General features: G+C 33.7%; 5 protein-coding genes across 5 annotated transcripts; 3 read left to right on the plus strand and 2 right to left on the minus strand.

Annotated features, from left to right (window-relative positions):
- The first annotated feature begins 8,908 nt into the window (after nucleotides 1–8,908).
- LOC129228221 (methylthioribose-1-phosphate isomerase-like) lies at nucleotides 8,909–24,170 on the plus strand. The gene is made up of 6 exons (XM_054862888.1): nucleotides 8,909–8,953; nucleotides 9,184–9,391; nucleotides 14,264–14,499; nucleotides 16,011–16,180; nucleotides 17,519–17,920; nucleotides 23,888–24,170. Exons 2-6 carry the CDS (start codon nucleotides 9,260–9,262, stop codon nucleotides 24,028–24,030), a joined length of 1,083 nt encoding a protein of 360 aa, XP_054718863.1. The 5' UTR covers nucleotides 8,909–8,953; nucleotides 9,184–9,259; the 3' UTR covers nucleotides 24,031–24,170.
- Nucleotides 24,171–27,870: 3,700 nt separating this feature from the next.
- LOC129228189 (F-box only protein 7-like) lies at nucleotides 27,871–89,970 on the minus strand. The gene is made up of 9 exons (XM_054862857.1): nucleotides 89,838–89,970; nucleotides 81,195–81,348; nucleotides 78,253–78,487; nucleotides 68,035–68,124; nucleotides 65,223–65,275; nucleotides 49,700–49,826; nucleotides 38,561–38,613; nucleotides 29,786–29,906; nucleotides 27,871–28,523 (listed from the first exon to the last, which is right to left on the minus strand). The coding sequence occupies exons 2-9, from the start codon at nucleotides 81,342–81,344 to the stop codon at nucleotides 28,411–28,413; spliced, it is 942 nt and encodes a 313-aa protein (XP_054718832.1). The 5' UTR covers nucleotides 81,345–81,348; nucleotides 89,838–89,970; the 3' UTR covers nucleotides 27,871–28,410.
- Nucleotides 89,971–90,227: 257 nt separating this feature from the next.
- On the plus strand, nucleotides 90,228–153,615 carry LOC129234306 (epidermal growth factor receptor substrate 15-like 1). The gene is made up of 23 exons (XM_054868301.1): nucleotides 90,228–90,349; nucleotides 96,845–96,889; nucleotides 97,952–98,041; nucleotides 100,693–100,836; nucleotides 103,133–103,186; nucleotides 103,283–103,366; nucleotides 103,457–103,498; nucleotides 103,837–103,896; nucleotides 113,313–113,504; nucleotides 118,218–118,384; nucleotides 120,152–120,317; nucleotides 120,872–120,960; nucleotides 121,047–121,218; nucleotides 127,429–127,491; nucleotides 130,572–130,619; nucleotides 130,716–130,865; nucleotides 130,949–131,116; nucleotides 140,256–140,315; nucleotides 142,625–142,715; nucleotides 145,183–145,283; nucleotides 148,063–148,129; nucleotides 152,492–152,553; nucleotides 153,241–153,615. Exons 1-23 carry the CDS (start codon nucleotides 90,320–90,322, stop codon nucleotides 153,613–153,615), a joined length of 2,520 nt encoding a protein of 839 aa, XP_054724276.1. The 5' UTR covers nucleotides 90,228–90,319.
- Nucleotides 153,616–166,834: 13,219 nt separating this feature from the next.
- On the plus strand, nucleotides 166,835–169,015 carry LOC129234450 (DNA repair and recombination protein RAD54-like). Its single transcript, XM_054868453.1, has one exon. It carries the CDS (start codon nucleotides 166,835–166,837, stop codon nucleotides 169,013–169,015), a length of 2,181 nt encoding a protein of 726 aa, XP_054724428.1.
- A 39,405-nt stretch (nucleotides 169,016–208,420) lies between these two features.
- LOC129234451 (LIM domain transcription factor LMO4-B-like) lies at nucleotides 208,421–265,155 on the minus strand. The gene is made up of 3 exons (XM_054868454.1): nucleotides 265,082–265,155; nucleotides 256,516–256,756; nucleotides 208,421–208,846 (listed from the first exon to the last, which is right to left on the minus strand). The coding sequence occupies exons 2-3, from the start codon at nucleotides 256,722–256,724 to the stop codon at nucleotides 208,576–208,578; spliced, it is 480 nt and encodes a 159-aa protein (XP_054724429.1). The 5' UTR covers nucleotides 256,725–256,756; nucleotides 265,082–265,155; the 3' UTR covers nucleotides 208,421–208,575.
- Between the last annotated feature and the right edge of the window lie 14,961 nt (nucleotides 265,156–280,116).

The raw sequence follows: 280,116 nt of genomic DNA on the forward strand, positions 1-280,116 counted from the left end.
GTTTTTCCTGATCATTTCTTAGACAAAAATTGACTAATGTATCGTTTTTCATGTTCCTTCAAGCAATCTTCACTTTATGCAACGTAAGTATTTACAGTGTCAAATTTTTGTTTTTTGAAAGGAGATGCATAGGAAATAAAATGCTTATAAATTATAGGACTTTCAGTGCTTGCTGGCAGTATCTTTTAATAACATTTTGATTTATGGAAACTTTTTGTTATGATATTCTGCTAAATGTTTATTAGTTAAAATTTGTTTAAAAAAATGTCAATTCGATTATGAAATTAATGTCACCACATGAATTTGGCAAAGCGTTTGAGGTGGATATGAAGTAGAACACTTGCTTGACACACGGCAGTTTTTATCGATTCTTTAGGTTGAGCGAGCCAATTTAAAATGTACTATTTTATTAAAATTTTAATGAACTGTAGGCAGTTTTGGTTATTTTGGTAATTTACTCTTTTTTATTCAACAAGCATGTCACTCGCTGTGTGTTCCATCATAAACAGAAAACTGAGATGTTCTAAGTTCGTTTCAAGTAGTGTGTTGGTACTTTTTATTATGCTCTAATTAGGGTTTACTAATTTTTAGGTTGCCTAGTTATTTCCTTTTCATGCTACTCTTTCTTTATCACCTGAAGAATAAAGTGCATGCTGTCACCCTGCTTCAGGTTAGTAAAAATTTCTATTTTTAAAATGAGAAAATGATTTTTAAAAAATTATGGCCATGATTGATACAAAATTAAGTTTTAACAAGTGTTGAATTACCTTTGAGATCAGGACCGTTATCATGGGTTTTTGAGATTGTAAATATCCTCCCAGCCACGGCCACAGCTCTTGTTTGTCAGAAATTAGGTACATTTAAAGTTTTGCGGGTTGAAATATCAATACTTTTATGATAAAATGCTGAATCAAAGATTTTTTAAGTGAAACTTTTTATGCAAGGGCTTTGAAGTTATGATCCAACCTTTTTTGTGTGACGAAAAGTGGTGGGGATAAGCAATGTCGGTTAGAAGGAAAGCAGTGGCTTGCTTGCCTTCAGGTATTGGAGAAAAGTGAGACATTACAATCTTCTTGCTTCCTTTCTCATTTTGTATGGTTGCATGTACTGCGTTCAGGCAGCGCGGAGATCGATATGCACATCTTGTAATTACTTGCTTTAGTTATCGTAAACAGATCCATTTCTCTTCTTAAGAAGGAAGAAGATGATCATTATCAGTGGACACATGTATATCATTTTATGTAAAAATATGAATAAGAAACACAATCTGTTCAAAAGTGTTTGATGAATAGTTAAAATGTTTCATGTCTATCGTGTGTCATTATGACGCAAACCTGTTTCTTGGAATCAAACTTTAGAAAAATTCTACTCTTCTAGTTCAGTAGAAAAATCAAGTGAAGCTCTCACCCCACATCAAGTTTGTAAAAATTTCGATATTTGGTGGGAAAATGATTTCCTATCCGGATAATAATCCTATCCGGATTAATGTGGAGTTAAATTTTAACTAGTGTGGAATTGCATTTTAAAATAAAGGCTGTCATCGTGGGGTTTTGAGATTATCTGTAAAGATCAGGGTTCGAAAATATCCGATATTTTGATATACAGTCGAGTCCCGACTTATGCAAGGGATGCATTCCAAGACCCCTCGCGTAAGTCGAAATTTCGCCTTGTGGAAAAAGGTATGTGTAAAAACTTTTATAAACACAACCAATCATTTTAGACATGTGTAAACACAACCTTAAACAGTTAAAAATCTTTTCTTAACCATACCTTACTGTTTCTTACATAAAGAACTGAATTTTCATTTGTATTTTAAAAAAAAGCCGTTTTATTCAACATAAAATACTGCTATGATGCACAAAAACAATGATCAATGGGAAAGAAAGATATAAACCAGTACTGTACGTACGGCATGTAGTAAGGAGAACAAATGCCCTATAGTTGTACTGTACAGTTGATTCAGTAATGATATTTGTAACTTAAAAAAAGTGAAAATAATGATTTATGCTGCAGTTATTCTAATATATTTTTAAATACAGTTGCTTCATTGGTTCTTTTATAAAGTTTCCATCTATGGCATTATCCCTTTTCCTGGTTTCTTTAATTTACAATAAAAAACAGTTTCCATTTTCATAATTTTTTCATTTTGCGTGGATACTATTACTGGGTGAACTTTTATGGATTTCCGTTTCTTGACTTTTAATTGTACGTATGGAAGATTCACTCATACCGTCATACCTAATTGTTGTGCTAACCTTCGAAGCATTTTTTGGTTCAGCTTAAGTTTTTCAAGAAGCTTTACCTTTTCTTTAATTGTCAGAAACGTTCTCTTTTTCTTTCTATCTTCACCAACTTTAGATAAAGCAGCGCTCCTAGGTGTCGTTATATTTTGTTAACGTTCGCATTTAGAATGAAAAAAAAATAATGGAAAATGAGAAGTAGTTATTTATATAAGCGATAAAAGACTAGTACAGTGTGGGTACTTCTGCTCTCAGTGATTCTAAAGGGATGATGGTCCGTTCATGAAAACAACTTACTCGCCGTGGTTCCTTTCTGAAAATTTTCATGTTGCGGGCGAGGAATTCATGCTAGCTCAAAAATTCTTTACTATTGAAAAAATCGCGTTATAGCCATTGCGCGTAAGTCGGATCGCTTTGTAGCGGGAGTCGACTGTATATTGGATATTTTGATATTTATCCGATGTTTTCAACCAATGCAAAATAAAGTGTTTAGTAACTGCTTCCTTAAATCAGAGTTATTTATTTTCTTATATTATTATTATAATGCATCAACTTTAAAAGTAATTTTTCTTTCATTATTTATATTCATTTATTACATGTTCGTGATTTTGCCTCACCCACTCAAAATGTAATTCAATTGCATCCGAGTTCATTTCAACTACTCATAAAAATAAATACATAAATAAATAAATATTCAATTTATCAGAGCTTATCTTAATTTGTTGAAGTCTTTAGAAAATCAATACTTTTGTCAGGAAATAGAACATTGAAATAAAGGGGAATTCAAATTTTCAAATGCTCTAAAACGGTGGTGCCCAACATACGGCTTTCAAAACTGATTCATGTGGCCAGCTGAAATGTCAGGTATAGATAAATGAATTTACTAAAAAATGTGGCTTTATTTTAAAGAATTTAAATTCAAGCATCAGTATATTGCATTCTCTATATTTTTACTTCACTTAAATTTATATATTAAAAACAAACAAAAACAGTTTATAATTAATTTCTTTAGTATGCACTCACATTTTTTCAATCACAATCACAAGTAAGCGCTTTGATGAGGTAGTGGCATTCACGTAAAAGTTTAAGACAGGAGTTCAATTTTTTCCCCACAATCTTGACTAAAACCATTAAAAAAATTAATTCATAGTTTTCTGAAAAGTACTCAGGACTGCTGAAATAACACTTTCTGGAATAAAATTTGTTCAATATAACTGTACCATGTGATTTCATTATAGGATTTGTAGGACCATAGAAGCTATTTGTTGGTCAAAAAATAAAATAAAAAATATTAATATTATTCAAATAATTGGACCCCGTAAAACATCCCCCACTGTCCAACGTGCTCCACCTCCCCCTACAATTTTGTTGTGGATATTCCTAAGTGAGGTGCAGAAATAACAAGCAAGTTTTCTCACGGTTCCTAAAAAATTTAGAATCACGAACGTTCATTACTTATTTTAGTCATCATAAACTGATGATTTCTCTTCTTAAGAGCAAAGATGATGCACAGTAACAAATATGTACATAATTAAATGAAAAACAATCTATGCTAGTCAAAAGAGATTGATAAATTAGGTAAAATATTCCCCTGTAATATGTGTTTTACTTTTTCAAGTGTTTTTAAAACACACCCTATTATTTGAAATTAAATTTTATAACACACTTAATGCAAAGTAGTTGAAATACAGCTCTATTTCGATTAAAGTGTGTTTATTTATTTTCCATTTATAATTTTATGAACTAGTTTAAAAAAACATTCCTGCCAATTGTGTTCAGCTGTATTGATGATTTAGCACATTTGAAGAGTTTTGCTTCTGCTTTTAAATTTATTTGCCCTTAATGTTTTTTAAGTTTTTTCCAGATATTCTGCAACTTGAAGAAAGCTCAACTACTAGCTGAATTTATAGCCCTGCTGCAGATGTTCTAGAAAACTCATGATAGTATTGTACTGTTCGCTTAAAGAATTGTATAATAGAATGATCTCCAATATTTAGTTTACAAGGATGTCCAGAAATCATTTTCCAAGTTTTCTTAGCTTGACAGCTTTATCAAAACTAATGAAGTTGTTTAAAAAAATAATAAACTTCCATACATAATATGCCATTCATGTTTCTTATGCTTCTTATTATGCTGATGACTTCAGGAAATTTGTTGCCGAAATGGCTTTTGGACTTTCAACAATGACATACAAACCAACAAAAATTCTGTGTTTAAATGCTAAATAGTGTAATTAAATGACATTTTGATCTTCTTCATACAAACAGTGCTGTATTTCTGATTTGTCACGCTTAGTATCATATTTATTATCATTCATTTGTGTAATAATATTGAAATGTAAAGAGGTAAAACAAACAATAATTTTGCAACAGAAATTGAGAAATAGCTGGAATTCTGTTTTGATTCTCTAAATTTAGAGTTTTGAATTTGTTTTGTAAAACAAATGCTTGTAAGGTTTATGCTTGTTTGTCATGTAAAAATATTGTTTTCAATTTAGATTTTTAATAAATTTTTCGGTATTCAATGCAAGGCTAAATAATTTAGGTATACATAAAATTATGAAAGATATATTTAGGTTTGTTTATTTCAGCATTAAATGAACAGTTCATTGATGCTTATTCTCTTTGTGTAGTTATCCAGAAATCCCCCCCCCCTTTCAAGAAGAGATTTTTCTCCCCACTTAAACTACAGGACAGGATTTGAATAACTGCAAATAACTCCAATTTTGGAAGGGATAGGTAGCAACTGTTATCTTAGTCCACTTCCGACTGTCAATGCACCTTCTCTGTTTGTGACTAAATTCTGGAAGCATTTTTCAGGATGTTGGAATATAGGTCATGTTCATCCATCCATGATACAGGGTAATGAATGGAATTGCAATCTATATGAAAATATCTGAACAAAAAATTCAATTTATTTCAATCAAGGTTTTTTTTTTTTTTTTTTTTTTCACAAGCATTCACTTTACAAATAGTATAAAAGAAAATAAATTACAAACATCAGTATATTTTGCCCTGTCTAATCGAAACTCCCTAATTGAGTAGATGGGAGCAAAGCCTATAACAAAATTTATTTTCTTTATGCTTATTAGTGACTGAAATTTTTGATTAAACTTGTGTTTTGTCCATAGTTATTATTTTTAGGAAATGATACTTTGGAGTAAAGAATTTTTAAAAATTTGATAATAATAACTACATTTTGAACATGTGAATATTTTAAAGTTGCGTTGCATTTCAGAAAACACAAAGATTAATCTTTACTTATTTTGTTACTTAAGCAGTTATTGACAATAATAGTTTGCCCCAAAATCTATAAAAACAACAAATTCTGTTTTGGTACCCTGAATTTGATTTTAATTGCCTCATTGAGAAAAATGTCTTTCTTTTCTCTCTTTTTTTTTTTTTTTTTTTTGTGTAAAAATGTTAGAAATTCTATGTTTGAAATAAAGTTTACAGATGTAACAACACCGACAAATAAATTGAACATTAGAGACTTTTGTTGTAATCTTTATGTGGTAATGACCTGAACTGTTAGTATGGAATGAATGAGTTTTCTTCATGCTAAGTTGTATTTAAAATCTCTGTCAAAATTAAACGTAAACATTGCTTTTCCACAAACATTGAAAATAAGTACAAGTCCTCTACTGGTGCTGGGAATGATTTTTTTCTTTGTTTCATTAAGAAACTGTCTACTTTCTTTTCTTTATAATATTGTTTTGATTTGAAAATATTGTTCAAAATGTAAGTAATAGATGCATGATGTGATGCAGAGAAATAAATAAATAACAATAGATACATTTGTTTCTTATTCATATGAGTTGAAAATAAGTCATGTTTCAAATTACACCCCCTCAACTCCTCAATTTATTTCTGAATATTTCTATCTACATCAAATTAAAGTAATAATTTTCAACTTTATTCAAATTAATATTTTAACCAAGAGTGCCTACTGAACCACTAAAATATTTAGAGGTTCTTGGTATTCTTTCTTCCTTTTTTTTTGGGGGGGGGGGGGGACGTTACCTCGTTTTGACCATCTACCTATTTCTAGTATTGAACTTTCAAATTTTCCTTTTGCATATTTATCTTTCAAATTTTTAATTTAATCTTTAACTTAATCACATTGAAATGAGAAAATTGTACAGGGTAAACGTAAACATGCAATTTTAATTAGCATTTTTTTAAAATAGAAAACCATTTTAATTAGTGATATTGCTTTTTAGATGGTTACAGGAAATATTTTTAGATTTAAAACTCTTTACAACGTTTGTCTTTCCGTTCATTTATTTATTTTCTTACCTTTTTTTTATCTCTTTCTTTATTTTGAATCAATTAAATTCTAACACATGGAGGTGAGAATTCACATGCTGCGAACCAAAAAAAAAGAGAAAAATTTATTACAAAAAAAAAAAAAAAAACTGTCGGCAGATTTAAATGGATATATTTTTGCTGAAATTAAAAAATAATAAATTATTCCTTAGTTTTAACTGCAAAAGGCATGTGACAGCAAAGTTGCACTTTTTGAAGATTAGCCCATTAGTGACTGAAGTTTTTAATTAAACTAATGTTTTCTTTTTCGGATAAAAATGCTTAAAATTTTGTGTTTTAAATAAAGTTTATAGATACAATAACACCAAAAAGTAAATTGAACAACAGAGATATATGTTGTTTACAACAACAAGATTACAACAATAAGATCATGCTATTCATCTGAAAACTTAGCATGAAATAAATGAGTTTTCCTCATGCTAAATTGTTTTCAATTTTTAGTTTTTGCTTTGTCATAAAAATTCAAATTAAGTACAAGTCCTTTTTGGTGCTCTGAATTGTTTTAATTTCGTTTCTTTAAAAAAAATGTCTACCATCTAACTACCTTTCATTCTAGCATTGTTTTGGTATAAAAATGTTGAAAATTTTAAATAATAGATAGTGTACTTTCAAGAAATAAATATAAAATGATAGAGACATCTGTTTCTTATGCATATAAGAATGTTGAAAAAATATAATGTGTCAAAATACACTCCCCCCCCCCCCCCTCCTTAACTTCCCAATTTATTTCTGAATATTTCTATCTGCATCTAGTTTCAAATAAAAATGACCTCTGATTAATATAATTTCAGTTTTCAACTTTATACAAATTAATCTATTAACTAGGTGTACCCGCTAAACCATTAAAATATTCAGAGGTTCTTAATCTCTTTTTTTTTTGGAGTGGGTTGGGGCGAGATAGGATACCCGCAGTGCGGGGTGCCCCACGTCTTAAGGGGTTCAACAGCCTCTGAAATTAAAAAAAAATTTGAAAAAAACCTAGCACTAAGACTTATTTAACGTTACAAATATACACTGATGGCCTCTGGGGAGGAGCTATACAGATTTTGTTGCAGGAGGCCTAAAATGTATAGATCCTGGCCTGGATAGGATACCTTGTTTTAAGCTTCTACATATTTCTAGTATTACTCTTTCAAACTTTCCTTTGCATATACATGGGTGCCACACCCCTAACAGCACCCCCCCCCCCCGTATGTGGGCATCCCAGGCATATATTTCCTTTGGGAATTTTTAAGCTAATGCTAAACTTTGTTCCATTTAAATCAGAAAATTGTATATTTTTCCTTTTATAGAAAAAAAATAAATAAGTCATGCTTTTGATATCAATCTAAGAAATATTTCTATGTTCAAAAATCTTTATAAAGCTTAATTTAATGTAGCAAAAACAAGCAATTTTTTATGTTCGTTATTTGTTGCTTATTTATTTATTTTAAAATTCTTAATCAGTCTTTATTCTTTCATTCATTTTGAATCAATTAAAATTATTATATAATTTTCGTTGTCTCGGAATCTTTTGATTACTTTAAAATTGATCGTATTAAAGATAATAAGATTTAAGAAAAAAAAATCTGCTCTTAATTCTGCTAACACAGGGCCATTTTGTCTTTTTTTAATGTTTGAATCAAAATCGAGCGTTTCACTTATTGAACAGCATGCATTTTCGAATCCGCGTGCTTACATCCTTCAGAACCCGTTTCAGCCACTCTTTCCGCTCCCGTTTGCGACTATTTTTTTTAATTAAACTCGAAAGCGAACAAGGAGCCAATCTTGCAGCTCGGCGGCAACTCTATTTCCCCCCTGTAACCGGTAGCGCTTTCCGAGCGTAGCTGTTGTCGCAACTCTGAAAACTACGTTTTCATATAGGGACTCTAGTCCAAGCTGGAAAAGGAACCGGACATCAAAGACGGTCAAGTGAGAACAATAAGCAATCCTGATTGCTCAAAAAAAAGTGGTTCACAGATTTGAGGGAGCAAAAAGTAACAAAGGCACACAGATTTGAATGCACAAAAAAAAAAGGGCGCACGAAAAATAAAGGCATACAGGTTCAAGGGCGTAAAAAGACGAAGGTCCACAGGCTAAAGAGCGCAAAAAATGGGAGAAAAACGAAGTGCGCGCGTTTGAGGACACAAAAAAAAAAGAAAGAAAAGAAAACGAAGGCCTTCGTGGGCGCATAACCCGCGAGCCAGTCCGTCACTGTGTAATATGAATAAATTAAGAGTTATTGCTAGTGCAGTAAGGGACTTAAGTCAAAATGCATTTGCATATTGAGCAAGAAGCTCCTCCAGTGCAGATGCCACTCTAGTTATTTCTTCACTGTGACTGTATTAGATATTGTCGTCTGCTACTTGCGCCTTGCTCGGATCATCTTAATTTGTTGCTGGTTGCGTAAGTTTCAACCTTCATTTACGTTTAAAAGTACGAAATTTTATATTTACAGAATCTTTAAACTTTCTTTTAATGAGCATGTACCAAATTGCACTTGTGTAAAAGAAATCCCTTCAATTTACTTTAAACAGCTTTTGTAAATAATGCAATTGTGATAAGAATCTCATTTCTCCTCAAATATTTGTAACTTCTTTTGATGTTCTTGATATCTATTTTTCTCTTTTTTGCAGAACATCTTCATTGTGACGTCAGCTTTTATTTTCCAGAAGATAATTGGCTAGATATAATTTTCTAACCGCAATCGAAATGGTACTTGAAGCTATTCAGTATGAAAACGGACATTTAATGATTTTGGACCAACTTCTTTTACCAAATGAAACTATTTATCAATCGATCAATTCAATTCAAGAAGGTTGGGAAGCAATAAAATTAATGAAGGTAATATCAAAAGCTGTATGTTCCTTTTCAACTTCAAATATTTATCGATTTATTTCGAACTCATAGTAACATGTTTGTTCATTAACGTTTTTTCCTTTTTCATAAATTAATTCTGTTAAGATAAGTTTAAAATAAAAATAATCTGTACAACCTCTGGTTCAAAGTCAAACTTTTAAAGTGGAAGAAAGATTCCCATCATAATTTTCAACTAGTGTGAATTTTATATTATTTTTTAACAGGAAGTATTCTTATTATTTTAAACTATGATTAATTGCTAGCACAAGAACTTAAAGTGTCACTGAACAAAAGGGATAACAGAAAGCAATTTCCATGCATGCCAGTAGTTTAGGGGACAGGGCCTGTCATTTGAATTTTTCCAGGGTTCAAAGGGTATGATTGCAATGCAAATCACATTAAAAAACAAGTAAAACCACACTGACTTTATGGAAATACATTCCTTTCTCAAGTTCAAGGGAGAAGGCAATTGCCCCCTACTGACCCATAAAACAATGCCATGTTGGGGAGGGGGACAAATCTCCCTTGCTTTGAGAAATCAATATATTTCAATATATTTGGGTATGTTTCTGTTTGTCCTAATTTAATATTCATTGAGTGACCTTTGATTTGAGATCATCGCGTGAATGCCCTTTGAGCCTCCCCTCCCCCCCCGAAAAAGGAAAATTTTAATGACAGGTCTAGTTACATGGTGCCTTATCTGGATGCATTTTTAACTTGTAGTCAATAAGTGGTTGATACATGAGACATATTCAGAATTTCTCTTTGTGGCATAGTCACTTCCTCCTGTAAATTATTTGCCCCCTCCCCCAATTGTTTGATATGGTCTTTGAGTATGGAGGTTTAAACATTAATATTGAGCAGATAATGCAGTTTTGGCTAAAATTGAATGGCAGTTTGGCGAGAGAACATGTATTACATTCCGATAGAGTGCGATCTTTTTATCATCTTGGTGAGAGAGACTTAGCAGTTTATAGTGAACATTTTAACAAGATTAGACAATTTCTCTTGCAACAACCAATTTTCTTAGCCACTGATTTTCCTTCCGATCTACTCAGTGTTAAAAAAAAAAAACCTTCCAGGAGAAACTATCAAAATCTCCCACAACAATGGGCAAATTGCAAAACTCAGCACTTACAAACAGAGGAATTTTTTTGTTGGAGGGACATTCCACGGTATTTTTGACATTATGTAGAGTCCGTAACGTGACCTTTTTTGCCATAACTTTTTAATTTACCGTTTGATTTTCAAATTATTTTAATTTGAGCTGGTGTGTTGGTAGGAAAAGATCAAAATAAAATAATATGCTAATCAAACAGTAAATTAAAAAGTTATGGCGAAAAAGGTCACGTTACGGACTCTACATAAATGTCAAAAATACCTTGGAATGCTCCTGGAGAAAATCAAAATAGAGATAATAAAGGAAAAGCATTAGATAATTTTTACACACATCAATCTTTTCCCGCTTAGAACTTTAAAAGAAACCAGAACATGGGATTGAAATCTTTTCTAATTTTTTCATTGAAACCAGATATGAAAACTTGAAGGAAGATGGGTAAGGAAGGCAATTTCAAGATTTGCCCCAGATCGAAAAAATTGAAGATCTGGCTCTCGCTAAGGTGCAGGCTTGTCATTTCGAATTCTTTCAGAGGGCAAAGGGAAAATATACTCAACAGGGTTCCCAATAGAGCGCGAGACCGCGAGAATCTCGCACTTTCAAACGAAATCTCGCATAAAAAATATTTTGATGCGAGACATTCTCGCGCCTATAAATATTTAATCAAAGTGTGAGATTCTCGCGAATAATCAGGCCACATAACCACAAAAAGAAAAAAGAAAAAAAAATCCTTTAAATCGGCGATTTCGGAAAGTTCTGACAAATTTTTCAGCCTCTCGCTACAACGTATCTCTTTTCTTCATAACCAGTTTTACCACCAAAACACTTGAAACGAAGGAGAGATTTCTGACCCTATGACCTCTAACCTGACTTGCCAGTACGCCCATCGATCACTAAGCAATTGTCCAACGCTAGTGGCTAGGGAGATCATTTTAGCAAACGTGCTTTGTGCATGTTTCGCCTGGAAAATATTCTCACTCATCCTTAGCAATGGAAAAGTATCTACTTGCGAGTTCTAATGTTTCAAATAAAAAGAAAATGGAAAATAGTGAGAAAGAAAATGATCAATTAAATATGCCACCGGAAAAAAAGTAAAAGCTTGACAAATATCAACCAAAATGGCAAAGTATATATGATTGGCTGGAAACGGAAGAAAAAAATGGAGTTATCCTTATGTTTTGTAAACTTTGCCGAGCCCACAAGAAGCGTAATCCATTTGCAAAAGGTAAATTCAAAGTATTTTATTTATTAATTTTTTCATCTAATAATTACAGTAAAAGCTCAATTATTTGTCCTGTATTTAAATCCAAAAGAAATCCAAATTTTACCAAAATCCAAAGTAATGATTTAATATTTTATCAGTAAATATTTTATAAGTCGCTCAAAAAAATTATTTTTAAAATAAAAGTTGCAACTATGAACGAAAAAAAAAATTTAACAGTATACCAATGGCCTAAATTTTTTTTCTTATTCTTGGATAAGGAAATGCAAATAACGAGTTATAATATATATTTAAAAAAAAAAAAAAATATTTTTATATGAGTACAAAATTTGTACATTATCAAATTTTAATTCAATCATTGAATTTTATTATTATTTGGAAAAATAAAAAAACATTTTGTATTTAAAGCTTAAAACAACTGTTTCAAAGAGAGTCGCCGAATCATCTTGCAGGGATATTTTGCGAATGCTTGAAACATTGCTAAGCTTGATTCTTAGCTCGTTTCCAACACGACGTGAAATTAAAGAGGAGAAATTTGTTCCCATAAGATTTTTAAAAAATGATAGAAGTAGGAATTCAGTTAACTTGAACGAGCTTTTACTGTACATGTATTGTTTGTGAGTTTGTGACATTATTTCTGTTAATTAGTGTATCATGTAAGGGCGGATCCAGTGATTGCTTTTAGTGATATTGTTGTTGGAAGAGAGTGGCGGTGGGGAGGAGAGGGGGCATAAAAGGAACATTCGAAAGAAGATGGGGTGTAAGGGGGGAATTTTTAGAAATTCAAATTTCCAAAATAATATTTTTGGCTGTATTTGGTTGATTTTATGAAAGGGGGGGGGGGAGCATGCCTCCGTCACCCTTACTCTGGATCCGCACTTGGTGTCAAGGTAGAAAATAGTGTTAATGTTAAACAATCATCCAAAAACAAAAATTCCTAAAAATATTTTTTATAACTGCATTATCCTTAAAATAACAACGTCCATAAACAAATTTAAAAACTAAATAAATAAAAAAACCGCCAAGAAATATAAAATTCAATAATACGTAGAGTTGTGTTGTATACTTAAATTTCATTTTAAATTTTAATAGTCTTAACTATGTAGCATCTGAAAAATAAAATTAAGAAAATGAAATTATTTACTTTTTGATATTAAGCTGTCCGCCGAAAGTTAAAATGTCATTAAAATGATAAATATTACAAAAAATAAATAAATAAATAAATAAATTCTCAGACAACCTGTGTACTAAATTTTATAGCTGTAAATTTGGTAGTTTACTCGTAGTTTGAATTTCTTCGATACACTAACAGAAACTTTTTGTAATAAATAGATATAAATCCGAATATTCGTTTATTTTTATTCAAATTACTTTTGTTTCAGAGGGTTGTACTTCGTATAAAACAACTTCTCTGGATCGCCATAAAATGTGTAAAGAACATTTGCAAACCATTGAGGCAGAATCCTGCAAAAAAGATATGCAAGTAGCTACGGTAAATTTAGACAACAGAAATAAATCATTTTTAATTTCTTGTTTAAAAAGCGCGCTGTTCGTAGCAGTCAATGAATTGCCAAATTCGCTATTTGGTAATCTTCAACAGTTCATAAAACTCCAAGGATGTGATGTTAAAAATTCCAAAATAAGATATAAACACAGTGATTCTGTGAATGAACTTCATTCATGCATTGCTGAGGTGATTGAGGATAATCTTTTGGAAGAAGTGAAACAAGTGGGTGTTTGCTCATTAATTTGTGATGAAACGTGCGATTTGGCTAATGAAAAACATCTCGGCATTAACATTAGATATGTAACGAATGGAAAAGTAAAATGCGAATTTTTGGAAAATATTTCTATCCGGGATGGTAAAGCTGATACATTAATGTTTTCTATTCAAGAAATGTTGGATAAAAAAGGAATCAACATTTCAAAAATGGTTGCGTTGAGCTGCGATGGTGCGCGAGTTATGTTGGGAAAAAATGCAGGCTTGATTGCTCGTTTGAAAGAGGTAAATCCCTGTATAATTGCAATACATTGTACAGCTCACAGACTGGCTCTGCAGGTGTAGACTTGGAGAACTTTCCATATGATGTAGCTGCCACTAAATTTAATGAACGCAAAAATAGGCGGTGCTAAATCCTTACTATGTAAATGTGGAACTTTGTAATTTTTATGGAATAAAAAATTCTTTAAATAAATTTTCTCACTCAGTTTTTTCAAATCTCACTCAACTTTTAGCAAGTGGCGAGATTCGCCCACCCATTTTCCCGTCCCTATTGAGAACCCTGATACCCAATGTAAATAATACCAAAAAACAGCAAAACCACACCTACTTTCATATAAATATATTAACTTTCTAGGAGGTCAATCCCCCCCCCCCCATGCGCTTTGCTTCCGGTTTAAAGATTTTATTTTAAAACTTTCAAAACTGTAAAATATGAAATAACTTAAAATGCTTAGACAGGAAATTTATAAGAAAAGGAATTGAAAAATATAGAGAAATTTTGCAATTTCTTTATAGGTTCGAGGAGCTCCAGCTATTTCCATAGTTGCCGCGCTGAGTTTAGCTGTTGAACTCAATAAAAAGACTTTCCTCTCTAAAGATGAATTACATAATTATGTGAAAGAAAGTTTACAATACCTGGCAACATCACGCCCAACTGCAGTCAATCTTTGTCAAGTTGTGAAGTTGATTACTGAATTATCAGCCGAATATTTCAGAAATGGTTCTTATACAAGTGAAGAAATGAAGAATAAGTAATTATTTTCATTAAAAAGAAATCTGTTATTTTACAGCTCATTCTAATGTGTAGAAGTGAATTATATTATTTTTGTTTCTAAAGGAGAAATATTTTTATATGATAGGTACTGTCTGACCACGGATTGTATGGAAAGGCAAACATCTGGTTTACATGCGGAAATGGACGCATCTATTAGTTTTCAGGGATGTCAGCTTTTGCAGATGTATGTTAGCCACTACATTAAGCAGAGTTTCATTAAAATGAGTGGAACACAAGCATCAAATTCGTCTTAACTGGACGTTTGCCAATTCCATACAATCCATGGTTGAACTGTATGACCTATGACATTCTCAAAATCAAATTAGAAATCGAGACACATTTTTAGCGTTGATTCAAAAATATTAAAAGATTTTCTCACATTTATTTTAATGAGCATCTGGTGAAGTGATGGCATCCTAGTTAAGGTATCACCTTCAGATAGTTTCAACTGTTGTGTGTACAGATACTTTATATTTTAATTTCAGTATGCATACACGCAGTTCATACATCATTAGGGTCGTGGTGGTCCAAGGGCGCCCATATAGGGGTGCAAGGGGGGCACAAGCCCCCCCTTAGAAAATAGAACTTCCTTGTTTTTAGTACTTTTTTCTTTGCAAAAATGTAAAAACATTTCTTCTCCAGCCATTAATGAATAAGTTATTAAAAATGTCAAATTTTAATGACTCTAATCTGTCCTGAAATTGGTTTTTATGGGAAAATATCATGCTAAACCATGGTTAAAATATCTGAGCCCCCCCCCCCCTTACAATTTTGCATATGGGCACCCATGTGGTGGCCTGATCAGTAAGGCATCCGGCTTGTGACCAGAGGGTCCCGGGATCGATCCTGGCCAGTCGAAGATGTATTATCTTCGTTAATGGCGACTGGGGGACATTAAAAATGCTCATGGTCACAAGTGAAATAATATGTCTGGGGGTACTTGACCAGGGATTGCTCTGTTTCTGGGTCTGGATCATAAAATCAGAGCTGTCTTCAGGGTCCCATCCAACTGGCTAAAACACAAATAGTGGTAGGTACAGGGGACTCTGGAGTGAATAGTTTCATATCATTAGCTCCACCTGTTGAAGAATCATTAAACTGAAAGAATGTTTATACCATGTGAAGCATTCTGTAGAGGGGTGCCCCAATGGAAGTTCACGGGAGGTCCCTGTGATCTTCCAAACATTTCATAATTGAGAATTCCAATTGAGAATTTCAGCCCTTCCAAAAATTCAAGTTCAGGGGCGCTCCTGATTGTACATAGTTTTAATCCATCAAATAAAGTGTTCAAAATTGATAACTTAATACCGATTTTGAAAAGTACTTTTTAATAATCAATTAAAATTCTTTTTTACTAAAAAAAATAAAAGATTTATGCAGCACCTGCATTTAAACCTGGTAAAATATTTTACATATTTCTTACCATATTTCTAGTTTATTCAATTGTTGTATACAAACACAAAGATGACTTCTCTAATTTTTTTATAGATTGATGCAAGAAATGGAAAAGCTTTTAGATAGTGATATCAGAATTAACAAATTAATCGGTAAAAATGGAGGAAAACATATTTTGGAACACTGCAAGACTGACTCCATCTCAATTTTGACGCATTGCAATACTGGGAGTTTAGCGACAGCTGGATATGGCACTGCACTAGGTAACTAAACCATATCTATGTATAGTGAACCCCCAAAGGGCAACCACTTCAATTAAAGCCACATTTTTCAAATATTACAACCAGTTAATCTGGACTAATTGGTATTAAACAGAAACACTGATTAATTAGGCATATCAGAAATCGTTTTAATAGCTTCACTAATGGATCAAACAATTCACTTGACTGTTCAATCACACATCTTGAGGATCACACCTGAAGGCTTTTCGATTATCCCAGGTGAATTTTCGGCCAGTCAAAAGTCAGCAGTTCAACTTGAAGTTCTAAAACATGCCAAATAACCAACTATTAACCAAAAGTTCTTTTGATCAAAGAAACTGAATCAGAACAAATAGACATCAATCACTGACATAATGGATCCTGTGATTGAACGCCTGGGTTAACTGGTCATCTTATTTGAATGCAGCCTATGACTACCTATGCTTATCATTTAGTGCTTAATTTTCCTTCATTTAGCAATCACTCCTCATATATCTCTCAAAATGACCAAATTATTTTTTAATGTATTTTTGTTATAAATTGTAACTACTAATATTGATGATAAAGGGTTTTGCATCATTTTAAGGGTTTTAACTGAATTTAATGATAAAGACTACAATTAATTCATTTCAGATCAATTATTTTTTATGTTACTGTTACCAAACTTTGTTTCTCTATTCAAAATGAATATTGTGTGTCCTGCACATATATACACAAGTACACTTAAGATAAAAATGGCTTGAACAGACTATCTTCTTGCAGACATCTTTAAGACAACATTTTTTTTTTCTCAATTTGCAACTGTTTGGACATATTTACAAATTGTTAAAAAGTCACATGAATGCCTTAAATATGGGGCTAAAGAATTTTTAAGCCTGCACTTTTGCAACTCATTCATTTCAAATCTCCCCATTTTTGTCTAAAATCAGAAGCTTCTTCAATATTTAACACCTATAATGACCACTTTGAAAACAAGTTGTTTTAAAAATAGTGCATAAATTGAAAATCACCACTTTGGAAAGAATGAAAATAAAATGTAAGGAATTAGTTTAAGATGTAAAATGAACCATGCTCTTACAGAGAATGGTCCGTTTTGTGACAATTTTTTTAACTGAATGCATATTCTTAACCATAGTTCTTATATTTAAATATCAGTTATATAGCTGTTGATTGTATTTTATTAAAAGTTGAGCTTGCCTGAAGTTTTCTTCATGATTCTCTTTTCCAATATCAATAACACGCAAAACTCCATGTCAGTAAGGATTCTTTAAGTTAGAAAATCTTTCTAGGCCACTTAAAAATGCCAAAATTTTCTAACCATAAATTTTTCTTTTGACCTAGGAGTGATTCGATGGCTTTTTGAAGATGAAAAGCTCAGTCAAGCGTACTGCACAGAAACACGTCCCTATAACCAAGGAGCCAGATTAACTGCTTATGAATTAGTGCATGATAAAATCCCAGCAACTTTAATTTGTGATAGTATGGTAGCTTCATTGATGAAATCTAGGAAGATATCCGCAGTAGTGGTCGGTGCAGACAGAGTTGCTGCCAATGGTGATACTGCTAATAAAATTGGTACATATCAGATAGCAGTCAATGCCAAATATCACGGAATTCCATTTTATGTGGCATCGCCTAAAAGTTCCTTTGATTTTTCCTTGAGCTCGGGAGATTTGATACCAATTGAAGAAAGACCATCTAATGAAATGATGTCCATCAATTCAATTCCCATTGCAGCAAAAGGTAATGTTAGGTTACTTGTTTAAGATTACTTTTTTGACAAATTTTGGCATAGATTATGGAGAATTTTGAATAAACAAAATGTGCTGATATAACTGTGCCATGGAAAGATGGTAGATGAACTAGAACCAAAACTGGACCTCTTTATTTTGTAATAGGTATGAGCAGTGTGAATGAGCAAGCAATAAAACCTAAGGCAATTGCGCATCTTTGCTTGTCCAGGCCGAGGACTGCTGATGGCCTTTGAAAAATGTGAGAAAGGTGACAAATTTGAAAACAAAGGTGACTAAAAGGTGACAAAAAAGTAACTAAAAGGTGACCAAAAGCAATTTGTTAAGAACTCAAAAAACAAAAGATTATCCCTTTTTACTGACTTTTACCAAAATAGCCTTATACTTTTTGTAAAGATTTCTTTATAATTTTGGAAATGAATATTATAGGGCTAGAAGTAGCGAAATAAAAATTTTAAGACATTTTCAAAAAACTTTCAGTGTAAACTCGATGTAACCTTTCTTTTAACTGTAAGTATGCTGTTTAAAAATCTTTCTGCCTTATTTTCACCAAAAAGGTGATTTGAAATGGAAAATCGTCTTTCAATGTCAGCATTACCATGTGATAATGCAAGTGAATCTTTTATCACCTTAGAAACATTAGGAAACTTAAGATCGTTGGAAGTTGAGTCTTTTTTGAAATGTTCTGCTACCAGTAGTTATTAGTTATCAATGGTTTTGTTTTCGGATGCTTCATCATCTTTTTCCAGCTGCAAAGGTTTCCATTCATCTTGCAACCTATCGAGTGGAACATTAAAGGGCATAATTTTGGCAACCTAACCTTTATCAAATCCTTACAGCTTCTAGATTTACTTCTCTCTTTTGGATCCAAAAATTTAAAACTTTTCAGTAACCTGTATGATATGCAACTTTTTTCTATTACATATTTGCATGCAGTCACACAATGCTTTTAAGCAGCTTTTAAAAACGTAACCTTTTTATTTTCTTTCAGTTTTGACAGTTCATCTGTCACCTCCCCACTAACAACGAGATCTTCAAGAGGTACTCTGTTACCAACTGCAAACAGTTCATCCGTGTCTACGTTTGAAAAATCAACTTTCTTTATAACAGAGGCTTTTATAACTCGAGCCATAAAAGTCTGAACAATGGTCTCTATTTCTTGGTACAATTTATGTATCACAGGCACTTGGCATTGAAAGCGTTTCGTGAAGTGCATAAACAAATCAGCAGATGAAATGATAAAATGCAGCTCAGCTTTTATAGAAGGTCTTTTTAAAACATTTGCAACAGCTTTATATGATCTGCATTGCATAGCTGAATTATTTTTTAAAGGCACATGTTTAAAAAAATAATACTGAAGAGCATCCCACTGTTCCAGTAGTCTGTTTGCTGCAGGTCCAAGGGTAAGCCAATAGGTACTTGTGTGTTTCAGGAACTTGTGATGAGGTGGATTTAGTTGAGCTTGCACTTCTTCGAAGTCCTCCCAACGGGAAGGCCAACCATCAAAATAGCTATTAGTACTAAGAAGAAGTTCAGATGCTTCTTCACCTAAATATTGCAATGCTTTGACATTTGCATTATGCATTGTATGAACACTGCAAGTACCAATATTTATTAGATTTTTTTCTCGTGTCTCAAGGATAATAGTGCCAAACAACCTAAAAACTTTTTTATTAACGAAAACGCACCAAACTGTCTCCGAGACGCACCAAAAAAGGAAATGTTAAGAAATTTTTACACAGACCAAGTTCACTTCGCATTTGCGCAGCAAAAATAGAACCCGAACCATTTCTGTGCAAACACAAAGTGAAACTATAAACACAAACCAAAACTTTTCTTTATTCCGCGCTCAAAGAAGACATCGAGGCATGTCTCCTTAACCCATCACCCCTTTTTCAAATTGAACCTCTCGTGGGTGCTTAGTCGCGGCTTTAGAGGTCAGTAAAAGTAAAACAAGCAAGTAACGCGCTCGGCTCTAGAGATGAGCGAGAGATTTAGAGACTCCAGATGATGTCACTTGATAGACACAGAAGACAACTTGCATTCGATGACCGCTCACTCAACAAAGTGTGCAGAAACAAATTGCGCAGCTGAACTTTAGTCGAACAATGCTCTATGGCCAGAAACACAATAGGAAACAAAATGGCGTTTAGACGAGACTTGCGGAAAACGCGTCTGAAAGGCCGAAGGCAGGGTTGGCCGGATTGGACCCAATTGGGTCGGACCCAATGGGTTTTTTTGAAAAAACCCATTTAAAAAAACCCATTATTTAGCCCACTTTTGGGTTTTTTAAATTTTTTGAGAAGTTTTTAAAAAAATTAATTTAAATACTTTCACAATTTAAACTTCTTTTTCATTTCTTCTTCACCACAGACATTGGACATAAAAAATGAATTTTTTGAAATAGTATTTCTCAACTCTTAACAGCATTAAAAAAATGTTTCAAAGATTTTAAATAAATATATTTAACTTTTTTCTTTAACTGATAAATAAATGGACTCAATATTTTGACTAAGTCCTGTCACGTCTGATTTTCCCAATATTTGAAGATTGTACAGAGGAAACTACTCTAGCTAAAAGGCTTTCATATGAATTATTTCCTGCAAACAAACACGTCGCAAATCTCGAATAAACACAAGGTATATTTTTTAGAAATTAACAGGTTTTTCAAACGGTCGGGCAGAAAACAGAACAGGATGTACAGTATTTTCATTATCTTACGAAAAAGTTTAATATTTCTTAGTTTGTACATAGAAATAGAAAAACTGGCAACATAAAATTGAAAGAAATATCTTGATTAAACTCGAATTTAGTAAAAAGGGAGTAAAAACTACTTGAGGTTCTACAGTAGTTTTGCATAACAAAATGAAATACAGGAAAGTAAAATGCAAAAAAAAAAAAGTAGTAGCAATTAAAAACGAACAATAGATTTTCTCACTCGAGAAGTAACTTTGCCTTAACTGTTGGTAATCATGAAAACTAAAAAATCTGAAACTTCACCATTCTTGGGTTTTGTCGTCTTTTATACTTTTCTTCAGAAAACGCTGAATTTTAACTAGTTTTCCAGCTTTTTTACCCCAAGACAATTTTTGCGCTTTGTCCATATACTTACGCTACAATATGCTACAAGTACCCCACATTTTCCCTAAAAAAAGACAAAAAAACCCACATTTCTTTTAAAAAATCCAGCTTTAGTTGGGTTTTATTTAAAAAAACCCAAAAAACCCTGGGTCCATGGGCTTTTTAAAAAACCCCGGGTTTTTGCCAACTCTGGCCGAAGGGGGGATAGAAAGACTGGTTCTGCTCCCTGATTTCCCGGTAGCATAGCTATTTTTCTTAAACAACAACAAGGTAGGAGGGGGGCATGTTTAATGCTTACTTTTTTAATTAATTTCACTGTTAAAGCTATCATTCAGATACTTTTCAAGGATTTAATTATTTTTAAAAAAAATTCCTAAGACACATTTCAAGAAAGGTGACAAAAGTTGCAAAAGGTGACTAAAAGTAACCAAATTTTTAAAAGGTGAGAAAGATGACTGACTCCTCGGTTTGCTTGTCCTACCTATTACAAAATAATGTGGTCTGTTTCTGCATCTAGTTCTTCTGCCATTTCTCTGTGGTTAAACAATAAATGCAGCTTTAGAAGATCTTTGCTATGAACTTAAGTCGAATGGATGATTTTCCTAATACTAGTTTTGAGAGTAAATTCAGTCAATGAAATTGCAAAGGAAAACTGTAGTGATTAAAAAGAATACTAATAATAAAGTTCTTGTATAAAAATTAAATTTCTGATCCTTGTATGATCTATAACCCTATAGTCAGGAGAACTGTTTAACTGAACATAACATTTACGTGATACAGTCAGAAAATAAAGCTTTTATCACTAAGCCTAATTTGGATGATTGAAAAATTAGACAACCTATCTATTTAAGGAAGTCGATTTCTCCGATATGTTTCAATCAGTTTCACTGCAACATCCATTTAGAACATCTTGCCCAAAAGCCAATCCTTTGAAAAGGTTTCATTGTTTATGTACTGCTTCAGAATCAAACATATTCAATGATGTGTTAATAAAGAAGATTTTATTTTTCTAATATGAAATGAAAGCCTAATTTAGGGTGGTGGAATTCAGATAATCTATGCCTGTGCTTATTGCATTTGCCTCAAAAAGTGAACTACCTAAATATGGAAATAATACCAAAAACAACTTTACCCTGAGGAAACAGCTATCCAACAAAGACATTGCTATGGTGATGGATCCAAACAATTCAAATTTAATTGTTAATTTTTAAATTTAGAAATAACCAATTGTCAATTTCTAATATCTTCCATGTATGACAGTATTATCTGTACATTTTTGAGTTTGTTTTTTCTCGATGTTAAAAACGGGAAAGCAATAGGTATTTAGTATTATGGGCTGGGTGTGTTAGTCCACCTAAATAAGTTAGCTTTGAAAATGGCCCATCTTGATGAAATAAGGATATGTATGGACATGCATTTTTGAATAATTCAAAGTGGTAATAAAATCTCCAACTACCAATTTTTCAGATAATATATTTTTCATAGGAGTATGAATTTAAAAAAAACCACATAGTATCAGGTCTAAGTAAATAAATAAACATACAGTGTCAAGGCTGCCCATATAGGGGGTAAGGGGGGCTCAAGCCCCCCCCCCTTGGAAATGAGAACTTCCTTGCATTTAGTGCTTTTTTTCTTTGCGAAAATGTATAAAAATTTCTTTTCCAGTCATTACTGAATAAGTTATTAAAAATGTCAGTTTTTAATATCTCTAATATGTACTGAAATCGCCTTCCAGGAATATGCCAGGAGCATATATAGGAATTTATTGCAGAAGGGGTCCTAGCCAAATTGAATGAGTGATTACATTCCAGATTTAGCTTGAAAATATTAAAACGCTTCTTCACAATAAGCTTTCAATTTACTTTGAGAATGGTCCACGCCTCTTTGGTACCCCCCTTAAATACACCTTTGCAACCAGCAGTTAATAGAAATAAATTTCTTCTAAACATACAGTGCTAAGTAATCTTGTATAAAACAACAATTTTTATTTTTACATTTATTCTCTCTCAAATGATTACATTATCTAGCCACCCATAGTCTCAAATATTACTCATAATCCAATTGATGTAATAGATTAATTAAGAAACTGTCCCTAAATTATTTGAGTTTAACACATTGTACTTCACAAAATTTAAAAAAAAATCCTCTTTTGAATTTTTTGTATCACTTGTGGTTTCTATGACTTTTCCTGTACCTTTCTTAGAATATTGCTTATTTTAAAAGTACCTCCATTAATTTATACAAGCCTTAAAAAAAGTGATATCATGTGTTGCAGGCAGCATTAATTTACTGCGATAGCAAATTTCAGTTAATGAGGAAAATTATTTTTTAAATGTTGTGTGTTACTCTTGTTGACTATATGACTTTTCTAGTTTCATTTTAAGGCAAATCTTCAAAAAAGTAATATTAACATACGCTAAAGGTTGCATTATATTTTTCTTTGTCTTAATTAGATTTTTGAAAAACTCTAATTTCATTCTTAGCTAGTTTGTTTTAATTTAAGTATTATTCGATAGTTGAAAATTTCAGTGTAGAAGTTTCAAAATATATTAATTTATCTTTCGTATGAAATTGTTTTTTAATATATCATTCTGGATGATAAAGATGGATCGAGTACATTGTTATTTTAGTTAGAAGTGCTTTCTGAGGATTTGGGTATAATTTTAAAATTTCTATGAATCTAGAAGAAACAGGTAGTTCAAAATTAATATTGCCTGGTTAAAAGCATTTATTTTACATACTTTCTTTTTTTGCATAGATTATATTTTAATTTTTTATTAGTAATTAAGTTGGATCCTAAAAGGCAGAAACTTAAAAAAAAAATGCCTTTCTGTTATTTACTTCAGAAAAATTCATCTTCAAATTCTTTTTTTTTTAGGAATTAATTGCTGGAATCCAGCTTTTGATGTTACTCCTGCTGAATTAATCACAGGTGGCATAATCACAGAAATAGGTGTATTTTCACCAAGTGAACTAAACAACCACATTGAAGAGCTCATGTCTATTGAGCTTTTGAAATGACTTTCTAAATAAAATAGAGGAAGAAAAGCAAGAACAAAATACAGTGTGTGATGAAGGTATATATATAGAGAGAGAGAGCTTGATATATTTTCCTAAACATATTTTTCATTACAATAAATTTAAAAATTTTACAAAATAAAGAAAGGAATTTATAAATGATGTGAGGTGTATTTCTTTTGTTGCAGGGCGGGGGGGGGGGGGGAGACATTGAATTACTGTATTTTATGGGGGGAAAAAACCATGCACTTTGTGGAAGTGCTGCATTCATACTGAATTCAATTGATTGGGTTCATAGAAGATGAGTTCATAGAAGATGAGCATATGTTAAAAAATAAATATTTTATTTTTAAATTGTAACATATGCCATTCTTCTAGGACCGGAAGGACTAAATATTAATGAAGATCAGGGGTAACATATGCCCTTCTTCTAGGGTTCCATTCAATTGATAAAATTGTTAATAATGAGTACTAAGAATACTTTACAAATAGTTAAACTCTATTAATATGAATGTCAAAAATCCACTTTGAAGTGAAATCTCCATCAATTTATTGAAGTACTTACTATATTCAATAACATAACTTGTTACAGGATTCAAATATTGTTTGTCAGGATGAGAATGGATATTTTTGGATCCTTTTTCCTCCATATTTTTGAAAGTTGATTTATGAATTTACTGATATCTTTGCAGTATGTTTAACGGTTAAATCAATGCTCTCAACAATCCTTTCTTATGACTTGCAGGAACAAATCTGAAATCAATTTGAAAATACTGTATTGTTCTAATATAAATCTCAAGTTTTGAAACAAATGTTTCTGCTTGAATTGGCTTGTCATATCACAAACACGTCATACCAAATTGATGTTTATGGAGTTTTTAAGTGTAGTTTTCATAATTTTCATCACATACAATAGAAGAAATAAAATCACAAAACAGTTTTTAATAAATTTAAGTAAAAGTTAATTTTTTAAATAAAAGCACACATAATTTTCATACAAATATTACTTATATATGTTTAAAATGTGCCTACTAACTTTATATAATAGTTGGTTTTGTACTAGCATTCTTAAATTTTAGCCTGTACCAGCTTATAGTTAAATGTCCTTCATTACCATATTTTTTTTGTCCTTCCGTTACCATTAAAAACCATATAAATTAAATCTATATTAAAATTCTAACTATGCCTCCTTGACAAGGAACATAATTCTGCTTTGCATAAAAAAAGTTCTATATCCAGTAGGTTCTTGGTGAACTAACTAAGATGTAGTATTTTGGTAAGGGAAGGACATCAAATTCAGGGTGGCGACAGATCAGAGAAAAGTCAGGGAACTTAATTAATCAGGGAAATATCAGGCAATTTCGAAAAAATAACAAAAATTCAGGGAAAATTTATTAAATGAAGAATTTTTTTTTTGCATTGCAAAATTAAGTACCCTAATTTCCTATGCGTCTTCCGCCAATTATCTATAGAGAAAAAAGTAAAATTAATGAGATGCAACTATACACTGCTGCATATTTGTGCATCTTTTTTATCAACGTCAAAGTATTGAATCTTAACTTATTAAACACAGGATGAACTTCCGATAATTGCTTCTGTGTCTGTAAAGTTGTTTGTTTTACATAGCTCGAATTCACCTTTCACGAGTTCCATGCTATGTAAAATAAACAACCCTACAGGCAAAAAGGAAGCTGTCATTAATGCCTTTACTCATTGTCTTGAAGTAATTAGCGTACTGCAATCACGATTTCAAGAAAAAATCTTTGTTTATAAAATTAATGCAGATAAAAGCTAAAAATTTATTACGTCTTCGCATTTTTAATTCAATTGCTAAAATTGAATGTTGCATGAAAATCAACTTTGTTTTTTGCGATTGTATTATTCGCTGTTGCCTCAAATTACAGAAAGGGTTTTTTTTTCCAGACTTCAAATTTTTCTTATTTTAAAACCAAGTTATATATACATATATATTTTGGAATTAATTGATTGTTTTTTTGCATTTCAATGTTTGTTACAAAAGTAATCTAAAATTTTTTTCCCCAACAAACAAGGAAATCATTTGAAATTGAGTTAACTTTTGTACATAAGTATATTTTTCTTGTTATTCTTGCAGCAATAATTATACTGTTTGAAAATTTACTTCAAAATTATTTCTATAAAAACTTTCTAGTTTTATCATGATTAGATATTTCTTTAAGAATGTTTGCAATAATTTCTTAGAATTCTTATGTTAACTGGTTACTAGAAGTAAAGTATTTGTTTTAAATTTCCAAAAAATTGCCCTGTAGATAATTTAATGTACTAAAAAAGGAGCATATTTTCAAAATTATTATATTTTTAATTAACAGTTTAAAACATTTTAAACACTACATTTTATTTAATATGCAGTGGTTTTTACGTAGGGCAAAGCAAAGAAATCATTATGATTGGTAACGTAAATTAGGGAAATTTGGTGAACTTAATCAGGGAAAAGTCAGGGAACTTTTTTGACAGTTTCTGTCGCCACCCTGAAATTGTCAACTTAGTAATAGACCTATTTCATGGTTGAAAAAGAAAAGAATTTTAAATTACTTACCAAAAGGTTTAACTAGATATTCAAAGAATAAAAGTTAACCTAAATATTATATGCTGATAACAAGTTTGTTGAAGTTACAGTATGTAACAAAAAAGAGATTTTTAGCTCGGTAGATACAAAAAGAGAAAACTTGATTTTCTAAAAGTCACCAAACTATTTGGGAAAAGCAAGTTCAGATTCAAGAAACTCATTTATTTCTGAAGAGAATGGTATATGGCAAGTGACAGATAATTAATTTTTAAAATTCAAGTGTCATGTCTCCTCTTTCCAAGAATTCACTTCCAGTTATTACATTTACCAAGCAGCTAAAGAAATATTTTGTGCATATCCGAACATGGAAACATCATTGAAAACCTTTTTAACAATTCCATTAAGGAGTGTATCTAGAGAACCATTTGTTTTCAGTTTTAAAAAGAGTAAAAAATTATTTACGAAATAAAATGGGAGAAAAAAGACTGAAAAGCTATTTTATATGTTGAACAGGAGATGTTAAACTGCATCGATACTAAAAAAATAGTTCATGATTTTGCTACCAATAAAACACGACGAAAATTCATATAAGGTAATTAAATAAAACTTATTGTGTAACGATATTGCTTTTGATTTTTTTTTTTTTTAATTTTATTTTATTGGAAATTCTATTTTTTACTATAGTTTTGAGGGCCCCAAAATTCATACTGCTTAGGGTGCCCACTTCACTTGATCCGCATCTGGGTAACTGTTTGTGGTGAAGAAAGACGTGATGGTTTCATCTTGAGCAAACTAGAGTCAATTCAAAATGTTCAACACTAAATCAGAATTTCATGCCTAAGTTTTTGTTGTTCATGTTGGGTGTTTGTTAAGTTGTTTTGAGGTACTTTACGAACATATATTCATGAATAATGAAGTACTTAATTTCTTGGAAAGTGAGATAATGCAATATTATGTTTTTACTTCCAAAATACTAATCTTGTTCCTTTATAATGTGACAATAAATTGTCTAAATAAGAAATTAAATATGTAACTTGTAAAAAAGTCTAAATTTTGTGTTTAAATATTTATAGTTGGTGCATTTTACCTATTTTTGCTTTATAAGATAGTGTAAATTGAAAAGAAAAATAGGTTGATTTTTGGTTAATTTTGCTGATTTTTAGAAATTTAAAGAAATTACTCTATTGAAGAAACTTTTACGATATATTGTCACCAAGAGTTAACATTTACCCCCTCAAACATTTTAAAAATAATAAATTTTCAATTTTGTAAAAAGTTTCAAAAAAATTGATTTTTTTTTTTTTTTTTTTTTTTGTATTTTTGTGGTAATTTTTGAACATAAAGATATTAACCTAGGAAGCTAAAATTTTAGGGGTGATCTATTAATGCTAAAAGGCAATTTTAGAGACCCCAGGCGTTTCAAATTTCGAAAATTTATTTTTTTCACTCCACCCTAATGTAGAGGCTCTAGATGGCATACTCTAGAAGAAATTTAAAATATTTCACTGAAAGCCTCTCTAGGTATACAGATATTTTCAGTTTTTCTAGTCTTAGTGATGCTTTCAGATGAGTAGTGATGCTTTTTTTGCTGCTTGCAGTCAAGCATTTTATAACGATAGATTGCTATGATGGTTACACTTTTAAGACATATTTAAGATTGTTAAATGTGCAAAATGTATAATAAAATTCAGAGGTAATTTGATTCAAATATTTAAAACCATTTAATACTTCTAACATGAATGCTAACAAGACATGGATTTGTACAAGAAAATAATCATTTCAATGCAATTAAGTTGATGAATTTTTATCACAATTCATAGCACCCTGAGTTAGAATGTTCACCAGTATCTTCTAAATAAATGTCGAGTGCTCGGGAAACCGGGATGGAAAAATGGTGGCTGTAATTGTCGTCGTAGGTGAGGAAATGCATCATAAATTGGGAAATCAAAATCTGCCAAAAGAAAAAAAAGTTTGCACTGCTTTATCATCAGTTAAAACAGTTAATTCTTGATAAACCATACTCCACTCAGATTATGGTTACGCTTTTCAAAACAAGTGAAAGGACAATATCTGAATTACAAAAACTTTATTTTCTGAACAAAAGGGGGGGGGGAGTTTAAAAAATCTTCTAAGTTAGATTATAATATTTCAAATTAGATACAGTACAAGTTAAGTACTTTGACATGTAAATATACCCCCCCCCAGAGAGAATATAAATTATAAATCATAGTATTTTAGGGTTCAAACCACCTAAAAAATTTTAAAAACTATTCAAAATATACTTTTTATCATACTTTTTTTTACTAAAAAAAATTATTGCAACTATTTTATTTAAATTAATTTATTAATTGTTTTTCAATTTCATTTATACAATGAAATTATCATAACTGAAGGATAGTACAAATTTGGTGCTTTAACTACAGTATTTATTTTTACTGTGGTTATTGCAAACGTCATTTCTTACAAAATAATACAGTCAAAACTATCCAAATTCTTTAAACTTCAAAGTACATTTAACATTCTTTATAAGAGTCAAAAATATATAAATTCAAGAAATATTACTTTGAATGCTTGCATGTGAGTACAAGCATGTATTCTATTGAGTTATTTAAAGTACATAGAATACTTAACAAGGGTGAAGTTATGTTGTGTACAGATCAGATTTTTTTTCTCCATATGATAGATATGTCATCTTTTACATTTGCCTTTAAAGAAGCACCTCCTCATTTAAATAACTTATTGTAACAAAAAAATATAAAACTGACATTAAATATTAGTGATCATGAGATTTCACAAATTATATGTTTGGTAAAACCCTTCCAGAAACAGAAGTCTGGTTATGGCCCTGGTCATAGATAACAAAAAATATTACATTGCACTATGACTCCACATTACATTAAGTTTTCAATGGTTTAGACTTAAATTTCAGTCCTCTCAACGGTAAATTCAATTTCTACTTGATTTAGCATTTGAAATCTATAAGTTTCTATTACATTTGGTAGTGTTGCCTTCTGAATTTTCAGGAGGGTGGCATGCCTGCCTCCTTTCCGGCAACCTTCAAAGGTTTCTGCCCTCTTTTTTGCATCTCTCTATGTGCCCTGATTTCCTTTCAAAAATTGATCAACACTTTATCACAAAAGCAAATCTTCTTTCTTGAAAGATAGTTTTTTTTAAATTAAATGATGTAAGAGCATGTTTGTAAGAAATTCATACCTATCTGAGGATCAATTCGCAGATCTGGGGCAATAGGATATATGTGCATTGGATATGGATAAACAACAGGAAAATGAGGTTCTGAAAGCTTTTTTCTTCTCAAATATTGTCTTTTATAAGCCTTGAAATAGACAAAGGGAAGCAATAGAGTCAAATAAGTTATCATAGTCGAATATACATCTAAATAATCATCGACTTAATAATAAAAGATAAAACAGTGGTAATAATTAGTTTGAAACTATGCATTATTCTCATTGATAGTACCACTAGCATACCGTGGTATATCAGAAACAAACTCAATTAACATCAACTTGTAGTTTATGATGTAGTCTTAAATGTGATAATAGCTATAAGTATTTGAGTTCACTGTATATATTAAAAAACTTGTGACTAAACTAGTTATTATGTTAGATCCTATTAGATACTGTGATAGGATAAGATCTATGAACCTATGTTTTTGTGGTCAATTTACAAGTTAAAATTCACTTTTCTTCATTTTCGATGTAATTTTGAATCCCATAACATAATTTCCCACTAGGTACAGTGAACCCAAATATTCACAGCTATATATTACCAAATTTAAGGTCATTTCATAAGCTACAAGTTGGAGATGATACAGTTTTCCCGCTAAAGAACCACTGTATACTAGTCCTACTATTGTTGAGACTTTTGAACATATTTACTGGCACATTCAATTTATTTTAGAATGACATTCATATGGAAGACTGAAACAACCTAAGAACAGATTTTAGTTACAAGAATAAAATCATTAAACATTATGTAAAAAAAAAGGAAAAAAGATAGAGCTGATGACAGAAAAACTCCTTAACAGTATCCAATAGGATACACAGAAGAAACAGTCAGAATAAGAATCAATATCTACTCTTACGATAAACGCTCACCAGGACAGGTATGATAATGATTGGTGGGGGTTAAATAAATAAAATAGTCCCACAGAAAATGTCAATGTAGCAAAATTATTGTTAGCATTCAACCAATTTTCAGCTTTCAAAAGCAAAAGAACTATAATGGCCTATCTAGACCTGATTTTTCCCCATTTTTTTTAGAAAAAATACATAAAATCAAGGATGCAGAATGTCTGAACGCCCTAACTAGGTTTTCAGGAAATTTTCAGCATTTTATGGCTTATTTTTGGAGAGAAAAAAAAAAGATGGAGTATTTTTTTAATTAAATTTCGGTGTTATACAAGGATATCTCACTGGGAGTGGCTTATATAAGATTAAGACTTCAAAAAGTTTTTTTTTTTTAACTAGCTAACATTTTCAATTTTGATGGAATGGTTTCTTATCTGAAAACTTTGTTAACTAATTCTGATTACCATATCAAACACGTTTATACCAATAATGCATGGGATTGCTATGTTTCCCCACAAAATAATTCTTTAAAGCAACGGCTGTTACACTGACAATCTTTACACGTACTATATATAAACTGCATACTGAATAAGTTTTATACAGTTCACAAATTTATCATGTTTTTAAAGATGTGCCTGCAAAGCATAACATTTTCCTGCTGTATTAGTGAAATTATTTAATGATTCACCACAGCAATTTTAGTTGGCAGATTAAAAGAATGGCTACGTGCAATGAAATCAGAGGCAAAAAAATTTCCATAAATTTAGTCTTTTTATTATTCTATACTTTCTAGTCTGTGCATATCACTGTGCTAAAAATTTTAAAGAATTTACTTGCAGTAACCTTTTTTTTTTATTATTTTAAAGAGCTTCTGTGCAAGAGAACATTTGCCAAAATTTTTGCTAAATGTCTTTTCATCCATAAGCTTTTTTTTGATAATTGTTTTAAAAAGGATTTTTGAAACTCAAAAAACATGTGTCTGTGCAATTCTTGATGGTATTTGTCAGGAGTAATAGTGGACTCAAGTAAAATTTTCTGAAGACAGTGTGATATTTTCGGAAAGTATGAGGAAGCTCGACCCCCCCCCCCCCCATTCAAATATGCACAAAAAAAAAAAAAAAAAAATGGAAATCATAAAAGATTTTTTCTTTTTTTTTTGAAATAACTTTTCTGTTTTAGAATGTGTTGTCAGCCCAAAATGTTCGGAAAATCTGGATCAAAAACACCCGTATTTGTGTAATTTTAACTTAGCGATAGTATTTTCAAGTCATTTATTGTTTGAGTTTAAAAAAAATATATGAAGCTTTAATTTTGAGTGGTATAAGTACACAGACTGTAAATGAATAAAAATACAAGATTAAAGTATATGTTAAACAAAGAATGAGTATAAAAAATAAATAAAACTCTTTTTCTGCAGAAAATAATTTTTCCATCTTGAAGTTTAAAAAAATTTATCAAGACTGAACTACTGACTGTAAGTACTGAAGGGTGGTTTTTTAAATGTAAGATATTGCTTTTTTTTAAATTCCTAAAAATTAGTGGAATATTTATAGTCCATATATAAGTTTAGTATTGTTATTTGCTTTTCTGGTGCATAGGGCACAGTGGACTACTATTTAATGTGACCTGGGCTGGATTTAAACTTGATAGGGTCCTAAGCTGTTTCAGGTATGGGGCCCCCTTTTATGGTTTGACCAACGTTTCTCTTGGTCAGAGGCATTTTTCAATTTTTCCCCCCTTCAACTATTTTTGTCTCTTTCCTCTGATACATACAGCAATATTTTTACTTTTTTGATCATTTTTCCCTGATGTCCTTTTTGGATTGGCCTTAAGAAGGGGAATGGTATCACGAGTGACCCAGGACTCCCCTTTAAGTGGAGTATAGAATATCCCGCTTTGTAGGGGGGGGGGGTATGGGGGTTTCTCCCCTGGAGGAAAGTTTGAAAAATAGATATAAAATTCTGCTTTTTGAAGCCTTTCAAGATGGAGTTGGAACTACAAAAATATCAGAACAGAAATAAGCAAACAAAACCTTTTAAAAGTTATATACTCTTTTGCAAATTAAGAAAATGCACAGTAAAAATTGTTTTTGATTTAAAAAATCATTGACAGCAGTTGGCAGAGAGAAAGAGCATGGGAAGCGAAAAGACAATGCATTGTTACTTGCTCACATTGGCTTTTGGTTCAATTAGTTTTTAACCACCTCTCCAAATTAAGGCTACTATAAATAGGAGCTGAGCGATCAGCCATTTTGATACCAACGGCTATGCTTGCTTGTGTCATCTGCTAACAAAACTCTTGTCGTTTTAAGGATATAAATCTAGAAAAATGAGCGATTCTGCAGCAAGAAATTGCAATAATAGCTCCAATCACAAAATGAGAATGTTTAGATTCCTGAAAGATGAAGAAAAAAGTAGGAAATGGTTAATAAACTGTTGTGGTGAAAATTGGATTCCGACGAAGCATCCACAACTTTGCATTATAATTAGTTTTTTTATGCATACCTTACCATAGCATCGGTTTTGAAATGTTTTCTTTTTCCTTGGTTCAAAAAAAAAAAAAAAAAATCGGTCTACATATAGCAACTTTTGATGTAGTAAACATTTAAGTTCAAAATAACGGGTTTGCCATAACTCTTGACATTGAAATGTCGTTGATCTTGTCGCCAATCAAATTTAATTAATGATCGTACTTTTAACTGTTCTCGAAAAATTTGTTATGATTAAATGTCTGATACATAATATAAATTTTAAAATTGATTTAATTAGTCATTCTGTGTTTTCATCTGCAAATATAGCTATATAACACAGAAAACTAATAGCACAGCTTCTTTGCATTATGGTTTGTTTTATGGATTTATAAGGAGTTTTTAGTTGGAGAATTTTCTTCTTAAGTAAATAGCTGAAAGTTTATTATGTATAGCTATTGCTTTTTGAGAATTAATTTTATTGAAAGTTACACTATAAAAAGTAGTACGAGTAAAAAAAAAGCACTTTTTAAAAATAACTCCTTAAAAATGGAATCAATCTTTATATCACATATCTTTTTTAAAATATCTAAATTTTATCTTTTGAAATTCGTTCAAACATTTTTAATAGCGAAGATATTTATTCATTCATTTTTACTTATAGTGTCTCATATAAATTCACAATCAAACTATTAAAAAAATGCATTTTTCTTGCCAAGTAATCCATCAAAAAATAAAAACCCAATCTCAATTTTTAAAAGAATCCTCATTTTTTCCAGTTATAAATAGACATGACACTGCAAAAGCACTTGTTTTCGTAACGCTTTAATATTCACAAGCCAATCGTAATCGCAAAAATTTCAGTCTTGCGATCTACTTCAACTTGATACATACAAAAGTGAACGATACTGCCTATTGCCCATATAAAATTTGTAAAATCACCAATATCTTCACTTTTGCAAAAATAATTTATTTTACCATGCTAATTTTTTTTATGAAAACGCATACCTTTTAATCATCAATAGCTTTACACCTTTATAATATAATACTGTAGTACGATGAATATACATTTCAAATCATTTATATTCAAAATGTTTACAAATGTACATGTTTACAAATGATAAGATTTTTTTCCCTGTTGCTATTTTTGTTTGCAACTCATAGTTTAGTTTTTGACGAAATTGTAGAATGTACTCCATAAGCAATAAGTATGCCAGTATAGCACCGCGCTCGTTTTTGTCTCACCTCTGGCATCAAAATGGCGGACGATAGGTCAGCCTGTCTTCTACAGGAGCTCTACTCCAACCCACCGACAAATACAACAATGAATTAAATATAAAATGATCAATTGTAAGAAATCCTTTAAAAGAAATGGTGTACAGATTTAGAAAACAGGTAACAAGAGAGTAATATGCTGCCCATTTGAACAACTCATAATTTACACACAGATAAGAAATAAAATAGGAGCCTAACTTTGCATGAGATTTTCAAAGACTTATATAACTATTTTCAAGATCTCTAGAACAAATAAATTTATTTAACTCACTTCATTTGTACTTTCCAGTCTTTGATATTTTATCACATGATTGTAAATTTTTACACTCCTGTTCTAACTTAGTAAGAAACAGCTATTTTAAATTTAAAAGGAAAATCAAAAATTATAGATTTTTCATGACAACAACTTTGCTTCAGTTGCAAGGGGGACAGAAAAGGAAAAGGAATAGAAGTAGCGTATCCCCCCTCCCCCGTGCTAAACAGATTGACAATATGCAGAAGTAAGCTAAAAAAAAAAAGAAACATCAAAAGAATTTCTAAAACACTGCATTCAGAATTATATAAATAGCAAGATATGAAAGATGCGAGTCACAAAAATTTGTAATACGTTTCAGAAATGTAAGAACCATGGTCTTTAATTTTTGGTGCAGGATAAAGCAAAGGAGCTGAATCAGGGGCGGCAAATAGGGGGAGCAAGAGGGTGCGGTTGCACCCCCAAATATTTTGCGCAGAATATTAAGAAATCGGCAAATTCAATTTACATAACCCGCGAATCAGTGATCATCATATGCAAGGAAATTGAAAAATTAAATAGGAAATTAAAAAATGAAAAAAAAAAAAAATCTACAGATGATCTTTAGTAAAAGTTGATGAAAATCGAAACCTGTCCAGACACGAGCAACTGTTTTTCGCTATTTGGATAGTAACTTAGAAATTCATGAATCATTTTCAGAACTTCCAGAATAAAAAACAGAGGGAGAATAAGTTTGTTTCAACTAAAGACGAAATTTCCTCATATGGGTTAAACGCCTCATATTTCTAAGTCTAGGGTTAAGATGATGCTTCTGCTTCCAATGTGAAAAAAGTGCAGAGGTGTGACTGGCCCGATTTTTACGAGAAGTTCCTTGGTATTTTGAGTTCATTGTTGCGCTTATATTTTAAATGTACGTTCAGTTAGTGAGTGAATATTGATTCCTTCTGTTAATATGCATATTTGAGCAATTCAATACATTGTATACTTTCATGGAAACTTATAAAAGACACGCTATTTTTGAAAGAAAAAAAACCGTGCATCAACAAATACTTTTGCGGGGTGCTCTTTAACTGAAAGGTACAAAATGGTCTTCAAAAGTTAAAGCTAGAACTCTTGATTGAGCTCTTATTAAGAGCTTCTTGTTAATTTGGACTTATTGGACTCATTTAAAAAATATTTAAAAAAGTGACAAAAATCCACATGATGACGCAAAGTCATATGATAGGCTCAATATTTTGTATCAAATAATAGATTCATTCAGTTTCTAATGAAATTAACACAAGATTTAGTGATAAATCTAAGTTCAATATTATATGTGCAGGTTATTGAACAAGATGAATAAAATACTTTAGTTACATATAAAAGTTGTTGAACGAAGCAAAAAGAATTGTTTTGTGAAGAGCCAGTGTACTTCAATGATAAACAATGAAGACTAGAGCACAAATTTTAAATTTGCGTGGGGTTTTTAAAGCGAAAGTTTTTTAAGACGTTTCCTAACATAACTTTGTAGCTTCAGTTATTTTCCACCGATTCCAATCAACTCAGCTAACTTTGAAAGATCATTTTCGTGTCTCAGAAGGTTAGAGAATTTTTTTTTAGCAATCACGATTGCTTATTGTTCTCACTTGACAGTCCTTGATGTTCCGGTTCCTTTTTCAGCTTGGACCAGGCCTGCAGCACCACCGTCCACCGGCGGCGGCGCGGCTGGTCTGGCGCTGGTCGCTTGCTGGGTGGTGGCGTCCATGTCCCACACACACGAACGCACACACACACACGAACGCCTACACACACACACACAAAGGCCTACACACACACACGAACGCCTACACAGATACACACACGAAAGCCTACACACACACACGAACACCTACACACACACGCACGTACACAACACTCACTCACACACAAGCATACATACACTTACGCACCCACACACATGCGCGTACACAAACACACACGCTCGTGATTGCGAAAAACATAATTTGAATTCAAGATGCCAAAAATACAAATTATTTTTTATTTTTTATTTTTTTTGGTGCATGATGGGACAAGCAAAACTTTCATCTTCAGCTATACTGCCAAGAGCATGCCACTGGATATTGACGGAATATAGTACCAAGATTTCCTTTTCTTCTGGATTCCAAAAATCGTACATAAAAATTTACTTTAGAAACGGTAGTACGTATCAAGATCTTTTCTGTTACAGTTTGCTATAAAATAAATTAAAAGTGTGTAAATTAAAATTTGAATTTCTTTAATGACCTTACTTAAAAAAATGTACTCTTATTTTATTCCCTACTGAGAAAATTCATGTTTAAAAAAATCGACCCCCCAAATGAAAGGTTGAAATGCCGCCCCTGAGCTGAATTTGACACATATTAGCATTCCTTCTCCCTACCCCCTACTATTCGTGGTTTGTAGTCACACTTTTTTACATTTTCAAGGTTTTAAAGCACCAGAAAATAAAATTTATTTATTTTTTCCAGAACTTTTCTTTTTTTGGAATGAACCATACTAATTTCCGGGAGTGGGGGACCTTAGCAAAGCAGGGGGTCTAAGCTATAGCTTGCTTAGCTTTTATGTAAATCCAGGCCTGAATGTGACCAAACGTGTAAGTTAGACACAATAGCTTACTTATTTCAATGAAATTTATACATACAAGTACAATATAAAGTATTAACACTTGGGTAATATAAAAAAAACAATATCTAAATATTATTAAAAAAAATGAAAAAAAAAAAAAACCCTGAAAATCATAAATATTTGATCATCAAAACATGTTAACAATGAAGTTGGTAACTATGTACTTGGAAAGTTTACAACAAAAAAGATAGTTGATTATGTTGGATTAATCATTCAAAGGAGAGAGAGAAAAAAAAACTGATCAGAACTATGTTTAAGATTTATGCAGAAGTCATCAGAAAAATTTCTTTTTTCAGAAACTATAAATGAATCTATTATGGATGCAAAACATAGGCGTTTTGTTATTGGGGTGGGAGTTCAAGTGCTCCCTTGCTTCCAAAAGTAAAGTCATTCTTTTTTCAGAGTTAAACAATAATTATCGATAAAAAAAATGTTTTTTTTTTTTACAGGGTTGATTGATTTACTCCAGGAAAATAAAACTAAAAATTCTAAATAAATGGACTTTTCTCATGTTATTTCATAAAAATGGCACTTTGAATTGGATGGGAGAAGCCGACCATGGGCATTTGTCTTGATTTTTAAGGCCCATATTCCACATTTTTTAGAAGTCATTTAAATGAGTACTATTAAAACCCAATAATATATAAAGTAAGGAAAAAACGTCAAAAAAGCACAAATTGCCACTTACAGCAGACACGTGTTTCAGCGTTAAAGGGAACGCCTTTTTCAATGCAAAAAGTAATGAGCTTATAGATGAAAAGACATCCGACAAAAGCCAAGAGCAGATAAGCATGCAGCTTAAAGATAAAAATAGCGGATCAGCCAAAACCATTAGCAGATTTTAACACTCCCTGATTTATTTTCACTTATTAAATTTACCATAAATTTTGGTAATTTTATTTCAGAAAAAGTTTTTAATATGTTCTTCAGAATAGCATCAGAAAGTGTAACAACAGTTATTTAAATTAGTTCAATATGAATAATAAAGGTTGATCCAGGTGTACCTGTGTATGGGGCACAGTACACCACTTTATGAGTGCAAGCAATCATTTTTTAAATCCATAGAAAATACTTCATGAATCATCTACTTAGAGAAAAGTTTATGTTATCTACACTGGAAGTTTCATTGCATTTCAAATGCAAACCTTTCTTTAAGATTCATTATCTAGTCAGTGAAAAATGATTTGAACTGCTAATTAAAATAATTAACATTACAAATATGATTACTGAATAATTAATTAAATATTTAGAACAATATTTACTTTTTTCCACTCATTTCCATCTTGTGATGTTGAAGGTATATCAGGAATACCATCTAAAAATGATTGAAACAAGCATTTTAAAGAAAAATATTAATTGGTTTTAACTTTCATTTTCAACGCACAATTAATTCCTAAAACTGAAAATAATAGTAGCTAGTTATTAATCTTGAATCTATTGACAAATTCATGTGTCTTTTTTAATAAATTGAAAAATAAATGCCCCAAGAGAATAAGTAGAACTTTTCTCATTTAGGAACTAAGCAAGAAAGACATTTATAATATTTATAATCAAAACACAAGATAAGAATTTAAGAGAAACAAAATTAAACTCAACTATGATGCATTATTATTGCCTACTTACCAGCTTTCAAAAATAGCATTGGAATAACTTTTATGTAAATACTATTACCTCAACAAAGAGCTGGTCAATGTTTGGGTATTGAAAAAATAACAGTGTACACTACTATAACTAAATATAATATTTATTACACATAATTTAACCTATAATAGAGAAAAAAAAATAATGAAAATATTTATGTTTGACTTTCAAATACAGTGGACTCCCTCTATCTGAACACTCTCTAATGTGAACCCCCCAATATTCTGAACACATTTTGACAGTCCCGGCAAACTTAACAGTCTGACCTTTTTGTACTCTGAATACCCTATAATATGAACACACCAGTATTATGAAGGCTATTTTCAATCCCCTTCAATTAATACCTCTCTATATAGTAAACATGTTCACAATTGGTACTCAAAAATTCCCATGAATCTAATTGGAAAGTTATACATTCACGATTTTACCACTGATTGAATGGCATTAAAGAGAAAATGGATAGAGGAAGAAGAAAAATTATTTTCCTGGATATTACTGCATCACATGAAATCATTCAGCTGAGCAATATGAGCTTGAAGTTTCTGCCACTGAACTATATTTCAAGAATCCAACCATTGTATCAAGTTGTTTTCAAGACCTTTAAAATATGACTATTTTTAAGTAAAATGCAGCTGAGAATTACCCAGAAACATTTTCACTTGGTTGATAGCAAATACCTTGCATGAGGATGCACAATGCACAAGCACATAATTTTTTTTTTCAGGTATTGTACTGATTGTAAATTGTATAGTTGAATGTTAGGTTAAACTTTTAAAACTAAAAATGAAACAAATAAATGCAAGAGGTTAGATCCTCCCGAGTTGAATTAGACATTACACAAGCCATCAATCCAAAATTCAACACCTCTACCTCAGTTACTAGTATAGCTCACTGGGCAAAGTACTGAACATAATCCACTAACGCAACGGAATACATATCATGCATTATCCGGTCTCCCTCTATAATGAACACCTCCACACTTTTGTTCGATCCCATGACTGTTCTAATGAAAAAAAACTTAAAAAGTTTAATATTCATGCATAAATAAGAGTGTTTGTGGGCTCTCTCCCAAAAGTTTTTGTTCAGAACGCATTTTTAGATGCTTTTTGGTGGTTAATAGGAGGAATAGGGGTTTGAAGGACCCTCTCCAAAAAAGTTTGGAAATTTTAGGATATATTTTCAAAAATACAATTGTTTGCCATCTTTGGTGGCTTGAAGGAAAAGGATGAGATTTAGAAATTGTCTTTAGTTGCGTTTTGATATTAGAGTTGCAGAAATGCAATTTCAGTAATCTATAATGATAAAAAAGCAAGGGGTTTCGAGGGCTTTCCCCCAGAAATTTTTTTTAATTGAAGCCCTTAAAACGCAATTTAAGACCATCTTTAAAGACATGAGGCAAAGGCATGAAGTTCAAAACTTGCCCCAAGAAATATGTTAGTATTAAAGTTTCAAAAGCATAGTTTGAAATTTTTCTGTGATGTTAGGAAGTGGCAAGGTTTAAGTTCCCATTGAAGTTTTTGTAAACTGGGGTCTTAAAAACGTAATTATAAGATGACTTCTGTAACATTAGGTAAAGGAATGGGGCTTCATAACTAAGGCTCCAAAAATTACAAATTTTTGACGATTTTTGATGACATTTTAAGGAGGGGGTTCAAAGACTCTCCCCTGGAAAAATTTTGGAATTAAACCCGTAAAAATAGTTGTAAGTGATTTTTTGAGATGTGTTTGGGGGGAGGGGAGAAGTTTGGTTCTCTCCTGGAATTTTTGCGAATTAACAAACCATTGGAGAGGGGGGGTGAATCGCCGCAATCGCCCCCCCCCCCACCTGGATCCGCCACTGACACTGAATACCTTATTTTGCCGAATACTGAATATTCAATAAAAAATTTTTAGCTGCAACATTCATATTTTATAAGCTTTGTCAGCAGTAAGATGAAGAAGCTTTTTAATCTTTGCCAAAAACAATGAATAATAGTAAGTATAAAATCAATTTTGTTAATAAAAATACAAATTAATTTAAAGGCTGAACACAGCAAAACTTAGATTTAAGGATTTTGGGTTTTTGAAACTTTTCAAATAGTACAGGCATTCAATAATTTCCTTAATTTAAGTGGCCAATTTAAAAACATTTTAAAAAGCATTTTCCACCATAAACGCACGTTTATTTTATTCCAATTTAAAACAATTCAAAATATTCATCTATTTCATGCAGTGGTTGGAAGTAGAGCGCTACAAGTAGCGACGCTACTGTAGTAGCTACATTTTTGAGTAGTTAGTAGTGTAGCGCACTACTTTTTAAAAAAGTAGTGTAGTGAGTAGTTAACTACAAAAAAATAGTAGTTTGTAGCGATTTCTGGAAACTACTTTTAAATAAACTGAAAACAAAAAAAAAAGGTTCAAACGAATTTGATTGGCTCAAATTTTACACAAGTACATCAGCGGATGCAATGAGAAATAAGACTCATAAAAATACGAGCTGACCTCAGGCATTTCATTTTGACGCCATATGTTCTATCTGTTTGACGCCATTAGTTTTTTTACCGTTTTAGTTTTCACATTTCACCAATATTCATATTGCAAAAAGCACTTATTTTCGCGAAAATAAAGCTATCGGTGATTTCGCGAGTTGAAACTTTGGTGAATTTTATATGAACTGACCAAAGATTAAAAAACAAAAATATTTTAGCGAGGCTTAAATTTTTGACAGTATTCACCAAATAAAAAGAAGCTACTTAAAATGTTATAGAAAAAGATGAAATTGAACTGTTCTGGAGGACTTACAATAAATACGAGTATTACAGTGTGTGAGAGTATGATAACGGACATTTTTCTTAATGTCTTCTGATGAGCTAATTTATCAATCTTTTTTGTTCCATTCTCTTACGGTGTGTGTGTGTGTGTGTATCAGGATCCCCCCCCCCAAAAAAAATGGAAAGTTGATTTTCCAAGTTGCACACTCTCTTATATTTAATCGTTTTGCATCCGAAAAAAAAATCATATAATTTGAGCAACGGCAGCAAGTGCCGATTATGTCTGAAAGTGAATCAGCACTTGTGTAATGCTATGCCAAATTGAAATAAAATGTTTTTTAAGAAACTCAAAATTTCTGTTGATAAAACGTTGCTCTTATACCCACATATGCACCACTAAAACATTTATTCAAATTAAAAACCATTTAGATATCCCACACGTGCCTAACATTTATAATTTTCTTCAAAAAATTAAGTTTTTGACAATATTTTCAGAAATGTAAGATTTTACGAAATTATCAAGCTGAAAAATATAAACAGTAAAGTAGAAAAGTAGGTAATTAGCGTTAAATAGAAATGTTTGTTTTCCTGCAATTTTTAAGTCTCCCACATAGTACTCAAAGATCTGGTTTTTTTCCAGGTTGAGTTAAATTTTTCATTTAAAATATATTATTTTTTTACTATTCGTTTGTAATTGTTGATCTGTAAATGTGTTTGTTATTAATTTTTGAAATTGATGTTCTATTTAAATTTTTATGTAATTTTTTAAAAGATAACTGAAAAAAAAATCAATTTTTTAAACAAAATTATAAATTTTAGGTCAAGTGTGGCATATCTAAATGTTTTTTAATTTGAATAAATGTTCTTGTGGTACATGTGGGGTGTTGGGTACAAGGGCAACGTTTCCCAACAAAAATTTCGAGGTTCTAAAAAACTTCTTTTTTTTTTTTTTTTTTGCGATTTCGCCTAGCCTACAAGTTGTGTTTTACACTTTAAGGTGCAAGTCGGCACGGGTTGCCCTTGTGCAAATTATATGAAACTTTTTTTCACGATTGTTTTGAGTCAAGAGGAAAAATACAAGAGTGTATGCGACTGGAAAAATTGACTTTCATTTTTTGAGGGACAGCCTATTGTGTATGCTTTTTATTTGCTTATTTTTTGGAAAGTAGCGACTACATTTCAAAAGTAGTTTGTAGTTACTACATTTTGAAAAAAGTAGTTGTAGTTGTAGTTAACTACATTTGTAACAAAGTAGTTGTAGTTCGCTACAAAAAAAATGTAGTTTTTCCAACCACTGATTTCATGTCTTTTGTCAAATCTAAATGCCTTTCTATTCATTATCCTAAATTAGCATAAAATATAATTCTTAGTTTAAAATTAATAATTATTAAAATAAAATCATTCTAAAAGTAAAAGAAAATTAATGTAGTAAATGGCTAGTTTGGGATATGTTTAATCTGCAATTCTGCATAAATTGATAACTAATGTTTTTCCTGATATATGATTTGATGACTAATAATCATGGTAACATGCCAACATATGTTATAAATAAATGATCTTGCATTCACCTTACATACAAATACAAGTTGCCAGTAGTGATTTTTTTTTTGGGGGGGGGGGCACAGTCAGGTTTAGTTCTAAATAGCAAAAACCGAACATACTTGAATAAAGCCACTTTTGTTTCCTATTGAAGTAGTAACATTGGAGTCGGAGGTCAGTATAAGAATACATTTAACTGACTTAATTCGCTGCTTTTTCAAAGGTACTACATAAAATCGCATTTCGTTCAATAATTCTTCTTTAATGGGATCAGTAGAGAGCCTAAAAACATTTTAAAAGAATTTCATGAAAACTTGAAAGTAGTGAAAAATTACATGACGAGGCACTTTTCCTTTCACTATCCGGTGCTCCCTTTAAAAAAATTCTGTATCTACCCCCGCAAGTTGCTTAAAATATCATTAAAAATAACAATTTATTCAAGTGAGATTTTAATTTATTTCTTATTCTATTTTACATTTGAGTGTTTTCTCTTTCATTAAAATATCAGCAAGTACGAATTTGAATAAAAATTTTCAATGGTACTATAACTTTCATTCACTGCATAAAAAATATGTGTTTGTTCACCAATCCTTATATATATAATAGCAAATGATCGAGTAATGCTCCTGATGTCATCAACAATGAAACTCGCGCAACGGCATGATAATTTGATAATATTTCTTAGTAACGTTTGACATGCAGGGAAATGCTTCACTTTGACAAGGTTGAACTGGATCCAGAAACTTAAATGTTTTACTACTGGTAAGCAGTGGTGATCTCATAGGGTATACTCCATATATGCCATATTCTCTCAAACATTTTTTAGACATATAGCATATACCTTCAAGCTTCATAAATTTTCATATTATGACATACTATGTATATGATCAAATACACATATTGTCTGTAATGGATTACTGGGAGTATACCCAGAAAAATTGATGGGAACATCACTGATGGTAAGACAATAATTTTAGGGGAATGAAGAATCGAAAAAGTGGTCAAAAATTAACGCTATCCACTGGAGTTCAGAGTTTATTCATTGGAATGAGGGTTAAAATTTCAACTATCAAAATATCACCAAACAGGCATCTGCTTCGTTCAAATGTAGAAGCAATTTTCACTTGTCATACCTTGACAGGCGGTTTTCTAGTTCTTATAGCTGGGGAGCTAACCGATGGAAAACTGCAAATTATGATAAAAAGATACCACTTGGTAGGAACATTGTTTATGACTATAAAATGAAATTAAGACCCAGAGGCATTTTCAAAAACCGTTCAAATCCAAGATGGCGGCGTTTTTCAAAATGGCTACCCATATTAGAGTTTTTTTAATATATGTCGTACAAAAGAGGTTTTTGTATCGAATTATAGGTTTTTCAGGTCACAGATTTCATTTTTTATGTTGAAAATAAGTTAAATCTTCATTTTGGTTCTTTTTTTCAAGTATAATTTTATTACTTACAAAAGAGATTACGGGCTTTTCAAAATACCAATACAAAAATAGGAAAATATTAAATGCAAATATGTACCAAAATATTAGTACTATATCGTTAGTCAAAGACTGCTTCACTCTTTGCATTAATTTTTGCATAGCAGTGTGCAGGACAGACCAGCACTTCTGCAACTACACTTGTTTTTGCAGATTTTGCAGGTGCATTTAATGAACTCAGTGCACGAATCAGAAATTTCCAGTAACTCTGACCATTTCTGCTGCCATCCAATCCTATTCACTTGGAGATGGTGCATGTATAATATGTTTGTGAGCTTGTCACAAAATGTGTTCAGCCTGGAAAGCACTACGCAATACTTTGTTGGTGGAAAACTTTCAAGTGGCCGATTTTTTGTCATATTCAACTCTTTCCTTGCTTCATTTACAATTATGCTATTACTAATGGACAGTACAGAAGGGTATACGCCCAAAATGTCGCGGTCCAAAATGTCGCGGCCAAAATGTCGCTGTCCCAAAAAGTCGCCGGTCCAAAATGTCGCCGTCCCAAAATGTCGCCAGTCCAAAATATCGCCAGTCCAAAATGTTGCCGGTTCACAATCTTGCCGGCCCAAAATGTCGCCAGTTCAAAATGTCACCAACCCAAAATGTCGCCGGCCCAAAATGTCGCCAGTTCAAAATGTCGCCGGGCCAAAATTCGCTAGTTCAATTGGTACGAAAAATTTAAATGTACGTCGATGCTTTTCAGCATAAAAGTTGCGAAAGAATATTAATTGCCTCTCAAAGTAAGTTCCTTCAAAAATAATCATTTTTTGAGCAATGACAGTCACGCATAACGATGAAAACGTTCAGTTACTCCACTATCTTGAACGAATTGACGCAAAAAACCACGCAGCCCTAAATCATATTTGGTACTTGCGGGTATCGTTCGAATTCTTACTACAGTTTTTGACGTAGAATGGCCCCAAAAAATCGGTCACACACAAACGCACACTATTCTTGAAGAAAAGTTTAAAATAATTTAGCGAACGTCAGAACTGAACGCCATCAGAACATTTTACAGTTGGTAGATAGCGAGTCATAAGAAATAAGATAACGTAACGCTTGTATTAAGAAATAAGATAACGTAACGCTTGTATTAAGAAATAAGATAACGTAACGCTTGTATTCTATTTGTTTGCTGAAAAACAGCCGAGAGTTGCGAATCAAAACGGAATAATCTTTTTGGAATTTATCAAGAAACTCAGTACAGTCCCATTTTTAACGGAGACATTTATTAAAGGCAGTAATAATTTATTCTGCAAATTTGGTGTTAAACAGAATTTTTGTACATTTGCATTTTTCTTACCAATTGAATGAGCGAATTTTGGATCTACGACATTTTGGACAGGCGACATTTTGGAGCGCCGACATTTTGGATCGGCAATATTTTGGCCCAGCGACATTTTGGACAGGCGACATTTTGGCCCGGCGACATTTTGACCCGGCGACATTTTGGACCCACGACATTTCGGCCTGGCAACATTTTGGATCGGCGACATTATGGCCCGGCGACATTTTGGGCAAGCGACATTTTGGCCAGGCGACATTTTGACCGCGATATTTCGGTGGCGACATTTTGACCCCAAACCGTACAGAAGTACTACTACGTACCTTTCAGGTTGTGAAATAAATAAAACGCCACAGTTGCTTCTTTGAATATTATCCATGCCTTCCAAGTTGATTTTTTGAAGTTCCCAATAAAGCTAGGAATGCTGTCACAAAACCTATGAAGGCATGAAATCCTGGTAAAGCTTTTGTTTTTCTTTTCTTTTCCAATAGCTTCATATATGGCATGAACTGTAATGCATTTGCTGTTGTTTCCTGTTACAAAAGCAATCCAATGTTTATCTAGATTTAATGTTGACAAGGAAAAAAAGTAAGATATTGCTAAGACTAAGACATCTGTATCAATAATGCACATGACAATCTTCCTGTAACCGTTTTCTACCATGTTTTGAAGATGCAGTATCATTCTTGAGCCTGTTTCCTCTGGGCCAGGGCAAGTAACATCAATGAGGGAAGTTTATGCAGTACTTTTTCCTGTAATGTCGTCACCTATAGTCGTTAGAACCTGTACATTTGCTATGGTACTTACAGCTAACGTACCTAACAGCAGTGATGACGGTTGAGGCTTATAAGTGGAGTAGGGAGGGAGCAAAAAAAAAAAAAAACACTAAAAGCCATGGGATTTTCAGCGGCAGCAAAAGATGAAAAAAAATATACATAAAAAGGAATTGACATCACTGTGCACAATAATCCTGCTATCGATTACGATAAGGTTCTGGTCATTTTCCAAATATGGATTTCCAAGTTCTTTCAAAGTGCTATAAAGAGCTCGAACCTTAGTAGAATATTTAATTTGAAATGAGTGACACTGCTCAAGATGGAGTCGACTATTTTCTTCATGTTTTAGCTTAATATCCCTCCTGCTTAAACTCTTCTATTATTAATCGGCTTATTTGTGGTCTAGGAACCATCCAACGCCCAAGTGCTGATGGATCCTGTGTCAATCCCATTGCACCGCCATCCACTTTTACTATTGCATTATTTTGTTGGTGTGCTTGGTCAACACCGATTGCTGAGAATAATCTATAAGATTTTCTTATCTTAAACTGTCCCGAAATAAATGATCGATGTAGCTCTGATATGGTAGTTCAATCTCTGCATCATAAAGATCTTTTTTGATGGATTGAAAACGGACGTGTGTAATTTAAAGACACAAACCTCTAAAACATTTGTTGATTATTATGAAAACATATTTAAACTTTACATTTGTAAAGATATTGAGACTTTCCAGTGCCAGAGAATTGATTTTATTTGAAGGGGGATTTTATTTATGTTACACCAACGATCAAACAAAGGTCAAACTAGAGAGAAGTGAGGAGCAGGAATAAAAAGACAAGTGCTTTCACATGGTACTTTACCTAAAAATTGGCCAGGATTTTTAAGAAATTCAAATAACAAAAAAGAGTTCTTTGCTCTGTTAGGTATGTTTAGCTGTAAGTACCATAAAAATGTGCAGGTTCTAACGACTATAGGTGACGACATTACAGGAAATAGTACTGCATAAACTTCCCTCATTGATGTTACTTGCCCTGGCCCAGAGGAAACAGGCTCAAGAATAATACTGCATCTTCAAAACATGGTAGAAAACGGTTACAGGAAGATTGTCATGTGCATTGTTAATACAGATGTCTTAAGTCTTAGCAATATCTTACTTTTTTTCCTTGTCAATATTAAGTCTAGATAAACTTTGGATTGCTTTTGTAACAGGAATCAACATCACATCTATTACAGTGTTTGCCATATATGAAGCTATTGGAAAAGAAAAGGAAAAGAAAGGCTTTACCAGGATTTCATGCCTTCATAGGTTTTGTGACAGCAATCCTAGATTCACTGGGAAGTCCATAAAACCCACTTGGGAGGGAAGGGTGATATTTAAAGAAAAAACTGTGGCATTTTTTTATTTATTTCACAACCTCAAAGTTCTATACCGAGCGAAATTTTTGACATTTTTGAAAGGTAAATTGTAGTACAACTGTACTTTTCCACTAGAAATAGCGACACTGTAAATGATGCAAGGAAAAAATGGTTTATGACAAAAAAAAAAAAGCCACTTGAAAGTTTGCCAGCAACAAGTTTTGCGTAGCGTTTTCAAGGCCGGACACATTTGAGGACAAGCTCGCAAACGTATCATATGTGCACCATCTCCAAGTGAATAAGGTTGGATAGCAGCTGAAATGGTCTGAGTGACCGGATATTTCTGATTCATGCACTGAGCTCAAAAAGTGCACCTGCAAAATTGGCAAGAATACGTGTAGCTGCAGAAGTGTTGGTCTGTCCTGCCTCCTGCACACTATTATGCAGAAATTAATGCGAAGAATAAAGCACTGTTTGACTAACGACGTAGTACTAATACTTTTGTACATATTTGCATTTAATATTTTTCCTATTTTTATATTGGTACTTTGAAAAGCACGTAATTTCTTTTGTAAGTAATAAAATTATATTTAAAAAAAACACCAAAATGAACATTTAGCTTATTTTCAACATACAAAATGAAATCTGTGACCTGAAAAACCTATAACTCAATATAAAAACCTATTTTGTACGACATATATTAAAAAAACTCCAATATGGGTAGCCATTTTGAAAAACGCCACCATCTTGGTTTTAAACGGTTTTTGAAAGTGCCTCTGGGTCTTAATTTCATTTTATAGTCATAAACAACATTCCTACCAAGTGGCATCTTCTTATCATAATTTGCAGTTTTCCATTGATTTTTGTCGTTTAGCTCCCAGGCTATTAAATATTTAAATATGTTTACTATTCAGCTGTTGAATGTTAAGACATTCAACTGAACCAAATATTGGTTGTGATGGCCTGATCGGTAAAGCATTGGACTTGTGATCGGAGGGTATCGGGTTCGATACTAACTGGTCAAAGATCCACCGTCTTCATTAATGGTGACTGGGGAATGTTAAATATGCTCATGGTCACAAAGCCCTCTAAGTGAAACAATACCTTTGGGGGTGCTGGAACAGGGATTGCTGTGCTTCTGGTCTGGATCAAAAACTCTGAGCTTTCTACAGGGTCCCATCCAACTGGTTAGACCACGAATAGTGGAAGGCATGGGGGACTTAGGAGTGAAAAGGGAATTCGAAAATTTGATTTGTCAGCCAAACAGGCAGCATATCAAATACCAATCGAATATTCAGTGCATCCCTGATAGAAATGATTTGCATCAATTTTCATGATAGCATCTTCTTGTTTTTATATATAGACACATAAAAAGCAAAAAAAAATTGTAGATTAATAAATGATCAATTGATATGTAACATGATAGATAAATAAATATATTGTATATATATATCCCAAAATTATTATAAATGCTTTGTAAAACATAGTAATGTAGTTATTTATTCTTAAAAAAAAAATCAATTACTAAAACCTTAATATAAAGACCACAATAAAACTCACTTAATTCAAAATCCCTTAAATACAAGTTTTTCCACAAATAAGGTGAATTTGCAAGCTCATTAAACTTCTTATTAACAGCTGAGCATGAAACAATGCTTTCAACAGGAAGTAATTCCAATATATGCAACTGAAAAACATAAATTCTGATCATTTAATGAAAATACTAAAGCAGTTTTTAAAGTGCATATTTTGTAAAAATAAAGTTTACACAATAAGAAAAAAGTTATTGCAAAGAAGTTGTTATGACCTAAGTAGCTAAACACATTTATATTTGGTTCCTGTGTGACAAGTATTGACAAATAAATAAAAATAATAAAATAATATTGCGATTTTTTTTGTCAATAATTAAAGCAAGATTTATACAATTTAGTAAAATAAAATTTAAAAAAACCCTCAAAATTTATAATCAGTAACGGCTGTCACTCTCATACACACCCCTGATACATACACATAGTTAAAGCTCAACTAAGCATGCATTGTTCTTGCTTATTGTTTGCATAAAAAATAATTTATGTTGCATGCCAAGCAAGATAAGAGAGATCCTATATCTTGAAGAACAGATTATCAATTATTTCAAGTCATGACAGAACAGACCATGTCTTGATACATAGACATATGGGACATGGGGTACGCATGGTATTTTAACTCTTGTAAGTCCTGGCAGAGTAGGCATGATTTGCAACAGTTAAAATACCTCATGAATAGTTGAGATATTGTGTACACACACATACATGGTGTATTTAGAGAGTAATATCATTGTGTTGATTACAAGAGATTTATTGATCCTTACAATAACTGCTCCAAAAGAGACTCCTCCTGGGTTGCTATATTGTTTCCAGTAAAAATTTTTCGAGCACTGAAGGAGTCACGGTTGGATTTTTCAGAAATGCCCTGCAGAGCATTGGTGCAAGTCTCTTTGACTTTGTCAAATGTCTCAAAATGAACAAAATGTGTTCTTTAATCTTAAACTTATTAGTACAGGAATAAAAGAAGGAAGTCTTGTCAGGAATATAGGGCAGCAGGGGAATAGTTCACAGATTAGGATTTAGGCCAAGAGATTGGTGACCATCTTCAAGCACTTTTCAGAGCCAAGATGATTTATCACAATCTTTTGAACAGTAGAGGCATGTTAAACCGGTCCCATTAATACTTTTATTACTATTTATGATTAAGAAATAGCACCTAGGGTCCTACAAATCGTATAAAAAATCATATGGTAAGTTATAATGAACATATTTTATTTCAGAAAGAGTTATTTTAGTAGTGCAGAGTAACTTTCAGAAAACTGCAACTTTATTTTTTTTGAGCAATCACGATTGCTTATTGTTCTCACTTGACAGTCCTTGATGTTCCGTTTGTTTCCTTTTTCAGCTTGGACCAGGCCTGCAGCACAACCGTCCACCGGCGGCGGCGCGGCTGGTCCTTGATACCATTGATGAATGATACCACCTGTTAACTGTAATACTTCTTGCAGAGTTAGTGAAAGAACTAACATTTCATCTACTTTCTGTGAATAACTGATGAAGAGACTTCTTTAAAAATAACTAAAATTTATTAACACGTGGAAAAAGGTAAATATAATTGTATAAACATAACTGAAGCCAAAGGTAAAAAAAGATTAATTAAATATGACTAGCAAGTTAGTTAAGCTCATCCTAATACGGCTCGCTAATCTATTACTACGATCAGCCAAGCACAGTCGGCAATCCGCCGAACAATACGAGCTCTACCCTAGCTACCTTTTACAGGACAGACATCACCGAACGAGTCTTAAAAAAGAGAGAGCGAATCTCAGCTCCGATCGCTATTAAATAGTCTGTCCTCATCATTATTCACATCAATGCCCTTACGTCCACGCAACCAATGAGAATGCACCAAGTGGCAGAGACGCCTCCCTGCTAAGCCAATGGCGGGAGTCTGTTACGTCACCCTTCCGATCCGATCACTCACTTCCGATTCACTCGGATCGTTGGTCCGAACAGGCGTCGGTTGATTATCGTGAAGTTCAGTTACCTGGGCAAAAGTAAGTGTAGAGATATTTGTAGAAATTCTATTTCTAACAATGCCCCTCCTCTCTACATCTTACAAGAAACAGCTAATAATTTTTTTTTTTTTTTCAAAAAAAAACATCTTTGGTTTCTAGTTTCACAAATCCATTCTATAACTTTATAGAAAAGTAAAAATATAACAATAATTAAGCATAATACAAAACATCGTTCGGCGATATAACACATTCCATCAGGACGAAAATATATGCATCCAATCGCAAATTACAATCCAGACTTTAATCTAAAACTCGAGAAGTGTCTGCGCCAATATGCAAATGCGCTGTCCGCAGAGGGCAGCACAGGTGACTGTAGACATAAAATGGCTAAGCTCCATGAGAAGAAAAAATTCCTACCTGATGTATCTTAACCACATTTGGACACTCGTCCATTACACTGCATGTTGCAGTACTTTCATAAAACCAAGAACGGTTTCAATTTTATTTATAATGTTATTTTATTTTAATTTACTGTACATACGCTAAGTTAAATATAATACTTTTAAGTAAATCCTAGTTTTCTTGACTACAATCATTACAAGAGCAAACATTTGGAGGCACCAGGCGAGATCATATGGATTCTACTCGAGGATTCAACATTTAAAGAATTCAAAGATAAGTATATCTTTTCAATCAAATAGTTTGACTTTGGTTACCATTCGTCATTCAAAATGACCGGCAATAGTGCTGAAGATAAAACTTCACAAATGCAACACGGCACTGATGAAAAAGCCGTTAAAATGCTTCGTGGACGGGCCAAAGCGGCTCTAACTAGAATAACTAACTTCATTAATGTCGAAGGACAAATATTTGATAAATTTGATTTAAGAAACAAACTTGAAAGATTAGATTCTATATTCATTGAATTTAACAAAGCTGATTCAGAATTGCCGGAAGAACTTTCGGAAATCGAACAGTTCGAAGAAACGTATTATGCAACCAAAGTCAAGCTACAAAAAGCTCTTGAAACTGTATCTGTGAATTTAAATCCAGTGCAAATTGAAAATAATGATAGTATGCCTATAGGTAATTCAATAAGTAATAATTTTAAGCTACCCAAGTTAAACATTGAATCTTTTACTGGTCAATATCAAGACTGGCCTTCATTCAAAGATTTGTATCTTTCATTAGTGCATAAAAATAATAGGCTTTCAAACATTCAAAAATTTCAATATCTTAAAGGGCTTTTGTGTTTTGAACCAGCAAGTATAATCAAGCATATTCCTATATCGGAAACTGGTTATATTGAAGCTTGGGATAAACTGTTAGCTCGCTATGATAATAAGAAACAAATAATTTCTTCTTTAATTAAAACCTTCATGGATCAACCAGATATTGTTAACGCTAACTGTGCTAATTTGCGCAATCTCACTGATACTTCTGACGAAGTTATCAGAGGTCTAAAATCTATAGATTCTAAAGCAGATTCTAGAGATATTTGGCTAATTTATATTTTATTACAAAAATTGGATAGCAAGACACGGGAAGAATGGGCGAAACATACAACTAAGGAAGAATTTCCTACATTTGAAATGTTTCTGAAGTTTCTAAATAATAAATGTGTATCTTTAGAATTATGCAATTCAAACGAATGCAATGAAATTAGAAATTCATCCAGAAGTAATAAAAATAGTGCATCTAATAGATGTATAAAATGTAAGGACACTTCTCATTATTTGTCAAAATGTCCGAAATTTAAAGAAATGAATGTAAAAGAACGCAAGCAATTCGTGAATAAATTCAAATTGTGCTTTAATTGTTTATCTAACAAGCATTCGGATATTCAATCATGCAATTCTTCTTATTCATGTCATTTTTGCAAACGCAAACATCATTCACTTCTGCATGAAAGTTATGAGCAAAAAAATGTTTTCTCGAATGCATTTCATTCGAAAGGTTCAAGTCAAAACTTTCCGCAAATAAACTCTAGTGTACAACAAACTGATATCCCAACACGAAACGAAAAAAGCGTATTTGTGAATGCCGTTAGAGCTGCATTTGCGTTATTACCTACAGCTTGTGTTTTTGTCAAAGATGCTAGCGGGGAATCGAGAACCTTAAGAATTTTGTGACTCGGGAAGCATGACTACGCTCCTATCCAACTCCTGTTTAAATTCTTTGGGATTAAAAAGAAAAAATGCATGTTTCCCTATCACTGGTCTTGCAGGTTCTAAAATTGGTTTAACTAAAGGCTGTGTTGAAGTCAATTTAAGTTCCAGATTCAACCCTGATATTCCACTGCCCGTAAATGCTTTAATTCTAGATAAATTGACGGCCCCACTTCCAACTGAAGCAATTCAAAAGGAACATTTCGCACATTTAAGTAACATTAATTTAGCCGATGAAAACTTTTACCTTCCAAGTAAAGTGAATATGATTCTTGGTGCTGATTACCTATTCTCTATTTTCCTTCCGGGTCAGATAAATTGTTCGGAAAGTAATTTAATCGCTCAAAACTCAATTTTTGGTTTTTTAGTTTCGGGAAGACTGCCAGAAAATCAGTCGAATTCAAATTCATCAACTAGCTTACACATTTACGAATTAAATGTTGATAGTGAGCTTAGAAAATTTTGGGAAATGGAAGAAGTATCGGTAGCGAAAAGTAAAATTCTTTCACCGGAAGAAGAATTCGTTGAAACACACTTTAAAGAAAATTATTCAACAAATTTCGATGGACGTTTTGTTGTGAAGTTACCGTTTTTGAAGTCGAAAGCCGAGTTAGGTGATTCAAAATCCGCGGCTATTTCGCGACTTTATGCCATGGAACGAAAATTCAAATTCAATCCGGAATTCGAAAAACATTATAAAGAATTTATGCTCAACTACGAAGATTCAGGTCACATGTCGCCTTTAACAAAGAATTCAGATATTCTTCTAAAAAATGAACAGTGTTTTTTGCCTCATCACGCTGTTTTCAAGCCATCTAGTACCACTACAAAATTACGCGTAGTTTTTGACGCATCTTGTAAAACTTCAAACGGAACTTCGCTAAATTCAATTTTAGGAGTGGGTCCCAAATTACAACGAGATATTTTTGAAATATTGCTAAACTTCAGATTTCCAAAAATAGTTTTCACTGCGGACATTGAGAAAATGTACCGTCAAATTTTAGTATCGGACGAAGATCAACCTTATCAACAAATTGTTTGGCGATACAATGCCAAAGATAAAATACAAACGTACAGGTTAAAAACTGTAACGTACGGTTTAGCTTCCGCCTCATTCCTAGCTACCAGATGTATCAAACAAATTGCTCTTGATACACCTAATCCTAAAATATCACGCATTTTACAAGAAGACGTATATATGGATGATCTTTTGTCAGGTTCGAGTAATTTTTCAGACGCAATTTCAATTTGCAAAAATATTGCGTCAATTTTACAATCCTACGGATTTAACTTAAGGAAATGGAATTCAAATTCTTCCAAATTCCTTGAAGAATTTCCCGAGCAATGTTCCTCAGAAACAAGCTTTGAAATCAATCGTGATGCACACGTTAGTTCTAAAGTGTTAGGTTTATTTTGGAATTCAACAAATGATACATTTGCATTCAAGGTTAATTTATCTCTTTTACCACCCTACACTAAAAAAAGGATTCTATCGGAGTCTGCACGTATTTTCGATCCTTTGGGATTACTTGCACCTTGTGTAGTTACAATCAAAATATTCTATCAAAAGTGGCTTATCAAGGGGGATTGGGATTCACCCATTCCGAAGTTAATGGAAACCGAATGGTTAAAGTTTCAGGCATCATTCAACGAAATAAATGATATCACTATTCCTAGAAGTGTCACCATTGATTCAGAATGCGAAACTGAATTACATGGTTTTGCAGACGCGTCATCGCTAGCATACGCGGCTGTGATTTACTGTCGTCAAATTGTCGATGGGTCCACAACAGTTTCACTGTTGGTTGCTAAAACTAAGGTTGCTCCACTCAAGCAAATCTCCATTCCTAGACTGGAATTATGTGCCGCGCACTTGTTATCAAAATTATTTCTCACTGTTCTCAACTCGTTGAAGAATTTCAATCTTCGCGTTTTCGCATGGACAGATTCAAAGGTAGTTCTTTCATGGCTATCTTCTCATCCACGTAAGTGGAAGACTTTTGTCGCAAATAGAATTTCTGAAATAATAGAAGTTCTACCCCCAGCTCACTGGAATTTCGTATCCTCCAGAGAGAACCCTTCAGACATCGCTTCACGTGGTATCGACCCTAAATGTCTACCAAATTGCGATCTGTGGTGGCATGGCCCGCACTGGCTACATTCAAATCAAATGCATTGGCCTACGGCTGAATTACATTCTACAGACATTGTTAGCGCAGTTAAAGCTGAGGAAAAATCAAATCCAATGTTTAACTTTCATGCTAGTTCAACAAATGACCTATTCGTTCGTCTATTCGAAAAATATTCATCATTATCGAAAGTTATTCGCATCTTGGCATATTGCTACAGATTTATTAATCTTTGTAAAAAAAAAAGAATCGGATTCAATATTGCTTCTTGCAATACCCTCGGTTCACTCACTTCTGCAGAAACAAGGGCTGCAGAAGAAAAACTCATTCACTGGGTTCAAGACACACATTTTTCTGAAGAGAAAAAATGCATTCGGCTTCAAAAGCCACTGAAAAGACGCAGTCCTTTGCGTTCACTTTTCCCATTCATAGACGGAAACGGTCTCTTACGGGTGCGAGGTCGGTTACAGAACGCCGACTTACCCATGAACAGGAAACATCCTATCATTATCCCATCACAACACAGATTTTGTGAACTGTTAATTCGCGAAAAACACGTAGCTTATTTGCATGCTGGTCCTACCTTATTATCTCATATATTAAGGCAATCATATTGGATAATAGGAGGAAAAAGATTGATCAACAAATGTGTTAATCAATGCATAAAATGTCATAGATTCAAAACTGCTAACAATTCACAACTCATGGGCAATCTGCCTAAACCACGAGTGACCTTAGAAAGAGCTTTCTTTCATTCTGGAATAGATTACGCCGGACCTGTTTCTATAAAATTTATTAAAGGTCGAGGTGCTAAAGTTACGAAAGGTTACATTGCACTTTTCATTTGCCTGTCCACTAAGGCATTACACATCGAAGTAGTAAGCGATCTGACAACAGAAGCTTTCATCGCTGCTTTGCGACGCTTTAGTGCTCGCCGTGGCACCCCTCGCCACGTATACAGCGACAACGCCACTATTTTTCATGGAGCTCATCGAAAATTGAATGAGATAGAACAATCCTGGCTCAACGCTCTTAGCTCGGATCCTGTCGTTGATTACTTGACACAGTTCTCAATTGAATGGCATTTCATTCCTCCTTCTGCCCCTCATTTTGGGGGAATTTGGGAAGCAGGAATTCGATCTGTAAAGTTTCACCTCAAACGAGTTATAGGAGAAACAGCTCTAACCTTCGAAGAGCTAACTACATTAACTACTCAAATTGAAGCACTTCTGAATTCACGTCCAATCACATATGTTGACGTCAATGATACCGACTCTATAAATGCTTTGACTCCTTCGCATTTCCTTACAGGTGATGTGATAAGTTCAATTCCGGATCCAGCAAACCTGAACGAACATAGCTTCAAAGGAAAGTGGGAACTTATCCAGAATCTCCGCAAAGGCTTCTGGAAGCAGTAGTCAAAGGAGTACCTCTCCTCTCTGCAGAGTCGTCAAAAGTGGACCACCCCTCATGCCAACATTCAAGTCAACGATATTGTGTTAGTGAAAGAAGCCTCATCACCTGGTTTGTGGCCCTTGGCTAGGGTTCTTGAAGTTTACCCGGGAGCGGACGACCTGGTCCGCGTTGCAACAGTAAAGACAGCTAAAGGGATCTTCCAGAGACCGATCTGCAAACTATCTCCTATTCCTATGTATCAGGACTCAAGTCCCTATCAGGACTCAATTCCTGATAGGGTGGGAGTATGTCTGCGCCAATATGCAAATGCGCTGTCCGCAGAGGGCAGCACAGGTGACTGTAGACATAAAACGGCTAAGCTCCATGAGAAGAAAAAATTCCTACCTGATGTATCTTAACCACATTTGGACACTCGTCCATTACACTGCATGTTGCAGTACTTTCATAAAACCAAGAACGGTTTCAATTTTATTTATAATGTTATTTTATTTTAATTTACTGTACATACGCTAAGTTAAATATAATACTTTTAAGTAAATCCTAGTTTTCTTGACTACAATCATTACAAGAGCAAACAAGAAGAAAAAAAAACATTTGCAAAGACACAAGTATAAACACATTCGTAATAAAGTATGCAAAAAAAATGTACATATTAAATTTTTAGCTAATTACTACAGTGTATATTAGAGCTGTAATTTGCAAAAAAAAATTCTAACATGAAAATTCAACACCCTAAAATTTCTCATTTAAATTCGATTGTATAGTAAAATTTCGCGAATATTTCATTTTTGAGAAAATTACACAATACAGAAAAGTATTTCCAAATACATTAAAAAATTTCCTGATACAATGTCGAAATTACATCTTTAAAATTGAATATTCATCGGTAGCAAAAGTGATTAATGAAAAACTGTTTCACAAAATTTTACAAGTTCAGTTCCAGAAAGTGGTTTTGTAAATACGTCAGCTTGGTTTTCTTTACTTCTTACAAAATTAATGCAGAAAATTTCTTGATAAATTAAGTCCCTCACAAAAAATAATTTAACATCGATGTGCTTCGTTCTATAATTTTCAATTGGGGATTTACAGAAATCTATCGTGGCCTGATTATCCGCATACAATATTGATTTTACTTTCTGGCTATTGGTAATTCCAAAGTTAATGCACTCATCTAAAATTCTGTCAAACCATAGCAATTCTTTTGCTGCTTCCGTAAGTGCAACGAATTCTGATTCCATGGTTGACAAGCATATGCCTTTTTCTTTGAACGTACGCCAAGAAATCGGAGCATTATCAAGTGAAATTATTTGTCCCCCTAAGGAAGTTCTATCATCTTTGTTACTGGCGAAATCAGCATCGCTAAATCCCACGATTTGTAATTTGTTACATTTTAGACTGAGTTTGAAATCTTTAGTGTGAGACACGTAACCTAATAATTTAAGTAATCCTCCCCAATGAAACATTCCAGGATTTGACTGAAATTGGCTGAATATGTTTACGGCGTAGCAAATATCCGGTCTGGTCCGGTTTGCAATAAATGCGAGACAACCTAACAAATTTCTATAAGGAATTTTAGACATTTCAAGTTTTTCACTTTCTGATTGAGGACAATTTGAATTGGAATAAACTATACCTTTACTTATAGGTAATGAAGAAATTGGAAAGTTAAAATGCCTAAAACGGTCACAAATTTCTGTAATATAATTTGTTTGATGCATTTTAATTTCATTTTCATATTCTTCAAAATTTACACCAAGTAGTGTCTTGGTTTTTCCCAAAATTTTAAGGTCAAAATGTTTATTCAACAAGTTTAAAACAAATTCAATATTTTTACTATTTTTCCCGAATAACACAATATCATCAACATATAATAAAAATATTACTTTGGATTGAAAAATATAAACACAATTACACCTTTGAAATTTGTTAAAACCTATATTTGCTAAAACGCTGTCGATTTCATAATACCAATTTCGACCACTTTGATGAAGTCCGTAAATTGCCTTTTGAAGTTTACACACATAGTTTTCCTTCCCTTTTTCAACAAAACCGGGAGGTTGTTGCATAAACGCATCTTCTTTTAAGGGAGCATAAAGGTATGCACATTTTACATCGCACTGGACATTTTCCCACTTTTGAAAAATTACAAGAAATGCGAAAAAGAAACGGATTACACTAAATGATACAACTGGGCTGAATGTTAAATCGTACGAATCAAATTGAACTTGTTTGTGACCTTGTGCACACAATCTTGATTTCCACCTTACGATTTGGCCCTGTTCGTTTCGTTTAACAGTATATACCCATCTACATCCTATTACATTCGCGTTTTCTGGAAGTGGTGTCAAAGTCCATACCTTTCTTTCCCGAAAAACTTTCATTTCTTCCTTCATGGAATTTTCCCAGTTTTCCCTCTGTTTTGACTTTAAAAATTGTTTGTAAGTATTGGGAATAATTATCTCTTCTTCATCTAGTCATAATTGAGAAAAATTCGCGCTCGTGGATTGACCATTAACTTCCCCTTCATACGTATTTTTACCTTGGAAATTAAAAATATGCGGTTCAAAAACTATAGCATTTCTGTTACAATACTTTCTGATATCATGAATGAATCTTAACCGTTTCGAACTATTTTTTTCGTAATAATACACATCCGTTCGCGATCCATCTTTCCGCGGTGCTATTTTTCTAAACCAAGTTGTTTCTTTTAGGGGTCTAACTTCTTCATCAATGGAACTTTCATCTTCCGACGTAGTGTCGATTTCGCGATCTGAACCCGTAGAATTTTCTACGTTCTGGGATTGGCTCGCATCTTCGTACACGGAACTTTCATCGTCTGAAGAAAAATTAGATTTATCGTCAAAATGACAATGGCCCATCACCGCTCCACTGCGATTACTTTTAAATTCATTTTTATAGAATAAATTCTCATTAAAGGAAATATTAATGCTTTCTACAACCTTATCAGTTTCTGGGAAATAAACACGATAACCCTTCGTCTTAAAGGCATATCCGATGAGAACACCTTTTCTAGCTTTTAAGTCTAGTTTATTACGTTTCTGCTTCGGAACTCCGACGTAAGACACGATTCCGAATGGCTTAAGGTGTTTTACTGAAGGAATATTTCTCCCATAAAGCTCAAATGGTGTTTTTCTTTGACCCGAATGGCAAACTCTGTTCCAGGTGTAAACGAAGTGCAACATTGCATCTGGCCAAAACTTTTTATCTAGACCGCTTTCCTCAAGCAATACAGTGGCCCCATTAGCAACTACCCTGTTAAATACTTCACTGACACCGTTCTGTTCTGGACAAAAAGAGTTTGTTAATTCGTGAGAAATACCAGAATTCTTACAAAACTGTTGAAATTCATTATTGACATAGTCCCCTCCGTTATCAGTTCTTATAGCTTTCACTTTACTTCCTAAAAATCTTTCAGCCCTCCTGATATGCTGAATAAGGATACCAGTTACTTGCCTCTTTTCTCTGATCGGATACAGCGAAACTCGTTTGGAATAGTCATCAATGACTGACACGAAGTATCTCTCCCCATTTCTTCCTTTTACGGGATATGGTCCCCAAACATCAGAATAAATTAAATCAAGAGGTTTTTCAGATTTAACTTTATTAATGGGTTTGAAGGATACCCTCTTAAATTTTCCCAATTTACAATCTTCACAATTAAATTTCCCCCCTTTGAATTTCGGCAAACCCCGTACACTTTCTAAGTTGCTGGTTTTCTTTATACAATCAGCATTTACGTGGGCTAATCTTTTATGCCAAATTTCTAAGGATTCAACATTTGAAGATTCAACATTAACGATATTACGAGAAAAATGACTAGAGTTTTGTTTATCCTTCAAATTTACGTTATCATGACTAGACTTTGAATGTTGAAAACATTTATCAACATTTTGGGGTTTTACATAATATATACCATTATTTAAAAAGGCTTTAAAAATAACACCTTTCTGGTCTGATACCGTCAAAATACCATTTTTAGCTTCAAATTTTGCCCCACCTTTATCAAATTTAGATCCCGAAATTAAATTTCGTCTCAATTTGGAGGAGTAAAGTACATCTTTTAAAACAATTTTTCTTTTACCAAATCTTAAATAAATATCCCCCTTTCCCTCAATCGGGAATGTTTTACCTTCAATGGCTACAGCCATTTCTTTGTTACTTAATTCTACAAAGTTCTGAAAAATGTCTCTGTCCTTTGAGAAGTGGTGGGTGGCGGCACAATCAAAGATATATGAACTGGATCTATCCATTAGACAGTTTGCCTCACTTAAAAAGAAATCTTCATACTCACAAAAATCAGCCGATGGAGAACGGTGGTGGTCATCACTTCGCCGTTGAGAACCGCGCCTTTTCCATCTCGAACGACCTCTCCTTGGACTTAAGGGACGACTCTTTGCTTCAGGACAATACCTCTTGATATGACCAGTCTTTCGACAACGGAAACACGTTACGCTTTTGTTGTAGTCCTTGTTCACTGCGAAAGTTGTCTTGGCTTGAATGTCAAAATCATCATTTCTCAAAGATAGACGATTTTCCTCAGCTACCAGGTCGGACACAATCTTTGAAAAAATGAAATCTTCATCACTTCTCCGCAGTATACTCTGGACAATTCCGTCGAAACAGGATGGGAGGTACCGGAGCAGTTGGAATGACAGAAATTCCTCCGAAAATGGGGTCTTGAACTCCTTCATACGATCGTAAATTCTCCTCAATCTGGCTGCGAATACGTTGATTTTCTCGTTTTCTTCCATTCTAGATGAGGTTAACTCCGAAAAGAGCTTCATCTTGATACTTCTGTTGTCTGGAAAGTAGTTTTCCCTCAATTGGTTCCACGCTTCGTGGGGATCTTCGGTATTCTCAATAATTTTCCTGAATTCATCTCCGACGTGTAGATATATCACGGCAACAGCAGATTGTCTCCTAGCTTCGAAATTTGCGACATCTTTCGCGGTAACCCCTCTATCCGTGCTAATTTCGGGCTTGGTCTCTTTTCCAGTGACGATATTCCATAGATTCCGGTCGATGAGAACAAACTTCATATCACTGCACCAAGAAGAGTAGTTGTCGTCTTTCAATTTTTCTATCATTATGCTAGAGCACGCCATTCTCTAAAAATATAATTCCAAAAATCTTCGGCCCCTCCTTCACCAACAGTCTCAATTTCTCACAGAAAGCAAGGTTTTGAAAAAAAATTTGCGCGTGAAATGTCAGTTATGGCAGGAATAGCCCATAACCATCTTGATACCATTGATGAATGATACCACCTGTTAACTGTAATACTTCTTGCAGAGTTAGTGAAAGAACTAACATTTCATCTACTTTCTGTGAATAACTGATGAAGAGACTTCTTTAAAAATAACTAAAATTTATTAACACGTGGAAAAAGGTAAATATAATTGTATAAACATAACTGAAGCCAAAGGTAAAAAAAAGATTAATTAAATATGACTAGCAAGTTAGTTAAGCTCATCCTAATACGGCTCGCTAATCTATTACTACGATCAGCCAAGCACAGTCGGCAATCCGCCGAACAATACGAGCTCTACCCTAGCTACCTTTTACAGGACAGACATCACCGAACGAGTCTTAAAAAAGAGAGAGCGAATCTCAGCTCCGATCGCTATTAAATAGTCTGTCCTCATCATTATTCACATCAATGCCCTTACGTCCACGCAACCAATGAGAATGCACCAAGTGGCAGAGACGCCTCCCTGCTAAGCCAATGGCGGGAGTCTGTTACGTCACCCTTCCGATCCGATCACTCACTTCCGATTCACTCGGATCGTTGGTCCGAACAGGCGTCGGTTGATTATCGTGAAGTTCAGTTACCTGGGCAAAAGTAAGTGTAGAGATATTTGTAGAAATTCTATTTCTAACAGTCCTGAGCACTGTCCCCCGGGATCCACTTTTGCTGGGCGGTGGCGTCCATGTCCTACACACGCATGCTCATACACACTCGCCTACGCGCGCACGCCTTTACACACATACACACGCCTACGTGCACACACGTAAGCCTACACACACACGCACACAACTATATACACGTAAGCACCCAGGAGGAGGGACATGCTTGGGCGGGGGAGCCATTTCTAGAAACAATAACTCTAACCAGTAGAGTCTTGTCGCAACTCGTGATTGCGAAAAACATAATTTGAAGTCAAAGTTTCGGAATTCAAATTAGAGTTAAATTTTTTTTTAATTTTTTGTCACCAAGAAAAAAATTACAATATCATTTTTTTAGACCAAGAACATGGAATACGTTTGTGTGGCACGTTGGACTGGACTGACCTACCCCAATTAATTTAAAAACACCAGGGGGGGTTGTGCTGGTGTTTTCGTCTCACTTGTTCACGTGTACCGGTTTTTCCCCAGCCCAACCCCTCTACTCTCCAATACTCCTCTATAGGGGGTGTGCTAGTCTCCTCTTGGCTGGTCCGGTTAACTGATTCTCCCGACCAAGAGTTGTGACCAATCATGCGATCTGAAAATGACAGCAGCTTTTATAGAGCAAAAATTTCCAAGCTCGCTCGAAGCAGCAATGCTATATTTCGTACTTTCTTTTATTATTTGTTGGTTTTTTTGTCTAACTGTCTGTATTCATGTAGGAGCCCAGATTGGGGCGCCCAGACTGCCTTGAGATGGCTGGAGCAGCCGGCGCCACCGGGAATCAACATATCCCACGAGTCTGCCTGACGAGCGGGAAAGAGCCAAGGAAACTAGAATGGAGGGACGCGCTGAAAAGCGGCCCGAATAGTTCGCTGTGAAATGCTGTAGTTGATAATGTAGAATTGATCTTTGATTTCATAATTATAAATAGCTGTTGTATATAGGTTCTAGTATTAATTAAAATTTCCTTATGAGTGCTAATTGGAATCGTTCGTTGAGTGACATGGTCTTTAGTGTCAAGTTCAGAACCCATCGGATCCCACATTCATGTCATTGAAAACTATATTCGAGGGGAAATTTTCTGTTATTATTCAATAGAAGAAAATCTCTAACTTTTTACTGGTTAAACAAATAATGATTCCCATTCCAATCCAAAAAAAAAAATCACAAAGAATTCCCTCATTTCGATTTTTAATTGCGCGATAATAAATTCAGTGCTACGCAGTTTGTGAATATTCTCTGTTTAATTGTTTTAAAGGACTTAGAAAAACTATTTTTACTGTTTAGATTTAAATGTATAAAAGTACACAGAAATCTGCCTGAAAACAAGAGTTTATACTCTTTCAGAATAATGGTAAAACATCACATTTTCCCTGTACTTTTATTGTAACTTTAAAATATTTGTAGAGGCATAAAATTCTTTTAGTTTTCAAAAAAGGGGAATGAGGGACAAAGTGAAATGGTGAAATATTTACTTTTTTTTTAAAATTGCCTATTATCTAGCAATATTTTAACTACGTAGTACATGTAGTCTATTCCAGTCAAGAAAAAATTACCTCTGAAAACCAAAAAGTATGGTAATACAAGCAATTTCTAAAAATTGTTACTCATATTGTAGTATTTTGATGCAAGACAAAATGATTAAGTTCTTGTTATTAACATATAACAATTGGATTAATAAATATTTTGTAAATGACATATTGATATTACTTTTTGAACACACCATTTATATACAATATATCACTAAGCAATGTAAACTGTATTTTAAATGACAATTACTAACCAAAATAACTATTAACATAAATTTTAGTCACGGTTTAATCAAGATGCATAACAAAGTTTTAATAGTAATGTAAAATAACTTACTCCTATTTACAAATGCTTTTAATTATAAAGTATAATTTAATTATAAAACATACTTTTAAGTCTTCCAAAAGTCCATCGAAACCAAAAGATATTGAAATACCTAAAGCTAAAATATAAAATAATAATATCTTAATTTTATTAAAAGTGAATAAAAAATTAAAAATAAAGTGGGAAAACAAATAAATAAATAAAAAAAATCTGCAGAAGAATAAAATTATGTGTAACATGATTTATTTAGTTTCATTCAATAAAATAATATTAAGGGGAAAGTAGTCAAGGTTTAATTTAGAGAAACTTGAAATTTCTCACATTTCTTACTTAATAATGTCATCAATACGTAACTTTTATGGTTCTAAGTGGTCTCAGCGTTGTTTACTCAGAAAATAACTATTTCATGGAAAAAAGAAAGTTGAAAGTTACAAAGACACATTCTTAATATGAATAAGCTAGAAAAATGGTGATCAAAAACTTAGATTGAAAGATCTGTTTCAAAGGTGTATAAAAAGTAATATTTATGCCTGTAAAACTGGAAAATCTTAAAAATGAATGTCAAACTTGTTATTAAAACGAAAGAAATAAGTAAATAAACTCCTCAAACTGTGCATTCTTTTAAAAATCTAAATCCAAGAAACTAGCAAGTAGGACTGGTCATTTTGCAAGAAGAGTCATTTCATGGTATTTTTGACATTTATGTAGAGTCTGTAACATGACCTTTTTTTGCCATAACTTTTTTATTTACTGTTTGATTAGCTTATTATTTTATTTTGAGTTTTTCCTACCAACACACCAACTCAAATTAAATCAATTTGCAAATCAAACAGTAAATTAAAAAAATATAGCAAAAAAAGGTCACGTTACGGACTCTACATAAAATGTCAAAAATACTGTGAAATGGTCCAGAAAATGGTATTTTTGCTGGTACAGTGGCAAAACTAGAAAAAAAAAAAGGCAAAAACTGGCCAAAACTGTGAAATTTGCTGGATGTAAAAAAATACACAATAAAAAATATAATTTTGTACATCTCACAATTGAGACTTAAATCAGAATAGTATTTAAGAAATTCATTATTAATTTGATAGCAAAAAGTCTTAAATAACTCTCAAACAAAAACTCTTTATATCCTTATAGATTGGTAATAATGTTTCGAAACTTGCTCTTTTGCTATGCAATTTTGGGAAAACAGAGATGTGTTGTGTGATGAGAGCCAACTACTTTATGAAATTATTTTCATTATTAAAGTCATGTACAGTTTAATATGAGTTAAAACTTTTTTTTATTGCAGTACAATTCTAGTTTGTTTCTCTTCAAACTTCTATTGTCCGGAAAGCATACAAAATATGATGTTACTTTTCTGTTAAAAATTTAAATATATAACGAAGTTTTCAGATAGAACACAAAGACTTTCTTACATAGAGATTCCATTGTATTTTCATAAAAGGGAAAAATATTTTTCTGCTACGGCGAACTTGTAAAAACATTCATTACATATATTCTACATAATGAATTAATGAGGAATTGAAAAACAGTTTTAGTTTTCTTTTAATATTTACAATATCGATGAATATGGATCATTTTTTTTCCTTTACAAAACATTTCTTGGTCATGTGGTTAGTGCATCGGAAATAAATCCCTAGAACATCTTTTGTTGGACTCGGGTTCGATTCCCGGGAATGACATATTTATATTTTTATATTGATTTTCAAAAAGCTTTTGACAAGGTACCGCATGTTGCTCTTCTCAGCAAGTTAGCTGACATTGGAATAGGAGGAAAAACTTTACTTTGGGTTAGAAATTGGCTTACTGGTAGGAAGCAAAGAGTAGTTGTGAGAGGAAATCATTCTAATTGGAGTGATGTTTTAAGTGGGGTTCCTCAGGGATCAGTTTTAGGGCCTCTTTTGTTTATTATATTTATGAATGACATCAATGATAATATTTCTGGATGCATGAATTGTTTTGCTGACGATGTAAAAGTTATGGGGATTGTCGAAAATGAAGAACAAGTAAAACAGCTGCAAGAGGATTTAGATCATATTACTAAGTGGGCAGATAAATGGGGTATGGCAGTTAATGTAGGGAAATGTCAAGTGCTACACTTAGGTCATGGAAATAAGCGTATGAGATATCGTTTACAGGGTTCAGTCATAAATCAGGCAGAAAATGTTATGGATCTGGGTGTCTTTATAAATCAGGACTTCAAGTTTAGTCAACAGTGCAGTATTGCTAGTAACAATGCCAACAAAATGCTTGGGTTCATCAATAGATCTATTTCAAACAAATCTAAGAAAGTTCTTCTGCCTTTATATAGGAGTTTAGTAAGACCTCATTTGGAGTATGCTGTTCAGTTTTGGTCGCCTTATCTGAAGAAAGATATTTTTGTATTGGAAAGGGTTCAAAGAAGGGTAACTAAATTAGTAAGGGGACTCTCAGATTTAGATTATGATACCAGACTTAATAGGCTTAACATGTATAGCCTGGAGCAAAGGAGAGTCAGAGGGGACATGATTCAGTTATTTAAATTTATCAAAATGAAAGATGTAAATGGATTAAATTTTTGCGGGGAAAGCAGGACAAGGGGTCATTGTTTTAAGCTATTTAAATCTCAGGCTAACTTGGAAATCAGGAAAAACTACTACTTTAGCAGGGTCGTGGGCACTTGGAATAGCTTACCGGAAGAGGTGGTAATGAGCAAGGGAGTGGATAGCTTTAAGAGGGCCATTGATCTTCATTGGGGACTAATTAATTGACTAGGACCAGCCTAGCTGGGCCCAGTGCCTGTTGCTGGTCGTCACATTTGTATTTGTATTTGTATTTGTATTTGTATTACTCAGTGTGAAAGATAATAAATATACATTTTGAAATACTTACTTTCATGCAATAACTTTAAAAGAGGAAAACAAAATTCATCTTTGAAATGTCTGGAGAGATTATTCAAATTGGAAAAAGATGTAGAAGGACCTGTAAGTACAAGTATTATTGATTACTAAAATAAAATCGTAGCATTACTTCTTGAGATAGGGCACTCACAATGGAAAAAAAGAACGGGCGATTGCGCTACCCCCTTTTTAGCTGTTGACACCAAAATAAAATCAGCTCTTATACCTACTAAGGGCTACTTGCCGATAAATTTTTCTTTCATTCCGTTCATTATTTCTTGAGATACAGCAGTCACAATTGACGACAAAAAACGTTCTATTGCTCAATCCCCGTTTGAGTTATTGACACCAAAATTGAATCAGCACCTGTTCCTGTTAATGGCAACATATGGACCAAATTTTGTTTGATTCTGCCAGTTACTTCCTGAGGAATAGCAATCACGCGTAACTCAAAAAACGTCCCATTGCTCCACCCCCCTTGGAGGAATTCGCGCCAAAAACCAATGACACAAGTTCACATAGGGGCACATATGTGTACCAAGTTTTGTTCGATTTCATGCGGTAGTTTTTGCTGTAGAGCGCTAAAAAAACTGGTCACACACAGAAGTGACACACATACACACACACACAGACAGACAGACATTTTCCAAAAATAGTTGAAATGGACTCAGCACACCTCAAAACGTTCGAATCCGTCAAAATTCGAAATTCGAAAATTTGCACGAATCCAATACTTTCTTCTATATATTATATATAGAAGAAAGTAAAAAAGGGGGGCGGGGGGTGACTGAGCAAAATTTTGCATTTCATTTACAATCATGGAATTCTTTGAAAATTACTTTAAATTTATTTATCAACTTTCAATGTCTTAAATCCCCCCTCCCCCCCAAATTTTGTCTATCCATAGCTATGTTTTATGGCATTTTTCAAGTTTATCTTCTACAGTAAAATCCCATTACAACGAAATTTCAGTTTCAACAAAATGAATTTTTAGTCCTAATGTAATAGCTATTACATTGCTAGAATTTCATTACGATGAAATTTTCGTCACAGTGAACAAAATTTGTACTTCCTTGAAGTTTGTTGCAATGGGATTTCACTGTATTTAAAAACATTTTTCAAATTTTATATGAAAGTAAAGATTAGCAGAACTGCATTTTGAATTTCAGTCATTGAGTGAGCACAGATTAAGGAGTTGGAGAAATACTGCCTCAATACTTTACACTATAATTTCTTTTGAAATAAAACAAAGAACTGGTCAAACTATTTAAAGCAACAGAAAATAATTCAGCTAAACGTTTGACTTATATTAACAATAAATTATTTTTTTCAGTAACTTTTTATTTTCCAATGAGCAATATTTTTACTGGTGCTATTTTCTGTTGCCCACTGAAGCAATAACAATGAGAAGTGCATATAATGATTGTCAAATGCATTGCCCATTGAACATTTCACACTAACACTTTTTAAAATTCTTAAGCCCTGTCCAAAAAATAGTGAAACCCACTTAAGGGTGCTCTTCACTGAGAGTCTGAAAGATTCGGATCTAATGTTAACCTACGGGGAAAGTTGGAGCTTGTTTTACAAATTCCTGTGAAGTTTTCGGATCAATTTTTTTTCTGAGTATTTTTCAAGACTATGTCTGTGTCTTTTAGTTTTTACTTTTTTGATGTGTCCATTCTCCGATTTTTTAAAATTCGAGAAAAAATGAATTTCTTCGAAAACGAGGTACTGTTGGACATTTCGCTCTGCAAATCATCTGCAACTCGTGCTATCGAAATTTTAAGAACGCCCTGACACGCAAAATATTTCCAACTATCTTTTGAGATCTTATTTGAAATAATGCGACCATTTTTTAAACAAATATCGGGTTCTAACTATTGAAAAAAATTCAAAATACGTTCACTTTTTGCATTCGCTCCGCCTACTATAGTAAACTCCCCTTTTTGAGGGGTGAGCACTAATGGGGTGTAAGATTTATTACCCTCTCATTAGTTCCCCTCAATGACCTTCGTTGGACGTCCTTTCTTCTTTCCTCTTTTCCTAAGGCTTTCTTGAAGAATCAAGTGCTTTTGAAAGTGAATCCATGTAGATGCATGCTATTAGCTGTTAAATTAGCAACATATGCTTTTTTTCAAATTTGTGGTTTGAAAAGAAACAGATTTGAAAGGGATATTTCTAAGTCAAATTGTTTATTAACAATATAATGAACATTGTTACAATGCTTTCGAATGCGAAAAGTTGTCATTTTTCCCTTCCAGTAGAAAAATATTTTTATATATAGATTAAATCGTATTCCAGATGCTAGGTATTTTACATCGTTTTACATGTGTTTTATGTTGCTACAAATGTACACACATAAAGTGCTTTCCACAGCTCAACAAACGTTTTTGAAAATTATTTGTGTCTTTAAGAGCCAGACTCATCAAATTTCTTTAGAAGGTAGATACACATTGAACATGTAATTCATAATATACAGTAAAATCCATCGAATTTCAGAATCGGGACTGGAAATTTATTTGGTTGAAACAAGTATTTCGTTGCATTAGTATACGTTGTAATAGGATTTTACTGTATTTCTCTTTAGAAAACTTCCTAAGGAGGAAAACGATGCATAATTTGACCCCAAATAGAGTCGTGAAACGTTTCTTATGGGGTCGCAATATTACTCCTTCTTTTAAGACATGTACGATATTATACAGTTTTTAAAACATTACGTGAGAAACAAAATAGCATAATTTTTATTTTCCAGCGCAGCAATGCGAATCGTGATTAATTTTATTTTTATTACAGACTATTTCCTAGCTTACATTTTGTGTCATAATTCCTGCGTTTTACCTCAAGTTTTTATTTATTGCCAGAAACAATGAAAAAAAAAAGTTAAAATACTTATTTTTAATTAGCTGTTTTGGAAATAGCTTAAATATATCGATATTGTGATTAACTGCAGGTTTTGAGTGTTTCAATCAAGAAATCATGTACTTGTGTTATTCCATACTTTTTAGAGCGAATCAAGCTTTACAATTAAAAAACATGTTTTATATTTTTTGAAGTATGTTGCTTAAATATTATTTCTCCAACCGCGCTAGCATTTTTGGAAAACAACTAAAATTCAGGACAATATTTATTCTTCCAGAAAAAAATAAGTTTTTTTTTTTTTTTGTTCAATTGCGAATGCTTATTATCCTTACTTGAACAAAGCTGATGTTGCTCTGATTTTTCAGATTGTCATGATGACAAGAATAACTCTAGCTCGTTGTTTCAATATTTACTAAGAAGTCAAATTTTCGTCGCCATGGTTACTAATTGTTTGTACTCATTCAAGATTTCACTTAAGTAGATTTTACTTTTAAAAGGGGGGGTGTAAAATTACATTTCAGAAAAAAAAAACATCAATGTGGATAAAATTAAAAAGCAAAATTTCATCCAAATACAAAATTTCCAGATTACTAATACCAACATTTAAGATTGACAAGAAAACAAAAATTCAGAAGGCTTTCTGATGTCTTCAAAAAAGTTTTCACAATAGAAATAGCTTTTTTTTTTTTTTAATTTATCTTTATAAGAATTTGGAAGCTATATTTTTGGAGAATAAAAATACTTTTTAAAAACATTTATTCAGTTGCGGAAAACATTCCGTACACCAACATACTCATTAAATACATAGAAAATCATGAAAAATATATTAGTAATTTAATATGATTCGATTAATGTAAAAAACACACCGTGATATAATTACTAAGCATTGTATGTATTAGTTTTAATGACGTTTTCAGCCTTATGTTGCTGATGAAGCTAACAAAGATGTGAACAATATAGAATGGGGGTTACAAGTTTTCACTGCTTTCTGTTTTCATTCTCAGAAGCTAAATTAGCATTTTATTACAGTGTAGAAAAAAATTAATTACAGGCATAAAGGTTTTCAGGTCACATAAGACCCCCCCCCCCCCCTTAAAAAAAAACATTATTAGAGATCGTCTTGAATTTGGTTTTTATGGCTTTAATTTCGAAAAATTTCGGGAAGGGAGTTTGCGAAAAGTCCTGCTTTGACCATAAAAAAAAAGTCGTCTAAAATTGCATTTTTGGAACTTTGATTTCAAAAACCTGCATGTCCCCGAACATTACTAAAGATGGCCTACAATCATGTTTACTTTGAAAATTTTGCCTCCCCCAACATCACACTAAGACTGCGTTTTTAGACTATTTCGAAAAATTCCGGGGAAAGCTTCCGAACTCCCCGTTTCCTAACAGAATTGAAGACAACCTGAAATTGTGTTTTTGGCGTTTCAAGTTCAAAAATTTGCTGGTGGAAGATCTCAGGACCTCTTACTTCCAAATACTACCAGAGATCGTCTAAAACTGCATTTTGAAAATTTTATTTTCGAGAAAATTAAAAGGCATAGCCCCAGACAGAGTGCTTGGAAAAATAGGGCGTATTACTGAGTAAATAGTATGCTTACGATAAAGATCATGTTAATTAAATATAGAAATGGTTCAGTCTCCTAAACAAGAAGCTAAATCCTTTCTCTCGCTGTATTTACATATTACTAGGAGTCAATAGAATAGAAAATGTGGGATCTCAAAAAAGATTTTTGTTCTATACGAATGAAAATTACTTGATAATCCTTTGATTGGAACATTCATTTTATTCTGTGACTGAAGACACGATACGACAATTTTTCGGCACAGAAGTGCGTAACACAGAACTTTAAAAAAAAAGTTTGTCTTGTTTTTTTTCTTCTTCTTTTTTTTTTTTCCAAATGTGAAATACCCTTACTTGTACTTATAATTGCTTTCCTAAATGTAAGCTGTTCATTTTCATTTTTGTTGTAACTTTATGTATTTCCTGCAAATCTGTTTCTTGCCCTTTTTATATTTTTTTTATTATTGATTCATTAAATGCAAGATGCATGAAAACGAGGCAGAGCGATAAAAACTTTAAAATCTGGCAGGGCGAGGCGTTGAGATTTTTTCCTCCTAAGCAGGGGCGCCGACTTGGAAAAATTATTGAGGGGGCTGGGCCAGTCACCACTGGGGGGTTTAGGCGGTTATGTAATGCCACGGAGGTTCCCCCCCCCCCAAAATAAAGGTCGATACTTGTGCCTTGAAAATGCCAATTTACATATTTTCTGGTGTGTATAATTTAAACAAACAGTATGTGACATGGCGTTTTCAAAGTAAAACAATCAAAAAATTGGTATACAAATTTTTCTGGTTCAACTAGATCATGCCACTTGTCTTAATAAGAGACATTTCTTTGTTCTATTTTATGGGGAGTCATGCAGTGCCGTAGCTAGGCATGGAAAAGGTAGGGCGCTTGACTTGCATTGAAGGGCACACCCAGAGACTCCGACTTAAAAAATAATGGGTGGAAGGGGGGGGGGGACATGCCGCAGGAAATTTTCTAAATTTGAGATGAAAAACATTAGTTTTAAAGTTTCTTTTAAAGCATTTTAAAGTCAAATAATCAACATTAGAACCCCGAAAACTCGACAAGCCCGACACATATTTTTTGGCTTTGAAAAAAGGAAAAAATAAATACGAACACACACAAGCCTTTTTGTAAAAAGGTAATTTAATTTAAGTACGCTTTTTAAGACCAGTTGTTTTTCATTAATGATATCGGCTAACATATTCAAGCATAAACGCAGTCTCTCAATGTCTAGGTCATTTAAAAACTCAGTTTATTTTTCAAAATGTTTCACCTCTGTTTAATAAAAGCAAGCACTCTTGTTCAACTGCAATGTCCTGTGTGACTCCAGTTGATGTAAATCGCCCAATAGAGCAAAATTGCACCATTTTACAAACCTCAATATATATTGCCTTGTAGTACAGTCGAGTCCCGACTTACGCGAGGGATGCATTCCAAGACCCCTCGCGTAAGTCGAAATTTCACGTTGTGGAAAGGGTACGTGTAAATTTTTTTTTATAAACGTACCGAATTATTTTAGACAATTGTAAACACCCCCTCAAACTTAAAACCATCTCTTAACTAACTGTACATTACTGTTTCTTACATAAAGAACTGAATGTTGACTTGTTTTTTAAAAAAAAACCCGTTTTACTCAACTTGTTTTAACTCATTACTGAATGTATTTTACAAGATAAACTATCTTCAAACAAAGAAAATAAAAAATAAATTTATGAGTTTTAGAAAGCATAATGTAACTAATAATTTTCTTGATTTATTGAGGGGGCTCTGCTCTCTCAAAAATAGATTTGAGGGGGCTCGGGCCCCCTCAGGCCCCATGGAGTCGGCGCCACTGCTCCTAAGTATTTCAAGTTTTTTTTCAGGCAGATATATTTTTGTGCCTCCTGAGAAAAAGGACAACCTTTAATATTTATTATGACAACTAATAAGGATCAAACACTCACAAGACTTATTAGAAAATTTTAATAAAAACTCAAAGTGTTGAAGCAGAAGCACTGTATACACTATGTGACCAAAAATATTGGAACACTTTTCAAAAATTCACATTTTTAGGGATTTCTCGAGAAATAATTGACCAATTGCTCTATAATTTGTTTCGCATAAAATGTATACTCTAGTTGTCATTTTCCTATAAAAATTAAGTCTGCTATTCATTTAGGGGACCAACAACAAATTGAGGAAAAAAAAAGGTTTTTTGATCATTTTTCATTGTAAATTGCTGGGAATAAGCTATAATTTTCTGAAATGAGTTAAAAATCTATCAAAAACTTATTTTTATATTTTTGTGAAAGTATGTCTTATACCCATGGAAATATAAGCATTTCTCTCAAAAATGCAAAATTTTTTTGAAGGTTTTCGACTCATATTACGCAGAGTATTTCGTCAAACGTTACTAAACTTTTAAAATATTTGACAGCATTTTAGAGAAACATAATAATAAAATTTGAAGTTAAAATATTGAAAATTAATATGAACAATTAAAGCTATTAATTTTTCACTGCGCATCTGCGCATCTACGAAGGATAGCAATTTATAACGTTCACAATCCAAAGCTCAGATACATCCTACAATCCATGAAAAAAATTCCACCGCAATTTCTTTAAAATTTAAAAAGTTATCAGCGATCTAATGAGCCGAATTTCTATAATTCTAGGATAGGCGACGAATGGTAAGGGATCGTTAGCAAACTGGCAACACTTTCCTGCCATCGTTACAGAGTGATTCATGATAAGAACGGATTATTTGTTGCTGGTCCCCTAAATGAATAGCAGACTTAATTGTTATTGGATTTGACGTCTGGAGTATACTTTTCATGTGAAAAAAATTACAGAGTAGAGAGCAATTGGTCTTTTATTTCTTGAGAAATCCGTAAAATTGTGAATTTTCAAAAGTGTCCCAATACTTTTGGTCATATAGTGTATGTAATACCCCATGTATTTTGCCGAATTTAGTAACTGGGAATTTGAGACTCTAAAAGTGCTAAGTTTAGCTTTATTCCAAAATTTCATTGTAAGATAGTTTACAAACATTGAGAGTGGGGGGAAGAGGTGATTTTTGCCTTTGAGCTTGGAGCAGGGTGAGCACCCCTGCATACAAACAAAGATCACAGAAAAATCTTTAATTTTTCAAATTCAGGAAATCCTTATCCGTAGCCGTCTGCAACTTTGCCGTTGTTATGCTCAATTTGAAAGAACTTTCACCATAACAACCCCTTGAGATATGCTATCGTAGCCTTCCCATCTGCATATAGTAATTAGATAAATAAATAAATATTTTTTCAAAAAGAAAAGGATTCAAAGATAAAGATTGGAGGAATTTTCTGGTCACCAGTGGTGAGAAAAAGCAATTATAGTAGCCACATTTTTTCTAGTCCCCACTGCATTTGTAAAACAAGTAACTAACCAACAAAGTAGTATTTAATTTAGCACTAAAATATAAATATTATCAGTTCAAATAAAGGTAAATGTAACTAATTAAAGGCATTAATGTTTATTGTACCATCAAGTATTTACTATGCAAAGAGGATCTAGTTTTATTTTTATGAAGAATGTTTTCTGGCAACTTGGATGAGATTGGGGAGAGTGGCAAACAGGCAGCGGAAGCGAAACAATTTCGCCAACCCATAACTAGTATTTTTAGTCCCCACTTTTATTCGGCACTCGATTTTTCAAGTATATCAAGTAGGATCATCCATTTTTAAATAATTTTTTTAGTTAGAATTTGGAGTTCATTTCGTTAAAATTCAGTGTGGTCGTGCAGGCTATCTTTTTTTTCCTTCCTTTTTTGAAATCATCAATTTTCAATAACGAACATTTTTCTAAAAATAAAACGAATTTATAAATTTATTTATTGCAAATATTCATTCGTTAATTTTTCCTAGATGAGATCTGGAACCGTATTAATGAGGAAAAAAATCTTCGTTTCAAAAATTAATTTTAGTGCGAATACAAATAAATTAATATCACAAGCAGGATTGCAAAATGCGCGGCAATGTAAAATGCCGCACCTTTTACATTGAATTATTTTTCTTTTACCTATGTAGTCAAGACTCAAGAGGGAAAGAAGTAGAATTTCCTTGGAAGGATCTGTAAAAAGCTGCGGTTTCATTTCGCCGTCAGCTATTACCTCCTTCGACTACTATGCACAGCAGGGGTAGCGTCCGGTCTGTCCCCCTGCAAAATGTGACAGGTCACATGATCCACACTTCCATCGGTCACCGTTCGTTCTATTGGTTGTTGAAGTGTCAATCATTTCACAGCAAAGAAGCAGAAAGCAGTGCTCACTGATGAGCACTGCTTTCGTTTAAAGAAAAAGCCCATTTTCAAGCGAGATCGTTTTTCTTCCCCACTGAAGAGCAGCCTTAACATGAAAAATCGGTTAATGCGTGGTGATATATCGGTCTGGATAGTATACTGTGCAATTTAAAACAAATCTTTTAACAAGCAATTTTTTAACATAAATATTATTTCGGTTCTTCAAGTTTCATGGTAAATGTTTTCCACTGTACGTCATTCAAAATCAGAGATTTTAAAAGTTTAATCTAGAAGAAGCATACACTCAAAAGAAAATATTTAAGAAAGTCATCACTAGATACAACTGGAAAAAAAGTGATGGAAATTAATGAGAAATCTACAAGAAAAAATTTAGTTGTGCTAGAGGCAAAATTTACCTTCTAGGAGAGGGATTGGTCGTAAAAGTTCTTTCATGAACATAAATTACCATACTCATATATGCACTATGTGTTAAAACTAAGAATTTTGGGAGTGTCTCCACACCTCCCTCAATGGCCCTAGGTTTTGAATCTAGTTTAGAAAAAGTTTATTACAATTTGGATAGAGAAAAAAAAAATCATGGGAACAGAGATTACAAAAATGCACAAATACAAAACAGCTTAAATCATGTTTTAATGTAATTTCATTTATGAGCTTTATAAACTTGCCTTTCAACTTTATCAAAATGGGATTTGACTGTTTATAAGATACAGTGACCTTTCACTTATATGCAACCAAAGGGGGCAGAGAAATTTTCGCACACAAGTAAGATTCGCGCATAGGCGAAAAATCCAAAAATAAGCTTAAATGCCATAAATTAACGTCAGTTACAGTAACACTAATAGTACACTACTAATACTAATGAATAAATGTGCACATAGTTTCTGTTTATGCATTGTAGTTTAATAAAAATGCTAAATTTGAGGTTGTCGGTTTTGTCATTTTTTATACACTTTACATTACGTATAAGCAAATTCCCCAAAACCTTAAAAATGTCGCGTGATCAGTGTTATAGTCTATGAGGATGCAAAAGATCCTCAATAGGCTATGTCAGTGCTTAGTGCTACTGCTTGACCACGACTTTTAGTGATGTCGACCTTTTCGTATGTAACCCGTTCTCTCCTCTCAATGTCAATCACAAGACTAAAATTAAACCCCTTACTGCACATTTGTGTGAAAAAGAACACGTTCTTGGAAGAATCCGAACAATGGAATAAAGGCGTGTGAATGCATTTCAAGAGACAGAACAAGAAGTGTACAAATCTTTGGATAATCAAAGCGTGGATAGGTGATTTAACTAAAACTTGAAAAAACTTTATCGTACATAAGTGAAAGGTGCATTTTAGGTTTTGTGTATAAATGAATAATAGTTAACATTGTTTTCCTATATCGCTGGCCGGGCTCGTGAGAAAAACCTGCATTAAGTGAAAAACGCATACAATAAAGGTCCCGTATAAGCGAGAGATCACTGTACACAATGCGAGCATGTGTGAGCTTAACTACTTACTTGAAAATTCTTGGCTGTACTTTACATATCTATCAATGTTTAAAGTTATTTGTGTGTCAGCTTCACATTGAGGACTATCTATTGCACTGAAAATGGACAAGTTGTTGTACATAGGAATACAAGTCATCCAGCAATACAGTTGAGGAAAATTCTTATAAAAATATCGAATTTTGTAAACACCATTCTTCATCCATTGTTTTGGCATGTGGTCGTACTTCTCACTTTCATCTATGTCCTGAATTTAAAAAAAAACAAGAGATATTTAGGTAAAATATATTAAAGCACATTGCATTCATCCTATTGTATAATACACGACATTTTTTTGAAACTATAATGTATAAATAATCTGCTTGAAAAGTAACTTTAAAATGTTGTTTACTCATGAGAAAAACTGATTGGGCATATTAGGAGTGCTTCATAATGCCTTATGAATTACTAGTAGTACCCGCATGGCTTTGCCCGAAATAGAAAAAATTAAAAGGTCTTTTGGTTCGCCTGTATATTTACAAATAATGTATGGTCAATTTTCTCACCAATCGGCTTGTGCCCATGTTACGGTTCCACGTTATGATAATTTCGTATCTCGCCAATTGGCGTGTGCCCATGTTACGGTTCCACATTATGATAATTTCGTAATTTATTCATCTATCTTATGATAATTTTGTTCTTGAAATTGGAATAGAAAAAAAACCACATCGAATTTTCGAAAAATCGCTTTGAGGTGCACACCCCCATGCTACAAACTAACTTTGTGCCAAATTTCATGGAAAACGGCCGAACGGTCTAGGCGCTAAGCGCGTCACAGAGATCCAGACATCCAGACATCCTACAGACATCCTCCGGACAGAGAGACTTTCAGCTTTATTATTAGTAAAGATAAAGAAAAAGATTGCACATTGTGTTTTAATGATTCTCTCATTGAAAGAATAACAACTTTTCCAAAGTTAAAAATATCAAGCTACCTTTCCATGAAAATCAGTAAATCCTTAACTTTTTGACTAACACTTAAAGAAAATAATGTGCTATTAACACAGACATAACTAGAGGCATGGACAATCTCTTTGGGAAGAGAACGGAGCGCCACTATTTGGATTTTTGAAAAAATGCAAATGCTTACGTTAATGCAATCAAAATTTTTATTGATTGTATCTTGTATTCTAAATTAATATCAATAAAATTTTGCTTCCAAATTTCTTGAAGCCTTGTTATACATTTAGTTAAAAACAAGTTTAAATTTCAATGCAATCAACTACACAGTTTTGGCAATCTAAACTTTTATATTGACTGCACTTTTTGTGAAGAGCATATTTTAGCCAAATTCGTCTTTAATTATCAGTCAGGCAATATAAAAGTATGTAAAAAGGTGTCAGCATTTATTTCCCTGTGTTTAATTAAAACGTCAGAACCAAAATAGGGAAAATGTCTTGATTTTAAAATGCTGTTTGGGGGAAAATCTTGTTGCAAATACGTCAAATAACAGTGCCCCAATTGATGTAATCAATTATTTAATAACTTAAATAAAATTTTCAAAAAATAAAGTAAGCAGATTTAAGGAAGAAAATATAAAATAGGTTTTTAAATGTATGAGGAACAACTCAAACACTGCATGCAGTTTTTGGTGAAGCAAAAGCTTAAAGTTGGCAAGTTTCAAAAAAAAAAAAAAAAAATGGAAGTCTTAAATAAGAATATTCCTTCTATGCACTAAATTGGAATCCCTGGATTTTCAAAAAAATAAATAAATAAATAAATAAATAAATAAATAAATAAATAAAATGAATAAATAAAACCACCAGGAAAAATAGAATTTTTCTGAAAAAAATCGGATTTTTAAGCATCTTTACTAATAATAAAGCTGAAAGTCTCTCTGTCTGGATATTGGGATCTCTCTCTGTCGAGATATCTGGATCTCTGTGACGCTCATAGCGCCTAGACCCTTTGGCCGATTTTCATGAAATTTGGCACAAAATTAGTTTGTAGCATAGGGGTGTGCACCTCGAAGCGATTTTTTGAAAAGTAATTTAAACTGATTAAATATTTCATAAAAAGGATTTCTTAACAACTTACTGATAGTTAATTACCCTCAATCGGACAACCATGGACTTTGCCGAATTTCGGATCTCTGCCGAAAGTTTTGACAATACGCATGAAAAAAACTTTGAACGATTGCCTTTATGGATGCTTAAAAAAGTTATGAATTTACTTTGAAGTAATTACAGGATAAACTCGCTTAAATTTCAGCACTTTAGTTTAAACAACGATGCTTAAAGCAAGAGATTCGGACTTTACCGCAAAATAAAAATTCTACAAATTTTCCCGATTAATACTTGAAAATTTGGACATTTTCCAATTTCAGCTCAATCCTTTTAACTAAGAACTAAAGCAATAAAACACATTCTGGCATAATTTAATATTATCTTCCCATTAGTTAAAGACTTAAATTACAGTAGAAGCTAAACTGTGCAAAAAAGGCGGGACATGCCGATTGTGAATTCATCAATTTTTTTTTTTTTTTTGCATAGTTAATCGCTTGGGGAAAAAAAGCGTTGCAAATTTTGAAATTCAACTTAGGTCTTTGCATCCATGGGCTCACATAACTGGCATGAAAATTAGTTTAACCTCAAAGCATATACCTGCAATTATTTGCAATTTTGTGCTTTATACTGTGCTTTAGCCCAACGAACTTTTACAAAATGTACTTATTTCTTATGATTATTTATTTATTTATTTATTTATTTTTTTTTGGAATCCAACCCCCCCCCCCTTTTTTTTACGTGATAGACAATTATTAGCTTGCAGATTCTTTTGAGTTGCATGCGCAGGTACTTTATATTTTTATCCGACTCTGGAAGCCTGTATAGTAATTTCATGAAAACGGCGTAAAATACAATACAGAAAACATTTTAATTGAACCAGGACATCCTGATAGAATTGAAAATACTCACGGAAGGAATATAGCCGGTTTCAATCATAAATCCATGCAATAAAACAGTTAGAGCATCAGAGGCATTCTCAATTTTTGTTTGTTGCACTAAATGTGAAATATTTTTTGACAAATCCTTCTCTTCAAAAAGTTTTTCTGTTGATTCTGTCATAGCACTGAAAATTCAAAAGTCATATCAAAATAACTATAATAATTATGGAAAAAAAAAACTTATCAACATATTAAAATACAGTGAAACCTCCGAATAGCGGACAGTCAAGGGACTAGAAGTTTTGTCCGTTATTGGGAGGTGTCCGCTATTAGGAGGAACTACTTAATTTACCTTTTTTAAAATGGGCTGTTGAACACAATCGAAACAATTGCGAAAGGTTTACTACATTTTACGTCAAGAGTAATTAATTTGTTTTTTCTTAATAAAGGTATACTGACAGCACACACTTGTCTTAAAAAGCATTTAATCAATTAAAGTAATCAGTTAAAACAGTTTGACATCTCTTTTTTGCATGACAAGCCTGTTTCTCAATATAAATATTTAAATCATTTACCTTAGCAAGTCCTTCAGTGTCCCCTTTGCTCAGGAAAAAAGTTTTTCAACTCTTTACTGTATTTCAGTGCTTCCAAAAATTCTCCACTTGTGCAATTTTTTTTATGGTTAATTTATTTATTTTATCTCGAGTATCAATATTGCATGATTGACAGTTGGCAATATGACCTTGAATATGGGCAAATCTTTTTCATGTCTAAAAATTAAATAACCCAATGAAACCACGGCGCCATAAAGCCGACTACTACTGGCGCCGGTCTGCTCAATTGCATCTCCCTAGAGTCCCAGTTAGAAAAAGCACCCAGTTTCCTCTTCTTTATCTTATTGTGTACAAAATTCATTAAAATCTTAAGAAAAACGTACGTTAATTGTTAGACTGACATCAGTTTTCACTTATCTGCTTCAACACTCTCAAAACTAGCCGTAACAAAATTATGACTTTTTTTTTTCTTTTTTATTTTTCGCTGCTCGCAAAAAGTACCCATGTCTTTTAGTTTTTTTTTTTTCTGCCCCCAACTTTTAAGCCCCAATCGCTGCCTCTGCCCATTACCACTCTTTTAATTCCAAGAAAGTGACGGGGGGGGGGGAGAATATCAGTTGGTGGAGGATGAAAAGCTTTGTAAGGCAAGCAGTTACTAAGATATTCTGTGAAAAGAAAAAAAACGGAAGTGCTACGATCGCAAGGGAAATTTTTTGTGAAATAACTGTCCGTTATTCGGAGTGTCCGTTATTCAGAGTGAATTACATGGAATGGCCTATATTGAGGGACTGGGACTTGCAAAAATGTCCGTTAATTAGAGGTGTCCGTTATTCGGGAGTGTCCGTTAAGGGAGGTTTCACTGTATTTAGAAATGCCCACTTTTTTCAAAACCATTCCCGAAGTCAGAGATGGATGTATGTTTTTTCCAAGCTGGGGAGAACCTTGGAACTGCATCCCTTACCCATCTTTGCCACCCCTACAGATTACCAGCCAGGGCAACGGCCTGGACTTGTTCCCAGTGCTCGAAATTAGCGGTCGTTAGTCGTATATTGCAACTGTAAATTTCATTTTTACGACCGCGATTTGAAACGTAGTCGTCACTGTGACGCCTAGCTTTTCCCCCCTACTAAGCTTTCACTTTCGGAAGATTTGTCTCCAAAAACATCTGTGTGCGTTGCGATCGCGGAAAATTTCCTGGAAGTATCGCTTTCAGTCGGAAAAGCTTGAACAATTCCCCCCCCCCCCACCTTTGCCCGTGAACTGTAGCAGCCAGTGTCATTGCAAGCACACCCCTCCATTCCTCCTCTTTCTGGAGTAATCTTTTCTCCCCTTTGTTCCCTCAGTGTTGTTTACCCCCGATCGCCCCACCCCTCCAAAACCGGACTCATCTCAGGGTTGTTTGAGCAGATAGTCTGATCTTTTTCATGTTTCAAGTTCGACCCCCCGTCGTAACACGAACGCACGGCGAGTACGAGGATTCCTTTTTTTCGCACAGGATTTCGCACATCTTTCTTTCTTTCTTTTTTTTAATCATCGCTACCATCATTTTTTATTTGTTGAAAATATGAGTAAACGTTACTTAAAGTCATATTTTACGCCACTAAATACTAGCGGAATAAACGGCCAAGGATTGCCGATGAAGTCGAAATAGAAAAAAATAATGACGAAGTAGATACGACTTCTAAATGTACACGGAAAAGTGTCAACGCTGCAACTTTCATCAAGTGGCAAAAGCAGTTTCCGTGGTTGGAAAGAAAGGGTGAAGACCTGATGGTATGTTAAGTCTGTAAAGATTTTGGAAAAAAAGAAGATACTGGATTCATCGATGGTTGTCCTACTGCAAGATTCGAAACAATAAGTAGTTTTCTTGTTGATTAGTGCAGGCGCTTCATTCGCTTTTTTTATTTTTATTATTATTTTTAAAGATATTTGTTCAATTGCGCTTAATTGTTTTTCAAAACACATCATAAATGCAATTTTCAATACTAAACACGTTCTTCTCGGAATAATAGTTCCGGTGTTTGATATTGCAATCCTTTTGCATCTTGCCGATATTATAATACTTTTAAAATATAGAAGTTATTTTTACATATGCTACGATTAGGTTAGCTTTTTTTCTTTTTTATTTTAATTTATAACATATTATTTTTTCAATACATGCGGACTATGAACACGTGCTTTGCCGGAAGTTTATTTTCGCTTTTGACCTTTCAATCGTTTTGAATCTTGTAAATATATTAATATTATTTGGCAATTGGACACATGCCACTTCAGATTAACTTGTTTTCTGCGTTTGTTTTTCTTTTTGATGAATAAATTTATTTTCGAAATCATTCCAACACTAAACTTTTACTTTGTGGAAAATTGCGTATCGTGTTCTAGATTGCAATCCTTTTGCATCTTGTCAATATTTTAATACTTTTAAAATCTAGAAGTTATTTTTACATATGCTACCTTTAGGTTAGCTTATTTTCTTTTTTATTTTAATTTATAATATATTATTTTTTTCAAAACATGCGGACAATGAGCACGTGCTTTGTGAGAAATTTATTCTCGTTTTGGACCTTTCAATCCTTTTGCATCTTGTGAGTAAATATATTAATATTTTGACAATTAGTCGCATGACACTCAGATTAACTTATTTTCTGCGTTTGTTTTTCTTTTAAATGAATAAAAAATTTTCAAAATCATTCCAACACTAAACTTGTTTTTACTTAGTGGAAAATTGCGTATCGTGTTCGAGATTGCAATCCTTTTGCATCTTGTCAATGTTTTAATACTTTTAAAATCTAGAATTTGTTTTTACATATGCTACCTTTAGGTTAGCTTATTTTCTTTTTTATTTTAATTTATAATATATTATCTTTTTTCAAAACATGCGGACAATGAGCACGTGCTTTGCGGGAAGTGTATTCTCGCTTTTGACCTTTCAATCCTTTTGCATCTTGTAAATATATTAATATTTTTTGACAATTAGTCGCATGCCACTTCAGATTAACTTATTTTCTGCGTTTGTTTTTCTTTTTAATGAATAAATTTATTTTCGAAATCATTCCAACACTAAACTTGTACTTTGTGGAAAATTGCGTATCGTGTTCGAGATTGCAATCCTTTTGCATCTTGTCAATATTTTTAATACTTTTAAAATCTAGAATTTGTTTTTTTTTTTTTTTTGGTTTTATGTCACTAAATTAAGTTAATAGTAATTATAGTACTTGTATAAACTTAGCAGGTGATTTCAAAATGCATTATTTTAATGCATTGTACATTTATATCAGCTTGTTTTCATGCATATTATAGTTTAGTATAAATTTTAGCATGTTATTGAAGGCATTTGCAAATTGCAACCAAGTAAAGCATAGCGGCACCTAAGAAAAAAATATTGGTTGCCAATGGCACCTAAGTAGCTGATGCTAATTTCGACCTCTGCTTGTTCCCCTCACCCATACATCTGGCATTGCCTAAAGTAAGAGCTCATAGCAAAAAAAAAAAGTTTGCTCAGAAATAGTGTATTATGCTAAGTTGATATTTGATTATTATCAGAGCTTGAATTCAGGGCCGTAACCAGAAAATAATTTCGGAGAGGGTTTAAAAACTTCCATGTAGAGCTTTGCGCTATTTGGGATAATATTCAAGTCGTTAAATTATCTATTATGAAAGCGTTTTATGTAATTAACATACATATGAAAGACATTTGAGTTTTGGAACAATAATTTTGGGAAATTTTTAAATATAAACAAACATTTAAATGTCAAACTGAACTTTTTTTGGAGGGGGAGAGGAGGGAAGGGAGTTGAACCCTAAGACCCCCTTAAATACGGCCCAGCTTGAATTGCATTGGATCTTAGCGCAAATACATCTTTTCAATTTCATGCAGATTTTCTCATTATCAGAGAAATTCAATCTATTTACCCTTTAAAATAGGTTCTGAAAAATGTTGGGCTTCCAGATTTCTTTCATTAGAAATTAAACCATGATTGCTTTATATTATTTTGCAAGTTACTTGAGATAATATCAATAAGAGTTGAACTAAAATGCAAAAGGAAGGTGTGCCCTTACTTTTCAATATTTATGCTAGCATCTGTTCACTTATTAAGTCAATGTCTTAAAAGTTATCAGAAGCAACAATTCAAGCTGAAATAACCTGCATAAGATACATTTTAATGATGAGGAAGCTTTGTTAACCAATTTATTTTTGAAAATGAATGCAGCAAACAAAGGTCCTTTAGTGTTTGATACATTTCTTCAAAACGTTTAGTCGAATATGAATAGGAATTAAGTGGATTTCTTTGCAAATATTTTCAAGACCTGTGTGTTAGCAAAAAATTTCAAACTGTGATCAAAATGAAAGATAATCTGGAGCAATCGGGGTACATGGGGAAAAATAATGGACACAGCACAATATAAAATAAACCCTGAATCCCCCCCCCCCCCTAATTTTTGAAACTGTAGTCAACAATTACAATTTGCAACTCATGTTGGTTGATGCAGTCTAGGTGTTGCTAGGCTATCAAGAGGTAACAAGAGTTTGAAAAGCAGGAAATTTTCTATCCTAGGATTCTTAACATTCATTGAAATGCACACAATTTATTTCTTCCCCTTTCAAATGCCTGGGGGCCCGAGCCCCCTCAAAAAATTTTTTTGAAGGGGCAGAGCCCCCCCTCCCCAATAATTTAAGAAAATTATTAGCTATTTAATGCTTTCTAAGTTCAAATTTGTCTTAGTATTTTTTATTTTCCTTGTTTGAAGATACTTACCTTGTAAAATACATTCCATAATGAGTTAAAACAAATAATTATTACGGTAAAAAGCAGGTTGACTGAAAACAGTGGTGTGGATAATGATACTGTATGGTGCTGCGAGCACTTAGAATTTGCTTCGGTGTGCTAACCTGCGGATAAAGTCTGTCCTATCAACAATGGGGCAGAAGCGATTGAACTCGACTGTTCTTCATAACCACCGAAATATTTTGGATGAATTGAATATTCGACCAGTCATCAACTTCAAATTCAGTAATCTAGTCAGGCGGTCGACATTTGCACCTTTCTAAAGATAGCCCTAATATTAGTGTTTAGAGCAATTTTAAAAATCTCTGTAAAATAGAGAATTTTAACTACATACAGAATGTTAGATTTAAAATTTCGAAATATTAGTACTATTTTATTGTTGTATTACTATAGTACTGCATTAGTTATTTTCAAATACTTAAATATTTTTAGGGTATAAGACCCTATAAAAACTAGCTATTTACATACTATATTAACTTTATTAAATAATATTAAACAAATTAACTTTGGGATATTATTTTTATTTAATGAACTGTGAGCCTTATTCAAAGCAAGTTTAAATTAGCTATTTCACTTATTAATCAAAGTGCGACAGCAATATTTTATGATTTATTTTTTAATGATCGTTTAAGATTTATTTAAATATAATTTCAATCTTTTTATAGATAATTCACTGTTCTGTAATAGTCTAAAAAAATTATTATACTATAAATTAAATTAACTTTTTACAAAAATACTGTACAAATGTTTCTTTTTACTTTCTTCTATATCTAATATATAGAAGAAAGTATTGGATTCGTGCAAATTTTCGAATTTCGAATTTTGACGGATTCGAACGTTTTGAGGTGTGCTGAGTCCATTTCGACCATTTTTGGAAAATGTCTGTCTGTCTGTGTGTGTGTGTGTATGTGTGTGTGTATGTATGTGTGTCACGTCTGTGTGTGACCAGTTTTTTGTGGCCGCTCTACAACAAAAACTACTGCATGAAATCGAACGAAATTTAGTACACATATGTGCCCCTATGTGAACTTGTGCCCATTAGTTTTTGGCGCGAATTCCTCCAAGGGGGGTGGAGCAATGGGACGTTTTTCGAGTTACGCGTGCTTGCTATTCCTCAGGAAGTTACTGGCGGAATCAAACAAAATTTGGTCCATATGTTGGTATTAACAGGAACAGGTGCTGATTCAATTTTGGTGTCAATAACTCAAACGGGGGTTGAGCTATAGAACGTTTTTTGTCGTCAATTGTGACTGCTGTATCTCAAGAAATAACGAACGGAATGAAAGAAAAATTTATCGGCAAGTAGCCCTTAGTGGGTATAAGAACTGATTTTATTTTTGTGTCAACAGCTAAAAAGGGGGTAGCGCAATCACCCGTTCTTTTTTTCCATTTTGAGTGCCCTATCTCAAGAAGTAATGCTACGTTCTGGTTGAAATTTGGAATATATGTGAATCCATATGTAAACAGGCTTTGATTCTATTTTGACGCCGATCGCTCCAAGAGGTGTTGATTTTTTTTTTTTTTTTTATGAATAAAAATATTTTTATTAATGCAACAATAAGAAAGATAAATCGTAATAGATTGTCGTCTGCGTATTTCTCGTGATTTTAATTGTATGGAAATAATAGGAAATATTATCTCAATGATTTAAAATTTTTAACTGTTGCCATCTTATGTTTGTTAACAAATAAAATATTTGTAATTCATTCAAGCAAGGCTTTTAAAATAACTTTCAATTTTCGCTCTTTGCTTTGCTTTTGCAATAATTCAGACATTGGGTCAAGTTTTTGCATGTGTAATTTTGTTTTTGTTGGGAATATTGCTTCCTCGTCAAGCATGGGGAGGGATCAGAAAAAAAAAAAAAAGAAAAAGAAAAATATAGAAGAAAGTTTCGTGATGGCCACAACATACTAGTTTTTTTTCCGTTTTTCAAAGCCAAAACGCGTTGAGTTAGCAAGAGTAGAGTTTTCGGGATTCTAATGTTGATAAAATATTGCTCTAAAATGCTTAAAAAACTGTAAAACTTACTTTTTTCATCTCCAATTTAGAAAATTTCCTGGAGTTTGTTAGACCCGCGGTATATCCCCCAACCTACCAATATTTTTTGTGAGTAGGCGCCACTGGGAGGCAAGTCAAGTGCTGTTCCATGCAAGTCAAATGCCCTACTTTATATCAATGCCTAGTCAGGGCACTGCACTATGACTTCCCCCAAAATAGAACTGTAAAAATGTCCCTCACTGAAGACATGTGACATGATCTAATTGAACCAGAAAATTTGTGTACCAATCCTTAGATTGACTTTGAAAACACCATGCCACATATTGTTTGTTTATATAAATCAGAAAATATGTAAATTGGAAATTTCAAGCTTCAAAAATCTAAACTTATTTTTTGGAAGAGGGGGGGGGGGGCGGCTCCGTGGGATTACATAACCCCTGGATCACCAGTGACGTTTAGCCCCCCCCCCCCAATAATTTTTGCGAGTCGGCCCCTGAAGTCCCTACAACTAGGTTGTCTACATTTCTCCTCAACACCATGGATTTTAAAAAAAGAAAAAGAGAAAAAAAAAGTTTGAATTCTGAATTCAAATTTATGTTTTTTGCAATCACGACAGTACACTACTCATTGGAGTTATTGTTTCTAGAAACGGCTCCTGCCTCTCCTCCTGGGTGGTTACAAGTACATGTGTACCGTTGTGTGTGTGCGTAGACCTGTATGGTATGCACTTAGGCGTGTTGTGTGTATATGCGTAAAGGCGGCGCGTGTGCGTGAGCGTGCATGTGTGTAGGACATAGACGTCACGGACCAGGAGAAGCAGACTGTGCTCAGGACCAGAGGAGCCAGTAAGCAGTGGTGCTGCAGAGGCTTCTGATCCAAGTGGAAAAAGGAACCACAACGCCAAGGATCGTCAAATAAGAACAATAAGCAATCGTGATTGCTCAAAAAAAAAAAAAAAAAATGCAAATTTTTACTTTGCTCTACTTGGTAAAATTAAAGCCGGATCCACAAAAAATTATAGATAACCCGAAAATTCACAATCGCAAAACGCAAGTTATATAAGCAAGTCCGGATTTTGTCCAGAGAATATTTTTGTTTCAATTATTTTGGGGTAGAATCGAAACTTGCAAAAAAATTTAACGAATAAAACTATTTTTTTTAATTAAAAATTAGACATTGAAACCGAATATAACAATGGCAATATAACAAATGAACGGCAATATATTCGTTTATATGATCCAAGAATTTTACGATTAATTTTATTTAAAACTGTTGCCGCAAAACCCGTTTCAGTAATATTTTAGTGTCAGTCAGCACTTGAAAACCGAAACTTACTAGTTTGTGGGCACATTTGGCTGAAAACTGTGTTGAGAATTTTCGAATGGCTTCACTCCAAACTTTTCTAAACTTTTATAAATTTTCGGAATTTTTTGCGTACACGAAAATGAGAAAAAAACAAAAACATTAAAGCGTTGCCATAATACGAAACCTATATGTAAATTTAAAAGGCCCATCCGGAACCACTGCAAAAAAGGCCCTATTGTAACATTTGCATTTGCTATTTCGTGATTAAAAAAAGAGATTTATTTGAAAATTGAAGACATGCTCAAAAATATGCTTTTTTAACTATTAGTTAGAGTTCAAAAGTTTGTTTTCACCCTCCTTTCAAGTTTAGCTCTTTTTCTTTTAAAGATTCGGCAACAGAAGCTCATAGATTTCATCGGGCGGACGACAAGTAGTAAATCGTAGAAGTGAATCGTTTTATAATTTTTTTCTAATACGAATTTTTAAGTAAATTTGATGCGTTATAAAATATCATGATGGGAATGCTTCCTTCGCCTTCTCAGGTACTTATTGATTTAATCAGATCTGTTGTATTTTTACATGAAAGCAAAAATTATTCGTGCTGATGTAAAGTTCTTGATTTAGTTAAGTTTAAGTTTTCTACGTTATAGATATTTGTTTGCTGAAAACTGAGCACTTTTTAATTAGGCATGAAATTTAATCTTTACTTTGTTTATAATAGTTTTGAATTGGATGAAAACTACTGAAATAAACAGTTAGTTGTATCATAAATTACTTATAATAGCTTAACTGTCATTGACAGAATTCTCAAATTGCTTCATATTTTATTGATTTTACTGTTGCTTTTGTGTAAAGTTCTTCCTACAGAAGTTGGAAAACCTTTTACTTTTCTGAAAACGTTTTATTAATACTTTTTGTGCTACCTGAAAAATAAATTGTATTCAGTCTTTAAGATAATTGTAATAATTGGACATTTGGCGCCGCGAGGTGGTTCTTCTTACCCCCAAACAAAAATATTATTTTTAAACAAAAAATGCTTGCATAAAATGGTGAAATTTGTATTTTATCTTAAATTTTTCTTTTTTTTAATTAATAATTAGCCTTTAGGAGAAATAAATGACAGTTTGGTTTTACTCATTAAAGCTTTTTTTTTTTTTTGAAGCAAAACTTTGTGTGCTATGAAATAAAATAAAAAATATACTTTATTACTTGAATTTTTATTGTTTTCATTTCTTCTGAAATGGCTTTTCATTTGAATAAGTTTATAATTCTCTGGTACTGTGGCTCTTGCATTTATCATGGTTTTATTTAACTAAACTTTTTGGGTAGGCAGGGCCAAATTCAGTCCCATGCTGCCCTTAAGCAGAATGGAAATCTACTGATCCCTTCCCTTAAAAGAAGCGAAAGCTCAAAAGCATGCAAAAAAGTGTTCTCGAAATTTAAACTGTTAAGCTTATGAGGAAACGATGTTAGTATCATGACTAAGTATTTTAGTATTTTCACGTAAGACAGCATCTTTATTTTCAGAAAAAAATAACTAATTTCTTTGTTGTTTCATTATTTTTTATCATTTGCTCAAAAAGGCATTTTGATTTTCAAGAAGAAAAAAAGACCTCATTATAACCCCATTATATTCCCAATTAATTCTGTTACTTTTTTTAAAGGTACCTATTAGTGTTCTTTTGATCAAATCGTGTTTTAAAACCGAAACTAGCTTTGTTAATTGATATCTAATAGAGACGTACCGAGTAGCACTTTGGCCGAGTACCGAGTACTCGGCCTTTCACTACTCGGCCGAGTACCGAGTTACCGAGTACTCGGCCTTTCACTGCTCGGCCGAGTTACCAAGTATGTTTAAGAAGAACCACCGACATGTGAACCGACACACATGTGATGAATTTTGAACTTATTGGAATAGTAGTATAGACCTCCTTGTCCATATAATAGTTTTTAAAATTAAATTCCTGCTGAAATTTAATTACACATTATATAAACAATTTTGTTTGTGTCAAAAAATTTACAAAAATATTAGTTTTAAAATTAAAATTAAATAAATAAAAGGTATGATTAATCAAGTTGGAATAAAAACAAATTACATCAATTATAGTTCTAGTCCGCCAAACATACATAATTTTTAAAAGCAGATAAAACAAATGTGCAGGAACACTGCAGACACGTGTTTCTCCCCCCCCCCCCCCCCCCGTTACAAGGAACGCCTTTTTCAGTGCATAACATGTGAGCTAAAGAATGTAAAGACATTCAACAAAAAAATCAGACTTTTGTCGGATGCTTTTAAATCCACGAGCTCCCATTTTGTGCATTGAAAAAGGAATTCCTTGTAACGCCAAAACACGTGTCTGCAGTGTTCCAGCACTGTGCTTTTAATGTTGTTTTATTTCCTTTTATTTTTTAAGCAGCGGTATTTTTATATTTTTATAACTACTTTTTTTTTGTTGCAAAAATCCATTTTTAATATAAGAATTCCATATTTTCTATACTTAACTTTTTTGCATAATTTTTAATAAATAAGTTTTATTAGTTTTGGGAACATTAAAATAAAGATTTATTTCGTTGAAGCATTACAAACTTCATTATTCTCAAAATTTAAATTTGACTTATTAATTTTAATTGTAAATGATTGCAGAATATAATGCTTGCTCTTTTTTTTATATATTTTTATAAATTTTAGTATCTGTCTTGAACAATATTCAATTTTTTGCAACTACTCCGTTTTGGCCGAGTATCTGATCAGAATTTGACCGAGTACCAAGTACTCGGCAAATTGGCCGAGTACCGAGTAGTTACCGAGTACTCAGTACGTCTCTAATTTCTAAGTAGCTGAATTTTTGATGAGCACTAAAATTCAATGTTTTATAGGTTAACCATTTTATCAGTTGTCATCTTTATTTATAACAGCATCTTTTTTTTTTCATTTATGAACAGTGGCGGCTCGTGGAAGATGCAGAGGGGGCCCGAGCCCCCTTTTTTTTCAGACAAAAGTTTCAAACTTAAAAAAAAAAAATTTTCCTTGTGCGTACGTGCTTGGAAGTCACATATTGTTGGTACACCCATTATCTGGTCCCCTCACTTTTTCAAGGCACAAGCCGCCATTGTCTATGAATCATCGGTTTGAATAATTTCCTCTGTTATTACATTCACTCACACTTGTGTTCTTACCACCCCTCACTGCTCGATGGTATTTAATTAGTAAATTGTAACTGGATTACTTTGCAAATGAATGCTCCAATCTTGTTTCGACATCTGGGAAAACAAGACAAAAAGCGGAAAAAACACGACAAAATGTTGTTGACACTTTTCCGCTTTTCGTCTTCAATTACTATTTTACGCTGATCTATTACTATGATTGAAAAAAACTTGGGTTTTCTAAGATTTGTGAAAGTAATCATTATTTAATTACAAGAAAAAATTATCTATGAAAAATGAAAGAATATTTTACTTTCAAAAACGTTTTACGCACAAACAGAAACTTAGAATTTCGAATTTTTCACAATGTTTTGTCGAATAACAAGGGACTATTAGCATAAAGCTAGGAATTTTTCCTCAATTTTTTCAGACTTAAATTGCCAATTTTATTTTCGATGCATTCCTTTTTGGTGTAAAATAGTGGAAATAATCCCTTTTGCGAAAAAACACGCATTTTCTTCAAAAATAAACTTTAAAACTGAAACAAAATATTCAATATTACATTTTTTAATATAATTTTTTTTTTAACTCTACTTTATTCCTTCTTACTTACTTTATTCTTTTCATTGAACATTTGAAAAAAAAAGGACCTTCGATCCAATTAAATATGAACTATGAAACCACTCAAGCCGATTCAAATAACAACGTTGTAGATATTAATACATCACAATTTAATTATTAATTAATCACAATTTAATAGTAATATCGATTATTTAATATTAATTTAGTAATCACAATTTGAGGTCGCGCTTGCCTAACTGATAACAGACTTGCACAAGGCGCAAAGTGCTGCGATTTAATACCGATGGGTATCATGCGTGATTGGAAATGCTCAGCCAGTGCGTTGCTCCGCTATTTTATTTGTAGGGTTCATACGCTCCGGGAAAACCTGGAATTGTGTCAGGGAAAATGACGTTGAAAATGTCAGGGAAAAGTCTGGGAATTTTCCAAATCCCCCCCCCCTCCCCCAAAAAAAATCACAGGGAATTTTGTGTCATGAGATCTAATCCTCATTTTTATCGATGTTTCCTAAAAAAAAATTTTGAGGCAAATAGTTTTTTGATTGGAAAGTGTTTTCAGCTACGTATGAAACGTAGTCGCCATCTTTGTTCATTCACAAGACGGAAGTAGACACAATGCTTAAATGCCTAAGTTTCCAAAAACAAAGCATAATTGAATGTTTTCTTTAACTGCAAACTAAGGAAAATAACACAAAACCTGCTGCAAATTATTTTTTATTTTATTTTTTTTTAATAATTTTCTTGAGAAATGAAATATTTTTTCAGAAAACTTAAATTCATCCTCATTACCTTGGATGCAGATATGCTAAAAACTTTTCAACTGAATTTCAGCCAATGAAAATTTATTGTTTTCATGCTACAAATTCAAAGATTTTTGATTTAATCTTATTTTTTTGGCATTAACCGCTTTATTTAGTCATTCCCAAGAAAGAGGTACACAAGACTCTTTTAAGTGCCTAAGTTTCCAAAAATGAAGTTGGATGTTAATTACAATGCAAATTATTGAAATTAATGAATTTCTCTTAATTATTTTTTTGAAAAATGCAATATTTTAACTTCAGAATATTATTTTACTCTAATTGATTTAGAAGCTTATGTGCTAAAAACTGACTATTTGATCTTTATTTCAGTTTTTTAAGGATTATTAATTATTTATAACTACTTTTATGCTACAAATTCAAAAACCTACTTATTATCTTAAATGTTTCACTTAGTTGCCATATTTGGTCGTTGCACGATGGAAGTAGATGTAAATTTCCAAAAACAGAATTGGATGTAGATAATCTCAATGTAAACTATTGAAAGTAACATAAAATGTGCAATAAATTATGAATTTCTTTAAGTATTAATTATTTTCTAGAAATGAAATTTTTAAATTTTAATGTAAGTATCCTTTAATAGCGTAACGGCACCAGTAACAGACATGCTTAAAACATTGCTCTCAGGTTAACTCAATTTTCTGAGCCCTTTAATTCTTTTAGACTTTTAAAACTTTTTCTCTCATGCAACTACACCTCATCTAATGTTTGAATGCTTCGGTACCTTCTGAATTAGTTAACTCTATTTTTATTTGCTCAATTTTGAAAAAAAGTTCAACCTCCCAGTAACAGACACCGACAATTCTAACGATACCCAGTTACCGATAGTGTAGGGAAAGGATGAGTAATTGATAGATTTCCCCTTTTCTCTTCAAAATGTGTAAAAGTTCTTTATTTTTAGATCTAAAACTTTATTAAATTCAAATTAACATGAAACACCGGCAGACATTGTGGTGGTTCTTCATAACCTTCCATCACTGCCTTGTACTGTCTGTTCTCGAACTCTGCGACTAGCAGCTGCGAACGGTTCCAATTGAAAAAGGAGTGATTGTTTAAGGCTTCTCGATGCATTCGGTTTTTGCTTGCTCGTTACTTCCTTCTTGCTATCACCCCTGTTTTGATAAAATCAGAAGAGACCTAACACATGCTCAAATTCGAGAAAGGTTTCGCGTTAAAGTGTCGGACAGCAAATACCAATTGGCTCATAAAATTCACTCTGATGACAGTAGATGGTTGCACCATATTCATGGGTCGCAGCAGCATCAGTTTTACCCACCTAAAATTCTTATTTAAATCCAAACTTACGACTGTCTGTTACTGGACCCTTGTATGTTATATGTGCCCTACCTAGCGCCATGATTTAAAAAATGAAATATTTTCCTAACACCTAACTGAACATTTATATTGTTCGGTAGTGCTGTTTTATTTACTGTTTTAGTAGACTCACAAATGCAGTTGTTTGTTCATGTCCAACCATAAAATTTCACTTCCATAATATTCAAGCCAACTGTAACTTAGATTTGGTGATTTTTTAAGCCTATTTTGCAATTTACTTTCTCTGTCATAATCTCTGTGTTTTGCTTCCAGTTTTTAATTGCTGCCAAACAAGAAAGCAATGAATAAATGAAATATTCATAAATTTAACAAATTAATTTCAAGGCTGAACTTAAGCAAGTCTATATTTGTGAACGTTTTTAAGAACTTTTTTTTTGCTCTATATTTGCTCAAAAGTGCTTTGAATTCGAGCATACAAATCATCAATATTGAAAAAAGATTAGTAGTAAATATAAGCTATTCTCCCTCTGTGTGCAAGACATTTATATTAAAAAAGAAAAATCCTGGCAAAGAAGGGTAGGTAACAAGTAAATATTCTTTAAATTTCAAATATTTGGAGCTCAAATAAATTTCAAAACCTAAAAACTTCCTCTCAATTTTTAATTTTAATTTTGTTGACTTCTCTAGGATTAACATAAAGATATTAAGATCAAATTTCATTTTAGAGTATTGCAATCAAGAAATTATATACTTATTTTATTTCATACTTTTTAGTGTGATCCAAACTTAAAGAAATAGTTTTTAGAATTAAAAAACATTTTTTACATTTTTCCTTGTGTCATAAGTTTAACTACAACTGCAAGCACACTGTACAGTCGTCAAGACAAAACTTGCCAAGATGAATTCAGAAATGTCCAAAATGTATTTTGTGGTTGCGCTTTTTCATGTGTATATCAATTCATTTGTTTATGTAAAAAAATCATACAAAAAGTAGTTGAAATTGATTCTGAAATATGTGGAGGATTTTGAAAAAAATACAAATTTTAGTTTGCTTCTTGTAAGAAAGTAAAAAGTGATTAATTTGTATAGAGAAGTAATAGTTATGATGTTAATGTTCTATGATATTGTCCTTCTTTTTTTGTGTGTGTGGGGGGGGGGGGGGGGTCAATGCTTAAGTTATGGATACTTCAGATTTAAAACTATTTCATTGTTTATTTAGGTTGCAAGGTCACACACAGCAGTTTATGAGGCATTCTACCAACAGGTATGATTATTCATTTGTTTTAATTCCTCCTGTATACACTTTCTATTCAGTTTGATTTCTTAAGTCAGGCTCAACATTTGAGCGATGAGGGTCAGTTAAAGGAGTGAGAACCAAAGGGATGTAAGTGCCAAAATTAAGAATTTGGAGATAATCAGTACCAGGGTCGGATTTGGAAGTGTGGAGGCCCTGGGGCAACGAAGGAGTGGAGACCCCTAGTCAGGGTTCGAAAAGATCATCATATTTTCGAGAATGTCCGATACTTTGATATATATCTGAATATTTTGATATGTATGTATATATCCGATATTTTCGATCAGCACTTTAATAATAAATACATCCTGAAGTTACTGCTATTTATTTTTTTATTATTATAATTTATAGGGGAGAAGAAACGCAAAATTTGCTGACCCGTCAAAGTTAGCATATTTTGTAAAAATTTTACTGTGGGTGCCCCTTTGTTGTGTAGGCCCTGGGGCAGTAGCACCGCCTGCCCTCCCCTAAATCCGGCCCTGATCAGTACAATTAGTTGAAGAAACTCTCCTCTGTTTTGGGGCAAGAGAAGATACCAAAGCTTGACCATGAAAAGATGGCAGATGACCTTAAAGCAAAAAGATCATTTGTATTTTTTTTTTTTTTTTTTTTTTTTTTTTTTTTTTAAGGATCAGCAAGAATATGCCTATTACTACTTGGCACTTTCTTGCTGATTTCTGCTGTTACAAATGAAACAAATGATGTTTCCGCTTCAAGGTCAGCCGCCATCTCTGTGTGGTCAAGCTTTAGTAGCTCTGATAGATGCTGCTGTACAGCATGATTTAGAAACTAAAATCAATAAAAGCCCATCTAGGGTCTGAATTTTTAACACATTTTACTTACTAATTTTTCACTCCTTACAAACATGTTGAATTCTGTCTGCAATATGTCTCTTTAAGTTTGTTATTTCTTTTTATTGTGTTTTAAATATTTTGAATCTCTAGTTCAAAAGTGGGCTATTTATATATGTATCTATACAGTTATTTATATACTATGTATATTTTTAATTGTATTAAATGTTTTATTTTCTAGGTTGATCCAGCAGAAACAGACTGCATTTCAGCCACTGAAGCTGCTGCATTTTTAAAACGTTCAGGTCTTCCAGATGCTATATTGAGCAAAGTAAAGTTTTCCCTACAATATAATCTATTTCTTTTTAAAACCTAGAATGATTTTCAAATTAATTCATTAATTGTGTTCTTTTTTAAACTTAAAATGATTTTCAAATTAATTCATTAATTGTGTTCTTTTTTAAACTTAAAATGATTTTCAAATTAATTCATTAATTATGTTCTTTTTTAAACCTAAAATGATTTTCAGTTTAATTTAATAATTGTGCTTATTCATTTTGAAAAATGCATATGTTTGTACTAGAAAATAATTTTAATTCTCAAAATCGCAGAGTCTATTGTTCTGAAAACTTTGTTAAATCTGAGTGTTTGATATTATTTTACTTTTTATTATGCCTTCTGTCTGTTCAAACGTATAAAAATTCTTTTCTGTTTGTCTGAAGTTTTGAAAAAGGAAAAAAGGAAAGTGGTTTAGCTTTAAAGATGGGATAGATATTAACTTGTGTTTATTTTTAAAAACAGTTAACTTGTGTTCTTTTGAAAACATTAATGAAATTTGATTCATCTAAGGACTTCTGTTATTCTATTTTCATATTTGTTATTCTATAACTTTTCTGAAATTGAAAGTGCTTTTCAAAGAAGTAGCTATTAAATCTAATTCCGAAGATTAGTTTCACATCAACATATTGCTGCTCAAGCACAAAAATGGTATCTGCCCTTTTTATCAAAATTAAGTTATTGTCACCATATGGTTCTTTATAACATATTTTACTTGTGTGCAATATTTAATAGTCATTAGCAAATTTGAAATATGTTTTTAAAAACATGAAAAATTGGAATCTGAATAAAATATATGGAGGCATAAAACTTTTAAAAGCAGTTTCTGATTTCGAGCTCAGTAGCAGATACAACTCATAGAAACCAGCATCTGTGCTTAGCATGGCAGAGCTGAGGTTGTAACCCTGGTAGCAGTGCAACGCTGGGACGTGCATGGCAGATTCTAGAGAAAATCTGCAGACTATATCTTTCTTGGGAGAGAAAAACATCAAATTTTAAATGAAAAAATAAATAAGTCTCAGGTTATCAATATTTGTACAGTATTTTCTGGAATGAAATCCATTGGTAGCATGTACTTGTATTAGCATTTTATTTTTAAGCATTTCTTGGTGCAGACTTAGATTTTGCAATAAATCTATACTAATATTATAAAGACAGGGCGTATTTTTGTGTGTTTATATGTTCGAAATAATCTTCGGAACCACTGCACCTATTTGAAAAATTCCTTCACTATATGAAAGGTGCTTTTTTACTAAGTGACATAGGCTATAATTTGGAAAAATCCGATAAGTAATTATTTTTTTATTCAAATTTAGATTCAAATTTCACGTAAATTGCCTATTATTGGCTATTAAAGGGGTGAAAAATTACTCGCACATATTAATATTATATATCGTTAAAAAGGGTAGAATTTTCTGCGTTCTAAACAATTTATTTCAATGTTTTAACTTAATTACAGCGGGAGTAATTTGCGTTTTTACCTCGAACTTTTTTAGGCTTAGCTGAAATTTAGGCACTACTTTCTTCATTAAATCTATCAATAAAAAGTGAAGGAATTGTCCCACAGTTTTCTTTTTGACAGCATTGGAAAAAGCGAGATTTTTTACTCCAGATCTCTCTTGACCCTTGGTCGAAAAAATTAGCTTCTATCTTCAAAGGAAAAAAAGTTACAAGCGTTTTTAAATCAATTTCATCAATTTTTTGCATAATTAATCAATTGGGGGGGAAAAGCGTGATTAATAATGCTAACAGAAATTCAAATATTCAAAACACATTTTGAACACAATTTGGACTATTTCGAAGAAAGTGCCAAACATTTTATTTTCCTTCTTTTAAAAATAGTTTATTTTCTATAAAATGTTGTAAACTGTTTAAAAAAAATCTTGTATGCGCTGAACCTGCTGTATCCGCCACATCCGCAATTTATAAACATTTTTTTCTCGTAAGTGCCACGCCGTCAAATGCGGTAAACATTTTGGAATCCTTGTGTGCATTGGGCTATTAAGGGACCTAAGGAGGCAGATGGGGAACTTGCTCCAAGTGGCATCTCTCTTCTTCCTAAATATCACTCTTGCTACTAAATTTGTTGCACTTGTTTTTGTCCACTCCCTCAGCAGAGCATTTCCAAGAAGCAGCGAATTGCTAGTTTTCCCTTTGTTCTCAGAAATTTGGGTATCCCATTAATTTCTTGACTTGACAGACTAAGAAGAGAAAAGTCCCACCAATGTATGATCTGCAGTGGAGATATAATACCCAAAATTATGTGAGCTTAAGAATGCAAAGATATCGGCTAAAAGAAGGTTAGTTTTAAAATTTTGAAATTTAACGTAGGTCTTTGCATACATAGGCTCATATAATCGGAATGAAAATTAGTTCCTTGTAACCTCAAAGCATATACCTGCAATTATTTGCAATTTTGTGCTTTATATATATATATATATATATATATATATATATATATATATATATATATATATATATATATATATATATATATATATATAATTTTTTTTTTTTTTTTTTTTGCCATATTCCACTAAACATAATTTGTATTTCAGCAATATTGAAATTTAAAATATTTGAAATATACTGATTTTTGAAACGTGTTAAATAGTTTAAACAGTACTATTTTAAAATTTTGTGCAGATATGGGATATGTCAGATCCTCAAGGCAAAGGTTTCCTTGACAAACAAGGTTTTTTTGTGGCACTGAAATTGATTGCTCTGCAACAACATGGGAAAGACTTGACCTTAGCAAATATGAGTCTTGATGTATCCCCGCCAGTGATGGTATGAAACATATTTTTTTAATTAGTAAATAAATTAATTGAAAAATGATAATTGCATTAGTTATATTAATAGTTTTTTGAAGTTTTGTATGGTAAATATTATTTTCTAAGTATCCATTAACTTAGTTGGATGAATGGCACTTTTCTTGTCTCATAAAAAATTAGAATGTAAAAATATCTTTTTGTTTAAATTGTCCTACCACTTAAGCTATAAAAAGAAATGTATTGCTAAGAAAAAAAAATTAATAGTCGATGAACAAAACCAAAAGTTTTTATGATCTTTATTGAATTTTCTTGGAATTTTCTTGGATGTAGATTGAAATTGTTTTATGGCCCATTGGATTTTAATAGTAAAAGAATGTTTGCTATGTAATTAAATGTATGACTTACGTTATATCAATATTCTGTAACTAATAACAATTTAATTTAATGTCAGAGGGTAGTACCAATTTCAAGAGCCTGAAAAGGTAAAAAAACAAGAAGTTCTGTCTAGAACTAAACAAGCCTACTTTCCTGTATACCAATATCGACTTTCTAGTATCTGATCAGTATTCTCAAAATTAGCTAAAATCGTAAATTATTTCAAACATATTTTTAGAATATTTTAAGCTGATTTCGAGAAATAAAGTTTGCCTCGCTCATCTAAAAAATTAGATACGTAAAAAGTAAATAAAAGAACAAATAAAATAGCAGCACCTTTTAAACAAAGCAGCTAAATACATTTTTTTCATCAAAAAAATCTTCAACTGCTTTCAAAAAGGAAAAAAAAGAATTCAAATTAAAAGCTCATTAAAATGATCATATCGAAAAAAAAGTTGTTTGTTTTTCCCCTGTTGCCAAAAAAATTTTTAAGAATGAATTAATGTACTTTCAAAAATAAATAAAAGCAATAAAATGTCAACTTAAAGAAATAATTTTCATTGTCGAAAAAAAATAGTCTTCGCATATTTTTATGTAGAAACATAAAGGACTCTGAATTTCTCCGCCAAAAACTGAATACATAAATTAAAACTTTAGCTTGAAAATAGGATCAAAACATATTTAAAACAATTATTTCACAGTAAAAACCATGGCTGTGGAGTCAGAGTTTATCTGATTTTAGAACAAAAGTGTTAGATTCAAGAGCCGAAAGTTTTAAATTCAAAGATTCGGAGTTGGAATCGGTCATTTCCCCAAAAAGTCCGCAAGTCTGCCAATATTTGCAGAGATGGAGTAGGACTTATTATTTGATACAGAAGTCGGAGTCAGAGTCGAATATCCAAGCGTCGGAGTCAGCCATTTTTCCTCCGTGCATAAATTTTTTCCAAAGCTATGAAGTCAGATTCAAAATCGGGAAGTCGGAGTCCGAGTAATTTTCGGGTACAGGAGTCGGAGTCGGGAGTGCCAAAATTGTAGGAGTCGGGAGTAGGTCGTCAAGAGCTATTTCAAACAAAGTTTGTTTGAAGTAAATCCATCTTTAAGTTTGGAATCTATATTGACTTTCAGTTTCCTCGTAGGTGCTAATGTTAAGAGATTTGAACTGTTCAAAATTGAACGAAAACTTGTTCAAATCAAAAAGATATTTTCGATACATGCTTTTCATCAAAAGCTTTTCTCTACAAAGTTTGTTTGGAGCCACTTTGCCTCTCAGTTCAAGACAGTTCTTTTTGATTTGAATTTCCTCGTAGGCGCTAATGTTAAGTTTTTTTTAACTGTTCAAAATTGAACAAAAAATTGTTCAAATCAAAAAATGAATTATGGGAATGAAATGTCCTCGTCGAGATCTTTCTAAGAAAAAAAGATTTTTCGAATCGGACTATTCATTCAAAAGTTATTGGGGGGGGGGACATAGACCGACAGACATTTTCCCCCATCTCTATACCCTACTTTCCAATTTTTAATTTTTCAATATTTATCTTAACCATTTTATTTATTTTTGACTTTTTTTTTTTTGTTTTTTTGGGATATTTTTAAGATGCATTAAGATTTCTTTCATGCTTTTTTCTTCTTTCTCTGACTTTTACTGGGAAAGTAGGCTAAAAAAAAGGGCAAATAAAAAATATCCTTCATGAAGATAGGAAAAATAAAGTTTTTATTTCATTTTAAAAATGGGGGGAGGACTTTTTTTTTTTTTTTTTTTTTGAATGGCAAGAACAATAAATATTTTCTTGTAAAGGTTTCTTATAAGGAGTCTCATTTTGCAGCACGCGTAAGCATTTTATAAATGTAGATGTATGCTTGGTTCTAGGATAAAGATATTTTGTGATATAATATATATATTTTGTAATATAATATTTTTAAAAACTTTTTTTTTACAGCAACCACAAACAATTAGTGGCAGAAATTCTCCTGCTGTTGACTGGAACATTAAGGTACATATACGCAATTACACATAGGTTTATAAATAGGTATATATGATAACTTTTTTTTAATGTATTTTTAAATTATGTAATTGTTCTTAATACTAGGCATCTGAAAGAAAAAAGTATGAGGAAATGTTCTATTCTATGGGACCTATTGCTGGCAAACTTCCTGGAGATAAAGTCAAGCCGGTACGAAAAAAAAACTTTTTTAGCCTTGCATATATTTTTTGTATACATAATTTGATAGCTGGTTACATTCTAATTTGCATAAACTTTCAGGTTATGTTAAACTCAAAGCTTCCAATGGATATTTTAGGAAAAGTGAGTTTTCCTACTTTTTATTTTTACATGAAAATGACAAGTTTTCTTTTTACTTCACATTATGTTTTTAGCAGAGTTTGTAGCTGTCCTGATATTTATAATTTTCCTGATAAAAATATTTTGTCCTGATTTTTAGTGTTTTGTCCTGATATTCCTGATTTTAGAAAAATAATAAAAATACCTAATTCAATGGATTTTTTTCATGCAGTAGTGACAAATACAGAAAATTTGTGAGCTTGTTTTATCTAAATAACTTTTAAAAAAATATTTAAATTTAATATTTAAAAATATTTGTTTTCCGGTTTTAACCATAATTTCATTCATTTTCTATCTATCAGATTTGGGATCTTAGTGATACAGATCAAGATGGATTCCTAAGCAAAGAAGAGTTTATATTAGTAAGTCAATACAATTTTGTCGAAGTTTTTTTCCCTTAACATATTTTTTTTAAATCTCATTCCAGTATCCTCCATTAGACATAAATTTATTTATTATGAAAGAATTGGAATTTTCACAAGCAAGGTCTGAAATTCAACTCTAAAAATATTTTAATTGTTTGCATATAAAATATCACATCTATCACAGATTCTCTGTTTTTTTCTTTGTACATTCATGATGCATACCTGCCAACTCTACTGGATTTTCCGGGAAAAGTGACCATCACATATTTTGCGCAATGTTTTGTAATGACTTCAGCATTGCCCATACTGGTAAGGTCAAGCAACTTGCATATGATTGTACTTTAAGGGATAATTAAAAAAAAATCCCTAAATCCCCTCAATAACATGGGAAAAAGTGATATTGCGCCACGTTGAAAAAATCTACTGGATTTTTTTCTTTGAATGTTGGCAGGTATGATGATGTTTAAAAATTAGTAGTATTGAGAATTGTATGTAAATTTTAATATGTAAATTTCATTTGCAAAGTGGGAAAGATGGCAAATAGTTGAAAATATCAAAAGATGCTAGAGGATTATGAAGAATGTGTTAGCAAAATTCTTTTTCTCAAATTTCCTAACGTTTAATGTGCATGTGGTAATCTTGAAAGAAAACTGTTTAAAATCTCATGGTTTGTTTGAACACTATACAATACTAAAATAAACGTAACTATTTACAAGATAGCTAAAATAGGCAGAATCGCCTAAGACAAAAAGAAAAAACAAGCTTTCTTATCAACCTCACAACCACCCACTCGCACATTCCTCCAAAATGCACGTCTTACACACGACGACTCGACATGTGCTGATCGCTGATTAGCGATACTGTCAATTGTGTCATCCCGCGCCCAGCCGATGTGCAAAGAATGAATTTGCATTGGAATCGATCATCTTTGTCGATTGCCAACATCGGCTCCCTTCCTGTGCAAATCACTTTTCAAACATACCATCAATTTCACAACAAAAACATCAATTGCAAATGTGACTAACATTTCAAAAAACACAACAATGCATAAATGTCATAAGTACTAAATCAAAAAATTGAAATTTGAAGAAAATCTAAAAAGAAAAAGTTCGATATAACTAAAGTTCAAAAAAATGTTCACTTTGAAATAGTGATGTAAAATACCCGGGTATTTATTTTTAGGGGTAAATACCCAGGGTATGTACCTGGGTAAATACCCAAAATGGGTATTTACCCGGATATTTATTTCAAAAATTTATATTCAACTAAAATATTTTTCTGTATGTATTCCACTATGTATATATACAGAGTGTTTTGTTTTAACCTTCAAGACCTCTATTTTTGCAACCGTTAGTCCTAGATGCATACTTACAATTGCAAAAATGTTCAAAACCAGATGCAGACTTAAGATATTGAAAATTTGAAGTAAAAATAAAAATGAGTAAAAAAAATACAAATTTTAACTTTTTACACGGGCCCCAGATCCTCTGACTTATTTATATTTAGGGAAATAATCTCCACTGAAAAACAATTACAAAACAAGTTTGACATTAGTACGACCAATATTCACTGAGATATGAAACGCAGCGTTTTGTAACTTGCACCATTTTACTCGCCGTCAGTAACATCTTTTGGGGGAAATATAGCAGTTAATGAGTGTTTATATAAAATTATATGTGTGCAGAGTGATTTTTCAAATTGTTCAAGGTTTTGCAGCATGTTTTGCGTATCACGGCATAACATTTGCATGAATTTTTGAGTAGAAATGAAAAATGTAATACCTTGTGTTTTTTACTTTGCCAACCTGTCATTATTCTGAAAGGGTAATAAGTTCTAATCTCATCTTCTGCATGGTCCCTTAAAACTTTCAAATGGAATATCTCCTTGAGTTTTCATTGCACAAATGTCAAGTTTTTTTGTGTCAGTAAGTTTTAAATTCAGATCATTTCTCTAAATATAAGTTAGGGGACCTAGAGCTGTATAAAAAGTTAAATTTTGTAGTTTTTGACTCATTTTTATTTTTGCTTCAAACTTCCAATATCTTTACTCTGCATCTGAATATTTTTGCAAATGGAAGTAAGCATCTAGGACTAACGGTTGCAAAAATAAAGGTCTTGCAGGTTAAAACGAAACACCTTGTATAACCAACTATATACAAAACAATAAATTTTTCCCTAAAATTTGTATATTGATCACATAGTTAAAGAATTATTGTATGAAACAACTGTGCAATCTAATATGATATTCACATTAAATGTGTTGTATATGCCTAATCAATGTTGATAGCCAAATTTCACATATAAAAAGCAATTCTACAAAAAGTAAAAAGCTTAACTGGTTACAAGAAAAAAAAAAAGCAAACATCTTCTTCAATTATGGCATTGAAAAGAAAGATCTTTTGGTTCGTGATATGTTTCTTTCATAATTTCATTAAGTCTTTCGATAAAAAATATTATAAACTGTGTAATACATATGTATGTATCAGTTTTACCAATTGTTTCATATTTAGATTTAAAAAAAAAATTCTCATTCACTTTTTGCATTTTTTTGTAAAATACCCAGTTTTTGGGTAAATACCCAAAAAATATTTACCTACCCACTGGGTATTTACCCAATCCACATCACTATTTTGAAATCAAGTCAAAAGGTTCGATTTCAATGCATCTTAAAATCACTACACAGCACTTCGCTGATTTAAACTTAAAAGTCTGTAAAATTTATTCCTTCCAAACGAAAACACATTCAAACAAATACTTGATCACAAAATTTCTTGAACTCCAACTTAGTGCGTGGCTTCGTAAACAAAGCTGCAACATTTTCTTTCCCAGAAACAAATTTTAAACTAAAAATTTCATCATCTACTAAATTGCGAATAAAATGATACCTAACGTCTGTATGTTTCCTTTGCACATTTTCTACACTTGATTTCGTGAAATCAATTGCCAATTTGTTGTCGCAAAATAAAGTGCAATCTCCAAGATTGAAGTTCAAATTTTTATCTGCTAGTACATTCTTCAGCCACACAGACCATTGGTGCCCATATGCAAGCTTTTAAGGGGGGGGGGGGTGTTCAGATATTTTCCCCATGGTTTAGCTGGATATTTCCCCATAGAAACTGATTTCAGTACAGACTAGGGTTATTAAAGTTTGACATTTTAAATGAATTATTCACATCAATGACTGGAGAAGAAATGTTTTACATTTTTTCAAAGAAAAAAGTACTAAAAGCAAGGAAGTTTCAATTTCTAAGGGAGGCCTGAGCCCCCCACTTGCCCCTCTATATGGACGCCCTTTACACAGACTCTTTTGTAGCGTCAGCTAGTGGGATATATTCGGATTCCATCTAGGACAGACTCACAGATTTTTGCTTCTTTGTTTTCCACATGATAGGAACTTCGTCATTCCTCTCAACGAAACTCTGTCATCCCTACTTGCAGCGTAGTCGGCATCTGAAAATCTTTTCATTTCGATGTTTCACACTTTGGACAAGTTTAGCTTATATTCTTTGGTAGACGTAACGTAACCTAGAAGCTTAAGTAGTATTTCCCAGTGTTTAATTCCGGGATTTTCCTGCACTTGCGATAAAATATTTACCGCCTAGGTTATATCAGGGAAAGCCCAGTTTGCTAAAAATGCTAAACTCCCGAGCAAACTTTAATAGGGAATTCATTTCATTTCTTCTATTTCACATTTTGAGCTTGGGCAATCTAATTTTAAAATGACAGTTCTTTTTACAATGGGTAAAGAAGTTATTGAAATTTTATAGTCTTTAAACGTTTCATAAATTTCTTCCATAAAACTTTGTTTGTGTAAACACAGCTTTATATCATCTTGAAAAAATTCAATTTCTAACACTTTTCTTGTTGCTCCAAGTGTTTTCAGATCAAAAATTTTTCTCAGGTTTTTTATAACCTCATCCATATATTGATTTTCTTTTCCGAATATTACGATGTCATCTACGTATAGTAATAGGATGGTATTTCGTCCTTTAAAAACACAATTACACCATTCTACTTTAATGAAATTAATATTTTGTAATGCTTTCTCTATTTCTATATACCAGTTTCTTCCGCTTTAATCCTTAGATTGACTTTTTCAAAAGACAAACTTTACTTTTATCTTTACAAAAACATAAGAGTTGGAGCATGTAAATATCTTCTTTTAGTTGGGCATATAAATAAATGTTTTTGATGTCTACTTGACATATTTTCCAACTGTAAAAAACAAACCACAATGCAAAAGAATAGTCTAATAATTATGAAATTGACTTCTGGGCAAAAAATAGCTTCACAATCTTCTCTTCTCTGTTGACAACCTAAAATTGCGGACCTAGATTTGAATCTTGAAATTTGATTATTTACACCCCTTTTTACACTGTATACCCATCTATTTCCTACTACAGTTTTGTTCGGTGGTCTAACAACTAACTGGAACTTTTCTTTTTTTAATTGTATTTAACTCATTGTTCATAGATTCGATCCAATCCTGATCATTTTCCCATTCTATAGCGTCTTTGAAACTTGTCAGAATTTTCACCTCAACAATATTTGCCTCATTTTTTTCAGTTTTGCTTTCCGTATCATTTGCAAATTTCTGTGTCCTGAGCAGTGTTTATGCTGGGTTCAAAAGTTCTTTAGCATAAAAGCTAAAATTGAGGGGAAAATGTTAGCAAAATGCTAAAATGTTACACATTCTCATATATTTATATATGCCTCAGTGTGTTTCATCTCCAGTTCAAAATAAAATTCATGTTTCATCTGTGACATCTTTGAAGAAATAAGTACAACAGCTATTTTTTTAAAACATAAAATTAAAAAAAGAAAACACGATTGGGGTTTAGAATGTTGCAGTCCCCTCCTCCTAATAAAGCAGTCATTAAGGGGAAATAATGCTGGATAAAACTAATAGTTATTGAACTTAATTGTAGTTTTAACATCTTAGCTAAGATTTAAAAAAGATTAAGTTGATTATCGCCATGCACGCTTCCTCTCTAGGATCATACATTTCTTCTTTTTTCAAAACATTAATTTTTTATTTGAGCAAAAAAGCGAAAATGCATTGCTTTATTTTTGCAATTCAGATAGTGTTTTCGCATTATGCGAAAAATGCGACCGTAGCGGAAACCCTGGTCCTGAGAAAACATTCTTTCCGCTAAAATCAAGCAGCTGTTTTTCGAATTTTAAATTTTTACTTTCGCAATATTTTCTATGTCATTACATGATCTAAATCTTTGTTTTATTCCTTCTAAGTAATAATAAATGTCAATTTGCATTTGGTCTGGTCTTTGCACTGCATTTCTAACCCAATTCATTTGATGCAATCTTTGCAAATTCAAATGATCCCTTTCCTTCTTTGGTAATTTTCTCAGTTGATTCTTCACTAGAAGTTTGACCTTCGTCTTGGTTTTTTGTGCTTTTTTCCTCATCTAATTCATAATAGAATTCCCAGTATCAAGTTCGTTTTTTTTAGGTTTTTCTATCTGGTCCAGGGCTTGTTTCACTGCATTCTTATTTTCATTGAACTTTACAAGTTTCAATTACTTTTTGCTTGTTAATTAACTAAATACTATATCACCTGGTATTTATCGCATATCCGATAATTATTCCCTCAATTGCATTCATTTCAAATTTATTTCTCTATTGTTTTAGAGCATTAACAAAAGCTTTACTTCCAAATGCTTTTAGGAGTACTACTGAGGGTTTTCTTCTAAAAAACATTTCAAAAGGGGTTTTGTTTGTTTTATGGCAAATTCGATTCCAGGTAAAAGTAATGTTCCTCCCTACCATTCATTGTTCATTTTCGCATCTTTTATCATCGCTTTTATCCCGTCTAAAGCTGTCTTGTTGGTATGTTCAAAAATTCCATTTTTTTCTGGTGTGCAAACATTTGTTCTTTGGGCTTGAATACCATAAGAATTTAAATACCATTTAAACTCTTCATTGCCAAATTCCCCCTCGTTGTCTGTACAAATGCTAACTAGTTTGTTTCCCGTTATTCTTTCCATTTTGTTATGATAATGGATGAATTTACTTAAAACTTCGTCTTTTTGTTTTAAAATGTAAACAGCCACTAAACAACTAAAATCATCAATTATCGAAAGAAAATATCTACTGCCACTTTTCGATGGTGTTGGTAGAGGACCACAAACGTCCATAAAAACTCAAAATATTAGAAATTTTTATTAATTTTTTTCTTGACTTTCCGGTGCTAGGGAAATGGTATTAAGTATACTTCCTCATTTTTATGTGAAAGGGGGTTCTCCATACCTTGAGTCAACACTAAAAAAAATGCTTCATCCAAAACTTTCGTTTATTCTAACAAACGTTGTGACAAAATGTAAACAAACTTCGAGGTTTGCAGTTCAACTCATAGTGAAAAGAAAGTTTTCAGCAAAGAAACGATTTCAACGGATTTAACTGTTGCCAAAAACTTTTCTGGAGTTTTTTTTAAAGAATTTCATCGAACATCCTAAATGACGATATACAAATTGAATGGAACGTCAGTGAAAATGTATTTAAGCGGTGGACATCCCTTCATCGATCTCTTTCTCTCTGGCTTCCTCCACGATGATGCCTCCAGTATAGTTTCTGAAGTGGGCTGGCTGCCCAGGTTTTTGATGATCATTTGGCTGATGCTGGATTGACCACTTGATCTGTTTGCTGAAGGCGTAAGTTAGGCCGGCCGGCCTTCTGTAATCTATTCCTGATTTGTGTCATAAATTACCCAGGTCAAGATAGCTCAAGACTACAGGACTATTTATCAAGATGGATTTTTATGGAGCACCAGTGGTATAACTGTTTTTCGAATTAGGTTCGAATTTTCTGCAATAGACCAATTGCTGGATTTAGGATTTCACACGAATATTCTATACTAATTTTACTTAGAAGCTTTTGAAATGTTTGTTAACATGTTGTATTTTTACTGAACTAATAAATGTTAATGATTTACTTAAATATACTTCCTAATTTGACTGAACAAAGACACATTTGTGAGGTTCACTAAACACCTTTAATAGTTCCTCCTAACAAAAACTAACTGTCAGAATTTGCGATCGTAATATTTGATTTAAAAGAAATATGAATTGACTTAGCTAGAATACAAACTTCATATTTTTCATCTGGTTTTTCTATTTTTGGAAGACTATTCACACTTTGATTTCTACTAGTATCTCGGATGTAATCATAACTTATATGACAAAACCTCGCATGCCAAAGGTTAGAGAGTTGCGTTTGTTTAACTACCAGCATTTACGTTGAATCCGTGTTTATTTTTTACAACTTGCATTTGTTTAACAGTACCGGCATTTACGTTAAATCCGCATTCTGCTTGTTTATTTTCTGCAGTATCGTATTCAAACGGTTCTACATGGTATAAACCTTCTTCTCTACGTGCGTAAAATAGCTTTCGCCAATCATTAGAGAACATGCAAATTTTTCCTTTACTCCCAACAAAATGTGTGCCTGCTGCTTCTAAATGTGCACCAGAGATTAAATTTCTTCTCATGTTTTGATTGTATAATATGTTTGTTAACTCTATCCAATTAACTTTCCCATTCATATTTACTGCAAATCTTAGTTTCTCTTCCCAAAACTTTGCTATTTGCATTTCCCACTGCTAAAGCTATTTTTACATCAAAAATTTCTTCGAAATATTTCATTACATTCTTATTATTACAAAAATGCATTGTTGCTGCACAATCAAAAATTCAATGAAACTGATTTCTATTACAAACTTTAGCAGCTCTTGATTCAGGGGCCAATATGTAACTCTCAACTAACATCCAATATTTATCATTAAAGTTCGAAAATTATTACAATTTATGTTATTACTTTTACATTGCTCGATCAAATGTCCGTATTGAGGACATCTATGAACCGGTCCTATTAACTTTCTATCTTTCGTATTTTTAACAAATTTAGCATTTCCTTTGTTTTCGTTTACTTTTCCTGTCTTCTTGCTTCTATTAGTTATACCGAAAGCAATCACCTCGGGTTTTTCATTGTCAGTTTTTACCTGTTTCAATCTACCTTCTTTCATCAGCTCCTCAGCAATCTTGTCTATGTCAAAATCTTCATCATTCCAATGGTAAATTAGTTGGATTATACCAGTATATTCCAGCGGTAGATGCCCATTAACTTGAAAACATTGAAAAAGTGAATCTAAACTATGGCTCGCTTCATTCAATTTCTTCACTGCTAATTTAACTCTAGCTATGAAAAGACCCATTTCTTCGTTGTCTTAATAACAGATGTTAAAGGACATCTGCAGTGTCCTGAATGAACGGTCTGAATTCAGGCTTTATAGCGTAATAAAGTGTGGTGTAAGCTCGATCTTGCAAAAGGAGAGATTCCCTACGCTCACGACTAGTGGCAAAAATTGTGTAAAATATAATGTAAAATTTTTGTTTTCTTTCTTTTTTCCCCCTTCTGGTGGCAAAATGATATAGATGACTTTTACTCTTTTGGTACTAAAGCTCTTTATACTAAAAAACCCCCAAAAAGTGTTAAAATTATGATAGCTAAATACTTCTGTGTTTAATATGATGCTTATGTGCAGTACATTCGTACTTTTTAACTGTATTGAATCATGTCCAAACTTTTACTTACCATATATACTCGCATATAAGTTGATCTTGCACATAAGTCGACCCCCCTACTTTTATGGAAAAAATTGGGAAAAAATCTAAAACCCCGGCGTATTAGTCCACTCCTTACTTTTGGAAAAAAGGGGAGTGTTTTGCCGCTAATTTTGAATTTAAACATTATAAAAAGGAGGAAAATGAAATGTAATGAACATTTTTGTGTTAAAAAATTCCGTTTTTTTTCTTTTGCACCAAAAGGGTTCACTTTTGTGATCGCAATTTTTGTAAAGGGTTCGATTTCGCTGTTATTTTTTTACTGGTTCTTTTATTTTGATTTTATATCAATAAAATTTTATACTGTAGCTATATTATATTATTTTTTTAAAAATGAGCAATAATTCGAGACTATCTTGAAAATTTCCGAATGCTGCGATCCCCGCACTTTTCGCGTGGTGGGCGGTTTACTGTAATTATTTATTCTTTATTTCACAGTCAGACCATGTAAACTCATAGCAGAATGTTTAAGTATTTACTTCTTTAGCATCTACTTAAAGGGGATTGACTAAAATCTGGAAAATGTTCATGTTTTCAAGTGTTTTTTTCTAAGGAAAAATCGGGGAAAATTTTCGAAAATTCTGCACTACGTTTAAGTTGCCCCCCTAACTTTAAACGCCATTTTTTTAATAAATTTCTTGACTTATGCTCAAGTATATATGGTATGTTTCATTTATTTAATTAAAGCTTTGTTATTACATGATTATGTAGAGTCTTATATTTAAGGATGTTAATTTTTAATATTTTGTAATCTGCTGTATTTTCTGCTGTATTTTAGGCAATGCATCTAATCTATAAAGCACTTGAAAATATTCCTGTTCCATCTGTTTTACCACCTGAATTGCTGACGATACTGAAAAGGAAGCATAGTATATCAGGGATGGTTCAGGTACTACCAGATGTTTTGCCTCAGGGAATTGAAAATGCAATGTCAACTCGTATAAGAAGATCCAGTACTCCATCCTCTGATGTAAGAATTACATTTTTTGACACATGTTTTCAAATATAGTTAGTTTTATGCTTAAGCTAGATTGGTTCCATTAGATATTGTCCATAGGTGGCTAGTGTGACAAATAACTGATTTTTAACTGTAGCACTATTAATGTTCATGCGACTTTCAATTAGATTAGTTAAAAATTAAGAATGTGTCTTATATACGGTATCTACAAAATGAAACAATGTCTTTGCATACACTTTAAATAAATGATGAACTAATTGTTCAATTTTAGTAAAACTAATATATTTCAAACATAGTGTTTCAAAATGGAAGTATGAATATAATATAGAAATGTTTCTTGTTAAGGTCCTAACAAAAAGATTCTGGTTATCTTGTTCAAAACTGATATTAAATTATGAAAACCAACTTTGAAAACCACAGCAAATTACAAAATGTGTCAAATACATGTGCTATGTGCTACAGCTTGGAAAAAACTTCTTTTCCAATGAAAAAGAATATATATACATAAATCAGGGATGTATACAAGAGGTGGGTTTTTAGGGTTCAAACCCCCTCCGAAAATTTTCAATACCATTCCTAAAAAGGTTTTTTATCTTAATTTTATTTCTGAAAAAATTATTATTTTAATTATTGCTTTATTTTTCACTTTCATTTGAAAAATGAAACTTTGAGAAATTGTAAACACTCAGTGAGTGCTGTATCAACAGTATTTATTTTTTTCTTACAAAACACTACATCATTTTCCTTCAAAATTTGAACCATGCGCTAACAAAAACATCAATATTCTTAAATTTGATATTTAATTTTAAAGAACCAAACTCTTTATTTCCATGTAGGGGAAAAGGGGGCACATGTGATCATGATATGTTTTACTAGAATAATGTCTAACAAAAAATCTCAAATAATTCTCAAGTAATAGCAGTACCAGCCTTACTATATAACCAAACTTTCAGAGCAAGGAGCCTGTTTATTTTCCTGTGGTGACAGCTTCTTTGTTTTAGCAGATGCTGATGTACTTGTGTCATTGTCTTCTTCGTGTAAAAACATATTTTAAACTAACTAATAAGCTAAATTTAATTATTTCAAACCATTATAAGAACATTCACGTACATTTATGCCAATGTTTAAATTTTGTAATTAAAAATTCTTTATTTTTGAAAATTAGTTCTAAGGTAGATGCTGGGGCACTTGTGAACACAATATGTAGGGGCACATGTAAACAGCTCACCACCAATATCCTCCCCCAAACATAAATATTAGTGTAGGCTTATTATAAGTCTTAAAAGAGATGTAGTGATTTATAATTATTATTTTGATGCAATTAGTTTGTAAATTTATTGTTAATTATTATTACATAATTACTAATTATTTATTTTATTATTTTTATTTTTTAAATTCGTTAATTTGGGGTAATACGGTAACTTTTCACTTGTAAGCGTACAATGCATTTGGAATTCTGATTCTGAATGCAATTAGTAATCTTTGAAATGTAGAAAATATTGTGTATGTGAGCAGGGCTTAATTTTTTACAAAAGAAGTGTAGTAATCCTATTGTCTTTGGAAGTTATCTCAATGTGTAAATTGCCTGAATTCTGCTGATTATGCAAAAATTCACATAACACTAAAAAGTAGTGCGCGAGCTTTAGCTCCCTTGCAAATTAAGCCCTGTATGCTATTTAACTTAACATCAACACATATGGTTGATTTTAGATTTAATGTCAAAAAAAAAAAAAAAAAAAAAATTTGAATTTTGACCTCTTGAATTCAAATTATGTTTTTCGCAATCACGAGTGTGTGTGTATGTAGGCATGTGTGTTTATGTGTGGGGGGGGGGGGACGTGTGTTTGTGTGTAGGGGGTATGTGCATTAGGGTGTCCCAAGATATAATGGCGAAAAAAAAATTTGTGAAATCAAATACGCATACCCTCCAAATTTTTTCCATTTCACCTTAGAAACATGAGAAAAAAGTTTCATTGCAATAAAATAACGGGAACCCGTGCCGACTTGAGGTCAAAGTTGGACCTGAAATCCTGTACGGCGACCACAGTGGAAAGATTGCAAACTGTATAATTCCTTACTACACATGGCATCATAGACTACAAGAAACATTACTGCACATATTTTTAATTCAATGTTTGCTTTTTGCAGTCAGGATAGAGCTTCCACTGCTCTTGAACGCAACATAACACAGATTTTTTTTGTTCCTCATCAGCTGTTAGCAAACCATGAAAGTCTTGCATCATTTTTACCGCTCTTTCAGCTGCATCGTTTACTGCTTTAAGCATTGAGACAGTCTTTTTCACATCAAGGAATGAAATATTATTGACCATACCATAAACGCTGGATGAATTTTTGTAGAGCAGCTTTTGAGATAGTTGGGTCTACATTTTCGTACACTTTTATCAAAAAGCACAGATCTTTGTTGGGTGCTTTGACTGCCAAAATGCATTGAAGCCATGGTTTCACGTATATTGTCGCTACAAACAAGCAGACATCATACAATGCTTCATTTTCCTTCGTATCTAATTTTAGTTGTGAACTAAATAGTAATAGTTTATGGAGTAAATCGCTCGAGTTATCCATCGAGCTTCGAGCATGGCTCCCGGTGGTTTTATTTTAAATTCATTTTCTGTATCTCCACCTAAAAATATGATAGGTAGTTCTATCAACTCTTGATAGTCATTCCTGACCGTAATATTAGTAAGTTCAGCACAGTAAAAGTCAAGTAAAATTTTCAAGTTAGGGTACAGTTCGGAACAACTCCGCAGCTCCTCTTTAGCACTGTATTTTAGTGGGATAGATCAGTTCATATATCAGTTCAAGAATAGCCCAAGAACCACTTAAAGGAGCTGTAGTATCACAACAGGGAGTTTTATCTTTGTCTTCGAGATTCCAAGCTAAAACTGCCTTTCAAACAGCCTTTGTTTGTTCTTTTAATGTGGAATTATCCAGTTTAGACTCAGCAATGAATTGTTCGTCACATCCATATAAAAAAACTATATATAAGTGATATTCTTTTGATTTTTGAGCACTCAAAGCAAGCAACAGTTTCATATCCCAGGGTAAATTCACTACAGATGGTACCTCGTACTGAAAACCAATTTTTATTCTTTCCTCGTGCTCCTTCCACTTTTCAGTTCGAATTCTTTGAATTGAAGATTTACTTATGGGAAATTCATCAATGTTACACCCAAGTGCATCAATAGTAGCTTCAAGAATAAATTTAATCTAGTATACTTGGACACCTGTCCAATGCAGCAACTGACTTTGGAGTAATAAAATCGCTCTTCATTGCATATTTACTTGTTCCAGGTTCTGATAATACTTGTTCCAGGTTCTGGAATACTTGTTCCAGGTTCTGGAATGCTTGTTCCAGGTTCTGATATACTTGTTCCAGGTTCTGATATACTTGTTCCAGGTTCTGATATACTTGTTCCAGGTTCTAATATACTTGTTCCAGGTTCTGATAAACTTGTTCTAGGTACTGATTTATATGTTTCAGGGAAATTTTCTGAATTAATATTTTCACTAGAGGTCGAAGAGGAATCTTCTTGTACAGGTTCATACAAATTCCGAAGATGTTGAAGCGGAATCGTATTTAATGCGCCTGTTTTCTTCTTGGACAGCTCAAAGTCGAGCCCTTTCCTCTTTGTCGGCCAGTTTTTTATCCACTCCACCTAAAGTGACCACGTCGGTCGGGCTCTCTTTAAAGTTGCAAGAAAATCCCAACTGTTATACGACTCTTATTAAAAATATCTCTTTTTTCAAACTTTGCAATTCCACTGCCATGATTCGTTCCCTATGGAAGGACTATACTGCGCTCGCTGACCAGAATGTATTCGTACTGACATGTTTGACGGTTTGAAAATTGCCACAGATAGCCCCCCCCCTCCCCCCGAACATATGTTTTCTGCTTTCATTTGTTTTCTGTGCGCTATTTACAGCTGTTTTGAGCTTCTCAAAGTATCGCATCGCCAGCGTTCGCTTGCTTATGAATACACGTGGTATTTACACGTTTAGGCCTTTAGGCGCAAGTCGGCACGGGTTACCGTGCTTCAAATTGCATGAAACTTTTTTTTACAACGGTTTTGATATAAAAGGAAAAAAATAAGAGGGTATGTGTTTAAAAAAAACGACTTTCATTTTTTTGGGACACCCTAATGTGCATGTGTGTTCGTATCTGTGCAGGTACGAGTGTTTGTGTGTGGTGGGGAATGTGTATGTGTGTGTATGCATATGTGTTTGTGTCTGTGTGCAAGCATGAGTGTGATGAGTAGTTGTGTGTGTATGTGTAGGTGTCTGTATGTATGCGTGTGTGTTTGTGTGTGTGTACGTGCCTGTATGTATGCGTGTAAGTGTAGGATATTGACGCAACCTGGAGATGGTTTTTGCAATAGGAGCAGCATCGTGAGGAGCCGGTCGGTCGACTGTAATGTGACAGAAAATGCTGGCGGGAAAATAAAATGATAGCACATCAAAACAGTCGCGTGAGAACAATAATCAATCGTGATTGCTCAAAAAAAAAATGAAGTGTAAATGTCTAAATTTTGGGATTTTTTAAAAATCTTTTATTTTATTTTCTTTTAACTTCTAAATTTTCAAAATATTGTAAATTCAAAAAAAAAAAAAGGCGTTTTCATAAAATATTGCTGTTTGATAATTATTAAAGCTTTTGTTTACTCCCCCCCTCCTTTTTTTAAACTAATTTTAGCTGTTCTATTTTAGATTATAGGAAGAGGTCCTACTTGGATTGTAAATGCAGTTGACAAATCAAAATATGATGAAATGTTTCATGTCTTAGATACAGATAAAGATAGCTTTGTTACTGGTGCTGATATCAAAGACACACTTTTGAAATCTGGTCTTTCACAGCAAGTGCTTGCTCATATTTGGTACAAATTAATTATTTTACTTATCTTAACATAAAACTCGATCTACTTTTTTATTTTATTTTATTTATTTATTTTTCAAGAAGAGTCTATTGATAATGGAACCTATCCTATCAAATATCCTGTTTTGTGAAAAAAGGAAGAAAAGTTTGTGGAAATCTGTTATTAGATTGTAGAAAAACTTATTCTCTTGTCTATTAACACGAGATTCATTCACAAGTTTTTGAAATGTAATATTCATTTGGTGAAGTTGCCCATGTTTATTAGAAAATTACCATAAAAGTTCACAAAAAATAATTCAGTAATCAGAATAAATGAAATAAATCTAAATAATTAAATAATTTTTATAGAATAGCAATTCAAGAGAAATTTTTGTACAAATTGGACAAAAGAGTGGTTGTTAACCCGTTCGGGACGAATGACTCATCTTTACGTCAGTGCTAGGTGGTTCTTCAGAGACAAAAAACGCATCGGTGTGTTATAGTAAGTAGTACACAGCCGGCCTAACGATTCTTATCTGCATTTTGGATTTGGAAGGAAATGTTTACTATTAGATGGCGTTATTTATCCATGTTCCCATGTTCCGTTCAAATGATGCTCTCCTGCATTAATATTTCTCTCTCTGATGTCAGAATGGGGTCTGTCAAGTGTCTGTGATTTATTGGATTTCGTGAAAGAAAATATAAACATGTGCTTCCAAGTGAGAAGGGAAACGTATACTCATTTTAAAGTGGTTCGGTTCCATTTATAATGGGATTGGGGAGGAGATTTTCTAGCAAGGGGTTTTACTTTTATGTTCATTTGGTAGCCATGGTGAACATGTTATCTTTCTGAGGAGGAAATATCTTAATTTATGACTGATCCATCTATGGATTTTTTTGGGTCACATTGAAACAACTATAAATTATTTTTGTTGGAGTTCTTCATACAGTAGTTACTTTCGAAAATCATACGCTGAAAAAGAAGGCAAAGAACTTAGACGGAGATATGTAATTTGCTCAAAGCAGAATAAAAGACGTAACACTACGTATGAGTGTAAAATGCTCAATGCGCATTTATCCGTGCTTTGAAAATTTTCATGCGGCTTTAAAATAGTAATTGTTACAATATTCTTCAGGTATTTTATAATATTAAGCACAAATATTTTTTCTGTTTTGTAGAAAATATATTATTTAATTTTGGTACTTTTAGTTATTGTAAAAAACAATATTTTGCATTTTTATTGTTAAATATCAATTATTTTCATCCAATTTTTTGTTATAATTGAAATTTTGATATATTTTATCATATATTAAAAAATGGTTTCATTTCTGCTTAAAGTATACATTTTATCCATTATTATGTATGTATACTTTCCGAAATTGCGTATTAGACTTAGCGGGAGAAATTGCTCTGGCCTGTGCGCACAGGTCGGGGCAAGCTGTTACACGCAGGTCCGCGTGTAACAGTTGCCGTCCTAAGGGAGCGCTATCTTCTTTGGACTGCCGTCCCGAACGGGTTAATTCAAATAAATTAAATCTGAAGTTTGATTTTGACTTTTTTTTAAGTATGACCACCCAACCCAAAGAAACAAGTTCATACTTCACTAGAATTCCACTAATTCTTTCTTCCCTTTGTTCTCACCATGAAATAAATCTTCCTTTTATGTTTTTACTCTACTTTTAATTCACATAAATATTATCACAGTCGCCTTATACAAAAAGTATGAATTATATTTTGATGAAATGATTTATTTGCCTGTCTGATATTTACTGTGGTATTGTTTTCAAGGAACCTTTGTGATATAAAACAGAATGGTAAACTCAACTCAGAGCAGTTTGCACTTGCAATGTATTTAATCCAGCAGAAAATCCAAGGACTTGAAATTCCAACAACACTTTTTCCTGAAATGATTCCCCCAACACTGAGGCCTAAACCGTCAAATGATATTTCTCAGGTAATTTTATTTTCATATCGCCTGAAAAGCAAAATGTAGAATATCAGACAAAATTTTGATTAAAATTATTCATTTTTTTTTAGATCTAGAACTTAAATTATTTGAGGACATAAAATTTATTTTGATAAATCAGAGGAAAATGTAAAAATATCATAACTAGGATACATTCATGATGAAATAAAATCACCTTTTGATTTTAATGTTGAACACAATTTTTTCAAATGCATGCAAGGCAAAGTAAATGGGGCAAAGTGAAATATTTAATTTTGTTTACTTATTCATTTATTGAATCACTTACTTATTCAATTATTAATAAATTCATTTATGTTCTTCATTTATTAATTCACTTAAAAATAAATTTCATTCAAATATGAGTGTTTTTCCAAAGTTCAATAAGTTCTTCAATAAATGAAATCTTGCAAAAATAATTGAAATAAACCGATATATTTAAGTGTTGTAAAGTTTGTTTTTATACTCTCCACCACCAATTGTAAAGCCTTTTCACTCCCCCCTCCCAATTCATTTAAATAAATATTTATTTATTTATTTTGCAGGATATTCCTTTATCCATTGCAACTGATCTTGACTCTTCTGGAAGTAAAGAATTAGACATGATCGGCAGTGAAATCAAAGAACTTCATGTGTAACTATTGTATTGCTTAGTATTGAATCGTATTGCTGTTTTCTTTTTTTAAATTATATGACAATTTATTTTCTTCCAAAATCTAGAGAAAAAATGAGTTTAGAAAAAGATCTTGCTCAGAAAGAGGCTGATGTGAAAATAAAAAATGGTGAGCTGAAGAATTTACAAAATGAACTTGATGCCTTAGAAACAATGTTGAAACAACTTGAAATTCAGAAAGGAGAGGCTCGAAAAAGGTTGAATGACTTAGACAAGCAGGTAGTTTCAACCGAGTTTTTAAATTTTAGAAAAGATCAACTGTAAAATTACTGTAAAAATCACTGCCCCACTGTAAAATCATTGCCTCACATTCCTCTACATATTTTAAATCTCTATCTATAAATAATCTTTGAACATATTTTATGTTTCAATATGATTTGTACAATTCTACCCTACAGTTCAGTTGGAAATATATTTACTATTGCACTGAATTGTTAATCATTTTGCATTTTACCTACTGTATCTTATTTTTAATTTTTGTATTATGCACCGAGAAAGTGAAAACTATTACAAAATTTATTATACTTGTCAACTAATACAAATTTTGCATAAAATGAATGCATTTAACCTGTTTATGTTTTAACACCCCAGCCTCGATTTTTTTTCACACTTTGAAATCTGACGGCATCCTCATTTTTATAAAACTTGTCCGCTTTTGTTTACTGTGTTCTTCTACCTCTTAAACATTAATAATATTGTATTTACCATTATTCTAAACTCTTCTCGTATTTTATATTCTGCAATAGAAAATTTGCACACTCGTCATTTTGCCACACTCACTGGAAAATTTCAATCCAGTTGGTTCAAGCCAATAATACCTCTCTTAAAAATTATCATTCATTTTCATTGTTTCTCTTTGGGTAATGAAGACTTTTGAAAATATAATTATTCTAAAAAATTGATTAAGAATGCTTAGGATAGCAATAAAAATCAATGAATTTTTTGAAAAAAGTCAATAAATTGCGAATCACTCAAATTTAGAAATTTCCTCTTTAATTTTAGCTAGTCTTTCTTAAAATTTTGGCAGTCATGTATGTCAATTTAACTATGAAATATCCATAGTCAACATTTTCAAAGTAAATTCACGGAAGCCACTAGTTTCTTTACCTATTTTTGTCACTCTGCCCCATTTGGTAAACTGTTATAGGAGAATAAAACATCAGTATTTTGCTTTTACTGTTTTTTATTACTTTTTCTTGCATTAAAATTTTGAATGTCAATAATGATAACTAAGGTTTTGTAACATCCATTGATATTTTTAAATCTGAATTATTAAGATCAAAGGCGTAGCGTGACCAAACATTTGGGGAGGGGGGGGGGCACCAGGGCTTTCACAAGAAAAGTGTCCCCCCCCCCAGGTTTTCAAAAATTGAGTCGCCAATTTTGTGATTTAAATTTAAAAAAACAGAAAGGAATTCTTAGTGATCTTAAGAAAATGGAATAGAAATAATAAGTGAACAAATAGAACAAAGGTGTTTCAAAAAGCGGTCTTTTTTGGAAAAATTTTGAAAGCAAATGCAATTTTCGAGTATTATTTAGGAACATCCAAGGTTCTGCATTATGATTTACCTAACTGTGGGCCGCTGAAACGAATGTTTTGAACATTTTTTTAACCAAGCTTCAGCCAAAAAAAAAAAATGAATTGGTGTGTAAACATAACCTCATAGGGTCCACTGACATAATTACATTTCTGTCCTTTGTTTTCTTTTGCCTTTTTGTAATAAAAATATTGTGGAAAATGCAGTTAAGTGCAGAAAAATATATGTGCCGCCAAAATATGTTTTAAATAGAGAAAAAGTTGAAACTGAGTAAGCGAGATTTTAAAAATATCATGACTAGTCACACCAGTAGTTCTAAGTACTTAAATATAAAAAGCGAAAAAAAAAACAAGAATTTTACAGAGATATTCAGGAGGCATAACATTCAAAACAAAAGAAAGTGAAAAGGTATCGCTGAAAAGATCTACATCAGTTCTAAATCTTGAAAGATTTTTTGACAAGGGCCGCAAATGCTTGTATTTCAAACAAATAAAAATATACAAGGCTGCAGATTGAAAATTTCATCATGGAAAAACCAAAGCAGTCAAATAATTTTGGAAAAGAAAAACTGATAGAAAGTTTTTCAGAACATTTTTATCAATAATTTAATTAAATAAAAAAGAGACATTGCCAAAAAAAGAGGAGGGAGAGAGGTCCTGAACTCTATCCCTTCTCATGCTATCAAACCTAGCCTAGAAGAGCAATTTTGAAACTTTGACTTTGAAAAAGTCTCAACTCCCCGTCTTCTCCAATCACCATCAAAGATGGTCTAGGATTGTTTTTTTTTTTTTTAACTACGCTCACCATCGTTCTTTCAAACATAAGGCGTCTTGCTGTCCAGTATAACAATGAAGTGACTTCATAAGGTGTTAGGGTCTGGAAGTCATCACAATTATGAATATCATGAAGAGAGGAACATCTATAAAGATGCTGCGCTATCATTGGAGAAGTTCACTCACAGAGCACACAGAGAGGTGAATCTGCCAGGTTGATTTTATATAAATGGGCCTGTAGATAGTCATGTCCAGTAATGGTTCGGAAAGAGGCAACTCCCAGGGCTTTAGGAAGGAGAGAAAGGCGCGTACGCTGTTCATCATCCAGAAGGCAAGCCCAGGGCTTTCCGTCAGCTTTATTCCTCAGGGCAGAAACTGTAGCATGTTGGATTTTGCTTGCGAGGAGTCGCTTAGCGTTTCTAAGTGGAACCGGGTGATAAGGTGGATGCAGGGACGCAGCCTCTTTAGCCAAGATGTCCGCTCGTTCATTTCCATAGATGCTACAATGGCCTGGGATCCACTGGAAGACAACCTCTCTTCCGGAACGCAAAAGAGAATAAATGGATTTTTTAGACTCAAGCTCAAGTTCTGAAGGATATAGATTGTAATCAGTAATGGTCTGAATCGCAGCCTGAGAATCAACAAAGAGAACAATATTTTGTTCAGCCGGTTCTCCAATAGATCTGATGGCCATAAAAATTGCATTCATTTCTCCATCGAAGTTATCCGCCCAAGTGTCGAGAGGCTCCTGAAGACGAAAATGTTTGGAGTAGGCACCGGCACCTGCTCTACCAGCTTCTACCAGCTGAAGGAGTGGCCGATCCATCAGTATAAATCCTAAACCAATCCTGATCAGGGTACCTCTCGTGTATTGTGGCCAAAGCAATAGAGTACATCTTAGTCTGATGAGAATCTGATTTCTTGACAGTCCGTACCAGATCAAACCTAGCTGCAGCATATCTCAGAAGGCCAGTATAAGAAGATAGTCTATAGATGCCAAGTCTGGAGTTGGAGACCTCAAAGGCCTCTGCAAGTTTTTGGCACTCAAAAAGAAAAGAATGTTGAGATTTTAGTCTAGTATGTGGAAGAATATAATCAGGCCAGAAATGCTCTTTTCTCAATAATCTTTCAGCAAGAGAAAGGGAAGCCTTGATTTGTCTGTCAGTTAAATTAAAAGTTTTTGTCTGTAGCTGCATAGCAGGAATAGGGGTGGACACCGCAGCACCAGTGATGAGTCTTAGTGCTTAATTTTGAACGAGGTCGAGTTTTGAAAGTGTGCTGTCAGAGGCAGTAATAAGGACGTCTGAGCCATAATCCAATACAGGCTTAATGTAAGATGTAAAGGTGGATGTAAGAACACTTTGAGAAGAACCCCACTTTATTCCAGCAAGAGGTTTCAATAGGCAAAGGCGATCCACCACTCTGTCAGTCACTTGTTCAATGTACTTATTCCAAGTTAGTCTGGTATCAAGAGTTATGCCTAGGTGGGTAGCACAATCAGTCCGAGTTAATGCACTGTTTTTGTACACCAGGTCAACAGTAAACGTTTTGGGACTAAGTGTAAAGAGTTCGAAATTTGTCTTTTCCTGGTTTACCTTGAACTCATTGTCCAGGTTCCAGGTTGTCAGAGCTTCTAAAGCCAAATTTAGTGTTTTCTCCAACATAGAGATGTCAGAGCCAGTGGACCAGATAACAAGATCATCAGCATACAACAGCGACTCAGTCTCTGGAACACTATTTTTAACAAAACTCAAAAGGTCATTTACCATGATGTTAAAAAGGACAGGACTCAAAACTGAGCCCTGAGGGAGGCCCTGCCTGGTTTGACCAAAACCTGAATGAGAGTTACCGTATTTCGCGTTAAAGGATCTATGTGAAAGAAAGTCCTTAATCCATGTGAAAGAAAGTCCTTAATCCATTTAAAAAGATTTCCATGCACTTTCATATGAAGCAGCTTCTTAAGTAGCTTTTTCCTCCAAATATGGTTGAACGCCGACTTAAAATCGACGAAGACGGCAAGAGTACTTTGTTTCCTCTGAAAATCATCCTTTATATGTTACATAAGTCGAACAATTTGTTCAGTCGTATTATATCCTCGTCTAAAATCAGCCTGTCTCTCAGAGATATGGCCACTGTGGTCCAAAAAGTACTGAAGTCGATCAACGATCATTCTTTCGGTTAATTTACTAAGGATGCAGGTCAAGGAAATGGGCCTAAAATTCTGTATGTCAGTCGGGTCTTTTCTAGGTTTTAAGATAGGTATAACATCAGCCTTTCTCCAGAGGCTTGGAAAAGTGCCGCCCCATGTTTTATTTATAAAATTTAAAACTGTTTAGCTTTAAGGCCAAGCTCCAAGACAAATTCAGGGAGGATGCCATCAGGACCAGCACTTTTTCCTCTTGACATGCAATTTAGTTCTCTTTTAAATTCCAAAAAAGTAAAAGGCGAAGAGAAAAGGCTCTTCCAGTGTCTAGTCTATGAATTGTGTGTGAATCTTATGTCTAGAATTGTGTAAGAACTTCGATTTCAAGAAGCATCTAGGAGTGCGCCCCTACCCAAACTCTCGAAAAACAACCCTGCCCCATCCATTAACACCGTCTAAAATTCTATTTTTAGAATTTTGAGTAAATTCAGAAGGTTTCAGAGCCTTTCCTATCTCTAATATAACCGATGCCTGTCTAAAATTTTGCATTTATGGCTTAGATTCTGATAGTATTTCTGGGAAGAATCCCCGAATATACCCTAATAATATCACTGAACATCTTGTATATGATTCTTCTAGCCTGTTTTTCTGTTGCTACACGAGATCTTACTTATTCTTTTATCAAATTCCAAGATTTACTCCTCATTTAAAAGCTTATCGTGCCTGCTAATGACAAAAAATTAATCCAAGATCTAAATATTACCTTCTTTTTTTTTTTTTTTTGTCAAAAAAAATGTTCTTTTTCTTTTTTATTGCACATTACTTCACAGCCAAGAGCAAAGACACATTGACTCGATTGGATAAAGCATCGTGCTAATAAGGGTAAGGGCTGGCTGCTTGAGGGAATCTGGGTCGGAATATATTGTTTTAATGGGTTTTTTTTCAGCAGAATTCTTATCCAAGTTTCCATTGATATGCAAAATCATACTCATGGCAGAATTCTAAGCAGCAGATCTGTTGTTGTTAAAATCAGGAAACAAAACATTGATTTTAACTCTGTCTATCTTTAACTTTTATAATATTTTAACAAAGTAGAAGCGTTAGTTTCAACTTATTTTACTATACCTTGGTTTGGTCTATAGCATATCATGGTTACATTGAAATCAGAAAATTCTTCCTTTGAGTGCAAATGCTTCATGTGGATCAGCAAGTCATTGCGTTTTTGGAATTTCAATATCAGAAAATTTCACAGACAGGCCTCGAGCCTCTCCTTACACTAACATTATCAAAGATGATCTAAAACCGCATTTTAACAACTAACTTCAAATATTTTATGGGGGAGCATCCTCCCTTCCCCCCTAGTGTCAACATCATTTAAAATAGCCTTAAATTTCTTTTAAGGGTTTGAAATTCTATTAATTACCGGGGTAAAGCTTCCGAAAACTCCTTCTAGCATTATTGAAAGTCGAATAAAATTGTTTCTGGATCACCAATTTTGAAAAATCGTTGGTCCTCAGGACAATATCAAACATGGTCCACAATTGCATATTTTAAATTGTTTATTTTTGAAATATTTCTAGGAGTGACCCCTGGTTCTTTTCTCCCCTAAACATCTTTTAGGATTGTCTAAAACTTTTTGAACTACAATTTTGAAAAAATTTCGTTTGAGAACCCACAAAGCCCAAAGATAAATAAATGATAGCGATATCGACTATAATAGTTAAGACTTTACAATTATCATTTCCAATATAAACCTATTTTTGCATCTTTTGTTTAAAATGTGTTTTTACATGTTCATTTTCATACAATCATGACAAAATTGTTAATGTATGCTTAGTTTTTTTTATTATATATAAGCTAACTGCAGCAATTTTTCTGCACTGAATTTGCTTTTCGACTAATATATTATTTGCTTGATGTGTTTTTATTTGCATAATAAAAATTTAGTTTTATTTTATTATTTTGCATGAATTAGAAAAATTCTCTAGACCTTAATCTTTGTGATTTGCTGGCTCAAACTGAAGATGAAGTTAATCAGGTAGAACAAAAGGCATTTTTTGATTAATTTTTGAATGTTATTCATGTACGTTATGATATTACAATTAATTGGATTGTTTTTTGCACTTAAAATTTTTTCTTAATATTTGCAATTTGTATAATTTTGCTCTCTGTCTTTAATATAGTAATGGGTATGAATTTAAATTTTGCTTTTATATATTTTGTATGTTTATTTTTAGTTTTATCATTAACTGGCTCTCTTTTTTTTCTCCCTAAGTAAATCAGAGCAAAAGCAATGTCTTATTTGCTTCTTTTTGAAGTAACCTTCATTCTTTAGCTTCATTCATGAGGCACTTTTATACCTAGTGGCATACCTAGGGGTTGGCGGTAGTGGCTCTTGCCAGGCGCGCAAGAGCAAGAGGGGCGGCAATTCGCAATCATTATTTTGACAAAATATTTTTCTTTTAAAGTAAGATACTAAAATGATTTCTTTGTGGAAAAATTAGAGTAGAACTAAAAGTGAAGGAAAAACAATCCTTCATGCAAAAAAATTTTAAAGAAAAAGTAATAAATAGAGCAACATTTTTGCATAAACGACAAATTCTCTCTGTCGCCTTGATATTTCTACCCAGTAGTAGAGTATCTGGAAGGGATCAGTGACGACTATTTGACTTTTTGCCCCGAATGATCCCTCTTTTTCCAGAAGGGGGTGGCATTTTATATCTCAATGGGAAAAGAACTATTTTGAAACATTTTTCAAATAAGGTATAATACATTATCTATTGCAGTTTAAAAGGTTAGAAAACTCCTCTCATAAATATTACCAAAGATTGTCTGAAACAATTGCATTTGAAAATGTCAGCTTCAAAATTTTTCCAAGGGAGCGTCTTCAACTCTTTCACCAGCAACATTCAAGATTGTCTTAAATTTTGGTTTCAATTTTGAAAATTTTGACAGGGAGAACCTCCAATAACTCCAATTAATATCATAGAAGTCAGGTAAATTCATTTTTTTGGAGCTTCAATTTCTAAAAGTTTCCAGAACGAGCCTCAAAATGAGTTTGGGGGGAAAAAAGGGATCACCCTCCCTCCTCTCATACAGTCATCAGGGATGAGATTTTTCCGACTTTTTCTGTTGGCTTTTAAAACCTTTCCTCTTTTTCCTCTTTTTTTGCTTCTTTCAGGCCTTATTTTTCTCAAAAATCCCCCCCCCCCCAAAAAAAAAATACGATTTTTAAAAACTTCTGGCCCTTGATTTTTTTCATTCTTTAAATTCCCCCCCCCCCCCCTCGAATCTTCATCCCCTGCGATATCTGCCAAAAACGTATGTTTTGGAGTTGCTCTGACGACTTCAAACATGTGCTGCGCTGAAAGTTGCATGCCTTGCTTGAGATTTCAATCTTTTTGCATCCTTCTAGTATTTTAATTATTTTTAATGTTGGGTGGTTTTTTACTATATGCTACCTTATATCTGCTTATTTTATTCATCATTTCAATATTTTTATTTTTTTAATTTTTTTAGAAAAAATGCAGAAGTCAATCAAAAGACGTGGCTTAGCACCCACAGTCTTGAATTTGTTGAAACTTTGCATGGTTACTTGATTTGTGTACTTATGAAAGTGTAAAAAATATTTATGGTGAATCTCAAATGGTTTAGGCTTTACAGCCTATTAAAAGTTTTGAGATTTCATAATTAAATGAGGCAGCTGCAGGTTGTTCTTTTGATTCCAAAATCGTATTAGGAAGTTTTTAAAAACAAATTTTGGGTTCCAATGCAAGCAAAAAGATAACTAATTATTTATGTACAAATATATTAATTTTCAATGCTTACTATGAAAAGTATGTTCTAGCACATAAAGAAATATTAGATTTGTCTCTCTGTTGTAAATTTTTACTTTGCAAAGATACCTAATTTTAAAATTTATGTTCTCACTCGTTTAACACTATGAACAAATGTTTTTCATGAAAAAAAAAGGTATTTTTCTCTAAAAAATGTGAAAAGTTGACACTATTGTGTGATGCAGCCAAGATTGATCTCTGGCTCCCCTAACCCTTTGATCAAGGACTAAAGGGTTACAAATTGTTGCCTCTTTTTCAAAATGTAGATTTATTTAGAAATAAACACTCTTACAAGAAATGGTACAATGCAGCAAATTGTACAAAATTATTACTTATACTTATTTATATATGCATTACCTTTAAAACTGATAAATTAGCCATTTTTGTTGAATTTTTGAATATCATGGCTTCCAGGTTCTATTTTGATCCGGTTTTGTATATTATCCCTTTCACAAAATTGTTTTAGATATCATCCCGTTTACAAAATTTTTTTGGATTTCTTCCTTTTTTCTCTCTGACCACTCTCATCCCTGAGTCACTCACCAGTTTTTTGCCCTCGTGAGGCTCCATATGAAAGAGCCCCTAGTAAAATGTTGACTTTCCTTTCACATTATCTTCGAAAGTTTCTTTTTCTTTCTTTTCGTAAATGTACAAATTATGGTTATTGTATACATATTTTTATGGTGCACAACAATTTCAGAATTTTTGTCGAGAAAAAAAAAGTATTGTGCCTTTAGTTTAAGAACGAATACTATTGATGTTTTATAAGGAATTACTAATGTTATACCAGTTCAAAAATATTATTGTTTTTTTTTTGAACTGGTGTGTAAAAAGAAAAGAAAAGCTAGTTGTAAATTTTCCTGCTCACATATGAAAAGTGGTGTTGTGTTTTCAAAGTAGTTTTTCCTAGCGCTGTAAACAAATTTGTAAAGTGCGTTCTGGATAGGAATACAGAAAAAATCTTAGTAAAAAGCAGAAGGCAAGCAAATTAACATTTTGCCAGTAAAAACTGAAATGGAGCGCTTGTAACCTACTTATCACTATGTAGATACAGCTGTTGAATACAAGAAAGAGTTTTTTAACATTTCAAATTTTTCCTGTTAGGCAGTTTTGTTCAATTGAAATAGAAAAAAAATGCTTTAAGCTATAGATTTGTATGCAGTTAGTTTTAGCAATCGTCAATGCATTCTGCTTAAATGGAAAGTTAAACTTTCCTGATAAATTTCACATTACTTGTGTTGATTGTTTTGTGTTGTGCTGAATCCTTGTATGGATCTTTCAGATTGAATCCATGAAAAAGCAGAAAGAAGATCAAGAAGTTGAACTAGAGGTATTGTTTGAAGTATTTTTTGTACCTTAGAAATTATTTATTTTAAATTTATTTTCTTTCTAAGGTAGTGATAAAGTTTCAGTGTAACTCTTATAGGTACAAGAAAAAGAGTTAAATGAAAAGAGAAAAGAGTTAAGTGAATTGAGGCAAGAAGAAACTAAACTAGAAAGTCAAATTATTTCTGGAAAAACACAACTTGATGCCTTAACTAGTTCATTACAGAGTACTATTCTTCAAATTAGTCAGGTAAGTTTCTAGAAGTTCAATTAGAGGTTCCAAGTTTTTTTGTTTATATTTCAACTTGTAATGACTTGTCTCTGGCATTTCAGATGAAGATCAAAATAGACCAGATTCAAGAGCAGCATAGGCTTATGAATGAAGCAATCAAGGAAATGGATAATGCGATTTCATTTGGGGATTTTCGCTCTGTTTCAGATTTTACTTTGACTGGGTTTGCTCCCTTGGCTGATGCAGATGTTACTAACTTCTCTCCTACTGTAAGTCACAGCGGACAAAACTTTTTTCTGCTTCTAATTTTATTACAAATTAATTTAAAAACAGTTTTATGTGTATATTACTGGATTTTTTTTTTTTTTCAACTGGAGGCCTAACTTAGAATATGGTGTTCAAAAAGAAATATGAAACCATAACTTATTAGATTTTTGAAAAATAAGATTTTAGATTTTAAAATTAACACTGAACTGATTTATTCATTCATATTGTTTTTAAAATGCTTTTGAACTTGCCTGCAGCAAACTTATTAGAAAACATATTGTAAAATAAGTTGTAATTGCGCAAAATTGCAGATTAATGCATACACATCTATCAGGATTGTAAGGAAACCCGTTTTTAATGCAAAATAAGTGAGCTTAAGGGTGATAAGACATGTGACACAAGGCTTTTGTTGGGCATCTTTTCTTCCATAAGCTCACTTATTTTGCATTGTCCTTGTAATTCTTAAACTCATGAAAACAGTAATCTAATTTTGTGCAATTAAACATTGTTTTCTTATTTTATTCCTCAAGCACAAAGGTATATTTTCAATTTTAAGTCATAATTGTTTTTTCAAACCAATACATGTTTAAAACAGAAAATCAGTTACATTTGAAAATATTGTGTGGCATTTTTTATTCTTTTTTTCTATCTTAAATTTTCTGCATCGAATGTAACTATCGAATGAGGGTTATTTTGCATTGTACTGTAGCTGTTAAATTTACATATATATATTATTTATGCAGGAGAATGAACTGTATGTATATGATTCAAAGCCTTTGATCACATGGAGTTACAACTCTGAATGTTCTGATTACAAACCTCAGGTTTTGATATCTGAGAACTATTCTTTCAAATATACCAAAATCGATGAACTACTGGATATTTTTGCTACAGTATCTGTGAGTTTTTCAATATGCATCTCTTGGTTTTATCTGGTGCTTGACTGAGCATGTGCATAAATTGGTCACTTAAAGGAGGCATGACCCCCCTCTTTCTTTAAGTGAGCAAAGATATCCTAACACTTCCATACATTTCTGTTTTTATCTGATGATTTTATAACACCTTTAAGGAAACTTAACCACCTCTTTTGAAACGTTCAAATGTAGATATTACTCTCTTACTAATTTTGACTAACCCTAGGGGTCCACAAAAAATCAGAAATGGGTCCATGGGATAAGAAAGTTTGGGGAATCCTGCTCTAAAAGAATGTGAGAGCACTGCATGCACCTAATAGTTTTTCGTAATAGTTCATTTGGTTCTCATACGCATCCCCATACCAAAAAAAAAGAAGCAATGAATGAATTGTTACATGTGAATGAATTATTACATGTCTTTTTTTGCATGTAACAATTCTGTAATACATTTCCTCTTTAGCAATCAACGAGAATTTTTGATGGTATTAAAAAAAACTCTAAACAAAGTAGAAGCATCTTGATTCTGACATCAAACTTCATATTGGTTTAACGACCTTTTGTTGGGCATGATTTTTAGTTTCATCAATATACTTTACGTTGTCGGTGATTTGCGAGTATTTTTACATGCTATCTTTGCAGAAACTTAAGAAACTATCAAATTTGTTGGTATAAACACAAAGTAACAAGTTTAATATTTCAAAATATGATTTAAAAAAATTTTTAATAGGGAAACTAAAGCAAATTTATCTTTTTGCATTGATTACTTATTTTAAAATTTGGAGGTTTGAATTGACTTTGTTGCAACTTTTACTGAACAATTGAAGATACAGTGATCGCCGCTTATATGCATCATGTTTGTTCTAAACAGTTTTAATCCAATAAAGCGGCTGATTTAATAAAGCAAAATTAGAAATTATTTTCATTAAAATGTGAACTCTACATGCAATTTTAGAAAACTTGATTTTACTTTCAATTAAACAGGATCAAGTATCATTAGAATCATGTCATTTGTTTAAAATCTAGATGTTCAATTTTTAGTGGGGGAAAATATTTGGGGGAACTTGATCCCTTGGGACTTCGAGATATTGAGAGTTGACTGTATAGGGTAGACCGTGGAACGTTTATGCAGTGCCCTTTTCCCAAAATGGCGTTCCACGAAATACAGTTGACTGTATTCGTGGAATGCCCCTCCCCCACACACACGCAGCACTCTTTAAAAAAAAAACACATTATTTTTCATTGCCATCCCTGCATTTAGCAACCACTTTCTTCTAATTTTGAGTGATCGTTAATGCTATCAGTTTTAAAGCGTAGAGCACAGAATACGTAGAGCGTATACACCATATCTCTCTCCATCTCACCTTGTCTCCACATCTTCAAAAAATAATTTTATTAAAAGAAAGCAAAGAAAGGAAAAAGAGTAATGATGCACCACACTGTTGTGGTAAATGATTAGTTTATATTTTATTGATTCATTTAAGCGGTGTGTTTAATTCAAATAATTTTTAATGTTGTTAATCATAGATTTTATTTCTTTTTTTCGGCAATTTGATCCATTAAAGCGATTAAAGCAAGTTTTCAATCAAATTTAACAAGTGACGGTTTCAAGGAATAATGAAGGGAAGACCAAATTGCTGTAAATATGTTTTAAATAGTTTTTTTTTTTTTTTTGAAGTGCAGTTATGAAGCATTTATGTACGATACTAGCTGCATTGCCCGGCTTTGCAGGGTCTAATTCGAAAATAAAAGTGTGTCAAGTTATGCATGTTAAACAATCAATTTGAGGGAAAAAAAACTGTTGCAAAATTTCCCGTCAAAATAATCATTCTTAAAGAAAGAAACGGCAAATCAAAAATTCCCGAATAAATTAAATGCATCCCTCCCATAAATACAACTAAAATCCTTGATTATCTTCTGCTGGAAGTACCAAAAAAAAGGAAAGAAGATAAACTGCCAAATAATAATCAAAAGAGGCAATTTTTACTTCAAAACAAAAACAAACATTTAATTAATCATAGTCGAGAAAAAAAAAAGTTGCAAACTTCAGAATGGTTCTACTCATGCTAATTTAAAATGAGATTGCGCAAACGATAATTTTCCAATATGAAAATGCTGGGTGATTTTACAACAGTATTTTTTTTTTTTTTTTTTTTTTTGAAATTTGAAAGAAGAAAATGTACTCCAGGTGAATTTTTCACGTGCTTTCAAATGGTGCTAAAATCGAACTATTTGGACAATTATTTTGGGTTGAAAGAACCATTTATTGCCATTTTTGAACTCTGAAATTAAAATTCAAATGGTTGGGTACTTATTTGTCGCTCACCCCCCCCCCCCCCCCCCCCATTCCTTCTCTTTTGCCCAAGTACCTCCCAGCCAAATTTAGTCGAGATCTGACGCAGACTGTGCATTTGTATAGGGAACACACACATATATATTCTTTGTTTTATTTATATAGATTTCATGCTATAAAATGTCGTCTTTTTTTTACAGGCATGATGAATGCTTTTCTTCTTATAATTAAAACGAGAATTATTTTTAAATTTGTAGTTAAAATTACCTTCTGAAATTTTTACTTTAAATTTGCTGTCTTAAATCCTAGCTAGAAACATTTGAAAAAGAGTTCCTTTTAAGTTTCTTTTTATTTTTTGCATATATCTCTCTTGTATGCAACAATTTTGTAGTAACATTTCCAAAATCAATAAATAACAAGAAGTTCCGTCCAGAACTAAACAAGCATACTTTCCCATATACCAATATCAACTTTTTAGTATCTGATCAATGTTCTCAAAATTAGTTAAAATTAAAAATTACTTCAAACATACCTTTTAAGCATTTTAAATTCATTTCTAGAAATTAAATATGCCTTGCTCATCTGAAGAAATAGACGCATAAAAAATAAATGAACAAGCAAATAAAGTAGTAGCACCTTTCAAACAAAGCAGCCAATATATTTTTTTCCTTTAAAAAAAATAATAATCTTTAATCACTTTCAAAAAAAAAATGAAAAATAATAAACTGATTAAAATAAATACATAATGTCAAAAAAAAAAAAAGGACAAAATCATTTGTTTTTCCCCCTGTTGCCAAAAAAAAACTAAAAATGAATTAATGTACTTTTAAGATAAATAAAAAGCAACAAAATGTCAACTTAAAAAAATAATTTTCATCATGAAAAAAAAAATCATCTGTGTATATTTTTATATAGAAATATTAAGGACTCTGAATTTCTCCGCCTAACACTGAGTACATAAATTAAAACTTTAGCATGAAAATAAAAACAAATCATATCAACAATACTTATTTCAAAGTAAAAACCATAGCAGCAGAGTCGGAGTCAATCTAATTTTGGGGTAAAAGTGTCAGATTCAAGAGTCAAAGGTTTTTAATTCAAAGACTCAGAGTCAGAATTGGTCATTTCCCTTACAGCCCGCAACCCTGCCAATGTTGAGGGATTGGAATCAAACTTATTTTGAGATAAAGGAGTCAGAGTCAGTCATTTCCCCTCCGTGTCTAAATTTTTAGCAAAGCTACGGAGTCGGAGTTGAAGTCCTGAAATCAGAGTATGACTTTTAGTAACAGGAGTCTGAGTCAGGTGCCCCAAAATTCTTGGAGTCGGAGCTGGTCGAACAAAATTTGTTTAAAGTAATCCGCCTTTAAGTTCGGGATCTATACCGACTTTTAGTTTTGCCATGGGCGCTAATATTAAAGGATTTGAGCTGTTCAAAATTGAAGGGAAAGTTGTTCAAATCGAGAAGATATTTTCTATACATGCTCTTCTTCAAAAAAATTTTCCTACAAAGTTTGTTTGATGCAAATTTGTCTCGATGTTCAGGATCTATATTTGCCTTGAATTTCCCCGTAGGCGCTAATGTTAAGTATTTTTGAACTTCTCAAAGTTGAATGCAGAATTGTTCAAATCAAAAAATGAAATATAGGAATGAGGTGTCATCGCCGAAATCTTTCAAACAAAAAAAATTGTGTTTAAATCGGACTATTCATTCAAAAGTTATTGGGAGGGGGGGGGAGGCAGACAGAAAGACTGACAAACATTTCCCCCCATGTCAACACCCTACCTTCCAGTTTTTAATTTTTCGAAAGTTATTTATTTCATTTATTTTTGACTTTTTTTTTGTTTTTTGCCATATTTTTATACATTTAGCTATATTTCATGCTTTTTTCTACTTTCACTGACTTTTACTGGGAAACTAGGCTAAAAAGGGAGGGGAAAAAACTTTTAACCCAAGAAAGATTGCGTGGGGCACACAGTCACCCTATTCTTATCCAAACACATGTCATAGGGTCGATATTTATCAGTAATCAATCACCCTTTCAGTATCCTCTTATCTGACAGTCCCCTTGGTAAGTGAAGTGTTATTTTTACTTTTCTTGTCTTTCTGTACTTGAAGCAATCATTTCTTAGGATTCAAATGGGAATTGGGTGACTCACTCCCCCCGTGACTGTTACTGCTTCGAAATTTCTCATTTTAAGCAGCGTAGTTTTGCGTTCTCTAGCTCTCTCTTTGCATTTTTATTATGCATTTCTTCTCTCTATTTTAATTTGCATTTATTCTCTCTTTGCTTTTATTTTGCTTTGTGCTCTGAATCATGGTGTGCAAGCATAAACTTATGGATTATGAAAAGATAGGAAATGATGATAAATAGAAAATTTGAGATAAAACTGATTGGGATGACTTGGCCTCCACGCGCAGGGGCGGCAAATAGGAGGGTCAAGATGGGGCTGTCGCACCCCCAAATTTTTTAAGCAGAATGATAGAAAATGGATGAATTTAATTTATGTAAGTTGGAAATCAATGTTCATTTTAAAAAATCTTGCTGGTTCTCAGTAACTATTTGATAAAACTCGACACATTCCCAGACTGGAAAAAGGGTTTTTCGTTATTTGGATGATGACTTAGAAATTCATGAAGTATTTTTTGGTCTTTTCAGAACATAGAAAACTGATAGAGAATTATGGTTAATTTTAACTAAAGAAGATGTTTCCTCATATAGCAGGGTTGGCAGGTTTCTGCCGAGGCGGTAAAAACCACTGGTAGAAACCGGTTAAAACCGGCATGGCAAAAACCCCTTTCTGCCACATTTATGGCAGAAACTCAAAAGATGACATAAATGCAATTCCTGACATACAATAGAAAATGTATAAGAAAAATAATTAAATATGAACCCCAATACAATTTATTTACAACACTATCACTATTCAAAATCAAATTTTACATTGTTTTCACACTGCAGCAGCCTGTAACAAAATACAAGTTTTGACGCTGTTTCTAAACCTAAACAATTTCTCAATTTGTTGTGCACAAAGCAGAAATTTGAGAAGATTCTTTCAATCCCAGCAGAACTAGCTGTTATTATCATCAAAAAACAAGCAAGATTCACAAAACTTTCATCTATATCACATTTTTTCAAATTGAACCACCATGCGGTAGCTGGAGTAGTTGTTACAACTTGATAGGAAAAAATAGGTTTCGGGAAAAGGGGCCAATTTGTTTTGTTAAGCTATGGTATAAGGTACATAATCAGGGTTAATATTTGTGAGTAACTTTCTTCTTGATTACATGATAAATTTACTCCCAAATACTTTGAGTGGAGCATATAGGCGAATAAATGTTTAACAGTAACTGCTTGATTAAATCTGTGCATCACTTCCTTCTCAAAAGCACACATAAGAGCGTCTTTTGTTAAACGAATCCAAACATCGCAAGCATCTGCAATTGAGCAGTTCTCTTTCTGAACTGAATCCAGAGCAATAGCAACAGGTTTTATCTGCAGCAGCAAGTGTTTAACTTCTTTGTGAATCATTTGATTATTTATAATCTGAACAATACCTTTGTCATGAAGATCATCTTCATGTTCTTCTAGTATTTGTAAATAATATGGGTGATTCTTCATAAACAACTCTAAGCAGTCCACCTGGCTATTCCACCGTGTATTACAAGGTATATGTGGTTTCACAGCTGGATACTCTTTTATCCAAGCTCCTTGCCTGTGATGGTTTCTGAAATATTTCTGGACTGAAACCACATGTTTAATGAGAGAATCTGGTGTGATATCCAGTCCAAGAAGATTTAAGTAATGAGCTGAACACCCATAAGTTGTAACAGATGGCATTTTTTCTTCAATAATTTTCCTCATTAACTCAAGATGGAGTTCATTATCAGTTACTTAAGATAATACTTTGCAGTCATATTTCGTTTCAAGCTCTATTATTGCATTGTTTACTAAATCAGCACAGTAAGTTGCAGCAGCAGGAGCTCTTTGAGAATAGCTTTATTCAGTTATATTAAATGTAAAATGACAAGTTCCCGAATTTTAGAATTTAATGAAATAAAAAAAATCTGTATTTGTTTAAATATTTGATATATTAAACCTTATATTGAATGCAAACAAAATAATTATAAACAAACTGAAAAATTTGTTACTTACAACATTACAAGGCTAAAATTTCTAACACATAGCAATTTCAACTATGATACATTTTACTTTGTTTTGGAAATGTCAGTCTTGTTATTTAACATATTTTTACACTAATTATTAAATAACTATTACATTAAGTTTTTGCAATGACGAAATGGAGTTATATATTTTATTTTACTTAATTGCCTGTCATTAAGTAATTACTAGAGCTATTAAAAACATTTTCTAGTTTTTGCCAGTTTCTACCAGTTTCTGTCGGTTTTTACCGGTTATAACCAGTTTCTGCCGGCAAAAAGCCAACCTTGTCATATAGGCTAAACATTTCATACTTGTGTGCCCAGTGTAACGATGGTATGTCCAATAGGAGAGGCCCGTACAAAGTGCAGTGGCTGCATGGTTTTCACAAGAAAATTCCTTGATATTTTACATTCACTTTTGCGCTCATTTTTTAAATGTATATTTATTTAATGAGTTTTCATTGCTTTCTTTTGCTAGAAACTGGTTTCAGCTGCTCAACTTCTTTTAATGCATGTGCTTATTAAATAAAATTTTAAAAAAAAACCTTATCAACAATACCTTTTATGAGGCTCTATAATTATGCAATCTCGGAGTGACACAAGATGGTCTTCAAGAGTTAAAACCATAAAAACATTTCTCTATAACTTCAAAGCAGTGATTTGACGACTGGAAGAATTATTGCAAAACAAACTCTTTCAATGGTGAAAAAGCTCAAAAAAAAAAAAAAAACCCTACATGATGATGTGTAGGTCAAACATTGGTTTTTAATATTTTGTATGAAGTAATAGATTCAGTTTTGAGTGAAATTTACACGAGATTTGGTGATAATTATTTTTCTGTATGGTTGGCTCTATATATCTGGATTGGATTTTGAAAACGAAAAATAAAATGTTTCAATTATGAGTAAAATTTTTAGCATGAGGCAAGAAAAATTACAAGCAATGTACCGACAGACCAGTTATCATATCCAGAGACTGCAGTTTCATCCTTGTTATGGATTCATCAGTCTGGAATAGTGAATGACAGAGCTGGAGGTAGATGACATCTCATTGAAACTGAGAGCACCGAGGAGACTAGATTATTCAATGATGAAAAATTAAATCCCTCATAATTTTTGAAGTTGCCAGGGCGATTTTGAAGAGCAAGATATAAAGAGTGTTTTCATACATAACTTTGTTACTTCAATTATTTTTTAACTTTTCCAATCAGCTCCTAGTAGAAAGATTTTTTTTTTATGTCTCAGAAGGTTAGAGAATTATATTTTCAAAGTACAATGGGCAAAAAAAAAACTTTTCTATTTAGCTGTACTGGCAAAACAACTTGACACTGGGCACTGATAAATTAGTAACACAATTCCCTGCTCTTCCATGTTTCCAAAAATTATGCATTATAATTTTTCCAAAAGGTATAAAAACTTTAGTATCGAGATGTTTTGTATGATAACTTATTAGAAAACGAATCAAAATTTTAATTGTTTCTAAACACTAATTTTTATTCATATTAAACCGATTTTATGAGCACTTCCTGTTAGCTAATGTGTGTTTTGTACTGCACTGTGGTAATACATGTTTTAGAAACTCGACCCCCCAAATGAAATGCTGAAATGCCGCCCCTGTCCACGCGCAATCTCTTTTGTCACAGTTAGCTGCTCTCTCTCGGGTTAATAAAGACAAATGCAGCACAAGGAATAGAATTGCTGATTACTTCGATGTTGATGACTGTCAGTTTCTTTGCACCTTACATTGCTTTGATTTACTTATTAATTCTTTTTCAGGCTCCAAAAGCTGATGATGAAATTGAATTGTCTCCTGTTGCTCCATTGAATGACTTTCAGGTAAATTGTTATTTATTCATACCAATGCCAGGCATTAACATTAAAGATATATAATGATGAAAGTGCTAGCAGGTGAGCTGGAATGCTGTTTTCTGCAAAATAATGAAGAAAGCAAGAAAGCAAAGTTTTTTGTTTCTTCTGGTATGAATTTCCTCACCAGACATGTTTTTTTTTAATTGATTGACTTAGTAGAGAGTTCCCTGGACAATGGATTGGTTGTGAAGAATCCATACCTTGCCCCCCCCCCCCCCCCCCCCAGCGATTACCTGACTAAACTCCGCTGGATTCCCTTTTGTGGTATTACAATACTGGGTGTATTTTAAAAGTTAAATGATTTCATCATTTTTTTACTCTTCAAAACAACAATTCCTTTGTCAATATTTTAAAATTCAACAGAACCAATTTTACAGTTTGGCACTTCATTGTTTCATGGGAAAAGGTCATTAAATTGTTTTATTTGCTGCATTTTTACTGGTTAGTGTTTTCATTGACTTCTATCAGACCTGTATGTTTCCGACAGTTTTTAGTTTTGTGCTTGCTTATTCGATCCCATGCTGGTTTTGCTAAATGACCTGTATCTTAAAATCTATAACTGCTTTTACTGCATTTATTGATATCCTTCTGGTGTTTTTCCGTTAAATTTGAAGCCTAACTCTGGTGTGGCTTTAATGATTTCAGGATGTCAGCAACCTTTAGTTGCTGATTTTCTGCAGGTTTTGGTAGAAAAAACTACATTTGAGGCAGTGAGAAGCAAAGGAATATAAGTGGACTTTTTAAAGTTTCAAATAAAATGTGATTAAAATTCAGAACCAAGGTAGGCTTTCATTGAATTTTTCTTCGAAATTATGCTGTACAGCAGCACCCACCAGAGTCACTACTACCATCTCTTACCCTAAAACAGAGGAGAGGTTATATTACCATTTGTACTGATTATCGCCAAATTTTAAGTTTTGGTACTATCATCCCTTTACCTCTCATTGCCTCAATTTGCACACTGTATAATTTTTTTAGTTCAGTATGGTGTAGCCAGAGGAGAATATTCTGTCTGAATTTTCATTGCACTATTAAAACAGCTCACCGAGTTGTTAAAATAGACTTCTGTCTTCCATACTTTTTTATTCAAATTATACTTAAAACAGAATTTTGCATGAAAACTATTAAAACAGGAGTTTTCTTCCTTTACCAGTTACTGCCAAAATTTGTTTGTCACTTTCATCAGCATATGTATAGTGAAAATTTCTTATTATAACTTTATTTTTTTGATATCTTTTCAGCTTTATTAGAGATTGTTTTAATTGGCATTATAGCTAAAACTTGAACCCAATGTTGAGAACATCTTTTTGAACCATAATCTAAAGTAATTTATTTTAAGTTTTATTATTGAAGTTCAGCTTGTTGTTTTTTAACAGTTTGTTGGCTTAATTGTTCCAGGTATGCTGAACAATGCTGTTTTTGAGCCAGTTTAAAAAGTTACATCATGTGACGCATAATAGCTATTCTGCCTGTTAAATGCATGTTGTTGTTCTGTCCACATCAAATTTAAAAAAAAATCTGTGGCAAAATGTTTAAATCAAAATCATGAAATTCTGGCGCAAAAACTAGACTATAGAAACGATGGATGACTAAAAATTGACAAGCTCTCATTTCCACATAAGGTTACTCATCAAATTTTGACACATCAAACCATTTTGAAAGTTTCTAGTAGCAATTTAAAATTGCCTGTTATCATGTTATGCAAGATGAGAGTTTTAATCTTTATCACTCTTTGTGTAGTTGTTTGCAAACTTGCATTACTGTTTGGTAAAAAATAATGTTTCAATTATTAATTTGAACATTGCCTATGAGGCAGTGAGAAGCAAAGTGATGTAAGTGGCAAAATTAAAAATTTGCAGATAACCAGTACACATGGTAGGCAACCTCTCCTCTGTCTTGGGGCAAGAGATGGTACTAGTAGCCCTGGTAGTTGCTGCTGTACAGCATTATTTAGAAAAAAAATTCAATGAAAGCCTATCTAGGATGTTATCTTGAAACACGTTTTACTCATAACTTGAAAATGTCCATTTACATCCCTTTGCTTCTCACTGCCTCCTATCTGTTTGCTAACCTTTTTTGATGAACACAATCTGGATCATTTAAGCATTTTAATAAATGTGTGCTAATTTTTATATCTGTTTGATTTCAATAAAATTGTCATCTTTCTTTTGGCCAAAGTGTATGTATTATTAGTATTATTACTATTTGAAGTTGTACATGAAGAATAAGTCTTTGTAATGAGAACTTTATTATTAAGTGATGGTTAATGCTTATAGGAAGATCCGTTTAAAAGTAAAGATCCTTTTGAGGGCAAAGTTAATGGTTTTACAAGTGATCCTTTTGCTGGTGAAGATCCATTCCAATCAGGTAAATTTATGAAACTTTAGTAAAAAATACCATTTTTTTTTGTTTTTTTTTTGATCAGAAAATTTAATTAAAATTTTTATTTTTCTGTTTTCTAATTATTTTTGATTGAAACCATTGAAAAATTTTGTTTTTCATAGCAGAAATACATAATATGAATGCTAAGCTGTTTGAGTCCCCTTTTCCCTTCAGTGCTAGTGAAATTGTTTCTTTTTGAAACTACTATAGCAGTTTTTTCTTTTACATGATAACCATGTTGACAGATTTTGTGTTACTAGCACAGCTAAAATCGATAAATTTGCCCTGTATAAAAGCATAATTACTTGCTAACAGTGTGTTTTGATCCTTAGCTATCTGCTGGAAGGGAAAAGTGAAGATTTGAAAAAAGTTATTTTAGAACTTCAATTGCTTCAATAATTAACTTCTTATTCCATCTGAGAATGTGAAATATATTTAGTTTATTTTGTTTTCAAGAAAGATGATGTATCATTCTAATAGATTATAGTGAATTTATATACAAATGTTTATTGAAAAGAGGTTACTAACAAAAGGTTTTGACCCTTTTATTTTATATATTATTGAATACAAATAATTTATGAATTACAGTGAAACCTGTGTAAGTTGACCACTCTCGGTGCAGTACTTTGGCGGTCAACTTAGACAGGTGGTCAACTTATAAAGGGCGGTAATATTTTTTTTTTTTTTTTATCATTTCTTGCACCATGTATTCATTTTTTGAGGAATTCACCCTTACTCTTGCTGTTCAACTCACTTTCATTGTTTAACATTACTGAAAGTGAAACAATAATTAAAAATACTATTCAAATAATTTCGTTAGTTTTTCCTTGTTTTTAACTATATTAGACACTTTAGTTTTAGAAATTCCATACATGCCAGCTAATATTCTCTGGCTTTTTCCGTTTTCAGTTAATTTTAATGTTTTATACTTTTTATTAATCTCAAGTTCAGCTAACTTTCTTTTTGAAACCTTTTTATGTAAAACTTATAGCACAAAGAGCAACAAGCTCGACTCTCCCAGTTCATAAAGGCAAAATCAAAATGTCCTATCTCTTAATCCCTTGCACCAGAAACATGTAACTTTACTCATTAGCAAGCCCAGATCTGCGGACCCGCAGTGCGAGAGGCCCGCATCCTAAAAGGGGCTAACGGCCCTAGAAAATGAAGAAAAAATAGAAAAAAAAAAATCTAGCATTAAGGCGTATTCACTTTACTAATAGACACTGCGGGCCACTAGGGAGGGGCCCTACATATTTTGTTGCAGGAGAATCAAAATGTATAAATCCAGGCCTGCTCTTTTTAGCACAATTCCTGTGTCACAACATATTGCAACGGAAAGGAAAGACTTTGAACTTTTCTACTGACATCTATTTTCATTGAACAGAGTACAAAAAGCTATATCTCAAATAGAACAACAAATGAGAAACAAGTTTGGAGAATAAAGAGCAGCATTAGGCTTTATGCTGCTGTTTAGTTAGTAAAATGCTGTTCTGTCATCACAGCATTAAAAACATTCTTGGAAAGCTATGAAAATAATAATAATAAAAATTAAAAAAAAATAACTAATAAAATGAAATAATTTGCTGAAGAAAGTTAAAAAAAATAAACCAAGTGGTCAACTTACAAAGGGCTTTTTACAATATTCCAAACCAAATTTGGCGAACATTAGTGGTCAAGATAGACAGGTGGTCAAGATAGAGAGGTGGTCAACTTACAGAGGTTTTCCTTCATTATATGAGATAGGACTCATTTCGTTCCCGACAAAAGCGGTCAACATAGACAGGTGGTCAACTTTACAGGTTTTACTGTATATTTTTTTCATGTTATTGAGACATTAGAATCTTAACATCAGAAAGTTTAAAAAAAAAAGTTATTGTTAAAAAAAAACAATTCTTTTTCTTTCTTTCAACACTACAAACTTAAATATTCTATGTGCAAATAGTCCTCAAGGGATGTTTAACTGAACAAGTGCTTAGTTCGCTCAAGATTTATGGAATATAATATTTTTTGAAACTTTTTATCTTGATGGAATTTTGCCTTATTATTGTGCTGAATATTATACAAATTTCTTCCTGTTACTAACATTGTTGCTCTTAGACAAGCTTGCAGTAGTTAAATATCAACATGTTGAAATCCAAAATGTTTGGAAGGTGCGGTTTTGTTCGAACACTTATGCCATTTAACAGCCATCTTTAGTTATGAAATATCTATCTTCATTAAATGAATGAGGCATTGTGTTATCTTGTTGCATGTCAATTAGTATGTGCTTGTCAGTTGCTTTAATTTATTGTCTTGATGTTGGTAAGAAATGTGCAGAAAGATGTTTCAGTTAAACAAAAATAAATAAATGTGAAGTAAAAGTATGAATATTAGCTTCATTTGTTTTCATAATAATAAATGCTTGCATTTTATGTATTCATTTTATAGTTTGTTTCTATGTTTTTTGGTTTAGATCCTTTCCAAGAAGGTGTGGTCACTCCTACCAATGATCCATTTGGTGGTGATCCGTTTGAAAGTGCATTTAGTGTAACAGCTGCTCAAAGCAATAATAAAGTCAGTACTCATTAAAATGTATTGCAAAGTATTAATGTACAACTGTGTGTTTTGTGTTTAGACACTGCTTAATAAGTTTTTATCCTTTTATCGTCACAATTAATTTCTCAGTTTCAATAAAGTTCGTAATGAATGTTTCTCAATTTCTAGAATAATGTTTTGTTTTATGATAAGTTATTATTATATATATTTTATAACAGGGCTGTCCAATAGGGTGGGCCAAAAAGAGGAAACTTTCGATCAGCAATTTCTAATAGCAAAAAAAAGTTGTGTATACCCTACTGTAATTCAATTCCTTTATATTTCTTCTTTAGTTCTCTACCATGACCGATAACTACTTCAAAAACAGCAAAGTAAGCATTTTTTTTTAAATCACCGGATCCACGATGTATAGAAGATCATCAGATTTATTTTCTAAACATCGTGATCATCAGACTTAAGTCCTGTAGATTTTGAAACTTTAAATAAGTGTACAGGTCCATGTTTAATGAAAGTTTGTTCTTTTCTTTAAATTTCAATTTTATTGAAACCTAGAAGCATAATTTGTAAAGATATAATTTGCGAGCATTTTCATCCCATTAGTAGCTTAATTTGAAATGTAATACCCCTGTACTCCGTTAGCACGTGTTAACAAATGCTAATGACTAACAGGTCTTGGTTTTCGGAGAGCGAGATCAATATCACATTTTACTTTCTGTATTACATTGACAGTATCCACCAAATATTTTTGCTCGTTTTTAAGCTGGTTTTTAAAACTTCAATTTCTTCCGACCGAGTTTTTCTAAGTTAATAATAATTTTACAAAAAGCAAATACTCTTTTACACTGCAGCTGTTGAAAGGGTTATTAAACTGGTTAGTGAGTCGGTAGGTTGGGTATTTTGGGATGAGGAAATATAAGGATTAATATGAAAAACTTGATGCTTGCGATCATCAATACGAAAATGGAGTCAAAAGTCCAACTTCAAACCTTAATCCAAACATAACTTGTTTAAAATTATATAGTTATTGTAAATGCATTTTTAAAAAATGCATGAGTTTTGTAAATAAATTTTCTTCTTAGGAATTGCAGGGTGGAAAACAAAGTGCAACCACTTACTTGTGGTTCTGGGTAGTTAATGCAGTAAAATATTACTTCATTTCCAACAATTTAGTTGTATAGTGCACATTTACCGCAAAAAAAATTATAACTGAGAGTCTCAAAGAAGAAACACTGCAATGCGCAAAAATAAGCTAAAAACTTCGATTTTTGGTTAATTCCACAATATTTTGTGGCTTATGCAAGAACTAAAAACTGTAAAGGAACCAGTGTTTCCGCTACGGTCGCATTTTTCGCATAATGCGAAAACACTATCTGAATTGTGAAAATAAAGCAATGCATTTTCGTTTTTTTGCTCAAATAAAAAATAAATTTAAAAAAAAAGAAGAAATGTATGATCCTAGAGAGGAAGCATGCATGGCGATAATCAACTTAAATCTTTTTTAAATCTTAGCTAAGATGTTTAAACTACAATTAAGTTCAATAACTATTAGTCTTATCCAGCATTATGTAACCCCAATAACTGCTTTATTAGGAGGAGGGGACTGCAATGTTCTAAACACCAATCGTGTTTTCTTTTTTCATTTTATGTTTTTAAAAAATAGCTGTTGTACTTATTTCTTCAAAGATGTCACAGATGAAATATGAATTGTATTTTCAACTGGAGATGAAACACACTGAGGCATATATAAATATATGAGAATGTGTAACATTTTACCATTTTTCTAACATTTTCCCCTCAATTTTAGCTTTTATGCTAAAGAACTTTTGAACCCAACTTAAACCCTGAAAGGAACGTAAACATTTTCAAAGATTTCTGAAAACTGTTAATAGGAAGCATTTAAATAGTATTAGAACAAAGATTTTAAAGATTTGGATGTTCATAAAAATTCATGTAGAAAAAGAACCACATCGAATTTTCGAAAAATCCCTTCAAGGTGCACACCCCCATGCTACAAACTAACTTTGTGCCGAATTTCATGAAAATCGACCGAACGGTCTAGGCATTATGTGCGTCACAGAGATCCTGACAGACAGAGCGACTTTTAGCTTTATTATTAGTACTAGTACTACCCGCACAGCTTTGCCCGTAATAGAAAACTAAAAGGTCTTTTGGTTCACCTGTATATTTACAAATAATGCATGGTGAATTTTCTTGCCAATTGGCTTGTGCCCATGTTACGCTTCCATGTCATGATAATTTTGTAATTTACTCGTCCTTCTTATGATAATTTTTTTCTTAAAATTGGAATAGAAAAAGAACCGCATCGAATTTTCGAAAAATCGCTTCGAGGTGCACACCCCCATGCTACAAACTAACTTTGTGCCAAATTTCATAAAAATTGGCCGAACGGCCTAGGCGCTGTACACGTCACAGAGATCCTGACAGACAGAGAGACATTCAGCTTTATTATTAGTAAAGATAAAGAATATACATATGAAAGAAATTTGAGTTTTTGAACAATATTTTTGGAAATTTTTAAGTATAAACAAACGTTTAAATGTCAAACCGAAGGTTTTGGGGAGTTTGGGGGTGGAACCCTAAGAACCCCCCTTGTATATGGCCCTTATATATATATATATATATATATATATATATATATATATATATATATATATATATATATATATATATATATATATATTTATATATATTCCACGGAATTATTATATTTACTCTGCAACAAGAAAATTATATTGAGCTCCCAAAACTTATTAATTTCTTGCTTTTTCTTTTTAAGGATGATCCTTTTCTTGGAAGTGATCCATTTGGTAGTTTTGGTGCTTCTAATGTGGCATCTAATCCAGGTAATCTATTACAAACTGTCATTTTATTTTGCTGTGTACTCTTGAAAAATATGTCTTAAAATAAAAGTTTGGTCTTTAATTTGACTGTTTTTGATTAGTTAATTGTGCTTCTGCTATATGTGTATTTACCTACATTTAGTGACCTCTCACTTAAGAGTTACTCAGTAGAATAACAAGCAAAATGTGCATTGAGCTCAGTGATAATGGAAAACCCCAAAATAAATATGAACTTACAAATAAAACAGGCATACAATCTACCCCGTTAGCAAAACAGTGTAATGCCCATCCCAGATTCTTGAGAAAGTTCGTTTCTGAACTGGAAAGATTTTTTTTTTGCGCAATCATGAATTGCTTTTTGTTTTCATTTGACATTTGAATGATGTTCCTATAATTTTATTCCCTCCCCCCCCACTCCGCCTTTTCCTGCAGCAACACCCACCACCGTCTTCGGATGCTGCTCCACTTGTGAAAACCCTCCAGGTTGCGTCCATATCTCACACACACATATATACATTACACACACACGCCTACTACACACTGTCGCATACATATACCTATACACGCCTACATACATACACACTCGTGATTGCGAAAAACATAATTTGAATTTAAAATGCCAAAAACTCATTTTTTTTATCTTGCTTTCTGTATGAATCTGTTCAATTTAAAGTAAGAAAATACAGTTTAAAATAAAATAGAAAGAAAATGCAAAAAAAGGGGGGGCGCTTAAATCTATGCAATAACCCTCCGCAGCTAAGAGGTCAAAAGTAGTTGCTCTTCCAACAGCTATCTAAACATCAGTTTTTCATTTTATTTTAAAGCTTTTTCAGCCTACATTGTACTTGTAATTTAATAAATTTAGTATTATATTTTGAGACATTCCTTTTTGATGATTTATAGGAAGTGTTGTGACTGTTAGACAGTTACAAATCATTAATAGATATTTTGCATTTTGAAGTCTTTCTGCTGTATTGCAATATTTAACAATTTATTGTTCCATTTCACTGTTTTGAAGATTATATGTATTCCATTTATTTACAGCAAATTCAACTGACAAATGAGTCTATAGCATGATAGTACAGTAAAAATAGGGGTCGGACCCAAACATCCAAAAAAAAAGCTAAACCTGGTGCAAATTGTTTATTACCCTCCCAATAAGAACAGGTAAAAAGTCCCACCCCATTGTGCGTCGGGTTTTGGAATGGGGGGCATCTAAAAATTGCTGTTTTGGGCATTTTTCCAGAATTTTTAGAGTAAATTTAAAGTGAGAATATTATGTTATACTAAATTTAAAAGCATGAAATTAAAGGTGTTTGATCCCCAAGGGATGACATAACCCATCAATGCTACAGAGCCCCCCTATCCCCGTAAAACGAAGCAGTACCCCCGAACCCCCCTCCATACATTTCATATGGAAACATTATTTTATGCTAAGTTAAAGTTATAAATCAAGTGTGTCCATCCTCCAAGAACGATGGTGCATCTCCTCTCAAAACTACAGCAACCCCCCCCCTCCGCCAAATAAAATGAACTCACCCCCCCCCCCCTTTTATTTCAAGTAGAAGTATTATTTCATGCAAATCTAAAATGCATTAAATCAGGACTCTCCACCCCATAAGAACAGTAGCTCACCTCCCAAAACGAAATTATGTACTAAAATATTATCCTTCCCCCCCCCACCCCCACCCCCTCTGATGGTGCACATTTGATTCAATGGCCAGAAAAATTACGCTGAACTGTTTTTTGCTTTCAAATGATTTCTCCTAAGCTTGTAACAAAAAGTCTTCGTTATCAAAATGTTTTTTGGAATCTAGATTCTCAGCAAAATCGTTATTCTTGCAGCTATGTCTAGCACAATTTGTGCATATAGTTGCACACTTCAGTCCACTTTCAGACTTTTCAAACACTCACTATATCCAATGAACCCCTCAGAGCAAACACAAGATTTGAGGCGCAGAAAGTCTTCTAGAGCTTGACTGTTGTAATAAGACTCAGATTGTATTTCTGTGGTGCTTTCTTTGCACCCATCAAAAATGACACTAGCTTTCCCATACTTACAAGTGACCTATACACTGCATTACTGGCATATTTCCTTGAAGCTTACAGAACCAAAAATATGATCAAGCAGGTATCTTCCATCTATTACATATGATGTAGTGAGAAGCAAAGGGATGTCAGTGGCAAAATTAAAAATTTGGAGATAACCAGTACAAATGGTTAGTGAACCTCTCCTCTATCTTGGGGCAAGAGATGGTACTAGTAGACGTGGTAGTTGCTTCTATACAGCATGATTTAGAAAAGAAAATCAATGAAAACCTACCTAGGATGTTATCTTTAAACGTGTTTTATTCTAAACTTGAAAATGTTCACTTACATCCCTTTGCTTCTCACTGCTTCATATATGACACCAGCTGTTCGTTCTGTGATGGTAGATGAACCTTTTGCTTCAGATAATAGCACTTTAACGATACAGTATTTCTTTCCTTCTGAAACCAGATTCATCGAATAATGATGGAGGATCAGCGCATAACTCGTACCAGAAGTTTTTAGCAATTTGTTATTCCATCTTTACTGTTCATACCATTAGGTGTAAAAGATGGTTTGGGCTTACACATCTTTACAGATAATAACTACTCTCATAACAGAAGCTGAAGACATAGCTGCTTACCTCCTTTACAAAGAAATGCCACAAAATTGTTTGCCATCAATATCCTTTGATGTTACTACACGAACGTTAAAGGTCTCATCGCAACTCACTTTATCATCAGCGAGCAATACTACTACCAACTTGAGAGGGAAGAAACTTCTGGGGGCTTTAGAAACAGATTGTAATTTCCAAATTGAGAGACAAAAAGGTGTAAATATTCAGCATTCTATTTTTGTATTGCTCATTGCTCTCAGCAAGACTTGTTCCATCGTTGAATCACTACAGGTTCTAGACCACCTGAATTTGTCACTGCGTTAGATCGCTGGATAGCTGATGTTTAATGTGATAAAAATTTTTTTATCGCATAATGTACTCAAAAGTTTCAGATAGTGTTGCAAGTATATGTTCGCAGATTTAGCATAATTCGCATAACCAGCTGCGTAAAAGAGAGGTAGCTCGGTGTTTGCAAATGAGAACCCCCACCGACTTAGAGGGTGCAGAATTGCAGCATTGCCCATCTCACTATTCGCAATTTCGGTTTGTCCCCCCTTACGGTGATGGCAAAAGATTGTAGAAAAGTTGAAGTAAGTTAATCAAGAAGAAGTAGGGAAACTTTGGTTAATTTGGACTTTTTTTATGCTGCACAGGAATTTGGTTTTCCAGCACTCTAAACAGTTTAATAACTCCAGTCACAAATAATTTGGTTACTGAGCTCGCTTAGATCTTTTAGAATTATTAGTCTGATATTACCATATCATTGTGTGACATTTTGTACTTTGGAAAAGTTTAAATCAGGGAAATTTTTTCGCGAACTTCACTGCAATAGTTGATTTTAGAATGTAAATTCAGGGTCCTCCCCCCTTCCCCCCCCAAAATAGCGATGGCGCACCCCTTAAGTGTGACGGAGTACCCATCCAGAATAAAAGCCCTCAAAAAAGAAAGAAATAATCCTTGAAAAAACTGCCCTAAAAATTCAAATACCGCAAAGCTGCTATATGAACCCCCTCCTCAATCCCCCCCCCCTCCGCCTGTCCACCCCTGCTAATTAGAATTTTTTCTGTGAGAGTTTATTATTTTACTATTATAGAGTGGTTTCTGCGAAGTTTGAGAATTTTTTTTAAGTAATAGAAATTATTTTTATTTAAATAGAAGATTATTTCATCCCCCCCTTTCCCCCCAAAACCCGACGCGCAAAGTGCTGGGACTTTTTACCCCTTCTTGCTGGAAGGGTCAAAAGTAATTTGCAACAGGTTTCGCCTTTTTTTTTTTGGATGTTTGGGTTTGGCCATTTTTTGGCCTAATTTTACTGTACTATGAGAGGGGCTGTAAACCACTAACCACATAATTAACAATTTCCCCATTCCACGCTATGTTTTATAAAATCAGCATTTTTTTTTAAATTTAATTTATTTATTTATTTATTTATTTATTTTTTGAAATGACTTTGTAAGAATATTAATTTAAAGTTCAATTTTTCACTGGGTTAAAAAAATATTGTTTGCAATGTGCATTCATTAGTTTTTTTCCTTAAAAAAAATATAAAAATACATATATATATATAAAAAAACTGCATGATTTTAAATAGTTTTGATTATGTAAATAGACTGATTACTCTGTCTAAACTTTGGTCATTTATTTAGTGTTTTTATTTGTATATGCAGTCAGTATCAATGTATTAGCCCATTGACTTGAATTAAATCTTGTCTTTCCTACAGAAAAAGATCCTTTTGATCCTTTTGGGTTATCAAACGCAAATGCAGTGGTATCTCCTGTTGCGGTATGTTAATTTCTTATTCAAAGACTGTCAATAAATTTTCTGTTTTTTTTTAAATTAATTTATTTATTAAATGCATTGTTTTACATAAATACTCACTAATGTGATAAAGGAGCTGAAAAGTTTGCCAAAATTGGTGTTGCCAAATCTTTGGGAAAACTTTAGTATTTGAAAATAAGGACAATTTTTTTTTTATTTACTACATTTGTATATAACGTGCTTGCTTAAACCAAGGTGTGAAAACAAGTAAGCTATGTTCCAAATTATCAGCCGTTTCAAATTTCCAGCCATTGTTTTTCACTATTTAAATTTTAAAATGCTTTTAAGTTATTTATTTTCAGCCCTAGTTTGATTTTGTATTTAATTTAAATTTCGTAAAAATAGGACATTTTTTGCAAGATGTGTTTTTGTGCAACCTTTATTAAAACTAATTTTTGTATTAATTGGTAATTGACTATACAGGTTGTGACAATTTGAAAATCAATTTTAAAAAAATTACACTGGTAATGAACCTAAATTTTTATGGTCTACCACCTCAGAAGATTTTTATTTCCAAAATTAGGCATTTTTCCAAAACTTGATTTTTTACTGTGTATCTACTGTCATCTAAAGTTTGTATACATTCCTGTGCTATCACTTGTATAAGCAAAAAAGTTTTGAATGAGTGTCTAACATATATCCTTTTTGCAGGGCTTTGATTCTGACCCTTTTGGTGCTGACCCCTTTGGGCCGAATGCAGCACCACCAAGGCCAGAGAGTCCCACGCCAGCTCTGCCTCCCAAAAAAAGCAAAGCGCCTCCCCCCAGACCCGCACCTCCTAAGGTGGGGGGAGCCCCCCAGAAACCAGGACCAACCAGGGCTGCTCCAGCACCTCCTGTGCCTCCACCTGCCGATCCTTTCAAAGCAACTGATCTCAATAGCACTAGCAACGCCGGCTTCTCAGACTTGTTCTCGAAGCCCGCAAAGTCTCAAGATGCTTTCGATCCTTTCTCTAATCCTATTGCTGCTTCAACAGACAGTTTTGCTAATTTTGATAATTTCGCAGATTTTGACAGTGTCAAGTGAAAAGGATATCACAGTAAAATAGTCTTCGAAATGTGTACATTTTTAACTTAGGACTGAATGTTACTGACATTTAAGGCTACATATGTGAAGTAGTTACTTATATTCGAGTGACTCTAGCTGTTAGGAGGAATGAGAAGAAACTTAACTTGTTGGATTATTTTTTTAGTTTCAGCCATTACTTCATTTTAGCAATTTTTAAGTCCTTAAGTAAGGAACCATTATAATGAAAATTATTTGTGATTTTTTTTCTGTACAGGGTATTTTTTTTTAATTGCTTTGCATTTTAGGATATGTAATGATTAATCAATAAGTTTTTACAAAATGGTAAGCTTTTTTATACAACAGTTTAACAATCTTGAAAAATTCATAGGTTAAATGTCCTTTTTTAAAAAAAAGAGTGCAGTAATGCTAATTTGCATTGTATTTACATTTTTCTTAGCTTTCTGTAATTACTATAATTTTTTTTTTCATTATGATTTCATGAAAAAGTTCTACCTTTTTTAAAATAAATTTTTATGTATTTATTTATTAATTTTTTTCATGAAAAATGTCTTAAAATTTGAGTGGTCTTTGTATGTGTAATCAAATCTAAATAGGTTCCTACTTTTGAGACTTACTTCATAATTATGTATATATGCTGTAAATTTTGTTCCTGCGTCATCTCACTTAGTTTTTAAAAAACCTGGTGTTTTCATTGAAATCAGGGTGAATACAATTCAAGATGTTTTGCAAAAAGTGTTGAAAACAAAAGTTTTTATGTATTCATTCTTTAATGAGGAAAATGTTATTTTCACAAGAATAGTTATAATGTACATTTCATAATGTTGAGTATGATTGAATAATTTATCAGGTTCAATTTTAATTCAGTGAAAATAAGTCAGTGATTCAAATTGTAGAGTAAATTTCTAAGTTAGCAGCTAAAATAAGCAAGTTTAATTGTAAATATAAGGACTTGTCCGCATGCTATTTAGGAACTGATTTAATAATCCATTGTTTGAATTTTTAGTTTTAAGAACCTCATGAAAAATGGTTTGTCTTTCTTTAAATGCTCTTGAATTTCTTTAGTATATTGCAAGAAGTATCAATACTTTTAAATGATTTATTGATGGTTTATAGAACTATTAATCACAATGTAAGAAACATCCTTTATGTCAACTATGAGGGTATAATTTTAACAGAAAATTATATGATTCATTTTATGATTACAGTGTACTTCTTACTTAAGTATACATAGAAATGAAACTTAAAAGTAGATAAACCAAACTTCAGTGGTAAATTCAGTTTATTTTAATGTGAAAACAGATACCTAAAATTTTAACCAACATAGTTTTAAAAAAAAAATTAATTAATTATTTGAATCACTCGATTGCAACAATTTGATAATGCATGTAAAACTTAGAGGTGGAAGGGGGGGGGGAGAGGGTGCTTCAAAAAAACTTTCTTTCAGCTAGAATCCAGGACGCTCCTGATATTTTTTAGAATTACCAATTGTTTTTTGCTGTAAAAGTTTTAGCTTCTTACTCAGATTTTAAGAGGGTGCTCAATGACCCTTTGTTTTAACATTAGCTGTAGCAAAGAAAATGTCACAAATTTAGAAACATTTAATTTCCACAGCTATTTTTTTTTTTTTTTGTAAGTAATTATTTTTTTGCAATGTATATGCATACTACTAGTGTATATTATAATATATAGCATTGTTTTTTCAGTTCAATGTATTTTTTAACCCCCTCCCCATACTTATGATGCTTGGGGGAGGGAGGTTGAGTACCCTCTTTCAGTTGGAATAGGAAGCTAAAATTCTTCCAGTATATTACTATCCACAAGTCTAAAAATATTAAGGGGTGTCCTGTTATTTAGGAGAAACTTTTTTTATATGTATTTTTGAACCACCCGTGGGGAGGGGGGGGGTATAAAAACTATTTTCAAAAAAAATTGACTGTTTTTTTTTTTTTTTTTTTTTTTTTTTTTTGCGAAAGTAGGAAAATCTGAAAAGTTAAAGTATGGACATTTAGAATGATTTTGAATTTTAATGAAACAATTAGCTTAATGTAAATACATGTGCTTAGGAAATCATGTCTAAATGATTTTTTGGCAGAAAAATCTCGGAAAATTTTCAAACAAGTTGGAGTTTGAAGTATGTAAATATTTGTTAAATGTATATGTTTCTTGTCCCATATTGTAAAATATGGAGTAGTTCAGCTAACTGAACATTTGAAGTGTTTCTTATTTTTGACTTTTAAATGAGTGAGTGCTGATATATCAAAACAAATTGCCTGTTATATTTATTTTTATGAAATATGTGTGATCTAAAATTCATTTTTTTAATAATTGCTTTCATTAGTAACTAAAGAGTTATCAGATATGTAAGAGAGATATGTTGACTGAAAATTTATAGTATATTATGTGTGTATTAATGTTATATGAGAGTGAACAATAAGCCTCATAAAAGCATTCCTTTTTAATGTTGAAAAAAAAAAAAAGAAATCGATCGTACTACACTTATAGTTGTTACTAATAGAAGTGTGATGTTCGTGCTTGCTCCTTCACTATTGATGATGATCCATTTTGCTACCATTGGTGATTTCATATGTAGAAACCATTAGACTTCATATTTTCACATTAGATCTCTCTCTTTTTTTTTTTCTTTCTTTTTTTTTTTTTTTTTTTGAGTGAAGACAATTATTTGTTATGATACACAAAGATGCCCATTTAATTTTTTGTATGCTGGAAAACCAATAGACCTAAAAAAAAATCACTTGCCACTTAGCTACTATAAGTCTTAATTTGGCGACATAGTAAAATACTCAACCAGCCACTATTCTAAAAACCGTACAGATAATTAGTACTGCATTGACTTGTTTCTATTTTTGTCGCACTAAATTTGTGATGTAAAATGGATCCCAAGTTCTCTCTTGGTATTCCATATCTCAGATGGATATTTTTGTTTTACAGAAACAATATTAATTCTTAAATTTCATTATTAAATTTTTTATAAAGTATCCAAATACATAATGATGCGATAAAATGGCTACTGAACTAAAAGTGTCTGCCAGCCACTGGCGCTAAACTAAAATTTTAATTTTCTGGTCTAAAAACAAATATAATTATTGAATCTTCTTCATGGATTCTCAAACATATTTGAATTCTAGGTTATAATTTTTTTTTATTAAGGTATTTGATTGTGAAAAGCAAAATAATTTCTAAAATTCTTTTTTATTATCTTTTGTATCTTTAACATTTGCACGAAGTTTCAAAAATATTGTATACACATGATTAGGAGTACAAGGAAAACTTTAGTGTGTGGGGAGGGGGGAAGGGGTGACTGCAGGGGATGCTGTCCCTTAAAATTTTTGGGTTTTTTTTTTTTGTTATGTAAATTGGTTTCAAACCACTTTTTCTTAAGTTGTTCCCCTTACAGCCCAAGTTGATCTATCCCTCCCCCCCCCCCAAAAAAATCTCTTACAACTACAGCAACTGGTTGCAAATAACCATTTTTCAAAAGCAGATCAAGTTTTGATACTGCAATGCTTAGATGCAAATGCAAAGAGGCCAATTGTTATCAATTCAATACTTTTGTTTCAGTGTTTTTTTTTTTTTCATATGGAAAATAAATTTATTTCTTTTGTAAAATATTGCTGAGTTATTCCTTTATTCAGTTTTGGCTTTCAAGCACAAATGCTGCCTTACATCCTATTTATGGCATATTTGCTATAGTTCTCGGCATAGGTCTGTGTACTTTACACTTGTATTATAAATGATATTGCCTCTCTAAATGAAAAAAAAAAAAGATTATAGGACTTGGGTAAATATAATTGCTACAACTCAACAGGTCTGTACCAAATTTTTTTTTTTGGGGGGGGGGAGAGTTTTTTCAAATACATTTCCTTTAAAATCTTCATGATCGATCAAATTTTATTACATTCATATATTCTATTGTTTTTTTACTACAATAGGTAATTTGACGTATCTATTAAATTAAGAAAAATGCCTTTGTACACTACATAACTTGTATACCTATTAAATAATAGAAATATTTTAAGTAATTCTAACTAATAGATGCATGTACCCATCTACACGCATACATTTACTAATAAAAATATGGTCTACTAATAAAAATAAGCAATATATAGAGTTAGGCCCTTTCAACTTAAAAAATTCAATTTTTGTTAGCGTCACACTTTCAAAATCTGTACAAAGCCTAGTATTATTTTATGAGAAATGGTGTTTGCAATAACTACAATAAATATAAGAACTACTAATACAGCATTGAATTTGTACAATTTTCAATAATAATGATTTGATTCTTGAAATGGAATTAGTAAAAAATAATAAGAGTAATAATAAATAAATAGTAATTTTTTCATCAAAAAGGTTTGATGAAAAGTATTTTTTGAGTTTTGAAACATTTCAGAGGGGGTTTGAACCCTAAAAACCCACCCCTTGAATACGGTCCTATAGCTCAATACAAGGGTGTTGCATCATATTGGCCATTCACGAAAAGTTTACAATTTCTTGGCCAGATTTCTATCATAAACTAAATTCGGTCAAAATCTGACATTGGTTAATCTTGCTCCAAGGTACAGATATGTGTATACATACATTTCTTCACAGATAGAACAGATCTGTAAACTTACTGTTGGCTTAAAATGTGCTTGTTATAAACTAATATTCTAAAAATAAGTGACGGAGGAAAAGCAGAATGTTTGTTAGAAATTGGGCAAATTTTCAAAAATTAAGTGTTATGTTAGATTACCTGTTGATTATTGTCTGGAAAATTTTAATAAAAGTATTTTCATGATTAAGGTATAAACAAGTGCTATGTTATACAGTTGTATAATTCATGTAATGATACTCATTGAGTGCCACTTATTTTCCTTTAAAAAATATATGTGTTGATATAAGGTATCATAGCAAGCAAATTATTTTTGATGGAAAATTATGTGTTATTATGGTTTATTATTATTATTATTATTATATTTTGGTGTATGTTAACTTCTTATTTCAGGTTTTAGTCAACAATGCTTGGATTGCCAGACCTTATTCTGAAAAAAATCTGGGAGGAAAAAACTTTCTGATGTTTTGTCTTCTCTAATCCTCTTTTATTTCTTGCATAGCAAAACGTTTTGAAATGAGTTGTCAAATGCCAAGTAGTTAAGACTTTTTTTCTTTTTTACCTGCTTTTTATGGGTTTCCATACTTTAAATTCTGAATGTAAGAAATTCTTTTTCCCTTCTTTTTTAAGTTTCATATTTTCAGATAAAATTTACTTTAAATTGTTGAATTACTGTTCCAGTTTGTTTCATAAACCTGCCTTAGAACTGTTAATATGTAATCAAAGTGTTGCGTTAAAATTTGTGATGAAACTTGTTGCGGGAATGTTTTGTTTTGTCTCTTTTAGGGAATAGAATTTATGCACAAAGTTATCATTTTAATATGAATTTCATGTATCTAAGACAATTTGTGAAAGCATGTAGCTGGAGTTATAAGAATAAATAAATTATAACAACTTTTAAATATATATATATATATTAAATACATAAGTATAAATAAGTGACAAAAATATCAAATCCAAAGCTTAAAAATGCAGCAAAGCAGTTAAGCCATGTGAATAGCTTATAAAAGATTTTAAGGTTTAAGTAAAATAGGTTACGAAAGCAAAAAAAAAAAAAAATTAAAAGGAGAGGAGAAAAATAATTAATAAATGAAGTCAGTACTCATCTGCAGTGGAAACTCCATCTATGGTTGAAAAACAAAAAAAATTTTTAAATAAACAAAGAGAGGAATGTACAAGTTCCGAATATCTACAGAGGATCACAGCACTGGAGTACACGCACTACCTGCTACAATACAAGCAAATAAATGGTAGCTTATATCAAAAATTAGGCTAAGGGTTTTGCCTATACCATTAGAAGCCAGATGGCTACAATAATGGTACTCCACTAGACCCATTACCAGCACATGCAAAAGATAAACAATATCTTACCTAATTTTTTGAGTAGACAAAACAGATCCAGGCCCACATAAATAATGTCTGTTCCAGTTGTCAAAAAATAACAAAAACACCAATGAAAGAAAAAAAATCATTTAATCCAATCCAAACTTGAATCCAAGTGCATGCCGGTCATCCAAAAAATTGCACCAAATGTTTCATCTATAAACGCGACCCACTTATATATATATATATATATATATATATATATATATATATATATATATATATATATATATATATGTATTCTACCTTTGTTTATATGTTGGAATCCAACTCCACAATATTAGACGAAGAAAAAAAAATGCTCACGGCAGGTATTAAGTTTTAACAAATGCACCAAGTCTGAAACTTTTCATATATCAGAGTTTGCATTTGAACTTGATCAATTTACAATCTGGCGAACCAGTGGAGATCCAAATCCGGTTTTGCATTTAGAGGTGGGTAAAACACACCATATTTATAAATGAGGTTTAATTGCAACAGTAAAAATCTGTGTGGAGAAAAGATAAGCTGCCCCTTACCTTTAAGGACTACAGAAGACTGGACAAAAGAAGTATGAGGTAGTAACTATTTTTGATACTGAAAATTACACTAAAAAGTGACAAGTGGTAATCAAACCATGAAATACTTTTGTCTTACTGACGAAATTTTTTTTAGTTATTTATACTGCGGAGCTAAGCACAAAAGTCGTGTCTGTATCTGAGTTCTAAATGAGAAATTGCCGTTTAAAGTTGTGGGCCTAATTGTATTTGATACAGATGCAACTTTTTCGGATTTTTTAAAAAACTATTTCCCATTCACAAATGACCATAAAACATTGTATTTAGGTAAAATATGTGACAAAGAATCACTCAGTGACTGTAACACAATTTTGATAAAAAGTGCAGATACAACTATTGTGCTTTGCACAGCAGTATAGAGCTCATATGAATTTCTGTCACAGAAGAATATTTTTTTCAATTTCTGTCACAGAAGAATATATTTTTCAATTTCTGCCACAGAAGAATTTTTTTTTCACTAGAGATATACCTTTTTAACTATAAAATTCAATACTAATCGTTAAAACTTTTTTTACTCATTCTATTAATTTTCATGTATTCTGGCATTAAGCTGGTTCAGTTATGGATATGAGAGATGTTTCGACTATATTTTAAGTATGAATTCAGACTTGGATCACAACTGATTTGCCGGATCACGAATTGATCAAATTCAAACGCACAACCTCGAAAATAATGTAAAATTTCGGATTTGGCAAATTTGCCAATAATTCATTCCCACTGTCAGAATTTTTTCCCCGTACATTGTCCAATTTTGGAGTAAGTTTCCAACATATTGCATATAAAAAATTCATTTACAGAGAGAGAGAAAGACAGAAATAGACAAAAATTTTAATCATTTGTGTACAAAAAATATTTCAAGTTAATTTGCAATGAATTTTTAAATTGGAGTTAATGAAATATTTTTTTGATTTTGATTATTTGTATTCTTGATTTTGACAAGGGAACAAGGGTTCTCCATTCCCCAGCGAGCAAGGGCTCACCTCTTTCAAATACCATGAAGATCCCCCACCTCCCTAAAAACTTCAATGGTCTGTGCCCCACAGACTTTGAATTCTTCTATATATTCTTTCAGCTCAGCTTTATGATACGGCTTTGACATTAATTTGAAGTACAGGAGACAGATCATTTAAAGAAGGGCTATTGCAGAGGGTATCATTCATAGTTGAAACTTCTGTAAAATATAAATTTAATGCCAAAGTTAAAAGTAAGCACTTCATGTAAAATTTTTATTACTCCAGCATTATCATTTCTGAAGTTATGTGCTCTGAAATCTAACACATTCTATGTGCTCAAAAATTATGTATGTTGAACCGTAAATCGTTTTGTTTGTTATATTTTGTTAAATGTTGAAAATTTCTATGTATATAGATTTCTTCCACAGATTTTGTTAAGCATTTAAATATTATATGCATTTGCTACCATGTGTAAATTCTGTATATTTTATTTCTGAAGGCTAACGCGTAAAATAATTCCTTGTTTCGAACATTTAATTTGGACTATTAATTTGTTCGACAATTAGCCGTAAAATGCATATCTGCTCTATCTTGTGTAGTGAGTTTCCGATGTATTTCTAGTGAACAGTGTTGACTGAATTCGAAATTTTCATTTTCATAATTATTGACTATTTGGTAGATGAAAAAATTATTGTGTATTCTACAAGTTCAATTATAGATTTTATTTTCCAAGTATCACTTTCATTCAGACATTACATTTGTCCTACAGCTTTTGTAAAATATTTCATATGATCATTATTTTTTCTAGTCTCTAGTTTTGAAGAAAGTATAATTTTTTATTTTATTTCCACAAAGTTGCTACCTTTTACTCGCCTTGTAGTAACTCTGTGGAAATATTTACATATGTGTTCAGGCTGTAAGCGGATACTGCGATTCACAAGGCATTGTTAAATATACAATTAATTTTCCCAATAAATTTTATTAAAAATGAGTCACTTCTTGTTTTTTCATTTGTTTCTTGTTTCATTTCTTTCAAAAGCTAAAGAAATTATTTTATAGCAAAACTGTATTAGTGTTAAAAGAAGGTAATTCCAAGGTATGTGCTAATTTAGTGCACAAAACAATATGAGATACCGTCATAAAAAATTAAAACTCTATTGTTTATTATGTTAAGTGAAAAATTATGGTCAACTTTTAAATAGTGCTATCAACCTAAATGTAAAGAAACATAACACATTTCTCGTTTTTAAAAACTTTTTATGTACATAATAGCATCTTTAGTACTTGGGTGTTCATTTTCTGAAATTTCCTAAAATTTGAGTGCCTAATTTTTTTTTATTTGTTCTCCTCTCCCTAAAAAAATAAATTTTTAAAAAGAGAGAGGGGGGGGGGAGTAGTTGCACATTTTTTAAGAAGCTCTGATCTGAGAACCCTTTTTCTTTTCTTTGCTGGTTTGAATTTTTCAGTTTTTTGTTTCATATAAGATGTTTTGCTCCGAGCAGTCACTTTGCATCCTTATCAGGAGTTATTTTTTTTTTAATTTTTTTTTTTGCCCTCAGAGCATTTAGCAATAGTCTCCAAAGTGCATGCTCACACTTTTTTGGTGCTATTTGAATTTAAATGTTTGTATTTTTCTCATTGAAAGTTAGCTAATGTTCTTTACGAGACAAAAGCTAATATAAAATTTCATATCACTCATAACTTAGTGTATCATATTAAATCACTATTATCACTTAGATTGTAATGTTAGAAGCTTTGTACGCTTTTGAAAAAGCTACTTTTGCTTTAGTTGTTCCAATTAATCCTTATTTTAATGGATGGTCTGTTAAAAGTGAAAATTTGAGATAATTCAAACAGTACTTGGTTTAAGTCTGGGACAACGTTTCAATCTTGATATCTTACGTTTTGTTATGTAGCCAAAATACAGTTTGAAAAAAAAAAACCCTACTCTTTCAGTGAGTCATTCCAGCAAAACAAAAAGAGAAAGAAAAGTTGCTACAATCCAACACTTTCAAAAGGATTTCCATTCTTATGCATAGCCAAGCAATAAAATATGAAATTTGATCATCAGTAGCAGTGGCGCAGCCACGAGAGGGGTTTTAACCCCAAAACACAAGCACATTCATTTCCTCCGTTAAAATCAAGGGAAAAAAGCAGAGTATTTGAGCTTTTCCAAGAGGAAAAGGTTTCGACAAAATATCTTACTGCTTTTAATGATCAGAAAGCAGTCAGAAATTACTTCTCAATAGGGAAGTTTTCGATTTTTCAATTTTATTTTTATATGATAGAGTAACATGTATGAACATCATAGGTGAAAAAATTTTTGCGATACGATAAGCAGTTTTTTTAAATTAATTTTTAAAGTTCAAGCGCCTGTGACGTCAGATGGCATAGGAAGTGACGTCCGATAGGAGAGAAACGCTAGCGAACCGGTTCCCATGTCATGGGAGAAACCGAAGAACGTCCATTCGACTTCGAAGATGAAACGTAAAAGGCTTATCTCCTCGCATTAAACTCCTCGCGTTTCTGTAACATTAACCTCTCATCCTCTCGGAAATATTCAAATATCACCATTGATATTATTTGAGGAAGATTATTTAGATTGTGCTTTAACGAATCCTGCCTCCATAGTGTGTTCAAAAGGATTATTGATTTTCTAAAAAATAAAAATATCAGCGCGCTCAAAATGTCCCTAGCGAAAACAAGGGATCTTCGGCGGAAGGCTGCCCATTCGCGCCCTGTGACGTAGGCTCGTGACGTTTCAGAAGAGCGCACTTTTGCGCATGGATTTTTAAAAATTCATTAAAAATCAACCACGGTGTTTTAAAATTCGGCGATGGTGAATTTTTTAGTTTTGAGGGTCAATTAACAATATGCAATAGCCAAATTATGAACATTTAATAGGTTGCAACTTGGGCCGTGGTAGCCTGATCGGTAGGGCATTGGACTCGGGGCCGGAGGGGCTCGGGTTCGATCCCCGCTGGTCGAAGACCCACCGTCGTCATTAAAGGGGACTGGGCGACGTTAAATATGCTCGTGGTCTCAATGTCCTCCAAGTGAAACGATACCTCTGGGGGTGCTAGTACCAGGTAGCTATTAGCTCTTGGACTAGTTCCAAATTCTCATTAACTGTCCGATCCGGTGATGGTGCTGCCATCTATCGGTATATAAAATAATGGAGGCAAGGCACATAGTATGCAGATCCCTCGACATAATACAGTTGTAGTCAGTTGTGACTCTTGAATAGAAATAGAATAGGTTGCAACTTCCCTATTGGTTAATCACCATCAAGCATCAGGAAATCCGGTGGGGTAGGCTTTTTCTCTCTAGATGTCCTTAAAAAGGATTTGTGCAGTGATTTAAGTGCTGAGGGAACCATGATACCCTGTAGAGCTTTATTGACACCATTTTAGCTATCGCATGGTACCAGGGAGGACGTGGGTTGCTCAACACGAAATGCAACTTTTATATTTAAGAATAGGGAAGTTGCAACCTATTAAATGTTCATATTTTGGCAATTGCATATTGTTAATTGACCCTCAAAACTAAAAAATTCACCATCGCCGAATTTTAAAACACCGTGGTTGATTTTTAATGAATTTTAAAAAATCCACGTGCAAAAGTGCGCTCTTCTGAAACGTCACGAGCCTACGTCACAGGGCGCGAATGGGCAGCCTTCCGCCGAAGATCCCTTGTTTTCGCTAGGGACATTTTGAGCGCGCTGATATTTTTATTTTTTAGAAATTCAATAATCCTTTTGAACACACTATGGAGGCCGGATTCGTTAGAGCACAATCTAAATAATCTTCCTCAAATAATATCAATGGTGATATTCGAATATTCGGAACTCCAGCGCTCGAATACGCTACCTTGCGGTGATTTATAAAACTGCGAATGCAACTAAAACATTGCCACGTTGCGCTCCACGGTGTCTGTTGACGTAAACACAGGCAGTTTGTTCTGAGTATTTATTAACGCAATCGATGTGTCTTAGTTTGCTTTCAGCTACAGAAATTAATTCGTCCCTTAGTAGTATTCTCGAGCTTCTCAAAATAATGTTAGTTTTCCTTATTTCTTTCAAAAAAGTATTAAATGGTGGAAGCATAAACAAGAAAACTCTGGATTAACAAAATTGGATAACGTTATACCAGGTAAAAATTTTTTATTGTTTTGTATGAATTTGTAAGAATATGAGTTTTTTTTAATCTTAAATTAATTTAACTAATCATATTTTACAGCAGCATTTAGTTGGAATGAATGGTATGCAAAATATTTTCTTGAATTTATTATCGTAGAACAAAATGAAAAATGTTTAACCGAGAAAGAATTTACTTTATTCCTTTTATTCTCAGCTGAAAGGTTTCGCCAAATTTGTTTAGGGTTATAGTTTTGGAATTGTGCGAGCAAAGTAGCCTTTGCGAGATTTCGCGTTTTTAGTTGAACCATTTTTAATTTTTATCATGAGTGGAATAAAATGATAGTAAGATTACAGAGTTCGATAAGTAAAAAGAAATAATGGTCAATCAACTGAAAAGAAAACTACCACCATATATAAACTGTGAGTACACATTTTATTTATTTTGTTCTGAGTGAATTTGAATAAATATCAGTTTTTCAATTCGATGGAAAAAAAAACGAACTTAACAACATTGACTGGACACTTTTCCTTAACCTAATTCCACATAAATGATTTAAATAACCTTTGTTACTACAGTATCCTACTGAAATAGACAGTATGCAAATAAATTTTCTTGAAAATATTTATCGCAGAACAGATTGAGAAATCCAGAAAGAATGTTAAGAATTTGAACAATAAAAAATAAAAGTTCGCCAAAAATCTGTTTATAGGGTCATGGTTTTAAAATTGTGTGAAAGAATAATGTATCTTGACATCGCATATCAGGTAAATCATTTCCATGACGAATGAATTAAATGCATGATTTCTTTGGATATCCAATCATATAGTCATAGAAATAAAAGTGTTAAACGTTACTCTTGACAGTCTGCCACGTATGTGCACTATGTGACAAAAATGTCAACAAATGCCGGAAATGTCACGAAACTGAACTTAATATGTACTAATGTATAGAAAAAACGGTACAAAATGAAAATGCCGTTCGAAAAAATCATACATACGAACAAAAATCACAAAACTTTTAGTATTTTCTTCGTTACCACATGCGTTTGTTTTAGTGTTTAAGTCGGCCATTAGACAGTGACTGCAGTGCCCCCTATAGTTCGTTGGAGTTGCGAATAAAGCGAAAAAATCATACGTACGAACAAAAGTCACAAAACTTTTAGCATTTTCTTCGTTACCATGTGCGTTTGTTTTAATTTTTAAGTCCGCCATTAGACAGTGACTTCAGTGCCCCTAGTTCGTTGGAGTTGCGAATAAAACTCCGTTTCAGAAAATGTCGAAAACTTTTTCGGTGAGAGGCCATCAGTCTCTCCTCCCGCAACAGCGCCAAAGATTCTCAAACGCCAAATGTAAAGTTCTCCCTCCTCCTTTGATCGCGTAATGCCACAACTGAATGGGAAAGATTTTAAATATACATTTGGCATCAATATGAACCCGCGTAAACTGAAAGTAGTGTTTGGTATCCATGGCACTGTATTTATGTCAGTCAGTTGAGTGACGGCGTTGTGTATGATTTTGATTATTGTTTATCAAGAGTTTCTTTTGTAACAATGTGATTTAAAAACGTTTATTGAAAATGAGGAGAAGTTCTGCTCCAAGTCAACTAGCTAAAAGAAAAGCTTCTCCAACAAACATCACAATAAAGCGCTGTATTATTATTGATAAGACTGTCCCGAAAACTGTAAATGCTACTGTATGCAAAGAAAATATATCAAATCAGATAAATAATGAAGGAATATCTCATGAAGAATTAATAAAGCAAATCTTGTCCAAACCTTTCAAAGTTCCAATACCAAATTATTCTGGTTCGTATAAGCATAGATCTTTGGGCTTTCGTCGCTCTGGAGTTAAAGCAGCTTTACACGACCCAGATGAAGAAGGTGCTTTGATTCTGTATGAGCCCTCCACTGTTCCTCTTCATGAGAAATTAAACGTATCGGCTACTAAGGTTGATGTACACGTCGTGGTTGATCCATTATTGTGTAAAATATTGAGGCCTCATCAGAGGGAAGGTGTGAAATTTATGTGGGACTGTATAACTGGCAAACAAATAGAAAACAGTTATGGCTGTATTATGGCTGATGAAATGGGGTTGGGGAAGACTTTGCAATGCATTACTTTGTTATGGACTGGCTTGAAGCAAGGGCCGACCGCCAAACCCATTATTGATAAAGTTATCATTGTGGCTCCCAGTAGTTTGGTGAAAAACTGGGAGAGGGAAGTTAATAAATGGCTCAATGGCAAAGTTGGAGTTTTAGCGATAGATGGCGGCAGTAAGAGTGAGATTGATAAAAAATTGGAAAGCTTTGTTTTCGCTGTTGGCAGGACATGTATTCCGATTTTGATAATATCATATGAAACATTTCGACTCCATGCCACAGTTTTGTACAAGACTGAAATTGGTTTGGTAATATGCGATGAAGGTCACAGACTGAAAAATTCTGAGAATCAAACATATCAGGCCCTCGATAAGCTGAATGCAAAGCGAAGGGTTCTTTTATCCGGTACGCCCATTCAAAACGACTTGTTGGAGTATTTCAGTCTTATACAATTTGTGAACAAAGATATTTTGGGAACGGCACAGGAGTTTAAAAAGAAATTCGAAAGACCCATACTCCGATGTAGAGACATAGATGCCACGAAAGATGAGCAAGAAAAAGGTAAGGAAAAATTAGATGAATTGATCTCCATTGTTAACAGATGCATGATACGTCGAACATCTCAGCTGCTGTCCAATTACCTTCCTGTCAAATATGAACTCGTTGTCTGTTGCGAGATGACAGAGTTACAAAAAAATCTTTACACACATTACGTTAATTCACAAGCTGTAAGTAAAGCTTTAGATTCAAATAGCAAAATCAGTGCCCTCTCTGCAGTTACGAGTTTGAAAAAAATATGCAATCATCCTGACTTAATATTGGATCTTGCCAAGAAAAACCAAGATGGTTTGGGTAGTTGTTTGAAATTTTTCCCTCCAAAGCATGACGGCAAAACCGTGATTCCTGAGTTATCCGGGAAGATGAAGGTTTTAGACGGTATATTAGCTTTTGTGAAAGCAACTTCAAATGACAAGATAGTGCTGGTGTCAAATTATACGCAAACTTTAGACTTGTTCGAAAGACTGTGTCAATTAAGAAATTATACGTTTGTCAGACTCGACGGTACGATGACTGTGAAAAAAAGAGGTAAAATCGTCGAAACTTTCAATATACCCACAAGTGATATATTTATTTTCATGCTCAGCAGCAAAGCGGGTGGGTGTGGTCTAAATCTTATCGGGGCCAATAGATTAGTGATGTTCGACCCCGATTGGAACCCAGCAAATGACGCTCAAGCTATGGCACGGGTTTGGAGGGATGGTCAGAAAAAAGAATGTTTTGTTTATAGGTTACTGTCAACAGGTAGTATTGATGAAAAAATTCTGCTCAGACAGACTCACAAGAAAGGTTTAAGTAGTTGTGTAGTTGACGAAGAAGAAGTGACTAGGCATTTCAGTTTGTCTGAACTGAAAGAGTTGTTTCGCTTGGAGTCCAGCACTTTCAGCGATACGCATGACAAAATTCGATGCAAGCGATGTGTCAATTGGATTCAAGTGACGTCACCGCCCGACAATGCCACTTGCAACAATGATTTATCGCAGTGGCACCATTCCAAAGAGAAGAAAAATGTCCCCGATCATATACTCAAATCTTGTTGGAATACTGGAGTAACATTTGTATTTTACCAAAAATCTCACGAAAAGAAATATATTCCGTAGTTTAAAAATAAAAATGTTGATAAAAAATAACATAGTAAAGAATATTCTGTTAACATTTTTGGTGCCTTAGTTCAAATATTTTCAAGGTCTCGATTAGTATTATGATTTAACAACATTCATTAATATAGTTGAAATACTTAAAATATAGTTACATTATTTAAATTTCAGTCTGAAAAACCTTTTTGTTTGTCAAGAATATGGAATGAAATCATTCATTTTCTTTGTCATAGTATGTTATTTTTTCAGAGTTTTGTAAATTAAATGTAAATAAATCTATTTTCTTGAAGAAATGTCGTGAAAGGTTTATAATCCTAATTTTTAAGTAGGGGAGATTAGGGATGGATGGGACACTGGGATGGATGGGACGCCTTCAATTATTCTTAAAATAAACATTGTTTTCGATTTCCGACTCTTCCACTAAATGGAGCAACCATAAAACCATGTTTCTTGCTATAAATCATTTTAGTTGCAGAGTTCTATGAATGTATACCAGAAAAAAGCTATTTTACAGCACCAAAAGTAAATAACTACTTTGTTTTCAAGGTAAGTTTTCAATCTTATTTATTGATGTTAACATAATTCTTTTTGCTGTTTTATACACCTAATAATACAGCTTTTATAAAGTAATAGTTAAGTTAAACCTAAAAGTAGCATGCTTCTAGTAACAAGATATTTTACTGAAATGTTGTGTAAAGGGAGGGATGGGACAGTATGGTTTAGGGAGGGATGGGACATCCTTCCCTTTTAATATCTGCAGCTAAATAATTATACTGATTGTCCAAATTTTTTAATATTTTATTTTTGGCATACTATCTTGTTTTGGAATTGAATTGCAGAATAAAAAGCCATTGAAATTATCAACTTGATATATAAGAATATTATCAACTTCTATGATTTTTTTCGAAACTAATTTCTTTACATTGAAAGTTTACAGTAGTATGACTAAGTTTTGCTTACTCCTGTAATATTTATCAATGTAATTATTACTTTTATGTACTATATAATATACTTTCAATCAATTGGTTAGCTGTACTTCTTTGTAAGAAGTATAACAGTGGTTTCATTACAGGTTGTTTTCTCATGAAGCACATTATGCAAAGAAAAAACATATTGTTTACCAAAATGTAGTGTATTTTTGTAAAATGAAATTTTATATTGGAAAATAACATCCAGTTACTCAAATATAAACCATAAAATAAGTACCTTTTTAATGACTCGTGTTAAAGTTTCAGACTAATTAATTTTGTTTTTCTGATTAGACATTTTAAAACACTAATAAATAAAAATAATTGATGAATGTATTTTATGAATTGAATCGGGCCCTGATAATAGAACTCTAAGAATTTCAATTATGTTGGAAGAGTTGAAAGCAAGGATAATGATGAGACCTTTCAAGTACTCTTTATGAGGAAAAATGAAAAAGGAAGCTTTATCTTTCCAAAAACAACAGATAGTTCTGTGATTGATAAAATAGACATTATTGCCAAGTTGCCCCCACCAAATATGGTTGGTGGAACTAGTCGAGAACAAAAATTTTTCATTCAATGCTGATTTATTAAAGTATAATGTTAGATAAAATAGATGTTCCCAATGTCCAATAAACCTTACATAACTAAATGACATACTGTCTTTGTCATTTTTCATAATATTTTTGAAAACTATGTATATGTATTTTAACTTCCAAAAATGTCCCATCCCTCCCTTACATGAGGGAGGGATGGGACATTTTTACTGCTATTGTAATTGTCTTCAGAAATGACCATTTTAATAATTACCATGAAATTTATATTTTTTAAATATATTAAAATGTTTTAACTTTCATGTCTGAAACTTTCAGTGTTATACCAGTAGAAAATAATTTATAAGAAATATTTTTGTGAGAACTGTCCCATCCATCCCTAATCTCCCCTATGTAGAAGTAATTTGATGAAAAAAGAAACATTAGGTATTTTTTCTCTATAAGTTATTGCAAAGCTTTAATAAAAAATAAATTTAACTAAATGGTGTCAGACACCGCAATTAATATCATTTTTCTTTTAAAAACATTTTAAAATCAGACATATTTTGCAAATTTTTGTTTATGATCATTGAAGTCTATGTACTATTATAACTTGACAATGAATTTGTTTTGCCAGTTCAAAATATTATTGCAAGATTAACTTAAAGACTAACTGTTGTGATAGTCCTGATTCTCAAATGCAAAAAAAAAAAAAAAAAAAGGGAAAGAGGGGGGGGGGGGCGTACTTACGCTTGGCACATTTTTTTATTTTTGATGGTTTTGGTTTTTTTATCCCAATTGCAAATTTAAGATTTCATAGTTGGGGTCGTTCAACAGCTCCAATTTCTAAATTTTAGGCTGTCCATTACTTGTAGATATCGCCAATCACATATCCATAAGGTAGAAAGTAAACAAATTGGATATTGTGCTTTAAAGGAAAAGTACTAAAATAAAACCATGTTTTTAATGTACATCTCCAGTTTGTACAGTATAGATATCTTTATGATTTCAGATCACAAAGAAGAGTTCAAAGTAGTTGTTGATAACTAAGGATGATGCAATTATAAAAAGAAATTGTTTGTGTCACTTATATTTTTAGCCTAGTTCAGCGTGTATATGAGCTTTAAAACTGCTTACTTCAGTGTTTAAAATTCTACACATATAATTTGTATAATTTAAATTCCACTACTTAAACAGGAAAAAATATAGATGTGGCAGAACCTCGTTCCTCCGAATCAAATGTTCTTACATAAAAAAGCTTTATATTCAGATAAATAGTAGCAATTTAAAAATTATGCTAGCAAATGTATCATTATAAGTACATTGAGTTAAGGTTTTTTTTTAAAATTTGAATTGAATTTGTTGCTCTTTCAAAGCTTGTACAATAAATCATAGTAATCTAAACAAACTTCATGGCATATTTTGAGTGTAAACCATATACAGCTGCAGAGCTTCAGAAGTGGGTGTAGTACCTGTACCGGGAGGTTTCGATTATACTCATAAACCTCATAAACATAGGCGGCTGGTGCACCGAAAAAGGGGGGGGGGGGTAAAATAAGTGTAGGAGTTAAGCGCCTGTGAAGCTGATATATATATATATATATATATATATATATATATTTAAAATTGTGCTGTATTACTGACTTTTAATATTACTGATGATCTAATAACTTCTAAAAATGTGGAATATGGCTTCAAAAATCGGGACAAATAAACCACCGCAGACTTTCCCCTTCCATTTCAAAGTTCCATTCTTATGAAATAAAATGAAAAAGTTCATTTATTTGGAAGTTTTAGTTTCTACTTTCATAAATAAATCAATTCACCCTAGGAAAAATTATTATTCAATCCATCATTAATTTTTAACTCTGAAAAGTGAGGGGACAGGTGCCCCACAGTATGAGCCATATATGCTCAGAAAGGTTCCTCACGAGTTTGCCTATGGAAATTATTCAAAAATTACAAGTAAGAAAGTTTTAAAACACTTGAAGCATGAAATTAATGAACTTAAAAACGTAAAAAGTATAAAATTTTCATATTAAAATGAATTTCGATGAGCAAATGGGGTTCCATGGTACCCATGATGGTGACCCCTTTATGCATGCCTACGACTGCAGCTGAACTATTAACGATAAAGCATTTGCTTTGACCCCTTGACTATACTTCATTCAAAAATCACATGAGGTTGAAACAGTAGACCAATTTTTAGTTATTAAATGACAAGATTTTTTAAATTTTTTTGAAAACATTTTTTAAGGTATTGTAAACAATATTGGGTCATTCCATACAGATTCAACGGATGAGTTCGCTCGACCACTTTTAATTTTTCTGAAACTCATATCCCAAAATGATGCATATGAATGATGTTTAAAACCACTTTTATTTTTTCTCTAACCTTAACCCTTGATTTTTTAGGGGTCATCAAAAGTGATTTTTGCAGTCAAAAATGGGACTTTTAGACCTTTTCATTTTGGCCAAAATCTATTTGAATTACATTTATGGCAGTTAATTTTACGCTTTGATGTTAAAGTGCATAAGATGATAGTCTCACATGCTGAGTTATGTGGGTGTAACTTAATAATTAAAATAATGGCAACAGGTTAAAGTTCAAGGTCAAATGTAAAATTTTTGCTCATTTCAAAGGGTCATAACTCGCTTAGGGGACGAAAACACAAAATGAAATATGGCAAAAACTAATCACTGGAGTCACACTAATGAGAAAATATAGCTGTAATTGTGTGTTCGTTTACCCTTTACAAATTACAACCCCTCAAAGATCAGAAAATTGAGAAAAATGACATTTTTAGAACCCTGTAAACCAAAAGGGGATGGAATTAAAAATGAAATTTCTTGGCCAATTGAATATTCCATTCAAATACTATACATTATATATATATATTGTTTTGTGTATTTGGTTTGTAAAAAAGATACAGGTCTTTGAAATTGAGCAATTTCGATAGTTAATTTACGCACTAAAACAGAAATAAAAAGTGTGAAAACTTCATTGCACTTTCTTAAATGGCCTATATAATATATTATACTGAAAAAACATATTTTAAGTATAAAAAAACTATTTTAATTTGATAACTTAGAAATATTTGGACATGAATGAGTAGTTCATACTTGATTGACAGCTTAAGTAGTTAATTTATAGACTATCTACACACACAAATTTTCAATACACACAATTATATACTCTGTACATTAACATATCTAAATTGCCTTAAACATATGCAAACTTGTTTGAATGTAGTTTTGAAAAAATGAACTCACTTAGTAGTCCTATAGTTGTAATAGTGACTCAAGTATATGGCGTTTTAAAATGCTTTACCAAGGCACATTCATAATTTGATACTTCGAAAATGTACTAGGAGCAAGACAATGACAGGGGTTCTAAATTTAGTGATCAACACAAGCTATGTAATAACTTTTTGACAATAATGGGCATTTTCCTTTGCTAGTCTTTTTAGTAACACACTATTCTTCATACCTATTGCTAGGGGACAATAATTTTACAGTAATAATATTTAAATACGGTCACATAAAGCAGTGATTAAATGTTGTATTGAGAATTTTATTTGCAGAGTCAAACCTTTCTTGCAGCATTTTTTCAGCTAGTTTAATATACTGAATGCTCACAATGATACATGCAATGGTTAGTAGCAAAAATGCAGAAGGTATACATTTCTGTAGGAATTAAAATGTGACTTCTAGTAGTTCTTTGCAAGCTGATCTTAGTAGTATCAATTCTTTTTACGGTTCTTCTGATTCTGTTACAATATCCACTACCGTGTGATATTGCATAGAAATGCCATTCAGCTCTCAAGTTGACATCCGTTTCGTGATTACATAAATTAAGAAAGTTCTTTCTATTTTTGTTGTGTATTTGAGTAAAGTATTTCAGTACGCCACATGCTGTGTCACCACCAGAACTATAGTACTACTGTGTGAGTTCATTTTCTTAAAACTACACTGAAGCAAGAAATGAAAAACTCACCTTTTTTTCCTTTCAACTATGTAGATAATGCTTTTGCACGTGTTTAGGCAAGTTACTTAAGTTAATGTACAGAGCATATGTTTGTATGTATTAAAAATTTGTGTGTGTAGATAGTCTATAAATGAACTACTTAAGCTGTCAATCATGTATGAACTACTCATTTATGTCCAAATATTTCTAAGTTATCAAATTAAAATAGTTTTTTTTTATACTTAAACTATGTTTTTTCAGTATAATATATTATATAGGCCATTAAAGAAAGTGCAATGAAGTTTTCACACTTTTTATTTCTGTTTTAATGCGTAAATTAACTAGCAAAATTGCTCAATTTCAAAGACCTGTATCTTTTTTATAAAACCAAATACACAAAACAATATATACAACAACACTATATTTTCTCATTAGTGTGACTCCAGTGATTAGTTTTTGCCATATTTCATTTTGCGTTTCCGTCCCCTAAGCGAGTTATGACCCTTTGAAATGAGCAAAAATTTTACATTTGACCTTGAACTTTAACCTGTTGCCATTATTTTAATTATTAAGTTACAGCCACGTAACTCAGCATGTGAGACTATCATCTTATGCACTTTAACATCAAAGCGTAAAATTAACTGCCATAAATGTAATTCAAATAGATTTTGCCCAAAATGCAAAGGTCTAAAAGCCCCATTTTTGACTGCAAAAATCACTTTTGATGACCCCTAAAAAATCAAGGTTTAAGGTTAGAGAAAAAATAAAAGTGGTTTTAAACATCATTCATATGCATCTTTTTGGGATATGAGTTTCAAAAAAATCAAAAATTGTCGAGCGAACTCATCCGTTGAATCTGTATGGAATGACCCTATTATGTAATTTGGTTACAAAAAACAGAATGTTTTTGTCGTTATAAAAGGTAACTCTGCTCATTTAAGGACTTGTTTAACGTGTTATCTGAATTGCCTTTGGTCCCAGTAAGTTTGAATTAACCCGGGAGAACTCGCGGTACTTTTCGTCACACGAAAGTTCGCGGGGGGCTACGTAGCCCGGAGTGATTATTTCAGTAAATTGAGTTTGCAAAATAGAAAAAAATATGTGTTTTTAACACTGAATTATAAATGTATAAACAGCCTCTAAAATGTGTTTTAAAAAGTAAGGTTTGAGAAAGTTTTATGATACATGAATCTAAATCTTCTTCTAAGCATGACAGATGATCGCTGTACTGTTCTGTGTCAACTTTTTCTTCATCATCTTCACTAAGGGAGTTCTCATCAGTTGAAATCTCATCTTTGTAGCTTAAATAGCAATGCATTTCACAACCTCTTCCTTCACATTGACAATCTGAAATGAAAAGCGTGAGCGCTCGCTACGGGCCTCTGACGCCCGAACTGGAATTTTCTAGGGAAAAGGGGAATGTACATTCCTGAAAAGCATGTGGTCATATTGTAGGTCACCTTGAACGCAGCTAATGTGGACCTTATTCATTTCCGTTGAAGGGGTGATTTTTGGCAGCGTAGTTTTGTAATGACCGGGCTTGAGAGACCTGATGCGAGTTCTCCCAGGTTAAATGAGTTTGTTCTGTACTACATTTAAAATTGGCCTAGATAAAAATAGGATTTGTATTTTTGATCAAATTTCTTTATGGGATCACTACGCTCCAAGGTCCCCCATATCTACTTCAGCTAATTGGATGGAGCCCTGATGACAGCTATTGTTTTTTGATCCAAACCAGGAACTGAGCAACCCTCGATTCAGCACCCCCAAGGGTGTTGATTTGGAATGAGAAGTCAGAGGGCTTTGTGACCACAACATGTTTAAGGTGCTCCAGTCACCATGAACGAAACACTTAGGATCTTTGATGCGGCTGACACTAGCGGATCCAGGGGAGGGGCTAGGGAGCTTCAGCTCCCTCCCCTTTCAAAATGAAATCATTTTACACTAGATAAAATGACATTTTGGCACGAGTTTTTTTGCATTCGTAAAAGGATAGTTACTTTCTACCTCCTTTTTCTGTGTAAATTTTGTCACATAGAAAACAGCATCTCATTACATGAAAAGTTTGGTTAAAAAAATCCTTTGATCCCTAAGTTTGATTTTGCTCAATTCAGGTAGAGGAGTAAAAAGCAACATTGACAATAAGTGCAGACATTGGGTGACACCATTTTTTTACCCGAGGCGTTCACAAGGGGAGGAGAAGAGAAGCAAAGACGCCTTTTTGGACCTAAGTTCCCCTCGCCCCCCCCCCCCGACCATCCCTTGATATTGATGAGCTTATTTTTGCCCTCTACTGTTATAACTGTAGAATATTTGAAAAAACAAAAAATGCAATCAATTATTTTTTTGGAAAAACTTTTAGAAGTGTAATTTTAGCAATTCTCACCATTTCTTTCCTTGTACTATACGCAAGCTTATAATGTGGGGGGAAGATGATTTAAATTGACACAAAATCTCTCAGTTAAGTTTTTCAGGGGTAATAGCTCTTTCCTTCCCTCCACTGCACTATAGCATTCATATTGTTGCTGAGAGCCACGGCGGACGTCCCTTGTTTTTATACAAATTCAAATACAAATACAAAAGTGACGACCAGCAACCGACTCTGGGCCCAGCTAGACTGGTCCTAGTCAATTTACAATCCCCAGTGAAGATCAATGGCCCTCTTAAAACTATCTACTCCCTTGCTCATTACCTCTTCTGGTAAACTGTTCCAAGGTTCCACTATCCTGCTAAAATAATAATTTTTCCTAACTTCCATGTTAGCCTGAGATTTAAATAGCTTAAAAACAATGACCCCTTGTCCTGTTTTCAGTGCTAAACTTCAGCCCCGTAACATCTTTCATTTTAATAAATTTAAACAACTGAATGATGTCCCCTCGGTCTCTTCTTTGCTCAAGACTGTACATTTTTAGCCTTCTAAGCCTAAAATCATAGTCTAAGTGAGAGAGTCCATTTATTAGCCTTGTAGCCCGCCTTTGAAGACTTTTCAATACGTTAATGTCTTTCTTAAGATAAGGAGACCAAAACTGAACAGCATACTCCAAATGAGGTCTTACCAAACTTCTATATAAGGGCAGAAGAACTTCTTTAGATTTGTTTGAAATAGATCTATTGATAAACCCAAGCATCTTATTTTCCTTGTTACTAGCAATGCTGCACTGTTGGCTAAACTTTAAATCCTGACTTATTAAGACCCCCAGATCAGTAACTTTGTCTGCCTGACTAATGACTGAACCTTGCAAATAATAACTTGTACACTTATTTCCATGCCCTAAATGCACTTGACATTTCCCAACATTAACAGCCATACCCCATTTATCAGCCCACTCCGTAATATGATCTAGATCCTCTTGCAACTGTTTTGCTTGTTCTTCATTTTCTACAGTCCCCATAACTTTGACATCATCAGCAAAACAATTCATGTTCCCTGAATTATTTTTGTGAATATCGTTCATAAAAACAGTGAACAAAACAGGCCCTAACACTGATCCTTGAGGAACCCCGCTTAAAACCTCACTCCAATTAGAATAATTTCCCCTTACAACCACCCTTTGTTTCCTTCCGGTCAGCCAGTTTTTTACCCAAATGAAAGTTTTCCCTCCTATTCCTATATCAGCTAATTTGCTAAGTAGAGCAACATGCGGTACCTTATCGAAAGCTTTTTGAAAATCAATGTAAACAACATCTACAGGCTTCTTATTGTCCAAAGCCATGGTAACTTTATCATAGAAATGTAATAAATTAGTTGCACAAGATTTACCTTTCCTGAAACCGTACTGAAAACTAGTCAATAGATTATTAGTCTCTAGAAAATTTACTATCTTAATTTTATCAATGTTTCAAAAATTTTGCAAACCACCGAAGTTAGACTCACAGGTATATAATTTCCCGCACTCCCTTTAGACCCTTTCTTGAAGAGCGGTGTAATGTTAGCCAGCTTCTAGTCCTCTGGCACTGTTCCCGTGTTATAAGAAGCATTGAAAATATTTACGATTACATCTGCTAATTCCTCCGCACATTCAACTAAAATTTTTGGATAAATATTATCAGGTCCCGGAGCCTTAGTCTCTTTAATTTTTTTCAAATGAAGTAAAACGTCATCCCTGAAAAATACAAAGTCCTCAAGCTTTGTATTTTCCAGTAGTCTTTTGTAGAATGCCTTTTGTAGCATTCAACTAAAAAAAAAAGTTTTCTCTGAACCGATTACACAAATAAATCCTGGAGAGGAACAAAGATCAGTTTTTATTGCCAATGAATCGCATAAAATGTTATGTGCATCAAGATTTTTTCTTTTTTTAACCGACTTCAAAAAAGACGTTCTCAATTCATTGGAACCTTATGTATGTCCCCCGTAAACTCAAACACGCATAGACCAACTTGGAAAATTCTTTTTTTTTCTTCTTTGAAAAGGTACATACTTCCCAGGTAATCCCATGGTTATTAGGTCAGTATCTGAAGAAGGGATCTTTGAAAAATTAAGAAACCTCTTCATATTCTATGGGCAAAGTTGAAGCGGTTTCTGTTGTTTTTTAGTGACTCGTGAATTTCTTTCGGAAAGCATACTCTGATTAAGTCAAACTGATGATGAAGACAATTTTCTTTGTAAATAATTGCGCATTTGAAAAAGCCTTTCTTCACAGTCTTCGGAAGTCTCTAAAAAACGCTTTGCTCTATTTATTTCTCTATTTCGCTCATCTTAGCTGTTTTGAGACTCCTGCGCTCGACGCTTTCTCACTCGAGATGTACGTAAGAAGTGTGCCGCATACTCTACCCTGTGTACATATTTTATATTTACACCACTAAAAAGCAAAAAATAAATTATTTTCAAATAAAAAAAATCGACTTCAAAAAACAAAGAGGATGAACTAAAAAGTAAAAAATAGTTGGTCATACTTACGAACGATTTCCTACCCAGACGTATAAATCAAATTTATTTTGCAATTCCAGTACAAAAATCAACTAAACTAAACACCCAATTATTAAATAAACAGATTTTAATTACTGTTATTGTTTGATACAGCGAGAAAAAAAAAAGAAAAAAAAGGAAGAATAAAGAAAATTACGCTGTTCTACTCCCCCCCTCCCCACGCCTGATTTACCATTTTTATCTGAATATAATTACCGTAAACTCCCTGAATTTTTCTTTATATAACAGCTTAAAAATACTTTGACCTTGATCAACATTCTAATTAATTGAGTCTTCTTTATGCCAGTTCAGTGGTGCTTTGTTCTTGTCCGAGTGTGAAACTATTCTTGAGTTGGTGTTTTGAGTTTCTTTGTGCGAATTCTTCTGAATTCATTCATTACAATCCACTATTAAATCGATTTTTTGTGAAGTTTGAACGAAGTCTTATTTTTGTGAATTCTGTGCGTCATTTCTTATTCTTATTCATCAATTATGATGAATTATTTTAATACCTAACTTATTATATACGAACTCTTAATTTTTAATTACCATTTGAAGTCGGGGCCTCCTAAAACTACTACCTAACGTAACTGACAACCCACCAAATCCCGAGTTAAATACTAATTTAACAAAACGCAGTCTTTAAAACTAAACCTACTCAGTTACGTTAGGTAGTTTATAGGAGGCCCTGACTTCAAATGATTATTAAAAATTAAGAGATCGTATAGTAATTAAAATCGGTGTTTATTTTATAATTAGTTGTTTAGTTTAGTTGATTTTTGTACTAGAATTGTAAAATAAATTTGATTTATACGTTTGGGTAGGAAATCGTACGTAAGTATTACCAATTATTTTTTACTTTTTAGTTCCTCTTTGTTTTTTGAAGTTTGTTCTTTTTATTATTTTAATTTTTTCTTTTCTTTTTTATGGCTTTCTAAAGAGTTGTTTAAATCAGGTTTTTAGAGCTTCTATTTCGAAAAATTGTCGGTCCTCTAAACGTTTCTAAAGATGGCCTGCAAACGCGTTTTTAAGAGTTTTTTTTCCCCCAAAATTTCGGGGGGTGAGCACCCAAATCTCTTCAACCCCAAACATTCTCTAGACCAGGGTATCTCAACCTTTTTTGACTAATGGCCCCCTTATGAACACCGAACTGTATATAATATAATGTATAAATACCAATTTATGCATTATGTTACATACAATTTTTTTGGGGGGGGGGATGGGAACGCCGGTACCGCGATTTTTTTTAATAGTGGTAAAAACAATGCAAATGTAATGTAAATTGGTTTCAAACCACCTTTTCTTTGGTGAGTTTCCCCAAACCCCAAGGTGAGCTCTCTTAAATATTTTTCTCCCAGCTACAGCACTTTATGTATGTGTATTGTAAATTTAAGAAGGGTTTAAAATCTTGTTTAATTTGCCATGCATAGAAAATCCACACTGGCAGTTGATCATATAAATATTAAAACAGATCAACTCTGAAACATCAAAACTATGATTACAGTTAAAGGGGCAGTATTACCTAAAATTCGAACTGATAAGAATTTCAGCGACTAGCAGACTGGCATGAGAAAATAATGGTAGAGAATTACATACATTATACTGTGAAATAATCATTCTGATACTGAATGAAAAATTGAATGCGAAAGATTAAGGATTTTAATCTTTAAGGTCTAGCACAATAAAATGTGCAAAACGTTCAACATAAAATTCCTTCTGATTGCTGAAGCAAATTCATTTTTTTGACAAAAATTCGTTAAAACGTAAGTAAGTTTTCTTTTTTATGTTTTTCTTTTCTATATTAACATCGATTTTATAACATAAGCGTTTTTTTTTTTTTTTTTAAATCTCCACCTCTCCTTCCGTTTGGGCGCCAAATTAGTTCAAATATACCTTTTTAACCCCTTCACCCCTAATGTCTGGTATACCGGACATACACTTTAAACAGCTGCTAATATTTTAATAATTGATTTAATTAGTTGATTTTTTTGTAGTTGACTCTTTACATTCTACTTAATATAAGCTGCGAAATAATTTTTCGTTTTGGGATTGAAAACACTGATATATAAGGATTGAGAGATAGAGAGTGGCTCATTTTTCCAACCATGGATTTTCATCTGAAAGGCGAGGTTTTTTTCCTGATTTTTTAAAAAATATATAATCTTTAATTAATCGTTTCAAACGCTTATATTATGTTTTATAATTGTTTGTAGAACATTTTATAATGAAGTTTGTTCGGTATTTTATCGTTTTTATATCTGAAATATTGATTTCAAAAATATAAGTCCGGAATATTGGACGTGCCACAACTCTTTTAATTTTTCTCCTACAAACTCAAAATTTTGTCTATAAGATACCCTTTACCATAGTACACTGTGTACCGAATATCAAAATTTTTGGTCCAATATTTCATAATTCCGACTGAAGGGGTTAAACCAGTGATTCCCAACCTGGGGGCGATCGCTCCCAAAGTGGCGATCGAACTCTTCTAGGGGGCGATAAATTTCTGGGGGGCGATAGGGGGGCGACCGGTATTCGGATACCTTGTAATGGGAAATTCTTAACCTTTCAAAAACTATATTTATTAAAACAAATCGGTACACAATTCAGAAATATCTTTCAGAATACCTGTGCTGTGTAATACCGAACCAAGCACATGGCACGTCAAATCAAAGAAAGTCGTAAGGCATGTATGATTTACAGCTCAATCAAATCTGTTCGGATAAAAAAAAAATCCCAAAAGCGAAAAATAATATCTTTTATTTTATTGCCGTTTTCACGAGGAAGAAAAAAAATCTTGTAAGCACTGTCTGACCGTTGGCGCCAGCATATATTTAACGCCTGAAAAGTGGATGGATATGTGAAGGAATGGATTTTTGCATTTACTTATCAGTTGTCATTCAGAATCTTGCAATCAGCGCATAATTCTATTGTTTGATTTAATTTAGTGAATTTCTGTTTAATTGTGTATGTTTCGTAGTGTGGAAGTTTGATATGAATTCGAAAAAGAAGTGCCGGCAATATTCAGCAGAGTATTTAAAATTTGGTTTTGTCACGTCACCGCAAAATATGCAGTTTCCGCATTGTCTTTTGTGCGATAAAACATTTTCTAGCAATGAAGCGATAAAGCCCTGGCGAATGAAGGAGCATTTGTCAAGAGTACATGGTGACGAAGTAAATAAACCTCTTAGTTATTTTCAAGACCTCAAAACAAAAGCGGATAAAAGGCCAAAGGCGGGTGAATTACTTAGACGACAAGCAACAGATCTTGACAAAGGACTTCTTGCTTCTTACGAAGTGTCTCTTTTGATAGCAAAATGTGGTAAGCTTCATACGATTGGCGAATCTCTTATTCTACCGGCTGCCAAAAAAATAGTTGAAATTTTGCTTGGTGAGGACTCCAGTAAAAAGATAAGTCAATCTCTCCCCCTGAGTAACAACACAGTTTCCAGGAGAATAGATGAAATGACTGCTGACGCTGAGTGCAAACTCATAAATGTTTTGAAACAAAGGAAATTTGCACTACAGATTGATGAATCAACTGTGACAGATAACAAAGCTATTTTATTAGCTTACGTGAGGTTTATTAATGAGTTGAAAGAGATAACTGAGGAAATGTTGTTCGCCAGAACTTTGATTACTGATACAAAGGGATCGTCGATTTTTAAAGCGGTGAAGGATTATTTTAAAGAAAAAGAAATTCTATTGACAAATGTAAGTGCTTGCGCAGCAGATGGTGCCCCTGCCATGGCGGGTCGTCATGTTGGGTTTCTTGCACACCTTAAAAAAATAAGTGCCAGAAGTGATTACCATCCATTGTGTCATTCATCGTCAACACTTGGCTGCAAAAAAATTGAGTGGTGTTTTACATGAAATCTTACAATTAGTCATTACTGGTATTAACAAGATCAAAGCTAATTCTCTCAATGATCGCCTGCTTCGAGAGCTTTGCCATGAAAATGATGAAAAATTCGAACGCTTGCTTTTACATACGTCTGTGAGATGGCTTTCCAAAGGAAACTGTTTGCACCGTTTCTTTGAATTATTCAACTCTGTAGCTGAGTTTCTCGATTTGCATGATCCTGCTTTAAGTGAGAATTTGAACCAGCGCAAATTGGAACTTGCGTATATCACAGATATTTTTGAAAAGATGAACGAAGTCAACATTAAGCTTCAAGGAAACAAGATGAACCTCATCAAGGCCAAAAGCATAATTTCAGCATTCATTGCCAAATTCGAAATCCACAAGGCAAATATTGGCCGTAAAGAATTTATCCTGTTTCAGACTGTAAAAAAAAGTTTAATCGTGGATGATGAACTTCCTGAAGAAAATTTTTTAATTTTTATTGATCACCTTGATCAGTTAAAAAAGAGCATGGAATCAAGGTTTGCAGATTTGATCAACTTACAAATTCCTGACTGGATTTTAAACCCATTTAGTTTTGAAGATGTGGATGAACTGGAAAACTCTTTGCAGCCAGAGATTATGGATTTGAAATTTGATTGTGAATCAAAAATTAACTTTCAAGCAATACGGTTACGAACTTGCCTGGGTGAAGCTTATGGGTACTTACCCACAACTTTGGAAAAAAGTTGAACAGCTCCTCATCTCATTCCCCTCAACATATTTAGTTGAAAGAGGATTTAGCTCTGTAGTGCAGCTTCTCACGAACCAAAGAAATAGATTGGACATCTGCCTCAAAGGGGACCTCAGATTAAATCTCACTAATATAAAGCCAGACATCAAATCTTTAACGGAGTTCCATCAAGCACAAGGCAACCATTAAAAAGATAAAAAAAAAAACAAATCTTAACAGTTAAAATTTTCAATTTTTTCCGGATTTCAATTAAAAAAAAAAGCATGTTACTGAAAAATGCAGTATTCTTATCTTTGCTAAGTATGCAAATAACGTTGGTTAATTAAAGCACTTCAAATTACGTTTTTTCTTTTTTTTTGGGGGGGGGGAGGGGAAGGGAAGGGGTTAAGAATAAAAAATTCAGTTTTAAAGCTAATTATTGCTTTATCATGCACTTTTTGAAGCTTTAAACTAAAATTAGACGTTCAGTAACATTAAAATTCACTAAAACCAGCGCCATCTAATTTGTGTTTTTAAGGGAAGAACGTGGAGGGCGATAGGTGTAATTTAACTTCCGAAAGGGGCGATGGGCCAAAAAAGGTTGGGAACCACTGGGTTAAACAATTATCTAAAAGTTAATCTCCTTTAAATAAAAATGAAAAGTATTAGCTGCCCCTGAGAATAGAGTCAACATTAATTCTCTCGGAATCTAGATGCTGTTTTCAGAAACTTCCAAATAATTATCGTTTAAAAAAGCAAGCATATGTTTTCACTACATGCGCATAAAAGCGGAGGAGAAATAAAATATAGAGCTACGTACAAAAATTCCTCTCAACGTACAAAACTTTAAAAGTGAACATGTTAAAATGTATGTAGAGATAAGAAATGTTTTGCATAAAATTAAGTACAAAGGCATATTGCAAGAAGATTATATTGAAATTGAAAATCACTTATTTCATAAGAAACGAATTTTTTTCACTTTTTCATCATCAATCAAAGCAAAAGTACTATTATTAAAATTTAGAATTAAAACGAAAGATTTATAGCTGTATAATCATTTGCATCAATGATAAATTCGTTTGCATTTCTTTCATTTGCGTGGGAAATCAGGACGCTATAATTTTTCAGAATTCGTTAATTAAATCAAACCGCCTAATCCATTAATGACCTTCATCATTATAAAATGTACAAAGAATGTTTTCCCTTTTCCCCCGCTATAGAACAAAAGTATAGTAACGGATTCGGTGAGGCTTCCAACTTCTCGAAATGAAGACACAGTTCTTGATAAAAACACAGGAGCTTTATTTACACTATGTACAGTAGAAATCGTTAACAATTGCTAAATTAATCATCAGCAATTAATCAAATATCACTCAACACCGTAAACTTAACGGTTACACACGTATTTACTACCGAATACGAAAACAACACAGCGAAATGCCTCGCTATAAACAGAGCAAATACGCTCTCAGTTCGAAATCTCAATCGAAACTAAACTCTTTATCCAGCGCTAACGTCTTATATACACACCGAAAAGAAATCTCTCAAAGATTCCAGAAAATGCTACAACGTTCTACAACTACACTTTCATTGATAAAATCAGTGAATGAAATAAGAAAAAAAAGAATAGGGGGTTGTATACTTTAGCCATATGTTAAGGGGTTGTATATTCATTACGGGAAACTATTTACAGGTTACGTTACTACAATAATTACTATTTACAGAATTTGTAACATTGCCCCCTTCCCAAGGACTGCACGTCCCGGGCAGTACAATCCCCAGAAAGGGTGCAAACTTCTATCACAAGTTCACAAATACACACATTAAATAATAACCAATAATGCATAGGAAACACAATAATAACAAGAAATATTACTAAACATTAAAAGCAAAAAAAATTATCTACAACTTTTATGTTATCAACCATGGTTGTTTACGTAATACTCATGAACTATGGCCATAGTATGGGGCTAACCGATCATAATGTACAACCCTAGGTTTTGCATTAGGTGATTTTTGGATCCTCACTACGACGTTATTCAGTCGGTTAAGGACTTTGTAGGGTCCATCCGAATGCGACTGCAATTTGGGTGACAGACCTTTCCGTCGGATGGGATTCCATAACCAAACCTTGTCGCCTTCGTTGAATTCATGTCCAGTAGACCTTGTGTCGTATCGGGTCTTCATCTTCTCCGCCGCGATGTTGATTCGCTCTCGTGTGAAGTTATGAACGTCTTCCAACCGGGCCTGGAGATCCTGGATGTATTCCTCAGGCGATGCAGGCGCATCCGGAGGACGACCGAAGACGAGATCACAAGGTAGCCGAAGCTCTCGTCCGAAGAGCATCTGAGATGGAGCAAATCCAGTAGTCTCGTGGACAGCACTGCGGTAGGCCAGCAGGAACAAAGGTAGCTTCTTGTCCCAATCCTGTTGATTTCTGGATACCATAAGCGAGAGATTATTCAGGATTGTGCGGTTAAATCTCTCCACCATGCCGTCCGATTGTGGGTGTAGTGGTGTTGTCCTAGTTTTCTCAATTCCGAAAATTTGACATAGGCCCTTAAACACAGCAGAGATGAAATTCCTCCCTTGATCGGAATGAATCTGCAAAGGTGTTCCATATCTCGAGATCCAATGTTGGATTAGAGTCTCTGCTACGGTGGTAGCCTCTTGATCTGGAATGGGATATGCTTCCGGCCATTTCGTGAAGTAGTCGATGGAAACAAGAATGTATTTGTTCCCATCAGCAGTTTTTGGTAGAGGACCCAGGATGTCGATCCCAATTCGTTCGAAAGGAACTCCAACGTTGTACAGATATAGCTTCCCTCTGCTTCTGTTCTTCGGTCCTTTACGAGCAGCACAGGCGTCACAAGAATGGCACCACTTCTCCACGTCATCCTTCGCTTACTCCAGAAGAAGCGCTCCCGAACTTTATTGAGGGTTTTCAAGACACCAAAATGTCCTCCAGTCGCACTACTATGTATTTCTTTCAGAACATCTGAAATCCTTGATCGGGGAAGTAGTAACTGCCACCTAGATGTTTTGCCGTCGTCAGATTCCCATTTTCGGTGTAGCACGCCGTTCCGAAAATAGAGCGAGTTCCATAAAGCTCAGTATCTTTTTGTTGCAGGACTGAAGATGGAAACGTCCTGCCAGCTAGGTCGCCGACTGTCGCTTTCCATGAACTCCAAAATTGGTTTTATGTCGGGGTCTTCAAGTTGATCTTTTCGAACTTGGTCGTCACTCCATGGATCAGGTTCTGATGATATTGGAGTCACTGTCACCTGATAGGCGGTAGGGCTAGTCGTTCCATACTGTTTCTCGATTCGGGAACAATAGTGGCAGTTCTCAGGACAGGGTCTTCTTGATAAAGCGTCAGCATTACCGTAAGATAACCCTTTTCGATGTTTGATCTCCATGTCATATTCCTGGAGCCGCTGTATCCATCTGGCTATCTGGCCTTCCGGATTTTTGAAGTTCAAAAGCCAAGTTAATGAGGCATGATCTGTCCGAAGCAGAAATTTTCGGCCGTAGAGGTAATAATGGAAGTGTTCTACAGCTTTCACTATGGCCAGTAACTCCTTTCTGGTGACGCAGTAATTTCGCTCCGACTTTGATAAGCATTTGCTCCAGTAAGCGATGACATGTTCATTTCCGTCAATTTCTTGGGATAAAACAGCTCCGATGCCCTCGTTGCTCGCATCAGTGTCCAAGATAAAGGATTTTTCAGGCTGAGGATAGGCGAGGATAGGCGTTGATGTTAAAGCCTCCTTCAGTCGTAGAAATGCATCTTCGCATTCTTTGGACCATTCAAACTTTTGCTTGCTCTCCGTCAGCTTATGCAAAGGTCGTGCAATGTTGGAAAAACCCTTTACAAACTTCCTGTAGTACGTGCAGAGCCCCAGGAAACTTCGCAGCTGATGGATGTTTTCGGGACGACTCCAACTCTTGACCGCAGATACCTTTTCTGGATCGGTTTGTACACCTTCAGAAGAGATGATGTGACCAAGGTAGTTCACTTCCCGGCGGAACAAATTACATTTGGATGGGCTTAACTTCAGATTGGCTTCCTTAAGCTTTTGCAGCACCTTCCTAAGATTTGCCAGATGTTCTTCGAAACTGCGTCCCACGATGATGATATCGTGTAAGTAGACCTGACAGGATTCGTAGGAAAGTCCTCTTAACACTGTCTCCATAAGACGCTCGAATGTAGCTGGTGCATTGCAGAGGCCGAAGGGCATCACTTTAAACTGCCATAAGCCTTGTCCAGTTGTAAACGCTGTCTTCTCTCGGTCATCAGGGTGTATCTCAACCTGCCAGTAGCCGCTCTTCAAGTCCAGGGTCGAAAACCACTTGTGTCCGGAAAGAGTGTCCAAGGTGTCGTCTATCCGTGGAAGAGGGTAACTGTCTTTCTTGGTGATTTCATTCAGCCGTCGGTAATCGACACAAAATCTAGTGGAGCCATCTTTCTTTCGGACCAAGACGATGGGAGAGGCCCAAGGACTGGATGACGGTTCGATTACATCATTCTCCTTCATCTCTTTCAGGAGGATCTCAACCTCTTCCTTCTTGGCGAACGGTAGTCGTCTTGGATGCTGTTTAATAGGGGGTGTTCTCCAGTGTAGATCCTATGCTGCGTTAAATTCGTCCGGCCCACATCCTCCGATGTAGATGAAAACAGATGCTTGAAGTCATCCACCAATTGTTCCGCAGCAGTTCTTTGATCCTTCGATAAGGGTGCACTTCCAATTAACTTCGATGTCAAGGACTCAGAAGACACAGTCTCAGGGGAATTGATTCTTCTAATGATGCAGTTTACGGGAGTACAAGTTGCTAACACTTCGCCTTTCCGGATATTCCTTGGCCTTTCACTCACGTTGGCAACTCTCACAGGAATTACATCCTTAGAAAGGTCCACAAGCGTAGATGCTACCAGCACTCCTTTTAGGTTATTGCTTAGGTTAGGGTATTCAATGAGTCCAAATCGAAAACTATTGCTTTCTTCAAGGGAGCCAGGTATTAATGATTCTGACCTTGAGGGAATTGATAAATCTATTTGGGCTATTATTTGATGAGCGGATTTTACATCATTTTCAACGTTGAAGATGGCTATGTCTTCTCTCATCGAGTGCAGTTCATTAGTCTTGAAGTCAAGGGTGAAGTCGTATTTCTTTAAAAAGTCCAATCCGAGAATGAAGGGTTCTGTGATATCAGCAACGAATGCCGTATGATGGTAGGTGGCATTCCCAAACACTATTTCCAAGTCCACTTTACCCTCAATCTCAATTTTGTCACCTGTCACAGTCTGAAGACTTACGCGTGGCGATGTCCACAACAGTTTCAATCCAAATTCACGAGCCACATCTGTCCTAACGATTGTCACATTGGTTCCAGTGTCGACAATCAGTTTGCAAGGATTCCCATTTACATGTGCGTAAATGAAAAGTCCATCACTGCCACTACTAGTAGAGGAAATCTGCAGAGCTCTGGTGGTGGTGTTTTCCTTCCCTCGCGAAGCTTGGCGAGCCGGACAACTCCTTCGCAGGTGCCCTGCACTACCGCATTTCCAGCACTTCTGCTCTTGTTTCTTTTGGGCTATTATGCTGTTCAGATGTCTTGCCAAGTCACCGAGTTGTCTCTCAAGTTCAGCGAGATGGGACGACCTGGAATCAGACTCATCAGCTTCCAAAGTCCGGATGGGATGGCCATCCACACGGGTTGCTCCTTGGGCGGCCTCGTATCTCATCGCATACACCAAAGCAGATTTCAGGTCGTTTACATCCGCCATCCGGAGGGCTTTCTGGATTTCAGGATTCCGAACTCCGTCGATGAAGTAGTTGAGTGCCAGGTTGTCTCGAACATCCGCAAAAAGCAAGATGCGACAGTCTCTCGACGTCAGCCGCTAGCTCTTGCAGGGTTTCCCCCTGTTTTCTGGAAACGGGACTTCAACTGGAGTCGGCTGAAATCTTTCTGGCACTTCTCACCGAAGCGAAGCTCCAACGCAGATGTGAGGGCGGCGAAATCCAGGCGCTGGTTGTCCGGAAGGGTCTGGAGAATGTCCGCTGCGTCACCTCTCAGGGATACTGCAAGATGACAGGCCTTGGTAGCAGAGTCCCATCCGTTCGCTTCCGCCACTATCATGAATTGAGTTTTGTAAACCTGCCACGAAGTTTTCCCATCAAATGTGGCAAGTTTAATGGACGGTCGAGCAACCGATGTGGGAGCGCCAAACTGTACAGAGCTGCTATCCGCGGTCGCCAATCTCCTTTCCGCGTCCTTAAAGATCTCTTCTTTATATAGATGAAATCTTCTATCTTCTTCAAATTTATTTTCTACAGCATTGAATCGGCTTTCAACGATATCAAATTTTTCTTCAATAGCATCAACTCGATGCTCTATGTCATCAAATTTATTTTCCATCACAGTCTTTACCGAAATAAAATCGTTTTTAATTTCTTCTTGGTTAGACGTTAAGTCCTTTTTCAGCACCGTTAAATCGCTTTTTAACTGGTCTTGATTTGCCAACATACTTGCAGTCAGATCACTTTTTAATTGGTCTTGATTAGCCGCCAATTCATTTTTAACAGAGTTGATTGCATCAAGATGTTGTTTTAATTGTTCATCCATTGCGCGAGTAATCACCATAAAATTAAAGTCCAAATTCAAAAAGTTTTTATGAAAAAAATGTCCAAAGTCACACTTACTCCAAGAAAGTCCTAAAGTAGCCCCACGTTGGGCGCCAAATTGTAACGGATTCGGTGAGGCTTCCAACTTCTCGAAATGAAGACACAGTTCTTGATAAAAACACAGGAGCTTTATTTACACTATGTACAGTAGAAATCGTTAACAATTGCTAAATTAATCATCAGCAATTACGCAAATATCACTCAACACCGTAAACTTAACGGTTACACACGTATTTACTTCCGAATGCGAAAACAACACAGCGAAATGCCTCGCTATAAACAGAGCAAATACGCTCTCAGTTCGAAATCTCAATCGAAACTAAACTCTTTATCCAGCGCTAACGGCTTATATACACACCGAAAAGAAATCTCTCAAAGATTCCAGAAAATGCTACAACGTTCTACAACTACACTTTCATTGATAAAATCAGTGAATGAAATAAGAAAAAAAAAAGAATAGGGGGTGGTATACTTTAGCCATATGTTAAGGGGTTGTATATTCATTACGGGAAACTATTTACAGGTTACGTTACTACAATAATTACTATTTACAGAATTTGTAACAGTATATATCTTCAGAATCTTTCTAGTATTTTCGATTATTTTTAGCAGGTAAAAAGTTTAATTTTTCCTTTACTGATATTAAATTTTTTACGTAGACTTAACGTATTTAAGTAACATTTTTTACAAGCTGCGTGCACCTTTACAGCTCTCATCCATCAATCCTAGCTACATTACATTGGATGTTGATTTACACTCAATTAAAGATCCATCAAAGTATTAATGTATGCAGTAACGAAAAAAAAAGAAACTGGATTTCAAATTAAGATTCTTGAATCATTGTAAAAGTCTATTTTAGGATATGCATGTCAATTTTTTTTTGAGCAATCACATTGCTTATTGTTCTCTCTTGACTGTTTTTGGCGTTCCTATGATTTTATTTCCCCCCCGCCTCCCTCTGCAGCACCACCGTCGACCGGCCCGTCCCGATGCTGCTCCTCTCGCGAAACCCGTCTCCAGGTTGCGTCCATATCCTGAATGCACACGCATACATACACACCTACCCACACGCATATACGTATACATACACTTTCACACACACACATACCAACACACTCATGCCTGCACACAGACGCAAACACACACGCCTGCACACATATACATACACATACGCCTACACACACATACATACACACATATGCATACACACATACAAACACACGCCTACACACATACATACACGCCCGCACACACATATGCACACACGCCTACACACACATAAGCACACATTCATACCCACACAAACACACACACACATACCAACACACTCATGCCTGCACACAGACACAACACACGCGCCTACACACACATACATACACATAAGCCTACACACACACGTACACATAAGCCTACACACACACGTACACATAAGCCTACACACACATACATACACACACATATGCACACCCACACACATACACACACACACACACACACTCGTGATTGCGAAAAACATAATTTGAATTCCAGATGTCAAAATGCAAATTAATTTTTAATGTTTTTTTTTTTTTTTTTTGCTGTCTTGGCTCACCATTAAAGACCAACTCTGACGGGACAGTGGATGATATGACATTTTTGTTAAGGGCCTGTTATCTTGTTTTTTAGAAGGAGAAAAATAAATAATAATGAAAAAAGAAAGGGAAAACAACTTTTCTATCTTTGCTTTGAGCCTGGGACAAGAAATTGCACTTTTCTAGAGAATTGCTCATATGTGTTCTGCAAGGGCGCCCTTATAGGGGTTCAAGGGGGGCTCCGGTCCCCCTTTGAAATGAGAACTTCCTTGCTTTTATTTTCCACCCATTAATGAATAAGTTATTAAAAATATCAAATTTTACTAACTCTAATCTGTACTGAAATCGGTTTCCTTAGGGAAAATATTCTGCTAAACCACGGGGAAAATTTTTGAGCCCCCGCTCTCTTAAAATTTCGCATATGGGCGTCCTTGGTGTTCTGCCTCGCGAGAGTCATCTAATTGTGAAGTTTGGCCTTCGATTAAATAAACGTTTGGGCACTACTACTCTGTAACCTCGAAACGTATGCACGCAATTTATGTTTACGAATTTGTCTTGAATTCGTTCCTGTTCATCTAAAGTCTCCAGAAACCGCAATTTTAAAAAGGAAAAGCCATGAGTAAAATGACCCCTGAATAAAACACGCCAAAAAAGTCAAATAAAAAGCTTAATAATTCTGAGCAACAAAAGTGATATCGAGTTTTCTGAATTTATTACCATCCCCCTTTTTCTCTGATCAGGCAAAATGGATTCCAATTCTTTCCTGCTTCCGTCAACTTTACATCACAAAGCGTTGCGTTCAAACACGAATCAATAGCAGAGGTTTCAAACGTATATTGCACGATTTATGAATTACTAAACACCGCCTTTAATGCTTTGAAGTACTATGGGGAGCTGAGGAACACTGACTTGTTAATCACCGCGCTGATTCCAAATTCTTACTAAAGTCACGTCATTTCGATCTTTGGAAACATGTCGTCAAATTAAAAAATGATTGAAAAAAATACTTACAAAATATGAAATTAATTTGTTTGTCAGAGTTAAAAAAATCTGATGTGTACCTCACACTACTTTCGTTTCTAAAGGGTGTCCCAAAATTAACGCAAGATTTGAATTTGCCACAATTTTTGCTGTGAATTGTTGGCAGTCACGGAAAAAGAACAATTTGACAGTTGGGAGTTAGGGTTAGTAAAAATGGAGTGTTATGCTATGATACAGCCAACGAAACAATTCAATCACTGCATAAGGAATTTCCTGTTCGTGTACTCTCTCGTTTCGGTGATATGAATTGTACCCTAGATCGTGTGATTTTACATCATTAGACTTCTCCCTATGGGGTTATTTGAAGTTAAACGTCTGTGTCAGCAATCCCACAACTACCTGCGCATTACCTAATTGCGATATCGAGCGCCAATAACAGTAAACCGCTTGACCCGTCCAAACTTTCATTATTTTTCAAATAATTGTTCGATAATGAAAACGCATTCTAGAATCGAAAACGCTCCATTTGTAATAACCCTAGACCCTCAGCTGCCAAATTGTTCTTTTTTCAAGATTGCCCACAATTTATTGCAAAAATGGCGGCAAATTCAAATCTTGCGTTAATTTTGGGACACCCTTTACATTTGAACGAAGCAGTTGCCTGTTTGGTGATATTTTGATAGTTGAAATTGTAACCCTAACTCCAGTGTATGAACCCTAAGCTCCAGTCGGTAGCGTTCATTGTTGACCACTTTTTCATTTCTTTCTTCCCCTGAAATGACACAATTTTACCAGTTAAACAGTCAAATGACCGGATCCAGTTCAGCCTTGTCAAAATAAAACATTTCCCTGACATTACCAAAAAGTATTATCACATTATCATGCTGTGGCGAGAGTTTCATTGTTGGTGACGTCAGGAGCGGTATACTCTATCAGTGAATTGGCTATTACATACAGTTTGACCATCGATTACATGGAAAGACTAATATCCGGTTTATAGGTGGAAATGGACTTATCTATTAGTTTATAGGGGTGTTAATTGGTTTGTTTCAGATGTGCACTTTTGCATCTCTATTATTTAGCCTTAGTTTTGTAAAAATGAAAATTTGCTCGCAGCAACAATTTTTAAAACTGAAATAGATTCGATCTATATTCTCACGGCAAAAGTTAATTGATTTATTTATTCACAACAAAGTTTTGAGTTTACCATTTTGCTTTTACGTTCCTGAACGGAATGAAAATATTTTATTTTCTTTTTGTTGTTTCTATGGTTTCCCCTTACTTTATTTCTGAGAATGCAATAAATGAATAACGCACTAGTGACATTATAAAACGCGTGTATCAATATATCCCATCGCTATTTTCCCATCTTCCCTGCTAGATTGAATCAGATGGAATCGTCTTTACTTGGCATATTGCCAGATTACATACAATCCGTGGTCAAACAGTACATGAGGATGTTTTCTGATAACTCAAAAGACTGGGTGCATGTACTCATGTACGCGCTTTAGAAACGATGCTTCTTAAATGCATATATTTTTTTTATTCCTTTTCCACTAAACCTTTTATGATTTGAAAATTTCTTCATGAATGAAATAAATTTCAAAAATTATATTATTCATTATTTGAAGGAATATCTAAACTTGTTGGGCAATCATGAACTGCTTATTGTTTTCACTTGACCATTAATGACGTCCGCTTCCTTTGATTTTTGTTTTTCTATGCTTATAATGCAGTTCTATGCCCTCGGAATCGAATTATTTACAAACAACATTCTCGACTTAACACAATCCTTTTTACGCGGAAACAGTATCCAGCACACAACATCCAGCGTCCAGACCCTGCCATTCATTGGAATTTTGGCACCATGAATTCAAATCATGGTTGCGATAAAAGTCATTAGTAGAAACAAGAAACCCAACGAGTAGAGTTCTAAAAGCCATAGGACTTTTAGCGGCAGCAAAAAAAAAAAAAGAGTGTAATCGATGCAAATCTAACAACTTAACTCACGTTTTTATTAAGATTTTGATGAAATTTGAACACAATAAAATTTTCCGAAGAAACACTTAGATATGAATTAGACTTACATTATTTACCCCAAAGTATTTTGAGATGTCACAAACATTTGGTAATAATCTCATTGAACAAGTATGGCTTGTTTTAGCAAAACAATGGATTTACTAATATCTAAACAATGAATACATAAACTAAAAGTTACTGCTTGTGCTAAATAATGTTTCATAAACAGATATACAATGTAAAAAAAATAATTATGTTCTGAAAATTTTGACATTTCTGCTTTTTTTAAAAGTATTTCAACAATGTAATTTTTGAAATACTTTTAAAGAAAGCTTTCTAGTTTTGGTGCTTAAATTGAAAAAAAAAAAAAAAAACGAACTGATGTGTGCATTATATGACTTCCTTTTACTCCAATTTAATGTCATTTTCTCATTATTGGCAGTTTTAATGTGATTCAATAGTTTACTCTCTAAATATCACCAACAGTGGCCAAATTGAAACCAAATTAAACAAAAAAAAGAAATGAAAAATTAATTTGAATTTTGTCATCTTGAATTCAAATTATGTTTTTCGCAATCACGAGTGTGTGTGTTTGTGTGTGGGGGGTATGTGTGTTTGTGTGTAAGGGTATGTGTATGTGTGTGTAGGCATGTGTGTTTGTGTCTGTGTGCAGGCATGAGTGTGTGGGTAGTTGTGTGTATGAGTGTTTGTGTGCGTGGGGGCGGGGTATGTGTGTGTAGGCATATGTGTAGGCGTCTGTATGTATGCGTGTATGTGTAGGTGTCTGTATGTATGCGCGTGTGTATGTGTGTGTATGTGTTTATGTGTGTGTGTGTGTGTATTAGTGGTGTAACATCGATGTCGATGTTTTGGAAACATCGATGTTTTTGTTAAAACATCGATGTTTTTAACATCGATGTTAAACTTTTGATGTTTTTTGACCAACGATGCGTTGGTTTCGATGTTTTTTCGATGTTGATGTTTTTGCATTTTAATTGAAAATTATCATAAAATTTACTCCAATTTTCTCGCTAGGTAATTAAGTTTACTTATGAAATTGCCAAAAACAAAAACAAAAACAAAAAAACATTTTGTTTGCACCCATTTTATAAGATTAATTTTTCTCTGTAGAGGCTGATTTTTGAGAAGATCACTACGAGATAGTAGAAGATTAACTTGAGAGTGAGGAAGAGATTAAAGCTATTGGAAGAATTTGACACTGGTAGTCTCGTGCCAGAACTTGCAGTCTATTTAAAGGCTCCAGTTCTTAAACTAAAGGAAAATCCTATATGTTACTACGGTGAAAATTATAACTTTAAAAATTTAGAGTTGGTAAAAGTTGCATTAAAGTATTTGATAGTGATGGCCACTTCTGTTCCATCGGAAAGAGATGTTTCTCTGACTGGTTGGATAGTCTGCGAAAAGAGAAATGCGCTTCTGGGGAACAAAGTAAAAAAACTTCTTTTTCTACGAACTGTCAACACCAATATTCGGGGTTACTTATTGATTTCCCCCAACAAGTTGTCCCTCTATTACGTACAATTTGTTTTTAATTATTAACTAACAGTACAACACATATTTCTTACTCTTAAAAATAATTGTTAGAATTAATTTTATATTTTTAAAATAATTAGCACATCTTTTTCTCGTCATTCAACTGACGGTAAGTGCTATCATACATTTTTCCTTAGATTCTTTTTTAATGTAAATTTACTTTTAAATTCATTCAGTTTGAAAATATTTCCTTATTATTATAACTAGTTTGTATTAATCGGTGCTTGTCTTATTATCAATTTTTGTCCTACTATAATACCAAGATGTAGCGAAATTATTCTTATTAAATTAATTCATGATTTGAGGTTCAGTATTTTCAATACATTCGTCGGGGACGTATTCTTTTAAATTGCTAAAATTAGTGAAGTATATTTAAAAATGTATGTTACACATTGATAAAAAGATCGATGTTTTAAAACATCGATTTTTGGAAACATCGATGTTTTTTGGTCGATGTATAAATGCCATCGATGTTTTAATTTCTAACATCGATGTTTTGAAACATCAATGTTTTGCCATCGGTGTCGCACCTCTAGTGTGTATGTCTGTGTGCGTGTGTAGTTGTGTATGTATGCGCGTGTGTGTAGGACATGGATGCAATCTGGAGACGGTCTTCGCTATAGGAGCAGCATCGTGAGGAGTGGGTCGACGGTGATGCTGTAGAGGGTGGCGCGGGGGGGGGGGGGGAATAAAATCATAGGACATCAAAACAGTCAAATGAAAGCAATAAGCAATCGTGATTGCTCAAAAAATTCGATTAAAAAAAAACAATCGCCAAGTTGGCGACAAAACTTGGCGACCAAAAGACTGGCGATGTATCGCCAAGTGTCCACCAAATTATAATACCACTTGAACTTACATCGAAATTAACAATGATTTACCCCCAAAAAAGGGACAAAAGACCCCCTTTAGAGCATTCGAATGCAACCAAAAAAGGAGGTACACAACTAGACCTCACTAGGAGTCTACGTACCAAATTTCAACTTTCTAGGACATTCCGTTCTTGAGTTATGTGACATACATACGCATATATGCACATACAAACGTACATACAGACGTCACGAGAACACTCGTTTTTTTTTTCGGAAATAGTCAAAATGGTTATTTCGCGTGTCTATACGTTCTTAGGCACTTATCCGCGTGTGATCGAGTCGAAAAAAAACCTCAACATTCATTCCGGGGTGAGCCAAATGGTAATTAAAGTCGATTTTTGAGTGAAATTTTTTTCGCGAATACAATACTTCCTTTTTTGTAAAAGGAAGTAAAAAGAACCATAAAAAAAGGGGGGGGGGCTTTGGCCCCCCCCCCCTGCTCCTTCGAATCGCCGCCACTGGATATTGGTGTTTAGTTGGTTTTATTCCACTATCATTTTAGAATCCCATTGCTTCCAAAATCTTGGAGGGAGCGTGGGGGGGGGGCAATAGACCGATCTCCTAATTGTCCAAATGATAAACCTACCCAGGGGGGGGGGGGGGGGTAGCGAACTTTAATTTTTGGGAAGATGTAAACTCTCAATTTGCCGAATGGAACTCCAAATTATCGCCAGGTGATGATAATTTTGCCGAATAGAACTTCAACTTTTGCCGAACGATGATATTTTTGCCAAATCGTCAGAAAAACTTGCTGAATAAGGAAAACTTTGGGAGTTCATAGTAAACCTACCGTGGCTTCCATCGAGACTCCTGCCTCCCCCCCCCCCGTTCCATGTTGAGCTGGCTACGCCCTTGACTGAGCTGTTTTGGGTCAGTCGGTCAAACTTTTTTTTCTGTGTTAAAAAAGGAGTTCCTTGTAACTGCAAAACAAGTGTCTGCAATGGCATTATACGCTTTGATAATGCTGGTTTTGATTGTTAAAACTTAGTTCGGTTGGAATTTTGGATACATTAATTTCGAAATTTAATCGCCGCGTGTGCCCAGAGAGGGCAAAATATTAAAGTTATGCTCTTCTCCAGTGTCCTTCCTGTTCTCTGAGATTCATTTTTCAAATTAAATGCAAGTTGCCGTCGAATCGTCAATACAGAACCTTGTTTCCAGCGCATTTTACATCACAAAAGCGGCGCGCCGGCGTTAAATGCTAATCAATAAGGGAGTGCGAAATGAATGTTATACACCTTATGAATTATTAAATGTCACCTTCATTCTGGCTTCCGAATTCACTCTGCCTGCCACCCTTCTGAAATTGTTGCAACATTTGAAGGCATTGTTCGGAACCCGCCAAAGCGCTTTCGTTTACTTTTGGATACTAAGTTCGACTCGTTGGCGGGAATTAGAGTTAGACTGAAGTTTTCGTGTTTGGAACAGCTTATTAAATGTTTAATTTATTCCATTTCAGGGCGAGAGGAATGGGTTTTGAATGGATCTTTTGTTCAGGTACGGTTGAAAATTGGGATGCTTTCCGAAAATGAATTCGTTGTCTGTCAGGAATATGTAATTCTGTCTTGTAACATGGTTTCAGGATACACAAAAGAATTTTGCATTTTCATTAAGTTACATGTTTTAGCCTAATGTAAAACTTCGTGCAAGAAAACCGGCATTTTTTGGTTTCTTGAAAAGCTATTTACTCTCTGCTGCACAAATACGTAAAATGATATTCGTAGAAAGAGTAACTTGATATAAAATAAACTGTTTGCAGCTACTACGACATTCAGAAAGTTCCTACATAAATTTTATTATTCTTTAAGGAACAATATTATTCTATGTGTCTCACTTTTCTTCTCTTAATTCTCAAACACTCTTTTCTCATTCTTTTTGTACTCTTGTACATTCAAAACTAGTAGTAGTTAAGAAGAATAAATTCTGCAAACGAGTCCAAATGTAAAGATTACAGACGAATAATGCTACGAAATAAAAGGAAAAGAACAGACGAAATATTTTAATGGGGTTGTTTTCTTCAGACAACAATCAATTCAGTGACTAAAAGTACTACTTTTAGGCACTGAAATTAATGGAATAAAGAAAAAAAATGGGGGGGGGGAATGGAAAAAAAAACCATGGCGCGAGAAAAAAACTTTTATTTTCCCAACGCTTGATTTTTAATTAATTTTCTTAAATGTCCGATTTCGAAAATATGGTGTGGTCTTTATGACGTCACAAATGATGTACTTTAGCACATCTGTCTATCGCGTTTCCACGTTATGATAATCAAGAACGAATTAAATATTGCGCTCTAATACGCTTGCTATCAACCGTATCGTTGCCAGTACACGTGAATAAAGATGCGAATTAAATATTGTGCTCTGTGAATGGCACTTCAACATTTGTTATGTCATCGGCAAAAACGTAAACAATAAAAGCGCACCGATTAAAAAATTTTTAAAAAAATATTAAACTTATTAAAATTATTTAAAAAATGGTCAGATCCTATGTTTTTAGGCATGCTCTTTCAGAAAAAAAAAAAAAAAAACTTTTGAAATTTCGGAAACGACCCCATTATTACGTTTGTTAAAGGAAAGCAATATTGTTAAACAAGCGTATTCTAATTACGTTCGTTACATGTAACAAGGTGAATGAATATCTAATTGCGAGGACATTGTTTCATTTGTTTAGTTCTTTCTTTGTTCGAAATACAAGTAAAATGAAGGTATGCGTCAGCTCAAAATTGCCGATATTTAACGATCATCTTTGAAATACTTGTAGGATTGCATTCCAAAAGAACGTACAGACTATTCTTTACTGACCTGTTTTTGAATGAAATTACAACCGAAGTTGGTTACATAAAGGACTGGTATTCCCGCTTAACCTAGTTTTGTGCACTTATTTATTTGTTCTTTTAATGATTATGTGACTATTGTTTATACATAAAAGAAATTAAATTACTCATGGTTTGAACTCCCCTGCTATTTGAATTCCCTTTTGGATTTACTATTACTCTTTACTTCCGAAAAAAAAAAAGGAATAACATTTCAGTTCGTACAAATACGATTCTCAAAAAAGGATAAAATTCTGCTAATTTTTATACATTTGTTTTTTCTTAACTAAGTATTATTTATTCACAATAAGCTTCAAAACGTTCAACATAAAATTTACTCAACTTGGTAAAAAACAGATTATTCTTTCTGCATGCTGGACCGAAGCTCGACTAATGCTCAAAAACTTGTTAAGAATATTTGCTAGGGAGTAGCATCAATCTATTATTTCTGTTGGCTCTCCAATTTATAATTCGTTTTGAAAAACCATGAGTAAACGTGCCCCGGTATGCCCTGTCATTGAAATGCTATTTCTTTAAACGTCATTGTTTGCAACTTTTACGAAGCATGGGTAGCCTGGCCATTAAAAGAACACACATACCGTTAAGCATTTATCTATTAATTTTGTTTCTTCGAATTCCAGCAGAAAGTTTTGAAAAACAGAATTATGCTGTCGGTATCAAAAGTATTAAATTATTAAGAAGTGGAGAAAAACAGAAAATTATGAAAACTTTATTATCCTCTGTAGCGAAAGAATTCATTATTGTATAGTTTCACACCTTATTTGTTTCTTGCATGTTTTTAAACTTGAAGAACGTAAGGATGTAAATCCATGTTTCTGCACTTATGCACACTAATTATTATTATTGTAGATATTTTTAAATTTTGTAGCTCATTTGCAAGTACCTTTTTGCGATGTCTTAATAACTGTATTAAATAATATAGCAGCGTATAAGAGAAAAATATGTTTAATGTCATTTATTTAAAACCTTTTTCTCAATTTTGCATGAAGCATTTATTAGAAAACCACCAAATAATTTTAAGTTTTCCATGCTGGAAACATTACTTTTCTAAATTGAATTTCCCAGTGAAAACAACACGCATTAGGAAAAAAGAACATCTTTGGTAGAGGGAAAAAAAACAATCTCTTAGGGAAAAAAAAAGATTGGACGACATGAATTCAAATAATAAAATCAGAAAATTGTTCATTTAAATCGATTTTTCTGAGCAGCCCGGGAAATTGAAGGAACACTAGGTATCTATTGGGGAAAAAGGGCATTTCAATTTATGTGTTTATTCGCCAATTGACCGTATATCTTCTGCTGCGTCCATTTGTTATTCTCTGTACGCTTTTTTATTGCGCTTTTTCATTTTACTTATTTGTTAGTGTTTTTTTCTTCATATAATTGCGCTCCTGTCTAATTGCACTTAGGATTTATGGGTTCATGTGTACTTATTTATATATGTAAACAAGTAATTTCATTTTGCCTTCTGTAAAATGGCAGATTTACCATGTCGCAGTTGTGAGAAAGGGGACACAAAAATGCACATGATAAATGTTTTCACACACACACACACCACAACCTATGATCTTTATATTCTGGTTACAATGAAGAAAAATGTTTTTTTTGTTGTGATTCAATTTGAAGAAAAATGCTTTGGACATACACACAACGTGTTCTCGACCATAGGTCGAGATAGATCTGGAGTAAAAAAATCCATTTTTCTAGTGCTGTCAGAAAGAAAACTGTGGGACAATTCCTTCACTTTTTATTGATAGATTTAATGAAGAAAGTAATGCCTAAATTTCAGCTAAACCTAAAGAAATTCGAGCTAAAAAAGCAAATAACTCCCGCCGTAAGTAGGTTAGAGCATTGAAACAAATTGTGTAGAACGCGGGAAATTCCGATCTTTCCAACGATATATAATATTAATATATGCAAGTAATTTTTCATCCCCATATTCTGGAATCTATGAAAATTGGGCCTAAATTGGAATAAAAACAAGAAGTTCTGTCTAGAACTTGATGAGCCTACTTTCCCGTATACCCATACTACTTTCTAGTACCTGATCAATATTCTCAAAAATAGCTAAAATCGCAAATTTTTTTCAAACATATTTTTAAAATACTTTAAGTTGATTTCTAGGAATAAAATATTCCCCACTCATCTAAAAAAAATTTATGCGTAAAAAAAAAAGCAGCAACTTTTAAACAAAGCAGCTAATACACTTTTTTCCATTAAAAAAAAAAATCTTTAACAGCTTTCAAAACGAGAAAATAATAATTAAAATTAATCATCTCATTAAAATAAATACATCATATAAAATAAAAAAAAAATCATTTCTTTTCCCCTGTTGCCAAAAAACATTTTTTTAAATGAATTAATGCACTTACCAAAAAAAAAAAAAAAACAATAAAATGTCAACTTAAAGAAATAATTTTCTTTGTCAAAAAAAAAAAAAAAAAAATCGTCTGCGCATATCTTTATGTAGAGACATAAATGACTTCGAGTTTATTCGCGAAAAACTGAGTACCTAAATTGAAACTTTAGCGTAAAAATAAAAACAAGTCATATCAACAATAATTATTTCACAGTTAAAACCATAGCTGCGGAGTCGGAGTCAATCTCATTTTGAGATAAAGGAGTCGGAGTCGAATATTTAAGAATCGGAGTCAGTCATTTGTCCACCGCGTATAAGTTTTTGCCAAAACTACGAAGTCAGAGTCAAAGTCGGGGAGTCGGAGTCGGAGTCAAGTGCCCCTAAATTCTCGGAGTCGAAGTCTGGAGTTTGGCGTCAAGAGTTATTTTCAACAAAATTTGTTTGAAGTAAATCCGCCTTCAAGTACGGAATCTACATTGACTTTCAGTTTCCCAGTAGGCACTATTGTTAAGGGATTTGAACTGTTCAAAATTGAACGGAAAATTGTTCAAATCAAAAAGATAGTTTATACACAAGTTTTTCATCAAAATCTTTTTCCTACAAATCTTGTTTGAAGCAAATTCGCCTCACAGTTCGGAATTGCCTTGAATTTCCCCGTAGGCGCTAATGTTAAGTTTTTTTGAAAAGTTCAAAATTGAACAAAAAATAGTTCAAATCAAAAAGTGAAATATGGGAATGAGGTGTCCTCGCCGAGATCGTTCGAACAAAAAAAAGTTTGTTCGAATCGGACTATTCATTCAAAAGTTATTAGGGGGGGACAGACAGACAGACCGACAGACAGACCGACAGACAGACAGACCGACAGACAGACCGACAGACAGACAGACCGACAGACATTTTTCCCCATCTCAATACCCTACTTTCCAATTTTTAATTTTTCAATATTTATTTAATTATTTTATTTATTTTTGACTTTTTTTTGTTTTTCACGATATTTTTAAGATGCATTAAGCCTTCTTTCATGCTTTTTTCTTCTTTTTCTGACTTTTACTGGGAAAGTAGGCTAAAAAGACTTATTCATCGAATTTTTTTCGAAGCTGTCTGCAAACCTTTTCAGGACTTAAAAAGGAACAAATATGGTGAAAATTTCAGCGAAATCGGCCGGGTAGTCTTCGAGTTTTACGAGTTCAAGCACACAGACGCTTTTTGTAGACTTAATTTTATACTATGTAGAGTAGTAGAGGATACAATTCCTAAGAAAGCGAGATAAATGTCATTCTTGCTCCAGAGAAGCCATGATTCAAAATTTTCATTATGATTAATTTTAATATTGCTGTTGTAAGGCAACGAATTTTCGTAACAATGGGTTTTATATTTATCATTTGGTGGGGAAATGAGGCCGTGGTAGCCTGATCGGTAGGGCATTGGACTCGGGGCCGGAGGGGCTCGGGTTCGATCCCCGCTGGTCGAAGACCCACCGTCGTCATTAAAGGGGACTGGGCGACGTTAAATATGCTCGTGGTCTCAATGTCCTCCAAGTGAAACGATACCTCTGGGGGTGCTAGTACCAGGTAGCTATTAGCTCTTGGGCTAGTTCGAAATTCTCATTAACTGTTCGATCCGGTGATGGTGCTGCCATCTATCGGTATATAAAATAATGGAGGCAAGGCACTTAGTATGCAGTCCTCGACATAAATACAGTTGTAGTCAGTTGTGACTCTTGAATAGAATAGAATAGAATGGTGGGGAAATAACGTAACATTAGCTGTTTTCCAGCATAACGTTTTTAAACTAAGTTTTTTAGGAATAAATTATAGCCTAAGTTGCTCCCTGATAATGTAGCTATCTATGGTGCAAAAATGGTTAAAATCGGTCCAGTAGTTTTGAAGATTACCCCGGACACATACATACACACAGAAGTAGCCATTTATGTATAAAGATGAGGATACAATTACCACCGCACTAGAGTCAATGCCTGTTAACTGGCAACGATACATCTGATTACGTAAACTCAGCTCGGCCAGTTTACCTTTGAAATTTCTCTTTAGTCCAACGAAAATCTTTTTGATCTATAAATGTGCTGTCCTACTTCGCAAAGCATATTACTTTTTCGTTTCCAAAAGAGCAAAAAACGTCATTTTCCCCCTGAATCTATACGAAGTAATCCATTCGATGCTAGATTTCGGAAATACTGCTAATTACAATCTGTAATAAAAAAAGCGACGCACCAAGAAGACGTGATCCGATTGAGACGAAAATTGGGGGATAAGAAGACAATGCACAGAATAGTAATGCACATTAAGTAGAACAGGTACAGATCCAGATGGGGGCATGGGGGTCATGAAACTCCTCTAAACCGATCAAAGACGACCTAAAACTGCACTTTGTAGACTTTTATTTCAAAAAATTTGTCCCAGAGCCCCCATTTATGCCAAAAAAAAAAAAAAAAAAAAACTTATGACCTCCCCTTCCGGAAATGACCCCCTCTAAAATCAGAACCTGCATCCGCCCCTGATGCAGAATAAACAAAATATACTTACTGTCTAACCACGGATTGTATGGAGAGGCACACATCCGATTTACACGCGGAAATGGAAGCATCTATTTGTTTTCAGGGATGTCAGATTTTGCAGATGTATGTTAGCCTCTAAATTAAGCAGAGTCTCATTCAAATGAGCGGAATACGCGCATAAAATTTTTATTTTTCCCCTCATTCAGATGGAGTCGCCTTAACTGGATGTTTGCCAAATTCCATACAATCTGTGGTCAAACAGTATGTGTATATTCATGTTGAAAAAAAAGAAGATCCCGGATCTAGTCTCCTTGATTCGAAGAATATTTGTTTGATAAGTTGCCCAAAGTGTACTTTTCAAACATATTTCATCAAACACGTAGGTGAGAGTGGGGGATTGGATATTTTAAACTATTCACTACAAAAATATAGCAATGAACACAAATAAGTGACAAAACAAGTAGCAAATGTTTTTACATAATTTATTTGTGCTATTTGTATGTACATAAAATGATGACTAGTACATTCATTCTTCCGGTCATTGTTAATTACCTACAGTCACCGCGTAAAGATGCATGGATGGAGTACGAATCTGGTGAAATTCATCAAGACCACTGAGCTCTCACAGTAACTGAAGTGCTGAATCTTAGAACTGAATTCATTTGATGATATTATACCTTTTTAAAGCAAAAGAAGTAGAGTAACAATGAATGTAGAGCAAGTTTTGCCCACCTTCTTGACCTCCGTAGATAATATCATATGATGCATGAAAATAACTCTGTTAAAATAACAACGTCTGATGAGCAGGAAATTTAGAAATGTACAATTAATCTTAAATGGTTTTAATTTTACCTTTCTTACGAGTGAAATTGGTTGTTTTAGCTCTCAGCAAAAATACTGACGGTTGAAAAAATATAAAAAATATTTTTTAGTTCTAAAGATTATTTCTATAAGCTTGGGTACCTTTTAGCGGCACTCAAGTTTTTGAAAGTCTTTAGAATTAAAAAACACGTTTAAAAAATTTATTTCAAAGTATTTTTGTTTTGAAATTTTTTCGAGGGTTCAAATGAAACTTTTTGAAATTTAAAAGATATTTACCTGTTACCTACCTAATTAAAAACAAAACAAATGGGAAAAAAAGTATTGACTATCGTTTTAATATAAATGTATTGCGCATAAAGGGATAGTAGCTTATAATTACCGTTAGTTTGCTCTAAATACAGCAAGTTTATATGCTCGAATTTAAAATCAATTTTGAGCAGGTATAGTGAAAATAAATGAATAAAAAGGCTTTTAAAAAAGCCTTTAAACTGATAACTCGACTTGAATCAAAGTAAGCTAAGAAAACCAGCATTTTTTGAAAACTTTAAGGGGAGTCAGTACCCCTTATACCGTCAATGTTAATTTGCACAAGTTCATGTACCTTTTTCTGAAAATCTATTACAGATACAATTATGAATTTTTTTCTATACCTTAAGCTTCTCTACACTGAAGTAAAATTTTACAGAAAGAAACCTTAGTTTTATTTTTTTTTAATCTGACGTGTAACTCACTGTATTTTTTTTTTCAAAAATTACCATTTTACAACACGAACTCATCTCTATCAAAAAATATTTTTGGAAAATGAGATATATTTTACTTCAGTATATGCAATTAGATGTATGGAATTGGTGGTAAAAATTTCAAAGCCTAACACAATTTAGTTTCTGAGAAAAAGGAATACCATTTCGAGATATTGCAATTTAAAGGGGAAAATCATATCTCATCAAAACATGTTTACATTTTTTAAAGCTTATTTTAACTTACTTTTAATGAGCACGATCAAGAAGTTTGTATCATTAAAAAGGTATTAAAATTGAGTTTCAAAATATATCAAAATCAAAAAATCGTATTTTTGAAAGGATTTAGGGTACTGACTCCCCTTAAAATGCCCAAATTACACAAATATCAGTTCAGTCTTGAAATTAGTTTTTTTTAAACTTATGAACAAAATTAACTTTATATTTACTATTATGTTTCACTATTTTTTGGCAACAATTAGCGCGGAAGTAATGACAGGCATTATGATAAATAAAGTAACTTAAGAAATAAGTTTTTAAAAAACAAAGACTATGGGACTTAGGTCAGTATGATTACTATTACTCAGAACTTAGGACGCTGTATCACATTAGTGGTTTCAGCACCAAAAAATTCAGTGGACAGATTTGTGTTATAAACTATATTGGGTCAAAATCAGATATTGGTTGCTCGAAGGTACAGATAATAACATGTAAAAAATGTAATAGATGAACCTTTACTTACTGATAAATTCTTAAAATAACTAATAATACTTATATGTATTTTTTAAATAATATAAGTCTAACAGTATGGGAGGAAAATTCAGAGCTAACATTTGGAAATCACCCCCGATTGGTGTGGGGTCCGCTTACGAAAAAATGCGGGTTAAGAAATTCTAATTTCTCCATTCAATCGCGTAAAATGCTTATTGTGCGACATACATGAATGTGTGTTTGTGAGTGTTCAAAAATGAAGCGACCTAATATGGTTTCTTCGTTTAGTAAAAAAATGAGTTAAAAGGCTGATTTCGCCACAAAATAAAGTGTTAAAGAAAAATTCTACCTCATAAGATGTATAAATTTCCATGGAATGTGTTTCTCTTGTAGATTATTGATTCGGTTTTAGGAATGAAGTTCTGAAACGAAAATGCTCAAACTATGTACATTTTTTGTATGAAGGAAATGACAGTTGCATCACTTGATTGTGAAGTTATAAACCATCTCTAATGTGTATACATAAAAGTTTCATATAGGACCGGCAGCATATAAACAACCTTTACTTATCTAGGGATCATGTAATAGTTTTGAGACTCTTGATTGGCCAGCTGACGAAAATGCGTCGGCCTTGTTTATTCTCCCATCCAACGCATGTGAAAAAATGTCATTCCTCAGAAGTTCTGAATTTACGTTTCAATGTATTTAATCCCCTACCCTATTTCGGACAATGTATAGTGGATCTTGTTTCGAAATGAAAGAATAATTAAAGTATGTAAAACAAGCTACTTAGGAGGTGGGTGATGTTTTTATGTAGTAGCCAATCAGTAGTCTCCAAAGTTTTACGTGGTCTCTAGCAAAGTAAAGGATGTTTATATGTGACTGGCATAGCAATTGTTTTTTCTTTCAAATAAAGTTTGTTTTTGAGGAGTTCGCTCACACTAACGGATTGTCACGCTTTAATGGTCGAATTCAACCTTTGAGCTTTGGTGGCTCGTCTCTGAGTTAGAGGAGCGTTTCTCCTCAAAAGTCTGAGACACTCCTTGTCGCAGAGGATCCTTCCTTCCCACAGATGGTACCTGTCCCCCAGCGACAAGGGTCCGTGGCACCTTGAGCAGATGAAGCATTTCAGGTGATAGGCCAAGCCTTGAACTTTCATCACCATCTCGTTCGCTGGGATCGTCTCCCGACAGGCATGGCACTCGCCCTCTCTGCCAAACAACCTGTAAAAGTTGAGAAAAAAATAACAGACAATATACGTAGTTTGACTCTTGATGACGTTAAATGAAAAATTAAACGATTCTATTTCCTAAAATAGAGTTGTAGAAGACCATTTGAAGAAGCAGAATCTGAACAAGAACAAGCTAAACTCTTTCAAAGGTCTAAGGTAAAGTCGATAAACTCATCAAAAGAAAATCTGTGCTTAACGGGGTTGTTTCCATCAGTCAAAAGTACTACTTTTTGTCACTAAAGTTGATAGAATAAGCAAAAAAAAAAAGGGGGGGGGGCAAGGAAACACTTTTACTTTAAAACGTTTAATTTTTAATTAATTTTTTAAAATGTCCGATTTTTCAAACAAAGCGTGGTCTTTATGGCGTCACAAATGATGAACTTTGGCGCGCTATCGCTATTCCACTGGCACGCTGAATGCTTACGCTTACTGTCTACCGCGTTTCCACGATATAATAATCAAGAAGCGAACTAAAAATTGCGTTCTACGCTTGTTATCAACCATATTGTTGCCAGTACATGTGAGTAAAGAAGCGAATTAAATATTGCGCTCTGCGTTAATGGCATCAGTGAATGACATTTCATGGTTTGTAATGTCATGCGTGGAGGCGTAAAAAATGAAATTGAATCTGCGCAACGATTAAAATTATTTTTTAAAATATTAAATTTTGTCAAATTATTAAAAAAATGTCAGGTTTTTAAGCATGTTCTTTCAAACAAAAATACTTTTAAAATTTCGGAAACGACTCCATTATGCTATTATTTTTAGCCATAATGTGAAAAATGGCAAACTATTTATATATATATATATATACATTTTTTATTTCGTTCTAACTATTCTAGAAAAAAAAAATAGGTCAAGTCTCCTTAGTTTCTCCTACTGCTAAGAGTCAAAATTTCCCATGTGAGTTCAAAGCATTAGGGGGGGGGGGGGCTCCACTTTTCCCCTATGTGAAATTTTCAACATGGAAATTACTTTAAACGTTAAAGCACGCCTGCTACACTTCTTAGATTAAAAGTGTTTGAAGAAAGGGGGAATTGATTTATTGACTGGGTATCCACTTAATTTTTAATGACCAAATCGTGTTGCCAAAAATACGCAGAAATTAATGACATGTAGAGGTACACGGAAGTAATTTATGAGAGCAAGGAAGGTAAGCCTTTCATTAGGCCGGGAGAAAAATTAAGAAATTAATTTGTTTCAAACTCATTTTCAGACAAACGAAGGGAAACAAAATGAGGATAATGTTTTGAAAGGTCTAAGAATTTTGTCCTTTTAGGAGTAAAATCATTCGCTAAAATACAAAGATGAACAGCCATCGAAAATAAAAAAAGAGCCTTATAAAATAGAGAAGTAATAGGTTTTAGACTCGCGAGAGCTTTGAGAAAATAATAAAACAGAAAAGAAAAAGAAGTCTCTTCGTCTTTTGTATTCGGAAACTAGTAATAACGTTCTTTATTGAATACCGGCTGCAATTTCATCGAACAAAAGTGATTTCCCATCGAACATCGTGCATCTTTTAAAAGGAAAGTAATTTATTTTTACTTTTCTTTGCTATTTTAACTCCGCCTCGGCGATTTGATTTTTAAAGCCTGATGGGGAAAAGTTTCTAATATTGCCCGAGACTTTTAAACATCCGCCAAAACGACTTTTTAAAAGCGGCCCTTCCTTTCATTCGCGGAGGCAAATATTTCTCACCACCGCAGTGGCAGCAACGCAGATTAACGCTCCTTGCCAGAGACTTGTAAATTAATATTTGGAACTCGCTAACAGTCTGCGGGGGTTTTCCAATTTCCCCTTCTAATTACGACACCTCGCGTGCTTTAGCCCATGAGCTGGATTTTATTTGCTTTCAATTTGTTGCAAACGTGTCTTCGGCCCCTCCTCTTGCGCCATTTTTTTTTTCATTATTTTTATTATTCTCTGGGAGATTTTTCTGCGAAGAAGAGGCACACGGGCGACTTTTAATCATCTCCGCAGACGAGATTGGTTCGGGAACGATGTTTAATTTGAAGTCGGTGAATGATTGAAGGCAGCTTCAACGAGTATGAGCTCCCATTGTTGGAGGACGCAATAAACGCTCGCCTCGTAATTTTGGGGCTCTATTGAACTTTCGATCAGTTTCCCCTCCCCAGGAATTCTCGCGTGTCAAATTCGCGAGACTTTTTCTTTTTTTTTTTCGGTATCTGACTCCTATTTTTTCTTTCATACAATTCTCCATTTCAATTTTGTTTTTATTTGCCGACTCTTACGCGACTGCAAATGAAAATTAGCCCAGCGAACATGACAACTCTAAAGAGTTCCATTTCAATTTGACTTGCGAAAGATTGCTATTTACGCTTGAACTAGTGTTTTAAAAATTAGTTTTACCTTCGTACATATGTGTGCTTTTTTTGTTTCTCTGGTTAATGTGACAGAATGATAAATGCCAGAAGGATAAACAATTACTCAAAATTTAACTTCAAAAATTTTTAGTGTAAGGAGTATCAAAATTGATTTTGAAGTGCTAATTTGTGGTTCAAACTGTCTTCTAAGATTTATTTTAGGAATGACTGGAAGATGGGAGATACTTAATTTCAACGTGACATAATCTTTACATTGAAGAAGTTGTTATACAGCTCCAAATACGGGTTGTTAAGCATGAAGCTGCGAGAAGCAGAGGGATGTAAATGGAATTTTTAAAGTTTCTTTTAAAATGCGTTTCCAGTTCATATCCTAGGTAGGCTTTCATTGAAAATTGTTTCTGTATCAGCTGTGTTTCCGCATTCTACAAGGGCTACTACTATCACCTCTTGCCCCAAAAGCAGAGAAGTTCTTTTACCATTTGTACTGATTAACTCTAAATTTTTAATTTTGGCACTTACATTCTTCTGCTTCTCACTGTCTCGTATTTCCTACAAATTTAGGGGAGACCAGGGATAGTTGGCGAACTTTTTAAGCTTTATTTTTTAAAGGTTGTAAATAAAGTGCAAAATTTTTATTTTATTGCTTGAATAATCTGTATAGTATGAGCAATAAAGTCTTATTTTTGTTTTGACAGTGCGATGCTTTTTCTACTTTTTACATAATTTTTTTGAGAACCTTCGCAGAGTTCACACACTTGCCCAGTCACAGGGTAAGTTGGCGAGCCGTATGGGGTAAGTTAGCGAATCGAGAAAATCTCATAATAGACAAAGAAAGTTTCACATAAAGCCTCAATGATGCTTCAAATAAACAAGTTAAACTTATCAATGAATTTAAAAAAAACGAAATTAGTATTGTAATTGCTTTAAAATTAGGTATGCTACACCATATAAAAGGTTTAACTTTGATTTTAGAAGTAAATACTGAAAAATGCATACAATATTTGAAATGAACTATTCAGAGATTTCTTGTATGTTTTGGTGACTTTTTGTGATGATTTGTTTTTTCTGCTGCGATTCTTTCTTCCAGAAGAGCCTTTCTGACTGGAGTATTAAAGAGCATTGCTGTAAACCTCTTTCGTTTCCTTCCTTTTTTGATCCGACCCTCTCCAGTTTTAAGATAAGGTCGTATATGATCTGGAGTAATGCTCAGAGACGTATGTGGGTTTAGCTGAGACATAGCGCTATCTTCAGTAAGAAACTCTAAATCTGAATTATTGAATGAAGTAGCATCTGAACCTGCTGTAGGACAGGTACATCCAGTTTTACTACTTCCATCCAATATGGTTGCTGCTGGGACAAACAGATTCACTCATGGATCCAGGAGGTTGGGAGTCTGTCCGATCAGTGACATGATCGACAGCATGAACTTACAGCCCTGAAAAATGTTTGAATAACTGGGAAACACATCAGTTCTTTTGAAACCATTCATAATATTTATGGGCCTTACTTCTTGTGGAAAAGCAACTGCTACCACCGTTGGTACGTCGTAAATCGTCATTGGCTTTCCTGGATTATTCACCATCCAAGAACCACAGGCGGAATTAACATACTTTTTCAATGGGCCATGTAGACTCTTACCAAGAGACAGCAACTTATGGCTACAATGTGGTGGGAAAGAGAGTAGTGTTTATCATATGTTTAGAGTAATGTAGTAGTTTCCTTACGAAAAATCAAGTTCTTTTATTCGCATGGGAGTCGTCAATGTCTAGTAAGAGAATCAGACGTTTTTCTTTGAACATCTAGTGCAAAATCCTTTAAGAAATCTGGAAACATTTCAGCTGTCATCTACCCACTAGGGAATGCACCATACATACATCTGGGGAGGTTTTCCTGTTGTTGTTTTTCTCTTGTATTTTCTCATTTCCGGAAAGAAAAGCACGTATGTTCGCAATTCCATAAGCATGTCTATAAAAAATGATAAGCTCAAGAATAGCGTAACTAATGCAATTATTTCATTAAATGGACAATTTACAGAATTTAAATTTCAATTGTTTAATGTTTTGACTCTAAAAAATTAACTTGGGGCAATTATGCGAATTCGCACACTTATCCCGAAAAAAGTTCGCCTACTAGCCCCAACCCGCTGCGTTGAAATCAAGTTACACCGGTTTAAAAAATTGTTTCATAAAATAATTCAAATAAGAGGTCATTTGTTGCGTAGAAGCATGGGCTAGTCAATATTAATACCTTTTGGTAAATTACTCTACTATTATATATTTTATAGGAAAATAACTAGGGATGAAAAAATTACTTAACACTGCGAAAAGACAACTTTCTCTCGTACAACACGTTCAGTTTGGCAGATTTCACTGGAAATACACACAGTAGCGAATCAGCTACGTGGTTACGTGACAGCTCACTCAGAGTTGTCAAACCGAAAAAGGGAAAATTATTTAACATTCGCACACTTACCCCTTCGCATACTAGCCCCGGTCTCCCCTATACTAAGAAGAAGTTCTTAAAATGAAATCAGAACTTTCTTTCTAGGGCTGGCAGAACACGGGAACTGAAAGCGTTAACAATCAAATAAAAATGAATATTCTGATGTATATTCATTTATCTTTATATTTTTATTAGGGGGCAGAGCTCCCTGCTCGCCATATTTTAAAAATCTTTTTTTTCTTTGAACGCTTTGAAACTAACGGATGTTTGAACGATGAACGTATAATATGCTTGTATAGTTTGAACTTATAACTAAACAGGAATATCGACTGTATTCATACCATTTTATTCAATTAAATAAAGTTTTTTTTGAAAAATACATGTGGATAGAGAAATATCCATCATGAAGATGATATGAAGAAAGATACTTAAATAGGAGGCAGGGTTCTATCTAAAAGAAGTTTCCTTATATTTGAAGCTGGGCCATTCCATTTGGTGGAACGGGACATTTTCCAGTACATTTTGTTTTATAAATTCAAATAAAACAAGCTAGAAATTTTGTTTTCGATAGCAACAGTAAGGATTTGACACAAGAGCTCAGTAGAACAGCGATTCCCAACCAATGGGCGGCGGCCCACTAGTGGGCCGCGAACAGCGTGTGACTGGACCGTGGAATATTGGTCGAGAATCTGAACCAAGATAAAACTTGGGATCTTAATTTTCCGTTTTTTGCAAAAATTCACTTATTAGGTGTACCGTCACTCAGAAGCTCTTCCTGGCTCATGGCCAATAAGGAACTTTAAGATTTTTCATATTTCTTAGAAACCTTCGCCTGCAATTGAAGATGAAATTTAATGAAACAGAAACTCCTTTAAAGAAAATTTCCAAAAAGCTAGTATTACTTCAAATTTCAATGTAAAAATCCTCCCCCTTTGTTGAACTTGCACGACTAACCAGTGAATTGAGACACTTGAAGGGCTTTTTGACAGCCTACCTATTTGAAAGAGACTTTTCATTGCAGTCTTTTGAGAGACTTTTCATTGCAATCAGACTTTTTGACAGCCTACCTATTTGAAAGAGACTTTTCATTGCAGTTTTGACTTTTCATCGCAGACAGACTTTTTGACAGCCTACCTATTTGAAAGAGACTTTTCATTGCAGTTTTTTTAAAAAAATAATATAGAAATGCATTGAATGTTGCGAGTTATTTGAGACGAAAACTATCCAGTTTCAATCCGAAAATTGTTCTTGCACAGTATATCTATATCAGTGGTGCAACATCATGAAGGGAGAAGGTGATTAACATATCCCAGAACTCTTGTTTTTAACACTCTTTCAATTCTAATACGGTGTAATTTACACTTAAGGTTAATTACGAGTATATGCCTCCCCTCCCCCCAGAAAGTTAATTTTGGTTGTGAGAATACACAACCAGAGCAATATATAGTAGTTAGTAGGCCGCAATGGCATTTTCTGCAAATCTGGTGGGCCGCACAACTAAAAAGGTTTGGAACCGCTGTCGTAGGACAGTAAACTTATCGTTTTTGAATAAAATAATTGATGAATATGCAATAAAATGCCCGTTCTGTCACGGGAATTTCATTGCATGTTGTTCAATTACAGTTAACTCTCAATAACTCGAAGTCCCAAAAGACTTGGTAAGCATTCGAGTTATTGGTAGTTCGAGGTACGGGAAGTTTCCACAACAGTTTCAAAAGTTTGTGACCCGATGAAAACTGCGAGTTAAAGGAATATTCGAGTTATAAACTTAGAGTTATAACATAGTTCTTATGCCCAAACCTTTACTGTTGCTATCAAAAATAAAATTTCTAGCTTGTATTATTTGTATTTATGAAACAAAATCTTGTGACAAAACTATTCAAAATGTTCCGTTCCATCCCATGGAATGGCCCAGCTATTTTTCACCGTTTTTTGAGTTAACATAATGGCGTTGTTTGGGTCAAGTTGATACATCCACGCATGGCTCAAGTTGATACCAAGTAATATTTTAACTCACTAGATTAAAGTGTTCTTTTCCTTTTTTCAGAAATGTGTATGAATGATCAAAAGAACTCAAAAGAAGGAATCTCTTTTTGAAATATTCGAAAAGCGTATTTCGAAGAAGATAAGTTATACTTACGAATGTTTTTAACTGTGCATCAGATTTCCGTTTATCATCAAACTGATGATCAAAATTTCAAACATTTTGTGAATCTTCAAAACTAACTGCTTTAAAAGCTTTTAATTTGTCGCTTACTACGCCAGCATAACAGCTGATTCAGTTGTTTTGACCCATTTTGGGTATAGTTAATACATTTCGAAAAACTTAAAAAAAAAAAAAAAAAACATAATTATAATATGAAAATCGGTAAACAAAGATGTTGAAATCATTAATTGGCAGGAAAATAGTGATAGTATTTCAAGAAATTTAATTTTGTTACGTAACATTCGTAACAAAAATTAGAAAAATCAAATGTAAAATGTGTATCAATTGTACCCAGTCTCCTCTATTTGAAATGATTTGCAGGTTGGAATATTTTATAAAAGATAAATGACAAATATCGCGTAAGAATATTAATCTATGTAAAATGTTTTACGACAAAAGCGTTTGGGTTTATTTTGAAATTGTTTGATTCGACGACCCAAATTTCTCTGACTTGTCAACCATGAGCGTTTAAAATGTATATGAGAGGAATTCCCCTCCCCCCCCCCAGTAACGACTCTTATGTGACGTTGAATGTCGTTCTTTCCGCCTTTTCCCGCCATGAACTGTTTCGCACTCTTGGCTTCCTTAAGAGGTTTTCCATCTCCAGCTCAGTCACTTTCCAATGCCGGGCTGATGAAGGCTAATAAGCACGAAACTGCAGTCCTCGGCTGGAAATGACTGAGCTGGCGGTGTATTTCACGTATTTCTGCTTTAGCCCTGGCTAATGGGCGGTAATTTACTGAATATACCTTGCCTCACGTTCAATCTTCGAGTTGAACCGAATCATTGCTTCAGTCACTCGTCTGGTCCGCTAATTCTATATTAGCTACTAGTTTGTTTCGCACTCTTGGCTTCCTTAAGATGTTTTCCATCTCCAGCGCAGTCACTTTCCTATGCCGGGCTGATGAGTGCTAATAAGCACGAAACTGCAGTCCTCGGCTGGAAATGACTGAGCTGGCGGTGTATTTCACGTATTTCTGCTTTAGCCCTGGCTAATGGGCGGTAATTTACTGAATAGAAACCATGTTGTTTGTTGCGTCGTTATGGATACAATTAGAAATGTCCTTGAAACTCATATCAATGTCTTCAAGAAATATAAAATCATATCAAATACATCTTGATAAAAATTTGACTACGTCAATAAAAAATTTTGTCTTTATGTGAAAATTGGGTTGCTTCCCATTTTTCAAAAAAATAATTTGAAAGGGCATGGTCGAAAACATGGGGTGAGTTACATTTTTTTCTTAATTTTGACTCATTTTCTCTCTTATAAAATAATATTCATTTCATAATTCATTTTCCCAACAGTTATTTTTTAATTCATTTTTTAAAATGTCCGATTTTGCAAACAAGGCGTGGTCTTGATGACGTCACAAATAATGCTCTTTGGCGCATTTTGTACCGCGTTTCCACGTTATGATAATCAAGAAGCGAATTAAAATTGCGCTCTACGCTGCTATCAACCATATCGTTGCCAATACATGTGAGTAAAGATGCGAATTAAATATTCTGCTCTGTGAATGGCAACACAGAATGGCATTTCATCATTTGTGATGTCATCGGCAAGAAATGTAAACAATGGAAGCGCACCGATTTAAGTAATTTTTCAAAAATATTAAGCTTAAATAAATTATTTAAAAAATGGTTAGATCCTATGTTTTTAAGCATGTTCTTTCAGAAAAAAATACTTTTGGAATTTTGGAAACGACCCCATTTTCGTTCCACTAATAATTACGCGCAGCGAAAAATCACCAAAATGGCTGTCTTCACTTATGACGTCACACGCAGAATCATTTTGTTTTAGAAACGTGACATTAAAAAAAAATAATTAAAAATTAAATATTGGGAAAATAAAAGGATTTTCTGCCTCCATTTTTTTTTCTTTTTTTGTTTATTCCATTCAGAAACTTAACTTTGGACTGAAGGAAATACACCCAATAATTTCAATTAATTCTAGACATACTTTTTATCAATTCTAGTTTTATTTATTAATAATGTTCTCTTTGCTTGTTATTACTGATGCCTGGAAAAATTCTTAACTGTAATAAATGACTGGAAAAAAAAGAAAAAAGGATAACTCTTCGACAGTTTTTTTCCCTCACATCGAAACCACTTGTGGCAGCTCTAATGTTTTGAGAGGGCGCGGACACCAATAATGCGATGTCTACCCCAAAAACGCTTTTCTCGTGTTGACACTTAATAAAAGGAAATTAAAGCGGAACGCTTTTTATTCTGTAGCTGGCTTTTGGCAAAAACTCATCTCTTTGCCGAAACGGCTTTGTGTCATTTCCCAGGCTCGCAAATTTTCCATCCCAATATATATGGTAATGCAGTACCACACAGAGGAAAATGGCTCCTCTTTTAAGCTCCGGGAAACAGGAAAATATCAGGAATGCAGCAGAAAACGTTAGACTCGCCTATTAAATCCATATGGGAAGGGCTGAGTTTTAATAACTATCGAATCGATGCTTCCATTTCCCTGCTTTTTGTAAGGTTTTCGCATCAGTATCATTGCTTGAGGCAGAACGAAAAAGACACACGTAAAATGATGTACGCGCTATTTACCGATACACATGTATTCGCTTATGCATTAAGTTTTTGATATTTTTCTGCTTATTTATGTATCAACCAACATGTATGATCGCTTTTAATTTAATAACCACACATAAAGAGCCATATGTAATAACCATTTATTTTTCGAGCAATCACGAATTGCTTATTATCGACCAAAGTTGATATTGTAAGAGGTACAATTATGGAAGCAAAGGGCAGCTTCCTTCCATTTTCCAAAATATGGTCAAAATACGTTCAATCATTTTGAAACGCGTAAATACATCGGAATTCAAAAATTTGTACGAATCCAACAATTGAAAATTAAATACATAAAAACAAGGAATACAATTCAAATTCGTTTCTGACAAATTAAAAGTTTTCGCAATCAAGAATTGGAGCCAGGTGGTTACTCTATGATTCTTCAAGTTATTAATGCTACACAAATTTTCGTTCATCTTTACATATTTGTTTTTTAATTCGTATTAAACATTAAAATAAACATTATTTTATATTTTAGAGGCTTTGAAGGAACCAACTAATATTTAGCGTCTGCAGAATTGATCATTTAAAATTTATTTATATTCGCAACTCCAGAGCTCGAATACGCTACCTTGCGGTGACTAGCAATACTACTGAGAAAGGTAAAACATTCCATTCCACGTGTTTTCTTTGGGGTGAATTACAGGCTTCAGACAGTTTATGGTGTAATGTAATTTCAGAAGACTAGAAAAGAAAGTTTCCCATAAACACGATGAAACATTACTGTCATTCACTAAGCTTCAAAGCAAGTTAAAAGTTACGGCATTTGTTTTACCTTTTTCATCCGCCATTAGACAGCGGCTGCAGCGCCCCTATAGTTTATTGGAGTTGCAAATTTTTATTTCAGCTGTAATTTCTTTAGTGGCAACCCTTGGCTTTGTTTATTATCGTTTGTTGTTGGAATTTTCATTCTATTCCAAGAAAGATTAAAACTGATTTATAAAAAATGGTTTAAAACTTTCAACAATGAGACGATCTATCATTTCACGTCAAATTTCTGAAGCTGCAGAAGTTAAGTTTTCGTTACGAGTGGAAGAAATTAACTTCATTGAAGATTGGGGAAAATATTGAAATGAATGATTTCGTATATGATTTAGATTTACATATATGCGAAACAAATGGATGGGAATGGGAGAAAATGAATCGTCGGATATGGAGGATGATGATAAAAATATTAGAAGAGGTTATTATGCGCTTCAGTAGCAAAGAAATAACTGCCTTAAAGAAGTGAAGAAAAACTGGTTTCTAGAAGTGAATCAAAACGGTTCGAAGAGTTGAAACAACTACGTATCGTCGGAAGATCCAAAACAGTGGCTTGAACAACTTTCATCACGTAAAAGAAAACCAGAAAATGGAGTCTATGAATGCATAGACGAACTTGGTGACTACCTATCGAAACCAGATCGGGCTTGTCACGTTTGGTTTACAATGGGGTTGTTTCTGAAATTGAAAAAAAAAATATATTTTTCTAAATGAACATGCTTAAAAACCAGGGCTGTGGAGTCGGAGAGTCGGAGTCGGACTGATTTTGGGGTACAAAGTCGGAGTCGCTTGAAAACATGCCGACTCCGACCTTCTTTTTTTCTTTAATTTTCACTGACTCTCCTTGCATTTTTTAAAAAACTGACAACCAGTTAGTTTGATTAGATGTATAAAGGCCTACTAATAAGAAAATAACTGTCGTTGTGGCAACCAGCTGGCTTGATTGTTTATCGAACTCTCTGCAACAGCTCCTTACGCCGTCCCCCAAGTTTGCTTGTTTTTACTTTCTTCTATATCTAATATATAGAAGAAAGTATTGGATTCGTGCAAATTTTCGAATTTCGAATTTTGACGGATTCGAACGTTTTGAGGTGTACTGAGTCCATTTCGACTATTTTTGGAAAATGTCTGTCTGTCTGTGTATGTGTGTGTGTGTGTGTGTGTGTGTGTATATGTGTCACGTCTGTGTGTGACCAGTTTTTTGTGGTCGAACGAAATTTGGTAAACATATGTGCCGCTATGTGAACTTGTGCCCATTGGTTTTTGGCGCGAATTCCTCCAAGGGGGGGGGGGGTGGAACAATGGGACGTTTTTTGAGTTACGCGTGCTTGCTATTCCTCAGGAAGTAACTGGCGGAATCAAACAAAATTTGGTCCATATGTTGCCATTAACAGGAACAGGTGCTGATTCAATTTTGGTGTCAATAACTCAAACGGGGGTTGAGCTATAGAACGTTTTTTGTCGTCAATTGTGACTGCTGTATCTCAAGAAATAATGAACGGAATGAAAGAAAAATTTATCGGCAAGTAGCCCTTAGTGGGTATAAGAGCTGATTTTATTTTGGTGTCAACAGCTAAAAAGGGGGTAGCGCAATCACCCGTTCTTTTTTTTCCATTGTGAGTGCCCTATCTCAAGAAGTAATTCTACGTTCTGGTTGAAATTTGGAATATGTGTGAATCCATATGTAAACATGCTTCGGTTCAATTTTGACGATAATCGCTCCAAGAGGTGTTGATTTTATTTTTTTTGTAAAAAAATAGCTTTATTAATGCAGCAATAAGAAAGATAAATCGTAATAGATTGTCGTCTGCGTATTTCTCGTGATTTTAATTGTATGGAAATGATCGGAAATATTATCTCAATGATTTAAAATTTTTAACTGTTGCCATGTTATGTTTGTTAACAAATAAAATATTTGTAATTAATTCAATCAAGGCTTTTAAAATAACTTTCAATTTTCGCTCTTTGCTTTGCTTTTGCAATAATTCAGACATTGGGATGGTCGTCAAGTTTTTGCATGTGTAATTTTGTTTTTGTTGGGAATATTGCTTCCTCGTCAAGCATGGGGAGGGATCAGAAAAAAAAAAAAATATATAGAAGAAAGTTTCGTGATGGCCACAACATACTAGTTTGACTTTATTTAACTGGATAGCAACTGTCAGCAAACAGTTTTGTTGCCTAATATTTTCTAAGTAATCACTTTCAAACATATATATATATATATATATATATATATATATTACTTCGATCTCAGCAATAAAAACAGTAAAAGTAATGTAGGGTCAGTGCTCCAGTAGTCGGCCACAAAGACATAAAACTCCTTATAAATATTATATGAATAATTCAAAACCGGATATGACGCATTCCCACATTCATTTACCTGTCCCCAATTATCATCCAATAACAGTTAAGTCGTGGGTACATTTTCTTAAGTAGTAACGAGTCATTTTATTTTAAATGATGTGCCCGTCATCCTACTTTACGATTATGCTTATTATTATTATTATTTTTTTTTTTGTTAAATTGAAACATCATCTTTAAACGTTAAGTACCCTTCATTTTTTTTCATTGTACAGTAAATTTGCTTTTGCTTTTGGTTTAATGGATTGTCAAACATAACGTTTTAGTTAAAAAATAAACTCCCTCTTAGACTCAATAATTTTTAGAGGGGTGGCCGACTATTGGGTACTGAATTTTTATGCATTTCCAATAGTCGGCCATGGCAGATTGATCACTAGTTCTATACTGTTTGGTTGATATACCCAGAAGTCGACTACGTCCTTAATATGGATTTTCTAATGTTCAAATATTAATTAAAATCAAGTATTGACAAAGCGACAATTTAGCTGTTTTGAGTAAAAATTCCCTTTCTAACGTTATTTCTTCTAAAGAAAATGCTTAAATTTTGTGCATTAACTTTTTGCCACAAAAAGAGTCGTTTCATCATTTTATTGCTTCTAATGTTGATTTTAGTTTAGAATTCTTGAAAACAGGTGTTTTACATTCAGGCCATCGTTGTGTTTAGAGTAAAAGTTCTATTACTTAACGTGTCATTACCAAATGGTGATTTATCGTCTTTCTTATCAAGCCATCTTACGTTGATGGTTTGATTTTACTAAGACTAATTATTTCAAATGTTGGTAGCACTTTTTATTACTGCTTTTTTTGTAACCAAATATTTAATTCATTGGATTTTCTTCTCCAGGAAATCAAAATTTATTTGTTGTTGAAAATAATGCTGACTTTGCTTTTGAATTACGTAGATAATAATTCCATTTTTGTTTATTCATCGTTTACTAATATTCTTGTTGAACGCTGTATGGTTATCTTCATGACACCCCAAATTTCTCAATTTCAATTTACTTACATACAGGTCCGTAATTTGGGCAATCAGGGGGGGGGGAGGGCGATTAACCCCTCCTGATTTTCACAACATAATGAAATTATACATTTTTGCTTCTATTTTAGTTGGAGTCGGATGTTTCAAAATGTCGGAGTCGGCCATTTTTCTTCGGGGGGGGGGCCTTGCCCCCCCGAAACGTTGTCACTGATTACTGAAGCAAAAGTATCTCCTTATACACCATCACAACAACCCTATGCTTCAACAAGAGGGGCAGAAAAACCTAAGTTCTCTAATATCAGAGGATTTTTGCGAGACACATTTGTTTAACAAATGTACGTACATGCTGTACTAAAAGTCCTGAAGATGAAATTCACATTTCATATCAGTCACATTAATGTGATGAAAGATTTAGGAGGTATTTGTGTGGAATTTCCACACAAATAATGGAAAATATTTGTACCATATTGACTATTGTACTGAGAAAATGTGTGGCTAAAGATTGGGGGGAAACAGTTTTTAAATGAGTTTTTTTGCAACTTGGTGGGTGAATCTACTTTTTTTGAAATGTGTGACAATTTGGTGACTTCGTACTTAAGTATTTTTCATTGTTGTTTTTTGAGAACGTTATAATGTTGATGATTTAGAAGCACGAAAAATATTAAATGGCTTTTGGCTGAAAATATTATTTTGAAGAAAAGTTTTTGTTTTTAGTTTTCATTTTTTTTTCTGCTGCAAATTATCAGTTTTTTTTTTTTTTTTTTTTTTTTACGTGAACAAAGGTAATTTTTTCCTTTATCTGGCAGTATTTTTTTTAGTTGAAATGAAGCCACATCAAGGGATAGGGGGATACTTGATCCCACATAGACTTTTCATTAGATCGGCAGTTTATTTATGAATTTTAGTTTTCTACATAATGTTTCTAAAAAAAAGAAAAAAAACAATTTTCATTATTAGATTATAATAACGTGAACACAAAATAACGTAGTTTCAAATTTCACTAGACATTTGCAAAAAAAAAAAATGTGTTACACAACTTTCATGAACTTATGATGCTTTTGATCAGTTACTTATTATCCAATACAGTTGTGAAAAAAAAAAAAACTATATTTTATAAATATAACTAACATTTTTATTAAAGTTGCGTAATGAAGATAAAACTATAACAAATAAAAAAAATAGGATCACAAGCACGAAAATCATCTTATTTGCTACTTGTCTTGCAATAATAAAATTAAGAGTTTCATCATTTGAATTAATTTTTAAAAAGAGGGAAGAAAAATCTAAGTCTCAGTGTACTCATAAAAAAGAAAGCCTAGCTTATATGGGTCATTCTCCTGTAATGTGGAATTTTCCATCCTGAATTTTTAATTTTTGAACTTTTCAGGGAAGATTTAGTTTGGCATTTTTTTTTTTTTTTGAAAGACAAAATATGTGTCTTGGTAAAACTACAATAGTTCATTAAACATGTATATTTATTTTGCAGATAATGATGCTTAGTTTGTAAAAAGGACAAAAAGTGTCATTACCATCCCATGTTAAAAAATCGTGAGAAATTCTTTAAAAAAAATATTTCTTTTAGTGGTTTTAAGGTTTACAATTAAGTACCAGCAATGGTCTGACAGAAAATAAAGAACAAATATATCATTTTAAGTCTTTTAATAAATTAAATATAATTTTGAAATCCTTTTTTTTACAAAAATATACAGAATACATTACATCATTTATTTTTACTCGTTCAAATTAAGTCTTATAACCTAAAGCAAATATGTTTTCGAAAATACTAATAGAACTAACTATTTAAAATACATTTATTTAAAAAATTGAACTTTAATAGTTTGAGGACAAGCAATTCTGTAGCAAGGACGGTAATGACTCTGGAAGGATGGTAATGATCATGACAGATTGGAAATGACGTATACTAGTTTAAAACAACTTAAAGCAAATATACAGTAAAAATAATGTCATAATGCTATGTTTTTTTTCAAAACAGAATACTATGACGTCATTATTGAGCAATCACGATTGCTTATTGCTTTCATTTGACTGTTTTTGGCGTTCCTATGATTTTATTTCCCCACCAGCACCCTCTGCACCATCACTGTCGACCGGCCGCCTCACGATGCTGCTCCTCTAGAGAGCAAATTCTCCAGGTTGCGTCAATACCCTACACACACACGCATGCATACACGCACGTACATAAACACAAACGTATACACACAACACACACATACATACACCTACACACATACACACACAAACACATACACACTCAAACACATACACACACGCATACATAGACACGTACACATACATAACAGATACCTACACATACACACACAGCTACACACAACTACCCACACACTCATACCTGCACACAGACACGCATGCCTACACACATACACATACCCCTACACACAAACACACATACCCCCTACACATAAACACACACGCCTACATACACACACACACACACACACACACACACACACACACACACACTCGTGAGTGCGAAAAACATAATTTGAATTCAAGAGGTCAAAATTCAAATTATTATTATTTTTTTATGTATTTATTTCGGATTAAATACAGATGCTGCTAGTTTCTCTACCGAATTATGTTCCGCTTTTGCTACACAGAAATATCTATGAGAAATGAGTATAGGAGGATCTTCAATGACGCAAAAAATGTGTTCTGTGGCTATCTGGTGCTTGTCCTCTTTTGTGGATTAACAACATTACTTTTTGTTTTTGATCTGGACATAAAGTGGATTCTCAGACTATTACTTAGGTTTGAATCAACAACGCCTGCACGTTAAGATCTGAATTAGTTATCATCCTATGACAAATTACATTTAAAACCAATCAATTTAAAATATAATGTACTTTACAAAATGATATTTAACAGGGAACCATTGACCATTAAAAATAACAGCAACTCACTGCCTAACAGGTACTTATTATATAGGATAATTGAAAAAAAGAAAATATAAGAAAATTATGCATCTAAAATATTAAAAACAAGTCAATGTACTTAATTTGAAGGTAAAAATATTTATAATTAGAAAAAAACAAAGCAAATAATTTTATTCTATCCTCAGTCTGTCATTACCATTCAAATCTTTATACTTTGTACTGGGTGGTAATGATATTTCACTTTATTTTACCTGGCATGAGCTAAACTGTAGCTACCATTCTAAAAATTTTGCACACTTTGATCAAAGGTTCATATAATGTAAGCAAATAAAAAACAAAATTACATAATAATGTTTAAAATAACTATCAATAGGTATGGACGGTAATCACAGCAGTAAAATTTTTTCTACTTAATTTGACAGCTACACATCTAAGCAAGACGCATGAAGACTTCCACACATTAAATTTTTGCTTTTCAAACAAACTTAAGGTGCATGAAATATATCGCCAGCTCAGTCATTTCCAGCCGAGGACTGCAGTTTCGTGCTTATTAGCACTCATCAGCCCGGCATAGGAAAGTGACTGAGCTGGAGATGGAAAACCTCTTAAGGAAGCCAAGAGTGCCAAACAAACTGGTAGCTAATATAGAATTAGCAGACCAGAAGAGTGACCTAATTCTATATTAGCTACCAGTTTGTTTCGCACTCTTGGCTTCTTTAAGAGGTTTTCCATCTCCAGCTCAGTCACTTTCCTATGCCGGGCTGATGAGTGCTAATAAGCACGAAACTGCAGTCCTCGGCTGGAAATGACTGAGCTGGCGGTGTATTTCACATAATTCTGCTTTAGGTCTGGATAATGGGTGGTAATTTACTGAATATACCTTGCCTCGCGTTCAATCTTCGAGTTGAACCGAACCATTGCTTCGGTCACTCGTCTGGTCTGCTAATTCTATATTAGCTACCAGTTTGTTTGGCACTCTTGGCTTCCTTAAGAGGTTTTCCGTCTCCAGCTCAGTCACTTTCCTATGCCGGACTGATGAGTGCTAATAAGCACGAAACTGCAGTCCTTTGCTTGAAATGACTGGGCCGGCGGTGTATTTCATGTATTTCTGCTTTAGCCCTGGCTATTGGGCGGTAATTTACTGAATAAACTGAAGGTGGTTGCTACTAAAACTGGACACTGTTTGGTTTAATAGTACCACCAAGTGGTTATGAAAGAGTGTAAAACTGTTGGATGGTAATCATGCAAAATGTCAGGGACAAATTGAAACTGTTTCACTAAAATTTCAAAAATGCAATCAAACAAAAAAGAAACTTTGTTTTGAATTTGATTATGTGAAGCAATTATGGAGAAATTTTTTCAAGGCATTTTTTAGTTTTATTTGCAGTATAGAGAGATCACAAAAGACAAATATTGAGTCGACGGACAGTGGATGGTAATGACTTTTTAGTATATCTTTTTAGTCTCAACAAAAATAGGTATTGCCTATAACTGTTAAATCCATGTTATTTTGTTCGGTAGAAGGTGACAAATAAATTGCATTAAAAACAAATAATTTAAAAAGATTTATGAGGTTGCAGCTAACATGGGACGGAAAAGTCCACATTTCTAGAGAATGACCCTTATGTTTTCAAAACCGGAAAAGTCCAATGCAAACAATGGGGTTGTTTTCTTTAGTCAAAAGTACTATTTTTAGGCACTGAAATTGATAGAATGAGTAAAAAAAATAACATGGACCCAGAAAATACTTTCATTTTCCCAACAGTTCTTTTTTTATTAATTTTTTAAAATGTCCGATTTTGAAAACAAGGCGTGGTCTTTACGACGTCACAAATGATGCAATTTGGCGCATCTTTCTACCACGTTTCCACGTTATGATAATCAAGAAGCGAATTAAATATTGCGCTCTACGCTTGCTATCAACCATATCGTTGCCAATACACGTGAATAAAGACGCGAATTAAATATTTTTCTCCGTGAATGGCATTTCATCATTTGTGATGTCACACGACAGAAACGTAAACAATGAAATCGCACCGATTTAAGTAATTTTTCAAAAATATTAAACTTGAACAAATTATTTAAAAAATGCTCAGATCCTATGTTTTTAACCATGCTCTTTCAGAAAAAAATACTTTTAAAATTTTGGAAACGATCCCATTCGCTTGTTGTAGTTCTTTAAGTTCCCCTCAACCCAACTGGATGAGTGCAGCTTAACACATTTTGTCAATTTTTCAGGAAAAATAGATTGATTAAACATATTACCTTTTCGCTTCAGAAAACTAATTTCAAACTCTAGAAATATAACTTTGCATTCTATCCGCTAATGGATGAACATAATGGGCAACTCACTTTTTTGTTGTAAATCTAACTATAGTAAAATCATTTATTTTTTCTTTCAAACAAAGGTTTGACATCTATTACAACTTGTTCAAGCTCATTTGACTGATCAGAACATAATTTATCAGTAAGTTAGTTTATGTTTAGATGTTTGAGGTGTTATATGGTTTACAAGTGTGAACGTATTTCAATTGTTTAACATATTTACACAGTAGTGATTGTTTAAATCTATCACTCAAACTATGATAAATTTTACTATGTTACATGGTTTTGAATGTTTAAAGTAAACAACATTTATATTATTTTCATTGTATTTATATTGTCATATGGATACTTGATCCCTGGAATCATCTATCGCTCTAAACGAAGGGATCAAGTATCACTAATATGCGATTTTTACAAACATACTTGTTCTATTATAATCATTCAGTGGCAATTTACTAAAAATATGTCTCGATTATTGAAAACTGTCTATACTTTAACATTACTCTTCGGATTTTTTAAAAATTGTATTTAACGGATAATGTAAACTTCGAAATGCTTTCCTAAAAAAAGTTTCCCTTGTCACATTCAGACGATCATTTCTTGAGCTAAAAACAAAATGGCTGAAAAAAATAATATGTTGCCAGTTTTTATGTACAAGTATATTTTTAATATAATTGTCAGATTTCAAGTCTCTACTTAATGATTTTGCAACATTTTTAGCTATGAATCAAGTGTCCCTAGTCTCCCCTACATATTTCATGTTGTTAAAAAAATAAATAAATAAATAAAAATTAATTTGAATTTTGACACTAGGAATTCAAATTATGTTTTTCGCAATCACGAGTGTGTGTCTATGCGTAGGTATCTGCATGTATGTGTAGGAGTCTGTATGTATGCGTGTGTATGTATGTGTTTGAGTGTGTGTATGTGTTTGTGTATGTATGTGTGTATGTGTTTCTGTATGTGTGTAGGTGTATGTATGTGTGTATGTGTTTGTGTGTGTGTGTGTGTGTGTGTGTGTGTGTGTGTGTGTGTGTGTGTGTACGTGCGTGTATGAATGCGTGTAAGTGTAGGATATTGACGCAACCTCGAGACGGCTTTCGCTATAGGAGCAGCATCGTGAGGCGGCCGGTCGACGGTGATGCTGCAGAGGGTGCTGGCGGGAAAATAAAATGATAACACATCAAAACAGTCAAATGAAAGCAATAAGCAATCGGGATTGCTCAAAAAAAAAGTTTGTTTTTATTTTCACACATATTTTATATTCGACTGTGAAGAAGAGTTTGTCTTTCACTTATACATGAACTGTTTTTCACAGTTTTTAACGATGTTCAAGGGACTGGAAAAAGTTATCGTTAAATCAAGGATATCGTTAAATAGAGGAGCATATGCATTCAATGCAGCTAAATCCGGATCAGTGAAACTAGTTTGTGTTTCTCACGTGCACACATATTTTATGGTTGAATGGTCCCTTGTAAGTGAAGAAAATTTAAAATGAGCAAAAAGCTAACAATTTTCCTTTTTCAAGCACTTATTATACTTGGCATGATTGTTACGGAGAAATCTGAGGCCTGGATTTGCTTACATCTCTGCAACTAGACCACTTAGAGACTTCGGGATTTCACTAAATGACTTGCTTAATCTTAAGGTACAAGTTAGCGCTGAAAAGTTAAAATTCTAAAATAAAATTATGATTTCAGTTAAGATGGAAAACAGCAAATTTCATATATTTCCTATTAAATGTTTAAATATAAAAGCCCATTGATACAAATTTTTTTGCTTTGCAACAGTAATGTTAAAAGCAATCATAATGAAAATTTTCAATCAAGGGTTCTCTGAAGCAAGCATGAAATTAGCAAGCATAAATCTTAGAAAGGAACAAGGATTAAATTTTAGTGCCAACTGCGTAAAGTTTTAGACACGTACAGTGACTCCCAAAAATCTTCGTACACCTACGACTTTCAACGAAATAGGCCCCAATCCATTGGTTAGAATTAATATTTCGGAATAGGTATTTAATTATAAGATCTATGATCAATTTTTAACAAAAATACATGAAAAGTTTTTTAAAAATATTAAAACTTATTTTTTTAAAAATCAAAAACCAAAAAGTGCTGGAAATTTTATCTCACAAAAGTCTTCGTACACTTTATAAAATGTCTTTATATTATTGAATAATATAACTTTTGATTAAGTTAATAATTAGCAGAATATCATCCAGTATTCATAACACCTTTTAAACGTCTGGGAATATATTTCATTCTTTTTCTTTCTTTTTTTTTTGCGTAATTTCTGAGTAAGTGTTCAACCACACTTCTAGTCTTACTGTTTCTAGCTCTATTTTCGTTTTAAAGCCATATATTCGTAATCTAGCCTCCAGATATCTCTAAATACGTTACATTCAGTTAAAATCTGGAGATTGAGGGGGTATCCAGCTAATCAGAGAACTTGGCGAACAATTTTAGGTGAAAATTAAGCGTAAAATGTTTCATCTAACTCTTTAGAAACTTTTACAGCACTCAAATGTTTTTTTTTTCATAAACTTTTTAACTTTAAATCTCCGATCACATTTTGTCAACTTTGCCGGTTGACCTTTTCTTACCTTGTTTTCGGTCCGATTCCTTTCTTTAAAGCATTTTATCAAACACTTTACTATAGAAACAAATAAATTAACTAATTTAGAGACATTTCAAACCAATTTACCACTACTGTGGGAAAAATTTTAAATTTTGAATGGTGTTTGCGGTTTTTTACGAATACCAGCAATTTTACAGTAATAAGCACAATATTAAGGAATAAATAAACAAAACATTAAAGCCAAATGACTTATAAGGGTCAACACAATGCAAAAATATTAATAAAACGGCATATGATAATTTTAATCATGAATTTATTCGAAAATATTTGAGTGTACGATGACTTTTGATGGCGTGTTATTTCTCTGTCTTTTCGTTTCCTAACCCATTTCAAAAAAAAAAAAAAAAATATCTGTCGGAGTTGGCCGAGCGGGGGCCGTTGTAATTACTTGTGAGAATGGTGTGAGGAGGCAATTGAGCAGAGTTCGCTAAGCATAGCTTTATTTACACAATTCTATGTACAAGATGATGATGATGAATATGGAATGAATAATGGGTAGTAACCTGACCGACAAAGGCCAGCTAAGCCCTTCTCGCAAACCGCGAGAAGAAAATCACAACCTCCCGTGTGTACGGGACCGAGAGACGTACCTCTTCTCTCTTGAGCTTCCAGGGGTCAACTGCCCCCTTCTTCGCGCGGCGTTCTCTCCTCCCCCCACTCCTTCCCCACTTTTAGCGGAGCGCGCTGTCGATCGCGACATAGCCCCCTTCTTAAGCGTGAAATATGCCCATAAGGCTTTTTTCACAAGAGAGCCGAGGAGAGAACCTCACGCATATAACATCATTTCGATTGAAATGCTTAAAAGAAAATAATATTCTGGAATACATAGCACACATAAATGCAATTAAATAAGCATGAAAACACAACGATTCGAAAAGTTCGCAGGTCTTTTCAGTCAATTTCTAGCCGTGTTAGTGCATCGGCTGATTGATTTGCCTCTCCAGGTGTGTGACTCAGCTTAACGTTGAACTGTTGAAGAGCTAATGCCCATCTTGTTAACTTTGGACTTCGTGGAGTTGTTACAGACAGAAACTTTAACGGATTATGATCAGTCAAAATCTGGATTTCGGAACCGAAGATCCAGTGTTCGAACTTCTTGAGTCCAAAGAGCACACCGTAAGCTTCTTTTTCGATGGTCGACCAATTTTTCTGAGTTTGGGACAACTTTTGGCTTGCAAACCCAATTGGAACAAATTGGCCATTTTCGTCTTTTTGGGTCAAACAAGCCGAAACTGCGAAATCCGAAGCATCGGTATAAATTTGGAATGGTCTAAGGAAATCAGGAGTAGCCAGAGAGGAGGCATTGCATAACCTTAATTTCAACTGTTCGAATGCCCTCTCAGCTTCCACACCCCACGGTACATGGTTCGGAACATTCTTTTTGGTTAACTCCGTCAGTGGCTTAGCGATACGTGCGTAGTCCTCTACATACGACCTATAGAAACCCATTAGCCCCAAAACAGAGCGGACGTCTTTTTTTGTTTTTGGCCTTTTCAGTTTCTCTATTGCCGTTAGTTTTTCCGGATCAGGGGCATGCGTTCCAGACCCGATAATGTGTCCAAGGTATTTTACTTTATGTTTAGCAAAACTACATTTTCCTAATCTGGCAGTGAAATTTAAATTTATTAATTCCTTCAGGACCGCTTCTAAGTGGACCAAATGCTGTTCCCACGTAGTCGAAAAAATGGCGATATCATCGATATATGCCTGTGCATAATTCCTATGTTTATGCAAGGCCTCATTTAACGCTTTCTGAAACGTGGCTCCTGATGTTTTCAGACCATACGGCATGGTTCTCCACTGCCATACCCCAGAATGGGTTGCAAACGCAGTTAAATGTTTACAATTTTCCTCCATAGGTATCTGATGATATCCCTTATAAAGATCTAACACAGTTATCCAACAAGCCTTTCCAACCACCAACATTAGGTCTTGTGCATTTTTCATAGGAAAACTGGACGATTGACTAACCTTATTTAAAGCTCGAAAATCAGTACATACCCTAATTGTACTATCTTTCTTTGTTACACACACTATAGGGTACACAACTTCCGCGTCTGTTTCTTCTATTAACCCTAAAGCTAGTAATTCGTCAATCTGTTTATCAACTTCCCCCTTATACACCTCAGGAATTTTATATTGGTGCGGCTTAGATCTAATAGCCCCCGGTAGCAATTCAATTTTATGAGGTCGTACTTTAGCCACTCGTATTGGTCCTTCAAATAGTTTTTTATGATCAAGTAACAATTTCCTCAAAAATTCGCATTGATTATTTGTTAGATTATCGGGACTTATGCCCTTAATTTCTTCTTTTACATTAAACTTCAGATCTTTTTCTGTTGGCACATTTATTACCTCGCCAAATTCTTCGTCTCCCTCAAATATCACGTTCAAGGCGTTGACGGAGGCCACGAATTTCCGTATTTTGTTCTGATGCACCCTGCATGTGCTCCCGTCCTCAAATTTTATTACATACGTATATGGCTGATTGTGCTTTATTATTACGCCGGGACCCCGCCATCGTGCATAAAGTTTATTTGTGGAATCGGGAACTAACACTATAACTTGCTCTCCCTCTTGAAATTCTCTTATCGAAGATCTTAAATTATAGTGGTGCGCCATCCGCTCTTGTTGGATCTCTGCAGTTGCGTTAGCTAATCTCGCGGCTTCTTCGAACCTCATTTGCATATTGTCTAAGTATTTATTAATTGGAGTCACGTCTAATTGCGCGTTATGCACCTTCCCTGTCCAGGTCGACTTTAATATAGATAATGGCCCTTCGGGAGGTCTCCCATATAATAGCAAGAACGGTGACACCCCCGTAGTACTGTTCGGAACCTCCCGATACGCCCATAGAAGATAGGGTAACTGTTTGTGCCATCCCCGTTCATCTTCTCGGATTACATGATGGAGCATATTTTTTAAAGTCTGGTTAAAGCGTTCGACTAATCCATTGGCCTGGGGATAATACGGCGTAGAAAAACGGGGACTAGCCCCTAATCTCCTTTCAAACTCCTTCGTGAGTCCTGAAGTAAAATTCCTACCGTTGTCGGAGCTTATCACGGAAGGAATTCCCGAACGCGAAAAAATGCTCAACAAAGCATCACAAGTCGAACGAGCAGTCAACGATTTTAGAGGAAGAGCCTCCGCCCATCTGGTATGCTGGTCTACCATGCATAAAATATATTTGTGCCCCGCGGAGCTCGGCGGATCTATATGTCCTATCAAATCTACATTGACGATCTGAAATGGAAGTTCTGGCCTGGTTATGGGGGTAATTGGTGCCCTATCTTTAATTTTTGCATTCCTTCTCAGCTGACAGCCCTGGCATGCGCTGCAATAACCCTTTATATCTTTATTTATCTTCTCCCAATAAAACGAATAACGTACACGATCACATGTCTTTTTAGCGGCCATGTGTCCGCCGAAGGGCGTCTCATGCGCTCTTTTCATTACCTCTAAACGTTTCTCCAGAGGCAAAACCAACTGAGTAACCTCTATTCCTCCAACCTTCTCTTTGTGAAAAAGCAGATTATCCAGGACAAAATATCCTCCCTTTCCCTGGGACGCGAGCAACCATTCCTGGAGCAGAGAGTCGCTCTTCCCCTGCAAGCGGAGAAATTTTTCTTGGGGGCTGAGACCACCCTGACAGTCAGCTCCGTCCAATTCTCCCCGAACTGTTTTCCCCTTTTCCGGTGCCTCGAGCGCTTGCTCTTTCTGCGCTTCTTCCTCGGACGTTGCTGCTAACTTCTCTGTTTCTACTTCTAACACATCTGCTTGCTCTTTCTGCGAAGAGTCGGTTCCCCGTTGCAAACACTCGCTTTCATTTCCCCCTAGCAACAGATTTAAAATTTTTGGGTTCAGGATAGCCTCCTCGGAAATAAACGGTGTGATTGCACATAATATTGGCTTGTGCACCACACTAGAGTTACCCCCTATGGGTACTGCTAAATTTAAATGCCCCAACTCCGTCATAATTGGTTTACCGAACGCTGGCTTTAATAGAATCCTTCCTTCGGACTTCTGTCTCCCTTTCGGTAACATACTTTCCTTTATAACAGTGATTTGGGACCCCGAATCTTTTAGCGCAGATATAATCCTTCCTTCTACACTAATTTTTATCCGTTCCAATGGAACGATTAATGGGGTATTGGAACTTGTTATATCTGTATTGTGCCCAATGTTGATTTTAGCCACAATTGTCCCCTCTTTTTCTGGTTCGATTTCAGAATTTTCTGCCACCTCAATATGATTTACTCCCTGACCATTACTCCCTGTTCTTAAGTTATAGTTCTTTATTTTATTTTTATTCTGGGGACAGTCTTTCTTACGGTGGAACTTCGAAGCACAAATAAAGCATCCTTGGTTGGAATTTTGTCTGTTTTCTGTGCTCCGAAAGTTTGGTCTGGCCGTTGGGTAGCTTTTGGCCTTCCCTTCTCCCTCATTAAATTCATTTCGACTTTGATTTGGGGCTGTTGCGCTCACGTAATTATCGATTTGTGTAGACAATTCGCGCGGGAGGAACCATTTCTCTGTCTCTTTTAACTGTATGTATTTTTTTATTTCTGGGCTTAAGCCATCTTTTACCTTATCAGCAATAAGTAGTTGTTTCAATTGATCAAGATTGTTTACTTTTCGAGAATTGATGTACATATTGACTGCAGCTTCTACCCGTAGAGTGTATTGGGTGTATGTTTCACTGTCCATTTTCCTTATTCTATCTAGGTTGTTTTTATACTCTATTGGGGTGATCTGGAATTCGCTCAGCACGAGCTGTTTTAAGTTCTTATAACTTTCCAGACCTTCCTCCCCTAGTCTAGAGCTCAGGCATGTGACTCTCCCCTTTAAGGTATGTAGGATTATTTTACCTTTATATTCCTCAGGAGTGTCGTACAGTCGAAATATTTCTTCGACCTCCTGAAAGAAGAAGGGCCAGTCTTCTGGCCTTCCCCTCACTTCTGGTAGGGCCCCTTTTATGATATTCAAATGGGTCACAAAATTCTCCTTGCTTAGATTTGAATCCGACCCGTTCCTGAATTCATTTGTTTTAATCCTTTCGACCTCTAAGATATGCCTCCTCTCCGCTTCTAGCCGATCATTTTTTTCCTTCTCTAACCTGTCATTTATTATTGTAGTTAAGCACCCCTTAACAAATTCCTCGTCATACGAGTCATTTTTTGTAATTAGCTCTTTAAACTCAATTATCTTCGCATTTAAAGGCACCTCAATATTTAACTCCTCCGCTAATAAAGCGAGGTCTTGTTTTTTCCCTTTAGACAAAAAGGCCATTTTGTTCTTTTACCAATAATTTTACAAATGACAAGGTTAAAAATAAGCAATTCCAAAATTCAAAATACACATAAAAATTATCAACTTGTACTAAAAACTCAGTATTTTAAACATAAATAATGGGTTCGCAGCCAAAAAGTGCCCACTAACCTGGAGACCGTCGAAAACATCTCTTGCGATCTATTGTACTGCTGGGAGGACGACGGAGATACACAGTCCCATCAATATAGAGGCTTCAAATCTGTGCTGCTATATTCTGCCAGAGGGTATTCAGGAACTCTCGAATGTCTCAGCAAACTGCACTCCAGTCCGAATCGGAAACACGCTTTCAGGAACCACCTTCCACGGGAAACCGGGGCCTTAGATTTTATTCAGAGTCCCTCATTCAGCGTTGAAATTGGTGATCAAGTTCGTCCAGAAAGCTATTTGACTGTCGCTGATATGAAATCGTCATTTGCGTTGCCCGCAATCGTTTTCCTGCCTCTCAACACACACACCCCACTCCTGACACCAGTATGTCGGAGTTGGCCGAGCGGGGGCCGTTGTAATTACTTGTGAGAATGGTGTGAGGAGGCAATTGAGCAGAGTTCGCTAAGCATAGCTTTATTTACACAATTCTATGTACAAGATGATGATGATGAATATGGAATGAATAATGGGTAGTAACCTGACCGACAAAGGCCAGCTAAGCCCTTCTCGCAAACCGCGAGAAGAAAATCACAACCTCCCGTGTGTACGGGACCGAGAGACGTACCTCTTCTCTCTTGAGCTTCCAGGGGTCAACTGCCCCCTTCTTCGCGCGGCGTTCTCTCCTCCCCCCACTCCTTCCCCACTTTTAGCGGAGCGCGCTGTCGATCGCGACAATATCCTTCAATATTTTGAAAAACCAATGGGTTGTATTTAGAATGACATAGGAATGATGTGAAAAAATATTGGACTTCATATTCGGATTCAGTTTCGAGTTATTTTGATTTTACTAAAAAATTTCAAAGTGTACGAACACTTTTGGGAGCCACTGTATGTAGGTTTTTTCCCCTTTTAGTACCGAGCATTTATATGAAAAAAGAAAAGGTAAAGTTTCGTGATGATAAAATTATTCTACTTCTGAAATACATTTACACTAAAAAGAATAAAATAACAGAATTTTTTAAAAAATACTAAGCACTTTTCATAAGGCACTCAAAAGGACAAAATAACTTTTCTAGGTCATAAAGGACAATTTAAAAATTCCTGCAGTTTTCAAAAATTCCAAGGAAATGACACCACAAACGAAGAAAAGTGCGGTTCTAGTCATTTCAAACCAAATTTTCCCATTTAAAAAAATGGGAAAAAATTGGGGTTATGATTGAAAGCTAGATAATGATAAGAAATTCTCTTCATGACTTGAGTCGCACTTTTCTTCGTTTGTGGTGTCATTTTCTTGGAATTTTCGAAAACTACAGGCATTTTTAAATTATCCTTTCTGATCCAGAAAAGTTATTTTGCCCTTTAGAGTGCCTTATGAAAAGTGCTTCGTATTTTTTTAAAAATTCTGTTATTTAAAAATTTCATCAGAATAATTTTGTATTTTATCACAGTTTGCTAGCCTATAAAAGCTCTTGCGTCAATAACTTTGTCAAACCTAAAGCCCTAAATGCTTCGATTTTATCCTTCTGGCAATCATATATCAGTTTTACTCCAAGCCTGTAATTCAGAAAATGAGAAAAGATTTTATTTGCCGTATTAATTAATTTGGAAGCATCATTTGGAGACGAACGTTTGTGACAGACACCAATCAATACGTCGGAATTAATATCACCTAAATGTGCCGCCGCTGAACGACGCTTTAAACACGCGATACATTTTCGCGAATGGCAGCCCCTTCACAGCGTTGCGTTGCTACGGCAACCACTGATGAGGCAGCGAAGTCAACAGCTGATGTTTTTCGACCATTTAACGGCGATGTCGGGAAAACTGGCAACATGTGGTACACTGGGGGGAAAACGCCAACTTAAAAAGCGAGCCCCTAAAAATGTGGAATACGTTTTTTCCTAAGACTTTTTTTGTGTTTTTGGGTCTTTTCTATCGGTCTCGGGGGGACGCGTTTCATTTAGCGAAATCGATCAGGTGTTTTCTGTGTACCCTGCCAAACTGTTTACGGTGCCACCGCCTAAAATTCCGAGAGAGGAGAACACAGAAAGGCTTTTTATGTTATTTTCCCTCTGCCGATATTTTTCTTTACAGGTGCGAATGTCCGCTGGGTGTGCTTTTTTAGCTTTATTATATATTTGTATCTTGCAAAAAAAAAAAAGAGAGAGAGAGAGAGAGAGAATGGTTGTATGTGGCACTGGGGAAATGTTTTTCGTGACATGTAAAATAAGAGCAACTAATTTTGAAGCGTTTCGAAAGCATAGGATTCTGGGAAATATTAGCAATGTGATGGGGTTAAAATAGGAGAGAGACGGGTAATATGGAAATGGCGTGGAACGACATTAATCATAAATACGTTGCCCTGCTTCGGATAAAACTGCGGCAATTTACCGACGAAAGTTCATTTGGGAATAGCTGTGTCTGATAGTAATGCAAATGCAAGGAATAAATATAAATATTCACTAAAACATGATTATGTATGATATGTCACTCCTTGCTTCTGAATAAGCAATTTCATCGCAAGTCAACAATTCATAAAAAATTTTGATGGAATAATATTTCAGAGAAAAGATGTTAAAGAAAATCGTTTAGGATCCGAGGAGAAATATAAGCATTGCGAAAAAAATTCCACATCCTCAAGAATAAACCAAATTCCTTTTTTTCTTTTGAACAATAAATACTGCTCGTCCACGCTTGCTATGGAATCAGCAAACGTCCAGTTACTTGAGTTGATCTGAATGAGGGGCGGGGGGGGGGGGGGGCAAAAGAGAAAATTTTGATGTTCGTGTTTTGTTCATTTCAATGTGACTCTACTTAATTTAGAGGCTAATATACATTTTCAAAAGCTGATATCCCTGAAAACTAATGGAAGCGTCCATTTTCGTCCGTAAACAGGTATCTGCCTTTCCATCTCATCGGTGGTCAGACAGTAATTATAATTTATTTTTCTTATTCATGATTAGTTTTTCACTATAGTAACTTAGATGTTTAGCATCAAAACCAGTTTGGTTCATGGATATTTGAAAAAAAAAACAATTTTTTTTTTCATAATTTGATCTTTATTTGCCACGCTACAAAGCGATTTCGAACGAATCCCTCTCGATCAGATCGAAACCACTGCCAAAAGCCCGCTTTACATATAAGCCAGCGCTATTGATGCTTTTCGACCATATCGCCACCGTAAAAACGTGCGGTTAACATCAACAACATTATTATCATAAATTGCTTTATTATCCCAGCGCTTGACTAACGCACGATCCTGTATATGTCTGTGGACACGGGCAACACAATTTTGGAGCTCCAAAATAGGGTTAATTCTTCCTTTTTTTTTGGGAAACTACTTACTTCGGAAATGTACGGATTTTCTTGTGAGGTGGGGTCCCAAATCTTAGCAGGACCTAGGCAATACCTTCGCTTGATTGGACCCTACTACAACACTGCTCGCATTTCACCGTGCATGAAACTGGTGCGGACTACTGGCAAACATTTTGTTTTAAAACCATTTTCTTAAAAATAACTATTACCTCATTCCCCATGAAGGGGGCGGGGAGGGGAAGGGGAGGTTACCTCAAATACAAATCCTCAGTTTGCTTCGAATCTTTGCCAAATTTGGCACAAAGGTCCTTTGTTGTTCAGGAATTCACATGTTTTTTTTTTCTTTTTCCCCCTATAGGGGGAGAAACCCCTCTTAGGTAGGTTTTCGCCAGAAAATCCGGGAAAGGGAATGTTTACACTTATTAATAACAATGACTGAATTTTCGGAATTAAAAAAAAATGATAATAATAATTTGAATTTTGACCTCTTGAATTCAAATTATGTTTTTCGCAATCACGAGTGTGTGTGTGTGTATGTAGGCGTGTGTATTTATGTGTGTGTGGGGAGTATGTGTGTTTGTGTGTAGGGGGTATGTGTATGTGTGTGTAGGCATGTGTGTTTATGTCTGTGTGCAGGTGTGAGTGTGTGGGTAGTTGTGTGTATGAGTGTTTGTGTGGGGGGGGGGATGTGTATGTGTGTGTAGGCATATGTGTTTGTGTCTGTGTGCATGAATGTGTGGGTAGTTGTGTGTAGGTGTGTGTGTGTATGTGTAGGTGTCTGTATGTATGCGTGTGTGTGTATGTGTTTGAGTGTGTGTATGTGTTTATGTGTATGTGCTTGAGTGTGTGTGTGTTTGTGTTTGTGTGGGTATGTGTTGTGTATGTGTGTAAGCGTGTGTATGTGTTTTTGTGTGTGTGTACGTGCGTGTATGTATGCGTGTAAGGTTTAGGATATTGACGCAACGTGGAGACGGTTTTCGCTAGAGGAGCAGCATCGGGAGGCGGCCGGTCGACGGTGATGCTGCAGAGGGTGCTGGCGGGAAAATAAAATGATAGGACATCAAAACAGTCAAATGAAAGCAATAAGTAATGGTGATTGCTCAAAAATCTAAGGAGATCTAAATTTAAATTTTGAGTCATGAAATTGCTCTTTTCTTCATGTTGACAGGAAATTTTACTCTACATTTTTAATATTATTAAAGTCTGATTTTTGAACATTTGTCACTGGACACAAATTTTATTTTTGAGGTAGACCGTGCAACGCCAGGCAACGCTAGTAATAAAAAATAAATAACAAGGTTTTTAAAAAATCAATTCATTTTACTTTGCTGTCAAATTATTCTTAACAAATATAAATCGTTAAACTATCTATCGACTATTTATAAATTAAACCAGACAAATTTAAATTAATAAATTAATTACTATATTTTTCATCAATGTGCTCCTTTTCTAATTCATACTTTTTCTCACTTAATAAACACGAAAAAAAAAGAAAGAAAAAGAAAAACCCTTGTAAAAAAGTAGTTGATGCAATTTGAAGAAAATAAATCAGATTGATTTCAAATAAAATGCAATCTTCTTCATATTTTGTACATAATATCGTCTGCAGAAGAATAGTATCTCGTAAAATACATTCGAAAAATCAATATACACTAGTATTTGCAATGAAGCAACAAACTATTTGGCTAAGAAGAGAGAAATATGCGACCGAATAAAACTTTTTATTCTGCTGTTTGCATCTGTTGTGGCATTGGTAACGTTCTGTAAATGAATTCTCCTAAATTGATTCCAAAATTTTGTAACGTGAGATAATAGATGCACTTTTCTATTTGAAAAGTTTACATTGTATGAGACCACCGGGAGATATTTCTTATCTTTTACAGAAAAACTGATTAATATTGAATAGTTGAATATGAATATTGACTTGTTAAATATTTAATAGCTAAATAATGATTGATTAGTTTAACAATGACAAAAATGTCGTTTTGAGTACTGAAATAATTATGATCCCAAATTTAGTATTTTGCAAACAAATTACATCGCGAGAAGCTGCTTAAAACGGTTACAGAATTCTTAGATCATACAGTAAAAATAAATTTCTAATAACTGACTTTTTTTTTTTTTTTGAAAATATAACTTTAAATTTAAGCTGTAGAACAGAAAAAAAATTCCAGAAACTAAAAATGCTTAAAAGCGAAGAAAAGATTATTGTAGCTATTTTTGCCAGGGTTGGCAAGTTTCTGTCGAGACAGTTAAAACCACTGGTAGAAACCGGTTAAAATCGGTATGGCAAAACCCATTTTCTGCCACATTCGCAGCAAAAACTCACAAAATGACAAAAAATTAATTATTGACATGCAATAGAAAATCCACAGAAAAAGTAATTTTTAACTAAAGCATAATTTAATTACAGTATTATCATAAATCAAATGTTACATTGTTTGGACCCTGCAATTGCCTCTTAGAAAAGGTGGTTTCTGAAATCTAAAGTTTCTCAATTTAAGCACAAATTAGAACATTCTTGCAACAGAAGAGGTACAGGAAGAGCATCAAAGAACAAACAATGTGTTCGTGAAACTTTCATCTTAATATATAAAAATCAATGTCCTGAGATAACATATATATATATATATATATATCAACGCACAGCCAATACTGCTGAAGCCTCAGACTTGAAATTTGGCAGGCATGTCCACATGATTACGAAAGTATCCACTAAGAAAGGATTTTTCGAAATATCAATTAGTTCAGGAGAAATTAATTAAAACCCCTTAATTTCTGTGAAATTAAAACCTGTCATTGAAATTTAAATCCCTTATTTTTGGAGGCTTTCCTCCATTCAAATCATTATTCAGTACTTCCTCTCAACTTTTGCTCGATAGCGAATTTTAAATTTGATATTGTTTTTGTTTCTCACGCGATTCTCGAGACTTTTCTCAAGTCAAATAATAATGTTTCTGTCTTTTGCTTTCATTTTTTCAAAATTAGAAACGAAGTTTTTAAGAACATCATCACAGGTGGACTATCCTTTTGAATTTATAAGAGTGCAGTTTCCTGTAAAAGTTTGCTTTGCAATAACCGTTAATAAGTCACAAGGGCAGACATTAAAAGTAGCAGGGATCGATTTAAGAGAGGACTTTTTATCACACGACCAATTTATGTAGCTTGCTCGAAAGTCAGTTCATTAAGCAGCTTAATAATTTTAGCACCAGAAAAAAAAACTAAATATGTTGTATACAAAGAAGTTCTTGCTTAAACATAGGTATAACAATAAAATGTGGATGGCCTCTGTTTGCAAAGATAATCAATACTTTAAAAGGATCGTTAATAACAGTTAAAGATCGGTTAAGGACAAGGGCATATATATAAGGAGTCCAGGGGTCCCGGGATCCTCCCAAAATTAGAAAAAATTATAGGTAATAAGTAATTATTATAGGGGATTTTCGAAACTAGGTGCACCAAGCACTGTTAACCCTGCTGATTAAATTACCCGAGCAATGCCGGGTACGGGAATGCTAGTTTATTGTATATTTTTTCAAACTGGTCCACCACGTAGTAATTGGGATTGTGGTAAAAATTTGACTGGGAAAATAAGTTTCGAGAAATGGGCCAATTTGTTTTGCAAAGCTGTGACATTAGGTACAAAATCTATGTTAATATTGGCAAGTAAAATTCTGGCATTTTCTTCTTGAAGCACGTGATAATTTCAAGCACAATCAATTTAGATGAAGCATATGGTGGGAGTGGTGGTGTCGAGTCCATGGGAAGAACTATATAAATCCATGTGTCTGCAAAACACAGTCGGCCAGCTCCTTGATGTTGCCGGAGTGGGGACTGATGTCTTTTGGAGAGAATTCCCGAAACCGGGCCAGAGATCTTAAAATGGCAAGGCAGCATATAAGCGAGCAAATTACAATCAGTAATGCCTGTTTAATTCTGTATGTCACTCCTCTTTTCTAAGCACTCATATGATACATATGATTTTTTGTCCTTCGTTAGATTAATACAAATATTACGAGAATCTGCAATTGAAAAGTTCCCTTTCCGAACTAAATCATGGACACTCTTAGAATTTCATTTTTTTAAATGATTGAATGAAATTAAATTTTTAGTTCCCTTAAACGAATATAATTTAGTAATTACTCGAGTTATTAAAGATGCTTTTAAGTTTTTGCCAGTTTCTTCCGGTTTTTACCGGTAATAACCAGTTTCTGCCACTGGCACGGCAAAACCTAGTTTCTGCAGGCAGAAAGCCAACCCAGATTTTTGCTGAAGACAAAATTATTCAAACCATTTTAACTACAATGCTCGAACCCAATTATTGGCTAAAGATGTAGCGTTGAGACGTTTATAAGAGAGGCACTATTCAAACATTTCTATTCAAATTTTCATTTCTAAAAGGAAACGCGAAATAAACTGGTTCAGTTATTATTAAGACATGCAGTGAAATTCTGTTAGAACGAACACCAATACAACGGAACATACTTTTCAGCGAAAGAAATGCTCAGTCCCCAGTCAATTGCCATTAGATTACTTGAATTCATTTGCAACGAAATTCTCGTTACAACGAATGGAATTTGCGGTCCCTTGAAGTTCGTTGTAACGGGATTTCACAGTGTTGGGATTCATCATTGGTTCAATATGGTGATTAATTAATCTGTATCAAATGCATCGAATCTTGTTCTTCAGTTTCGTTAATGTGATCTTTACTAATAATAAATCTGAAAGTCTCTCTGTCCGGAGGATGTCTGGATGTCTGTAGGATGTCTGGATCTCTGTGACGCGCATAGCGCCTAGACCGTTCGGCCGATTTTCATGAAGTTTGGCACAAAGAAAGTTTGTAGCATGGGGTGTGCACCTCGAAGCGATTTTTCGAAAATTCGATGTGGGTCTTTTTCTATTCCAATTTTAAGAACAAAAATACCATAGAATGGACGAGTAAATTACGAAATTATCATAACGTGGAACCGTAACATGGGTACAAGCCAATTGGCGAGAAAATTCACCATACATTATTTGTAAAAATACAGGCGAACCAAAAGACCTTTTAATTTTCCTGTTACGGGCAAAGCCGTGCGGATACCACTAGTTTTTAAATATAATAGTTACTTTGCTCATAGCAAAATGATCCATAATGATAAAATGAAGCACGGACAATCTCATCTCAGAAGTAATTTGTTACGTTTGCCCAGGCCTGGATTTACGCACAAGCTAAGCAAGCTACAGCTTGGGGCCCCCGTTTTGTTAGGGGGTCCAACTCCCGGAAATTAGCGTTCCAAAAAAAAAAAAAAGTACTTGAAAAAATAAATTTCACTTTCTAGTGCTTGAAAACCTTGAAAACTCAGAGAAGTGTAGCTACAAACTACAAATGGGAGGGAGTAGGAAGAAGGAATGCCAATATGTATCAAATTCAGTTCCTGGCTACATCCTGCAGTAGAAATGTAAAAACCATGGTTCTCACTTTTCTGAAACAAATTACAATTTTTTGTGATTCACATGTTTCATATCTTGTTATTAATATAAAATCGAATGCATCATTTTGGAAATTCTTTTGTTGTTGCTTGCTTTTATCTCACTTCTTCTGCATATTGTCAATCTTTTTAGTACGGAAAAAAATACACTAGCTCTATTCCTTTTCATTTTCTGCCCTTCTTGCAACTGAAGAAAAGTTGTTGTCCTGAGAAATCTACAGTTTCTTTTTTCTTTCAAATTTAAAATAGCTGTTTCTTACAAAATTAGAACAGGACTGTAAAATTTTTCAATCAAGTACTAAAATAGCAGAGACTGGAAAATACAAATGAAGCGCGTTAAATAATTTTATTTGTTCAAGAATCCTTGAAAATAATTCAACAAGTCTTTGAAAATCCCTTGCAAAGTGGGCTTTAATTTTATTTCTTATTAAGTGTATAAATTATGAATTGTTCAAATGGGCAGTTTGTTAATCTCTTGTGACCTACTTTCTCACAGCTCAATATCCCTTCCCCTCCTTACAATGATCCTTATCCAGGAAACTTTTTATTTCCAAGGAGATGCACCGTGACTCCATGAGTGCCCTCAGAGTGGAGAAGGTTCCGATACGAAAATCACCAATGTATTGTGTGAGTTAACAACTAGATAGATAATAGATAGCATAGTTACAACCACCTCATACCTACAACAACAGAAATAAGCAGACAACAAACGAAAGAGGTAATAAAAAGGGGGGAAACACATATCTTGTTCGTTAATTAATTGCACGTATATTTCGAGGGGAAAAAATATACTTTTAGCAATTTATTGACAGTGAAGAACTTTTCATTGACAGTGACAGAATGGAGACCACCAGAGGCCGATACCCCCCCCCCCCAGATGATAAAGTTCTGAATTTTCTATAATTTCCTTTAAAAAAAAATCTTTACGTAGTAAAACAAGTGTTTTAGAATTTTTCCCCCGGGGTGGGAGTTGGCCTCCTTCGGGGGGGGGGGGGGGGGCCTGAAAGAAACACTGGAGCTAACGCAGAAAATTATTGAAACGATTGCAAATCTGCCGTGTTAAGCGCAAAAGTCGTATCTAAAGCTGAGTTCAAAAGAAGAAATTGCCGTTTAAAGTTTTGCGCCTCCCTGTATTTGATTCGGGTGCAATCTTTTCAGAATTTTCAAAAAACATTTTCAAAAAGACGTAGTATTTAGGTGAAATATGTTACAACGAATCGCCTGGTGACCGTAACTCAATTTTGACAGAAAGTGCAGATACGACTTATGTGCTTAGCACGGCAGAAATAAAGAAATTGTAACATCGGTTTGAACGTGCAGCGCATTTTATTGTAAACAAATCACGCCTTATAGGGCCTAGACTCGTAGCAGGAGATAATATATTAGGCTAAGCGTAATGAATAATTTTTTACGCTAAAAATATCATGAGAAATCTGAGAGTAAAATTTGATTCACAATAATGTTACGAGTAAATAAACAGCAGCATTATATTCTTGTGTACCAGTGCTTTCTGAGTTTTTTTTTTTTTTTTTGAAAAACATTTGATCAAAATAGAGTGAATTTAAGAACTCGTATTCAGTGATGAGTTGCATTAGAATAACAATGAACTATTTTCCCTTTTGTGAGATTTTGAAAAGGGCTCCAGTTCAAAGATTCAAATGCTGATGTGTATTTAAAATTTTCAATAAGCAAATTTTCTGAAATTTCTCCAATATCTGCTTAAGATTTACATCGGCTTAGGCTTTTTGTATGAGCCCTTTTTGGATGTACTATTTTTGCTTCCTTTTACAAGAAAGGAAGTATTGTATTCGCGAAAAAAATTTCACTCAAAAATCGACCTTAATTTCCATTTTACTCACCCCCGAATGAATGATAAGTTTTTTTTTCGACTCCACCACACGTGAATAAGTGTCTAAGAACGTATAGATACGCGAAATTTTCATTTTGACGATTCCTGAATTAATTACAACGTGTTTTCTCGTGACGTCTGTATGAACGTATGTACGTATGTATGTGCGTATGTGCGTATGTATGTCGCATAACTCAAGAACGGTACGTCCTAGAAAGTTGAAATTTGGTACGTAGACTCCTAGTGGATTCTAGTTGTGCACTAGAAATGAGACGGGCTCAACCCGGGCCCGATAGCCAGAGCCCGAGCCCGAAGCGGACTCGGGCTCTAGAACTAAAAATAGGTTTCGGGCTCGAGCGGGCTCAAGCACAGATATTCAGTCGCCGATCTCCATACAAATACAAAGCAAATAAACATTTTCCTACTGTGAGAAAATGAAAGGAACATTTAAATTAGTTCAATCAATGTCAAATTTACCCCCCCCCCATCCCCCCCAAAAAATTAACGCTTATTTATAGTGTTTTTTGCGATTACTATTGCAATATGTCATACAGTAATGCATTTGAAGTGGAGCATTTAAAGAAAATTTCGACACTTCTGTTCATGAAGAACATTTGACGTAACATTTTCATTAACAGAGAGATTATGTCAGACTGTAGAAGGCTCAGTTTTTGATACAAGAAAGTTTCCTTCGGGCTCGGATTTTGATTCGAGACAATATCACTCGGGCTCGGGCGGACTCGGTTACAAATTTTCGGGCTCTCAAAAATGAGCCCGAACTCATCTCTATTGTGCACCTCCCCTTTTGGTTCATCCGGGTGTTTCTAAAGGGGTCTTTTGCCTTTTTTTTGGGGGAAAATCATTGTAAATTTCGAAGTAAACTGAAGTGGTGTTATAATTTGGCGGACACTTGGCGATATATCGGCAGTCTTTTGGTCGCCAAGTTTTGTCGCCAACTTGGCAATTTTTTTTAAAAAATCTGATTTCAATTTGGCCTCTGTTGGTGATATTTAGAAAGTAAACTACTGTATCACATTAAAATTGCCAGTAATGGGGAAATAACATTAAATTGGGGTAAAAGGAAGTCATGTGATGCACACATCAGCTCGTTAAATAATGCAAAAGCACTCATACGATGTAGATCCTTAGAGTCAGTACGAGAACACAAATTCACTTCAGAAAATTTTCAGATTCGAGGAAGTGCTATGGGGAACAGAGCACAGTCATAGTAACAGGACTGAATAAACTATATCATCTTTATCTTTACTAATAATAAAGCTGAAAGTCTGTCTGTCTGGATGTCTCGATCTCTGTGACGCGCATAGCGCCTAGACCGTTCTGCCGATTTTCATGAAATTTGGCACAAAGTTAGTTTGTAGCATGGGGGTGTGCACCTCGAAGCGATTTTTTGAACATTCGATGTGGTTCTTTTTCTATTCCAATTTTAAGAACAAAAATATAAGATGGACGAGTAAATTACGAAACTATCATAACGTGGAATCGTAACATGGGCACAAGCCAATTGGCGAAATACGAAATTATCATAACGTGGAACCGTAACATGAGTACAAGCCAATTGGCGAGAAAATTCACCATACATTATTTACGAAATTATCACAACGTGGAACTGTAACATGGGCACAAGCCAATTGGCGAGATACGAAATTATCATAACGTAGAACCGTAACATGGGTACAAGCCAACTGGCGAGAAAATTCACCATACATTATTTGTAAATATACAGGGGAACCAAAAGACCTTTTAATTTTTCTATTACGGGCAAAGCCGAGCGGGTATCACTGGTTGACAATAAAGATTGAGGAGTTAACACTACGTGTTTAACATTACTGCCTCTTTTTGATTGCGCTTAAAATGAATCCAACATAGCAAATTACGCATTTTTTAAAATTAATTCTTTGATACCATGAACCCTGTCCAATTTTAATAAAACGACCATCGCCACAAGGGATCAAAGTCTGACACCCAGCATAGGCTTTCCCAATAATGTATTATATATACTGCATATATGTGCCCATGAGTGACGAAAAACATAAACAGAAAACAACGAATTATCACTTGCCTCGAATATGACGATTCATCTCTCTTCTTTCTATAGAAGTAAACATGGAATTTTTGGTAATGATTTTGAGTTTATCAAATATGGTTTAGTTTATAATTATTAAAGACGCTTTCAATTCGTTTTAGTTTAGTAGTACTTTGCGGCGTTTTTGGTTTCAACTCTGGGCGAAATAACTTTGCTCAGAGTTTTCCTTATTAGGACCCATGTTCTTAATAAGGTTTTTCTTTGCTGAAACTGCTGAAAAACATAATTGGGACTCAATTTTCACTTGGTTTTATTTTTTGCGCAATTCCTATGGGTCATCTGATGAATAAACCCAAAAGTTAAGCAATTCGATCATAAAAGAGCGAGATATTAGGTTTTGAACCTTAGGGTCGCCTTATTTGTCACACTTACGCACTTACCTCAAATAATAGCTAGGGCTAGGATGCTGTGAGAAAATTCTAATTCCTTAACCGTGAGTCGAAAAAGTTTGAGAATCACTGGGATAGACGAAACCTATATTCGCGCGAGTGAATATAGGTTTCCGAGGGTAAAAGCAAATATGCAAAAAAAGTAAGTTTCTGTAACTAGTAACTTGTCTACTCCTCAAAAATAACCCTTCTACAAATTTAACCGCAAAGAAAACCTTTAAGTCTTCCCCACAAAAAAAGAAGGCATCCTAAAACCCAAAACCCTCAGCCCTAAAAAATTATGATATCTAGTTTTCCCGCCAAGCATCTGCCAAACTACTATGCTCCCTGTTTTCCTCTTTCATCATAACTACTTTCGCTAGAACCTGCCCCTAAGAGCCACTCCTCACCGTGAGGATAGATCCTTTGAATTGTTTTCAATCCTGTTTAACGGGTAGCTTTTTCCTCACCAAGCAACTACTTCACTTTACAAAGCTTCCCGTCCAACAGAATTGAAATCAATTTAAAGGATCTATCCTCACTAGTGAGGAGTTGGTGATGGGGGCATGTTCTAGTGAAAGTAGTTGTGATGAAAGAGGAAAACAGGGAACATGGTAGTTTGGCAGATGCTTGGCGGGAAAACTAGATATCATAGCTTTTTAAGGCTGAGGGTTTTGGGGTTTAGGATGCCTTCTTTTTTGTGGGGAAGAGTTAAAGGTTTTCTTGGCACGGAATTTTTTACAACAGGCTTTAACCACTGAACCAAAAGGTCTTATCCCACACATGGACAACACGCATCTTGCCATTTATGCAGATGACACCTGCATACTAGCCTCCGCTCAGGGACTTTATCAAACCTTTTCAGCAATTCAAAACCACTAAACACATCTAGATATCTGGCTAAGGACTTGGAAAATCAAAGTTAATGCAAACAAAAGTATAGCTACCTGCTTTTTTACAAGAACAACTGAGCTTCCTCCTATTAAACTGCATCTTTATACCGACCCGATTGATTGGTCTCAGCGGGCGAAATATTTAGGCATAACTTTCGACCGTAATTTAACCTGGCGACCTCACATTGAAGAGGTACACAAGAAGTACCTCATTTCCAAAACACCACTAAATTGTCTCCTGCACAAAAAAAGAGTTTTATCAACGGATAATAAACTGCTCATTTATAAGTCCTGCATAAGACCCATTATTACCTATGGAGCGCCCATATGGGCGACTTCTGCAATCTCTAACTTTAACCGAGTTGAGAACTTGCAAAGAGTGATGGTTCGAGCGGCGTGCGACCCTCCCTGATACGTCCGTACTAGTGATGGGCATAATCGAGTTCTCATAATCGAATCACTCGATTATTCAAGATCATTCGAGAACTCGCTTACCACGAATTCTCGATTATCGTATCTCGAGTTCTCGAGCGATGAACTTCTGGAGTTCTCGATTACCACTTTTCGAGTTCTCGAGCGATGAACTTCTCGAGTTCTCGATTATCACTTTCCGAGTTCTCGAGCGATGAACTGCTCGAGTTCTCGAATATCACTTTCCGAGTTCTCGAGCGATCAACTGCTCGAGTTCTCGATTGTCAGTTTCCGAGTGCTCGAGCGATCAACTGTTCGAGTTCTCGCTTTGAACTTCTCGAGATCTTGAGTTCTCGAGATGTTGAGTTCTCGAGATGTCAATCACTCGAGCAATGTATTTTTCGACCGATTTGATAATATAATCGAATAAACCTCTCAATATAGTTGACTTCTGATAGGGGTGCCCCCCTAGAAAGGGAGGGGGGGGGAGTCATGGCGTAGCTTGTGCCATTGACATTTTTAGGGGCGATGTTTTAAGGGGTATTTTTCATTTTTTTGGGGCTCTGCGATACTGAGGGGGGTGCGTCTTTGACCTCAGGGGGGGTACCTCTGCTTCTGAAGTGATTCAGTTGCAGGGGCGGATCCGTCGTTTAGGATGTAAGAGGGCTGGCGATGAAAAGTTAATGATTTTACTTATGAATGGGCATGGTTTTTGTTGTCTTCCGAAAAAATTTGCATTGAACCCTTCCCCCAGAAAAATTTGGAGTGACTGACGGGCTGCGCAGCGGTGCCCACAGGGGAGGTGGGTCATGGCACAGACTACGCCATTGAAATTCTTAGTGGACGTCAGTCTTTTTTAGGGAGTATCCTTCTTGAGGGGGGGGGGTCCTGATTTTAAAAGGTGTGCCAGCACACTTGAGGAATAGATACCCTTGCGATCTAAATGGTGTTATTATTAAATAATTGTCTCTCGAATGTTTCATTCGAATATTGTTATAATTGAATGCATGCTGTCAAATGCTTGATTATTAAAAGATCCTTTGGGATGCTTTGGTAGTCTAATGATATGTTTGGTGGAAGTGAAAGTTGGGGGCGCTAATAAGGTTCTAACTTGAGAGGCATTAAAATTAAAATAATATTTCAGGTAAAAAGCGGAATACTTAAGTTGAAAACCTGAGGGGACGTCTTCCCCCTTACGTCCACCTTCGACTATACCATTGGGTAATGATACAAGTGTAACAGGTGTTAACAAACGTTTTAGAGTCCAAATATACACATTACTGCAGACACGTGTTTCGGGGTTTCAAGGAACCTTTTTTTTTTCAACGCAAAATAGTGAGATTGTGGATGTAGGGACATTACTGGATGTCTTTAGGGACCATTCATTAATTACGTAAGGGTCCTGAGGGGGCGGGAGTTGTAAAAATGTCTATATATTTGGGGGGAGGGGTTCAAACCCATTCTTTTGCAATATTTTCCAAGTCGATGTTTTACATTTGAAATTGCGCGGTCAAGTGATTTGACAGGGATTATATATTTCATTTGCGTCTCGAAAATAAATAACGTATTAGGATAAGCTGTTTTTAATTTGTTTTACAAATAATGAATAATGTTAAACATAATAAAAGAATCGCACTATGCATGGCATGTTTTATTTTTAATTAGTATCGCATCATATACAAAAAATGTCGAAAAAACATTCAGTCTAAATCCTAGTAAATATTTATTTAATTTCGATTCCAATGATGTTAGATTCGTTATTTTATTATTTTGAAAAACGAAATGGAATCTTACGTAAGAATATGGGGAGGGGTTTGAAAAATCTTCCGTACCCTTACATGGGGGGAGGAGGGTCCAAAATTGCCAAAATCATCCTTACGTAACTAATGAATGGCTCCTTATATGCAAAAGCTTACTATTTTGTTGAAAAAAGAGCACCTTAAAACTCCAAAACAATGTTTCTGCAGTACTCTATATTTGGGATACAAAACGTTTGTTATTTCATGTTACTTCTCGGCACAAAGGTATTTATTTATTTCTTAATAAAACAAGTTTTACTTCTGTAATTTCTAACTGTAATTCCTTCTTATGGGTGCAAATATGTTTTGACTCAAACTGTGGGATTGTAATTTTTAGGAGATTTTGTCTCTTTTGGGGGTATTGCTCTTGGGGAAGAGCTTCATAGGTGTTGCGCCTTCGCTCTTGGGATGGATAGATTTGGAATGATTTTAAAATCGAATGATTGCTTTTCGCTTGCTTCTTGCTTTATTCGAATGGGGTTATAGTTGAATCTTTGGCGTCGAATTTTCGATAATTGAGAGATTTCATAATAATCGAACGATATTTTTCGAACGAAAATTGTTAATTATCATATGAGCGGATTTATGGAGGGGCATGCATTGTGTGAGTGGCGGATACAACGGGATACATGGGGGTCATGACCCCCTCCCTCCCACCCTAAACCTACAGTATTTTTCAAAGTAAATATTTGAACTACTACTTCGTTTCATTGCTCATGAAATTAATTTGCAACGTTTATCTCCAATTAGGTGCCTTATTCCTGATCGATTTGATGCTTTTTATTGACTCCCAAACACGTTCAGACATTTTTCGTATCAAAAACGGGAATTTCGTTCATGGGGGTGGGGGGGGGGGCTTTCTTCAACACGACCCCCCCTCCCCCATAATGGTTTTCTGTATCTGCCCCTGGTGTGATTCGGCGGTGAAATCTTGAAACAAAGGGTAGAGAAACGCTTTCCATACTGTTTTGAACTTGACAGTTATTCAGATTAAATATGTACAATTTTTATTAAAAAGTGAGTGGTAATGATAATATGGGCGGGTCTTTGGGCGACACTAGCAGGTTTAAACTTGAGAGTTGTTAAACTTAAAAATATATTGAACTAGTATTGCACAAACTGTGTAATTGAGAATTTAAGGTGGTCTTAGCTCTTTTTCGGATCATTGTTTCTTAGGGGGAGGGGGAGGTGGAATTATCATAAGAGGCGCGCCATTGCTCACAGGAACAGACGAACACCTCTGACATTCTATAAGGTTTCAGAATGAAATAATTGCTTCTGAAGTGCTTTTTTTTTTCGGATGGGGTTACTCAGAGAGCACACTTCGTTGAGATAAAGGTTTTAAAACGATTGTTAACGCTGTGTGTTGTTAACGCTGTGACAACCATGTCAAAACGTTTGTGAAACGTTTTAACGCAATGTGTTTATAATGCAGTGGTGCCCATCCCCCCCCCCCCATGGCGATGACAATCATCCCTCAAATGCGACGAAGAACCCCCAGAACGAGAGCCCCCTAAAATAAGACGAAAAACCCTCTTATAAGTTACCCTCTCCTCTTCAAAACTTCAATGGCGCGGTCTGCGCCATGGATCCCCCCCCCCCCGCCCTCTCTCTCGTGGGAACCCTTATATAATATATTGCCTGTTGTCGAATGTTCGGTTATCGAGCGTCTCGGATAATTTGAAAATCCAATACGTAATCTGCTTTTCAGAGAAACTTGGTAATCAATTTGTCCTTTTTGAGGACCAGCGCACGGAAAATGAAGCGCAGCTACGAAACCTTACATTCCGAAATGGACCGTCGCGACCCAAAGCATTTTCAGCAGTTTTGCCTCAACACACTTTACAAAAAAAAAAAAAAAAAAAAAAAAACTCATAAAATCAGCACATCAATTGACTCCAAATTTTTAAGTTGAGTAAATAATATACTAATTAACATTTATGAAAATATAAGGAATATGACATTAAAAATATAAGGAATATGACATAAACAGAAGCGAGTAAAACAAGAAAAACATTTAAATTCAACTACGCACGCAAAAATAAATGCTACGCACACAAGAAGTCACAAATATCTTGCGCAAGGAATTAAAAAAAAAATAATCTGTATAAAATATAATTTTTATTAAAAAAAAATAGGTCAAAGAGTGGAAGCTAAAACTTATCCCACACGACAATCTTCAATATTTCTTTTTAATGCATTCAGAAACATTTCAACTTCACTCCCTGCACTTTTAATTACATATTTAAGTCAGCGAATGAAAAATGAAAATAAAAAAGAGCGAATCAAGAAAGAAAAAAAAATCATGAACTTCAATTCACTTCAAGCCACACTTGTAACTTTCAATGCGCCGGGAATCTCAATCTTCTGGAAAACGCAGCCAGAAATATTTTACCCTCCCACCTCATGTATCAGTCAGATTAATATAATTCCACTAACAAGAACACACACACACACACACACACACAAAAAAAAGCAATAAACAAGAATAAACGAGTCCTTTTGCGCAGAGCAACGATTCCCCTACTTGTTTACATTATTAACTTCATGTTTGAGAGATCGAAACCGTTCGAAATAATCACGTGATATCTGAGAATCATTACTTTAAATGCATAGCCATTCGAATAAATCACTCAAAATGAATGTAAAAAATATAAAAATCGAGAAATCAACCCGTTACACAAATTGAGATGGAAGGGAGAGGGGGTGATAGCGTATCATTTCAATCACTCCAGGGAATCCCACTGAGGGCCACCAAGAGTCAAGGGCCCGTTACCAGTTTTTTAGCCGCCACCCATAAACTTATAAAAGTTTATACTACTCCAAGCCGGGTCGTCCAAATGCCGGGCTCCTAGTTTCTGATAAGCTAACAGTAGTGTTGACAAGCAATGAATACAATAACTTCTAAAAGCCAGGAGGGTTCGCCCCTTATTATATACCCCTAAATGAGAGGCTTAATGGCACATTTCTATTTCGAGCGTACCCCTGCCAAAACAACTCGGGAATTCAACTGTTCCAAAAGTTAAGGGTATCCCCCCACTCCCTTTCGCTGGGCGATATGGCGCACCCTATCAAATGTTACGGGGCATCCGTCTAGAAAGAGCTCCCCCAACTCCCGAAATGAGATTTAAAAATTTCTCAAAAAATCACTTCAAAAAATTTCAGTTTCGCAGGCTGCGCTATGGATCCCTCCCCCCTCCCGAAAATGAGATTTAAAGAACCCTCTCAAAAAACTTGACCTCAAAATTTTAGTGGCACTGGCTGCGCCATGTCCACACACCTTCCGAAAATGAAATAAAAAACACTCTAAAAAAACCGGCCAATGGCGCAAGCTGCACCATGCCCCCTCCCCCGTTTTAGAAAGCACCCCTGTAGCAGTAAACTCAATTCTGGAAAAGCTCAGAAAATGAACTACTTGAGTACTCGATTCAAACGTCTCGAGATCTCGATTTGAAACATCTCGAGATCTCGATTAAAAACATCTCGACATGTCGATTCAAAAGATCTCGAGAAGTCAATCGCTCGAGTACTCGATTATAAAGATCTCGAGAAGTCAATCGCTCGAGTACTCGATTATAAAGATCTCGAGAAGTCAATCGCTCGAGTACTCGATTCCAAAGATCTCGAGAAGTCAATCGCTCGAGTACTCGATTCCAAAGATCTCGAGAAGTCAATCGCTCGAGTTCTCGATTTCAAAAGATCTCGATTATCAATCACTCGAGTGATCGACTTGAAGAGTTCTCGATTATCAATCACTCGATTATCAGAAGTACTCGATTACCGAGATCTCGATTATCAAAAGATCTCGATTATGCCCATCACTAGTCCGTACAGACAAGCTGGTGGAAGAGGTTGGCCTCCCGTCGCTCGCTCCACAACTTTTGCAAAAAGCTCGCCATGAGATTTCACTACAACATCCCCCGTGTCGGCAATCCACTACTTCACAATCTTCCAAATTACGATCCATTGGATCCGGCAAATTCTCGCAGGCCTCGTGCTCTGCTAGTTTAGTTTCAAATTCGAAACGGGGTGAGTGAATCCCTTCTAGGGTTCACTTACCTCGTTTCGACTCTAGTTATTGTGCTACACTCTGGCTGGGAGCATGCTCCTATCTATTTTCATTTCAATATTTTTTTTTTAAATTTCTTATCAACATTTTATCATTGTCTTAATTTTTTTTATTATTTTTATTCATTCAAATAGCCTAGAAATCCCCCAAGGGGAAAAAAGTATAAAACTTAATAAATATGTAGAAAGCGAAAAAAAAAAAAAAGAAAAAAGAAAAAACCTTAAACTGATTTAAAAAAAAGAAGAACTTTAGTTGAAATTTACTTTGAAGAGCCTTCGGCTAACCTTAATGGTACTCCCGTTAGAGGAAGCCACATCTCTCGTACATCCACGCAACCATCTTCTGCGCCAAAATAAAGCAAAAGTTAAAAATTAATTTATATAATTTAAAATTTAATTACCTGAGATAATCATCTCTGCAGAGTATGAGACCGGACCGCGTGAAACAAGAAGATCCGGCATCTGCGAGCGTGATCCGGCATACGCTGCACCTGAGGCATGACGTGTGCCAGTACCTGTCCATTGCGTACAGCAGGTATTTGTCGCGAATACTTTCGCCGCAGTCCCAACAGTACTGCACGGGGCACTTCTTCCGGTATTGGTTTTCCATCGAACTGCAAATATTTTTCACTGCATCTGAAACTGGAGAAATTACAGAAGTAATAAGTAAAGATGAAAGCTGCTCAAATTTTTGAATAGTTCTAGGTTAATATAATTGTCCTGAAGCTGAAAAAAAAAATGCCTCGCCTCTCGTCCGCTCACCGTCACTGCCCCCCCCCTCCTCCTCGCAGGAGGAGCACCCGTCTTCAGAAAGGATAGGACAATAACTACGGGCAAATGAAAACAATGAGCAACCATGAGTGATCAAATAAAAAAAAGATATCCTGTATTAATTGACTACTAAGGATTAAAAAAGTGGCTACTAAACTGAAAGGGTATATCGACCACGGCGACTCACTAAAAATTGAATTTTCAGATCTCTAGAACCATTGGAATGACGCGAAAACTGTACGATTCGAATTTCTCCCATATTTCGGTGAAACAGTTTCTTTCGCATTATTGCTATTACTTGCGGTATGTTTTTTTCCTGCAAAAAGTGTGACATTTCAGCCGTTTTTTAAACATAAAATTTTTTTGAAACGTCCTAGATTATTTCCGGGATTTCACGGGCTGACGCCAGTTTCCAGTGAAAAACATGTATTTTTGCGAAAGAGCTCACCGGCTCTCTACAAAGTCCATAAATGTCGATTTCACACAGCTGTGAGGTGTGAAAGACATTTTTAGCTACCAGTGTAAGAATAATATATTCAGCTTCTTCATTAGGTGTTTTGCCTTTAGCTCAGTTACGACCCTCCCGGATTGATTAAGCCCCAAACAAGGGCAAACTGCAGTCTCTGGATATTGTAACTTTGGAAGCAATTACAAGCTGTTACGGATTGTTGGCAGTTCTGTCTTAGCTTTGACCATACATGCTATAAAAACTTTCCTGGTAAATCAGGAAGGTGCTTAGCTTTTACTATAAACATATATAAATTGTTACTGAAGGTTCCGAGTTATTCCAGAAACATTTTTGGCTTTGATTTCAGGTAAATTTCAGGAAGGTTACTGACTTTTTACGGGAAACTTTCCTGTTTTTTGCCAGATATGTTACCGGCAGAAAATAGGCACATTAGCTGCCCATTATTTTCCTGGAACATTTCGAATTTTTTTTTTTTTTGAGCAATCACGATTGCTCATTGTTCTCACTTGACCGTTTTTGATGTCCGTGCCTTTTTCAGCTTGAACCAGGGACACCAGCACCACCGCCCACCGACCTCCTGGCGGCTCCGAGCACTGTCTCCTGGAATCTGTTTCTCCTGGTCGATGGCGTCTATGCCCTACACACACGCGCGCTCATACACACACACGCTCATAACCACACATACATACACACAGGTCTACGCACACACACATACATACACACAGGTCTACGCACACACACAAGTCTACACATGCACGCACGCGCGCCTACACATACATGCCCGCACACTGACACACAACTATACACACGTAACTGCCCAGGAGGAGGGTAGGCTTGGGGAGACAGGAGCTGTTTCTAGAAACAATAGCCCCCAATGAGTAGGGCCCTGTCGCAATTCGTGATCGCGAAAAACATAATTTGAATTCAAAATTTCAGAATGCAAGTTCATTTTTTTTTCTTTTTTAATGTGAATGGCTTGCCATCGACTAAAAGGTACCCGTTAGAGGTAGCCCCCCCCCCCAGAGCCCTTTTTCGAAAACGAGTTATAACTGGAGAGCCAACAGTCATACCAAATTGATGTTGCTCCCAAGCAAATATTCTCACAAGCTTTTGAGCATCAGTCTACTTTCGGTTTAACATGCGGATAGAAAAATCTGTTTTCTACCAAGTCGAGTAAATTTTGCGTTGAACATTTTGAAGCTTATTGTGAAGGAATAATACTTTGTTAAAAACAAATAAATATATAAATATAGCAGAATTTTATCCTTTTTTGAGAATTGTATTTGTATGGACAGAAAAATTATTCAATTTTGTTGCACGTTAAAAATAAATCCAAACTTGCCGACGGGGCACGTTTATGCATTTTCATCGGGGCACATTTACGCACGTTCTTACTGTGTCTTACTACTCTGTCTTACTTCTAAACGGGCCTCGGATGCTTTTTTCGCTCTGAACTTTTTCAAATCTTTAGTATTTTAAAGTTATTTAGTTTTGAAAATCACCATTCATTTTAAATTAAGTAAAAGATTCGTATCTTATAGCTTACAATTATATAGTGTTGTCTTCATGATTGTTCAGATTTAACTTTATACACTATTCATCCTGTAATAAATTTTCTTTATTTTAAAGATATAAGACATTAAGTTCAAAACACTAACAGAACCACGTTAGACGTTAAAAATAATGAAAAGGCTTATCGATTATCCAAGTATTTTTTCCAGTAGGCCTTCCACATCATCACATATGTACTACCCCAACTGAGACCGTTTGAAAAGTAGAACCAAAACTTTAGAATAAGGAAAGGAAAAAAAAATAAGGATGCTCAGAATCCTAACTGATACTTCGATTAAAGAAGCCCTCAGACAAGAGCAGTTAGAAGCTACAAAGAAAAAGAAAATAAAAATGGGCAGAGTAAAACAAAAAGGAGAAATTACTTTAAAATTTACAAGTTTGAATTGAAGCAGAAATAGAAGCCATCAAAGAAAAATGTATGAAACCAAAACCTGCGACAGGGAAAAAGTTAGTACACTCTGTAAAAAGGAAATTAATGAACGATTCTGTTTACGAAATAGAAAATTGTGCTTGCATCTATTGTTTGAAAGCACACAACCAATCGAATAAAAAAAGGACAAGACAGGGTTCCATGATGCAAAACGCAGTCCCATGATAAGTATGCGAAAAGAAATACTTTATTTTTGTTAGTAAAATCTAACAGTGATGAAGAAGATGACTAAATAGTTTCTGTTTTTAATGAGCAATAAGTCCTATGATTTTAGGACTATAAAATGTTCTTTAATGAATTCGCAACTCCAACAAACTATAGGAGGCACTGCAGCCATCGTCTAATGGCGGATGAAAAAGGCAAAACAAACGCACGCCGTAGCGTACAAAATGCTAATAAGCCTAGTATTTTTTGTTTGTTTGTATCTTTTTTTTTTCTTTTCAAATTAATTTTTTAAATCTTGTGGATATTCTGGCCCACGTAGAAAAAAAATAGAAACTAAGATGCATTACTAAACGTCAGAAATAAATACAAATCACGTAGTTCATAGTTCTCAAGCAGCCATTTCCATGATTTTGAAATCGATGTTTATGAATTCTTGATAGAACTGAATTTTCATTGTGGCCAAGACTAACAAGAATAACATTTATGTTTCAAATTTTTGAATTAAATGCTTCAATTCTGTCATGCTATGCAAATCATCAATAAAACTCTCAGGGATATATTGTGGTAGTTTTCTTTTTAATTGTTTTCCCACTTTTTTGAGCAATCACATTGCTTATTGTTTTCATTTGACTGTTTTGAATTCCTATGATTTTATTTTCTCTCCACCTCCCTCTGCAGCACCACCGTCGACCGGCCTCACGGTGCTGCTCCTCTCCCGGTTGCGTCCATATCCCACACACACACACACACACACACACGCATACATAAACATGCCTACTCACACAGCATCACACACATGCACACATACGCACACACACACGCAGATACCCACACACTCATGCCTGCATACAGATACAAACACACACGCCTACATACACACACATGCACACGTGATTGCGAAAAACATAATTTGAATTCGAGATGTCAAAATTCAAATTAATTTATTATTATTATTATTATTATTATTATTATTACTTATCGAATTCTGTAATCTTTCTACCATTTTAATCCACTCGTCGTAAAAATATTTTAACTGACAGGCGAAATCTCGCCAAGTGTTCTTTGCTCGCACAATATTAAAACCCTAAACAAATTTTTGAGGAAACTATTCAAGCCGGTAATGGAAGTAAAACAGAAGAGTTGGCGTACTATTCGGGCGATTAAAATTCTCAGATTTTGTGTTTGATAGTTCAAATTCTAAACGTTCTCTCTCGGTTAAACATTTTTCATTTCGTTCTGCGATAATATTTTCAAGAAAATATTTTGCATATTGTCATTTTCAACTAAATGCTGCAGTAAAATAAGTTTAGTTAAATGAACTATTTTTAAATTAGGCGGAGATGAAAGCCTTAAATCTTCAGCTAATTTTATCAAATCTTTCTTTCGAGCTTTTAATGTGTCATACATGTACAAATTCACAAAACAATAAAAAAAAAATTTAACTGGTAAAACTTGATCCTCTTTCAAATAAATGCTTCGAAAAGACGAGCATTATTCGTTGTTAATTTCATGCCAACGCGAAGTTTTAATCCAGAGTTTTCTTTTGTTTGCACTTTCGCTATTTACGACAATCAACTCACTTTTTAGAGGGAAATAATGAAAGCTAACATTATTTTGAGAATCACGAGAATACTATTAAGGGACAAAACAATTTCTATTGCTGAAAGCAATCTAAAACACATCGAATGCGTTAATAAATACCCATAACAAACTGCCTGTGTTTACCTCAAAAGACACAAATGGGACGCAATGTTTTACCTTTTTCTGTAATTTTGTAAATCACCGCAAGGTAGAGTATTCGAGTTGCAAATTATTTGAGATTTTTTTATTTTTAAAGTGTTTTAAGGTAAATAAAATATTTAAATTTGGTTAAATATCTATTTTACTTACTCCTTGTTGTCATTTTTAATATGCTTAATCGTGCCCCACTCGATGCACGCAACAGACTTGAACTCAAAAAAACATTTTTTTTTACGGTTAAAAATTCAAGTTGAACAACAACAGAATATACAAATTTTGACTTCATTAACTGCTTCGTGAAACCACAATAACTAAAATTTCCTAGGTTCAAACATAAAAATTAGAAAATTCAGTGAAAAAAATACTTGTAAATGTGTCCCGGTCTACCCTACTCTGTTCCAGTCAGGAAGAAAATACAGCTAAAGTTAAAATTAATGATAATACAGGCAATTTTCAGAAAAGGACACTCATATTGTAATATTTTGCTATAAGTCAAAAATTATTTTTTTTTTATTATAAAATGATAAAATTATTGTTATTAAAATTTTAAATATTAATTCAGATCTTCTAATATTTGAAGCAATATTTTTTTTAGTTAGCATTTTTAATACTTTGCAAATTAATTATGTACATGCGGGCAAAGTGGATAGAGCGAAGTGAAATAGTTCCGTTCGTTTACTCACTCAATCAGTTTCAAAATCACTTACGGATTCATTTATTAATTCATTCATTTGCATTCCTTCATTCATTAATTCACTTTTTCATTCATTCATTCATTCTTTATTCGTTCACTATTTTATCTTCTCATTTATATTTCTTCATATTATTAAATATTTTATTTATTTAATTATTCGTTCATTGTTTCATTATCTTAATTATTCATTCTACCTTTCATTTACTCATTCATTTGATTAAAAATATTTTTTATGACTGAATAGAACATTTTTCATTCGGAAAATATTTCATTTTTTACTTTGCTCCATGGAAAAAAAAAGAGGAAAAATTTCAACTTCTTTTTGAAGGCGTAGAAAGGTCTATAAAGGACCTACCAAAGGCTTACAATGGGCCTACCAGGGACCTACCAAAGGCCTACCAAGAATAAAAAATAATGTTTCATTGCAAGTCTTGTTATAAAATACAACGTTCTTCCTTTGTGTAGTTTATTTTTCAAAAGAAATTTCCAATTTGTTCATTTTGAAAAAACTCAGCCACTTTAGCTATTTCACTTTGCCCCACATTCCCCTACAGAAAAACCTTAGTTGATTGATCTCTCAATGATCTAAGATAAAGTCCGCACGAGTTAGCCTAAATGTTCGCTTCTCAGCTAGCGTATGCATTGTAAGGAAAAACCTCTTTTACAGAAAGCAACAAAGCATTTTCACGTACGCAACAAGTTCGCATCATGATTTCCGCATCGATACGCCGAATCTTGCGCGAAAGAACAGATTAGTGCATACATTTGGAAAAATGAAACTTTTTTATACTTTATATCAAAGAAAAAACAGGGGAAAGAAAGCAAGAAGTGAAAAGGAGAAGTAAATGAGTGTACCTAAATCTTCACTTTTCTGCTAGCGTATGCACTGCAAGAGAAAACCTCTTTTACAGAAAATAAGACGCTTTTTTTTTTTTTTTCATGTTCGCATCTTGATTTGCACATCGGTCGCAGAACCAGTGCGCCACGGAAAGTATTGGTGCATGAATTTAGAAAAATTTGACTTGTTTATGTATTTATGTTTAAAAGAAAGGAAAAAAGAAAAGAACAGCATTATAAATCAGTTTTTGCTTTTCAGCTACAGCGCAACTCTGAGACTTATATGTTTTAGTGTTGTTCGAAGGCGACTGTATATAAAGCAAAGAAAAAAAGACTTCAACAGAAAGTAAAAAAGCTAACTTTTTCATGATTGTAACAAGTTCACATCATGACTTGCGCATCAATTGTAGAACCTATGTGCATCGGAGAAGATTGTAGGGTTTCAGATTTATGTAAGTTATGCTCCCATTTTTAATTAGAAATGGAAAAAAACAAATAATAAGAAACGCGTTGATTCAAAAATAGTACCAATTTGCTTCGCTACAAAGGAAAGTTATAAATATTAAGGTGCAACACACACAACTAAGCACCAAAATACAGTAAAATTAAGCTCCATTGCTTGTAGTCAATAATTTTTTTCATTTTTGGTCCACGTATTACTAGTTTTTTAGTTCATACATGAACTTTTTAAGGTATTCGACTAGGTTCGGAGCAGTTTTTTTAATGAATTAATGGTTTTTTTAGAAGCAGAATGATCTTAAAACATGTATTTTGCTTAAAAATAAACCATAATATCAATAACTTTTTTTAAATGGGTGATTTTTTAGCAAAAATGACTGAAAATTACCAGTTAGGAGAAACACTGTATTAATAAAAATTAACTAGCTATAAACAATTTGCTTAGATTTTTTCACATGTATAAATATTACGCATGAAACAGACCGCAGGTTAAGAAATATTTCAAGAATTTTAAGTTTTATGACAAATTACGTGACTTTATCCAAAAATTTCTCAAAAATTTGTCACCTTTTTTCGATAAAAAAGCCATAAATCAAAAAATATTTCATCATTTACATAATCTGTGGTCTATTCCACTCACAAGTACTTACAAGACAGGCATGCCAAATTTCATGCTTGAATACTGAATAGAATTTGCAAAATCATGTTTTCCGTAGCCAGTATCGAGAAATAATTGCATTCTTCAAAAAACGTAAGTAAAGATTAGACTTAACACGTATTATACTGCAGACACTTAGTATTCAAATGCTTATAACGCGAGTTCTAATTCGCGTAGATTATGAAACCAAAATGTTTCATAATCTTAAAGAATGGGGCTGTTGAATAAAGCTATTTTGAGAAAAAGTGAATTTTGGTCGAAAATCGCCTTTTCAACGTAGTCGGATACCTTAATGCAATGTTAATTGTATGCATCAGCGTCTAACAATCGTAGAGACTTATTGAAGAAAACTGTTAGAAGTTTGCTTATGTACGAAATTTCTCAGTTCACTTACTTATTTATTGCATTAATTAAATAATTTTGAAACACAGTTAAAAATACTAATAAATAGCAATATAAGCACATTAAATTTTTGGTTTGTAATCTACATCAAGAATCTAAGACCAGCATGGCTTTTGTCCGAAAACATTTTATGTACACATTCTAAGAAACAAAACTTTAATGTGTATACATTTATGAACCTTCTGTTTATGATGCCCCGTCCCTTTATTCTTTTCATTTTTCTGAAAAATAAAAAATTAGAAAATTCGGCACGCCTTCTCTAATTTTTTTAAAGCATTTTTTCAAAAATAAAATGAAATGGCTTGTATTTATATGCATTAATTAAATTGTGTTCAATTTACTGCAGGGAATAAATACACTTTTTAGTGCGTTCCGGAAAAAAATCGGTCAGAAAATAAAACCCTCCCAAAAATTAAAAAAGAGGAAAAAATCACTTTTCTCAGTCATTATTTACAGAAAGTTGTAAAAGATCACAAAGCAGAACTATCGCACGTGGACTGTCAAAACACCTTCTCCCAAACGAGCTGTAATCAATATTGACACTTGCTTAAGGTTGACTGTTCATTGAAAATAGAAAATTTAAGTCTGATTGACGCCAAACACATGCTCATAAATTGCTGTATGTTGTATTTCGCATTCGTTTTATTTTTAACATAACTCTACAGGCATCACAAAAAAATTGATTGCATCCCGAAAGAACTCCGGCAGCGTTACTTTGACACAAAACACGAATCTTTGTTTTCGAAAAACAAAACAAAACACGCACTTACTTGAGGATAATACTGCTGTCCTGACATCCACGCTCGGCAAACTGGAACAGCGTTGAATATTGGCTTTACCCTGCCCGTCGACAACATTAGTTCTGACTCATCTAACATTCGCCCGTCATTTAATTGGATTCCCGCAGCGCCATCTATCAACTGGGGGAGGTAACTATTCCGATTGAATAAGCGGGAAAGACTCGCTCTGTTGATTGACGTGCTAGGTACGATAAATAATGTAGCAGTTTGGGGAGAACTTTAATTTATTCTTTGGCAATAGCTCGAAAAATCAATGCTGATGAAATCAGCTTCTGTAAGTTCGTTGTTATTTTAGTCTTGCCCTTTTCCCCCACACATCAGGCTTTTCATCGAATCATTTCATTATGCTTTATAAATATTTTTCGAACATGAGAAAGTCAAAACGCTTATGGATAGCATTTTATTGCTTAATTTTAAACGCTCGGCGTTAAAGGGCATTCAGTATGATACTTTTGTTTGATTTCTTTTCAGAAGTTTTGTCCATAGATTGGAAAGAGGAATCTTCAAATACATTTGAAAAAATACGATAAAAGCATTCAGCCATTATTGTTGCTTTATTTAACAACTAGTGGTACCCGCACGGCTTTGCCCGTAGTAGAAAATTAAAAGGTCATTCAGTTCGCCTGTATATTTACAAATAATGGATGACGAATTTCTCACCAATTGGCTATTGTTCATTCGCTCTCCCATTCCACATCATGATAATTTCGCAATTTACTCGTCCATCTTATGATAATTTTGCTCCGGAAAATGATCTTAAAAATGAAAGTGAAACAGAACGAAATCGAATTTTCGAAAAATCGCTTCGAGGTGCATACCCTCATGCTACTACAAACTAACTTTGTGCCAAATTTCATGAAAATCGGCCGAACGGTCTAGGCGCTATGCGTGTCACAGAGATCCAGACATCCTACAGACATCCCGACAGAGAGACTTTGAGCTTTATTATTAGTGAAGATGAAATGTATTTAAAAAAAAAAAGGCTTTTGAGGAGTGTGTTTGCTTCTGGACCCTAGAAACGCTTGCGATTGCATTTATTTATTCAGGTTTAGTTTTCATGTCGCATTTCATCCGAAAATCTGGCAATCCACAACAACCGCAAACTGCAAGCCTCCTACCCTCAAAACCACAAACCAATCAAAATTTGAGTACATCATTGTTTCCCACAAGAGTATAATTTGATTAGCTCTTCGATAGTTAATGAGTCGGAGGTAGTCATTCAGGTGAGTATTTAAGTCTTCTTTATCGACTTTTACTTCCTTTTGCGAATGAGGTTGTTTCCTTCAGTCCAAAGTACTACTTTTAGTCATTAAAGTTGATTGAATGAGTAAAAAGCTAATTATAACATGGAGCCAGAAAAAAGTTTTATTTTCCCAACAGTTATTTTTAATTTCATTTTTTTAAATGTCCGATTTTGGAAATAAAACGTCGTCTTTATTACGTCACAAGTAATGTACTTTGGCACGCTACTCCATTGGCGTGCTTCGGATGGTTTTAAGCATGCTCTTTTAAGAAAAAATACTTTTAAAATTTTGGAAACAACCCAATTAAAAGGTATTGCAATCACAAAAACGTTTTCACTCAAATTTCGGTCTAATTTTTTCATTTTACTCAACTCCGAATGAATACTGAGTTGTTTTTGGTTCATCTGCTCGTGCATACGTGCCTATGAATATATGGGCCGCTGAAAAGCACAATTTCACCATCCCCGAGTTAATTATCACGCGTTTTCTCGTGACATCTGTTTGCGTATGTTTGAACTTGCACATTTTTATAACGGTATTCATAGAACGTTGAAATTTTGCACATAGGGTCTGCATAGGATTTAGTTGTGAACTTCCTCTTTTGGTTGCATTCCGATGCTTTAAAAGGCAAGGGTAACCCTCTCCCCTCCTCCGCACAAGTTAAGCGGCTCCACCCCTCAAATAATTAATAGAGATTGTTTAGTTCTTTGGTAATTTTACGCAAGAACACATTGTACAGAACAAATTGCCCCAGAAAAAATTACCAGCTAGCCCTAAGGAACTTCTTGCCCCTATTCATCTGTGTTAGCAGTGGAGTAAACAAAACGTATATAAATTAATATTATATGTATCGATTTGTTACCGTGAAAGATCGAAATAGGAGAATGTCGACTTTCACCAAGATTAACCGGAAATATTCTGACTTTCTCCAAAGACAGAAAGAGAAATGTGAAATTTTCTAAGATCAATACATGAATCAAAATATCTTTCACACTTTGATATCAAAATATGAAACTTTCGGAGGATCATGTTTATTGCTCCAGAACTTGATTACCTGACCTTGCAGTGATTATAGAAAGTAGCCAAACAAGTAAAACAGTTCAATGTAGCACAGACAAGGCAGATGTCTCATTGGACCGATTAAAATCGAACGCAAAAGTGGATCTGTCTAGGCTTTGCCAGGGCCCGATCAAGCCAAACTGGTGCCCAGGTCCTGAGTAGATGTTGGTGCCCCCCCCCCATGAGAAAATCCGCGCAATTTTAAAGTCAATGTTTCATACTAGAAACCTAATTACTAGAAACTACATTTTAAAGGAACATTACTGCATTTGAAAGGAAATCTGGGATTGGAATACCAAACACTTGATAGTCACCAAACTAATCACAGTTAAAATTGCCTCTTAAGGCGAAAAAGAGTTTAAAAACAATTTAAAACTGCAAAAAAAAAAAAAAAAAATCTTACTAATTCTGACATCAAGCTTTAAAAAAGCTTCTTTCTGGCTTTAACAGAGGCAAATGTGTCGATCAAATAATTGAAATCTATGTTTGATGTCACAGAATTTTCAATGGTCAATAAGGAAAACGCCTGTAAATTATCCTGAGAAACGCAGCTTCTCAAACGATTTTTTATTCTTTTCAAAAATGCAAAGGAACGTTCACTGGAACTCTGCTGATAGGGGTGAATCCACACTCGGAACTGTATGTGTAATGTTTAGTGATCTTGTCCTTTTAAAATATTCTCCAGGAGAAGGGTTACCTTTTGCAAAAATTTGAAAGTGTGTTAATTCTTCTGGAAAATGTTCATCTATGTCATCCGAGTAATTATTTTGAAATTCCAGGACACGGGGGGACAACGACTTCTTTATGCGAAATGTTTTTAACTTTATGAGGTTTTGAGCTTATTTTTTAAAAAAAATTGAGCTTCCTCTCCCTTAAAGTTGAGAAAAAGTAAAATGAGCTTTTTTTTAAAAAAAAGGAAGTAAGTAAGTGAATTTATGCTAGGCTATTTTGGTGCCACTAAATTTGTGATGCCCAGGTACGCGGACCCGCCTGACCTTGCGTTAATCAGGCCCTGGGCTTTGCCTTTCTAGCCGCCATTAGTCGGAGACTGCAGCTTCTTCTTTGTGAGTTTAATCCGGTTAAACCGTGTGTAGGACTTTCCTTCTCCGGAGGTGTAAACTAAAAACGCAAGTAACCTTCCTTTTCGCAACAGTCGCTGAAAATAGTAATTAGAATATCATGGATGTACAATAAACTCTTGGTTATCAGCGGGATACGGTGAAACGGTAGCCGAGGATAAGCGATTTCGCGGATATTCGTGTGAAGTTGTACAATAGGTAGAAAACCAATACCCAGAGCCTGATTACCGCAGGGGCATGAGGGGCACAGGCCCCACCTCTTAGATTTCAGGGAGGGCCCAAAAGCCCCTTAATTTATCATGATAATTAAAAATAAATAATGTTTTCACTTATAATCTAGAGTACAATAATATCATTGACATTTCTGCAAATGCTAAGACAAGCAAAAAATCTCTTATCTATATATATATAAAAATGAATGTTTGTCTGTATGTCATCCATGAACTCAAAAACTACCCGGCAGATTTGACTGAAACTTTCACCGTTTGTTATTTTTGGTACTGGGAATGTTTATAGACCAGTTCGAAAAAAATCCGATCGATAGTTCCTTTTTTATTCCAATTTAAGTCACAATCCATTGGATAAATACGAATAAAATTATCGGCTGCAGAAATTAATTCGCGTGAAAGATCTCATTGATAAGAAGTTAGCTGTTGCCATTTTTCTTGAGTTTGAACAAATAAATTCTTTCTTTATTGTTTTATGGCTTTTCATGCAACGGGGGGATTTAAAACTTTTTCTATTTGATATTTTTAGCGATTGATTGATCTTGCAAACTGCGTGAGTACAAAATTTGAGTATAGTCACGGCTTCACTTGATACTTGGACCGATTATTATGAAAATTGCTATATATATATATATATATATATATATATATATATATATATATATATATATATATATATATATATATATATATATATATATATATATATATATATATATATATATATATATATATGTATGTATTTTTCCATGGAGAAGGTGCATAATATGCTCATTGAAGCCACTCGCCACCAGGTGGCACTGCAGAGTAGCAACTTCTGCCCCGTTCAACCGATTGTCATGAAAATCAGTATTATGATGTATTTTTTTGTTGGCGTAGCAACGCGCGTCGGGTACAGCTAGTTTGTTGATAAAATTCCCCTTAAAAACTTGATCTCTTTACAAATCCTAAATCCACTCCAAGTTTAGGCTGTATTTACTATTAAAAGTTATATCATAAATAACTTTGATATTTACGATTTAACGCAACGGGCAAAGTTTAACCACATCTTATATAACTATCGTATACAATATCTCTTCTACTTTGTAAATGTATAATACCCTATTGTGATATGAGGTACCACCAAATCCAGCATGATTGGGTTAATACGCAAGTATCGATATATTTTATAGCTTCATTATATAGAATAAGCGGGAATGGGGTGGGGGGGGGGGGCACAAAATGAATTTCATGCCTAGTGTCAAAATCATAGTCTGGCTCTAGTGGGCCCCTGAAATAGAACTGTTCCCCGCGTCCAATATCAGAATGATCGGGCTCTGACAATAATAGTACATATGAGAGCAAAAGAATGCATGAATACTGACACACATTTAAACTCTCGAGTAACGATACTAGAAACTAGCGATTAAACTAGTAACACTAAAAGCGATAACTATACTAATGATGAAAATGTATGTAAATCCGAAAAAGAATAGCTCATTTCTGAAAACGGACCAAGAAAATCAAACAGATCAACCAAATCAAATCGAGATATGTTACGCCAAAAACGTGTAAAGCAGGGAACTTTTTTTTCTAACATAACTGGTCCGTCACTTGTTTACAGGCATAAGGACTGTAGGTGCAAAATTTGAGTTTCAACTAGTCAAGGTTTCGCTGACCGAGGAAATTTTGATGTCATTGGTAAGGAAGGGAGGAAAGAAATAAGAATGTCTAAAAATAGATTTTGCACTTGTTAGGTTAAAATCAGTATTTTCTACATTTAGAAAGTCATCAGCATAAAAATAAATAAGCAAATTTGCAATAACAATATCCACCCGTGGATAATCGGGAGTTTATTGTAATTATTTGCACTAACTTCTTTTATGGATCGTCCGCGAAGTATCGTACCATTTATGTAGTCAAAGATGGTTTTTTGTTGTGATTGAAGACTGCACTAGTTATCATAGCTTATTAGCTATTGAACCTTTTAATCATATGTAATTTTTCTAATTACTCCATTGTGTTAGTATATTATAATATTACTCCACTTATTAACTGAGCCTTAATGTATTTATTTGTACTTAAAGGGTAATAATTAAACTTTAAAATAAAAATTATCAATGCTGAAAAGTAAAATAAGCTAAGTTCGTTTTAAGTTGAAAAGAAAAAAAAAACTTATTATTCGGATGATATTGCTTAGTAGTCTTTTAAATAAACACTTCTTTACATTAACAATTGTTATTTTTTTAATCACAAATTATGCATTTGACAAATTACTCGTCTCGAAACATTGTTAATCTCGAAATCATCGTTAGATATCGTCGTGCTAATATCGGAACAGCTTGCTTCAAGGTGGGGCAAGTTGTTCCTTTTTGGCTTAAGATACTATAAAGATAATTTTGAAAAAATCTTTCGAAATGCAACTAAAAAAAAAAAAAGTATTATCATCAAAAGGGCATAGATGACTCGATTTTAGTCTCAGAACAATAGTTCTAGAACTAAGTTTAAATAACAAATTTTGAGCTTGTTTGAAAAACAGAATTTGTAGCCCCGTTCTCCCTTACGGATTTTCAAACTTGTCGTAGTTTAGAAAATAATCAAGAAATACCGTTTAGGAAAATAGTAAACTATTTAATCAAAGAAAGAGGCAATACAATATGTACATTTCTGATTATACATTTCTAAACAAAATTACCATTACTTGCTGAACCTAAAGGAAAATGAAAAATATTTGCAGTTTTTTATGAATGGGATGGTTTCCTTCAGTCAAAAGTTCCACTTTTAGTCATTGAAATGGATAGAATGAGCAAAAAAATTACATGGACCTAGAAAATACTTTCATTTTCCCAACAGTTTTTTTCTAATTAATTTTTTAAAATGTCCGATTTTTCAAACAATGCGTGGTCTTTATGACGTCACAAATGATGCAATTTGGCGCATCTTTCTACTACGTTTCCACGCTATGATAATCAAGCAGCGAATTAAAATTGCGCTTTACGCTTGCTATCAAACATATCGTTGCCAATGCACGTGAGTAAAGATGCGAATTAAATATTTTGTTCTGTGAATGGGCAACATTGAATGGCATTTCATCATTTGTGATGTCACACGACAGAAGTGTAAACAATGAAAGCGCACAGATTTAAGTAATTTTTAAAAAATATTAAACTAAATATTTTTTTAAAATGGTCAGATCCTATGTTTTTAAGCATGCTCTTTCAGAATTTTTTTTTTTTAAATTTTGGAAACGACCCCATTTTGTGAAGAACTGCTATTAAAAAAAATGAACGAACTTGTGGAAAATACATCGATTTCACTCAAAGAAAGTTGAATTAATTTCTGTAAAAAAATTGATTTAAACTCATTTTAAAAAATCACTGATTTTCGGCTAACGGAACTTTAAAGTTTGCGTTCGGATTTTCGATGTTCGGATTTTCGATGTTCGGATTTTTGATGTTCGGATTTTCGACGTTCTACTATGCCTTTGGTTCCAATTAGAGTCCCTATATTTCGCTGTCAAAGATTGTAATCAGGTTTTGAAAGTTTTCTTAAACGCTCTTTCTTCTCTCTTTCCATATTAATGCTTTAAAGTTGATTAATTCATTTCTCGAAGTTGAAATTTTTATTCACACTAGATACCCACGGAAAAAAATTCTAATAACTGATAATTATTGAATGTCACACCATAATACATGGATGAATCATATAAAATATTTAAGAACACTGCAAGAAATTTTGGTATCAAATAAAGATACTGGTAAAAATAGTTTTGAAACAATCACTAAATTTTTATGCAAACTAAATGAAAAGGAAAAACATTCGAAATCAATTCATTCAAATATGGCTTTGGTACATAAGAAACGTTTAAGAAAGTATAATCATTCATAATTACCTTATCTATAAGTCTTTAAATATTCATAATATTTCAAAAATATGGGCGGAGGGGGCTGTCTTTACGCATCGAATGGTGTTTTGCATATTGATCTAACCGCCCATGTACTGGTTCTGCAAAAATAACAAAAAAAAAAAAAAAAAAAAAGGGGGGGGGATGAAGTGACGACTACGTGCCAATCTTGCACGCGCTTAGCCACAAAGCAACCCCTCTTGGTATTTTCAGTATTTTCCCTCTTGGTATTCGCACTATCATTCACTAAGCTTAGAAGCAATTTATGCGTTACGGCGTGCGTTTGTTTTACCTTTTTCATCCTCCATTCGTCTGTGGTTGCAGCGCCCCCTATAGTTTATTGGAATTGCGAATAGTTGCTCTTCCAGGACTCCCAACCTTTGAGAAACAATTTGAGGAGCATCTGTGCCTGATTTTGACGAGCAAATTGAAATTTTGCGGAGCAGTTCGGAATTTTGTTTAAAAATCAATACAAATAACTAAATCCACTTATCTAAAAATGTTTTACAGCTTTACTAATCATTTTAAGCACAGGTATAAAAACAATTATTTTTAAATTAATAAAACAGCTTTAAGCACTAGTTCAATCATTGAGAAAAGCATCATTAATTCCCCATATTTACATGTTTGTTATGATAAAATAGCAAGATTTAAGCTTGAAAGCGTTCGGCTGGGAAATGCGGAGCAAAAAAACTTCTTTGCGGAGCATCGGAGTTTTGTCATTTTTGCGGAGCAGTTGGCAACCCTCCTCTTTGTATTGCGCGACTCTGAAGTATATATCTTCTATATAGGGACTCTAGTCCCAATTAGTTTGAATTTTTGACGTTCTAGGATACCCATGGTCCCAATTACTTCAGATTTTTGACGTTCTGCTATACCTATGATCACAATTAATTCGGATTTTTGACATTGTACTATACCTAGGCCACAATTAGCTCGGAGTTCTGACGTTCTACTATACCTATGGTCTCACATAAATTCGGACTTTCGAGTTCGGGACTTTTAACGTTCTACTATACATATGGTTCCAATTAGTTCGAATTTTCGACGTTCTACTTTAAGAGAGATTTGTAAACAAAAAGTTCCAAAGGCTTTTAAATGGAAATCCCTCCAAGCTAAAAGCACTTTTACATGATTAAAAAAGCCGAATTCTACCTCGTAGTTGCAATACAATATAAATACGGTAAGGACTGGAAAAGAAAACATGACCAGACATGTTTTTCTTCTCCAACGAATAGCATTAGGGAATGAGTATAATTTGACGTTCGCGGATCGATTTCTGCGACACTAAATAAATTCTAAACGCAAAAAGCAACTTAGTTACATAAGTAAACATTTGCAGCTTTGTACTCTATCTGAAAAGCATGCTAACTTTGAGAATTTGAATATCCTTTTAGAAAATTACTTCGTATTTTGATTATATTAAGTGATACTCGCAATGATACCCGCTAGTCCAATTATATTAAATCTCGAAGTGCTGCCAAAGCATAAAAGACTAAAAATCGAACTATTGACATAGAGACCGAAAGCTGCATGCGCTGCTGCCATACGGACGAAAAGGATTTGGCAACCATGAGACACTTTAGTAAATTACATATCGATTAATTTACCTCCTAATTGAAATATTTACATTAATCATTGGTTTTTGTGCTATTCCGCGAAAGATCAAAGACGTTTCGATGCATCCAAATGTGTAGATAGTAGAATATATTGTAGATAAAGTCGCTAAAAATGCATGATGTGTTTTTATTGCTATGAGCACTGTGAAAATCATGTTGCAATGAACAAGGAATTTCCGATTTGAAATGTCATTAATGAAGGGTTTACTATGGTAACTGTTTAATCTATGGACATTCTCGCTTGATGCTACAGCAACAGTCAGCCATCATATGCGCATTCAATCTACCTTGATTTCGTGTCATTATTAACTAAATGTAAACGCATTTAGCATGACTTTTTTGAAACCAAAATTTATGATAGTATATTTCTTAATTTTTTATCCACAAATTTTAATCTTAAAAAGTTTCATATGACAACAGAAAATTATCGCAGTTGACAAACTTCTAAAAATCTTTTAGGGATACTAAACAAGGGGGGGGGGGTATTTCCTCATAACAAGTTTATTACATCTGCTGAAAGCAGCCAGTTAAGATAATATTGATTTTATTACTTTTTAGTTCGCTTTATTTTAAGTGGGGTAAAATGGGTCGTAGTTAGACTTGGTGATTTTACTCGTGCATTAATATTTATTCTATATAGTCGTCCCTCGCTACTTCGCGCTTCGACTTTCGTGACTTCACTACATCGCAGTTTTTTTTCGTTTTTTTTTTATTTTTATTTTTTATTTTTAAATATAGTAATTAGCCTTTTTTATGCACTCGTATAAACTTTTTCTTACAAAAGAATAACAAAATATGTCTTTCAAGTAAAGTAAGCTCTTCTGACGAGCTGTAGTTGTACTAGTAGAGGGAGTGGAGGTATAAAATCGCCGAAGAAAGTGTAGCTAATCACTATTTCATTTTAACCGTTAAACACTATAAGTGGAAAGTATAAATCACTAGAGGATGAATAAATCTGTAAATGGTGTTCAACAGTGCACTAGCTTTTTAAGTTGTATGCGCAATACCTTTAATAAGGATAAATGTAGAAGAACGGGGGCACATACGGTCACTAACTGGCAATTAATTCTTTATCGAACAAGTTGAGCTATTTTCATAGATTAATAGGAGTGCGTAAGAAATGCATGTGTGTATGTAGTTTTATTTCACAATATTAACTATGTGATATCTATTACATCTAATATATCTCATTTTCTCATATTTTGTGCAATATATTAAGTAATGAAATGTAACTGTGGCTAAGGGTGCTGTTTCATGTCTAGAAGGCTCAAACTATGTTAAAAACCTATTTAAATTGTCCTAAAGTTTATGCGCTCTAGTTAGGAAAATTTTCGATTAAATACAGAATCCTACTTCGCGGAAATTCAGTTATCGCGGTAAAGCCTGGAACGAATTAACCGCGATAAACGAGGGTTGACTGTATAGGACAAATCATGTATGGTGATTGCAAGGAAATACAAGAAATGCATTGAGCAATATCAAGAATGGCGAATTTTTATGTATATTTCACAAAAAACGAGAAGAACGATATACTAATGGGAAAAGATTAAAAATTTTGGAAGTTTCGATTTTCAATCAGCATCAACAACATCATTTTAAACTAGTATGTTGTGGCCATCACGAAACTTTCTTCTATATATTTCTTATTAATTCTGATCTCTCTCCATGCTTGACGAAGAAGCAATATTCCCAAGAAAAAAAAATTACACGCGCAAAAATTAGACGACCATCCCAATGTCCGAATTATCACAAAAACAAAGCAAAGAGCGAAAATTGAAAGTTATTTTAAAAGCCATGCTTAAATTAATTACTAATATTTTGTTAACAAACATAAGATGGCAACAGTTAAACATTTTAAATAATTGAGATTATATTTCTGATCATTTCCCAACAATTAAAATCACGCGAAATATGTAGACGACAGTCTATTACGATTTATCTTTCTTATTGTTGCATTAATAATGCTATTTTGATTGGCACAAGAAAAAAAAATCAGCTCCTCTTGGAGCGATTGGCGCCAAAATTGAACCATTACCTGTTTACGTATAGGTTCACATTTCTTCCAAATTTCATCCAGAACGTATCGTTACTTTTTGAGATATGGCGCTCGCAATGAAAAAGAAAGAACGTTTGATTGGGTCTCCCCCTTTTCAGCTATTGACGCCAAAATAGAATCAGCTCTTATACATGCTAAGAGCTACTTGTCAATAAATTTTTGTTTGATCTCAATTATTTTTTGTTGAGATATAGCAGTCACAATCGACAACGAAAAAACGTTCGACAGCTCAACCCCCGTTTCAGCTATTGACACCAAAACTGAATCATCACCTGTACATGTTGAGGGCAACATATGGACCAAATTTTGTTTGATTCCCTCCGTTACTTTTTGCGGAATAGCAGGCACGCATACTGAAGAAACGTTCCATTGCTCCACCCCTTTGGAGGAATTCGCGTCAAAAACCAATGGGCACAAGTTCTCATAAGGGTTTATATGTGTATCAAATTTCGTTAGATTTCCTGCGGTAGTTTTTTCTGTAGAGCGGCCACAAAAAACCGGTCACACACACAGACATTTTCCAAAATGCCCATGAAAAGGCCCATGAAATTGACAAAAAAGTTAAAAAAAAAAAAAACTAGCATTAAGACTTATTAACGTTGCTAATGTACACTGCTGGTCTCTGGGTAGGGGTCCTGCAGATTTTGTTGGAGGGGGGCCCAAAATTAATAGATCCGGGCCTCGATTCATGCTCAATTCCGCGGAGAGTAATCACATTCTCTTAAGTTGTAGAGAAAAAAACTTGACGTGCTAGAAGAAAACTAAATACAGTTTTGAAATCTGCACGCGTAATTAACTATAAAACAACTCAAAAACCAAACTCAACAGAAATTATTTTAAAAATGGTTTCCCAGTGTATTCTAAATAAGCATCACTTTTGCGCGATGACCCATCCTATAGTAAAACAAATTTACACTTTTGTGGCTATTTTTTGTTAATTTAAAATTTAAAATACCTGGACAACCGAGCCTTGCTCGTCTTTAATTTTGTTTTGTTGTAAAATCGTGTTTTTTCTAAAGTTTGAAGTTCTTTTTTAAACATATTCGAAAAGTAAAACGTTAGCGAAATGTTAATGTTCTCGCCAATCGTTGGATATGCTTCCGAGAGACGCGAAATATAAGAGATACAAACAATTCATCACCATAATAATAATTTCAGTTATTAGAAGCGTACTATACTAAGTATATAAGCCTACTATACCCCTCACCCACAGACATCTACCAAGGGAAACTGCTGGTTGCATGTAAATATTTAACGTACAGTATCGCCAAAAAAGTAGTTTCTTAGATCAAACATGGCGACAATAAATGTGGGGAAAATTACTGGGATTGAAATTGCGGACCTACTTATAACACTGAAGTACCAAATAAAGAAGATTGCGATTCTGAGTGCAATTAAATCAGCATTTTGTTTTAAACTATCTGTACTTGTAAACTTTTGTTCCACTATACAATTTTCCTTTCACTTACTATGTTGTGATTCACGATTTTATTCCAATCGAGATTTTCATTTGAAATAAGTACTTTCAGTGTACTTGGTTACTTTACGCCAGAAAATGCTACATACAGCATGCTAGCCATAAAAACTAAATGATCCACAAACCACTCCCACAATTTCCTAACATTCTTAGACACATGTTTTTTCGAAATGAAATTTCGATGCGTGATTTAAACAATATATAAATCTATTCGAAGTGCAAAAAAGAAATTAAACAAGTGGAGTAAAATAAGACAGTCAAACAATAGTTTCGCTGAAATAAATCAATAAAAAAATAACATCGACTTACGTTTGAGGCTTTTGAATTTGTTTTTAGCCAAGTGTGATTGAAATTAGCCAAAGTGACTAATATCAGCCAAGCCTGGCAACTCTAAGCAAATTTGAAATTTTAGAGCGAGACTAGACACATTTTCATTGTTATAGTTGTACATCGTCTGCCCTCCTATGTGTCAATTCCCAGTTTTTTTCAAGGCTTAACTAAAGCAGACTTTGCATTAAAAAAACGTTTTTTTTTTTGTAAAAATAATTCGCGGTTTTACAGAAAAAACACTGATGTAGATGAACGTAGAATGCAAAACTACAATTAAATCCAAATTTCATCCAAATCGTTAGAGTCGTTTCTGAGACACGAAATATATATATATATATATATATATATATATATATATATATATATATATTTATTTATTTATATACATACAGAAAATAATTGCTCGTTTAACGATATAAGATATGTTTATTGAAATGGATAAATATTTTGAGCATGAATCTAATGTCAAAGTGGAATTTTAATAAAACACCAATTTAAACTTGAAAAAAGGTCAAAAATGACTCATTTTACCCCACCCTACTCTGTACAGTAATCTTATTTCACAATTTTTGTACAGCCCGAACAGTTAATAATTGGTCTTTTCTCAAATTGTCATTAAAGTGTATACAATATACATGCTACCAATTCCGTACAGAAAAGTTTAAATACGTACTGTTTCTTTCTTTATTTGTTCGAAAACACCAATTTGCCTGAATAAAGGGAGAGTTTTTAATGCCAAAATCCTTCCCGTGCCGGAGCCATTGAATATAAGAATTAATTTTTTACTGCGATTGTGAGGAGGATTGCAATTATTTACCTTCATAATTTCGTTTTTCTTACGTAGCAACTTTTGTAGTATATTTATTTGTACTACAGTCTTTTGCATTAGTTCAGGCAGTCACAGTGCACTTAAAAAAAAAAAAATCCCTGGGAAATACACAAGAATTTCCTGGTGCAAATAAACGATGAAAAACTTATTTTTCATTAAAATGTTTTTTTTTTTTTTTTTCGAATTTTTGTCATCTATTGCACTTTAACTTTTGTCAGGAGACAGATGAAATTCGCAGAAACCTAAAAACATAAAATCTACAGAAAGTAAAGGAAAAGAGAGAGAACGAGAGATTGCGCACGCAGATAATGGGGTGGTTTCCTTCAGTCAAAAGTACTACTTTTAGTCATTGAAATGGATAGAATGAGCAAAAAAAAATCACATGGACGCAGAAAATACTTTCATTTTCCCAACAGTTTTTTTAAAATTAATTTTTTTAAATGTCCGATTTTGAAAACAAGGCGTGGTCTTTATGACGTCACAAATGATGCAATTTGGCGCATCTTTCACTATGTTTCCACGTTATGATAATCAAGCAGTGAATTAAAATTGCGCTCTACGCATGCTATGAACCATATCGTTGCCAATACATGTGAATAAAGATGCGAATTAAATATTTTGTTTTGTGAATGGCAACATTGAATGGCATTTCATCATTTGTGATGTCCCACGACAGAAGTGTAAACAATGAAAGTGCAACGATTTAAGTATTTTTTTTTAAATATTAAACTTAAATAAATAATTTAAAAAATGGTCAGATCCTATGTTTTTAAGCATGTTCTTTCAGAAAAAAATACTTTAAAAATTTTGGAAACGACCCCATTAAAAAATAATAACAAGTAAGAGATTTTCGTAAAAACGATGAGATTTACTACGAAAGACTGCAAATTTACAGAAAGAAAAGAACCAAGACTCTATTGACTGAAAGAAACAACATAAGACTACCCCTTGAACCAGGTGTTTCCTTTCAGGGTTAACGTGAAAGGGTTCAATGGCTCCCCCCCCCCTCTACTTAAAAAAAAAACTAACGTTTTTATATATAAGTATAGGCATGATTTTGTGGTTTTCCGATAAAATTTCATTGAACTCACGCCCTTTATCGCTCCCCCCCCCCCCCAGAAAAATTTGGAATAACGGCCCTGTCTTTAATTTTGTAGACTCTTAACACAAATTATTATGCACGTTTTCATATCTCTGGGTTA

Source organism: Uloborus diversus, chromosome 1 (genome assembly GCF_026930045.1).
Source record: "Uloborus diversus isolate 005 chromosome 1, Udiv.v.3.1, whole genome shotgun sequence".
In the NCBI taxonomy this organism is placed as follows: domain Eukaryota; kingdom Metazoa; phylum Arthropoda; class Arachnida; order Araneae; family Uloboridae; genus Uloborus; species Uloborus diversus.

Coding starts and splice junctions, on each gene's coding strand:
- LOC129234450 (XM_054868453.1), top strand. CDS start 166,835: ATGAGGAGAAGTTCTGCTCCAAGTCAACTAGCTAAAAGAAAAGCTTCT.
- LOC129234306 (XM_054868301.1), top strand. CDS start 90,320: ATGATGGGAATGCTTCCTTCGCCTTCTCAG. Junction 103,499..103,836: donor CAATGGATATTTTAGGAAAA/GTGAGTTTTCCT, acceptor TCTATCTATCAG/ATTTGGGATCTTAGTGATAC. Junction 145,284..148,062: donor CTGCTCAAAGCAATAATAAA/GTCAGTACTCAT, acceptor TTTCTTTTTAAG/GATGATCCTTTTCTTGGAAG.
- LOC129234451 (XM_054868454.1), bottom strand. CDS start 256,724: ATGGAAAACCAATACCGGAAGAAGTGCCCCGTGCAGTACTGTTGGGAC. Junction 208,847..256,515: donor TGCAGAGATGATTATCTCAG/GTAATTAAATTT, acceptor CAACTTTTACAG/GTTGTTTGGCAGAGAGGGCG.
- LOC129228189 (XM_054862857.1), bottom strand. CDS start 81,344: ATGACAGAATCAACAGAAAAACTTTTTGAAGAGAAGGATTTGTCAAAA. Junction 68,125..78,252: donor GTACAGCCAAGAATTTTCAA/GTAAGTAGTTAA, acceptor TTGTACTTACAG/GTCCTTCTACATCTTTTTCC. Junction 28,524..29,785: donor GCGAATTGATCCTCAGATAG/GTATGAATTTCT, acceptor TTCTTTTGGCAG/ATTTTGATTTCCCAATTTAT.
- LOC129228221 (XM_054862888.1), top strand. CDS start 9,260: ATGGTACTTGAAGCTATTCAGTATGAAAACGGACATTTAATGATTTTG. Junction 9,392..14,263: donor AAGCAATAAAATTAATGAAG/GTAATATCAAAA, acceptor ATTTCTTTATAG/GTTCGAGGAGCTCCAGCTAT. Junction 14,500..16,010: donor AGTGAAGAAATGAAGAATAA/GTAATTATTTTC, acceptor ATTTTTTTATAG/ATTGATGCAAGAAATGGAAA.